This window comes from Myxocyprinus asiaticus, chromosome 47, assembly GCF_019703515.2.
Source record: "Myxocyprinus asiaticus isolate MX2 ecotype Aquarium Trade chromosome 47, UBuf_Myxa_2, whole genome shotgun sequence".
Taxonomy (NCBI): Eukaryota; Metazoa; Chordata; class Actinopteri; order Cypriniformes; family Catostomidae; genus Myxocyprinus; species Myxocyprinus asiaticus.
This window is the reverse complement of record NC_059390.1, coordinates 28,829,024-29,117,381: the sequence shown is the minus strand read 5'-3', so window position 1 is coordinate 29,117,381 and position 288,358 is coordinate 28,829,024. Positions and strand designations below refer to the sequence as shown.

Genomic DNA, 288,358 nt, shown 5'->3' with positions numbered 1-288,358 from the left:
AGAAGAATTAATGTTTCCCTCAATTATTGCAAGTCGGCCTGGCCCTGAAGCAGCAAAGCATCCCCACACCATCACACTACCACCACCATGCTTGACCGTTGGTATGATGTTGTTTTTGTGGAATTCTGTGTTTGATTTACTCCAGATGTAACGGGACACCTGTTTTCCAAACAGTTCCACTTTCAACTCATCAGTCCACAGAACATTCTCCCAAAAGGTTTGAGGCACATCAAGGTGTGTTTTGACAAAATTCAGACAAGCCTTAATGTTCTTCTGGGTTAGCGGTGGTTTTTGGCTCACCACTCTTCCATGGATGGCATTTTTGCCAGTGTCTTTCTGATAGTGGAGTCATGAACAGTGACCTTTATTGATGCAAGAGAGGCCTGCAGTTCTTTGGATGTTGTCCTTGGCTTTTTTGTGACTTCCTGGATGAGTCGTCACTGTGCTCTTGGAGGAATTTTGGAAGGTCAGCCACTTCTGGGAAGGTTCACTACTGTGCCAAGTTGTCTTCATTTGGAGATAATGGTACTCACTGTGGTTCTTTGGAGTCCCAGAGCATTTGAAATAGCTTTGTAACCTTTCCCAGACTGATGTATTTCAATCACCTTTTTCCTCATCATTTCTGGAATTTCTTTCGAACTTGGCATAGTGTGCTACTAGGTGATGATTTGATTGAACAGGGCTGGCAGTAATCAGGCCTGGGTGTGTCTAGTCCAACTGAACCCCATTGTGAATGCAGTTTAATATATTTGGGGATTTAGTAACTAAGGGGGCAAATACTTTTTCACACTAGCACAGTTGGTATTGGTTAACTTTTTCGCTTAAATAAATAACATCATTTAAAAACTGTATTTTGTGTTTACTCAGAGTGCCTTTGTTTTATGTTAGTTTTTGTTTGTTTTTTTTTTTTTTTTACAATTTAGTATGAGATATACACAAATACAGAAGAAATCAGGATGGGGGCATGTACTTTTTCACAGCACTGTATGTACGTTTACCTGCAGCAGCACTAAACAATGATTCCTCATCACTCCAGTCCTCATGTGTGCCTGACACATCCTTCCAGCGCACCTTGTCAAACACACATTGATGTGTTCATAGCACACAAAGCGTGACATTCATACACGACACACTGTGTTACACACCTCCTCTGCTGCAGTTTGTCTGTGTGTGTGCGGCTGACAGATGTTAAGCTGGGGTCATGTGTGTGACGTGCAGGAGTTGAACTCTGAACTTCTGAATGCAACTCACACTCAGGTTCATCATAATTCTGCTGCTAGACAAATGACATCTGACTTTAGACAATGGTAAATGATCACAGCTGAACAAATAGAAACACTCAATTGTCACATTATAAATGATGATACATTTATGTGTTCATCCAGATTAAAAAAACACTTCATACACACCTATTCTATAATGAACATATTTTCAATTGCCGAATTCATTTTGAGATCAGGGACTTAACTTAAGTTCATATATTGCAGTGAGTCACACACACCTGTTCTGCTGTTGTTTATGTGTGTGTGTGTGTGTGGCTCTCAGATGGTGTTGGACTGGGGTCACGTGTGTAATGTGCAGGAGCTGAACTCTGAACTTCAGGAAGCTGCTCAGATGAGTCACGAGTCTGATTCACTCACTATTCTCCTCCTGCAGGAAAAGCTTTAAACACCAGTCAAATCTCATTTAATAAGACATTGATAATACTTTTCTATTAATGGCAATTAAAAAAAAAATTCTAGACAATATTTAAGCAATAAATGATAAACAATTCATCTAAAAAAAAAATAATGATAACATTGGACATTTTCAATTGGTTTGAAATAAAGTTATAAATATACAGTTCATTCTCATTAGGGCTGCTAAAATTAATGCAATAAATTGATATCAATTGATATTAAGTGTCTTGATAGTTGTTAAATAATAATAATCTTCTGCTGGGTTAAAATTTGACATTTTGATTTAAATTAAAGTTATAATTTATGATTATAACTTAAAATTATGAGATTAAATACTGTATTTTTAACACCATTAAATTTGATGCTAGTCCACCTAATCTGATACTCCTTTTCAATATGACTCTGTGAAGGATCTCTGTTCGTTCGGGAAAGAAGGAAGCGGGAACTGGATGCACATTCAACAAGACTTTAACACGACATAAAACTGAAAGCATAACAACACGTTGTCACACACACACAGTGGCCGCATGCGTCTCTCTCTCTCTCTCTCTCTGCCGTTGCTGGCTCCTCCTTTATCTCTCTCCTGCTAATTGGGCAACTCAGCGCCGGGCGTGCATCCTCTCGGCCCGGCCATGCCCTCCTCCTCGTCACATACCCCCAACGCCTGATTCAGGCAGGGGAAACCTCCTGGAGGGGAGGAGTTGCCCCTTCAGCCATCCTGTCGCTGGCTGGTCTTCCCCGCCTCCTGGGAACCTAGATAGGACGAGGGGAGGGAAAGGGGAGAGAGAAAGATAACGCTCTTCTTCGGCTCTCGCGGGCACACAGCCTCAGCTGCTCCTCTGCCCCCTGGTGGACGACAGCAGGCTCCTTCGCCTCCTGCCGGATGGCAGCGGCTCCTCCGCCCCCTGGCGGATGGCAGCAGCGAGATCTCCCGGAGAGTGTGCTCTTCCTCCCTTCCCGGGTTTCGGCACCAGTGTGAAGGATCTCTGTTCGTTTGGGAAAGGAGGAAGCGGGAACTGGATGAACCGGAGCGAGTACACCAACAACCTGTCTTCCAAACCATGTTTTTTCGATTCACTACAATAAGTCTACATTTACATTTAAAAAAAAAATAAAAAATTGTTATGCATTTGGCAGATGCTTTTATACAAAGCGACTTACAGTGCACTTATTACAGGGACAATCCCCCTAGAGCAACCTGGAGTTAAGTACCTTGCTCAAGGACACAATGGTTGTGGCTGTGGGGATTGAACCGGCAACCTTCTGCTTACTGGTTCTGTGCTTTAGCCCACTACACTGCCACCACCACCCCTACACACAAATCTACAATAAAGATTTTTATTTAGAGCTGTCGGAACAGATTTGGTGCAAAAAATCGCAGGTATACGTCATTCATCCTTGCGTGATTATGTCATGTCCGTAAGCTCAGAAAGAAGGTCCGGCTGTGGTGTGAAGGTCCTTGGCTCTCCGATCCTCTGGCTGCGCCTTGTCCCTCCGATCTGTCAGCTCCACTGGGGACCTCCTTCCCTACGGCTCCACCTTGGTCCTCAGTCCCACCGGCTCAGCCTCAGTCTTCCGAACCCCCAGCTCCGCCTTGCTCCTCCGAGCCTCCAGCGCCGCCTTGGTCCACCCTGGCCCTTTGAGTCTTCGGCTACTCTCCGGGTATCTAGTTCTCCATGGCTCCACCCCTCGAGCCTCTCACGGCTCCGCCTTCCATGGCTCCGCCCCTCGAGACTCTCATGGCTCCACCCCCCATGAGCTCCGCCCTGATCCTGTGTCATGTGGTTCCCTTGTCATGTGATTTCATGTTTTCCCTCCATGTTCATGTGTCTTGTTTTCATTGGTTTATTGGTTTATTATCTTGTTATCAGTTCTGTCTGTTTATTGGTTATCTTTGTCATGTGTTCTCCCATGTCCATGTATTTAAACCCTCATGTTTTCCATTGTCCTTTGTCAGGTATTGTTGATGTAGGTTGGTTCATAGTCATGCCATGTAACAGTCAAGTTCATTTTTTGTTTTTGTTTCATGTTTATGTTAAGGTTTATTGGATTTCATTCAATCGTCTTCGTCATCATCATTACCAACAGCATCGTTACATCGCCATGTGTTTATAAGTTTGTTTGTTTTTTCTGGAGAAGTTGCTGTTACATGTTTAATAATATTCATGATTTCTTAGTATTTTATAACATTGCTGCAGTTTCGAGATTCCCAAAGTGTGTGTCTCTAAATATGTGTGTGCCGCTATTTTCTTAGTCTCTCTTTTTTTTTTTACCTCAGTCACAGAAATGCACAAGTTGAAAGATTATTATTTTTTTTTTTTATTATAATTTTTTTTTTTTTTTTTTTTGCCTGATGAAGACCTAATGGTCTAAATGTTGCAAGCAAGTGTAAGCCAATAAAGTATTTTTGGAGCAATAAATCAGTGTACACACACTTGACATTTTATTACTTTATACAGATCCCCATGAATGTATGCTCATCACAAGTTGTTTATTATGTACCGATTTCATGGCACAGTAATGAACTGTTTATTCATTTGTTTAGCTTGTAACCAACTCTCTCTTGTAACTTTTCTTCCAAATAAGCTATAAAACATATATTTATTGTAATTATGATATTGCAGATTTCTGTGAGTTATTTTCATGTTCAGTAAAGTATTTCATCATTATTAAATCCTCATTTTGCATTTTTATATTACAGTTTTATTGTTTGCAGTGCATAGATCTACTAATATAGTATTCCGGTTCACTCGCATTCTCCACTAATATAAAAATATAGTGTCTTCAACTGAATTTATATCAGCCATTTCAGGAGTTTCACCTCTTAAAATGATGTGTAGTACAATACAAACATTAATGTGTATTGTGTAGTGGATAAAACACTTTTTATTAAAATATAATTAAGAGTGTTGTTTATCTTCTTTAAATTAAGTAATATATCGGTTATAAATGTTTAAGTGAATAACATAATATCAACATGAAAATAGCTCATCATGACTCCACTCTGCAGGTAATCTCTGAGTTCTCGTTCAAACCATGAGATTCATCCGCCACAAGAGCGGTGCCGAATCACAACTGATGTAAAGTTTTCCTCCGCAGTTTTATGCTTCAACCGCTAGAAATCATGACATGAATCACAATTCATCATTTGAATCTACTGACAGCACTACTGTATAATCTCAACAGTACAACAAAAGACAAGTGCTGCTGAAAATGCCCATTTCAATCAGATTGACTGACTTTACACGAGTCCATGAGAAAACAAAGTCTTGTACCAAAGGTACTGTGTTGACACAGGTTTGTAAGGTTAGTGCCATCAGAGTTTTGTTTGTGGCACTTACTAAGTGAACTAGACATGCACGAGTAGAACTCTTCATTCTGCTTTGAGTAACGACTGTGAAATAATCTTTTGAACAGAAAGAAATTCTGATCACACATTTCCAGTCTATTTGAATCCATTTTTCTATGCTGCTCTATTGTAGTGGTGAAATCAATTGCAGATACATCTGCATCTAATATCAAATCAAATCAAATCACTTTTATTGTCACACAGCCATATACACAAGTGCAATAGTGTGTGAAATTCTTGGGTGCAGTTCCGAGCAACATAGCAGTCGTGACAGTGATGAGACATATACCAATTTACAATAAACATCAGATTTACACAACACAATTTAAAATCTAATATACACATAATTACACACAACACAATATACAAATAATAACATACAATGTACAGTATACAATACACACAATATAGAATACACATTATACAATAAAAAAAAATAGTATAAATAGTATATATAAAATGTACAGTAGGTTGTATTGTACTTATTGACATTCAGGCTGTCGGTTGATAGTAAGTTGCCAGTGTGTTGTTAAGAGAGAATATAATATAATAATAATATCATTTATGACGGTCGTGACGTGAGATATAAGAGTAATAAAGTGCAGTGCTGATGTATATTGATCGTGAGAGATCAAGATTTCAAAAGTCTGATTGCTTGGGGGAAGAAGCTGTCATGAAGTCGGCTGGTGCGGGTCCTGTATATAGCCTGTAAAAACCAAATGAACTGTGATTGGTCATTTGATATGTCAGGCAGTTCTTCTACTGACCTCTTGGCGTGTTTGCGGCAGACAGATGCAGGGCTGCTATCAGCCGTCTGCGGTTCAGAGGAGACAGACGCTCCATCATGGTCGATTCTGTTTCTGAAAAACACACTGAACTTTTCAAAGCTTGACCTTATGCACTAAATAACTGCACATTAGCATGTGTTCCATCTGGCTATGATGTATTAGTAAACAAGAGTCATGTTGTGTTACCTGTCAGTATGCTTCAGTGGGGCTGCTGTGTCAGGTGACATGTTGTTGAATTGTGCCTCCTCCTCCTGTGGCGTGATGTCATAGTCACTGTGCTGACTGTCCTCCTCCAGCACCAAGATTGAGATGGTCATGCCAGTGTAACGTGACACCTTGGAGCTGCGCTCGCCATCCTGCGTCATTACCTCGCCAGCATCCAGTTTCTCACTCTGCTCGAGCGGCGTCTCGGACAGAGACAGGTGCAACTCTGGACCGGATGCGCTTCTGTTCTCCTGCAGTGCATCGTTCTCCACTTCTTACTGCAGCTGACAGAAGGATACGCCCACCCCGTAGTGCGCACCGAGAGCGCTGTACACCTGATGCAGCTGCTGCAGATTCACCTGCACCAGATCTGATGGAGAGCATGCTGAACTGAGGCACACAAACACAAAGAAGAATCTGTGTGAAAAGTGCTCCATGTGACTGGAGTTTGTCTCGAGTTGTGTTTGAGAACATTAATGATTCTGTCATGGTGTTCTGAAGCTTCACAATCATTAAGATTCTCCTTTTGTGTTCAATGACAGAATAACATGAGTAAACACTGACAGAACTGTCATTATGACTTTAGATGTGTACCCATGTTGAGTTGACGTTGAAGGGATTGTGTGATCAGATGATGTAGAGTACAGCTCATCACATGACCTCGTGACATATGAACCTCCTGATCGATGCAGCATCTGTCAAACAAATACACATGTCATCAATACAATCACAGGTGAATTATGACAACTGGTTTAAATGAGGTCAATCTCATGAAACTGAGCTTGAACCATGGCCGTGAGGATTGCGACTGATATATTGGGACAGATAATTGCCGCTAGTTTTATTTTTATGATTATTATTCCTCTGTGGCTAACAACATAAAGAATATTCATGTATATAATATGTGAACACAAAGCATGAAAAGTGGTTCTGGTGATTTCTACACATTCGTTCTACTAACGAGCTGATGAGATTAATCAGGTGTGTTTGATTAAGGAGACATCCAGTGTAGTGTAGGGAAACACTGGTCTATGACCATAAAAATTCATTTAACATCACCCCATAGACTACTAGCTAATTTCATAAGTTACGCTAGCATAAAAACGTGGTTGTTTTTTAATTTATGATGTCTTGTCAGTTACAAAATTCTAAAAGATATCAGTGCTAACTAAAGTTCCATTTGAGTAGATTTCAGATATCATTCTAGAGTATTTAAAAAATATATTTAGATACCTTTTTCGAACACACGTACCCTTCAGTTATGTAAAGGTGGTGTTTAACCATCAAATTCCTTACAAATATATTTGTATCACACAGACAATGCAGAAATTATTATAATTATTAGGAAAGATTCGTTTTTACTGTAAAATACTATATATAATTGTATTATTATTCAGCAAGATTGATTTTACTTACATTTTTCACCCAAACTCGTGATTTTAAAGGCAAGGAAGCTCAAAATTGTGGGCGTGTCTTCAGATATGCAATTTCCAAGCTAGAAAATGTCGTATGCATGCGCAGTGTGTGTGGGTAGCACATTCTGAGAGGTAGGTCAGATTGTCAAAACACCGCCGCTGGACAGTTCTACATTGCAACAGTGGCCTCTACAAGTGAAATAAAACAGCCATTGTTAAAGGTTATAAAACAAGCTCTCTGAAGAGGTTTGTTCTTTAGTAGACAGAAGTTAATCATAATTTCATGGTGATTTTGACTGATGGTGTGCCTAGAGAAAAGGACACAAGTCTGTTTTTATATAATACCGAATTACCGGACAATTAAGCTGGTATTTAAGTTTTATTTAAGAATTAAGTTCACGCTGCCAGCGACTTTGTTGCTACATGTTGCCAGTGGCTGGCAGTTAGGTCGCTAGTGGTGTGTATGGAGAGTCCTTTCCTCCATCTTTCTGTCACTGCAGGAGCTGAGAGTGAGAAGGATCACGTGAGCTCTACCGTCTTCTCTCGTATTGGCTGTCGCTCCCTAAAGTCGCTCTTCATTTGCATGAAGTTAAACATTTCTCAAATTTGTCGAGTCGCTGGACACGCCCACATCCAGTCGCCAATGGTCGCTCGTGTCACCGGAAGTCGCCAGCTCTCATTGAAAATGAATGAGATGAGGTCGTTTTGTCACTGCGTGTCGCTGGCAGTGTGAACACAGCTTTATGACAAGCTATCGCTGAGTATCTGTTGATGAATTACTGCTCATACAGTATTTATTAGCTCACATAACAGTAATTACTTTATAGTGTTTACATTGTAATACATTATAGATTATTGTAAGAGTACATGTTTTGTTTCCCTTGTATGTTTGTGTGAGCTCAGAGCAAAATAAGAGTACATTGTGTCTTTCGGGATTGTTCATAGTTAATAGACCCTCCTTTTGCACCAAATCTTTTTCTTTTGGTTATAATTGCGATTGTGGTTGCACAATAAACTGCATCTAGGATTTTATTCATATTGGACTCTTGAAGCCTCTATGTCTGTGCCAGTCAATGTAAGGAAGGACTAATATATATATATATATATATATATATATATGGGAACCTATATATATTGTTATCAAATCAGCAAAATCCACCATCAGTCAACCATAAATCAAAATAAAATTATATTCTGAAAGTTAAACACAAAACAGATTTTGCTCTTATGGAAAGAAATTGGTACTTTTATTCACCAAAGTGGCATTCAACTGATCACAATGTACAGTCAGAACCATTAATAATGTGAAAAATTACTATTAAAATGTGAACAAAATGTTCAGAACTTCTTAAACTACTTCAAAGAGTTCTCATCAAACAATCCTACACGTGCAGCAATGACAGCTTTGCAGATCCTTGGCATTCTAGCTGTCAGTTTGTCCAGATACTCAGGTGACATTTCACCGCACACTTCCTGTAGCACTTGCCATAGATGTGGCTGTCTTGTCGGGCACTTCTCACGCACCTTACAGTCTAGCTGATCCCACAAAAGCTCAATGGGGTTAAGATCCATAACACTCTTTTCCAATTATCTGTTGTCCAATGTCTGTGTTTCTTTGCCCACTCTAACCTTTTCTTTTTGTTTTCGTGTTTCAAAAGTGGCTTTTTCTTTGCAATTCTTCCCATAAGGCCTGCACCCCTGAGTCTTCTCTTTACTGTTGTACATGAAACTGGTGTCGAGCGGGTAGAATTCAATGAAGCTGTCAGCTGAGGACATGTGAGGCATCTATTTCTCAAACTAGAGACTCTGATGTACTTATCCTCTTGTTCAGTTGTACATCTGGCCTTCCACATCTCTTTCTGTCCTTGTTAGTGCTGGTTGTCCTTTGTCTTTGAAGACTGTAGTGTACACCTTTGTATGAAATCTTCAGTTTTTTCCCCCCAGCAATTTCAAGCATTGTACAGATGTACAAAAATGACTTTTTTCAAATAGTGATGGTGCAGTTTTTTTTAACATCATTAATGTTCTGACTATACTTTGTGATCAGTTGAATGCCACTTTGTTGAATTAAAGTACCAATTTCCTTCCAAAACAGCAAAATCTGTACATTATTCCAAACCACACATATACATTGATGGCCAAAAATATTAGTACCCTTGGTAAATATGAGCAAAGAATGCTGTGACAAAAAATATTTTGATATTTCATTAAATAAAATAAAATAAAAAAAAATCTAACCTTTAATTGAAGTAAAACAATCGAAACAGGGGAAATATCTCATTATTAATAAATATTTTTCTCCAAAACATGTTGGCCATAATTATCGGCACCCTTTTATTCATAATTGAATAAAATTCAATAATTTTTGCAACCTACCTTTACCAAGATAACAGCTCTGAGTCTTCTCTTATAATGCCTAATGAGGTTGGAGAACACCTAGCAAGTGATCTGAGACCATTCCTCCATACAGAATCTCCAGATCCTTCAAATTCAGAGGTCCATGTTGGTGGACTCTCCTTTTCAGTTCACCCCACAAATTTTCTATGGGGTTCAGGTCAGGGGACTGGGATGGTCATGGCAGAACTTTGATTTTGTGGTCAGTGAACCATTTTTGTGTTGATTTTTATGTTTGTTTTGGATCATTGTCCTGCTGGAAGATCCAACCAGGGCTCATTGTAAGCTTCCTGGCAGAGGCAGCCAGGTTTTGATTTTTTATCTGTTGGTATTTGATAGAGTCCACGATGCCATGTATCCGAACAAGATGTCCAGGACCTCTGGCAGAAAAACAGCCCCACAACATTAAAGATTCAGCACCATATTTAACCGTGGGCATTGGGTACTTCTTATCTCTGTGTGCGCAAAACCCATCTTTCTGCTTGCTGCCAAAAAGCTATTTTTTTGTTTCATCTGACCATAGAATCTGGTCCCGTTTGAAGTTCCAGTAGTGTCTGGCAAACTGAAGACGCTTGAGTTTGTTGTTGGATGAGAGCAGAGGCTATTTTTTCTTGAAACTCTCTCAAACAACTTGTGGTGATGTAGGTGATGTCTGATATTTTATTTGAGACTTTCTGACTCCAAGACCCAACTAATTTTTGCAATTCTCCAGCAGTGACCCTTGGAGATTCTTTAGCCACTTGAACCATCCTCCTCACTGTGCATGGAGACAATATAGACACACATCCTTTTCCAGGCCGATTCTTAAGATCTCCAGTTGATTGGAACTTTTTAATTATTGCCCTGATGGTGGAAATGGGCATTTTCAATGCTTTAGCTATTTTCTTATAGCCACTTCCCATTTTGTAAAGCTCAGCAACCCTTTGCCGCACATCAGAACTACATTCTTTAGTCTAACCCAATGTAATTGATGATTAAGGGAATTTGGCCTGTGTGTTACCTCATATTTATACCCTTGTGAAACAGGAAGTCATGGCTGAACAATTTCATGTGCCTAGTCACCCAGATGCACTAAAACATGTAAAATATGAATGGGAACATACTTCAGATATATTTTACTCATAAGAATTTCTAGGGGTGTCAATAATTGTGGCCAACATGATTTGAAGAAAAATATTTATTTAATAATGAGATATTTCTCCACTTTAAATTGTTTTACTTCAATTAAAGGTTTGATTTTTGTGAATTTTTTGAATGAAAGATCAAAAGGATAAACAATGAAGATTTTTTTTCACAGCCTTTTTTTGCTCATATTTACCAAGGGTGCCAATATTTTTGGCCACCACTGTATATAATGCCCCCTTCTTGGTTTTTGTTTTTTTCTCCCCAATTTGGCATGCCCAGTTCCCAATGCGCTCTAAGTCCTCGTGGTGACGTAGTGACTCAATCCAGGTGGCGGAGGACGAAGAGCAACAATGCGATACTCTAATGACCATAAATATACATAGCACACACACATTTTGAGTAATATTGGGTATAATATTATATTTTCATTATATATAAGTATATTTATAATAAAAATGTATCTCATTTCGTCTGCCATCTTGGATTTATTTTTCCTCCAAGCTCATCACGGTGCATTCTGGGATTGCCTACTAGGAGAAGGATACATACGATGATATCTTAGGAGGCACATTAATTAATATACCTAACTTTCGCGTTGAGAGCACACCTATGATGTCTTAAAGCAGTGTTTCTCAACTGGTTTTGCTTCGGGACCCAGATTTTACATTGGAAATCAAGTGGCGACCCACCATAGTAAAAACGTAACCTGTATTTAATGTTCCCTGGGCCGCATTTCCTTTTATCTTGCATAGTTTTTTCTTGGTTTTCAAGTATAAGGCCATGCATCAAGTGACATTATTTTTTGTTGATGATGTCAACAACAAAAGGACAGGAAGTTTTCTCTTCCCCCCTTTCAACAATTTAAGAGAATATTTATTTATATGAGCCCATTATTATCCCATTATTATTATGTTTCTAATTTCAAACATCATTCAAATAGAACATACATATTACACAGTAGAAAAGGCTCCTCATTAGGCTAACATGGTTAGGTCAATGTAGCTAGTCTTAAATAATAGTAATAATAATAAATTATAGTATATACACTACCGGTCAAAAGTTTTGAAACACTTGACATTTTCTCAACCAACTTCTTGAGGTATCACCCTGGGATGCTTTTTAAACAGTATTGAAGGAGTTTCCATCTATGTTGGGCACTTAGTGGCTGATTTTCTTTATTATTTGGACCAAGACATCAATTTCAAAAACTTTTTTCTTTTTAATTACATTTTAGTTTTATAATGAAATAAATTAATATGGTGGCACAATTATATTTTTGTCTACAAAACTAATTTCAAATATTTAAGCATACGCCTTCAGATCAAAAGATTTTTAAGATCATGAGAAACATTTCAGTCAAGTGTTTCAAAACTTTTGACCAGTAGTGTATATACTGTACAGGGTTGGGGAGTAACGGAATACATGTAACGGGATTACGTATTTAAAATACAAAATATAAGTAACTGTATTCCACTACAGTTACAATTTAAATCATTGGTAATTAGAATACAGTTACATTCAAAAAGTATTTTGATTACTGAAGAGATTACTTTGCAATTTATTGTCATTTGTTTCATTTAATATTTAGTCCTTTCAGATGGAAAACATTTATATATATAAATGATGCAATCTAAAGTGCATTTGAACAGCGGTGAAACACTTTCTTATGATGTGTTACATTCATATGAGCAGACAGAGAAGAGAGTATGAAATAAGTTTGGAGCAGAAGAAATAGCAATAAACCTTGTGTAAATTGTCAGCTTTATGCTAAGCTAAAATGCTATTTCTAGCCATTTTACATGCACATGTTACCAGACACGATCATATTTCTTTATCAAGAAAATTCACGTTGGGGGCCTGGGTAGCTCAGCGAGTATTGATGCTGACAATCACCCCTGGAGTCGTGAGTTCAAATCCAGGGTGTGCTGAGTGACTCCAGCCAGGTCTCCTGAGCAACCAAATTGGCCCGGTTGCTAGGGAGGGTAGAGTCACATGGGGTAACCTCCTCATGGTCGTGATTTGGAGCGTGTGGTAAGTTGTGTGTGGATAACGGAGAGTAGCATGAGCCTCCACATGCTGTGAGTCTCTGTGGTGTCATGCACAACGAGCTACATGATAAGATGCGCGGATTAACGGTCTCAGAAGCGGAGGCAATTGAAACTTGTCCTCCACCACCTGGATTGAGGTGAGTAACCGCGCCACCACAAGGACCTACTAAGTAGTGGGAATTGGGCATTCCAAATTAGGAGAAAAGGAGATATAAAATAAATAAATAAATAAAAACAATTCATGTTGGATCATAATTTCTTTTTTTCTAGTAAGACCTTTGATATTAGGGCAAAAAATCGTATTCTTGATAATAATTTTTGTATTGTTTTCCTGTAAAAATATCTAAAAATCCTTAAAACAAGATCAGTTTGATTTATCTTGTTTTAGAAACAACACTGCATAAGATATTCAGGTTTTTCAGAGAATGTATTTTTATCATGTGTATTTTGTTTTACTGTACTGGCAGTATTTATAGTCAAAACAAGTGAAAAAATCTACCAGTGCTGAAGAAGTAATCCAAAGTATTTAGAATACGTTACTGAGCTTGAGTAATCTAACGAAATACGTTACAAATTACATTTTACAGCATGTATTCTGTAATCTGTAGTGGAATACATTTCAAAAGTAACCCTCCCAACCCTGTGTGTATATATATATATATATATATATATATAAATACTAGCTGAAACATTTTAAGCATTATATGAGGTCTAATAGATTCTACAGAGAGATTAATTCATATGAAACTATAACATGCTGTCAAAATATAACAATTACTTTTACTCATGTAAAATCATGAAACAATTTTGTGAAGGTGATGTGTAATGAAAAAAAATAAATAGCGCATAGCACAGTGTTGCTCTTTTCCTCCTCAGTGCAGTTTGGCATGTCGGGTCTGCCTACTGATTGAGAGGTTTGACTTGACTTCCTCCGTAACACTTTAAACTAGAAAAGTCTCGCTAGAACTGAAATGGGTCACATCAGTTTTGAGGTCTGCGTGCCACAATATCAAGGGAGGCCCGGTTGTTGTGCATGTGCGCCAGAGATCAGAGCAGATCATTAGCGCAGAGCTGGTTCCGTTACACTCACGCGAAAGCTTTAATCGCACCACGAAAATATTGCAGTGCAGATGAGAAGCCTTTAGCTGAATGAGAGTAACATTAAATTTGCCTCGGTAGTCCTAAATAGGCTATCACTTGGGCAGCCACCAAAATATCTTCAATGGGAGAACCATGGGATTGTTCTTTCCCTGCTGTCCGCGACCCAGTCCGAATAGACCTGTGACCCACTTTTGGGTCGTGACCCACCAGTTGACAAACACTATCTTAAAGGATTAGTTCACCCAAAAATGAAAATTTGCTGATAGTATACTCACCCTCAGGCCATCCAGAAGTTTCTTTCTTCATCAAAACAGAATTTAAGATTTTTAGGATTTCATTTCAGGCCTCCTCCTTTAAAAAATGCAAGTGAATGTACTCCATTTTTTGACAGTCCAAAATGCATATTTAGGGTGCATCAAAATAATCCACACCACTCCAGTCGACTCGACTGTTTTGATGAAGAAAGAAACTCAGATACATCTTGGATGACCTGAGGGTGAGTAAAAATTATTAACAAATTTTCATTTTTGGGTGAACTATTCCTTTAAGATTAAATCCAGTGGAGAGAGTCTTTTTTAACAAGCTCAAGGAATGCTGATTAATTTATTTTCAGTCATCTTCATGCTGGATAGTTTCTAGATTTATCGGATGCTTATTGATTTAAACATGAATGGATGCGATTAAAAATGAATGTTACAAATGTGGACTCAATTCAATGCTACCATAATCTAATAAATATTTATTAATGTAAGAATTGCACTGCATAATTTTATACATACACAAGTAAGCGCATTCTTGAAAAATGCATTTGCAATTATTCATGAAATTTCATAAAGCCATGTTTTCACAAATTTTTATTTTACATTTTCAGGCTCGCTATTGGACAAAACATAGATGTCTGTACACTAAATTACGTGTTTAGGCGCAATAACGTGTACACACGTTATGTCGTCTGTACACGTTACGTGTCCACAAATAAAAAACTCTCCGGCCTTCCATAGCTGTGGTACATGAAGTACAACACACGCTTCAACAGGTCAGTTCAATGGATTTCTCTCCAGTTATGAAGAACTAATCCTCCTCATTCTCTACAGAACATGGTTATAAAAACATTTGTTCTCATCAGCAGATTTGTGGCTTTCATGAACCTGAGGAATAAAGTTAAACAATATAAACATAAGAGTTCTTGTTGCATTGAGGTCTGATATTAAATGCTATTGTTCTTTTAATTTAGACACTTCATTTCTAAATGCAAAAGTGCAATCAAAACGCAGCACATTTCATGAAATTAAGCAATGGCTGTGTAAAAGAATGTGAACTCTATAGCAGAGGTGATGGATGTTTCAACATCTCCACCCAAATCATACATACATCTCAGCATGAACATGAAGTAAATTTAGAGGTAAATTCAGTTCCAGTTCAAATGACAATCTCCTGCAAACCTGCAGGACGATGTGCTCTTCTGTGATTGGCTGAGGAGATTCTGGTTCTTCAGGAGTTTTCCAGCAGATTCAATCACCGTTTACGGCATGCTATTATTATCAAACACAACAAAGATCTTGTAAAAGAAAGGGGAGATACAGGTGCAAATAAAATGAACAAGACACCAAAACACCACCATAAATAAATAAATCTAAGACATACAGCATTCATACGCTGTGAGGTCACTCATGCAAACAGTATGAATGCATTGGTTTGTATTGTTCATACTGTCCAGTGGTTTCATAAAGTGTTGTCTGATTTAGTTGACTGTGTCTCTCTGCCCTCAGCAAGTTTCTTAGAGAAAGAGGAACTATGTTGTTAAGGACACTGGAGAAGTCCTAATCTGAATGTTTGTGAAGGTCCAGAAATGTTCAAATGTGTTGAAGATCATTCATCTGATCGGCTGATGAAACCTTCACACCACTCGAGTTCTTCTATAGAGTTCTTTGCAAATGGCCATGAATGCATTGAGGTGATATGTGGAGACTTTGCTGGCCAGTTTGTGTTGTGATCAGATCACACATTTTGCATAGGGTGAGGCTTACACAGCCAGAACAACATGTTTACTGTCACACTGTATATGTGTCTTAACAGACTTCCAGGATCAATACAAGTTAAGCTTGCTGAGATTTACCAATACACAGAAATGTTAAATCTCTATCTCTCTCTCTCTGTCTAGATAAGGACTGTGAAGGCATCTCTGGAGGGTTTGGAGGCAGCAGTGGTCAGTGCTAAGACCGATCTGGAAAGCATAGGCTGTGCAGTGCTGAAAGGAGCTGAGACCCAAAGAATTGGGGAAACGTTACAGAACCACCAGAACAAGATCTTTCATGATCTCACAGAAGGCATTCAGGAGGTGAAGGATGCTCGGGAGAAGGACATCTTCTCGTTGGAGTGCACTCTTGAGGAGCGACTGGTTCAGCTCAGTCGCTCCATCGCCGAAAGCGTAACAGAGTTCGCCGGGGAGCAGAGCCAGTACAAGACTGAACTGAGTGAGCTGAAAGCTCATGTGGAGGAGCAGGAGATGCCCACATTCCTCAAGCAGGAGCTGATGTCCATCAACAGCGCAGTCACTAACCTCAACATTGTAAATGAGGTGGCCGAAGGCAACATGGCAGTGCTCAGGGAGCAAATCGCATCAGTGGGTGCCGAGCTCCAGACCAGAAATAAGGAAGTGTTGTCAGTGTCAGAGGAGATTGACGCTGTGAGGTCACTCATGCAAAGCACCATAGGAGCCTTACAAGAGGAGGTGTCTGCATCACAAGCCAGCATCCAGGCAGTGTCAGACCAGCTTCAGACCCTCAACGACAAGCAGGAGCGGTCCAGCGAGGCGCTCCAGAGCCTGGAGACTGAGTTTGGAACCAAACTACTCAAGATGGAGAAAAGAGGAGATGACGTGGAGGTCCGGCTGAAGTCTGTGGAGGACAGCGAGGAGCTTGTGGTGTCTTCATTATCAGAGCAGACAATTAGAGTGGACGCTCTTTGTCCAAGTATGAATCTCACGAGAGCTTGCTGACCAACTACAAGACAGCAATTGAGAAGGACAGACAGAACCTGTGAGACGATTTGATTTGGAAGGGTTGAAGAGCAGTCTGGAGGAGCTTCAGACCAGTATATCATCTCTAGATGAGATGAAGGTGAGACTAGAGGCCATGGAACAGAGGCTGGGTGGACCTGGAGATTTTCAGGGTTTGGAAGAATGGCAAGACTGGAAAGCACCACAGAGAGGCTGTCTGAACTGCAAGATGGACTTGAGGAAGAATGAGATGAGCTTCAGGAAAAGCTGTAATTTATGATGGGGAAGTGTTGTGGGAGGTAGAAATGTGAACAGCTGATCCAAAGTGAGATCTTGTGAGCTTATTATAAGATGGATGAATTGCTGAACTGCTGTTTCTTCAATCTTCAAATTGCACTGCACTGTTGTTTTTCTCGGTTCAGTTTTTTAAATGTTTTTTTTTTTTTTTTTGTCCAGATCAAGTGGCCATCAATAATGCAAATGCAATCTCTGAATATTTCAAGATTGTAGTTGTTTTCCAATAAAAGTTTAAAACCTTCAAAACTAATGTGTGGATATCATGACCTAATCAATTAGAAATATAGCTGCAAGTAGCGATGACAGTCACTGCACAACTGGTCCATTTCCACCCAGTGGCTTTCAGAAAACAATGCAAGTTGGACACATGCCTTTGGCATATGACATTATTGTAAACAATTTTGAAGCAATTTGGGTAAATATAAGAGGACTATTTGAAAGTCTGTTGTAAGAGCCACACTTCCATCTGCCAGGTGGTGGCACTATGACCGTGACCCAAAATAATCAAATCCATGTGATTAGCTCCCAAGTTTAAACATACACCTTAATTCTGATCTAAATCACACATTGCACACAGAAGATACGAGACACTTCTTGTTTCCCATTTTTTGCAGTTAATTAAATGCCTCGCCATGGCAACTCCGTTTGATATATCAAAATCTGTTCGCAATTTAGCATCTTCAATATCTTGGCATAATGTTGTCTAAATGTGGTGACAGTCTCATGAATCCCCTAGGAGGAGTATTTAAAAGTTCAGAGAATGCATTATTCAAAAAATCCAAAATGGACGACTTCCTGTTGGGCGAAGCTAATAATTATAATTCTGAAAGTTCTCCAGCTTGATGAGAACTATATATGTACCAATTTTGATGACTGTAGGTGAAAATGGGGGTGCTACAGAGGCCGTCTTAAACCTGTTAACTGTCACTGGCCAACAGGTGGGCCGTTTGAATGTGGCTATGAAACAAATTCTTTGTTTTATATCAAAAAATAATCAATGTTCACAAACTTGGTATCAAATCAAAGCTTAAAAACTCAAATTTCATATTCTGGGGGTTGCATGGCGCCATGCGAGGGTCGGACATGTGAACGGCGAGCTCTGCGCACTTTGCTAGTTTTTAATACTTTTTGTGTTATAAACCGGTGAGATTCTATACACCCTGTTCCATAACTGTTTTATGAAGACAATATGTCAAAGAATTCAAAATCCTTGGGCTCTGGAGACGTTAAAAGACACTTACGTGCTCAAGTTGATACCTCAGACAGGGCTGCAGACCAGCAGTCATCTGGAGTCATCAGAGAGAATGCTGCTAATTAGCTGCTAATCCGCTAGCGACCAAGATAGACTTGGAACGCGTTTAGGAAAAGTTGGAAGATCTTGAGAATCGTAACCAATGAAACAACGTCCGAATTGTTGGAATTCCTGAGAACGAAGAAGGCAGAGATATAGTGAAATTCCTAGACAAGCTCTTCCCAAGTCTGCTCGACATAAAAGGCCATAAGCTGGAAATCGAGCGAGCTCACAGAGTTCCGGCTCCGAGATCCACGGAGGGAGACAGGCAAATTCTAGCCAAATTTCTGAGATCATCCGATAAAGATCTTGTGTTACGCGAGGCGAGGAGTAAAGGAAGGCTTTCTTGGAAGAACCACAGCATTTTCTTCAGACTTTGCGAATTCGACAAGAGAGAAATGTGATCGATTCAAGGAATGCAAGAAACTCTTACATCAATGGAAGGTCGCTTTTGCACTGATGTTCCTGGCCAAATTGAGAATAGATACTAAGGATGGCCACAAAATATTTACATGCCTACAGCAAGCGGTGTACTGTTTTTGGGAGTAGTTTACACCCCTCTAAATCAGCAGATACTCTGGGAGTTGTGATTACTGCTTTTTTGGAAAAGGTCATGAGGCATCAGTGTATTACTCCCTGCTAATTCAGAGTCTAGGGGATGGAGCTTTAACTTCTATTAAGAGAGTATGGGAGAAGGATTTAAACTTGGTATTGAAGGAGGGAGTGTGGGCTAGGATTCTAAAAAACATCAAGTCTGCATCTAGAGATGGAAGGGTGCACCTTATGCAATTCAAGATTTTACATAGATTCTATTGGACCCCCTCTAGATTGTATAGGCTTGGTTTTAAAATCACACCTACCTGATGGTGATGTCAATCAGAAGATGGAGACACAACCCATTTCTTTTGAGGGTGTGTTAAGAACCAAGAATTTTGGTTGAAGATTCAGTGTTTATTGTGAGGTATTGGGCATAAACATTTTATTTTGCCCCAGACTGTATTTTAGGTGATGGGGCAGTCATCAATATAGAGAATAAGCACGTAAAAAACTGGGTCCTAACTAGCGTTATGATCGCCAGACAGATAGTTTTAAGGGGATGGAAGTCGGCTGGAGTGCCCCCATTTCAGGAGTGGTGTTCGGAGATGGGCAGGGTGGCAGGTTTTGAAGAGGGGTCATCCAGAAGACTGGGGAATTTAGACTTGTTTGTGGGGAAATGGGGCAAATATCTGGCTTTTTTGGAGGGCTCTCAGGGAGGGACAGTGGAGAGAGAGTTGTAGTGGATAATGTGTGTGATTATTACATATATATATATATATATATATATATATATATATATATATATATATATATATATTTTTTTTTTTTTTTTTTTTGTGTGTGTGTGTCTATAATCATGTGACCACTGGGGTGTTGTTTGGGGTCGGGCTGGGGATGGTGATTGGGGGTTAAATATTGAATATATATATATATATATATATATATATATATATATATATATATATACAGGTGCATCTCAATAAATTAGAATGTCGTGGAAAAGTTCATTTATTTCAGTAATACAACTCAAATTGTGAAACTCGTGTATTAAATAAATTCAATGCACACAGACTGAAGTAGTTTAAGTCTTTGGTTCTTTTAATTGTGATGAACTGTGATCATATTTAACAAAAACCCACCAATTCACTATCTCAAAAAATTAGAATATGGTGACATGCCAATCAGCTAATCAACTCAAAACACCTGCAAAGGTTTCCTGAGCCTTCAAAATGGTCTCTCAGTTTGGTTCACTAGGCTACACAATCATGGGGAAGACTGCTGATCTGACAGTTGTCCAGAAGACAATCATTGACACCCTTCACAAGGAGGGTAAGCCACAAACATTCATTGCCAAAGAAGCTGGCTGTTCACAGAGTGCTGTATCCAAGCATGTTAACAGAAAGTTGAGTGGAAGGAAAAAGTGTGGAAGAAAAAGATGCACAACCAACCGAGAGAAGCGCAGCCTTATGAGAATTGTCAAGCAAAATCGATTCAAGAATTTGGGTGAACTTCACAAGGAATGGACTGAGGCTGGGGTTAAGGCATCAAGAGCCACCACACACAGACATGTCAAGGAATTTGGCTACAGTTGTCGTATTCCTCTTGTTATGCCACTCCTGGCGTCTTACCTGGGCTAAGGAGAAGAAGAACTGGACTGCTGCCCAGTGGTCCAAAGTCCTCTTTTCAGATGAGAGCAAGTTTTGTATTTCATTTGGAAACCAAGGTCCTAGAGTCTGGAGGAAGGGTGGAAAAGCTCATAGCCCAAGTTGCTTGAAGTCCAGTGTTAAGTGTCCACAGTCTGTGATGATTTGGGGTGCAATGTCATCTGCTGGTGTTGGTCCATTGTGTTTTTTGAAAACCAAAGTCACTGCACCTGTTTACCAAGAAATTTTGGAGCACTTCATGCTTCCTTCTGCTGACCAGCTTTTTAAAGATGCTGATTTCATTTTCCAGCAGGATTTGGCACCTGCCCACACTGCCAAAAGCACCAAAAGTTGGTTAAATGACCATGGTGTTGGTGTGCTTGACTGGCCAGCAAACTCACCAGACCTGAACCCCATAGAGAATCTTTGGGGTATTGTCAAGAGGAAAATGAGAAACAAGAACCAAAAAATGCAGATGAGCTGAAGGCCACTGTCAAAGAAACCTGGGCTTCCATACCACCTCAGCAGTGCCACAGACTGATCACCTCCATGCCACGCCGAATTGAGGCAGTAATTAAAGCAAAAGGAGCCCCTACCAAGTATTGAGTACATATACAGTAAATGAACATACTTTCCAGAAGGCCAACAATTCACTAAAAATGTTTTTTTTAATTGGTCTTATGATGTATTCTAATTTTTTGAGATAGTGAATTGGTGGGTTTTTGTTAAATGTGAGCCAAAATCATCACAATTAAAAGAACCAAAGACTTAAACTACTTCAGTCTGTGTGCATTGAATTTATTTAATACATGAGTTTCACAATTTGAGTTGTATTACTGAAATAAATGAACTTTTCCACGACATTCTAATTTATTGAGATGCACCTGTATATATATATATATACTGTATATATATTCATTTTTAATTGTTAGTTAGCAATAAAATAAAAAGATTAATTTTAAATTTTTACTATAATCTAATATTATTATTTATTGAAAAAAATATGTAAATATGAAGATTATATTGTAATTAAGTTATTTACCATTTTTATATATCCTCAAAATTGCTTACAATTAAATTAACAAATGTAATTCAATGCATTAGGTGTTAAATTGTACTAAGTAGAGTTTAATATGAGCACAGAAGTCATTTAGCCTTGTAATGTTGTTGAAATTATGTGGCAATAGGTCTCAATTCCTTTTAATGTTGCATTTTTTTCTCTGTTCTCTTTCAACATAAATGAAGTACATTAACTTTTTAGTCTGCATTCATTATTCATATGCACAACTGTTTAAACAGCCTTTAAATGATGCTGGGGAAATAAGGACATAAATTAAGTTAGACTATTGCATGTCCACCCATAGAATAATCATTAACAGCAAAAATTACCAACTGGTAACCAACAAACAACTATTGTTCCTCAATGTTACCACAATGTCATAATGACGGACTGGCACAGTTCCAAAGTTACGTTGTGGCTACGAATATAGGAATTTCACTTTTCTGGTGAAATTTGATGAAATTCGTTGCTACGATGAAAGTTTGGTCATCAAATTACGGTGCAGTTAGGTAATGCAAGAAAATTTATCTAAGGTTAAAATAGATGTACAATAAATCTGTAAACTAAAAACACAAATAAGGATTCAATAATTAGGCCTGTTGAAATATTTACATTGTCTGATATTTAAATGTGGTATATGGCCATACACGAACAAATACAATTAGAGTTCATATATTTGTACTATGTACTATATACTATGAGTGGTGGCAACACCAAAGCAAGCGCCCATGCGTAGTTCTTATGGATTAAGGTACCAAGCTTTATTGCAATAATACTAGTTCATTAATTGGAGTCACAATCAAATTATAAATATCTATGAATTTGCGATACAACTGCATTTCCACAGGAACCACATAGTAACAATTTTGCTACTGATTTGCCAACATAAAAAAATATATACAGTGCCTTGCAAAAGTATTCAGACCCCTGACCAATTCTCTCATATTACTGAATTACAAAGGGTACACTGAAATTTCATTCTGATTGATATTTTATTTTAAAACACTGAATCTCAAAATCAATTATTGTAAGGTGACTGTATTTTTGTTGGGAAATATTTTTATGAAAAATAAAAAAAAACTGAAATATCTTGCTTGCATAAGTATTCAACCCCCACACATTAATATTTGGTCGAGCCACCTTTTGCTGCAATAACTGCTTTAAGTCTTTTGGGGTACATATGTACCAGCTTTGCAAACAGTGACAAAGTGATTTTGCCCCATTCTTCTCGGCAGATTTTTCTCTAGGTTGTTCATGTTGGCTGGGTGATGCTTGTGGACTGCAATTTTCAAATAGTGCCACAAATTATCAATACGATTGAGATCAGGACAGTGACTGGGCCACTGTAGGACATTTATCTTTTTGTTCAATGTTGCTTTGGCCTTGTGCTTGAGATCATTGTCATGCTGAAATATTAATTTCCTCGCAAGCTTAATTGTTTTTTTTTGTTGTTGTTGTTGTTTTTTTTAGATTAACATTTTTTTTATTTATTTATTTTTTTTACAAATTATTGATTCATATATTAACAATTAAAAGCAAAAATATTTACAAACAGAATCAATATTTAACCCCCTCTATTACTACCCCCACCCCCACCATCCCCAACCCCACCCACAAGAACACCCCATTGGTCCCACATGATTATAGACACACAAAAACATATATAAAAAATAAAAATAAAAAAATTAATAAAATATAATAATCACACACATAACATCTACACCTCTCTCTCCATTGTCCCTCCCCGAGAGCCCTCCAAAAATGCCAGATATTTGCCTCACTTTCCCACAAAAAAATCAAAATTACCCAATCCTCTAGATACCCCTTCTTCAAAAGCTGCCACGCTCCCCATTTCCGCACACTACTCTGGAAATGATGGCACTCCGTCCGACACCCAACCCCTTAAAATAACTTGTCTGCCAATCATAACACTTGTCAGAACCCAATTTTGTATAAATTTGTCCCCCAAATTTATGACCGCCCCATCGCCCAAAATACAATGTCTGGGGCAAAGTAAAACTTGAGTGCCCAAAACATCACAAAAGTCTGAACCCTCAACCAAAAATCTTGAATCTTAACACACCCCCAAAAGACATGAGTTGTGTCTCCAACTTCTGATTGGCATCACCAGCAGGTGGGTGTGTCTTTATAAATAGACACAGTATTTGTAAATACCGATAAAACTGAGATCTGGGAATCCCAAAATGATGACCAAAATTCTCAAAAGATCTCAACACTTCACTCTCATACAGGTCGCTGAGTGTAGTAACCCCCCTCACAATCCACTCTGACCAACAGAAAAGGGACTTGTCGATACATAATTTGGGGTTCAGCCATATGCTTGAGGCAACATTTAAATAAATGTCTGAATTAAATACTCTGGCCACTCTTGTCCAAATCACGTGCAAATGTGCAATAACGGGGTGTGACTTAACTTCTCCGGTTAGTTTGATAGAAAGGCTTTGCAATGGCGAAATAGGGGCAAGGATTTCCTTTTCAATAGAAAACCAGGGAGGGACACTTTCAGGTGGAATCGACCAGTGAGCCAAATGCCTGAGACCGAAAGCATAATAATAAAACAAAATCTTGGGTATGCCTAGCCCACCTTTGTCAGTCGGCCTATGTAATTTGTTGAAATGTAGTCTGGGACGTTTACCATTCCAAATGAAGGACTTCGCTATGCTGTCAAATTGCTTGAAATAAGAGAGGGGAACATCTATAGGGAGTGACTGTAGCAGGTAGTTGAATTTTGGAATACAGTTTATTTTAATAACATTAACCTTCCCAATCATCGATAAATGTAATGAAGCCCACCTGTCCACATCACTCGAAAACCTTTTTATTAAAGAGTCAAAATTACCTCTAACTAAATCAAATGCATTTTCTGGGAATAAAATCCCCAAATACTTAATGCCCTGTTTGGGCCTCTGGAAGGCACCTGGCTGAAAAGCCGTTACCGGGCAGTACGCTGTCAGAGCCAAAGCTCTTTAGACCAACTGACTTTGTATCCTGAGAACTTGGAAAAGGAATTAATTCTGTGGAGGCAAGGCATAGATATAGTAGGGTCAGATACAAATAATAAAATATCATCTGCGTAAAGCAGAAGCTTATGCGCCACACCTCCCACCACCACCCCTGGAAAATCCTCCTCCTTTCTTATCACGGCTGCTAATGGCTCCAGGGTAAGACAGAACAATAATGGGGAAAGAGGGCAACTCTGCTGAGTGCCCCTATTCAGAGTAAAATAATCTGAAATTAATCCATGTTTGTTCCGCTGCTACAGGGTGTCTATAAAGTAACTTAATCCAACCAATAAATGTACTCCTTTTCGGCGTCAAGTGAGATGGCAGTCGCAGTCAAGGAGACTGATCATTCGCTACTGACCACATGATATTGATGAAACATCTAACGTTATCAGAAGAGCTATGGCCCCAAATAAACCCCACCTGATCTATATGTATAAGAGATGTCATAACTTTACTTAATCGGTTAGCCAAAATTTTTGACAAATATTTTACATCTAGCTGGATCAGGGAAATTGGACGGTAATTTTTACACTCGCTTGGATCTTTGTCCTTTTTAAGAATCAGACTGATCCGGGATTGTGTCATGGTTGGGGGAAGCTTTCCATTCTTTAATCATTCCGTAAAAACTTCTAACAAAAGTGGAGCCAATTCTGTAGCATAATTTCACAAATGTTCTAATATCGTAATCATTAGATGAAGACGGGGAACTATAAAGATCGAGATATATCTCTTTAAAGGCATTATTAATATCAATGGCCGAGGTAAAAATTTCACACCAGCAGATATCAGTGAGGGAATGGTAGAAAAAGACTCTCTCTGCTTTATATATCTAGCCAAAAGCTTCCCTGCTTTGTCCCCCATCTCAAAGTATGACTGTCTTGCCCTGAATAACCAAAACTCTACTTTCCGCGACAAAATAGTATTTTATCTGTAATTCTCTGAGGCCATCAGATGACATTCGGTGCTTCAGCTCTGCCTCTGCACTTTTAATATTCCCTTCCAACTCCACGAGTTCTCGTGCTTTGGATTTTTTTGGTAAATGAAGCATAATGTATGATCCGACCCCTAAGAACCACCTTAAGTGCCTCCCAAGCTACGCCAACAGAAGATTCTGAGGACCAGTTGGTCTCCATATAAACATTGATTTCAGTCAAAAAAAAATCCTGATTGGAAATCAGGATTTTGCAAAAGGGATACATTAAAGTGCCAACTATATGATTTCTTTTTCTCCGTATGTGGCAACATCTCTAAACTCGCCAGGGCATGATCTGAGACTAAGATGTTTCCAATTGAGCAATCCACAACAGATGAAATGAGGGATTTAGGATTTATTCTAGAATAAATATTATGGACTAATGAAAATAATGTATAGTCCCTACCAGATGGGTTCAAAAGTCACCAAATATCTGCAAGACCAAGATTTTTACACATCCTGTGAAGTGTCAGTGTTGCTCTAGGGGGCTTACACACTTTTGCTTCACTATGATCAAGGACTGAGTCCATCAAACGATTAAAGTCTCCTCCTAATATTATATCATGAGGGGTGCCAGCGGTTTGCAACATCCCTTCAAGATCAATTAATAAAGCCCTGATCGTCAACGTTAGGTGCATAAATATTAGCCAAAACCAACCTTTGCCCCTGAATTTCTGCTAAAACAGTAATGATTCTCACTAATTTATCTTGAGACATTTGAATTGTAGATGTTTATCAATATAATGACTCCCCTGCTCTTACTTGAGCCAGCAATAAAGAAAACATGCCCACCCCATATCTTCCCAAATTTTTCAGCTTCCTGCGAGGAAAGATGTGTTTCTTCAAGGAACACTATATCACATTTCTTATGCTTAAGAAAAGAAATAACCTTCCTTCTTTTTATGGGGTGCCCCAACCCATTCACATTCCACGTGGAGAAGGATAACCCACTCATATTAACATTTGACATTTTGATATAATAGAAAAAATAAATTGTGTGTAAAAAACAAGATTATAAAGACCACATTCCAACTTTAATGTGACAATCAAAACCCGAACATCCCCCAGAACCAAATAAACAGAAAAAAGAAAAACGTGTGCATTAACCCCGTGCACGACAGCGCCAACCGGCGTCAATCCTTCTAAACTCAAAAAGTCCATGTACGCCTACGAGAGCCCCTGCGACAACCTTGCCAGCGGATTGCTCAAGTCCGGTGCTTCTGCACAAATTTTGTGAGGTAAAATTACATAACAGAAAATACTTTGTAAAACAAACACCAGCCAGTAGGCAAAATAAACACAAAGAATGCATAGAGTCAACAATAACTGTCTCGACGGTGTGTTCCTCCACAAAACAAATACCAGCCGATATAAAGCTGTTCAGTTTCCTCGGACAGACAAACAAGTGTTCGGTGAGCCGGCTGTTTATGAGTGCAGCAGATGATGTAATCATTCCAATGTCCCACAAAAATACTCCACAAAACAGACTTCAGCACAAAAAGAAACAAACTAGGCATCCTGGTTCCTCGGATAGTCTAGAGTGTATTGAGCGAGTCAAATTCACTCGGAGGCCGCATAACAAAATACACTGTGACTTTGTCAGTCAACTTTATAAAAGACATCCTTTGAGTAGGCATGTAGATATTTTGCGGCCATCCTTAGTATCCATTCTCAATCTGGCCGGGATCTTCAGGGTAAAAGCGATCTGCCGTCCATGCAAAAGGTGCAAACAAACAAAACAAAACAAACTCCAGCCGCTAGGCGGAACCAACACAAACAGAAACAAAAATGGCGCCCAGCTTCCTCAGACATCCAGAGTAAGTACAGCGAGTTAATCCACTCTGGAGCTACATGAGAAACACCAAATGGCTTACTCACTCCAATGTTTTCATGAAGGACAGTGCTTGCTTGGGACACATAAATACTTTGTGGCCATCCATAGTATCTATTCTCAGTTTGGCCGGAAACATCAGTGCAAAAGCGATCTTCCATTGATGTAAGAGTTTCTTACATTCCTTGAATCGATCACGTTTCTCTCTTGTAGAATTCGCAAAGTCCGGGAACAAGAAAATATTGTGATTCTTCCAAATGATCTCAGAAATTTGGCCAGAATTGATCGGGGTCTGTCCCCCTCAGCAGATCTGCGAGCCGGGACTCTGTGAGCTCGCTCGATTTCCAGCTTATGGCCTATATCATATCGAGCAGACTCGGGAAGAGCTCGTCTAGGAATTTCACCATATCTCTGCCTTCTACATGCTCAGGAATTCCAACAATCCATACGTTATTTCGTTGGCTCCTATTTTCCAAATCTTCCAGTTTTTCCAAAATGTTTTCCACGTCTATTTTGGTCATGAGCAGATTAAGGGATAATTCCCTTTCCGATGACTCCAGATAACCGGTTTCTCAACATCTGCCACTCTTGTAACCAACTCAGAGAATTTTGTTTCCATCACTGTAATTGATCGACGTATTACAGCGAGATCTTCCAAGTCAGCAACAACCTTCGTCAGACTCGCAGACATGATGGACAGTTGATGCTGGATTTCTCCCGCTGCATCGTACAAATCAAGTCCCTGGTCTGCAGGCCCATCAGAGGTTTCAGCTTGAGCACATAAGTGTCTTTTAATGTCTCCAGAGCCTGAGGATTTTAACTTCTTTGCCATGTTTACCTCAAAGAACAAATATGTAGCTGGGTGTATCGAATCTCACCAGACTATAACATGAAAATAATAAAAAGAACTAGCAAGGCGTCATGTGACCTCTCCCAAGCGTCAGTTTTTTTAGCAGACTGAAGCAGGTTCTCTTGTAGTATTTCCCTATATTTTGCTCTATCCATTCTTCCTTCAATTCTAACAAGATGCCCAGTCCCTGCTGATGAGAAGCATCCCCACAGCATGATGCTGCCACCACCATACTTCATGGATGGTGTGTCTTGAGGCATAGGAAGTGTTAGGTTTGTGCCACACATAGCGCTTTGAGTTTTGGCCAAAAAGCTCTATCTTGGTCTCATCTGACCACAAAACCTTCTCCCACATCGCAGCTGGGTCACTCACATGCTTTCTGGCAAACTCCAGACATGTTTTCAGATGGTACTTTTTGAGTAACGGCTTCTTTCTTGCCACCCTCCCATACAGGCCAGCAGACATGCTTTCAGATGGTACTTTTTGAGTAATGGCTTCTTTCTTGCCACCCTCCCATACAGGCCAGCGTTATGCAGTGCTCTTGATATGGTTGACTGCTGCATCATTACTCCACTCCCAGCCACAAAGTGATTGTTGGCCTCTCTGTGGTTTCTCTCACAAGTCTCCTTTTTGTTAGAGCACTGAGTTTTGAGGGATGGCCTTTTCTTGGCAGTGCCTGGGTGGTGTGGTGCAGCTTCCACTTCCTGATTACTGATCCAACTCATTGGGATATCCAAACATTTGGATATTATTTTGTACCCTTTCCCTAATCTATGCATTTTTATTACTTTATCTCTAACTTCTGTGGAATGCTCTTTGGTCTTCTTTTTCCTTCAGATTCACAGCCTGACCAATGATCCTTCAACAATAGGTTTTTAATCCAGAAAATGTGATTGCAACTTTAATGATTCACAGGTGGATGTCAATAGTAAAGTAATTGTATCCTCATTAGGGCAATTCCTTTCATCGGTGCAACCTGGAAGCTACCACAGCACAGGGGTTGAATACTTATGCAAGCAAGATATTTCAGTTTTTTTTTATATTTCCCAACATAAAACCAATGTCACCTAACAATAATTGATTTTGAGTTCCAGTGTTTTAAAATATCAAACAGAATGACATTTCATTGCACCATTTGTAATTCAGTAATATGAGATAATTGGTCAGGGGTCTGAATATTTTTGCAAGGCACTGTATATATATATATCTACAGAGTACCAAGACATTGTCTATTAAACACATCAACAAATTCTATATGTTCCTTAGCTTGACATAAAACTGGCAATCTGGAATAAACTTCACATTTTGCAGCCCAAATTGTTTTATTTTTTTAAGTGTACCCATGGATGGAGAGTACACACATATCGTGTTATTCTGCTAATAAAATCCTGTAGGCCTATCAGCTTTGTAATATCTGGAATAAGCCATTTGAAAGGGAACATTAACACAAAGTTAGTTCTAAATAACAATAAACTCAAGGAAAACTGTACTTTGTGTGGCAGTTCTGCGAAACTCATGAATATTAATTATTTTATGCACAATAAGAGATTCTTTTAAATTATTCTTTTAAAATACATTTTGATATTTGTAATGACCAATTCAAGCACTCAAATAGATATTTCACATTATATGGTAATTTTATTTCTACATCTGCCACTATCAGTCTTGGGATTTTGTTAGTCAGTAGATGAACACATAGATCAGAAATTTAATCAAGAACATGACTGATTGATCTAGTTTTTAGAGTTTCTGGTTTCTAATTCACCCAAATATAGCTTTTTATTGTAATAAACCAAGATTGCGTCTGTATGTCAGTGGATGGGTGTAACACTTTAAAAATAAAATGCAATAAAAGATGCAGGATGATGAGAGTAGTGGAAACACAGACACATTTATTGACCGTTTTGTATTTGAAAAAACAGCTAACTCCGAAGTTCAGACAGTGACAACCAAAAACTCTCCACTCTAGCAGCGAGAATCTGAGTGAGTGCATTGGTGACCAAGACGGCACAGCTCATGAACACCTGTCTCCCATCACACAACCTAGCCATGTAACTCTCGGTTTATATAGGAAGGAAACACACTGCGTGCCGGTGCTCCCCATTAACAATCAGCTCACCTAGATACCCCACACCTGAGAGCGATTAAGAGAGAGAGATAAAGACAAAATACACGCTCTACATGCACACAAACAATACGGCCGAGAAGGCAGTGACAATGGGGGACATATTTTGCTTGTCTATTTCCCAGAAAAGAGTGTGAGCTGCAGAAAAAACTGCTGACACTAAACCACACTGATAACAGCCACAATGAACATTTATCATAAATTCAAAATACCACATTCCAACGCCGGATCGGCAATCAAAACATACACAGATCAGATGAAATAGAAACTCCAACTCAACAACTGGAAATGTTTAAAACATGAAATAAGAAACATAGTTAACTGAAGAACGTAGTTACACATACTTCATATACATAATGTACGGGATCCCTTCTAGACATGACACACAAAATCCTGGAAGGGACTGAGAACTGGTATTTTGGGAATCATTCAACAATGGAGCTTGGCTGCTGGACATTTATGGTACTGCATTTTATTAAAGTTAATTGCCACTCAGAACTGGGTTAGACATATGGCTTTGATTTTCTAGTATTTTTACATTTCAGTTAATATATTTATTATATTATATTTACATAAAAAAATAAAAAGTTTTCATTACAAATATTTTCATTACAATAAATTTAGGCTTCTATAGCTTTTTATTTCACTTTAAAAACTGCTTTCACTTGCACAATAAATTGCAATGGAAACAGTATTTAAGATATCAAAATATCCCTTTACAATTTTGCATCAGCAGTGTCTTGACATTATTCTAAACAATTTTAAAGCAATTCATGTAAACACAAGAGGGCTATTTCAAAGTCTGTTAAAATTGCCTTACTTCCTGCTGCCAGTTGGTGGCGCTATGACTGTGACCCACAACAGCCGCATAAATGTGATCAGTCCCTTTACAAAACATACAGCTGAATTTTCATCAAAATCATAGAATGCATGCAGAAGTTGAAAGTATCTTCCTGTTTCACATTTTTGCCCTTAATTTATTGCCTCGCCATGGCAACACAATCCAAAATATCAAAAATACATTTGCAATTTAGCATCTTCAATGTCTTGGCATAATATTGCCTAAGTTTGGTGCCAGTTACATGAACCCCCTAGGAGAAGTATTCAAAAGTTCAGGGCCTGCAATTTTCAAAAACTGCACATTCAATCCAAAATGGCCAAATTCCAGTTAGGTGGAGCTAATGACTGCAATTTTGAATGTTGTCCAGCTTGATGAGAACAATATATGTAGCAAGTTTGGTGACCGTAGAAGAAACTGACCCCACCATTTTTGTCAAAAGGTGGTGCTGCAGAGCTCCCCAGCCACACCATGTGTTAACTTTTGCCCAGCCCTAATGGTCGACAACTCTGATGTGTGTGCAAAATATCATGAAAATTCAAGCATGCCAAGTACCTCAAAACCATGTGAATATACATAAAAAGGAATAATGACAGTTAATGCATTGCCATGGCAACACTATTTAAGATATCAAGAATCCCTTCAGATTGACAACCACCCCTGGAGTTGCGAGTTCGAATCCAGGGCGTGCTGAGTGACTCCAGTCAGTTCTCCTAAGCAACCAAATTGGCCCGGTTGCTAGGGAGGGTAGAGTCACATGGGTTAACCTCCTCATGGTCGCTATAATGTGGTTCGCTCTCGGTGGGACACCTGGTGAGTTGTGTGTGGATGCCGTGGAGAATAGCATGAAGCCTCCACATGCGCTATGTCTCCGCGGTAACACGCTAAACAAGCCACGTGATAAGATGCGCAGATTGACTGTCTCAGACATGGAGGCAACTGAGATTCGTCCTCTGCCACCCGGATTGAGGCGAGTCACTACGCCACCATGAGGACTTAGAATGGGAATCGGGCATTCCAAATTGGGGAGAAAAGGGGAGAAAAAAAAAGAATCTCTTCAGAATTTTAAATCTGCACTGTCTTGACATTATTCTAAAAATATTTGAAGCAATTCAGGTAAATATAAGAGGGATATTTCAAAGTCTGTTAAAAGTGACACACTTCCTTCCGCCAGTTGGTGGCACTACGACCGTGACCCACAATAGCCACATCAATGTGATTAGCCCGCAAAGCCAAACATTTGGCTCAATTTTGATGTAAATCACAAGATGCCCGCAGAAGATATGAGACTTTTCCTTTTTCCCATTTTTTGACATTACTTTATTGGTCGTCGTGGCAACATCATTCAATATATTCAAAAATCTGTTTACAATTTAGCATCGTCAATGTCTTGGCATGATGTTGCCTACATTTGGTACCGGTAAAATGAAATCCCTAGGAGGAGTATTTCAAATTCCAGAGCATGCATTTTTCTTTTTCTTTTTTGTAATTAAAATGTTTTATTAAATCTTACAATAATAAAGAAAAGCAAAACATATATACAATTGTGCTCAAAAGTTTGCATACCCTGGCAGAAATTGTGAAATTTTGGCACTGATTTTGAAAATATGACTGATCATGCAAAGAAACTATTTTATTTAAGGATAGTGATCATATGAAGCCATTTATTATTACATAGTTGTTTGGCTCCTTTTTAAATCATAATGATAACAGAAATCACCCAAATGGCCCTGATCAAAAGTTTACATACCCTTGAATGTTTGGCCTTTTTATAGACACACAAGGTGACACACACAGGTTTAAATGGCAATTAAAGGTTCATTTCCCACACCTATGGCTTTTTAAATTGTGATTAGTGTCTGTGTATAAATAGTCAATGAGTTTGTTAGCTCTCACTTGGATGCACTGTGCAGGCTAGATACTGAGCCATGGGTAGCAGAAAAGAACTGTCAAAAGACCTGCGTAACAAGGTAATGGAACTTTATAAAGATGGAAAAGGATATAAAAAGATATCCAAAGCCTTGAAAATGCCAGTCAGTACTGTTCAATCACTTATTAAGAAGTGAAAAATTTGGGGATCTCTTGGGGATACCAAGCCAAGTTCAGGTAGCCCAAGAAAGATTTCAGCCACAACTGCCAGAAGAATTGTTTGGGATACAAAGAAAACCCACAGGTAAACTCAGGAGGAATACAGGCTGCTCTGGAAAAAGACAGTGTGGTTGTTTCAAGGAGCACAATAAGATGATACTTGAACAAAAATGAGCTGCATGGTCAAGTTGCCAGAAAGAAGCCTTTACTGCGCCAATGCCACAAAAAATCCCGGTTACAATATGCCCGACAACACCTTGACACACCTCACAGCTTCTGGCACACTGTAATTTGGAGTGATGAGACCAAAATAGAGCTTTATAGTCACAACCATAAGCGTTATGTTTGGAGAGGTGTCTACAAGGCCTATAGTGAAAAGAATACCATCCCCACTGTGAAGCATGGTGTTGGCTCATTGATGTTTTGGGGGGGGGGGGGGCAGAGCTCTAAGGGCACGGGGAATCTTGTGAAAATTGATGGCAAAATGAATGCAGCATGTTATCAGAAAATACTGGCAGACAATTTGCATTCTTCTGCACGAAAGCTGCGCATGGGACGCTCTTGGACTTTCCAGCATGACAATGACCCTAAGCACAAGGCCAAGTTGACCCTCCAGTGGTTACAGCAGAAAAAGGTGAAGGTTCTGGAGTGGCCATCACAGTCTCCTGACCTTAATATCATCGAGCCACTATCATCGAGATCTCAAACATGCGGTTCATGCAAGACGACCAAAGACTTTGCATGACCTGGAGGCATTTTGCCAAGATGAATGGGCAGCTATACCACCTGCAAGAATTTGGGGCCTCATAGACAACTATTACCAAAGACTGCATGCTGTCATTGATACTAAAGGGGGCAATACACAGTATTAAGAACTAAGGTTATGCAGACTTTTGAACAGGAGTCATTTCATTTTTTTCTTTGTTGCCATGTTTTGTTTTATGATTGTGCCATTGCTGGGCCTCAAGTATTCAGATAGAAGACAAAGGCAGGCCTAACAGTCATAAAAACATTCCTCAAGCCCCCTCCTTCTAAGTCGTAAATTTTACTGATAAAAATCACGCCAAAATCAAACAAAGGGAGTCCAAAACAGACTACAGATCCATGAAGCCTTGCCCTCTAAAGGATCGAGCTCTCAACTCCTATTGGATGAGGCACACCACAGAACGTCCCTCAAACATGACATCATCAGGACTTCAAATAATTCTGAAATGCTTCCAGAGTTGCTTCCAGTGACTTCGCTCACCGAATACGGACGTAGCTTTTTGCTGCTCTCAGGTGCAACCTCGTGGCTTAAGGAAGTAATGTCCGACTTGAAACTGTAGCCACACAATCTCCATCTCGCTGGACGAGTTGAGATTACTCTGTGTTCAACCGAACACTCTAACGGATCCGAAGGAGACCGCCGAGCAATTCGCATCTTCATCCGTTTGCCTACAGAAGTGAAGAGATTAAAAGATTTCTCTTCCATCTTCAATCAAGTCGACATTTCTGAGTTCTCCGCCAGCCCGCCGAGAATCAACAGCCGTACCTCCCGCCGACAGAGCGAGGAAACAGCCTCTCGTCATCACACAAGCCTCAAGGAACCGGGTCAAAGTTAAAGGACGGAGGAAAACACATTCTACCTGTGTCCTCATGCGATTCAAGTAAGAGGTTTACGTCTGGGCAGAGATAGAATATTATAGTGTGTTATTCTTGTGTTTCAAGGTTATTGCTTGTACAGTTTTCGGGCCGCCATGTCCGCTCATTATTAATACTCAGGGTATTAATTATCACGAATTTGTTTTGCTGTATTGTGGTCCAACCAAATTGGACTGTTGTGCATTTTCGCCATCGCGGCGAAATAGCAGCTGAGTTCATCCATTAAAGAGTCAAATAACAAGGGGCTTTTACGAGCCCCGCTCGTAAAACCGCGTTTCTGAGTGATGAACACGGCTGCTTTATCTCCAGCTATCGCGAACTCAGCTTTCGGGCTGTAACTGAATAATCTCTCTCTCTCTCTCTCTCTCACTAACCACACTGACACACACACACACACTGTCACACACACACCTTATGTGTTATAGGATTATTTTGATTTCCATATCTAATCATATCACTGTTTAGTTTGTAGTTGTAAGTCAGAAGTTTATTGACTGCATTGTATTAATTATTAATTGATATTACTGCATAAATAAACTTTGTTTATATTACAAAGAGAAGTGTTTTGGTTTGTTTTGCATACGCCTGTGTCACGCTGACGGGATGTCAGTGCTCGGATTCAAACCTTCATTCATTGTTTTTTTCCTGAAAATCGATATTCTTCGGATGTCGATTTTCCTAAGAAAACAATCTAATATTGAGACTGTTTTAATATTCGGTTATTAGTCCCTGATTCCAGGGTGGTGCCCTGTCAATGTTAATCCTTATTAATATTCTATTGATTTTTGATAATTGATAATTACCTTTGATTGAATTTGAATGATCAATAAGCTAGTGTTAAATTTAATGTTTCATCGATGTTAACAATTAACGATTATCTTTGATAAGTGTTGATTTTAAAGGATTAAAAAAAGCTAACATTGATTCTCATCAATGTTCTATTGATTTTTATAATTAATAATTATCTTTGATAATTATTAATTATTGCTAATAACCAAACTTGCTCCTAAACGTAGCACACTACATTTACTGGAGTCCCATATGAGGTTTTAATGAGTTAGATCCAATTAATTAATTTAAATATTGATTAATAACTACAGAAATAATTACCAATTATTTCTGATAGTAACACTGATCTAAACAACCAGTAAAGCCCTACACCATTCTGTTATAACCTACAGCTGAATATGAATCCCATAAGAAATAAAAGAAATGTGTTTTGCCTGCTCACTCATGTTTTCTTTAAAAATGGTACATATATTACAAATTCTCCAAGGGTATGCAATCTTTTGAGCACAACTGTATATACAATCAATATTTAAACCCCACAAGCCCCCCCTCCCCAACCCTACCCCCCCAAAAAAACAACCTGTGGTCACACAAAAGTAAATATATAGAAAAAACAAACAGATGCACAAAAAAATATATAATAATTATACTCACTTAAAACTATACTACACTACCCTCTCCCCGCCCCGAGAGCCCTCCAAAAACTCAAAATATTTGCCCCATTTCCGGACAAACAAATCTAAGTCACCCCGTCTTCCTAATGACACCTCCTCATTAGCCGCCACCCTCCCCATCTCCATGCACCACTCCGGATATGAGGGCGCACCAGCTGACTTCCAACCCCTCAAAATAACCTGCCTGGCGATCATCACACAGGTCAGAACCCAATTCTCTATATGACTATCCCCAACATCGATGACCGCCCCATCACCCAGAACACTAGGGCAAAACGACACCCAAGGGCTTACCACGTCACACACAATATTCTGAACCTTCAACCAGAATTTCTGGATCTCAACACACCACCAAAAAACATGGGCCATGTCTCCATCCTCTGATTGGCATCGCCAGCAGGCGGGTGTGTCTTTAAGACCAAGCCTATACAATCTAGAGGGGGTCCAATAAAATCTATGCAAAATCTTGAATTGCATAAGAGGCACCCTTGCATCTCTAGATGTAGACTTAACATTTTTAAGAATCCTAGCCCAAACTCCCTCCTCCAATACCAAGTTGAAATCTTTCTCACATACTCTCATGATAGAAGTTAAAGCTCAGTCCCCCAGACTCTGAATTAGCAGGGAGTAATACACTGATGCCTCATGACCTTTTCCAAAAGCAGTAATCACCTCACCCAGAGTATCCGCTGCTTTTGGGGGGGGGGGGGGGGTGTACAACTCCCAAAAACAGTACAAAGCAGGTGGCGCAGCTGTGAATACCTATAAAACTGAGATCTGGGGATCCCAAAATGTTGAACCAAATTTTCAAAAGATCTCAACACTCCACTCTCATATAGGTCACCGTGTGCAGTAACCGCCCTCACATTCCACTCTGACCAGCAGAAAGGGGACTTATTAATACACAATCTTGGGTTCTCCCATATGCTCGAGGCAACATTTAATAAATAAATAAATTTCCGAATTAAACACTCTGGACACTTTTGTCCATACCGAGTGCAAATGCGAAATAACAGGGTGAAACTTAACTTCTCCGATTAGTTTGATAGAGAGGCTTTGCAATGGCGAAATAGAGGCAAGAACTTCCTGTTCAATAACAAACCAGAGAGGGGTTCTCTCAGGTGGAAGTGACCAATGAGCCAAATGTCTTAGACTGAACGCATAGTAATAAAACAAAATCTTGGGTAGGCTTAGCCCATCTTTGTCAATCAGCCTATGTAACTTATTGAAATGCAATCTGGGATGCTTAGCATTCCAAATGAAGGACTTCAAATTGCTTGAAATAAGAGAGGGGGACATCTACCGGGAGAGATTGTAGCAGGTAGTTACATTTTGGAATACAATTAATTTTAATAACATTAACCTTCCCAATCATCGATAAATGTAATGAAGCCCACCTGTCGACATCGCTCAAAAACATTTTATATTATAGAAGCAAAATTAACTCTAACTAAATCAAACAAATTTGCTGGGAATAAAATCCCCAAATACTTAATGCCCAGTTTGGGCCATTGGAAGGCGCCCGGCTGGAAAGCCATTACTGGACAGTACACTGTCAGAGCCAAAGCTTCGGATTTAGACCAATTAACTTTGTATCCTGAGAACTTGGAAAAGGAATTAATAATTCTGTGGAGGCATTGCCAAAATTTGTGAGGCAAAATTACATAACACAAAATACTTTGTAAAATAAACCCCAGCCAATAGGAAGAATGAACACAAAGAACGTGTAGATTCATTCACAGAACTGTCTCAAAGGTGTGATCTTCCACAAAACAAATTCCAGCTGATATTAAACCGTTCAGATATGTTCAGTGAGCCGGCTGTTATGAGTTCAATGGATGACGTAATCATTCCAATGTCCCGTAAAAATACTCAACAAAGTAAACGAGCAGATTAATCCACAGCTGTTCCAAAGGAGTGTTATTCAATAGAACAAGCTCCAGCCGCTAGGCGGAACCAATACAAAAAGAAAAAAAAATGGCATCACGGTCCCCAGATGGTTGAGTCAATTCACTCAGAGGCCGCATAAAAGTATATACCATGACTTACACAATCCGTCAACTTTATAAAAGACATCCTTTGTGTGAGCATGTAGATATTTTGCGGTCATCCGTAGTGTCCAATCTCAAACTGGCCGGGAACTTCAATGCAAAGTAATCTTTCGTCAATGCAAAAGTTTCTTTAAGGAAAAGTGTTATTCACAAAACAAGCTCCAGCCACTCGGCAGTGCCAATGTAAAAAGAAAAAAGAAACCAAAATGATGCCCAGCTTCCTCAAACGCCAGAGAAAGTACAGCGAGTCGACCCACTCACATGAGAAACACCCAATGGTTTACTCACCCATTGATTCAATAAAAGACATTGCCTGATTGGGACATGTAAATACTCTGCGACCGACCTTCGTTTCTATTCTCAGTTTGACCGGAAACATCAGAGCAAAAGTGATCTTTCGCTGATGTAAGAGTTTCTTACATTCCTTTAACCGATCACGTTTCTCTCTTGTCGATCTCGCAAAGTCCGGGAACAAGAAAATATTATGGTTCTTCCAAGAAAGCTTCCCTTTGCTCCTCGCTTGGCGCAACACAAGATCTTTATCGGATGATCTCAGAAATCTGGCCAGAATCGATCGGGGCCTGTCTCCCTCAGCAAATCTGTGAGCTGGGACTCTGTGAGCTCGCTCAATTTTCAGGTTATGGCCTGTTATGTCGAGCAGACTCGGGAAAAGCTCATCTAGGAATTTCACCATATCTCTGCCCTCCTCATGCTCAGGAATTCCAACAGTTCGAACGTTATTCCTGCGGCTTCTATTCTCAAGATCTTCAAGCTTTTCAAGGAGATGTTCCAAATCAACTTTGGTCATGGGTGGATTAGCGGTTAATTCCCTCTCCGAAGATTCCAGACAATTGATTCATCTCTCAACATCAGTCACTCTTGTAACTATCTCAGAGAATTTTATTTCCATCACCGTAATCGATCGACATATTACAGCGAGATCCTCCAAGTCAGCAAGAACCTTCGTCAACATCACCGACATGTTGGACAACTGACGCTGGATCACCTCTCCCGCCGCGCCATCCAAATCGAGTCCCCGGTCTGTAGGCCTGTCGGGGCTTTCATCCTGAACATGTAAGTGTCTTTTAATGTCTCCGAGCCCGAGGATTTTGACTTCTTTGCCATGTTTTGCCTCAAAGAGCAAATGTGTAACTGGGTGTATCAAATTTCACTAGATTATAACATGAAAATAATTAAAAATTTAGCAAAGTGCACAGAGCTCGTCGCTCACACATCTGCTTCTTGCATGGCCTCCGGCACTCCAATGAATTCAGTCTTTAACATTTGTTGGAAATCAGGATTTTGCAAAAGGGATATATTAAAGCACCAACTATATGATTTCTCCATATGTGGCAACACTTCTAAACTCACCAGGGCGTGATCTGAGACTAAGATGTTTCCAACTGAGCAATCCACTACAGACGAAATGAGGGACTTAGATATATATATATATATATATATATATATATATAAAAATAAATCTATTCTAGAATAAATCTTACGGACTGATGAAAAAAATGTATAGTCCCTACCAGATGGGTTCAAAAGTCACCAAATATCTGCAAGACCAAGATTTTTACACATCCTGTGAAGCCCCAATGTTGCTCTAGGGGCCTTACACACTTTTGTTTCACTATGATCAAGGACTGAGTCCATCAAAAGATTAAAGTCTCCTCCCAATGTTATATTATAAGGGGTGCCAGCGGCTTGCAACATCCCTTTGAGATCAATAAAAAAGCCCTGATCATCAATGTTAGGTGCGTAAATATTAGCCAAAACCAACCTTTTCCCCTGAATTTCTGCTAAAACAATAATGATTCTCCCTAATTTATCTTTAATCTGTTTGAGACATTTGAATTGTAGATGTTTACTTATCAATGTAATGACTCCCCTGCTCTTACTTGAGCCAGCACTAAAGAAAACATGCCCACCCCATATCTTCCCAAATGTTTCAGCTTCCTGCGAGGAAAGATGTGTTTCTTGAAGAAACACTATATAATATTTCTTACTCTTAAGAAAAGATATAACCTTCCTTCTTGTTATGGGGTGCCCCAACCCATTCACATTCCATGTGGAGAAAGATAACCCACTCATATTAACATCTGACATTTTGATATAATAGAAAAAATTAATTGTGTCAAAAATAAAACTATACAGACCACATTCCAATATTAGTGCGACAATCAAACCCCAAACTCCCCCCCCATGAACCAAACAAACAGAAAAAAGAAAAGTGTGCATTAACCCTGCGCACGACAGCTCCATCTGGCGTCAATCCCTCTAAACTCAAAAAGTCCATGTACGCCTACAAGAGCCCCTGCGACAACCTTGCCATCGGATTGCTCAAGTCCGGTGATTCTGCACAAATTTTGTGAGGCAAAATTACATAACAGAAATTACTTTGTAAAACAAACCCAAGCCAACAGGCAGAATAAACACAAAGAACATGTAGATTCATTCACAGAACTGTCTCGAAAGTGTGTTCCTCCACAAAACAAATTCCAGCCGATATAAAGCCATTCAGTGTCCTCAGATAGACAGACAAGTGTTCAGTTAATCCACTCTGGAGCTACATGAGAAACACCAAATGGCTTACTCTCCCATTGTTTCTATGAAGGACAGTGCTTGCTTGGGACACGTAAATACTTTGCGGCCATCCTTAGTATCTGTTCTCAGTTTGGCCGGAAACATCAGTGCAAAAGCAATCTTCCGTTGATGTAAGAGTTTCTTACATTCCTTGAATCGATCGCGCTTCTCTCGTCGAATTCGCAAAGTCTGAGAGCAAGAAAATATTGTGATTCTTCCAAGAAAGTTTTCCTTTGCTCCTAGCCTTGCGCAGCATGAGATCTTTATCGGATGATCTCAGAAATTTGGCCAGAATTGATCGGGGACTTTCCCCCTCAGCAGATCTGCGAGCCAGGACTCTGTGAGCTCGCTCGATTTCCAGCTTATGGCCTGTTATGTTGAGCAGACTCGGGAAGAGCTTGTCAAGGAATTTCACCATATCTCTGCCTTCTTCCTGCTCAGGAATTCCAACAATCCGTACGTTATTTCTTTGGCTCCTTTTTTCAAGATCTTCCAGTTTCTCCAAAATGCTTTCCACGTCTATCTTGGTCGCTAGTGGATTAGTGGATAATTCGCTTTCTGATGACTCCAGATAATCGATCCGTTTCTCAACATCTGCCACTCTTGTAACCATCTCAGAGAATCGATTGATGTATTACAGCGAGATCCTCCAAATCAGCAACAACCTTGGTCAGCATCACAGACATGTTGAACAGCTGATGCTGGATTTCTCCCACCACACCGTCCAGATTGAGTCCCTGGTCCGCTGGCCCGTCAGAGGTTTCAGCTTTAATGTCTCCAGAGCCAGAGGATTTTGACTTCTTTGCCATGTTTACCTCAAAGAACAAATATGTAGCTGGGTGTATCGAATCTCACCAGATTATAACATGAAAATAATAAAAAAAACTAGCTAAGTGCGCAGATCTTGCCATTTACACGTCTGCTCCTCGCATGGTGTCACGTGACCTCTAGAGCATGCATTTTTCAAACAATACAAAATGGTCGACTTCCTGTTGGACAGAGCTTATGACTGTCAGTGTGAATGTTGTCCGGCTTGATGAGATCTATATGTGTACAAAGTTTGGTGACTGTAGCTCAAAAAAGATGTGATACAGAGCCCCCCGAACATGCCCATCTTCTAGGTGGTGCTACAGAGTCCCCCCTGCAACTTTACTCAGCCCTAATGCCCGACAACTCTGATGCATGTGTAAACTTTTAAGAGTTTTCACGCATGTTAAGTATGCCAAAAGTACTGAAAACCTTGAAAAGAAGAAGAATAATTCTTAGAAGAACAATAGGGCCTCCGCACTTTCAGTGCTTGGGCCCTAATATAATATCTGTATAAATTACATTCACTTTTCTGTAAATAACTACATTTATAAAAACTATTTCCTTGTTGTAATGTAAATGGGGAGTCATTCATTCAAGATGTAACGTAAAATTTATAAAAATTATAATAATGTATCTTACAGTGCATCCGGAAAGTATTCACAGCGCTTCACTTTTTCCACATTTTGTTATGTTACAGCCTTATTCCAAAATGGATTAAATTCATTATTTTCCTCAATTCTACAAACAGTACCCCATAATGACAACATGAAAGAAGTTTGTTTGAAATCTTTGCAAATTTATTAAAAATAAAAAACGAGTTGTCCCGTAGCCACTCCTTTGTTATCTTGGCTGTGTGCTTAGGGTCGTTATCCTGTTGGAAGATGAACCTTCGCCCCAGTCTGAGGTCCAGAGCGCTCTGGAGCAGGTTTTCATCAAGGATGTCTCTGTACATTGCTGCAGTCATCTTTCCCTCGATCCTGACTAGTCTCCCAGTTCCTGCCGCTGAAAAACATCCCCACAGCATGATGCTGCCATCACCATGCTTCACTGTAGAGATGGTATTGGCCAGGTGATGAGCGGTGCCTGGTTTCCTCCAGACATGACGCTTGCCATTCAGGCCAAAGAGTTCAATCTTTGTTTCTCATGGTCTGAGAGTCCTTCAGGTGCCTTTTGGCAAACTCCAGGCAGGCTGTCATGTGCCTTTTACTGAGGAGTGGCTTCCGTCTGGCCACTCTACCATACAGGCCTGATTGGTGGAGTGCTGCAGAGATGGTTGTTCTTCTGAAAGGTTCTCCTCTCTCCACAGAGAAATGCTGGAGCTCTGTCAGTGTGACCATCGGGTTCTTGGTCACCTCCCTGACTAAGGCCCTTCTCCCCCGATCGCTCAGTTTGGCCAGGCGGCCAGCTCTAGGAAGAGTCCTGGTGGTTCCAAACTTCTTCCATTTACAGATGATGGAGGCCACTGTGCTCATTGGGACCTTCAATGCTGCAGAAATTTTTCTGTACCCTTCCCCAGATCTGTGCCTCGATACAATCCTGTCTCGGAGGTCTACAGACAATTCCTTGGACTTTATGGCTTGGTTTGTGCTCTGACATGCACTGTTAAGTGTGGGACCTTATATAGACAGGTGTGTGCCTTTCCAAATCATGTCCAATCAACTGAATTTACCACAGGTAGACTCCAATCAAGTTGTAGAAACATCTCAAGGTTGATCAGTGGAAACAGGATGCACCTGAGCTCAATTTTGAGCGTCATGGCAAAGGCTGTGAATACTTATGTACATGTGATTTTTTTTTTTTCGTTTTTTATTTTTAATAAATTTGCAAAGATTTCAAACAAACTTCTTTCACATTGTCATTATGGGGTATTGTTTGTAGAATTTTGAGGAAAATAATGAATTTAATCCATTTTGGAATAAGGCTGTAACATAACAAAATGTGGAAAAAGTGAAGCGCTGTGAATACTTTCCGGATGCACTGTATTTACCATAAATGTGTACAATAACTGTAATATAACTTACATAACTATTCCAGTATTTTGTTCACATGCTGCATAATATATCTTGATACTGATTGGTAAAGAGTTGATTACAAGGATGTTCTTCACACAAATGTACCATTTCATATGATTTTTTTCTTAATTTGATCAAAATTATGACAATCATGATGTCAACTCACAGACAGACATCCATCCATCTTCTACGAACAGCCACACTGATCAGCCACAATATTAAAACCGCCTGCCTAATATTGTGTAGGTCCCCCTTGAGCTGCCAAAACAGCACCAACCCGCATCTCAGAACAGCATTCTGAGATGCTATTCTTCTCATCACAATTGTACAGAGCGGTTACCTGAGTTATCGTAGACTTTGTCAGTTCGAACCAGTCTGGCCATTTTCTGTTGACCGCTCTCATCAACAAGGCATTTCCATCCAGAGAACTGCCGCTCACTGGATGTTTTTTGTTTTTGGCACCATTCTGAGTAAATTCTAGAGACTGTTGCGCATGAAAATACCAGGAGATCAGCAGTTACAGAAATACTCAACCAGCCCATCTGGCATCAAATCAAACAAAGTTAGGTCTGCCTGAACCAGAAACATTTATCATGATCTAACTCTGCATAAAATTGAATGGCATCTACGCTAATATTATTCTATTTGCTTCCCTGTCTCAACCTTGGGATTCATATCCCGAGGATACCAGAGCTGGCCAGATCCAGTTCCGTTCCTGCTTGGTGTCAGACTCTACTGCTATGTGTCTCTGACAACTAAATGCAGCCATTGCTAGCCAGACATCACTTCAGTCTTTTACGATGGAATTCAGAGGAGGAACTGATGCCAACTCCAACTGTAAGATATCGGATATTTCATATGCCACTGCCTGAACCTTGGACTTAGGATAGACTTCACCGAAATGACCTGCCGGTTGAACTGCGATGCACCTCACTGATCTCTGCCTGCATCAACTTGGTCTAATGATGGACTACACTCTTAAAATGGAATAAATAGACTATAATTTAAAAACAAAAGCCTTCATCAGCCAACTAACAAAAGGACAATGGATCTATGTGAACTTCTGCAGTTAATCCAGGATGGACTTCAAAGACATTAGTCATTAATCTTACAGTTCATAAAAAATATTTTTTTTTAAACATTGGAACTTAACACTTACTTAGTTTACTAATCTTAAACCATGACCTGCAATGTACATAAATAACTAATATTGGCATTATATTCATGTTGTTTAGCCAGAGGGGAACTGGACCCCACAGTAGGCGGGGCAGTGGTGGGTCAGCGGTTAAGGCTCTGGGTTACTGACCAGAAGGTTGGGGGTTCAAGCCTCAGCACTGGCCCTTGACCCTATCTGCTCCAGGGGTGCCATATCATGGCTGACCCTGCACTCTGACCCCAGCTCATATAGGATATGCAAAAAAAAAAAAAAAAAAAAATTTCACTGTATATATGCAAATGTATAATGTGTGACAAAATAAAGACTGCTTCAGTGAGCCTGGTTTCTTCCAACATCTTATGGAGTTTTGTGTTCCTTGCCAGTTACCTCCAGCTTGCTCAAAGGGGTTCTAAATAGTTATTTATTTTTACACACAATTTACAATCGTATTTAATCAAACTACACAATGATCACTCAAAGACTTTATAGATATTAGTTTCATTTTTTTGTTAATGCATGATCTTCTGTAAAGCTGCTTTGAAACAATGTGTTGTGAAAAGCGCTATACAAATAAAAATGATGACTACTACATGGATAAAACAAATATCTGTTTTACCTGTTATTTCTTGGAATATTGTGACATTTGTTGTAAAAACTGAAGAGAAAAATGATTCTTTTGTTCTAAATAATTTAATGCTTTTATTAAAATCTTACATCCATTCATGTAGATTTTTAAAACACCTCTCTAACTGCATGTTTTTAAAATAGAGCTGTCGAGGATTTTTCTGCATTTTTTAGGCCTTAAAAAACAGAGACAATAATTAAAAATATTTTACCAAAATAAATAAATAAATACAAATTATATAATATAACCCCAATAATCTTTTATTTTATTTTTTTTACTTTTGTGTTATTAAATTAGTATGGGTTGTTACAGTTTTAATCTCAGTATGTAATGAGGGATGTTTTCATGGTTATTTGCCTTTTTGTTGTGTTGTGGCAGAGTTTGATCCAGTTATAAAAAGAAAAGTTTATGGCTTGAGATTTTCCATAATTAGCTAAGTTGAGTTATCATACTGAAATAACTAATAAAATATATTTATAAATGATGAAAGATTCAAAATAAAAGACCCTCTATACAAAAAAGATTCAATTTTAATAGCTTATGTCAGTTCTTTATTGATTTATTTTATTGAATTAAACAAGTTTACTAAATAAAACAGCAGCCAAGAAAGTTCTGACCCTTTATACATTTTTATAAATGTAAAAACAAAAAAGACAAAGTAACAAAATGACCATGCTTCTGCAAATGTGTTCGATTTCCTGCCAGATTCTTCATGTCAACAGTGACTTAAATCACTGAAACTGATCCCAGATAAGCACTTTTGACAAGCCGTTCTCATATTCATCATCTCCAGGTGTTCAAATGCTGCACATAGTGCACACTACAGACATGCACTCTTTAGTGCACACTACAGACATGCACTCTTTAGTGCACACTACAGACATGCACTCTTTAGTGCACACTACAGACCTGAACATTCAGTAAACCCCTGTCCACAACATTCACACAAGTGACAGAATCTCTTCAGTTCATTATAAAACTAAAGCCCATTGATTGGACGTATGTAACAACAGTATATCGCTCTCTACATGACCATATGAAAATATAACTTTCTTTTATGTTTGCATGACTTTAAACAATCAGAACTGTAATAGTGTGTATCATTTTTCATTACAATTGCACTTAATTTATCTTATGATATTACAGTATGCTATATGCTGTAGCTAAAATATAGCACTTTGAAAAATAAAGTAAATGAGTGCAAACATTTGACTTCAAATAATGAGACAATTTTTGGTCTTCAAGTGAAGGGAAAGCTAAATTAATGCCATTTGATCCATTCTAGTCCATCTTATATAATTACCAACTAAACACAAACAACACCAGAGTAAATAATTCTGATAAATACCGCAGAAAATACAGTGACCTAAAAGCCCAACTAACCAAGTGCCAAAGCAATGAATTCATAAAAATAATCATACAATAATCAACCAAATGATTGCACAGCAGAGTTTAGCTGAATATAGAGTTCATATGTAAACCAGCCGCTGCAGTAAAGCTGCATACGTGCATTCAATGTTTGTAATGCAATTATAACTACATTCATCACTTCTTTTGCTGTAGTGTTTGTGATGTAGATCCTTCAACAGCTCATGTACTGTAACGATCCTGCAGTGATAAACAAAAACACACACTGTAAATAATTATAAAGAAAATGAAGATGCTCATATTGAACATGCATGAAAACTAAAAGATGCTGATGTTTCAGATCTGAAATGCATGCGTTGGACATTTTGTAGTTAAAACCCATTTTAATGGCGGTGTAAATTGTTTTCATAGTATGAATTTAAATTTGAAAAATGTGCTACATCAGTCAGGGATGAACATACTTTGACATAATTAGTCCAAATGAACAATGTACTTATTTGTTTTGTCACAAAACTTGTGTTGGGCTAATGAGGTTCCTCAAGACAAAAAGAAGTATATGTTTAAAGGGTTTGTGAATGTGATGAGAACACACCTGTATAGACGTCACGACTCCACTGGCCATGACCGACAGTTTTCCTGCCACAGATCTCACGCCGCTCTTAAACTGTATCATGTCGGGAACATTGGGCAGCACGTTACTCAACCTGTACGAACCGCTGGACGCTGACACGAACAGACACAAAATCAATTCAAAATATGTTTATTTAGGAGCTGTAAAGTGTCTGAATCATCCCTCTTCTAGTGCTTTTAGATCTTAGTGCTGCCTTCAACACCATAGATCACAATATTCTCTTGAATAGGCTTGAGAATTGTGTTGGCATTTGTGGACTTGCATTACCATGGTTTAGGTCCTGGGTGGGACTAGATTTATAGCTCAATGAACTTCTGGTTTTGTGTTACATATTACATATAATCTGGATTACGTAATCAGATTACAAAATTAAAGTACTTATAATAAGATCACATTTCTTTTTAATGGATTGCATTATTAAATAATAAAAAAAAGTCCAATCCCTATTACTAATTTCCTCAATAACACCAATTCTTTTATAAAAAAACAAAAAAACACAACAACACATGCACATATTCATTGTCTTTCATCTTGAGTAAGAGCATTAGTTTTTCATGAAACGACTCAGCGACTGAAAACTGGTAGTTGCTCTTTGATTTTATGTTTACTAAAGTTTAATGAAAGGAGTGTTATCCTTATGCACTATTCGGTCAATTTTGACCTAAATAATTGTTTTTTTGTTTATAAAAAGGTATACTTTAACTATGGCTCAAGGCTTGGTTACTATTCCTACATTTGCCACACAAACAAAATGGACTGGATTCATTGAGTTTAGGACGCTTGGCAAAAAAAACAACTGTTTGTGTTGTTCATAGTCAAATTTGACAGACCATGGGAAATGAATGGGCGAGACTATAAAACAAATTGTTTTTTTTTTTTTTAACAGTTGTCAAATAAATTCAATAATTCAGCCACAATATACCTTATTCACGCTAGTGCCATCTTGTTCATGTTTCAACTTGTTTTTACTGTAGTGAAATTAACATAAATATGCTTATTTGCATATGCAAATTAATGGTGTAATTGAGAAATTTAAAGGTATATAAGATCAAAATAGCCTAACCCCCAACCGCCACCCCCCAAATGTACAACTTTCGTGTTTTTACTTTATAGAAGTCAGTGTTATTACATTTCTTTCCTTAAAAAAAACAAAACATGTTTATTGATTTCGGTCAAATTTGACCATGTACAATACAAGTGTGAGTCTAAATAAACAGTGCACATGGGTTAATCCTTTAAATAAAACAGTTTTTTGCTTAACAAAAAATTTAATTTAATGTACTTCAGAGAAAGTTTTTATTCAAATTCAACAACATCATTAGTCCACTGAAGTCTGACAGTTTTCATTATTTTTGGTATTTCATCTAGCATTAAAATAAAACTCACGCGCCGATTTCTTCTGCTCTTCAAACAGATCGGCTGAACTGATCGCAGAACTTCCTGAGAAATTCTCCAGTCGAGTTCGAACTTCATACTGTAAATGAGAGACAACAAAAGCTGAAACTAAACGTCTATGAACATACAGACAGAAGACAAAATAACACAAACACACTGACAACTGCAAACTTTTCACCCCGTGTGTTTAAAATTACAGCTGAAAACCAAGAAATACAGCTGACACTTGAAAAATGAACAATTGTTTTGAATGATGATGATCATAAAATATAGCTGCAAGCAGCAATTATGAGGCCAAGCACACCAATGGCAAACATTTGGATGGAATATAGAATTCTGATGATAAATTTAAGCAGACTGGTGAAAAAAAGACCAGTTTAATGAGTTATAGTATAATACAAGTGCTTATCACCAAACTGATATGGTATTGTAAGGGCTTGGTCACAATGAAAGCTAATGTCAATACTCAAAAGCATTCATGAGATACAGCCTCTGATCCTTATTGGCATTTTGCCATATAATTCGTTTATGCATTACATGAGAACAGTTAGGTCAGTCAAAAAGATTTTCATGAATTTTTGTCAAGGGTGTCCCTATATAATACATGACAAATTTTGTGCAAATCGGATATACGGCCTAGGAGGAGCTCCAAAAATTAGGTTTTAAATTAAATTCAGAATGGCGGACAGGAAGTATGGCTGACTGTGGCAAATTTGGTATCAATCTATTCAGCATGACCCAAGGAATCTAAAGAGACCCGCCTAATGATTTTAGGCCACTAGGTGGCACTGTGCCAAAACTGTGCAGATACCCACATTCCAAGTTTTATGACCCAAGGACTCACAGGAAAAATAATTTAGTTTCTAGGACTTACACCCTGTCTACACCGGATGCAGGCGTGTTGTGCCAAAAGCAATAGAACCCCATAATAATCAACAATGCTGTCTACACTGGAAGCGTCCGTTAATGCGCATTCGTCGTGCCGACAATAAAAGTGTCCCGTTCCATTTTGCACTCCACGCGCTGGTGCTATTACACAAATGAAACAGTTTAGAACGTTTGTAACGACGCCTCCAGTGTAGACAGCCTCAAGCCGTTGCGGCGCATCACGTCAACAGAAGCGCCCGGTGTAGACAGTGTTACGGTTCAAAAGTTATAAGCCTAAATGTAAGTGAAACTTTGAACTGTTAATGGCGCTAAAGGGTTTGAGATAAAGACACCTACTGCGAGTACTAGTCATACCCACCCCTATCAGTGTACCAAATTTCAGGATTTTCTGACACACAGTTCTATGGGCTGCCATTGACTTCAAGAGCAGAAGCAGAAGAATAAGAAGAAAACTAACAGATACAGTAGGTGTTGGTTGGCCCCTAAACAACAGACATTATAAGAAGTTTTTCACTCATTTCACATTTAATGCTTCTATGAGAGGATTGGGAAGATCTCAATGAGGAGCAAACGTGGCACACCTCAGAGCCATCTTGCTTGTTGAAGTACATGTCTGAGGAGATGGCTTTAACATCACCAAACTTCCTGCGAGCGTCATCAGACACGGACTGCTGCCCGGGGTCAGCTTTCCTCCTCGCTGTTGCCCTGTCATCATCATGAGAGAACATTCAGATAGATTCACATCATCACTCTTCAAATGAAATTCTGCAGTTGTTTATGCAAGTCTGACCTCTCGTCTGCTGACGGGATCTTCGTCTCCAGGTAGAAGTCTGACTCGGCTTTCATCGTCTCTTGTGTTTTTGTTCTCGTCCACTGAGAGAAAAACTGATCTGATGAACCCGGTGCTTCATCCAGAAACCTATGAGAAGATCCGAGTGCAGAAAACCACTCAGAACTTAAGACACAAACCTCCTTAAACACTAACTCATCCTTTACAAATAAGTCTTGAGGTGGTACCATCTCAAAAGGTCTCAAAGATCCCATCATGCTTTTGCGAAAGTTGCTTTGACAGAGCAACAGCATATTCAGTTGTTTACATTTCTAAAGCAATAAAATTAGGTTCTCAATGTTAAAAGAAAAGATCCTTTCTCTCACCATTTACTCACCCTCATGTTGTTTCAGACCCATATGACATTCTTTCTTTTGAGCTTGACAGACACTGAACTTTCTATTTTTGAACAGAAGTTCGGTAATACTTCCCATGTAGCTCATATTTATAATGCATTCATAATATGTTGTAACTTATATATAATTGTAACCACAATTATAATACATTTGATACTTACATATTCATAGTTATATAATGCATTATAACTAACCGTCAATTGTATGTGGAAGATATAATGTATTATATCTATTTTTATTATATACATTAGGTATGCTTAAATTATAGTGACAATGTCTTCTTTTTATAATCCGTAAGATATTTTTACATGGTTGTAAGACATTAGAAGACATTACATATGCTTTAATCTTTAACACGTTTCTCTTAATATCCAACAATGTATATTATGAATGTGTGTTCATTTGTATTCTGTGCAATTGTCTATAAATTCCATTATATACACTTGACTTGTAATATATTGTGTTACACGTTTATTTTATGGCTGTTTATAAGACATTGCTTTAATAACTTGATTTAAAGCAGGCCAAGACCACTTATAATGATATATAATCATGTCATAAAGCCTTATAACTATTGACACTATGCTGCACTTATACAATACCTAATATGTACTGTATATTAAAGAGGATAAAATTGGATGTTGACTGTGTTTTAATGCACTTTGCTCTTTTAGGTATAACTATGAATAGTATTGTAATGTATTATAACTGCAGTTACAACTATTTATGAGAAGTTATAACATATCTTAAGGTGTATTATGAATGCCTTAAAATGCATTTTACAAATCATAAATATGAGCTTCATAGAGAGTGTTGCCATTCAAAATCTTTCCTTGTGTGTTCCACAGAAGAAAGTAAGTCATGTGGGTTTGGAACAACATGCGGGTGAGTTAAAAATGACAGATTTTTGGGCAGTGAGGTTGAATCTGAACAGTTAATTTTCTACATGGTGCGAGTGTGTGATGTTTGACCTGGAAGAGAAGCGTGTATCTTCATCATCCTGATATGTTCTGCTGCTGGAGGAGGAAACGGCCGCAGATGGAGTTTCCTGTTTTATGGTCTGCATGTCCTCCATCACCGAGTGAGACAGTACACTGAAATGACACCATGACAGTACAGATCAACACTGAGAATCAACAGCATTGCAACTCCTTCAACAGCAACACGTTCAGACAGTCACTTTTAATCTCTGTTGCACTGTGCGTTAGCTCTGCCCACAGAGAAATCGTATTGGTCCAAAATGCACATGACTGTATATTAAACAGCACAGAGCATTTTCCTGTTTAGTTTGGATGTATGTACAGACCTGCGTCCGCCGAAGCCCATTCCCAGCCGCTCCGCCTGCTCCTTCTTCTCCCCCTGCAGACGGTTCATCTGCTGCTCGTCTCTCTTCCTCTGCAGCTCCAGACTCTCATACGACACACTCAGAGAAGACACTCTATCACTGAGAAATCAGAAAAACATCAGGAAACCATACTTGATTAGAAAATATATACAGTTTCTCACTATATCTAAACATCCTTCAAATTAGATACATTTACTTAAGATTTCACAAGTTGATTTCAGACAATACAGAATAACATACTTATTTTTCATTGGAAATATGTTTTTTCTTGTTTAAAGTGTAAATCTAGCAATAATTAGTGAGATTAATGTTTAAAACAATGAAAACTATTTGACTATATTATACTTCAGTCAAGATATGTTCTCTGAAAACAAGTTTCATTTTCAATGTTCAATCATTTAATTTCTTAAGTAAATGTATCCGGTTTAAAGAATGTTTGGATGTTTTTAAAGGAAAACAAGACAAAAATATAGCTACAAGCAGCGATGATGGGCCCAAGCACCATGGGTCCATTTCCACCCTGTGGCTTTTGGAAAACAACGCAAGGTGGAGACATGCATTTGACATTATTCTAAACAATTTTGAAGCAATCTGGGTAAATATAAGAAGACTATTTTAAAGTCTGTTGCAAGAGCCACACTTCCTGCTGCCAGTTGGTGGCACGAAGACCATGACCCACAATAGCTACATCCAAGCGATCAGCCCCCATGAACAAACAGACAGCACCAATATGATTTAAATCACACAGAAAATATGGGACACTGCAAGCAGAAAATATGGGACACTTCCGGTTTCCCACTTTTTCCATTAACTTATTATCAAAAATCAGTTCGCAATTTAGCATCGTCAGTGTCTTTGCATAAGTTTGCCTAAATTGGTGACGGTCACATGAATCTATTCAAAAGTTCAGTGCCTGCAATTTAAAAAAAATGCACATTCAATCCAAAATGGCTGACTTCCTGTTGGATGACTGTATTTTTTAAAGTTGTCTGGCTTGATGAGAACAATATTTGTAGCAAGATTGGTGACCGTAGAAGAAACTGACCCCACCACTTTTGTCAAAAGGTGGCACTACAGAGCTCCCCAGCCACACCCATGTGTTAACATTTTCCCAGGCCTAATGGCCGACAACTCTGTGTGTGCAAAATATAATGAAAATTCAAACATTCCAAGTACCTCAAAAACACGTGAATACACATAAAAAGGAATAATGACATTTAATGCGTTGCTATGGCAACACTATTTAAGATATCAAGAATCCCTTCAGAATTTTAAATCTTAAGTCTGTCTTGAGATTATTCAAGGTAAACATAAGAGGGATATTTTAATGTCTGTCAAAAGTGCCACACTTCCTTCCACCAGTTGGTGGCGCTACAACTGTGACCCACAATAGCCACAACAATGTGATCAGCTTGCAAGGCCAACATATGGCTCAATTTTGATGTAAATCACACAATGCAAGCAGAAGATTTGAGACACTTCCCGTTTCCCTTTTTTGAAGTTATTTATTGTGTCACCATGGCAACACCGTTCGATACATCTAAAATCCGTTCGCAATTTAGCATCGTCAATGTCTTGCTATGATGTCGACCACATTTGGTACCTGTAACATGAATGACCAAGGAGTATTTTAAATTCCAGAGCATGCATTTTTCAAACAATTCAAAATGGCCGACTTCCTGTTGGGGCGGAGCTTATGACTGTCAGCGTGAAAGTTGTCCAGCTTGATGAGATCTATATATGTACAAAGTTTGGTGACTGTAGCTCAAAAGGGATGTGCTACAGATCCCCCTCTATACGCCCATGTATGAACTTTTGCCAAGTCCTAAAGGCCGACGACTCTGAAGCGTGTGCAAAATGAGTTTTTGAGCATGTCAAGTGCCCAAAAATCCCCTGAAACCTTTAAAAAAAAGAATGATAATAATACAAATAATAATCCTTAGAAGAACAATAGGGCCTCTGCACTTTCAGTGCTTGGGCCCTAATAATCATAAATATTGCTGCAAGGAGTAATTAAGGGGCCAAGCACATCAACCATTATTAGGCATAACAACGGGAAACAATAAGTAATTAAAGCAATCTGGTCATGATTTTAGGCAAAATGGTTGAAAAACCATGAATACTATCAATTGCATTGGGACATAAAAGCTTATTACTTTTGACCAACAGGTGGCACTGTCACCAAATTGATATGGTGTGGTCAAAGTGCGGTCATGATGACACAAAGTTTCATGTCAATATGCCAAAGCGTTGCCGAGATAGTGCCTGAAAACCATTCTGGCACCGTGCCATCAAATTCATTGTTGTGTTAAACGAAAACTGTTTGGTCTATCAATACGAAATCCATAACTTTTTGTCAGCATGGTCTGAAAATTTGCATTTTATGAAAATTTGGTATAACTTTTGACAAGAAGGTGGCGCTGTCCCAAACGTTTTGTAATGATATGTCAATGTGTTTGAAAAATAAAGCATTTTACAACAAAATTCTAAATTGGTGACACCCAAAATGGCAGACATATGAAAATTTGGTATCATTTGACTCGGCATCCCACACAGAATCTAACAAGACCAGATTTGTGATTTTAGGTGAAACCGTTTAGAAGTAATAAGCAAAAATATGCATTATTCATATCTCGTGACCACTAGGTGGCGCTATGATACCAAAACAGTTTGGTCTATCAATACAAAATGATCAACACAGAACTTTTTGTCAGCATGGTCTGAAGGTGGCCTGATTCGATTTTTGTTCAAATCTGTGTAGTGACTTGCCTCAATCCGGGTGGCAGAGGACGAATCTCAGTTGCCTCCGCAGCCGAGATCGTCAATCCGCGCATCTTATCACGTGGCTTGTTGAACGTATTACTGAGGAGACATAGCACATGTGGAGGCTTCACGCTATTCTCCGCAGCATTCATGCACAACTCACCATGTGCCCCACTGAGAGCGAACCACATTATAGCAACCACGAGGGTTACCCCATGGGACTCTACCCTCCCTAACAACCAGGCCAATTTGGTTGATTTGGAGACCTGGCTGGAGTCACTCAGCACGCCCTGGATTTGAACTTGCGACCCCAGGGGTGGTAGTCAGCATCTTTATTCGCTGAGCTACCCAGGCCCCCATTTGGTCTAACTTTTGACCAGAAGGTGGCGGCGTCCCAAAACTTTTTGAGTACCTTCAGGGCATTGTGCCAATGACACATAACGAGTTTCATAATGATACTATGTCAATGCGTTTGAAAAATAAAGCATTTTACGTCAAAATTCAAAATGGGCGACGCCCAAAATGGTCGACATAGGAACATTTGGTATGATTCGACTCTGCATCCCACACAGAATCTAACAAGACGTGATTGTGATTTTAGCTAAAACCGTTCAAAAGTTATAAGCAAAAATATGAATTTTTCATATCTCGTGACCACTAGGTGGCACTGTGCCGAAACTGTGCAGTTATCCTCAGGTCATGCTTGTCATAACAACATCAAGTTTGGTGTGAATACGGTAAAGCGTTGCGGACATATAGCCTCACGGCCAAGGTCAAATTTGTTTGCGCGTTATTCGAGAACCGTTTGATTAATCAACTTGAATTCCAAACATTTTTGTGAGCCTGGTCTGAAGATGATCTGATTCAATTTTCATGCAAATCGGACGAAGGTCTAGGAGGAGTTTGAAAAAGTAAAATTTTCAAGATGGAAAATGACGACATAGGGTGCAATCAATTCGACTTGAGCCAAGGAATCTTTGAAGGAATTTTGATTCTAGAACGCTTCAAAAGTTATTAGCATAAACATGTGAAAGGTTGGGCAGTTGGTGGCGCTAGATACTCCAAATTTGCTCCAGTTAATGTTCAGACTGTCGTCTATCTGTCGTCTACCTGCATACGGTTCTATGGGCTGCCACAGACTCAATGGCGGAAGAAGAATACTAATATTAAAAAGAGCACTAACGATTACAAGAGGTGCCTACGCACTTTCAGTGCTTGGCCCCTAATAATCCTTAGAAGAACGATAGGGCCTCCGCACTTTCAGTGCTTGGGCCCTAATAATAATAATCCTTAGAAGAACAATAAATGCGGAGGCCCTTAAGTGCTTGGGCCCTAAGTACTTTGAGAAAATTATTTTCCTGCAGTGTACGACTTCATCTGGACGAATTTCATTTAAAGCGTTTGGTAAGTTACTCAAAATATGAACCCAAACTACTATGAATTATTATTTACTTTTCTAAAATTTTAATCAGATTACTTTACTGATGACTTAATTGAAAAGTAATCACATTACTAATTAACTTTGAAGTTACTTTCTAAATCACACAACACATTCTTCGTTCATTGTCGCACACTCTACAGCTGTCACAAATAAACACACACATATGAATTAATCTTTTACATGTTTTATACACAAATAATATTAAGAAATATGTGAAACCCAAGTAATGCACATAAAAGTAATTCTTAATTGTCAGTAACTGTAATCTGATGACAAGAATTTAAATGGTAATGTGCTACTCTACTAATTCAATAAAAGTAATCAGATTACAGATAACACAACTGGTATTTCTGTCAGACTATTATGATCTTGAATGTTTGTGAATCTTTAGAGGATGTCTTTTAGATAGGGCTGTGAATCTTTGGGTTGAAACCGAAACCATTTGATTCACAATTCATAGGTTTTTGATTAGATTCAAAAAAAATTGTTTTTTTTTTTGCTAATTCAGAACAATTCGATTCAAAATAACATTGATTCGATTATCGAATTCTTTAAACTCCCCCTAATGTGTCTTAGACAAGAAAAAGAAAGATGAAATACTTCAGATCAAAAGCATCTTGAAAGAAAACACATTAAATCCTGTACATGTTTGGAATTGAACAGAGTTCAATGTGCCAGTAAAATATGTTTGAGCCAAACAGAACTACTAAATGTATTCATTTTTTCACTACAAAAATCCAAATCGAAAAATCGAAAACGAGTCCGATATCGACATAACCTGAAAGGCTGCTCAACAAGGAAGAAGCCACTGCTCCAAAACCACTATAAAACACTAGACTACAGCTTGCATGTGCGCATGGGGACAAAGTTCTTACTTTTGGAGAAATGCCCACTGGTCTGATGAAACACAAATTGAACTGTTTGGCCATAATGACCATCGTTATGTTTGGAGGAAAAAGGGTGAGGTTTGCAAGGCAAAGAACACCATCCCAACTGTGAAGCATGGGGGTGGCAGCATTATGTTGTGGGGGTGCTTTGCTGCAGGAGGGACTGGTGCACTTCACAAAATAGATGGCATCATGAGGAAGGAAAATAATGTGGATATATTGAAGCAACATCTCAAGACATCAGCCAGGAAGTTAAAGCTTGGTCGCAAATGGGTCTTCCAAATGGACAAATGACCCCAAGCATACCTCCAAAGGTGTGGCAAAATGGCTTAAGGACAACAAAGTCAAGGTTTTGGAGTGGCCATCACTAAGCCCTGACCTCAATCAGATAGAAAATTTGTGGGCACACCTGAAAAAGTGTGTGCGTGCAAGGAGGCCTACAAACCTGACTCAGTTGCACCAGTTCTGTCTGGAGGAATGCGCCAAAATTCAATCACCTTATTGTGAGAAGCTTGTGGAAGGCTCAAGTTTGACCCAAGTTAAACAATTTATAGGCAATGCTACCAAATACTAACAGTGTATGTAAACTTCTGACCCACTGGGAATGTGATGAAAGAAATAAAAGCTGAAATAAATCATTCTCTCTACTATTATTCTGACACTTCACATTCTTAAAAAAAAGTAGTGATCCTAACTGACCTAAGACAGGGAATATTTTCTACGATTAAATGTCAGGACTTGTGAAAAACTGAGTTTAAATGTATTTGGCTAAGGTGTATGTAAATGTCTGACTTCAACTGTATGACTACAGTCAGTATCCTCAAGGTCTATATGAGGGAAAGAAAAAAAAGCAACATCGACTGATGACTTGAACCGAAATATTTTTGGCACATCAAGTCCCCAACTTAACGATACCAGTACAATGGCACCATTTATCTTATAGAAAATAACGTCTTTGTTTCCCTGCAATTAAAGCAATTTATCTGAGTAGTGGAAACACAGTGAGTGGTCAGCTGTACGCTGCTTTTATTGTTTCATTTGAGAAAAGAGCGCGAGCTCATCTGATAGTCAGTAGCATCTAATTAAATATTTATACATTTTAAAATATTGTAAAATTTTTTTAAGAATTGCAATTCATTCAATTATAAGTATTTTAAATTTATTATTGATCAACATTAACGATTCTGGATTGAAAAATACTACTTCAAAGATGGATGCACGTAGAAATCGAGACAACAGAAGAAACTTACGTGAAGTCTTCAGTGCTCTTCTCCTCTGCTTGAGCTCTCTTGTGCTGTGCGGAGAAACTGGCACTGCTCACCTTCTGAGCGCCCAGACCGCCTTTTCTACCACCCGTCTGATTAACACACCAATAACACAACATCATATAAACACACACACCCAACCACAATAAACAACTCATCATCTGAACAGTCAACAACACTCACACTTCTCTTTCCAGCAGTCGGTTTCTTCTTCAGAAGAGAGGATGACTCTGAAAGAGGACAATAAATTAATCAACTACACAAACACTCAAACGTTCTGCTGTTTGTGACGTGGCGGGTACATTAGCTAAGATGTCTTGGATGACATTTGACAAGAAATGCTGTTGCTGAGACACAAAGAAACTTCACTTTTTTTGTACTATTTATTGCTTTCTATTATGATTTAATAACAAAGTTGGACAGGAAACACAAGAACTTCTAAACTGTGTTCTAAAAGACATGTATGAATGTAATGTTAACAGAGACTCAAACTAAAGAGATCCACTTTCAATTAAAGTGCAAGCAGAACTGGGTTCTTATTTTGGTCCACTTACAGAAGTCTTTGTACGTTTGTTCAATTTCATATGTAAAAATCTAAGTGTCTGTTAAAACTGGACAGTGAGCAGTAAATGTCTGTCCTGTTCTGCATGTAACTGAGTCGTTCTCAATACTGTATTGTACATGTACTGACTGAACAGTCGGAATATGATGAATGTTCAAGTGTTACCTGTGGCTGTTTTAGGTGACACACTGAGCTGATCGACACTAGGACCCTCTTGACCGTCACCTGCTGTTATAAACACACATTAATAATACATCTGTGATCAATTACTTATGCTTGAATTTTTCTCATTTCTAAGGCAGTTTAAATAAAAGTGTCTGAAAAATGAATAACTGTAAATGTAAGCACATATTATCTGTATAATTTAGGGCTGCAACAACTAATCAATAAAATCGATAATTATCGATAATGGAAATCATCGACAACGAACTTCATTATCGATTAGTTGGATATTTGAAGTAAGCACGGAGAAGCCCCGTCAGTGACGTCACTTCACAGCCAAGTGAAAAATGTGTTGCATGATAACTCGTTTGAAAAACAGCGGAGACAAGTTGAAGCGGAAAAAATAGGACCCAAGTTGTCCAGCGCACGAGAGCATTTTATAAACTCCATAAAGAAGATCATAATAATCATACAGATTAATGTGGAGCGGTTGCTGCAACAGGTGCGTTTACAGAGTGCTTGTGCTGTTTGATGCGCGAGAGTTGTTTCTCTCCAGCGCATCACTTACATTTTACTGCTATTTTCTATGTTTTATAATGTAAGATGTTACGAGTTCAAAATCAGCTGCGTATTTCGCAAAACTGTTTGTTCTTACCACAAGCGAGTCTCCGTTAAACTTTAATGAGCGAGTGAGCACGCGCATCTGCGTCAATCAAACCGATCACAATAGAGAAAGGGAGCACAATCATTTTGATTAAACTCATGCAACATCATACCACGATTTCAGTTTAAAAGTAATCACTTGTGCAGCTTTCACTGATATCAGACTGAAGTCTCAGCAGTCAAGATGTACCGGTTTTTAAAGTGTTTTTTCCTGCTCATGTAAGCGCATGTAATACAGTGAGCACCGGGACGAGTCTTTTCAGCATGAGAGTGAATTTGCACAGGGTTTACAGATGATTGTACTATATTAAACTGTATATAATGCTGAATATAATGTATAATAATGCTAAGTGTGCTGATATTTGAAAGTCCTCCTGATAATACCACATGTAATGTCTGATTTCACTAGTACATTTTTACTGGATAAACCATACACATTTTTTTTTTAAAGAATAGTTTAGAAACGTAATCAGTGAAAATACTATTTTAAAAACTATCATATTAAAATACTTAAATATACAGTGCATCCAGAAAGTATTCACAGCGCTTCACTTTTTCCACATTTTGTTATGTTACAGCCTTATTCCAAAATGGATTAAATTCATTATTTTCCTCAAAATTCTACAAACAATACCCCATAATGACAACGTGAAAGCAGTTTGTTTGAAATCTTTGCAAATTTATTAAAAATAAAATACAAAAAAAAAAAAAAAAAAAAAAAAAAAAAAAAATCACATGTACATAAGTATTCACAGCCTTTGCCATGACGCTCAAAATTGAGCTCAGGTGCATCCTGTTTCCACTGATCATCCTTGAGATGTTTCTACAACTTGATTGGAGTCCACCTGTGGTAAATTCAGTTGATTGGACATGATTTGGAAAGGCACACACCTGTCTATATAAGGTCCCACAGTTAACAGTGCATGTCAGAGCACAAACCAAGCCATGAAGTCCAAGGAATTGTCTGTAGACCTCCGAGACAGGATTGTATCGAGGCACAGATCTGGGGAAGGGTACAGAAAAATTTCTGCAGCATTGAAGGTCCCAATGAGCACAGTGGCCTCCATCATCCATAAATGGAAGAAGTTTGGAACCACCAAGACTCTTCCTAGAGCTGGCCGCCCAGCCAAACTGAGCGACTGAGGGAGAAAGGCCTTAGTCAGGGAGGTGACCAAGAACCCGATGGTCACTCTGACAGAGCTCCAGAATTTCTCTGTGGAGAGAGGAGAACCTTCCAGAAGAACAACCATCTCTGCAGCACTCCACCAATCAGGCCTGTATGGTAGAGTGGCCAGACGGAAGCCACTCCTCAGTAAAAGGCACATGACAGCCCACCTGGAGTTTGCCAAAAGGCACCTGAAGGACTCTCAGACCATGAGAAACAAAGATTGAACTCTTTGGCCTGAATAGCAAGCGTCATGTCTGGAGGAAACCAGGCACCGCTCATCACCTAGCCAATACCATCCCTACAGTGAAGCATGGTGGTGGCAGCATCATGCTGTGGGGATGTTTTTCAGCGGCAGGAACTGGGAGACTAGTCAGGATCGAGGGAAAGATGACTGCAGCAATGTACAGAGACATCCTTGATGAAAACCTGCTCCAGAGCGCTCTGGACCTCAGACTGAAGCGAAGGTTCATCTTACAACAAGACAACGACCCTAAACACACAGCCAAGATAACAAAGGAGTGGCTACAGGACAACTCTGTGAATGTCCTTGAGTGGCCCAGTCAGAGCCCAGACTTGAACCCGATTGAACATCTCTGGAGAGATCTGAAAATGGCTGTGCACTGACGCTCCCCATCCAACCTGATGGAGCTTGAGAGGTCCTGCAAAGAAGAATGGGAGAAACTGCCCAAAAATAGGTGTGCCAAGCTTGTAGCATCATACTCAAAAAGACTTGAGGCTGTAATTGGTGCCAAAGGTGCTTCAACAAAGTATTGAGCAAAGGCTGTGAATACTTATGTACATGTGATTTTTTTGTTTTTTTTCGTTTTTTATTTTTAATACATTTGCAAAGATTTCAAACAAACTTCTTTCATGTTGTCATTATGGGGTATTGTTTGTAAAATTCTGAGGAAAATAATGAATTTAATCCATTTTGGAATAAGGCTGTAACATAACAAAATGTGGAAAAAGTGAAGCGCTGTGAATACTTTCCGGATGCACTGTATGTAATCAGTGTGTACAAGCATATATATCTAACATAATTATGTATTTTTCAGCTGGGCAGAATTATTAATATTTCTATTCTTGTGTCACTATTGTCCTCTGCTGGGCTGATTTTTTTGTCCCACTCCATGCCCTATGGATCATTTTACTCTTTAACGATGAGCACTTTTTGTTACGTTTTACAAGGAACTGTTTCTAATAATAATAATAATAATTAAAAATCCAAACGTAACTTTTCATGATTCAGGCTTTGTTCAAAGTTTTGTGAGAGTACAGAATCGTAAATTCAGTGATGTAAATCAAACCAAATTCTTATGCCCGTTATCATATCAGTTTTTCAAAAAAATCATATTTTACAGGAAATAAAATTTCCGTTTTTATCCGATTAATCGATTAATTGTAGAAATAACCGAAGATTAATCGATTATCAAAATAATCGTTAGTTGTAGCCCTAGTATAATTATCATACCAGTATTGTTTTTATCCTGAACTGATTCGAGTGATTGGTTAATGTCCAGTTGAAAAGTCATTTCTTCATTCTGGGCAGTCTGGTAAAAAAAAAAAAAAATTTAACAAATACACAACACAGACAGTTTTGACAAAAATACAATAGATTTATGTTAAAGTTTTACAGAAAAATCAAATGGCACATAAAGATGGCACTGTGTGATATGTTGATCTTAAGTGTTATATTGTGAATATAATCACTCTCTGTCTGCTTTGTGTGTTAAATAACACCCTATAACTGGGACTCTATTCACAATATAACACACCATCTTGTTCCTTATAAAATATAATAAAATACAGTATAAAATAACATAATATAATATAATTCTGTCTAACATAATATAATATAAAACAATATAATATAATGATGCAGTAAAACAGATGACAAACACACACAACATGTTCACTGGCAGATGAACTCTCACCTGTGTGTGTTGAGTGAAGAAATCCAGCTGTTTGTCGAGGGGTGATGTGGGTGACAGAGGAGCCTGACTGTCCAACCATAACTGAACACACACACACACGGCACACACGCAAACATTATATAACACAGTATAACACAATGACAGATTATTTAAAGATTCAAATGTTTAACAGATACAGATCAGATGACACCAGGTGTATGTATAGTATGAGTATATGTGACCTCTGTGCCGTGTTGTCTGGTGGCATGTGAAGCCAGGCTCTTGATCTTGTCTCTGTACAGCACTGCCGCTCTGCTGTTGTATTTGGTGTTCGCTGCATTGGCGATGCATCCATGCTGACTGAAAAATGCCCTCTGTAGGGAGCATGAGTGACAGATACTGACGTCTCAACTGATGTCACTTCAGGACGCATATTTAACACTGAACAAACCTGACGATGAAACACTCACCGCGCTGGCATTACCGCCCACCTGCATACAGCGCAACTGAAACCACGACCAGTTTGAGTCCAGTTCAGTCGACCTGCAACAGCCACAAAGAGTTCAATCTCACCTCAAAAACTTTCCAGTCACTATGAAATTGTGTTCTTAAAAGAGACTGATAATTTTTTTGCCAAGGACACTTTAAATGGATCATACATTACAGTGATGATTCTGATGTTACAAATGACTATTTCTATTTAAATTAATGCTGTAATCATCCATGATCTTCAGGTCAAGTATCATCTTGCGTTTTCTGCAGCACTTCTCAAACATGTCATTAGTGTGTAGGACACTTCTCACACATTTTCCAGCCAACCTTGATTCCACACTTTCGAACAGTATGTATACCTTACACAGTGTGCGTAAGGTGTGAAAATACAAAATAAATGGCCAGAAAACCCATTTACAATGAGAAACATAAAAAATAAAAGGATACCAATGCTTTATATTGGGGTTGAGTTTTATTTTTCAGTTGGTGACCCAACTGAAGCAGGCAGCCCATTATGAAATCATCAGCTGTCCAAAGACAACAGAGCGCAACAGTCTGGTTCTGAAAGTAGAAATCACTTTCATTTTCTCCATGTGAATTGATTATTAACGATAACTTAAGCCTTTAAAGACCTAGAGATCTACCGTGAGTGCTATGGTTGTTCATCTGATGCTTCTGTCGAAGACATCAGTCCATGGTATTTCAACTTCATTGTTTAAAAATCAAGTTTAATAGCAGAATTCCTGGTGAAGTAATACACTACCCATAATCCTAAAGAGAGATCCACCAATCAGAGAAGAGTTCTGCAGCTCTGCCCACTGTGAATGATGCAGTCTAGTCTTCCTCCCTACACTCTCATACTACTGATATTTGTGTATATCTGTATATTTGACAATAAATGTAAAATATTTAGTTTCTATACTTCTGTTTAAGAACTTCTATAGTTCAATGCGACTGTCACAAACATTAAGTACTCAGTCTTGTACATTTGCCTTTGTCTTATTTTTAAATATTTTTTGCTTCAAACCAAAGTTTATAATGTTGTGATTCACCTCAGAGCTGGTTGGTTTGGTTCATGGCACACAACTCTTTTATGAAGACTCTTCTGAAATCCCTATGGCAAAAATTAATGTGAAAAATACTTCTGGAACCCAGACCAAGGTGCTGTGCCCCTATTCAAGGCGAAAGTGACCGATGTAACCGCCCTGTTATTGGACACTCATGGATTAAATGAATCATGACTGACTGTGAATAGTGAATTTCTACAATGGCATCAGTAACGGGGAACTACTGTGTTTGAATCAGCACAAAACACCTCGAGCACTATTGTGCGCCTGTTTTAAATAGTTTGCAGTCTGTCATTGGATAATAAATCTTAAATCTGACCCACTTCAGCTGACATCAGGCCTGTTCCAGTGTGTTTTACCTGATGAAGGACAGGTGAACTCCCAGAGATCTGTGTGTCCCGGAACAGTCAATACATAAAAACACACCATATGTGATGCTCGCCCAACTCGGGTTCTTCGCCGAACAGTCAAAACACGCCTACAAACAACATTCAACAAAATAAATACAACATACTGTATGTTAGTAACGAAGTTTAAAAATCTCTTTGCACATACCGAACTGAAGGTTTTCAACAATCCTCAATCCTTTAATTTTGGCCAATTAATGAAGTAATCGTTGACGCAACAATCTGCAAACTACACTTGCGTCTTTTAAAACGCTACATGTGACACAAAGTCTTGTAAAATCATTCTAAAAGGTTTTATTCGGATTTAAAGAGAAAATGAAATTGTCAGAAGTCTAACAAATCGTGTTTTAAACGTCATGCATATTTACATTCAAAAACATGTAAGCATTTCAAAAGACATTCATGCAAGACTTCAGTGTTTTGTGTTTTTATTTGATCGTTTTTCTGTTACTGTACAATTCTAACTCCAATTAAAGATTTAATAAAACATTTGTAGAAGTTTGCAGGAATACGAAAAGCAAAGTTGGGATTGTTTTCAATGAATAAAGCTTGTTTGTGAATAATAAACATGATTTAGGACACACAGGATTTCTCTAGAAACAACAACCTGAGCTGCCATATGTCTCATACAAACATGCGACGTGTCAAAACTCTTCCTGCTTCCTTCACCAACACAAAAATCGCGTGCTTCTCCAGATCAGTCTTACCTTATTTGTCGGGATTGAGCGCAAACGCTTGAAAATGGCAGTGATGTCGTGTTTGGACGGTTCGGTCATGTTTCCACCTGTTGCAAAGTCTCTCAGAAAGATGAAAATGGTCAAACATAGATGATGTGCGCACTTCCTGACAGTGTGACGTCACAATCAACGTTCACGCACTGCGCGCTCATTGGCTGAAACACTCACACCGCAGCACAGCAAACAATCGGTGTATAATTCTCTTGATAACTGTTATTTGTATTGTTGTGTTTTGTTTTGGTTGCTTGTTATATAGTGGGAGCCAAGAAGTCCGAGAACATCAATGAAAATGCTCTTATTTCGCAATAAAAATAAATAAAAAATAATAAATACATTATATTCATTACACATTATATTATCGTGCTCCAAACAGCATCTTTATGCTTCAATGGAAGCAAGGCAATCTTATGGGATTAAAATCCCGCCAAATGTATTGCGGTCACGGATCCAAAAATAATAAGGGTGAATCAAAATAATCAGAATTAGCTTTATTGCCAAGTATGCTTACACATACAAGGAATTTGTCTTAGTGACAGGAGCTTCCAGTGTACAACAATACAAAAACAATACAAAAACAGCAGCAAGACATAGATAATAATAAAAAAAATAAAAATAATTATACACATATGTACAGACACACACATACATACATACACACATACACATGGGTAGTGCAAATCTAATACAATCTGTTATGTACAGTGCAAATACAAATCTGTTATGTACAGTGCAAATGTTTTTATTTTATTTTTTTTTTTTTCAGAGGAATGAAATGGCAGAAGAGGTTGGATGTGTTGGATAAATATAAAAAAGACTAAATTGTGTATTGCACATAGTTATTGCTCAATGGGGCAATTTAACTGTTCATGAGATGAATAGCCTGAGGGAAAATACTGTTCCTGTGCCTGACGGTTCTGGTGCTCAGAGCTCTGAAGTGTCGGCCAGAAGGCAACAGTTCAAAAAGGTAGTGGGCAGGGTGAGTGGGGTCCAGAGTGATTTTTCAGCCTTTTTCCTCACTCTGAAAGTGTATAGTTTTTGAAAGGGGGGCAGGGGGCAACCAATAATCCTCTCAGCAGTCCGAACTGTCCTTTGTAGTCTTCTGATGTCTGATTTCATAGCTGAACCAAACCAGACAGTTATTGAAGTGCAGAGGACAGACTCAATGACTGCTGAGAAAAACTGTATCAGCAGCGCCTGTGGCAGGTTAAATTTCCTCAGCTGGTGAAGGAAGTACAACCTCTGCTGGGCCTTTTTGACAATGGAGTCAATTTGGGTCTCCCACTTCATGTCCTGTGAGATGGTAGTGCCCAGGAACCTGAATGACTCCACTGCTGCCACAGTGCTGTTTAGAATGGTGGTGGTGGTGGGGGGGGGGGGGTCAGTGTTGGGGTGTTCCTCCTAAAGTCCACAATCATCTCCACCATTTTGAGCGTGTTCAGCTCAAGGTTGTTTTGACTGCACCAGACAGCCAGCTGACTCATCATCACCAGACTCATCATCATCTCGGATGAGGATGATGACAGTGGTGTCATCTGCAAACTTCAGGAGCTTGACAGAGGGGTCCTTGGCAATGCAGTCATTGGTGTAGAGGGAGAAGAGTAGTGGGGAGAGCACACATCCCTGGGGGGCACCAGTGCTGATTGTATAGGTGCTAGAAGTGAGTTTCCCCTGTCTCACAAGCTGCTGCCTGTCTGTCAGAAAGCTGGTAATCCACTGACAGTTAGACGTGGGAACAGAGAGTTAGTGTAATTTATTCTGGAGTATAGCTGGGATGATGGTGTTGAAAGCCGAACTGAAGTCCACAAAAAGGATCCTTGCATATGTCCCTGGTCTGTCCAGATGTTGCAGGATATGATGCAGTCCTATGTTGACTGCATCCTCCACAGATCTGTTTGCTCGATAAGCAAATTGAAGGGGATCTAGAAAGGGTCCAGTGATGTTCTTCAGGTGGGCCAACACCAGTCTCTCAGATGATTTCATGACCACAGACGTCAGGGCGACAGGTCTGTAGTCATTAAGTCCTGTGATTTTTGGTTTCTTTGGGACAGGAATAATGATTGAGCATTTGAAGCAGCATGGGACTTCACACTGCTCTAGTGATCTATTGAAGATCTGTGTGAAGATTGGGGCCAGCTGGTTAGCACAGGATCGAAGACACGCTGGTGAGACGCCATCTGGGCCTGAAGCTTTCCTCGTCTTTTGTTTCCGAAAGACGCGGCTCACATCATCTTCACAGATCTTAAGTGCAGGTTGAGTAGCGGGGGGGAGGAGGGGGGTTGCAGGAGGTGTTGGTGTTTGTGTGAAGTGAAGGTCAGAGTGGGTGTGGGGTGTGAGATTGGGCCTTTCAAATCTGCAGTAGAACACATTCAGGTCGTCAGCCAGTTGTTGGTTCCCTACAGGGTTGGGGGTAGGAGTCCTGTAATTTGTTAGTTGTTTCATGCCACTCCACACTGATAAGGGGTCGTTAGCTGAAAACCTGTTTTTCAGCTTCTCAGAGTATCTTCTTTTAGCCACTCTTATGTCCTTGTTCAGTGTGTTCCTGGCCTGATTGAACAAGACTTTATCCCCACCCCTGTAAGCATCCTCTTTGGCCTGACGAAGCTGCCTGAGCTCTGCTGTAAACCACGGTTTGTCATTGTTGAACTTTAAATAAGTCCTAGTAGGAATGCACTTATCCTCACAGAAACTGATATATGATGTAACAGTATCTGTGAGCTCGTCCAGGTCTGTGGCTGCAGCCTCAAAAACACTCCAATCCGTGCAATCGAAGCAGGCTTGTAGTTCCCGCTCTGCTTCATTGGTCCATCTCTTTACAGTCCTTACTACTGGCTTGGTTGATTTTAATTTCTGCCTGTAGGTTGGAAGAAGATGAACCAGACAGTGATCAGACAGTCCCAAAGCTCCTCTAGGAACAGAACGATATGCATCCTTTATTGTTGTGTAACAATGATCCAGTATGTTCCTGTCTCTGGTGGGGCATGTGATGTGCTGTTTGTATTTGGACAGGGAACATAACCAAGGAAAACATGATTATGTTTGCAGTTCTGATGACTTTGCTTTAATTTTTTATTTTTTTTGGCAGCATATTTTAAATGTGTTTATATATTTTTGATTCATGCTTGTTATTTTTCGATCTGTGCTTATAATTCATGCTTATTATTTTGGTGAATCAAAATAATGATTCAAAAAACTTACTATTTTTGGATCCGTGACAGCAATACATTTGGCAGGATTTTGATCCCATACAATCTGACCATCTATATGAAGAAATGACATGAACACTTTACAGTAAGATTGTATTTGTTAACTTTAGTAAATGCATGAGATATCATGAGCTAATAATTAACAATATTTTAACAGTCTTTGTCAATCCTGATTCATGTTAAATTATAATATTACAATTGCTCACTGTTCATAATGCATCAAATAATGTTAACATATTCCATTTTAATAGTAAAAATGTATTGGTATATATTCAAATTAACATGAACCAAGATGAATAAATGCTGTAAAATTATTGTTCATTGTTAGTTCATGTTCACTCATGTTTTTAACTATGTTAACAAATACAAACTTATTGTAAAGTGTTACCAATAAATGCAATAATAAAATAATAACAATAACAGTCAAAGAAACAAAAGTTCTGTTTATTTATTGCCAATTTGACAATATCCAAAATGAAATAACTTCCAAACTGTGTGACTGAATTTTGCAAACTGAACATGTCACCATGTGTGTACAATGATATTCAATTCATTCATTCCATATAAACTTGTCCATTTCATTCAAGTACTGCTCATTGGTGAAAATATCCATGTGAGAATATTGCAACTCACTCACTCTCACTCACACACTTACACACTCACACTCACACTCACACACACACACACACACACACACACTCACACACACACTCACACACACACTCACACACACACACTCACACACACACTCACTCACACACTCACTCACACACTCACTCACACACTCACTCACACACTCACTCACACACTCACTCACACACTCACTCACACACTCACTCACTCACACACACACACTCACACACACACTCACACACTCACACACACACTCACACACACACTCACACACTCACACACTCACACACACACTCACACACACACTCACACACACACACACTCACTCACACACTCACTCACACGCTCACTCACACGCTCACATCTCAATGTAAAGACCACCAGAGAGGTTTGGTGGCATTGGGTAGTCTAATTTATATTTTCTAAAAACTGTAAAGCAATGAATACATGACAGCGCTCATTTCATATACATTCTGACTGTGAATCACAGCATTAGTCAAAGCACTTGAGGCATATTTCATAACAATCCTCCATATTTAAACTCATAACACCCCGTTTCCTTTCAATTCGTGCTGAATATTGCTATATACATGCTCACTTCTGTAGCCGCTCTATCTGTGTGAGAAACTCAATATATATGAGGCAGTTTTCCACACAATCATTTATCATGTTCTAGTATTGAACTACAGCATAATGTCCAGTGCAGGTGAAGGTACAGCCGACAGTGAGACTCCTAAAACAAACGACAATAACAGAGAAATTCAAATAAAACAATGTGAGTACACAAGAGGTCAAAAATGAAGATATTACACGGCATCTAGCGGGCACAGTATTCTGTGTGATAAATGAATTAAAGCAGTGCCACTCCTCAAACAGATGTCACATATAGTGTCAACACAGGGTTTATATAGAAGTTTGTTGATCTGTTTTTTTTGTTGTTTTTTTCAGTCAACGAGGGCCATTTGAAAGAAGCAGGTAAATATAATCAAATCATTTCGATTTGTCTGCTTTTTACACTTAAATTATGAAAATCAAAGAAGCATTTAAAAAAATATCTTTCTAAAAAAAGTAAATTCAGCATTTGATCTAGACATTTAGAATTTGAACCCTGAGCAGCACCTATCGCTCTGAATCAGTGGAGTTTGGCAAGAGGAACGCGTGTTTTTCCTAATTTAAGAAAATTGTAAAATGGCAGTTAAATGGGACTTTATAAATGTTCCGCTCATAAAATCAAGTGAAGAAAAATATGAAATTTAAGAATACAATAGTGCAAAGTGAATGTCACGCTTTTGTTTTGCATTAAAACCTGTATTTTCCATATTCTTTAAGATTATACTCCACATTTCTATTGCAATTTAATTGTGATTTGTTTTAAATAAGTGGTGAGATGAGACGATCTGATTAATTGTTCTCTAATGACTGTCTTTCATGCTGATCAGTGGCCTGTAATGAAGAGTTGACTGTCTGTAGCGCGTCAGATCAGTGTACAGATGAGCATTCAGTAAGAATCTCTACTGGCGTAAAATACAATCATCGGTCACGCTCACTGAACGCTTTCTACATAATTGGCAGGATAGAGTCCAATTGTCCCGTCTGACAGACGTCCTTTACACCAGCCCTGCTCGTCCTCCTCGCCAATTTTAGTGAACTCCTCTCCTGCGATGACACATGAACAGACAGTCAGCATCACAGAACAGAATTCCAAATTCTAAAGAATATAAATATAATAAGTAATATAATATTCAAGGTACTCCGAAACCAAAATGAATAGTAGAGATATTCTGTCAAATATCATTCCGATACAAAGCAATAACCATATAAGGCCATGTGTTACAGTGATACCCCATTAACCACAGTAGAATCACTGTAACAAAGGTATCGAGAAGCTTATTGCTTTTATAACACAGTGGCATTAACAATATGATGAAAGACACAAATGCAAAAAAAACATCTTGAGCTCTACTGCTTGTTTTGGCTTCCATCTGCATTTTTCACACAAAAATGTAAAAGCTCTAAACCTTACAAACATACAGTGGACTAACTGCAAAATATTTGTCTTATTTTAAATAAAAGAAGCAATGTTTACAATGTTACGCTTAACATGTATTTTTTAATTCTGAGGCTCTGTTTGCTCTGTGTCCCGGTTAGAAGTGTTCGTTCATTCCACTAGATGGCAGCAAGTTCTAGGAAAAAGAAATGCTCCTCTTTCACTTTCCATGACAATATACAGATGTGAATACAGGAAGCACTCTAATGCAGCTGGACACTTGCCATGTACTCATTAATAGACATTCAGTCTGTTTGTGATCTCATGCACCACCCACATTGTTTTGTCGAACATCTCGGCCTCTGAGTGGACTAGAAGCTCAATCTAGGTGTCGTTGGAAAGTTGAGATCCTGTATAATATGTCTTATATTCCACAAACCTGTTTTGCCAATGACTGTTTATCATGCTTTTCCTGCTGGATGGCATATTTTGTTCTGGACATCTGAGATATTAGACTGGATTATATATCGCAGCAACTCACAGAAAGTAGAAAATGTCTCATTTAGAAGAAAACAGTGTAAAGTAAGATTACAAAAGCAGTGATCAGAGCTGACATGAGACATTTCTTTGTTGTCTTACAGAGATCATATTTTACTTCATGACTCTTCTGATAATCATTCACAGTTGCATTCCTGAGAACGAGAGCTTTCATTTGATAGAAGTCATGTCTATTTTAGTGCTATATGAAACATATTCATATTATTATTCATATCACATACATCATTACTTCAAGGTGGCGCAATCAGAATTCAGAGGCGGAGCCATCCATTTTATAACTGTATCATTTAATTTTATAACGACATCAAAGTGTGTGGCACTGAAATGTTTCCCTGTCAGACAAACTCCTCACACCTGTTTTGAAGCTCAGCTCGTCCTGTTCCTGCCCCTCGTAATCGTATAAAGCGCGAACGGGTACGGACACTTCAGGAGAAGACGGCTCCTCATCAAACGGATTGCCATTAGCATTTGAGCTCACGAAAGGATTCCCCGTCTCCTCGTCTGACCAATCAACCCTCTTCTCCACACTAATGGCACTGAGAAAGACAGGAATAAAACACTTGTGAGCTGGACACGTTAAAAACACGGTCAGCTAAGACACTGAATAAAATCACAAACGGAGAAAGAAGGCAACACAAGCCACAAAACATACATGGTTAATACAAATGCCTGAAAACAGCTCTGCCTTTGTAACAGACTTCATTTTCAGATTCACACATCAATTATTTATGATTCATCAGGTAGTTACGATGTCATAAGCATAATTTGAGGTGTGCTTTTTAACACAGAGCTGTGATGAGGCAAATATAATGAAGAGCAGAAAAACAGCACATGCAGTTGAACATCAGAGGCCGGATGCAGTTTGTCACATCACCACCAAATGGCAGACAGTGCCAGAGAACTGCACGATACACACACACACACACACACACACACACACACACACACACACACACCTGAAACAAAACACAGTTTGTGCTCACACCTGAATAAATGTTTGCTTTTTGAAAAGGCAAATATTTGTTATGAATATATTTCCCACACTGAGTCATATCCTGTCCTATCCAGTCTCCAGAGTCATTTTCCTGTCCTCTCCAAAGTTGGGTGATAATATTTCATTTTATCAATGTAAACTTTCATAAGTGTGTCTTTCATGAGGATTATTTGGACATTAAATTTCCTGTGTCAGTACACAACGATTCGTTTCATCACACCTTGATTCTTGCATTAAACATTTTGAATCGAATGGTGCTTGGCTGAAATGATGGTTCCAAAAAATCCAACATCACCCTTGTGAACTATTTCAGAGCAAATACATAAATATCAAGATTAATATATTATTTTGAATATTGTCAAAATGCTGAAAAATATTGATATATTTCCTTATTTAACCCAGTCCTAGTCTAAAATCACAGCCAATCAGAACATACCCTGAGAGCACACGTCCATCACCCAGACATCACCCACATGTCCATAAATCTTTGTTAAACTTAGTGTATATCCTAATTTCATAGGCGATAATAAGCTTTATAACAACGTACATTTCCGAGATGTCTGTTTAAGAGCGTTTCATTTGGAAAGCATCACAATCTAATTAACATCTGCTAAACATCTTAAACAGATCAGATTTACAAACACTCTAAATCATAAACATCTCAAAGACATCTGCTGAATGTCTTATTGACAGCCGGGAAGAAACATCTTTTAGACGTTTTGCAGATGAGCAAACAACAACAAAAACACATCTTCCAGATGTAAACACACATCAGATAGATGTCTGGGTGATGCGAGTATGCTAGCAAGGAGTAAAATATCTGTTGGCATAGAGCTCATGCAAAAGTAAGGCTGAGTACTGCAAACCACCCCATGATATGTATTGTAGGGGTGGGAATCACAAGGTAACTGGTGATATGATATATCATCAATATCTAGGTCTCGATATGATATTATTGCAATTCTTTATTTTTGGTGTACAACCCCAATTCCAAAAAATTTGGGACAGGATGAAAAATGCTAATAAAAACAAAAAGGAGTGAATTGTAAATTATATTTACCCTTTGCTATATTGAAAGCACTATGACTACACATTATTTGATGTTTTACCTTTTGAATTTCATTTTTTTTTTTTTTTTTTATGTACAGTAATTTCAAATCAGATGATTGCAACATGCTCCAAAAAAGTTGAGACGGGGGCAATTTAAGACTAATAACAATCTGACTTGTTGAAATAACAAGGTGATGTGAAACAGATGTTAAACAGATGAGGAAATCGTGTAATAGTATATAGGGAGCCTCCAAAAACAGCCTAGTCCTTCAAGAGCAAAGATCATTCGAGGTTTGTCAATCTGCCAACAGATACGTCAGCAATCCAGCACTTTGAGAACAATGTTCCCCAAAGACAAATTGGAAGGATTTGGTGCATTTCACCCTCTACAGTGCACAATATAGTTAAAAGATTCAAGGAATCTGGTCAAATCTCAGTGCGTAAAGGGCAAGACGAAAACCACTTCTGAATGCACGTGATCTCAGATCCCTCAGACGTCACTGTCTTAAAAATACATCATTCATCTGTGATATATCATGAACATGGGCTTGGGATAACTTTAGTAAACCTTTGTTAGTCAACAGCATTTGCCACCGCATCCACAGATGCAAGTTAAGGCTTTACTATGAAAAGCAGAAGCCATACATCAACACTGTCCAGAAGAGCTGCCGACTTCTCTGGGCTCGGTCCCATCTTAGATGGAAAGTAGAACAGTGGAACTGTATTTTTTGGTCTGACGAGTCACAGCCGTAGTGTTCTCCGGGCCAAAGAGGCAAAGGACCATCCACGCTATTATCAGCATCAGGTCCAAAAGCCAGTGCCTATATGGGCCAGTGGTGTGTCAGTGCCTGTGGCATGGGTAACTCGCACATCTGTGAGGGCACCATTAATGCAGACAGATATGTAAAAATTTTGGAGCAACATATACTGCCATCCAGCACCATCTTTTTCAGGGACGTCCCAGCATTTTCCTGCAGGACAACTTCAAACCACATACTGGCTGGATTACAAGTGCATGGCTGTGTAAGCAGAGTGTGGGTGCGGGTCCAATTGAGAATATGTGGCACATTATGAGGCACACCATATGGCAACAAAGACCCCGTACAATTGTGCAGCTGAAGACCTTCATAATGGATGAATGGGGGAAAATTCCACTTTTTAAATGTAACAAACTTGTGTCTTCAGTGCCCAAATGCTTAATAAGTGTTATTAGAAGAAATGGTGATGTTTCAAAGTGGTAAACACTTGACTGTCCCAACTTTTTTGGAGCGTGTTACAATCATCTGATTTGAAATTACTGGACATTTTCAAAAAACATTGAAATTCACAAGGTAAAACATCATATAATGTGTAGCTGTAGTGCTTTCAATATAGCAAAGGGTGAATATAATTTACGAATCACTTCTTTTTGTTTTTATTAGCGTTTTTCATACTGTCTTAACTTTTATCCAAAAAAGTTGAGACGGGCAATTTAAGACTAATAACAAGCCGACGAGTTGAAATAACATGGCGATGTGAAACAGATGTTAAACAGGTGAGGCAATCATCTCAGTATATATAAGCAGCCTCCAAAAACAGCCTAGTCCTTCAAAAGCAAGGATCATTATAGCAAAGGGTGAATATAATTTACAAATTTACATTTTTGTTTTTATTAGCCTTTTTCATACTGTCTCATCTTTTTCAGAATTGGGGTTGTACATGATACTATCATTTTTGTCAAAATACGTCAGTTAATGTTACTACTGTAAAATCGTAATACATTTTAGTAAGGGAGGGTGATTATGTGTAAAGCATGATCGATTTGGCAAAGTTTTTCCCATCACCACAATATACATGTGGGAAAATGTAAATAATAATGTGTGCATGCCAAATATCGATACAATATCACGAGGAAAAATATCACGATACTTTAACATATCAATATTTTTACCCACCCCAATGTATCGAGACACATTCGTCACAATTCAATATATCGCGATACATCACAATATAATAACTGGATCACGACTGTAACTGAGAGATCTAGCGTGTCTGTGAGAGAGTGAATGACATTAGCTCACATTAGCGGGTCTGACCGCACTGAGAAATGCCCGTCTCACAGCCGAGTTTAATATCTCAGTGTAGAGCCGAGGAGGGCGGGGCCGGGTTGGAATGAGACACACCCGGTCCCCAATCAGCCTGATGGGGCGCGCGAGGGATAAAGGCGGCCGGGGACGACAGTTCGAGAGAGAGAGAATTACAGACAGCTGTGGTGTGTTTTTAGTTGTGTGTTTTTGGTTGGGTTTTTGTTTAATAAATTATTATTTAAGTTGTCAAGCCGGTTCTCGCCTCCTCCTTTCCTCTAAACCCCCTTACACTGGCACCAGTGTCTCATTCCAACCCGGCCCCGCCCTCCTCGGCTCTACACTCAAATATATGATTGTACCGACACAGCCACATTCAGCAATACTGTAAAAAGACACAGTGAGTGAACGTGTGAGTGTGTTCACTGGGCAGTCATGCAGAAACACACACCTGAAATGAGGAACAGAGCTAGAGAGAGAGCGTGCATGAGAGCGAGCCACATAGACAGAGAGCACAGAATAATAACAGGTGCTTTGAGTTCACCAACGTTTTGGCAACCACTTGTTCAGTTGTGGTATTTTGAGGGCTGCTCTTGGGCGGATGAACTGCTGCATCTTCATCTTCATCATCCTCATCGTCAAACGGGTTTAAACATGCTGGTTCTGTGCTAGATGGCACAGTCAAGCTAACAACATAGAGAAAGTGCTGCGTCACATACACACATCATACATGACATACACACACACACACACACAACACAACATTATACAGCTCCTGAACCAAAACAGTCAGGGACTCCAGAAGTATATGCTGGTGTGTCATGTACAGCTCACAGCAAAATTAAATATTAGAATAAAAAAATAAATAAATAAAAATACTTTTGAAACTTTGATTTTCTATTGGTATAAAACAGCACAAGGACAACATACAAGTCAACATTAATGAGAAACACAAGCTGCACAGTAACTGAACAATTCGACTGATATTTATTTATTTATTTATTTATTTATTTGGGATTTTCTCCCCGATTTGGAATGCCCAGTTCCCAATGTGCTCTAAGTCCTCGTAGTGGTGTAGTGACTCGTCTCAATCCGGGTGGCGGAGGACGAATCTCAGTTGCCTCCGCGTTTGAGACCGTCAATCTGCACATCTTATCACGTGGCTTGTTGAGCACGTTACCACGGACACCTAACGCCTGTGGAGGCTCACGCTATTCTTCACGGCATCCACGCACAACTCACCACGTGCCCCACCGAGAGCGAGAACCACATTATAGCGACCACGAGAAGGTTATCCTAACGTGACTCTACCCACCCTAGCAACCGGGCAAATTGGTTGCTTAGGAAGCCTGACTGGAGTCACTCAGCACACCCTGGATTCGAACTTGCGACTCCAGGTGTGGTAGTCAGTGTCTTTACTTGCTGAGCTACCCAGGCCCCCCGATATTTATTTTTAATGGCCGATAACATACTGATTATTTTTGTGTTTAAGTGTCTGATAACCAATATGCATAACTGATTTTGAATTCTTGTTTAATTTCTGCTTTTAGGCCTATTAACAACAGTCTGCAAAGAATTAATTTGACTAGTTTTAGTTTCAATATCCCTTAGTCTAACTAATATTTAAAATGTAAAGTCTTTTGTGTCATCTTTATCGGTACACCCGATATTACAGAGCCGATAAATGATTAGTTGGAAAAAAGTGTAAATAACGTTTAAAAATATCGTTCAAACCGATTATTGGTCTATCTCTAAATAAATTACTTATTAGTGTGTCATGAGGAGAAATAAAGCAGCAATGGACTCAAGAACAGAAAACAACTAGTCAAAACTGATATATCGGCCAGGCGGATTTACCAGCCGATTACTGGCCATTAACTGTTGATAACTGTGTTCATTTGGCCATTTAACACAAGTTTTCACTTTCCCTTGCGTCAGTTCCAAAATCTACCAATAGATTTGTCAAAGGATAGTCAACACTTTCTGTTTTTCAGGTTTTTTCTTTTCAAGTTTACGCAAATTTGAGTAAATAAATATTGCATAAAATAAGTGTTTGTTTTACTTTAGAAACTGTGTACATCTGAGCTGCTGTTGTTACACTGTATTATGTTTATAGGCGTATATATATCGGCCATTCTGCTCTCTACATATCGGTCTTAGCCATTGAAAAACCCCTATTAGTCTACCACTACTGACAGGTTAAACTGGTGTTTGAGACAGCACATGGAAACATAAATGCATGTCAATATATGTTGAGGTCTGATGGGTTTGACATGAACAGCTGCCATTGAATTGTGCCTTTGAAATGCTCGATTACACAAGAGGAGTCTAAACATACTGCTACAGCTACCAAGAAACCTTTCTGGATACATTTTGGGACAGATTTAGTCAGAAAACAATAAATATAACTGTTCAATTATTTCAAATACAACAAAACGATCCAAATGCCTTTTACGTCTCAGGTAATTACAACTTCACCATCTACAAATATGTTCACATTGCACTTTTCCAAAACATTTGCAATCTAAATAACAGATAAAAATATGACGCCATATTCTGCTTGTGTAGTTGAATGGAGGACTGGTTTAGGGCTAGTTCTTGTTACCTGCTGCTGCTTTTTGAAACTTGATCTCCAGTTTGACTGATTCCCATCAGTGTAACTTCATCATTGTGCTTTCTCTTCGTTTCTCGTCGACTGAGCGTTCGATTCAAGTCCATAGACAATTCCTACAACACACACAGTTGATAACATCTCATTCTTTTAGTATAACAACAGATTAAACGAGCTAAACAATGAAACAATTAAACAGCCATTGTTGTCAGACACTTTGAGATTACCCTTCTTGGTTGATAACTGCACCCACTAGGCAGATTAACAGAAGAGTTAACACCCTTCGGGTCAGACTAAAAAAACTACCAACAGTCGAGTAAATGGATAAACATTTTCTGATGTCAAATACTGAGGTAAAATCTCTGTCACTCCACTCGCATATGCTGTACTACAGTCCGGCGTACAGTCCTGTGTTGATTGATGACACACAAAGATTGATGCTCTAGCTTCTATCTGAATTATTTTTGTTGGTGGAGCAGAAATACAAATGAACTGACCCATTTTCAGCTGATACTTGATCTGAAATTCTTTCTTATAAAACTATCGTATAAAATACATAATATCACACAAGAAGAGTGCTGTTTATGGGAGTTAAAATTGATGTGTATGTGTGTGCGCACCTCAAACTGAGGCCAGTTCATGGGCATTCCCGGGCCGTGGTTCGAGCGGAACCACTTAAGGTCTTCCTCTGTGTCAGCTCCTTGAATGGTGTCTTCTAGCGTGTGATACACAGTCTTGTACCTGACACGAGACAACAGCATTGCATTTTCACTTCCGTTTTTAGCCATACAAAGCCAAAATGCAGTAACAGCACCAACACAATGACTTGATTTGATTGTGCATTATAAAACCTTCTAACTCTGTTTTCTCTGAATCTGATCATAGTCGAGTCAAAGCCGTCTGTCACAGGATAGTTCAAAGTTTAAGAGATCTGATATCACTCGTAACTTGATTGTGACTAAATGTGTAGTTACTGTGTTTTGCCTCTGCACAGCAGTATTAGTGTTGTATATTTACTGTCTTGTGAATATGTGAGAATAAAACTATGACCGTTTGCAGATTTGAATGAGTGCATTTTGACTCCCATCCAAATGTTTTACATGCAGATCTTTGAATAATGATATCACACATGCACTAAATCTCTATGCAAAATTCAGACTATTTTCTCACCCACTTAGAATTACTATAGCACAATTCCTGCCCTTCAAAAACACTAACATTACTGACATCAAATAAAAGTGTTGTGGTGCTCCAATACATGGCACAGAATGATTTTCATTGTCAGGCAACACTGTATTTAATTGGTTGTTCAAAAAAAAAACTTGTGATGCCATGGCCAAAATAAATGACAATACCATGGGTACTTTTTTGTTAGAGTGTGCTTTAGATGAATACATTTTGTTAAGCTGCTATCTGTCAAGGTTGTGGGTTTAAGAAACACAAAGCACAGCTTCCGGAAGTATTTTTCCCATTCATTTCTTCCATAGGGATTTCATAGAATCCTTCAGAAGAAAAGATGTGTGTCATAAACTAAACCAATCAGCTCCGAGGTGAATCACAACATTACAAACTTTGATTTGATGCAAAAAAGTATTTGAAAATTCAAGGCTGTGTACTTAATGTCTTTAATGAAGGAATGAACTACAATCCCATCAAGCATGTAATTCAATGTAATTGAATAAAAAAAACAACAACAAAAAAAAACAATATATTTTAATTTTATTGCAAAATATGAATAAAAATACAAATGTATAAGTAGTTTGAGACCGTAGGGAGGGAGACTCAATTGCATCATTCACAGTGGGTGGAGCTGCAGAATTCTCTCTTGATCTCTCTTTAGGATTATGGGTAGTGTAGTACTTCACCAGGAATTCTGCTATTAAACTTGATTTTTAAACAATGAAGTTGAAATAATGTGGGCTGATGACTTCAACAGTAGCATATACCATCGATGAACAACCTCTGTCTTTAAAGTTTTATCAGTTATCATTAATAATCAATTAACCTATGGAGAAAATGAACATGATTTCTACTTACAGTTGAACTCCACACTTCCCTTGAAGCTTTTTGATGTTCAAACTGTGAAATTTTAAATGTATGTTGAGTGTGTGCATGTTCATACTTGTGATTTGTGGAGAGGTCGAGATGCTGTTTGACGTTCAACAGCAACTCTTTAAAAAAGCGCAGTCGCTTGTCCTCAGACTGCTGGCACTGTTCAAACACCTGCTCCATGTTCTCCATGTACTGAGGGGTCAGTTTATCCAGCTCCTCCAGAGACTTCTCATAGCGCTCCTTCGTCTGAAACCCAACAAACACAATCCATCAGCACACTGTAAAAGTGCAGAAAGTTAAACACACTTTAAACACACACACAGCACATGCACACACCTTCTGAACTTCTTGTTGGCATTTCTCCACCTTCTCCTGCAGTTTCTTCTGCGCGTCTGGGTTGTTGTTCTCAAGTTTGCTTGTAGTCTCTCGGCTGGTGGCATTCTTCTCCTCCTTAAAGGCGGTGTGGTATGCTTTCTTCATCGCATCCACCTGACATCATGGCCACAATGCTTGGTGAGCTTCAAACACTCAATCACAATTACAATATTGAGGAGGATGAAAAGCATGTTCAGTGATGAGCTACGGACCTCTTTGAGTTTTTTGGCCCAGGGTTTCTGGGCTTTGCGGAAGCCATCATCCACCTCTTTGGTCTCCTTGAATCCACCGATCATCTGCTTGTGGAATGCGTCCTTCTGCCAGTTCTTCACCTTTTCAAAGTCTTCACCCATCAGAGCAGCTTTCATCTCCATGTGCAGATCGCTCACTTTCTCGGCTTCAGTCATGAGAGCGCACCACGCCCGTTCCACTGTCCCATACTGAGGTCCTGCAGGAGAAAGCAGGCCAGACATTTATGCAAATCAATCCACATGACTGTAGTGTCCATTGCTTCCACAGCTTGTCATTTTTAACCCCTAATGAGAAGTATTAAACTTCAGCGCTGTCCATGATTTGAGAGTGAAAAACCACTAACATTTGGGTTTGTTCATCATACCAAGGATTGTATACCTTTTGAAGGCTCATGGTGCGTTGTGTGGCAATCATATAGAGTGAGACGCCGCATCCACATGTGTGGACATTACATTTTGGCTTCGCTATAGGCTATGCGTAATTATTTTTTTTAAAAACCAACTGATCTCAGTTCAGGAAACTCTAGGCTGTCATTAACGGGTTAAAATTTCAATGCACCTAGTCATGTGACAAAACAACATGGTGCCAATCTCAGCCAAGTTTGTCTTTCAGAGAAACAGCAACAAAACTACATTTGGTAAGAAACCAGCTTACGTTTTCATATTAAAACATGTCTGAGTCAAAAGAGTAGAGTCTCTAGTTTCATCTGATATGCCATTTTAAAAATTGCATCGATTTATTGTGAAATGGCACACTGTTAAACACAATGCAACAGGACTAATGTTCCATAAAAATCCTACATTCATTGTGCATTATCACAATGAGAACCAATGGACGTATCCAAAAGCTGGAAAATGTTGCTTTCAGAGGCTTTATATGGAGTTAGGATGAAAATAAGGTGCATTTCAAACTGTTCTGAGACCAGTGCAGACAGACAGCACACTGGAGGTTAAGTCATTCACTAAACAGGGAGCAAGAGTGCATCCTATAGCTTTCTATGAAGCTAAGTGCATTCACCTCCCCTAATCTCCTAAAATCCGACCAAAAGTTCAGTTTCAGGATGCAGATGATGTTTGGATCACTCAACAAGTTTGGCAGACATGGGACAGTGATAATCAGTATGTAGATTCAGAATTTATAATGTAGAATTTTATTTTAACATGGTTGACAGTGATTTGATGATGCTGGCCATTACTTTTAATCAGTATTAATAATTCCGCTTTATAGAAAATCAGCTGTAATGTCTATAACGTCTCAAAAACATGAATAACCAACACTCCTGGACACATATTTGATGAAAAAAATCTATATATTTCTATAACTTGAAATTACTTAAAATTTCACAACTTAGTCCTGCTGTCCTGATACATTTTTAGGAAAACTATTTGCTCTAGATTTATTTATTTTTTGGCTTGTTAATTAGGTGCTACTAATTACAAATTAAAAAGGGAAATGGAAAATGCACACAGCAGTTATGCAAGGGTCTCAGATGGATACAGGGAATAGTGAATGAGAGAGTGATTTCATGTAAGGTTCTATTCGATGTTACCTATTTTATGGAGAAATGCGATGGCTGACCCTGGTGCCCCCTCAAAAAATTGGTGCGTGACACCCCTGATCCTAAAAGATTTGTCCTTTGCTACATGGCCAAACAACATCCAGCTATTCTAGCACTCGAAGTCAATGATCATTTCTCATAACATTGTCTGGTGACTGAGGTGTGGTGCTAATAAATTTACCAGAATGAATATATGCATGAAGTAATCTGAATCCAAGAAAGTTACGAAACTCCAGATTACACAATCACACGGAATGACAGCATTCCTGGGATATCTGTTTCAACACCGATGCAATGCACTGTTGATACAAGCACCAACAGAGACCTTTATAATACATTCATCTCAAAGTCCTGCACAGCTTTGCATCACGGCATACTTTAAAAACAGTAGACAACCTAAATGTCATAAAAATATCAATTACATCAGGGATGGAAGGGAAGTTGTCTATCAATGTTTGAAAGAACATCAATGGGCAGTTCTCTTAATAGAGTACATTTGAACCTGAGCATGAAATCTAACACTTGTTTTACACCATAATAAACAAAATGATCTAAATAACTACATCAAATATCCAATAACTATTTTTAATATATATGGCTACAGAATAATGTGCACTGTTCATAAGATATCATTATCTTAGATCGTAGTTATTATGCGTGGTCACAAACATTAAACGTGCAAAGATTTACAATGCGTACAAAATTGATCTCCATAATGTAAAACTATTAGTTCATAGCTTCAAGAAAATAAAAGGTAAATTCAAGAAGGATGAATATTCATAACCCAGTATTTTTTATATACATATAATTTTCCAATGCAACTGATGTGCATGCATCATTACAGAATCAAAGTGACAATTTAAATGCAAGTTCAAGAGTGCATATTCAACCACATCTCTTCTTCAATGACGCAGTATGCTGAAACAGTAAGAGCACTGCCTCACTTTCATTTCCTCTTTATGTTTCCTGCTTATCAGAACTCTATTACAACACTGTTCGCTTGTAATGGCATTTCTGATGCCAACAACAGCCCATATTCAGTCCATCTCTGTGGACGGAGAGTGTTTTTATTGCATTGTGTGTTTGGGGGGAAGTTAATTTGTATATGATGGCTTAACTAGTAACTGTGTGCGGTTCTGCGTTGACCATCATACAACAAGTTTGCACAAGTGAAACTACAGAGATATTCCCACATGACCAAATCCGGAAGTTCCTTTAACAGATGCTAAAAATACTTTCAGAGTTACAGATGACTCACTTATTGGGACAAACATTTCTGAACGGATGCTGAATTGGATTCTGAAAGATTTTCTGAGTGTTTTAAACTACATAAAGGTGATATGTCCTGTTAAATCACCATACATGTGTGTGTCCATCATGAACAGAACACTGTACCTTTCTCAATGAGTTGTCTCCAGCGTTTGGACCACTCTGTGAGCTGCTGCGCATAACTCTTCTCAATGCGTGCACGCTCATGTATGCAGTTCATCAGGTCATTACACAACCTGTTCCCATCATCCACACGCTTCACTGTACGCTTATAGTTACCCACCTGACAGGAAAGACCATGTGGAAACACTCAATATTGGTTCTGGCCAACATATATTGGAAACACTTTGTAATTACATGCTGTAAACAGCAAAGTTTAAAAGAATTTATTTTTCAAATTGAAAATATGTTTAGTTTAAATCTGGTTGATTTCTGTGAACTGTAGGACAATGATAGACTTATGGTCAGTAATATGGAAAATAACAATATATTGCCTTCACTTTTAGTGTCTTATCAATGCTTTACTCGTCTGCCACATTAATAAATTGTATTTTAATTATATGAATTATTATATTTATCATATATTTTCTATTTATTACTATTTAAATGTAACTATTTATAATTATTTAATCATTATACACTACCGGTCAAAAGTTTTGAAACACTCATTCTTTATTATAATTTTTTCTTCACATTTTAGAATAATAGTAAAGTCATCCAAACTATGGAATAACATAAATGGAACTATGGGAATTATGTTGTGACTAAAAAAATCCAAAATAAATCAAAACTGTGTTATATTTTAGCATCTTCAAAGTAGTCACCCTTTGCCCAGAATTTGCAGACATGTACTCTTGACATTTTCTTAAACAGCTTCTTGAGGTATCACCCTGGGATGCTTTTTAAACAGTATTGAAGGAGTTCCCATCTGTGTTGGGCACTTATTGGCTGCTTTTCTTTATTATTTGGACCAAGACATCAATTTCAAAAACTTTTTTTTTTTAATTAAATTTGTTTTATAATGAAATAAATTAATATGGTGGCACAATTATATTTTTGTCTACAAAACTAATTTCAAACATTTAAGCATACACCTTCAGATCAAAAGATTTTTAAGATCATGAGAAACATTTCAGTCAAGTGTTTCAAAACTTTTGACCAGTAGTGTATATTGAATTGTTGCTATCTGAGGGCATTTCTCAACAAATATTTATATATGCGATTTTTCAGCATATCATGAAATTATTTTAATAAAAAAATATCCAGCAAACAGGCCCAAATAAATGAAGTACATTAAAAATACATTTGTATATTTTAAATATAACCATATACCAATAATGTCGTTTTTTTGGAAATTCATCAAAAATGTGTCCAGAGAAATGTGTGTGTGTGTGTGTGTTATGTACCTCCCAGAAACTGTCACTGGAGACATCGTTCAAAGAGTCGTTAAAGTCTGACATGTCTGAAATAAAAACAACATCAGGATTATTTCATATCACCACAAATTATCTGGCAACACAAGCTCTTGTTTCATTTGGACAAAAGGTCAAATCTGAATTGGTCATGTGTTTAAAAAACAAAACAAACATATAAATACCATAAGATAACATTTTTGATCATGTGCCCAGAAGTAGCATAGATGTTCAGCTACCCAATACAACATTAATTACAATATTCATATTTATTACTTGGGGTGGGCGATATCTTGATTTTCTTGCTAGAGAGTGATATCAGGATATGGGCAACACATTGATTAAAAAAAAAATACATGGAAAAACAATGATCCAACAAAGAAAATGTGTGTAACACATTTAAAGAATCAAGATTTTTTTAATATTTAAACAGTCATGTACATTGCAGTGAAATAAATGTAAATAATAATAATATTTTATCTGCTTGCCAATGTTTTTTCACCCTAACATACACTGGCGCCCAAATGTTTGGAATAATGTACAGATTTTGCTCTTATGGAAAGAAACTGGTACTTTTATTCACCAAGTAGCATTCAACTGATCACAATGTATAGTCAGGACATTAATAAAGTGAAAAATTACTATTAAAATGTGAACAAAATGTTCAGAACTTCTTAAACTACTTCAAAGTGTTCTCATCAAAAAACTCTCCACGTGCAGCAATGACAGCTTTGCAGATCCTTGGCATTCTAGCTGTCAGTTTGTCCAGGTACTCTGGTGACATTTCACCCCACGCTTCCTGTAGCACTTGCCATAGATGTGGCTGTCTTGTCGGGCACTTCTCACACACCTTACAGTCTAGCTGATCCCACAAAAGCTCAATGGGGTTAAGATCCAAAACACTCTTTTCCAATTATCTGTTGTCCAATGTCTGTGTTTCTTTGCCCACTCTAACCTTTTCTTTTTGTTTTTCTGTTTCAAAAGTGGCTTTTTCTTTGCAATTCTTCCCATAAGGCCTGCACCCCTGAGTCTTCTCTTTACTGTTGTACATGAAACTGGTGTTGAGCGGGTAGAATTCAATGAAGCTGTCAGCTGAGGACATGTGAGGCATCTATTTCTCAAACTAGAGACTCTGATGTACTTATCCTCTTGTTCAGTTGTACATCTGGCCTTCCACATCTCTTTCTGTCCTTGTATGAGCCAGTTGTCCTTTGTCTTTGAAGACTGTAGTGTACACCTTTTCAATTTTAAGCATTGTATAGCCTTCATTCCTCAAAACAATGATTGATTGATGAGTTTCTAGAGAAAGATGTTTCTTTTTTGCCATTTTTGACCTAATATTGACCTTAATACATGCCAGTCTATTGCATACTGTGGCAACTCAAAAACAAACACAAAGACATTGAAAAGCTTCATTTACTGAACCAAATAGCTTTCAACTGTGTTTGATATAATGGCAAGTGATTTTCTAGTACCAAATTAGCAATTTAGCATGATTACTCAAGGATAAGTTGTTGGAGTGATGGCTGCTGGAAATGGGGCCTGTCTAGATTTGATCAAAAATGACTTTTTTCAAATAGTGATGGTGCTGTTTTTGACATCAGTAATGTCCTGACTATACTTTGTGATCAGTTGAATGCCACTTTGGTGAATTAAAGTACCAATTTCCTTCAGAAACAGCATTATTACAAACTTTTGGCCACCAGTGTATATCGTTTTGTTTTTTTTCCAAACAAAAAATGTGGCTTCTCTCTTTAAGTTGAACATTACATTTGCGTTTTTACTTAATGATATGATGCTATTTTGTTGTTTGTTTGTCCAGATCTACAAAAATATTCAAAAATACATTAAAAATGCAGTTTACAGAGACAAAGACAGTAAAAAACAATGTCTCATTAAGAGCCGAGGAGGGCGGGGCCGGGCTGGAATGATGCATGCCCGGTCCCCAATCAACCTGATGGGGCGCGCGAGGGATAAAGGCGGACGGGGATGACAGTTCGAGAGAGAGAGAATTACAGGCAGCTGTACTGTGTGTTTATGGTTGTGTGTTTTTGTTTAAGTTGTTCATTAAATTATTATTTAAGTTGTCAAGCCGGTTCTCGCCGCCTCCTTTCCACTGAACCCCCTTACACTGAAATTCTTGAAAAGTTGGCATGAGTAGTGCAGGATAACGGGTATTATTATTTCTTAAAAAAAATAAGTAGTGAAAATTATTTTAAAATCTGATTAATATTTGAAAAACTTTTGCCCACCAATTCAAAGTCAGTTCACTTTCAGTGTATCAGTTTCAGTTTATTTATCCCATAGGAAATTACATTTGCACAGGTGACACGAAACACATAACAACACCATAACAACAGACCACACAAACAGTACCATACAAGTCCAGAACAATAGAGGATTAGGTCAAAGCATAAAAATATAATTTATATACACGTTAAAACTCCACTGTTACAAATGTTTCTGATACAAATATTAAAAAGGGTGTAATGTTTAACGCGTATCTAATGAATTCAACATGCCAACAGCTTCGGGGATAAATTAATTCCTGTATCTCCTAGTTTCCCCCCCAGGCAATCTATATCTGCGGCCTGAGGGAAGGAGTTCAAATTCTCTGTTCAAAGGATGCTCAAGACAACTAAGTATTGAATAGGCTTTCTTTAAAACACATTCCCTAAAAATTTAAAGCTCTGTCTGTTGAATTCCTATCACTTTCAAGGCAGTTTTAACCAGCTTTATCAACCTATTCTTGCTGGTTAAACTAATGCAATTAAACCATGCCACAACACAGTAAGACATAACAGATTCATAACAGATACATAACATAACATCACAGATTATAAAACTACAATAAAAGTGGCATTAGCATATTGCCTACCTTAAAGGAATTCATTTTCCTTAAAAAGTACATGCGCTGCTGGACTTTCTTACAAATAGCATCAGTGTTAGCATTGAAATTCAATTTGTCATCAACAATTGTACCCAAATACTTGTATTCAGATACAATCTCAATATCCCTCCCTTGAATAACTGTTGGAGTGACAGGGTGGCAGACCTTCCAAAGTCTATAATCATATCTTTAGACTTAGCTGTGTTTATATCCAAACAGCAAATTTACACGAGGAAACAAAGTCCTACACCAAAGGGCCATGAGATATCTCATCATCCGCTAAAAGACTCAGAATGACTCTATCATCAGCAAACTTCAAAACATACCTATTATCAAACCTACTCCTGCAATCATTGGTATACAAAATAAAAAGTAAGGGAGAGAGAACACACCCCTGAGGGAAGCCTGTAGATGAATATAACTTGGAAGATAGAACCCCATCAACTCTCACACACTGGGTCCTATTTGATAAAAAGTTAACTATCCACCCAACCAGGTTGGAATTCAGGTTAAAAAGTTTGACAGTTTCTCAGCCATCACATTTGGCTGTATAATATTGAATGCAGACGAAAAATCAATAAAAGCAAGCCTTGCACATGTTTTTGGGGCCTCCAGATGTTGAACTACAAGATTAAAAAATGTGATTATGGGCGGAGTCGCATGACGCCATGCGAGGAGCGGACGTGTGATCGGCGAGCTCTGCGCACTTTGCTAGTCTTAATAATATTTGTGTCATAAACGGGTGGGATTCGATACACCCTGATTCTTCGATACATCCCAGTTCAAAAAAGACAATATGTCAAAGAATTCAAAATCTTCGGGCTCTGGAGATATTAAAAGACACTTACGTGCTCAAGCTGATTCTCCTCAGTGGCAGGCCGAAAGCCCAGACTCAATTCGGACAGTGAACTGAAAGAAATCTGGCATGAATGATGAATGTGACAGCAATGCTGACAAAGATTATTGCAGACTTGGAGGATCTTGCTGTAATATGTCGATCAATCACTTCCATGCAGACGAAATTCTCTGAGTTGGTTACAAGAAAGTCGGACGTCGAGAGATGTATCGATTATCTGGAGTCATCGGAGAGGGAATTAGCTGCTAATCCGCTAGCGACCAAGGGAGACTTGGAACACGTTTTGGAAAAATTGGAAGACCTTGAGAATCGTAACCGGCGAAACAACATCTGAATTGTTGGAATTCCTGAGCATGAAGAAGGCAGAGATATGGTGAAATTCTAGACGAGCTCTTCCCAAGTCTGCTCGACATAACAGGAAATAAGCTGGAAATCGAGCGAGCTCACAGGGTCCCGGCTCGGAGATCCGCTGAGGGAGATCAATTCTGGCCAAATTTCTGAGATCAACTGATAAAGATCTCGTGTTACGCGAGGCGAGGCATAAAGGAAGGCTTTCTTGGAAGAACCACAGCATTTTCTTGTTCCCAGACTTTGCGAATTCGACAAGAGAGAAACGTGATCGATTCAAGGAATGCAAGAAGCTCTTACATCAATGGAAGATCACTTTTGCACTGATGTGTCTGGCCAAATTGAGAATAGATGCTAAGGATGGCCGCAAAATATTTACATGCCCACAGCAAGCATTGTCTTTCATAGAGACAATGGGGTGAGTAAGCCATTTGGTGTTTCTCACGTTGCCCCCAAGTGAGCTTGACTCGCTGAACATTCACTTGACTGTCTGAGGAAGCTGGGTGCCATTTTGTTTCTTTTTTGTGCTGGCTCCGCCTAGCGGCTGGAGTTTGTTTTGTGGAATAACACTCCTTCAAGAAACTCTTGCATTGACGGAGGATTGCTTTTGCACTGATGTTTCCAGTCAAATTGAGAATAGATACTAAGGATGGCTGCAAAATATTTACATGCCCACAAAAAGCGATGTTTTTCATAAAATCAATGGACTGAGGAAGTCATGGTGTGTTTTCTCATGTTGCCCCCTTGACTCACTGAACATTCACCTGACCAGGAAGCTGGGCGCCTTTCTTGTTTCTTTTTGTGCTAGTTCCACCTAGTGGCTGGAGTTTGTTTTGTGGAATGAATGAATGAATGATCATTACATTTATATAACGCTTTTCTGACACTACACTCAATGTGCTTTACACAGTGAGCAGGGGACTCTCCTCAACCACCACCAGTGTGCAACATCCACCTGGATGATGCAACGGCAGCCATAGTGCACCAGTACGCTCACCACACACCAGCTATTGGTGGAGAGAAGAGAGTGGAGTGACAGAGCCAAATAATGGATGGGGATTATTAGGAAGCCATGATTGATATGGGCCAATGGGGGGAATTTGGCCAGGACACTGGGGTTACACCCCTACTCTTTTCTAGAAGTGTCCTGGGATTTTTAATGACCACAGAGAGTCAGGACCTCAGTTTAACATCTCATCCGAAGGACAGTGCCTTTTTACAGTACAGTGTCCCCACCACTATACTGGGGCATTAGGACCTACACAGTCCGCAAGGTGAGCAACCCCTGCTGGACTTCCTAATACCTCTTCCAGCAGCAACCTTAGTTTTCCCAGGAGGTCTCCCTTCCAGGTACTGACCAGGCTCAGCCCTGCTTAGCTTCAGTAGTCAACCAGTCTTGAGCTACAGGGTGATATGTCTGCTGGCTAACAATACTGGAATAACACTCCTTCAGGACAGTTGTGGATGAATCTGCATTTTCCAAGTGTTTATGCCTTTTTTCTTTCTTCTTTAGGTGCAGGTTCCGCTAGCGGCTGGAGTTTGTTTTGTGGAGGAACACACCTTCGATACAGTTTTGTGAACGAATCTACATGTTCTTTGTGTTTATTCTGCCTATTGGCTGGATTATTTTCTATTATGTAATTCTATCTCAAGAAATTTGTACAGAAGCACCGGACTTGAGCAATCCGATGGCAAAGCTGTCACGGGGACTCTCGTAGGCGTAAATGGACTGTTTGAGTTTAGAGGAATGGACCCCGGTTGGCACTGTTGCACGTGGTTAATGCGCACGTTTTTCTTTTTTCTGTTTGTTTATTTCGGGGTTTGACTGTTGCACTAATTTTGGAATGTGGTCTTTATAATTTTATTTTTGACACACAATCTATTTTTTCTCATATGTTAAAATGTCAAACGTTAATATGAGTGGATTGTCTCTCTCCACGTGGAATGTGAATGGGTTGGGGCATCCCATAAAAAGAAGGATGGTTATTTCTGTTCTTAAACGTAAGAAATATGTTATAGTGTTTTTCAAGAAAAGCATCTTTCCCCGCAGGAGGCTGAAAAAGTTGGGAAGATATGGGGTGGACATGTTTTCTTTAGTGCTGGCTCAAACAAGAGCAGGGGAGTCATTATACTGATAAGTAAACATCTACAATTCAAATGTCTCAAACAGATTAAAGATAAATTAGGAAGAGTCATTATTGTTTTAGCAGAAATTCAGGGGCAAAGGCTGATTCTGGCTAATATCTATGCACCTAACGCTGATGATCAGGGCTTTTTTATAGATCTTGAAGGGATGTTGCAAGCCACTGGCAGCCCTCATGAAATAATTTTGGGAGGAGACTTTAATTTATTGATGGACTCAGTCCTTGATCATAGTGAAGCAAAAGTGTGCAAGCCCCCTAGAGCGACGCTTCACAGGATGTGTAAAAATCTTGGTCTTACAAATATTTGGAGACTTTTAAACCCATCTGGGAGGGACTATACATCAAGTCCATAAGATTTATTCTAGAATAGATTTTTTTTTTGTATCTAAGTCCCTCATTTCATCTGTTGTGGATTGCACAATTGGAAACATTTTAGTCTCAGATCACACCCTAGTGAGTTCAGAGGTGTTGCCACATATGAAGAAAAAGAAATCATTTAGTTGGTGCTTTAATGTATCCCTTTTGCAAAATCTTGATTTCCAACAAATGTTAGAGTCTGAAATCAATGTTTATATGGAGACCAACTGGTCCTCAGTATCCTCTGTGGGTGTGACTTGGGAGGCACTTAAGGTGGATCTTAGGGGTCGGATCATACAGTATGCCACATTCATCAAAAAATCTAAAGCATGAGAACTCGTGGAGTTGGAATGGAATATTAAAAGTGCCAAGGCAAAACTGAAGTGCCGAATGTCGTCTGATGGGCCTCAGAGAATTGACCTGATTGAAATACAGATATAATACTATTTTGTCGCAGAAGGTGGAGATTTGGCTATTCAGGGATAGACGAGTCAGTTCGAGTCGGGAGACAAAGCAGGGAAGCTTTTGGCTAGATATATAAAGCAGAAAGAGTCTTTTTCTACCATTCTCTCAGTGAAATCTGCTGGTGGTGAAATATTTACCTCAGCCATATAAATTAATAATGCTTTTAAAGAATTCTATCTTGATCTTTATAGTTCCACATCTTCGTCTACTGATGAAAATATTAGAACTCCCTAAGCTGACGACTGAGCAAAAAAATGTTCTTGATTCTAAAGTAACCTTGGAAGGAGCTTGACGAGGTAATTAAGGCCTTGTCTACAGGCAAGTTTCCGTGGCCAGATGGTTTTGTCGCTGAATTTTATAGATCTTATGCTACAGAACTGGCTTCACTTTTGTTAGAAATTTATACAGAATCATTAAAGAATGGAAAGCTTCCACCAACCATGACACAAGCACAGATCAGTCTGATTCTTAAAAAAAAGAGTTATCGTCCAATTTCCCTGATCCAGCAAGACATACAAATGTTGTCAAAAATTCTGGCTAACTGATTAAGTAAAGCTATGACAACTCTTATACATACATATCATTAGGCATTTCATCAATATCATGTGGGCAGGGGCGAATGATCAGACTCCGGTCGCAGCCATCTCACTTGATTAATTTCAGATTATTTTGCTCTGGATAGGGGCACCCGGCAGGGTTGCCCTCTTTCCCCATTATTGTTCTGTCTTGCCCTGGAACCATTAGCAGCCACGATAAGAAAGGAAGATGATTTTCCAGGAGTGATGGTGGGAGTTGTGGCGCATAAGCTTCTGCTTTACGCAGATTATATTTTATTATTTGTCTCTGACCATACTAGATCTATGCCATGCCTCCACAAATTATTCATTCCTTTTCCAAGTTCTCAGGATACAGAGTTAACTGGTCTAAATCCAAAGCTTTGGCTCTGACAGCGTACTGCCCGATAACAGCTTTTCAGCCAGGCGCCTTCCAGTGGCCCAAAAAGGGCATTAATTATTTGGGTATTTTATTCCCAGCAAATTTGTGCGATTTAATTAGAGTTAATTTTGACCCTTTAATAAAAAGGTTTTCAAGTGATGTGGGAAGGTGGGCTTCGTTACATTTATCAATAATTGGGAAGGTTAATGTTATTAAAATGAATTGTATTCCAATTCAACTACCTGCTACAGTCTCTCCCTATAGATGTCCCCCTCTCTTATTTCAAACAATCTGATAGCATAGCGAAGTCCTTCATTTGGAATGGGAAACGTCCCAGATTACATTTCAGTAAGCTGCATAGGCCGGTTGATAAAGGTGGGCTAGGCCTACCCAAGATTTTGATTTATTATTATGCATTCAGTCTCAGACATATTCAAATATTATATCTCAGACATATACATACACAAATATTCATTGCAGAACTAATGTCCAAAAGTGTTTGTCTATCATAGACAATAAGGCAGACAACATCCAAGACAAAAAAACATAAGAATTTTAGACATAAAAACAAAAACTGCAATATTGGGTCGGAGCTCGCAATGCAGCAGCCATACTTGGCACCATCTTGAACTCTATTCTGTACTCTATTGTGTATTAATAAGTCCCCTTTCTGCTGGTCAGAGTGGATTGTAAGGGGGGGTTACACTCGGTGACCTATATGAGAATGGAGTGTTGGGATCCTTTGAAAATCTGGTTCAACATTTTTGAATTCCCAGATCTCAGTTCTTTAGATATTTACAGCTGCGACACCTGCTCTGTACTATTTTTGGGAGTAGCATAAACCCCCCCCCTAAAGCGGCAGATACTCTGGGAGCAGTGATTACTGCTTTTGGAAAAGGTCATGAGGGATCAGTGTATTACTCCCTACTAATTCAGAGTCTGGGGGATGGAGCTTCAACTTCTCTCAAGAGATTATGGGAGAAAGATTTAAACTTGGTATTGGAGGAGGGAGAGCGGGCTAGGATTCTAAAAAACATCAAGTCTGCATCTAGAGATGCAAGGGTGCGCCTTATGCAATTCAAGATTTTACATAGAGTCTATTGGACCCACTCTAGATTGCATAGGCTTGGTCTTAAAGACACACCCACCTGCTGGCGATGCCAATCAGAGGATTGAGACATAACCCATGTCTTTTGGGGGGGTGTTAAGATCCAGGAGTTTTGGTTGAAGGTTCAGAGTCTTGTGTGTGATGTATTGGGCACTCGGCTTTCATTTTGCCCCAGACTCTGTATTTTGGGCGATGGTGTGGTCATCGACATTGAGAATGGACACATAAAGAGTTTGGTCCTAACTAGTGCCTGACCGATATATCGGTCGGCCGATATATTTTACCGATATGCGCCGATATGAACATTTTTTTTCAGAACATATAATGCAGGAAAAAATGCTTTAGAATTGGTGTCATAGCGTAGTTTGTCCAGCTGAACTGATGGTGGCTCTGCACACAGGGCGGAGTTCAGTGGTGTCATCATGGTAAGTTGTTAACTAGTTTGTTAAATACTTACTGGAAACGTAATAAACAATGACCCCATCATTTTCCCTTTCATATATCTAATATAACGTTAACCTTGTCCCTGACAACCATGTCACTCATGTCTGTTTGCTGTTAGCCAGCTATAGTTTGTCAGTGCAGTCAGTAATGTAGCAGATTGAAAGGTAAACATCAGAGCATCATCTTTTTGCAGCTCAGCAGACAACGGTGCGGTGGTGGATTGTGTCTGTTGAGTGTTGATTTCACGCTATGTTATTACCTAGTTGGTGAGACACAATGCTGGAAAGTAAAATAAACAACGTCTGTTTTTTACTCTCTGTGACAACGAGCTTATAGCTAACTTGCTAATCACGTAGCTACTTTCATTGTTGTCAGCCGAGTGTAAGCTAATGTGTAAACATGTATTCACCAAACTGTTTTGTTTAGGATTCACAGTTTGGTACCCCCTTCACCTGAACAATTCCAGTCATGTCATTTATAAAATGTAATATTTAAAAGTCTGGTTTTCCACTGTTGAAAGTTTCCCCTGAACTTGTATAGCAGAATACAGTGTAATACAGGTGCCGCTGTTTATCTCTTGACTCGGCAGGTGTAAATGCTTCTTGTTTTACAACCTGCCAATAATTGACTGGCAGTATTAATAAAGTCAGCATTTGACTGACACTAAACAATAGTACTGATGTTTATTTAGCTATTTATTTTATTTTGATTTATTTTTTATTTTAATGGTCAGCAACTGACTGATACTAAACATACAGTACTGATGTTTATTTAGCTATTTATTTTATTTTAATTATTCTTTATTTTAATGGTCAGCAACTGACTGATACTAAACATACAGTACTGATGTTTATTTAGCTATTTATTTTATTTGTATTTCTTTATTTTAATGGTCAGCATTTGACTGATACTAAACATACAGTACTGATGTTTTAGCTATTTATTGTATTTTAATTTATTCTTTATTTAAATGGTCAGCAACTGACTGATACTAAACATACAGTACTGATTTTTTTTAAGCTATTTATTGTATTTTTGTTTATTCTTTATTTTCTCAGTGTTCATTTCTAGAATTTGTTGGCAATGCATAATAATAATGTCAAATATTCTTTGATAAAAATATTTAAGAAAGCAGCCTTCTGAGTCCCTTTGCATAGTCATATCGGTGCAAAATCTGTGAACAAACCACATAGAAAAGGTCTGTTTTCATTCCAGCTCAAAAATTACCTATATCGGCCACCATTATCGGTAATCGGTGAATTTTCCCTCTCTAAAATTGGTATTGGTCTCAGAAATCCCATATCAGTCGGGCTCTAGTCCTAACTAGCATCATGATCGCCAGACAGGTTCTTTTAAGGGGTTGGAGGTCGGCTGGAGCGCCCTCATTTCATGAGTGGGGAGATGGGGAGGGTGGCGGCCTTTGAAGAAGGGTCATTTAGAAGACTAGGAAAATTTTATTTGTTTATGGAGAAATGGGGCGGATAACCTAACATTGCTCGATGTTTAATTATTTTTTTAATTTTTTACATTTTGTATTTTTGTGTGTGTCTATAATCATGTGCATATATTCATATGACTGCAGGGATGTTTGTTGGGGGTCAGGGCGGGGTTGGGGATTGGGAGGGGTGGTTGTGGGGTAAAAATGTTCATTCTATATATATATATGTTTTGTTTTGCTCTTGAATATATATATGTTTTGTAGGAATCAATAAAAAATTTTATTACAAAAAAATTATACCAAGCTATAGAAATTCAGATTTTTTTCATCAAATCGTTTATGTTTCCAGGAGTGTTGATTATTCATGTTTTTGAGACGTTACAGACATTACATCAGAAATTAGCATAATTAATTCTGATTCAAAGTAATGTACAGCATCATCCAATCACTGCCAACCATGTTAAAATGAAATTATACATTATAGTGGATCCATCTATGCTTCAGTATCTCTTGTCTAACTAGTTTCTCAGTTTTCATCATCAGAGAGGTAAGGGCTACTGGTCTAAAATCATTTAAAACTTTAGGACTCCTGCATTTAGCTACTGGAATGACTGCGTGACTTCAGCTCTTTATCACAAATATTATCTGGTCCAGGGCTTTTATTTACTTTTATCAGAGTAAAAAGCCTAGCCACTATAGATGCATCAAGATTAAAAACATTGGTGCTGTAATGGAGCAGACAACACCAGGCAGATGATGAACCCAATAGCAGGACTTTAATGAGGTAAGTGGATGTATACAGGAATACAACTGGAAGATGAATGAAGATTTGATGTTTACAATCACCAGATACATTGGTAGTAAATAAGCAGAAAGAATAACACTAGCCTGAAAGACAGTGTGGTCAGTATACACAATGTGAGACTACACAAAGAGCATGGGGAAGGGGCAGGTATATATGCTGTCCTAGATGAGCTGAATAATAGTGTGCAGGTGCAGGTGATTAATAGGCTGAGGAGAACGAACACTGTATGGGGTGAGAGGGCAATCCCAAAGGAGGCATGACAGTACCTCCCCTCCACGGCCTGCTCCAGAGGGCCCGGGTCCTTGGTGCCGAGGACCCTGACACCGAGGAGGACCCCTACCACGTGGTGCTAGATGGCCTGGATGGTTGGTGTGAAATGAGGTAAGTAGATTGGAGTCAAGGATGTCGTCCCGAGCTACCCATGTTCTTTCCTCTGGGCTGTAACCCTCCCAGTCAAATAGGTACTCGAGACGACCCCTCTGGCGGCAGATGTCCAGGATGTCATGTACAGCATACATGGGGCCCTCATCGAGTAGCAGTGGCAGAGGGGGTCCGCTGTCATCAGACTCTGGGGAAGAAGGTGATACAGAAGGGTGGTGAGGTTTTAACAAGGACACAATGAAGGTAGGAGTGATGCGATAGTGAGATGGAAGTTGTAACCAGTATGTGACTGGGTTTATTTGTTCAATAATTGGAAAAGGTCCAATATAGCGGGGACTTAACTTTCTACAAGGGAGGCGCAGACGGATATCCCTGGTGGAGAGCCAGACCTTCTGCCCGAGCTGGTACTATGGGGTTCCGAGCATCGAACATCAGCCTGACTCTTCTGGTGGTTAATTGGTGCACATGTGCGGTGTCCCAGGCCCTCTTACTCTCTCGAAACCAGTGGTTTACGGCTGGACGTCCGAGGGCTAACCCGACCATGGGAACAGAGGCAGCTGGAAGCCAAGAACGCACTGGAAAGGGGTTAATCCAGTGGAAGGCTGGTGCAGGGTGTTCTGGGCGTACTCGGCCCAGGGAAGAAAACGACTCCAACTGGCTTGATGGTTGTGGTAATAAGTTCTTTGAAAACACCCAATTTCCTGAATCTTACATTCTATTTAGCCATTGGTTTGTGGTTGGTAACTGGAGGAAAGGTTGACGGAGACCCCAAGGAGAGAGAAGAATGCCTTCCACACCCTGGAGATGAACTGCGGGCCACGGTCGGACACTATATCCTCCGGGAGACCGAAGTTCATAAACACATGCTGAAAAAGACTCTCTGCCGTCTCGAAGGCGGTTGGTAGTCCAGTGAGGGGGACTAACCGGCAAGCTTTTGAGAAGCGGTTGACCGTGACCAGCACACAGGTGTACCCGTTGGAAGATGGGATAATGAGGGATAGGCAGAAGTAAAAGTTTCCCAGCTGGTAGATTGCATGGTGACTTAGACATGGCACAGTCAGGGTACGCTTGGACAAGATATTTGACGTCTCTGGTCATATTGGGCCACCAGTATTTACTTCGCAGGAGTGAAAGGGTTTGAGCAATGCCTAGATGACTGGTGCCAAGGGACAGAAGTAAGGACTTGAGAAGGATTTGGCGGAGGTTACCAGGGACATAAATTCATTCAGGTGGGCATTCAGGTGGGGTAGGCTCTATATGGGTTGCCTGGGAAATTTGATCATCCAGGTTCCAGTGGATGGGACTGATGATGGCGGATGGCGGCAGAAAGGTGTCAGGAGTGGGATTGGACATTTCCGGTGAATACAGACGCAAGAGGGCATCAGCTTTAATATTTTTGGAACCCGGGCGATATGATAACAAGACTAATCTGGCCTGGCGTGGGTTTAGTCGCCGAGCTTCACAAAGATATTCCAAGTTCCGGTGATCGGTTATCACTTGAAAAGAATGTCTGCGCAATACAGTCTTGTAGGTTGGAAGCATGCGCACAACACTGTGATCAGAGTAACCCAGCGGAGGGTCAGCAGCAGATCTATAGGCCCCCTTGATAGACTCGTAGCATAGATCAAGAGTTTTATTCCCCCAAGTATAACAAGTAATGTACGGATGAAAGTGACTTAGTGCTTTTTTTTTTTACAATCACTGTGGTTAAAATCACCCATTAAAAAGCATGGAGCATCAGGTGAAATGGACTGGAGTCTCTGCAACACGGAAAAAAATCACTTCATTTGCAGTTGTCATTTGCCTTGGGATGAATGTACACAACTGTCAGGAAAACCTGAGGAAATTTCCTGGGCAAGTAATACGGCCTCACCGATACCGACAGTAATTCAATGTCCGGTAGGCAAATCCTCTCCCGTACAGTCACATTATTGCACCACCGAGGGTTAATATAAAAACATGCTCCACTTCAATGTCGCTTTCCCATTCGTTTCTGGATCACAGTCCAAACGTACTGGTAAACCAAATCCATCAATATTGAGGATAGAATCTTTTTCGTTTTCCAACAGCCACGTCTCCGTGAAAGCCATCACACACACATCCCTAAACTCGTGAGTATGAGAAACACGGGCCTGAAGTTCATCAGTCTTGTTTTTAAGAGATTGGACATTAGCGAGGACTACAGAAGGTAGAGGCAGGCAATTTTCCCAGTCAGCTTTCTCACACGCTGTCTCACACCGCCCTTCTTACCCCGTTTTCTAGTTTTGCTTCCCAATGTGCTGTTTCTTCCAGATGTTCTCAGAAAACTGACAGTTGTTAGAGGCACTGATATCATACGAAGGAGAGTTTATAAAATGGCCCAACACCAGATTATTCCTGTTAAGTCCCAGAAGAAACTCTCGAGTATATTGGATACTGTTCGATAATGTTCCAGCCACAAGGTTAAAAAACCAGCCACAAGGTTACATGTTTTGTCTCAGAAACAAAGAAATTAGATGAATCAGTTTACATTCCACAATCACCGAACACAAACAAATGTAATCAAACAAACTCAAACGCAGACACCTGTTGCTGGTCGCCACAAGAGAAGCGCCCATCCAAGTCATGTGGTGTAACTAACATGTGGGTAGTTATTTCCATTCCCCAAAAAAGTGTAATAAAAACAACAGTAGTTTATTATCAGAGTGCAGATCATCCCTTCATTGTATTAGTTATTTCTATTGTCATGTGACATGTGAAAAAAATACATAGAGGAAAAACCCCTTTAGACCCTCATGAGAGTGTGTGAAGTTTATAAAAATATCAATATTTTGACACTTTTATGAATAGGCACATTTTGTTCAGGTCAAACTCCTTGATATTCGTGACTCAAAAATTCATGATCTTTCAGAAAATATTTTTCACTTTGAAACAATGATGAAGTTGTGTACACTCGTGTATTTAAGGTGCAAAGTATTTTAACGCCTTTTACTTGATGGTTACACCATGTGACATTAGGCCTGTCACGATAATTACATTATCGACTTATCGTACGATATATGGACATGACCTCGATCATTTTTGCTGACCTCGATATTGCCCATTGTGTTTACGTGCATGTGTGTTTACATAAGAATTAATGTCACCTACATTTTAGCCAGTCGCGCTGCTTCTGTCCTCTCGTCTGCTCTCTGTGTCGGAGGCGGGCTCAGGCAGCTCCTCCACACACACAGAGCAGAGAGTGACAGATGAAGATTATGTGGCTTAGGGCTCTACATTAACGCTTGTCCAAGTGGAAGTTTTGAACGGGCAAGTAAAATTCTCTTTAACTATTTACATATATAAACCTGTTAATTGGACATGCAAATGGTGTTGTACCACATCTCTATAAGTGAGCGATGCAATAAAACTATTGCTCCTGTTTATAATCAACAAAGCTGTCTTCATCGCAAGCGTGCAACGTTGGAGAAATCTAATTTTGTCTCGTCACATCGTGGTGCTCCCTCATAATACAGCAAGAAAGGCAGAAATAGCAAAACGCTTTGTGTAATAATACAATCTGTAGAGTGAAGACAAATGCTTAAAAAAGATTTATGCACCTGTTACATCTCTCATCTTTCTAGAGGTCCATCCAATGTATGTATCTGAGGTATATTCTCTGCTATGTGAATCAGTCAATTTAAGTATATAACAATATACATTTTAATAATACTAATATTATAACATTAATAAATTACACACAATGAAAACATTATCTATCTTTAATATGCTTATCTGTTTTGAACATACAACATAACTGATTTAGCAGCAAGGTTCTCTCAGGATTTTATCTAACATTTTAAACGCATTTTGCCATATTAAACAGCCATTTTTAATGCAACTGGTGAGAACTGACATGTACTCTCAAAGAGATGATTTACCCCAAAATGAAAATTTGGTAACCCTTTACAAAAAGGTTCCATTTATTAACAATAGTTAACATGAACTAACAATAAACACCACTTTTATACAATTTATTAAACTTGGTTAATGATAATTCCAACATAGAGTATATTAATACATTTTCATACATTAAAATAAAAAGTTGTACATGTTAACATTAGTTCATGCACTATTTTTTTTTTTTAGTAACTAATAAGTCATTTTTATTTGTATAGCGCCTTTCACAACACATTGTTTCAAAGCAGCTTTACAGAAGATCATGCTTTAACAGAAAATGAAACTGTAATATCTATAAAGTCTTAGAGTGATCATTATGTAGTTTGATAAAATACAATTGTGAATTGTTTAAAAATAAGTAATTAAATAATAATTGTATTTATAACCCCAGTTATAACTAAGATTGATAAATGCTGTAAAATATTGTTCATTGTTAGTTCATAATAGCTAATGCATTATCTAATGTTAATGAACCTTACTGTAAAGTGCAACAAAAATTCTGTCATCATTACTTGCCTTTATGTTGTTCCAAACCGGTCTGACTTTCTATCTTCTGTGGAACTCAAAAGGAGGTGTTAGGGAGAATGTTAGTTTCAGTCTCAATTCACTTTTATTTAATGGAGTGACAGTGAATAGTGACTGTGACTAACATTATGCCAAAAATCTAATTTTGTGTTCCTCAGAAGAGAGAAATTCATACAGGCTTGAGGGTGAGTAACGATTTACCATCTTTCTGCACTGTGTTCTTAATCCCTATGAGGTGTAAATGTTGACGATGGAGACTTTTCTTTTTTTTCTTCCTTACGTAATAACTTTTTTACTCTGACAAGTGAATGACCAATTTACTTTCGGACAAGCACATGACAATGCTTAATGTCTAGCCCTGCGTGTTACTCGAGGCTAATAGGCATTTTAATAGGTGTTTTTCCCGACGACTGCATAATTCCAGCCAGAAAGTTTGGAAGAATAAGTCCAAATGGACTTGGTTTCAAAGCCACATTCCACAGCTCCGGTGTGGGAACATTTTGGCTTTTTAAGCTGAATGAGAGAGGAGAGTCCATTAACGTGAACGAGCCGGTACGTCGACTTTGTTTAAAACAATGACAACGAAAAGTGGCAATACAACTAACCTAAAAGCTCATCTAAAACATAACATTCCATCCAGTTTTCCGAGCTGGGAACAAAAACCGCAGTTGGAGATGAAGAGGGGCCTTCCCGACTTTAAAGAGCCCATATGATGCTAATTTACAGGTTCATGATTTTATTTTGGGGGTCAACTAGAATAGGTTTACATGCTTTAATGTTCAAAAAACACATTATTTTTCTCATACTTTACATTTCTGCTAAACCTACTTTCATCCTCAAACAATTTGATTTAGGTCCCATCTTTTTAAAGCCCCCCTTTCCGAAAAGCCCAGTCTGCTCTGATTGGTCAGCTGGCCTAGTCTGTTGTGATTGGTCAACCGCGTAGAGTGTATGTCGGAAACGTAACGCCCTTACCATAACTGAGTTTCAGGCTTCCTGAGTAGCTGTAAACATTATTGTAACTATAGTAACAATGGCGTCGGTTTTTGCCCTACCAGTTTGAGTCCGATAATGAAAGTTTGGAAGAAGAAGCTGATCGACCCTAACCACCTTCGCAAGCACGACTTAAGCAGGATGTTTCACAGTGGTAAGTTTTACTTTTGTAGCTTTCTTACAAGTACACTGTTGATTATTGCGAACCTAACAAAGCTTCAAGTAAAAGACATATAGTGCATCTAAGTTAGTCATCTTTTGTTGGAATGGGTGTAGCCGAACTTTTTTCATCAAAGCTATGAACGGAGAACAGAGGCTTACTCCTGGTTGGACATTACTGGGGGTATTAGAGAGTTAGTGAGCAAGTTAGCCGTGGACTACCATGGATAGCGGCTATAACATTACAGCTTGTAATTCTATAATTACAGTTGTGCTCAAAAGTTTGCAATAAAAGTATTTTATTTAAGGATAGTGATCATATAAAGCCATTTATTATCACATAGTTGTTTTGCTCCATTTTAAATCATAATGATAACAGAAATCACCCAAATGGCCCTGATCAAAAGTTTACATACCCTTGAATGTTTGGCCTTGTTACAGACACACAAGGTGACACACACAGGTTTAAATGGCAATTAAAGGTTAATTTCCAACACCTGTGGTTTTTTTAAATTGCAATTAGTGTCTGTGTATAAATAGTCAATGAGTTTGTTAGCTCTCACGTGGATGCACTGAGCAGGCTAGATACTGAGCCATGGGGAGCAGGAAAGAACTGTCAAAAGACCTGCATAACAAGGTAATGGAACTTTATAAAGATGGATAAAGATGGATTTTATAAAGGATATAAAAAGATATCCAAAGCCTTGAAAATGCCAGTCAGTACTGTTCAACCACTTATTAAGAAGTGGAAAATTCGGCTATCTCTTGATACCAAGCCAAGGTCAGGTAGACCAAGAAAGATTTCAGCCACAACTGCCAGAAGAATTGTTTGGGATACAAAGAAAAACCCAAGGGTAACCTCAGGAGAAGTACAGGCTGCTCTGGAAAAAGACAGTGTGGTTGTTTCAAGGAGCACAATACGACGATACTTGAACAAAAATGAGCTGCACGGTCGAGTTGTCAGAAAGAAGCCTTTACTGTGCCAATGCCACAAAAAAAGCCCGGTTACAATATGCCCGACCACACCTTTACACGCCTCACAGCTTCTGGCACATTGTAATTTGGAGTGACGAGACCAAATAGAGCTTTATGGTCACAACCATAAGCGCTATGTTTGGAGAGGGTTCAACAAGGCCTATAGTGAAAAGTATACCATCCCCACTGTGAAGCATGGTGGTGGCTCTCTGATGTTTTGGGGGTGTGTGAGCTCTAAAGGCACGGGGAATCTTGTGAAAATTGACGGCAAGATGAATGCAGCATGTTATCAGAAAATACTGGCAGACAATTTGCATTCTTCTGCACGAAAGCTGCACATGGGATGCTCTTGGACTTTCCAACATGACAATGACCCTAAGCACAAGGCCAAGTTGACCCACTAGTGGTTACAGCAGAAAAAGGTGAAGGTTCTGGAGTGGCCATCACAGTCTCCTGACCTTAATATCATCGAGCCACTCTGGGGAGATCTCAAACGTGCGGTTCATGCAAGACGACCAAAGACTTTGCATGACCTGGAGGCATTTTGCCAAGACGAATGGGTAGCTATGCCACCTGCAAGAATTTGGGGCCTCATAGACAACTATTACAAAAGACTGCACGCTGTCATTGATGCTAAAGGGGGCAATATACAGCATTAAGAACTAAGGGTATGCAGACTTTTGAACGGGGTCATTTCATTTTTTTCTTTGTTGCCATGTTTTGTTTTATGATTGTGCCATTCTGTTATAACCTACAGTTGAATATGAATCCCATAAGAAATAAAAGAAATGTGTTTTGCTTGCTCACTCATGTTTTCTTTAAAAATGGTACATATATTACCAATTCTCCAAGGGTATGCAAACTTTTGAGCACAACTGTATGTAAGACTCTAGAGATCAACCATTTTGTTACACAGTTTTAGGTAAAAGCCAGCCCACAGCTGAATAGTAAACTCTTACCAAAACAATAACATTACATAGCAAATTAGCCGAGCACTAACGTGGATTTCAGATGTAAAATGACCATTTGTAAAAAATAAATCCATCTCCACACTTGATCACTATTCATGATAGTAAGAGCGACAAACAATCTGCATAATTCCACACAATTGTAGGTAAAAGTGGGCCCGCAGCTGATTAGCAAAACTATTTCAAGACAATAACATTAGCTAGCAGGTTAGCAGAGGCCTACAGCTGTGCACTGGGTGTACACCGTAGCTACAACACAAAACTCTGTATTTGAACTCTCGGTAGCAGATAAATCCACAAATAATCAAACACACTAACAGGTTGTGATTCTGAAGTGCCAGATTGTCCCAACAAAGTGGGAACTGCACCATCTTTCAGGAGTAACCATCTTGAAAATCTGGCATTGTGGTTGTACTGCTAAATAATTAAAATCCATTTTAACCACTGATTCTTTAATTCGTCTGCCTTTGGAAGTCCAAACAAAGAGGTTTTGCTTTTGCAGTGAAGAAAACAGTGTCTTCTCGACATGGCAACACTAACCCAACTCATCCTGGCCTCGGCTATAAATACATTTGTTTGAGGGCGGGCCAAAGTAGCCCTTAGTGCATTATGCATTATGCAAATATGTTACATAGTGATGTAGATACTTTACGGAAGAAATGGCTGGACTACAATCCAGACATTTCTTGTAGTTCTTGAGCAGTGTTGTCTGTGGGAGTGAATAACTCCCTTTTGCGTGGACTTTGTGCTTTGTAACTTTGCAGACTTTTTACATGCACAAACAGCTATATTGCACACTAAGGGAGAGGTAAAATCCCAAAAAGCATAATACGGCCTCTTTAAAAAAAATTCTGACATTCCAATTCCAATGTCTGAATATTCTTAAGAATGAAAAAGTTCATTGCTCTTTGAAAGGGTGTACTTGCATTATTATGCTATTACATTATCATTATATCAGTGGCATAAAATTGTCTTAAAATTACAATAATTTTGTTTATCGCAATTATTTCTGGGACAACATATCGTCCAACAAAAGTAGTTATCGTGACAGGCTTATGTGACATTTTATAATCATTAAATCAGTTTTCTTGTAGAAAATGCTATTAATTGTTCTTCGAATATTTATGAACACAACATGGACACAAAGATTGCATTTCTACAAACTTGACGTGTTTTAAAATTGATTTTTAAAGGATTTTTCATTTTTATCACCTCAGACAAACTTTTATTGCCAATGATCCAACTAATGACCAATTAAAAAGAACCAACTCAAGAGTCATTTGTTTGTGACTCATGTTACACTCCTTTCATTGAAAATATGTGACTCAAAAGAACCTTGTTAACGATTCATTCATTGCTAAAAGGAAACAGTGTCAGAGGATTTTAATGGTCTTCCATCTGCATCCACACAATGAAGATGTTCAAGAACCGAACATCATGAAAAGAATTTGTTAATCATTCCAGTACAGGCTGATATCCACTGAACTCTAGAAGCTTCTCAATCAAAACTAATGACACAGAAACAAGATGATGTGTAAAGAGAAGTATTTAAACTACACACACAACACACTGGAACATTTTTTACATTCCTACAGAAGAAATGAGCGACCCCTGACTGCTTTAAACCACACACACACACAGTGAGGTGTAAATGCGTATGTTGTTCCCATTGGCAGTAGTTGTCCTCTAAACCGGCCACTATTAACTGAGTGAAATAAGACGAGGAAGTTTTCTATCAGCCAAACACACAATTGAGATTGTTCTTCAGGTCAGACTCAAGTATAGGCCAGTATAAATATAACACACACGTTCACACATGCAGCTCAAGGATTGTTTACACGAGAAATGTCGAGCAGGATGATGTCACTTTCTCAAGAAGATATCCTGCGTATCAGTGCGGTCATATGACAAACATGTGCAGATGCTATAGTGTAAGGCTCTTTATCACATCTCACAGCACTACTGCATGAACAGACAAGTATTTTTATAGAATGTTACCAAGCTATAATCTAGGTCCACTAGTTTAGTTATAAATCAATTATTAGAACGATTAATGGACTATTCAGGCAGTTAATGCAATTATTGATCAACAATTCAGGCTTTTTTACTTGAAGCTTTGTTGGGTTCACAATAATCAACAGTGTACTTGTAAGAAAGCTACAAAAGTCAAACTTACTACTGTGAAACATCCTGCTCAAGCCGTGCTTGTGAAGGTGGTTCGGGTCGATCAGCTTGTTCTTCCAAACTTTCATTATCGGACTCAAACTGGTAGGGCAAAAACCAACGCCATTGTTACCATAGTTACAATAATGTTACAGCTGTTCAGGAGGCCTGAAACTCGGTTATGGTAAGGGCATTACATTTCCGACATACGCTCTACACGGTTGACCAATCACAACAGACTAGGCCAGCTGACCAATCAGAGCAGACTGGTCTTTTCGGAAAGGGGGGCTTAATTTGATTAAAAACTGTGGAGACTGTGAATCAGAATCAAGGCAAACGATTATTACAGTCACTTGAAAAGAGAAAAACTTCATTAAATAGTGAGTACACATCTAATAACATTAGTGTAGGTGAACAGAGCTGTTTATAACATCTCATAACACACTCATTCTGATGCTGCAAACTCTTATTTACTATCGCTTTTACTATTGCTTGAATCAACACATAAATGAATTAACGTTCAGTGTGGGGATGGGGGCATGGTCGTGTGTCCGTTTGCGGGAGAGAGGGAGTGGTGTGGCTCGTCAAGCTGGTTAGCATACTTTCTAACACTTGTTTCTCATTACAGTGATGGTGGAGAGAGCCCTTAAAAGCAGCCAAAAATGGCAGAGAAGACAGAGAGAGAATGAGTGTGCAGTGTTGCCGTCTGTTATGTTGAATGTTTGTTATATTGAGTATTGTGAAGAAGTTTGTTTATTTTGAAAGTTAATTATTGAACTGAGTGAAAAGTCTGAAAAGAGTGCATCTGCTGCACACGAAGGCAAAGAGAATAAAAGGCTTACCTGAAGCGTCACTGCTCCCCGTCTCCTCCTTTCCATACCTGAACCCTGACGTTGTGTCACACTGGTGCCGAAATCCAGGAGAAATTCTAGGAGATACGTCGTCATGGAATCCTCACCACTAGGCAAGGTGATCAAGACCCTCACCGGCATCCAGCAAAACCAGCATCAAGCCCTCGTCGAGGTGTGGCTGGAGCAGGAACAGCGTTTCCAACTCCTGCTCCAGGCCCAAGTGGAGGACCGACGATGAGACACGAGGGGGTTGCTGCTGCTGCCACGGAGCCCACCCCGGCTGTCCAACCTCGTCAAAATGGGGCTGGACGACAATCCCGAAGCATACCTTGACCTCTTCAAGAAAACAGCCAAGGTGTGGATATGGCCGCCTGACCAGTGGGCGGCCCGACTGTTGCCACTACTCTCCACCGAAGCACAGCTTGTGGCCCAACAGCTCCCTGCAGCCAACCTCCTCATCTATGCTGACCTGAAGAGAGCCATCATGCAGTGAGTCGTCCGGACCCCCGAACAGAGCCGACAGCACTTCCGCTCCCTGAAGCTGGGCAAACACGGCCGCCCCGTTTGCCTTCGCGCAGCAGCTCTGGGACGCCTGCCGGAAATGGTTGCTGGCGGGGGAACCCCGTGGCACCCAGGACATCATGGACCAGGTGGTACTGGAACAGTTCGTCTCTCAGCTGCCCCGTGGTATGTCCGAGTGGGTCCAGTGCCACCGTCCGACATCGATGAAGGAAGCGGTCCAGCTGGCCTAAGTTTACACGGCAGCATTTCAGGGAAGCAGTGAACTCAGATTCTCTCTCTCTCTGTCTTCTCTCTCTCTCTCGCTCTCTCCCCTACCCCCAAAACCCGCCATGCCCGTCCTCTTTCCGTCTTATCCCTGCCCCCAGGAAACTGGGTGATCCTGTGCACAGGGTTCTCTCCCTCCCCCCCTCCCCCCCCGCCTGTGTCTCCTGCTAATTCTGTCTCTCTCCGCTATCCCTCCCAGGTTGGCGACCCTGGTCCCATGGGTTTAATAAACGATTTAATAAAACCCTGGAAAATATTATTCGTAAGTTTGTACGTGAGGATCCTAGAAATTGGGATAAATGGCTCAAACCGCTGTTATTTGCAGTTGATCTAAGGGGGAGAGACTGAAACTGTACCCGGCTAATGCACACTGTCATTGGGACGCTCATCCCTCGAGCGTGCACACTTAATGCAACTAGATTATAACGTGATGGCTCGCAACTTATTGAATCATACTATATGTCACTGTGCATTTCTTATCGTAAAGAAAATTGGCAATACGTAGATTTATTAATAAGAGAGTTTGTTTTTTTGTGAATTAAAGATGGATTGAAGTGAACAGGAAGGTGAGAGAGGGTAGTCTTCGCCCCATTACACACGGCAACAAAATAAGTTTTTGATTTGTTTATGTTTCCATTGATTATGCTTGTTTTCCAATACAAATATCAAAAACTTCTTTAAAACAACATACATTTACTTTAGCAGCTATACTGCAGAAGAAAAAAAATTATCTGAGAATGTTGAATATAATATAAAAAAATATATATATTTTAAAATATCTAAAAATCCTTTAAAAAAAAAAGATGCATTCACCTGAGAAACAGCATATAATATATTTAGACTTGCTTTTAGAGAATAGATCTTGAATATAAGTATATTTTGTCTTTACAGCACTCACAGAAGTGTATCCAAGTTAAAAAGTACACGTATATACAAAATACACTTATAATTAAGAAACATTTACTTGAGAAACAACATATAAGTTATTTAGACTTGCTTTAAGAAAATGTATCTTGTTTGAAAGATTTTTAGATATTTTAAAAATGTAAAACAAGACAAAATCACTTGATGACAATAGGATTTTTACTGAATTAAACTTAAGTATTTTTTCCCCTTTAATTCAGTGAATGTCATTTAGAGGTATTTTTAAAAGATGATTTTGTCAGTCATGTGACGCCATGCGGGGTTCGGACGTGTGAACGGCGAGCTCTGCACACTTTGCTAGTTTTGATACTTTTAATGATATAAGCCGGTGAGATTTGATACACCCTGATCATAACTTCTAGGAAGACAACATGCCAAAGAATTCAAAATCCTCAGGCTCTGGAGACATTAAAAGACACTTACGTGCTCAAGCTGACACACCCCCAGAGGCCTCGGACCAGGGAGTCAATTTGGCTGGAGAGGTGAAAGAGATTAGGCGTGAATTGCTGAACGTTTCGGTAATGCTGACAAAGGTCGTTGCTCACTTGGAGGATCTTGCTGCAATACGTCGATCGATCACTACCATGGAGATGAAATTCACTGAGATGGTTACAAGAGTAAAGGATGTCATGAAACGGATCGATTATCTGGAGTCATCAGAGAGGGAATTAGCTGCTAATCCGCTAGTGACCAAAGCAGACTTAGAGACATAGTCAGCAGAACAACATCTGAATTGTTGGAATTCCTGAGCGAGCAGAGGGTCAGGATATGGTGGAATTTCTGGACAGGCTATTTCCGAGTCTGCTCAACATAACAGGCCATAAGCTGGAAATCGAGCAAGCTCACAGAGTTCCGGCTCGGCGATCCACTGAGGGAGACAGGCTCCAATCAATTCTGGCCAAATTTCTGAGATCATCCAATAAAGATCTTGTGTTACGCGAGGCGAGGAGTAAAGGAAGTTTCTTGGAAGAACCACAACATTTTCTTGTTTCGAGGCTTTGCGAATTCGACAAGAGAGAAACGTGATCGACTTAAGGAATGCAAGAAACTCTTACATCAACGGAAGGTCGCTTTTGCACTGATGTTTCCAGGCAAATTGAGAATAGATGCTAAGGATGTGCTGGTTCCGCCTAGTGGCTAGAGTTTGTTTTATGTAGTAACACTCCTTTGGGACAGTGTTGTGGATTAATCTGTATGTTCTTTGTGCTTATGCCTCCTATTGGTTGGAGTTTGTTTTGTGGAGTATTTCTTGCAGGACATTGGAGTGATTAGGTCATTTGTTGCACTCATGTAACAGTCGAACAGGCCTGACTCACTGAACATTCGTTTGACTGCCTGGGGGGCGGGACGTGGTCATGTGTCTGTCACTGGTGAGAGAGGAAGCGGTAAAGGCCATCACCTGGTGATTGTTGATATTAAACACCTGTGTCTCGTTTCAGTGACGACGGAGACGAGCTTTAAAAGCCTGCCAGAGTGACAGACCGGGAGAGGGAGTCTCAGTCACGCAGACCTATTGTTACGAGAAGCAGAACGCTGCAAAGATGTTGATTTAATATTTGAGTTTATGTTGTCGGTTATCACTGAAGCTGATGAGTGTAATCTGACATAGTCCTGAAAAGGCAGAGGTGTGACTGGAAACCTGAGAAATAAAACAGACTTATGTGGACTGCAACCCTGACTCCCGCTTCCTTCTTGGTGGAACTTTTACACTGCCTCAGGAAACTGAACAGCTTTTTTTTCTTTTTTTTTTGTGCTGGTTCCTCTAGCGGCTCAAGCTTGTTTTGTGGAGGAACACACCTTCGGGACAGTTATGTGGATGAATCTACATGTTCTTTGTGTTTATCCCACCTATTGGCTAGAGAAAACTTTTGATTATCTTTTGTTGTGTAATTCTGTCTCACAAAATTTGAATAGAAACACCGGACTTGAGCAAAGTTGTCGTGGGGGCTCTCATAGGCGTACATGGACTGTTTGAGTTTAGAGGGGTGGACACCAGTTGGCGCTGTCATGCGCAGGGTTAATGCGCACGTTTTTCTTTTTTCTGTTTTTTTGGTTCTGGGGGAAGTTTGGAGTTTGATTGTTGCACTAATGTTGGAATGTGGTCTTTATAATTTTGTTTTTGACACACAATCAATTTTTTCTCATATGTCAAAATGTCAAATGTTAATATGAGTGGATTGTCTCTCTCCATGTGGAATGTGAATGGGTTGGGGCACCCCATAAGAAGAAAGGTTATTTCTCTTCTTAAACGTAATAAATATGATATAGTGTTTCTTCAAGAAACACATCTTTCTCCGCAGGAAGCTGAAAAATTTGGGAAGATATGTGGTGGACAGGTTTTCTTTAGTGCTGGCTCAAGTAAGAGCAGGGGAGTCATTACACTGATAAGTAAACATCTACAATTCAAATGTCTCAAACAGATTAAAGATAAATTAGGGGAGAAAATGGACACCATGCAAGGAGCAGACATGTGAGCGACGAGCTCTGCGCACTTTGCTGAATTTTTGATTATTCTCATGTTATAATCTGGTGAAATTTGATACACCCAGTTACACATTTGTCCTTTGTTGCAAAACATGGCAAAGAAGTCAAAATCCTCAGGCTCGGGAGACATTAAAAGATACTTACGTGTTCAGGATGAAAGCCCCGACAGGCCTACAGACCGGGGACTCGATTTGGATGGTGCGGCGAGAGAGGAGATCCAGCGTCAGTTGTCCAACATGTCAATGATGTTGACGAAGATTCTTGCTGACTTGGAGGATCTCGCTGTAATACGTCGATCGATCACGGTGATGGAAATAAAATTCTCTGAGTTAGGTACAAGAGTGTCTGATGTTGAAAAATGAATCGATTTTCTGGAATCTTCGGAGAGGGAATTATCCGCTAATCCACCCGCGACCAAAGTTGATCTGGAACATCTCCTTGAAAAGCTTGAAGATCTTGAAAATAGAAGCCGCAGAAATAACATTCGAATTGTTGGAATTCCTGAGCATGAGGAGGGCAGAGATATGGTGAAATTCCTGGACGAGCTTTTCCCCGAGTCTGCTCGACATAACAGGCCACAAGCTGGAAATCGAGCGAGCTCACAGAGTCCCGGCTCACAGATCTGCTGAGGGAAACAGGCCCAGATCGATTCTGGCCAGATTTCTGAGATCATCCGATAAAGATCTTGTGTTGCGCCAGGCGAGGAGCAAAGGGAAGCTTTCTTGGAAGAACCATAATGTTTTCTTGTTCCCAGACTTTGCGAGTTCGACAAGAGAGAAACGCGATCGGTTCAAGGAATGTAAGAAACTCTTACATCAGAAAAAGATCTCGTTTGCTCTGATGTTTCCTGCCAAACTGAGAATAGAAACGAAGGTCAGTCGCAAAGTATTTACATGTCCAAATCTGGCAATGTCTTTTATAGAATCAATGACTGAATAAACCATTGGATGCTTCTCATGTGAGTAGGCCTGACTCGCTGTACCTAACTCTTGAGGAAGCTGGATGAAATTTTGGGTTTTTTGCGTTGGCTCCGCCGTGTGGCTGGAGCTTGTTTTGTGAATAACACTTTTCCTTAAAGAAACTTTTGCATTGATGGAAGATTACATTTGCATTGAAGTTCCTGGCCAGTTGAGAGTGGACACTACGGATGACCGCAAAATATTTACATGCTCACACAAAGGATGTCTTTTATAAAGCTGACGGATTATGTAAGTCATGGTATATACTTTTATGCGGCCTCCGAGTGAATTGACTTGACCATCCGGGGAACCGGGATGCCGGTTTTGTTTCTTTTTGTGTTGGTTCCGCCTAGCGGCTGGAGCTTGTTCTATTGAATAACACTCATTTGGAACAGCTGTGGATTAATCTGTTCGTTCTTCGTGCTTATTCCTCCTGCTGGCTGTAGTTTGTTTTGAGTTTTTTTTTTTTTTTTTTAACGGGACATTTGAATTATTACGTCATCCGCTGAACTCATAACAGCTGGCTCACGGAACATTCGTTTGTCTGTCCGAGGAATCTGAACGGTTTTATATCAGCTGGAATTTGTTTTGTGGAAGATCACATCCTTGAGACAGTTCTGTGAATGAATCTACACATTTTTTGTGTTCATTCTTCCTATTAACTGGGTTTATTTCACAAAGTATTTTCTGTTATGTAATTTTGCCTCACAAATTTGTGAGGCAAAATTGAGCAATCCGATGGCAAAGTTGTCGTGGGGACTCATGTGCGTTCATGGACCTTTTGAGTTTAGAGGGATTGTCGCCGGTTGGCGCTTTCGTGCGCGGGGTTAATGCGCACGTTTTTTTTTTTTTTTCTGTTTGTTTTGTTCCGGGGGATGTTCGGGGGTTGATTGTTTCACTAATGGGGAATGTGGTCTTCATAATTTTGTTTTTCACACACAATTTTTTATTTTTATTATATCAATATGTCAAATGTTAATATGAGTGGATTATCTCTCTCCACATGGAATGTGAATGGGTTGGGGCACCCCATAAAAAGAAGGAAGGTTATTACTTTTCTTAAACGTAAGAAATATGATATAGTGTTTCTTCAGGAAACACATCTCTCCCCGCAGGAAGCTGAAAAATTTGGGAAGATATGAGGTGGACATGTTTTCTTTAGTGTTGGCTCAAGTAAGAGCAAAGGAGTCATTATATTGATTAATAAACATTTGCAATTCAAATTTCTCAAACAGATTAAAGATAAACTAGGAAGAGTAATTATTGTTTTAGCTGAAATTCAAGGGCAAAGTCTGATTTTGGCTAATATTTACGCACCTAACGTTGACGATCAGGGCTTTTTTATAGATCTTGAAGGGATGTTGCAAACCGCTGGCACCCCTCATGATATAATATTGGGAGGAGACTTTAATCTTTTGATGGATTCAGTCCTTGATCATAGTGAAGCTAAAGTGTGTAAACCTCCTAGAGCAACATTGATGCAGGATGTGTAAAAATCTTGGTCTTTCGGATATTTGGAGACTTTTGAACCCATCCGGTAGGGACTATACATTTTTTTCATCAGTCTTTAAGATTTATTCTAGAATAGATTTTTTTTTTTATATCCAAATCCCTTATTTCATCTGTTGTTGATTGCTCAATTGGAAACATTTTAGTCTCAGATCACGCCCTGGTGAGTTTAGAGGTGATGCCACATATAGAGAAAAAGAAATCATATAGTTGGCGCCTTAATGTGTCCCTTTTACAAAATCCTAATTTCCAACAAATGTTAAAGACTGAAATCAATGTTTATATGGAGACCAACTGGTCCTCAGTATCCTCTGTGGGCGTGGCTTGGGAGGCACTTAAGGCGGTTCTTAGGGGCCGGATCATACAGTATGCCTCATTCATCAAAAAATCCAAAGCACGAGAACTCGTGGAGTTGGAAGGAAATATTAAAAGTGCCGAGGCAGAGCTGAAGCGCCGTATGTCATCTGATGGCCTCAGAGAATTAACCCGATTGAAATATAGATATAATACTATTTTGTCACGGAAAGTGGAGTTTTGGTTATTCAGGGCAAGACAATCATACTTTGAGTCGGGTGACAAAGCAGGGAAGCTTTTGGCTAGATATATAAAGCAGAGAGAGTCTTTTTCTACCACTTTTTACCTCTTTATGCCTTCAAAGAATTCTATATTGATCTTTATAGTTCCACGTCTTCATCTACTGATGAAGATATTAGAAACTTTGTGGAACCATTAGATCTTCCTAAACTGACAACTGAGCAAAAAAACTCTTGATTCTGAGATAAACTTGGAGGAGCTTAACGAGGTAATTAAGTCCCTACTTACTGGCAAGGCTCCGGGGCCAGATGGTTTTGCCGCAGAATTTTTTAGATCCTATGCTACAGAATTGGCCCCACTTTTGTTAGAGGTTTATACGGAATCATTAAAGAATGGAAAGCTTCCTCCAACCATGACACAAGCCTGGATCAGTCTGATTCTTAAAAAGGACAAAGATCCAAGCGAGTGTAAAAGTTACCATCCAATCTCCCTGATCCAACTAGATGTAAAAATATTGTCAAAAATTTTGGCTAACCGATTAAATAAGGTTATGACATCTCTTATACATATAGATCAGGTGGGGTTTATTCAGGGCCGTAGCTCTTCTGATAACATCAGGCGTTTCATCAGTATCATGTGGTCAGTGGCGAATGTTCAATCTCCGGTCGCTGCCATCTCACTTGACGGCGAAAAGGCATTTGATATGATAGAATGGGATTATCTTTATAAGATTTTGGAAATGTATGGGTTCGGGAGTACATTTATTGGTTGGATTAAGTTACTTTATAAACACCCTGTAGCAGCGGTACAAACAAATGTATTAATTTCAGATTATTTTACTCTGGATAGGGGCACCCGGCAGGGTTGCCCTCTTTCCCCATTATTGTTCTGTCTTGCCCTGGAACCATTAGCAGCCACGATAAGAAAGGAAGATGATTTTCCAGGGGTGGTGGCAGGAGGTAGGGCCCATAAGCTTTTGCTTTATGCAGATGATAATTTATTATTCGTCTCCGACCCTACTGGATCTATGCCTTGCTTCCACAGAATTATTAATTCCTTTTCCAAGTTCTCAGGATACAGAGTTAACTGGTCTCAATCCGAAGCTTTGTCTCTGACAGTGTACTGCCCGATAACGGCTTTTCAACCGGCACCTTTCAGTTGCCCAAACAGGGCATTAAGTATTTGGGTATTTTATTCCCAGCAAATTTGTGTGATTTAGTTGTTAATTTGTGTTAATTTTGGCCATTTTAATAAAAAGGTTTTCGAGCGATGTGGGCAGGTGGGCTTCATTACATTTACCTATGATTGGGAAGGTTAATGTTATTAAAATGAATTGTATTCCAAAATTCAAAAACCTGCTACAGTCTCTCCCTATAGATGTCCCCCTCTCTTATTTCAAGCAATTTGATAGCATAGCGAAGTGCTTCATTTGGAATGGTAAACGTCCCAGATTACATTTCAGTAAACTAAATAGTCCGACTGACAAAGGTGGGTTCGGCCTACCCAAGATTTTGTTTTATTATTATGCATTCGGTCTCAGACATTTGGCTCATTGGTCGCTTCCACCTGAGAGAGCCCCTCCCACATGCTCAGTAAACTATACTCATTTATACACACCAGTTTAAATGATGGAATGTCCCTTACCTCAGCTAACAAAGTCTTTCTCGGATGCCATGTTTGTTGTTTACAGAAGCGTCGCAGGGATTAGGTTGCTATGGGGATGCTGCTTTCTTTCGAGCTGCACATATACGAGAGTAAAATGTACATCGCTTATCCAGTACATTTAAGCAGGAACCCAGCTTTCTCGCAGTAAGCCACATTCTCACAATAACCCACTTTTTTGGTATCCATCTAAACGTACTGACAGAACGGTTTGCTCATCAAATGTGATCAATTTGTGTCCACATTCAACAGCGCCACCCAATGTATTCTGTTATAACTGTGAGTTTTAGTTTGCACATTCAGGATTTAACATGCATCTCACTGTATATATGGCCAGCAAAGCAAAACTTTGCGAAATAATTATTGCAAAACAAATACTCAAGTATTCGACTACTCATGCACATCCCTAGTGATTACTGCTTTTGGAAAAGGTCATGAGGCATCAGTGTAGTACTCCCAACTAATTCAGAGTCTGGGGGAAGGAGCTTTAACTTCTATTAAGAGATTATGGGAGAAAGATTTAAACTTGATATTGGAGGAGGGAGTGTGGGCTAGGATTTAAAAAAACATCAAGTCTGCATCTAGAGGTGCAAGGGTGCGCCTTATGCAATTCAAGATTTTACATCAATTCTATTGGACCCCTTCTAGATTGAATAAGCTTGGTCTTAAAGACACACCCACCTGCTGGCGATGTCAATCAGAAGATGGAGACACAACCCATGTCTTTTAGTGGCATGTTAAGATCCAAGAATTTTGGTTGAAAGTTCAGAGTTTTATGTGTGATGCATTGGGCAATCAAATTTCATTTTGCCCCGGACTCTGTATTTTAGGCGATGGGGCAGTCATTAATATAGAGAATAAGCACATAAAAAAATTGGGTCCTAACCAGCATCATGATTGCCAGACAAATAGATTTAAGGGGATGGAAGTCGACTGGAGCACCCCCATTTTAGGAGTGGTGCCCGGAGATGGGGAGGGTGGTGGCTTTTGAAGAAGGGTCATCTAGAAGACTGGGTAATTTGGACTTGTTTGTGGTGAAATGGGGCAAACATCTGGCACTTTTGGAGGGCTCTCGGGGAGGGGCAGAGGAGAGAGAGGTGTAGTGGTTAATGTGATTATTATAATTTTTTTGTTTTTTTGTGTGTCTATAAGCATGTGTGTGGGGGGGGGGGGGATCAATAGTGGAGGTTAAGTATTCATTCTTTTTCTAAATGTGTTGCTTTTCTTTGTTTAATATATGAATCAATAATAAAAAAAATAAATCACAAAAAGATGATTTTTTCCTCTTTATTGTTAGTAAGCACATTTAATACAACATTTAAGTCAGGGCACAAGCTGAATAATCGTTTAAGAGCTAATGATTAATTGTTGCAATAATCACCGAATAGTCTAATAATCATTCTAATCATCGTTAGATTAATCGATTATCTAAATAATCGTTAGTTGCAGCCCCACAGGCAAATGATTGACAGGTGATGAATACAGTGATGAAAACACTAGAAACCTCTTTCACAGAAACACACACACACACACACACACACACACACACGGAATTGTGATTAAAACAGTGAAGCAGCACTTCTGGACATGTAGTATGCATGCATGAATGTAACACACAACAGTCACCGGACACACAACAACATTAAAGAGTGAATAAAAACATCCCCGCTGTGTGTGACGTGTGTTTCAGTGTTTGACATTCTCTAAAATACTTTCACAATCTCTCCTGTCAACATACAAACAGAATTTGTTCGTTCATGAAACAAACAGTACATACTCATCTTTCATACCTGCACACTTTATACTAAAGACACTGATTGATTTTGACAAGAGTGACCAAGATACTCAAAGTCATGCAGCTTTTGAACAACATGAGGCTGAGTGAATGATGACTGAATTATCATTCTGAAAAACGTATCCAGGCCTGTGACGTTATAATAACGAACTCTCACCATGACAACTGTACAATACACAAACAACAACAATGCTTTAGAAAGGGGTTTACATCTCGGACCCTAAAATATGTGTGGCATCATATAGGCAGCACCATGTCGTCACAGTGACAGATGCAGCATTTATAGAGATAAAGCAAGTGATTCACTTCAGCAAGAGCAAATGATTGAAGTGAAAGTGCAGAAAGTGTTCGTTTGTGCAGTCAAAACAAGACACGAAAACTCCGTGAAATAAACAGTGAAACTGCCCCGCCCTGTTGCTTTCCTCCATTCACACATTCTATAAAGAGCTGTTATCTCTTTATACGGGCATAAACAAACATAAACGAGCGTTAGACGAGAAATAAAGCGTTTAACTGCGAGCATTCAAAGAGTTAAGCGTTTAAAAAGCGCAAAGCTGCAAATAACGACTCGACTCACTTTCAGAGACATTCACATCGGAAGCCGCTTTTAATGAAGCGTCCCGAAGTTAAAATAACACATGTGTCATGATGTATAGACGTGTAATGACAGATGATGATCAATAATAACTGATCGATCAGGAGAGTCTCGCGTTCAGAATGTTTTCTAAGACAGCATGAAAAGTGTCAATGAGTCTCTGAATCACATGAAAAAAGTCGTTGAAATCGTTACCTGTGAGTTTGATAAAATCCAGCTGTTGAAATGAACTCTTCTGTGTCGATGTTTCTGCGACTTTATCCGTTTTTCATGCGTTATTTCCCCTCCACCCGTATTCTGGCAGGTCCCGCCTTCTGCGTTCTGATTGGCTACTAAGAGCTACTTACAATCGGTCTGTGATTGGCCAGTTGAGAAGTCGTTCATATCGCCTTAGTAATCATAATAAACAGAGGGACATCATATCGTAACCACCCCATTTCTGAGGGTCTTACTGGGGGAAACGGATGTGGGATGAACTTCCGCCGAAAGTCGTTCTTTAGCATTCGCTAACGTAGGCAGCGGTCATTTAGACCCCGTTTACAGCTGGTATTAGGATGTGATTCGGATGATCCGATGACAAGTGATCAGCACTATATACAGGTGTAAATAGGGTGCAAAACCTTTTGTGATGGATTCACAAATAACACATTCGGAGGTAGTCAAAAACACATTTGAAACTCTGTAAACACCGTCCTGGATGCAGTAAAGCGCCACTCCTTATCTATCAATCAACCGCTGCACTAAATCAAGAGTTTAAACTGTTCATGACTCTGGTGACACATGGTTTTAAAAGGAAATAACTGTCCGATCGGGAAAATTTGAAAAATAGATTACATATACATGTACGAGATCTTTACGGATCTTCTTCAGTGTCTTCATGTGCACTTACAGTAGATGAAATTTCAGCTGTAACTGGTGTGACATTTTCCCATGCTGCTTTGTCTTTTGTGACATTTTCCCGAGTTATTAATGTATGATGTAGTGATGCTATATGTCACAAGTGCTCACAGTTGATGCATTTGTGCACCAAAAGCGATGTGTCTCATCTGACCACATGTGATCGAGATACATCTTAATACTGTGATGATGTGCATTAATTACAATACCTGTTGTTCTTCAAGAATCAAATAGATGGCACTGTGTTACAGCAAATGGTTCGTGAAACGGACGTACAAGACCAATATGTTATGTGCGATCAATCAATAAACAGAGACATGTTGAGATATGAGTCAAAAAGTGAGTCATTTTATTTTGAATCATTGAACAAATGAACAAATACCAGCCATAAACAAGGTCTTAGTGAGTATTGTATTTTGTTTTGTTCAAGTTGTTTCGGCTAGAACACGTTACGATGTCCTTATAGAGATGTGTGGTTCGTGGCACTACATACAACCTGAGGCCACTTGTTTAAATCTTACTCCCAAACCTCTATTAAAGATGGAACGGCTATCCGTATATTGTCCTTATTAAGCTCCATCAAACTGTGCTGCTCACAAATCTAGAAATATTACGGAAGCTCTGAACCGCAAGGTGGAAAAAAATAAAAATAACAGTGAAAAAATATATATATAAAAATAGTGTCTCAGTTCCTTCCTGAGCCTAAGTCTTAAGTTGTTTTTCTCTCTTCCTAAAAATGTTTTTTTCTCTCTTCCAAAATTTTTTCTTCTCTCTTCAAAAAAATATTTTTTTCTCTGTAAAATATGAATGAACACCGCTACGAAAAAATTAAGGAACGTACAACGCAACTACAACTGTGCTTACTTCTTAGCGGAAGTACCTCCCACATTTCGCGCAAAGCATCACGGGGCGTAGGAATAAGGTGTATAACATTCCTGTAAAGTAATCCAATGTTAAAGGCGATGTGTCCAAGCACGAATCTAAAAAAACTAATCACCGTAGAAAAACACAGGTAAATCCAGCCAGCGGGGCAAACAGCAAGCATGGAGGAAATCCTGGAACATTGTGAATCGTTTAACAAATCACCTTGGAGAACGAATACTCCTCAAACCATAGTTCCTACCCCTATATACCCAACCGTGTGCACCAAACACGGTCATTTTTTATTAAATCCACTTTTTAACCCTCCTGTTATCTTTGGGGTCAATTTGACCACATTCAGTGTTTAAGGTCTCTAAATACATGACTGACTTATTTAATGACTTTTCCTAATTTAATGGGGACAACTGGGTAAACATAAAATTAACATGATGATATGTTTTCAATGTCCTGTACACATTTTGTAGCATTAGTGCTCTCTGGGGTCAATAAAAAATTTCAATCATATAAGAAATATCAACATTTTACACACATTTGTTTTGGTTGTTTTGGATGATATTGAGGTCACTATAACATGCAATTTTATAATCTTCAAAAAAACTTCCCTCTGCTTCAGGGCCCTAACCTAACATAACCATACCTGTAGTATTGCAAGAACCACTGATAGTTCACAAAACATGGAGGAGGGGAAAACATAATTCCCACGAGTATTTTGATATTTCCCGTGCCGTGGGGGAGGGGAAACATAATTCTGGCGAGGACATTGATAGTTCACCCAACATAGGGGAGGAGCAAACATATAGAAGCTTGCACAGCAGCCTTCTAAACCATTTCTCTTGGTGCTCTGTGGGCTCTCTCTTTATGCTCTCTCGCAGTTGAAAGTGACCTCTAAGCAAAGGTTTTCTGTCAATGAGGTTTTGTCACAGTTCTTTGACTGTGAATGTGACATAAACTACGTTTCCATCCAAGGATTTTTTGCGAAAAAAGTTTTAGCGCATCAAAATAAAGCTGATGGAAATGCAAATTATTGCTAAAATTGTGTGTCGACATAATATTTTTCCGTTTAGCTCTAGCGCATAAACTCTATGTTGATACATCAAATGTTGCGAAAAACTGGTTTGGAAACACTTTTTGTTGAAAAAATTGGCATTAAGGCAAAAATGTAGTGTCACATGACAGAATTTGCCCCAATCGTTAGCCTGTGTTAATCATGATGACCTTGAAAGCCAATTTATTGTGCACGATTATGGATTGATCTTAATGGCATAGATCTGATCACTGCAAGCATGACACTTCCAGGAGTGCCAACACAAATATCTCATTTCAAGACATGCACATTTGACAAGTGCACGGAGAACAAATTAATGGACACCCTTTGTGATTAACTTAATCGCGGTAGACGATTAATAAAAGTTGCTTTTTTACACCATTCAAAATAATAGACAGCAGTCACGGAATTAGCCCACAATACAAAAAACATATCATTTCTCTGCACAAAGATGTTTTAAATTAAAAATATATGCACAATACTAGAAGAAAAGCTTCAGTGTGCTTTTCTGGAACAATAGCCCAATTCTATAAAATTATTGTTTGGTTTACTTTTGAAAAAATAATTTTATATTAAATGAAATATAAATTACCAAACGAAAACGCATTCAATTAAAAAAATAAATTACCAAAAAAATAAATAAAAAAATAATATTTTTAGACCTATATATGCCTTTTCTTTACACAAACTTAAATTAGCCATACCCTGTTCTGTAGACGAATAAAGTCAGCTGAATGACATTTTCTACACTTCAAGACTCTAAACTATCAGAACTATTTGTCCAATGTGGAGTTCACTTTCAGAAAATGAACTTTTGAACATTTTAAAACTTTTAAATATTTTAAATCTAACCCTCTTTACCTCGGATCGCTGAGCTTCTTCAGAAAATGTAAATTGAATTATGACAAATTAATTTGAGATGATAATCAAGTTCAGTTGGTCGTTAAAAGTTGTGGGACAAATATACGGGACATAATGCAGTTGAGATGGCAATACTTTAGATTAGATGATTGTTCAAAATAGCCTATTGAATATCAGGAATGTATCATACGTAAACCCTGATATTACACTGCATCAATTTTTCTTTAATATCTGTGCACACAGCATATACACATCGATAGATGGTCCTTATACTAGACTGAAAGTTTCCCCACCACTTGGTGCAGGTTGCCACCTTGAACAGGGCCATGACGATTTGCTTTCGAGTCGGAACCTACGATAGGCGCAACATCAGGACCAATATTACAGTCCTATCAGAAGGGCAACTGCTCCCTTTTGATTGCAATTCCTCCTCTTCTGACTGCATTTATTTGTGAAATTAAAATGCCAGTTAGCTGGTTAATTTCAATGAATTGTCTCAGTACTCTCCCCATTTTACCAAAACTTCAGAGGAATAAAAATAGGGACATCTGGCGAATTAGCGATAAACACACATTTCTGTATGGAAACGGCTTAAGGGCAGATTTCTTTTGCGCTAAACCAAAACTTATGCGACAAAGTGATTTTTTTAGGCATGACGTCATCACGCACACCATTTTTATCGATAAAGGCCATTTGAATGGAAACAGGCAGAAGACGGCAAATTTCGCACAAATTTTTTTACGCATTTTCACTTTGTTGATAACAAAATAGTGCGAAAAGTGGATGGAAACTAGGCTATAGAGGAGAATGTGTCTGAGACAGAGGATAATGTTGAGGAGGACCCTGATTATGAGGCATCCTCCTCTTATGAGAATGAGATTCTTAGTGTTGACCCTCCTGTTGTCTCTCAACCACCAGTAGGCACATTACCTTCCAAAAATGGAAAGTTATTATGGTCCCTTTCCCCAGTTGAATGACAGGCTAGACTTAGTGCTGCTAATTTCATTAAAATGGTTCCAGGCCCCACCAGATACGCTGTCAGCCATGTCCAAGACATAAAATCAGCATCTGAGCTCTTCGTAACACCATCAATCGAAAAGGATATACTTGAGATGACAAACTTAGAGGGGAGGCGCGTGTATGGGGACAGTTGAAAAAACTTGGATGTGACCCATTTTCAAGCCTACATTGGGTTGCTCATTTTGGCAGGAGTGTACAAGTCAAAAGGAGAAGCAACAGCAAGACATTGGAATGCTGACACTGGAAGGACAATATTTCCAGCCACTATGTCTCTAAAGACATTCCATGTTTTCTCCCGTGTCATACGCTTTGATGACAGAGAAACAAGGCAGGGCCGACGAGAGCGTGACGAACTCACAGCAATACGGGATGTATGAGATAAGTGGGTCCAGTGATTACCCTTCCTTTACAATCCAGGCCCCATGTCACTGTGGATAAATGTCTGGTTGCATTTTGTGGGCGCTGTCCTTTCAGACAATACATACCAAGCAAACTGGCCAAATACGGAATCAAAATATGGGCAGCATGTGATGCACAGTCCAGCTATGCCTGGAATATGCAGGTGTACAATTGGTAAATCCCCTGGGGAAGCACCTGAAACAAAATCAGGGCATGAGAGTGGTACTAGACATGGCTGAAAGACTGAATGGTTATAACATTACATTTGATAATTTTTTCACATCGTACGCCCTGTGTGAGGAACTGCTGAAAAGGAAGGTTGCCATGTTGGGGACAGTGAGAAAAAACAACCTGGAGCTTCCCTCTGAGCTTCTTGCGATGAAGAACAGGAAGGTAACATCTTCAATGTTTGCCTTCATTGGCAGAGCCACTGTCATCTCCTATTGCCCAAAGAAAGGGAAAAATGTCTTGCTGATGAGTACCATGCACAAAAATGCTGTCCTGAGCACCAGAGAAGACAGAAAACCACAAATGGTCTTGGACTACAACGAGACATAGGGAGGGTTGATAATCTGGACAAGGTCACAGCCACCTACAGCTGCCGACGCATGACTGCCTGTTGGCCCCTTGTCATTTTCTTCAACATCATTGATGTGAGTGCCTACAATGCCTTTGTATTATGGAGCGAAATAAATAAGGATTGGAACAGCGGAAAACTGAGTCGAAGGAGAATTTTCCTGGAGCAGATGGGTTATGCGCTGGTGAAACCACATATCAAGAGAAGGCGGTGCCTTCCAAGAGCATCAACAGCTGCTGCAACTGTTGTGAAGGACATCCAAATGGAGACACACACCCCAGTGTTTCAAACTGCAGGCAGGAAACGTGGCAGGTGCCAGGTTTGTCCCAACAGAAATGACTCTAAGACCAGCAACACCAGTGTGAAATGCAAGAAATGCGTCAGCAAGGAGCACACACACATGTATGTATGTTTTATTTAAAGGGCTATTTAGGTAGTCAGCAAAGAAACATAAAGTACCTGACACATAAACTTGGGTAAAAATCATATTCTGGAGGTTTAAATTGCTGTGGACCCCAAGGATAAAAGATGTTAGTAAATTTGAGGATAACAGGAGGGTTAAACAAACATTCATTTATAACAAAAAAAGAATACAATATAGCATTTAAACACTAGGGGGAGCTTAATACCAATCTACATAAAAATGTTAAGGAGATTACACATTTTAACAGTTTTGATTGCCTTTTGTTTCATAGAATAACGGATTGAATCGATATAATGTTCAATTTCCTTTCTGGAAGCTATAGTTTTTTTGTTTTAGAAGAAATTTTACATTTGTGACCAAACGCGGTCATGTGGGATGAGGAAGTGAAGAGGAGAAGACATATACAGGAAGTAACAGGTTAACACAGCATAGCATTCTGGGTAATGGAGTTTTACTAGGAAAACGGGGCATAGGAATAAGGGTTGCAGAAAAACAAACAGCCACTAAGTTCGAAGTTCAGTGCGAATTTTAAATGGTTAACATTTGACAAGACAAAACTATCAGATGCATTTAAATCAGCTGTTTAGTGCTTTGTTTATTAATATTATAATGGGGGCGATGTAATAGTGTATGAATGTGTGTTTTTACTCTCTTCTGTCCTACTCAACTGATAGACCTATTTACTATAAAATATATTCCATACAGGTAAATATACGTAATATGTAACATCACCTCTTTTATTTAACTTCTTATCATTAATTAATTCTGCAATTAGTTTTTAATAATTTAGAACATTTAACTATAGGTAGAGTGTTTAAACATAAATTAAATTATCATGATGTGTGCTTGTGTAGCAAACTTAATATCAAGACATTAAAAGTCATGTAAATTACGTTTATTAAAAATAATATATCAAATGAACAATTTGAACAAAGGAATAGTTCACCCCAAAATGAAAACTCTCTCATCATTTACTCACCCTCTTGTAATCCCAGATGTGTATGGCTTTCTTTTTTCTCCAGAACACAAATTAAGATTTTTAGAAGAATATTTCAGCTCTGTAGGCCCATAAAATGCAAGTAAATAAAGCCAGCATAAAAGTAATGCATAAGACTCCAGTGGTTTAATCCATGTCTTCAGAAGTGATATGATAGGTGTGAGTGAGTGAGTGAGAAACAGATCTAAATATATTTCTAAAATATTAAATATTAAAATATTTTTCTGTTTCTAGGAATATGGTAAGAAATAATTGAAGTTTTTATATTTCCTTGCTTACAGAAATCTGAGAAATACACTGCCAACTGTGAATTAAAAATGTTGTTTTCCAACCTAATCTATTAATTATAATAATGCATCTGTCACCAATTATTATTTAATCAATTCAAGTTCTGCTTTAAATTGAATAAAATTACCTTGAAATATTTTCAGTTCCAATGGTGGCTATGTGCTTACCATCAGTTCACTATACTTAGCAATATTGCAGTCAGGACTTTGACCAAAAAAAAAACAAAAAAAAATCTATCTACATTACTGCTGCCTGGCTTCAAATGTAAGCTTCTCCCCTATGGAAATGAACAACTGTTTTGTTTTTTGTTTTTTCAGATAAATGGGTGATTTTGTAACTATAGCCACTTGAATAAATTTCTGAATAAAAATTTCCAAACTGAATTTCTTCACATTCCATCTCCACGTAATAATGTATTTCTTTTCCACAGCATTCTCAGAAAAGTCTGAAATAATTCATTACAAAAAAATACATATTCTCCCATGAGAAGTGGTGGTTACCTTGATATTTTGTATTCTTATATTTGGCATACAGTCAGTGAAACCATAGATGTGGGAGCCAGGCAAAATCGGTTTGTCATAAACAAATTCTCATTCATATCACTCATTATTGTTTGGGACAAAGTGATGTCACATATAATTAATTATTTTCTTTCCAGTACATTTAATTCAGCCATTTACATTTAATAAAAAGAAAAAATAGCTTTTCTACTGTCGGATTGGCAAAGTGTCAGAAGTTAGAATCACCCTAATGCCTTATCTTGAAGGTGGATAAGATAACCATCCAATCAGAAGGTGTCGTCAAGCCTTCTGATTCGTCCAAACATTTGACGTCTAAATATAAGTTGCCGGTGTCGTGAGCAATCGAGTCCCCCCTGAAAATCGGGTCTCCGGGGGGTATCCGTTTGTAATGCCTGATGAAAAACCTATGGTGTTATCGCAATAACTTGCAGCTGCGTTAGCTTGATTTAGCCTGCATGCTAACAGTTTTTTTTTTCAGCAGTACAGATTCCTGCTGTATTGTACTATAACGTCTCGGTTACATACGTAACCTCGGTTCCCTGAGATGAAGGGAACGAAACTTTGCGTTTATTAACGCATATGGGGAGTGCTTTTTACACAACCTAGTTGAAACCTCTCTACAATAATGGCAATATTCTAATATTGGCTATGGTGTTTGAGCCCCGCTTGTTTTGGAGCAAAACTGTCCACTATAAAAACAGGTGCACAAACACCATTTCCTCAGAATTTCTGACTGAGAACAAGGAGCGCATTGCTTGTGCCTCAAGAACTCTAAGTCTTGTAGTGCGGCTAGCGTTCGCAATGTCTCGTTCCCTTCATCTCAGGGAACTGAGGTTACGTACATAACCGAGACGTTCCCTTACAACTCAGTACATGGGAACAGAATCCCATCACGCCGCACTTCACGACATAACCTCCCAGAAAGTAAGCATGATGCCGCAGTCTTGTGGGATGGAGACTGACATGAGTATGCCGCAGTGAGTGACCCTCATGTTGGGCCAGGAGGGGAGCACTCAGAATGAATATATGAACTATAGTCATACAGTATGAATTAACTCCTTCACAAACCCATTCGGGAAGGGAGTTTATTTATAATGTAAGTGCTTGTGACTGACTTATATTAAAATACAACGACCTGAATGCAGGCGATTGTGTAAAATGATGGGGAGCTCGTCCTTAAAGGGAGGAGCATAGTTATATGTATTTGGCCAATGAATAGCAAGCACTCTAAACAGAGAGGACTTGTGAAGAAAGAGATGTTACATCTTGGTTGTAAAACCTTGCGAATGTGTTTTGAGAAGACCATCCTGCTGCAAAACATATGTCTTGTAAGGACACACCATTCGTCCGTGCCCATGAGGAGGTCATGTCTCTAGCTGAGTGTGCTTTAACACCAATTGGGCAAATCTTACCCTGCGACTCATAAACCAGGGCAATTGCATCGATAATCCAGTGAGAAAGTCTTTGCTTGGAGACGGACATTCCTTTCATGCGTCCTCCATAGCATACAGTGAGCTGTCTCTATCATTTCCGGAAACCATGGCTGGTTGGGCCATTTCGGCGCAACCAATAGAATTGCTTACTTGTTCTCTCGGACTTTGCATATGACAGAATGAATCAGGCATACTGGGGGGAAATGCATATTTGCGTTTCGCCGGCCATTTGTGTGCCATTGTGTTCGCTCCCAGCAGGGCTTGTGACTTAGAGTACCAGAGGAGACAGTGGGTATTCCCCACTGAGGCAAATAGATCGATTTCTGCTTTGCAGAATATTTCCCAAATTCTCAATACAGTTTGAGGTCTCCATCGTCCGGTATCACCCCTCGGCAGTGACAGTAGGTCAGCACCATAATTCAGGTGTCCTGGGACATGCAGTATGTCGCTCTCAGGGAGATGAGATGACGCTCGCTCCATAGGGACGAGGCGACTCGTCAGTCTCAACAGTGGTGGTGAATGAATTCCGCCTTATCAGTTTATATATGCCACAACTGTCTGTTGTCTGAGCGAACCAGGACAGGACAGTTCACTATTTCTGACTGTAAAGCCTTTTAGGCTAGAAATACAGCCGATAGCTCTAGGTGGTTGATGTGCCGCTCATTCTTCGCCCCTGTCCAGATGCTGAAAGTCGGGCGTCCATCGCACACTGCCCTCAACCTGTGTTGGAAGCATCTGTAGTCACCACTTTCTACCTGACAACTTGCCCCAGCCCAATACCTTGCTGTTAAAATGCAGAAGCTGTCCGTGGTGCTAAAGCAGCTATACAGCGGCAGGATACAGTGATGTGCATACGCCCTTGGCGCCAAGCATGTCTTGGCAAACAGCACTTCAGCCAGCACTGAAGACGTCTCATGTGTAAGAGACCTAATGGAATGATGGCAGATACCATCGCCATAAATCCCAATGCTTTCTGAAACAGCTTCAGTGGAAGTGTTCTTCCCAGTTTGAACTGAGACAGACACTGTAGAATGGCCTGAACACGCTCGCTTGTGAGGTGCGCGTGCCCGCTCGTAGAGTCAAGGCGGACTACCAAAAAGGAGATTTGTTGGCTGGGGGAGAGCATACTCTTTGCCCAGTTCACATTGAGGCCCAAGCTGTTTAGATGCTGAAGCAGCAAGTCTCTGTGCTGAGCCTCTGATTGTGCCAGTAACAGCCAGTTGTCGAGGTAGTTCAAGATGCGCATGCCACTTAGTCTCATAGGGGCGAGAACCACATCGATGCACACTGTGAATGTGCGAGGAGCCAGAGACAGTCCAAAGGACAGGACCTTTGAATTGATACGCTGTTTCCTCGAACGCAAATCTCAAAAACATCCTGTGATGTCGTACAATTTGGATATGAAAGTACGCATCCTTCAGATCTAGTGACACAAACCAATCATGTGGGAGTACATGTGATAAGATCGGTTTCTGAGTAATCATTTGGAACGGGCACTTTGTAAGTGAACGATTTAATTGTCTCAGATCCAGGATCGGCCGAAGCCTGCCATTTTTCTTTGAGACAAGAAAATAATGGCTGTAAAACCTTTTTTGGGCTTGACAATTTGGCACAATTTGTAACACTGCCGTGTCTTCGGACGAAACCGTGGAAGACAGAAAACCATTGAAACGTGGTGGCTGGTGTGCAAATTGTATCGTATAACCATGTTCGATAATTTTTTGCACCCATTCTGAAATACCCATTAGGGCTCGCCACGCATCCGCGTAACAGGATAGAGGGCAATTTGGTTTTTTTACCGTATGATATAATGCGTTTCTCACTATAGGGAAGCGGTTGCACATAATGTGTGTGCTTTGAAGAGGAAAAGGGCTCTTTATTGAGAATGTGTGAGCATCTCATGCATTTGCAATGAATGCTGTATTCTTTTTTGCACTTATTGCTTTTTTATTGCATTTCTTTGAGTGCAAGACACAGGAACAACATATTGAACAATATTGTGAACAACAATATTCCTTTCCCGACAAACAGTAGTGGGGTTATGGGGAACAGTGTTTTGTGTCCCCAATCGAGCCTTTTTTGGAGCAGACCCAGAGGGAACCACAGGCTCTGCTTTCAGCTTCAAAGGGTTGTGCCCATCAGGGCCGCTTTTGCTGCATGTGCTGATACGCAGATGCCAATGAGGCAGCAGTTATGGGGCTTCTAGTCAGGTGCTGGCTCGAAACAGAGCGAGGGTGAACCGACAGTGATATACTCCGTTTGGGCATAAAGTGTCTCATAGCCTGTGACTGCTGCTGAGTTGTGATGTAACGCTCAGCAAATTTATTCACAGAGCCACCAAAGAGACCGGCTGGAGACACTGGAGCATCCAACAGAGTGGCTTTTTCCTTATCACTAATTTCTGTGAGGGTCAGCCATATATGTCAATCCAGAACTGCCAGGTTGCCAATGGACTTGCTGATGCCCTGCACAGTGACTTTTGTGGCATGCAGCGCTAAGTCTGTAGTGGTGCGGAGCTCTTTGAATATCTCTGGATCGAAGCTGTGCTTGTCCATTTGGAAATGGTGTTTGTGCACCTGTTTTTATAGCGGAGAGTTGCTCAAAAACCATAGCCAATATTAGAATATTGGTGTTATTGTAGAGAGGTTTCAACTAGGTCGTGTAAGAAGGCACTCCCCATATGCGTTAATAAATGCTATGTAAAGTGTATTGAGTCGTAAGGGGCAGGCGATTTAAAAGGAAAAATTATATTTAATCCCTATGCTATGATCCACAGTATGCTAAATTCCTAACTTTTATAATGCATGGATCTCAGGCTGGGAACTATCGAGTTAGTTAGTTAGTTAGTTAGTATGTTTTAATCAATATAAAGATTTCTTTAATGTTATTTTCTTTATTATGTCATTAGTATATCATGTTATCAAGTTTAAATGTTTTGATTTTGAATTCAGTTTTCAGTTATAGGGTCAGAATGCTTCAAAACTGTCTTCTTGAATTCATAATGATTGTAATAAATTATCATTTACAGTTCTCTTATTCAAAAAATATTGTTTTATATTTAATCAGTTTTTCGCAACACATTTCAAATTTTCACATGGCATCAACTGTAGTTTCCTACTGCTATCATTCCACAGAGCCATTTCCATGGAAAATTAATTGCATGAACAATCAATCCTCTGTTCTCCCACCAGCCTTTCTTTAAAATGGGTAATCTCTGGAAAATTATTGGGTGTGACAGGTGTAATAGGTCAGTGTCGTAATTGTAATGCTACAGTAATATTCTGCCACTACATTAATTAATTCATATTAGACACATATTTCTTCTTCATATGTCATTTTATTATTCCACTGTTTTCAGGAGTTATAAAGAGGTATTTTGTCACAAAATGTTTAAGAATAACTCCTGAAAATAATGGAATAATTTAATGATATATGAAGCAGAAATATGTTTGTGACAAGGAGGAGGGCATCGCCGGGCCGAGAGGATGCACGTCTGGTGCTGAGTTGCCCAATTAGTGCCGAAACCAGGGACTGGAGGAAGACGTACTGTCAGAGAGCCCTCGCCACTGACGGAGGATCGCGACGCCGAGGAGAGGTTGGTTCGATGGTACTGGAGCGCTCCGCCAGGGAACGGAGGAGTTGCTGCCGTCTGCCAGGAGGCGGAGGAACCGCTGCCGTCCGCCAAGAGGTGAAATCCGGTGCCATCACCCAGTTGCAGAGGATCAATGGACAGCTGGCTGAGGACTGAATGGCATCGTGGTCGGGAACCGGAGTTTATTTTCTCCTTTTCTTTTCTCTCTCTCTCTCCCTCCCTATCCTCTCTCTCTCTGTCTCTCCCACTCTCTTTTCCAGTTAACAGTTTTTATTGATTCATACAATTGACAAAGAAAAGCAAAACATATATTCACAGAATCAACATTTAAGTCCTCATGGTTGCGTAGTGATTCGCCTCAATCTGGGTGGCGGAGGACAAATCCCAGTTGCCTCCGCGTCTGAGACCGCCAACCCGCGCATCTTATCACGTGGCTTGTTGAGCGCGTTGCCACGGAGACATAGCGCATGCGGAGGCTTCACGCCATCCACGCTCAACTCACCACGCGCCCCACAGAGAACGAACCACATTATAGCGACCACGAGGAGGTTACCCCGTGTGACTTTACCCTCCCTAGCAACCGGACCAATTTGGTTGCTTAGGAATCCTGGCTGGAGTCACTAGCGAACTAGCGAACTCCAGGGGTGGTAGCCAGCGTCTTTTACCACTGAGCTACCCAGGCCCGCTTATCCCCTATATTAATGACCACCCCATCACCTAAAATACAGAGTCTGGGGCAAAATGAAATTTTAGTTCCCAATACGTCACACATAAAACTCTGAACCCTCAACCAAAATTCTTGGATCTTAAAACACCACCATCTTGTGTTGTGCCCCCATCTTCTGATTGGCATCGCCAGCAGGTGGGCGTGTCTTTAAGACCAAGCCTATACAATCTAGTGGGGGTCCAATAGAATCGATGTAAAATCTTAAATAGCATAAGGCTCACCCCTGCATCTCTAGATGTAGACTTGACATTTTTAGAATCTTAGCCCACACTCCAATACCAAGTTTAAATCTTTCTCCCATAATCTCTTGACAGAAGTTGAAGTTCCTTCCCCCAGACTCTGAATTAGCAGGGAGTAATACACTGATGCCTCATGACCTTTTCCAAAGGCAGAAAATCACCACTCCCAGAGTGTCTGCCACTTTAGGGGGGTGTATGCTACTCCCAAAAATAGTACAGGGCAGGTGGCGCAGTTGTAAATATCTAAAGAAATGAGACCTGGGAATCCCAAAATGTTGAACCATATATTCAAAGCATCTCAACACTCCACTCTCATATAGGTCACAGAGCGTATTAACCTCCCTCACAATCCACTCTGTCCAGCAGAAAGGGCAATTATTAATACATAACTTTGGGTTCAGCCATATGCTCGAGGCAACATTTAAATAAATGTCTGAATTAAACATATAATCTGGCCCCTAAGAACCACCTTAAGTGCCTCCCAAGCCACGCCCACAGAGGATACTGAGGACCAATTGGTCTCCATATAGACATTGATTTCAGCCTTTAGCATTTGTTGGAATTCAGGATTTTGCAAGAGGGATACATTAAAGCGCCAACTATATGATTTCCTTTTCTTCATATGTGGCAACACCTCTAAACTCACCAGGGCACTATCTGAGACTAAAATGTTTCCAATTGAGCAATCAACAACAGATGAAATGAGGGACTTAGATATATATAAAAAAAAAATCTATTCTAAAGTAAATCTTATGGATTGATGAAAAAAATGTATAGTCACTACAAGATGGGTTCAAAAGCCTCCAAATATCTGTAAGACCAAGATATTTACACATCCTGTGAAGCGTCAATGTTGTCCTAGGGGGCTTGCACACTTTTGCTTCACTATTATCAAGGACTGAGTCCATCAAAAGATTAAAGTCTCCTCCCAATATTATATCATGAGGGGTGCCAGCAGCTTGCAACATCACTAGAAGATCTACAAAAAAGCCCTGATCATCCACGTTAGGTGCATAAATATTAGCTAAAATAAGACTTTGTCCCTGAATTTCAGCTAAAATAATAATGACTCTTCCTAATTTATCTTTAATCTGTTTGAGACATTTGAATTGTAGATGTTTACTTATCAGTGAGTGACTCTCCTGCTCTTACTCGAGCCAACAATATAAAAAAATGCCCACCCCATATCTTTCCAAATTTTTCAGCTTCCTGCAGAGAAAGGTGCATTTCTTGATGAAACACTATATCATATTTCTTATGCTTAAGAAGAGAAATAACCTTCCTTCTTTTTATGAGGTGCCCAAACCCATTCACATTCCACGTGGAGAGAGACAATCCACTCATATTAACATCTGACATTCTGACATTTAAAAAAAAAATGATTGTATGTCAAAAACAAGATTATAAAGACCACATTCCAACATTAGTGCATCCATCAAAACCCAAACATCCCCAGAACCAAACAAACAGAAAAAAGAAAAACGTGTGCATTAACCCCACGCACGACAGTGCCAACTGCCGCCCATCCCTCCAAACTCAAACAGTCCATGTACGCCTACGAGAACCCTCGGATTTCTCAAGTCCGGTGTTTCTATACACATTTTGTGAGACAGAATTACACAGCAAGTGATAATCTATAAAACAAACTCCAGCCAATAGGCAGAATAAACACAAAAGCGTGTAGATTTGTCCATAAAACTGCCCTGAAGGTGTGTTATTCTACAAAATTAACTCCAACCGCTAGGCGGCACCAGCACAAAAAGAAGGCACAGATTCTTCAAACATTCAAACGAATGTTCAGTGAGCCGGTCCATATGGCTGCAATATGAGTACAAGTAAATCACTTACTCCCTCCAATGACTTTGCAAGAAATACTCCACAAAATAAACTCCAGCTGAGAGGCAGAATAAGCACAAAGAGTGTGTAGATTCATCCACAAAACCATCCCGAAGGTGTGTTACTCTACAAAATAAACTCCAGCCGCTAGGCGAAACCAGCACAAAAATAGCGTGTAGAATTTTCAAATAGTCGAATGTTCAGTGAGCTGGTCCACCCATCTGATCCTTGCATGGCATCACGTGACTCCGACACTTTATGTTCTTAATTATGAGCATGAAATGTGCATTTTATTGAAAAGTATTAATTAATTGAAAAAGTAACCATTTTTTGGTGGGGCATCACAAGGGCTGCCCTCGGGGTCCTTGCAAGGGGAGGACTGGATTTATTAAGCCATTCTGTCAAGCTTTTACACATTGCTTATCATTTCGGAACATTTATTATGACTTTTACCGATGTTGCGCTTCTAAACATCAACAACAGATTGATTTTATTTTTAGACTGCTGTTGCACAATTAAATTAATCTTTTGGCAGCATCTTGTAGGAAGGTGGGGACTCTATTTACCAAGCCAATCATTCATGTTTTATACGTTGCTCAGCATTTTGTCATATTCATTTCTACTTAAATTAGTAAAACATGACAAGAAGACAAAAACAAATGGTAATCCACTGCATTGCTTACGTGTAATGCTGTATCAGAATGGACTGAGTCTTCCTGAACATTATTTTCACAGGTAACTGTTAACATAACTCTAACCCCACCCCCCAAGAAATTATGGAATGCCCCTACCCTCACTTGAGTGAGGGGATTATTCTGCCCCTTTTGCCACTCATTGTGCCCAACAGTACCTGCTAATCTAAGTCACAAAGTCCTTCAGGTACTGGGGAGAATGTCTCTCGCTCACAGGAAACTTTTTTGGTGACTCCACCTCAAGCTGAGGTGATGCCTCCTCGGAACCAGTTGATGTTGTTTGTTCTGGTGTGTGTTAATCTGTGTGTTCTTTATCAGGAGACTTTTTACAGTCCTGACTGCTCGTTCGGCTTCACCATTACACCATTAAGTTCTTGAATGTTGCACATGAAAACTGTGGGCTGGTATCCGTCCTTACAGTCTCTGTAATTCCGTGATGTGTGAATATCGATTAAACTGTTCTACAACAGCCTCCACTGTAGTGGATGTAAGTACTGCAACTGTGAAGAATCGTGAAAAGTAATCTACTATGCTCAGGTGTTGCCTGTTATTGAACTGGAACAGGTCAGCACGAGTTTTATCTGGAAACTCTGATGGCGGTAGTGTTTCTTTTAAGTTTATTCATTCTTTTACACTTGTCACAGTTCACAAACATCTTCTCCAATTGAGAACTCAAACCATGGCCACCATACAGACTGTTTTGCTCTCTCTTTGCATTTTGCAATCCCTAGGTGACCCATGTGCAATTTGTCTAGGATGTCAGCTCTCAGTGTTTGTGGTATCACTAACCTGTTACCTTTGAGGAGCAGGATATTCTGCACTGTGAATTCTCCAGCAAATTGCCGGTATGGTAGAACGTTTTTGTCAATTGAGAATTTATCTGGCCACTCTTCAGTACAGTACTTTTTTTTTTTTTTATCTGTGCAAGTATTTCATCTTTGCACTGCTGTCTCTGAATTTCTGTTTTTTCTCAGTTGCAAGTAAACTTGATATCACCAAATCCACATACAGATTTGTTTCTTCTTATGCATACTTATCACCTGTTCCTTCCACAGGGGTGCGTGACAACACATCAGTCGATGCTAAATCTCATTAACCTCATACATAACCTCTGGATTCTGGGAGTGAGCTCATTCAGGTCCTTTGTGCCCAGCAGAGGAACAGGAGGTTTGTGGTCTGTTTCTATGTGTAATGTGATGCCAATAAAGTATTCAAAGAATCGCTCACATTCCCATGTGGTGGCAAGTGCCTCTTTTGCCATTTGCATTTCAAAATGTTTGCACTGTATTGCTCAAAGCTCTCGATGCATAAGCAACTGGTTTCACCTGGCAATTTTCCTATTTTTGTAGGAAAACCACTCCCAGACCACAAGAAGAAGCATCTGCGGACACAAATGTGTGGCAAAAAGCACAACCAAACATTGACGCACACACACAGCTCCATGTGCATCTCTCTCTCCCTCTCTCTCTCTCTCTCTCCCTAACTGGCTAGAAATGTCAGCACCATAATGTATCTGTGAACATGTAAATCTCAATTGGGCAGGGCAATACAATTATGGCAGGTATAACAACGGCCCTGCCAAAATTATACAGCCCCCTGGTAAACTGTTCTCTTTGATGGTAGAATCTCAAACTTTTCAGGACACAACCTCCATAGCTAGAAATGTCAGCACCATAAGTTTAATGAACCTGTGAACTTGTAAAGCTGAGTTGGGAAGGGCAATATTATTACAACAGGTGTAACAATGGCCCTGTCTAAATTATATTGCCCTCCTGGTAAACAGTTCCCATTGAGGCTGCTTTTCAGGACAATGTGATTTACCTGTGATTTTGGAAGGTGTATCCAAAAAAAAGTTCTGTCCTGTTAAACATCCTGTTAAAGTTAATTGCTATTGATATAACAATTGATATGCCATGGCACGGTGAAATGTACTGGGAGCAGAGATGAGAATAAACTATGTACAAAAATAAGCAAAACTACAGTATACTTATTGCACATCTGATTACATTGCACTTAATAGAGTAGTAAAACATACATATTGCACAAGGGGTATAAATGTAAAGTATTGAGTAAAATTATAATATACTTCAGCAGGATCAGGGTCTACCTCTCTATCTTTTTTGAGAATATGTGCGAGTATGCCATCTTCAGACATTGACTGCACTCATTTCTAATGCCCTCAGATAATCCCTTCCATTGTCAGATTTGTCAACATCCCTTAGTGTCTATCTCTAACAATATGTTTCTTTTTGTCTTATGTAGGCTATTGTTCTATATACATACAGTATGTTTTATAAATGTACTTTAGTACATGTATTTAAATTGCAGTGTAAAACAGAATAAAGCCGCTTATAATAGACAACTTTATTAATGTTGTTCATATTTAGGTGTCGATATAGCTGATGTTACATTAAAATGACTGGAAATAATGACATACAGTGCATCCGGAAAGTATTCACAGCGCTTCACTTTTTCCACATTTTGTTATGTTACAGCCTTATTCCAAAATTGATTAAATTCATTATTTTCCTCAAAATTCTACAAACAATACCCCATAATGACAACGTGAAAGAAGTTTGTTTGAAATCTTAGCAAATTTATTTAAAAAAAAAAAAAAAAACGGAAAAAAAAAACAAAACACATGTACATAAGTATTCACAGCCTTTGCTCAATACTTTCTTGAAGCACCTTTGGCACCAATTACAGCCTCAAGTCTTTTTGAGTATGATGCTACAAGCTTGGCACACCTATTTTTGGGCAGTTTCTCCCATTCTTCTTTGCAGGACCTCTCAAGCTCCATCAGGTTGAATGGGGAGCGTCGATGCACAGCCAATTTCAGATCTCTCCAGAGATGTTCAATCGGGTTCAAGTCTGGGCTCTGGCTGGGCCACTCAAGGACATTCACAGAGTTGTCCCATAGCCACTCCTTTGTTATCTTGGCTGTGTGCTTAGGGTCATTGTCCTGTTGGAAGATGAACCTTCACTCCAGTCTGAGGTCCAGAGCGCTCTGGAGCAGGTTTTCATCAAGGATGTCTCTGTACATTGCTGCATTCATCTTTCCCTCGATCCTGACTAGTCTCCCAGTTCCTGCAGCTGAAAAACATCCCCACAGCATGATGCTGCCACCACCATGCTTCACTGTAGGGATGGTATTGGCCAGGTGATGAGCGGTGCCTGGTTTCCTCCAGACATGACGCTTGCCATTCAGGCCAAAGAGTTCAATCTTTGTTTCATCAGACCAGAGAATTTTGTTTCTCATGGTCTGAGAGTCCTTCAGTTGCCTCTTGGCAAACTCCAGGCAGGCTGTCATGTGCCTTTTACTGAGGAGTGGCTTCCGTCTGGCCACTCTACCATACAGGCCTGATTGGTGGAGTGCTGCAGAGATGGTTGTTCTTCTGGAAAGTTCTCCTCTCTCCACAGGAAAACACTGGAGCTCTGTCAGAGTGACCATCGGGTTCTTGGTCACCTCCCTGACTAAGGCCCTTCTCCCCCGATCGCTCAGTTTGGCCAGGCGGCCAGCTCTAGGAAGAGTCTTGGTGGTTCCAAACTTCTTCCATTTACGGATGATGGAGGCCACTGTGCTCATTGGGACCTTCAATGCTGCAGAAAGTTTTCTGTACCCTTCCCCAGATCTGTGCCTCGATACAATCCTGTCTCGGAGGTCTACAGACAATTCCTTGGACTTCATGGCTTGGTTTGTGCTCTGACATGCACTGTTAACTGTGGTACTTTATATAGACAGGTTTGTGCCTTTCCAAATCATGTCCAATCAACTGAATTTACCACAGGTGAACTCCAATCAAGTTGTAGAAACATCTCAAGGATGATCAGTGGAAACAGGATGCACCTGAGCTCAATTTTGAGTGTGATGGCAAAGGCTGTGAATACTTATGTACATGTGATTTTTATTTATTATTATTATTTTTTTTTAATAAATTTTTAATAAACTACTTTCACGTTGTCATTATGGGGTATTGTTTGTAGAATTTTGAGGAAAATAATGAATTTAATCAATTTTGGAATAAGGCTGTAACATAACAAAATGTGGAAAAAGTGAAGCGCTGTGAATACTTTCCGGATGCACTGTAACTGCACGTCGATTTACTTCAACTAGATTTTCACTGTTTTCATCCGTTACACAGGGGAAATTACTTGAATGTTCCGCCCATGTGCAGTAAACTTCACATTCAGATAACACCATTACACACAATGTACCCATTTTTACACAACAAACGCAACATACAACAATGCACACCACACATGTATACAATATATGTACAAATACAAATAGCAACATGAGGCAGCTGAACATTTGATTAAACTGCACAAGTTTAATCAAACAAATTCATTCAATTAATGCTTTTAAATATACTTCAGCAACACTTTGTTGATGTTGTCTTGGTGTTAGTTGTATGGAAAACATTGATTATAATTGGATTTGTAGACAGAAGAGTGCTAAACTCGTTGAACCAGTGTGATCAAATGACGTCATGTGTGTGCACCCGAGGGGCAGTCAGAATCTGGCGCAAATTTCGGCACAAGTAGGGTTGCCACCCATCCCGCAAAATACGGGATCGTCCCGTATTTAAAGATAAAATGATGAATCAATACGGGATGCGATTTGTCCTGTATTTAAGCCGGTCAAATGGCGTCACGGTGAAATCATTCCAGATCGCCAATTTAACATTGATATATGTTGGAAAATGTACCTACGGTGGGTAAGGGACCGTCTGAAAAGTCCACAAATGGTGGTAAAACTGTGGAGTTTTTTCTATATAAATGTTCAATAAGATCAATCAATGTATGAATACAATCATAAAGACAAGTACAGGTGAAGGAAAAAAATAAACAATTAAAATAAATAAAAATTATTAAAAAAATATGCATAAACCATCCGAAATGTAAATAAATAAGATAAAGAAGACAAATAATCGAAAAAATTAAAATAAATATATTTTTAACATATATTTTTAGCATATAAGAAAGCATATACAATTTTTTATTAAGAACACATATTAACTCAATGCATTTATTGCTAAAAATGTGGAGGATGTGGTTAGGGGCCGTGATTCCCCCCCAACACCCCCCCACCCCCCATTTAAGTGTCCCTAATTTAAAAACTTCAAAAGTTGCAACCCTAGGCAGAACACCTGTTTAACGCTCCAAAAATCTGCTTACCTTAACTATAATGCGATGGGTAAATTACATGAAAAGATGGTCAGAGGTGTCGTACAGAGATATTTTTAATGATTTTGTGTTGTCTCTTGGAGTTTCATGCGCACAGAAGCACATCAGTACATCCACTTGAAGGTAGGATCCTGTGTATTTATGAATGCAGTACTCTTGTTTTAAAATCTCCTGCTCTGCTTCCAGTTGTTATGACATCCCCTGAACATTTTAAAAATACTCATGATAGTTTATGACAACTCTATAACCTGTAATTTCACTTTGCTAGCTAATTACATTTCACATCAACAGCATAGATATCTACAGTTGAAGTCAGAAGTTTACCTACACTTAGATTTAAGTCATTAAAACAAATGTTTTAACCACTCCACAGATTTAATATTAGCAAACTATAGTTTTGGCAAGTCGTTTAGGACATCTACTTTGTGAATGACATGAGTAATTTTTCCAACAATTGTTTAAAGACAGATTGTTTCACTTTTAATTGACTATATCACAATTCCAGTGGGTCAGAAGTTTACATACACTAAGTTGACTGTGCCTTTAAGCAGCTTGGCAAATTCCAAAAAAAGATGCCAAGCCTTTTGACAATTAGCCAATTAGCTTCTGATAGTAGGTGTTCTGAATTGGAGGTGTACCTGTGGATGTGTTTTAAGGCCTACCTTCAAACTCAGTGCCTCTTTGCTTGACATCATGGGAAAATCAAAAGAAAAAAAACAATTGTGGACCTCCACAAGTCTAGTTCATCCCTGGGAGCAATTTCCAAATGCCTGAAGGTACCACGTTCATCTGTACAAACAATAGAATGTAAGTATAAACACCATGGAACCACGCAGCCATCATACTGCTCAGGAAGGAGATGCATTCTGTCTCCTAGAGATGAACGTAGTTTGGTGCAAAAAGTGCAAATCAATCCCATAACAACAGCAAAGGACCTTGTGAAGATGCTGGAGGAAACAGGTAGACAAGTATCTATATCCACAGTAAAACAAGTCCTATATCGACATAAACTGAAAGGCTGCTCAGCAAGGAAGAAGCCACTGTTCCAAAACCGCCATTAAAAAGACAGACTACAGTTTGCAAGTGCACATGGGGACAAAGATCTTACTTTTTGGAGAAATGTCCTCTGGTTTGATGAAACGAAATGGCCATAATGACCATCGTAATGTTTGGAGGAAAAAGGGTGAGGATTGCAAGCCGAAGAACACCATCCCAACCGTGAAGCATAGGGGTGGCAGCATTATGTTGTGGGGGTGCTTTGCTGCAGGAGGGACTGGTGCACTCCACAAAATAGATGGCATCATGAGGAAGGAAAATTATGTGGATATATTGTAGTAACATCTCAAGACATCAGCCAGGAAGTTAAAGCTCGGTTGCAAATGGGTCTTCCAAATGGACAATGACCCCAAGCATACATCCAAAGTTGTGGCAAAATTGCTTAAGGACAACAAAGTCAAGGTATTGGAGTGGCCATCACAAAGCCCTGACCTCAGTCCGATAGAAACTTTGTGGGCAGAACTGAAAAAGCGTGTGCGAGCAAACCTGACTCAGTTACACCAGTTCTGTCAAGAGGAATGGGCCAAAATTCCAGCAACTTATTTTGAGAAGCTTGTGGAAGGCTACCCAAAACATTTGACCAAAGTTAAACAATGTATTATTTGAACTTCAATAAAGCTATAATGCATTAAATATAACTGCATTAAAGATGGAACGCCGGGGTCTATCCTTTAAAGACGGTCAACATGCAAGTTTTGCTCCAGCTGCACTTATTCCACAATGAGAGTGCTTCTGTATTTACTTATTTTGTATTTTTGTATTATAATTCTCTCATACTTTGCAATCTACATCACCTGAAGCTGTTTGGAAAGTTTAGAGTGCATCCTCAGTCAGGCGCGAATTGCAGTGCTGCTCTCGCGCATCATCATTAGAGTTTAATGTGATCTCATGTTACGATAAATGAGATCAAATGACTATTTGACAATGAAAATTTTTGTCGACAATTTTTCATTGTCGACATTTCAACCCTACTGTCAATCATGCTTTACACTAGAGCCTTTTTATACATTACAAACCATTAAATAGATTTTTACATTTTCTTAAGCCAATATGAGTGGTGCTTGCGCGTGCAACATGCTGCCATGATGTTAGGATGCTCAAAGTGTTTTTAACGCATTACGCGGTTCCTACAGTATCCTGGGTGGTTGCTAGCCAGAGTCAAAACAGTCCTGTGGCATGGGGGGCGTGGTCATGTGTTGGTCTGCAGGAGAGAGAGAGCGGTAAAGCTCGTCACCTGGTTCATAATTATCTCTAACACCTGTCTCTCATTATAGTGATGGCAGAGGGAGACTTAAAAGGCATGCCAGAGCATCAGAGAGGGGAGAGAATGACCAGAAAGCACAACAGTCAGAGTGTGCTACATTTTTATTACCTTTATGTTTATAAGGACGGTTACCGTCATGTGTGTGAAGAACTGAAAATTAAAGAGCTAACCTTGAACCTGCTTCATTGTCTCCTGACTCCTCCAATGCCCCGAACTAAGGACATTTCCACAAGTCCATTCCCAAGTCTCCATGATATTCTGGTCACTAGAAAAAGGGCAAGTTCCTCCTTCAATGTAAGTCTGTAGGATTAGGCAATGCTACCAAATACTCACAAAGTGTATGTAAACTTTTGACCCACTTGGGAATGTGATGTAAGAAATAAAAGCTGAAATAAATCATTCAGTTATTATTCTGACAATTCACATTCTTAAAAAAAAGTAGTGATCCTAACTGACCTAAGACAGGCAATGTTTTCTACGATTAAATGTCAGGACTTGTGAAAAACTGAGCAGCAAGAGATATATTAGAAGATGTCCACTGCATTGCAAGCCAAATAAAATGATAAAGTTCACTTGCATTGCAGAATAAGTGCTAATAAAAAGTTATGACAAACTCTTCCCATGTGTCCCTCATTGACCTTTTAATAAAATATATATGTGGGCCAGTATGTTGGTTCTTTTCATTCTTAAGCTTTTGATGTTATATAACATTATGACATTTATTTGCTATGCATATCTGTGACATTAGGCATTAAAAACAAAATATCAGTTAAAGTATTTTAGCTGCATAATAATAGTGACAATTCTAGGCCATATTTATAAAAGTGGAAATAGTTAAGCATCCATTTCAACAACCTTTCCGCACTTAAAGGGATAGTTCACCCAAAAATGTAAATTCAGTTATTGTTTACTCACCCCTGTGTTGTTATAACCCTATATGGCTTTCTTTCTTTTTCTTAACACAAAGGGAGAAATTGTGAAAAAAATGCTGTCCTCAGTGATGTCATACAATGGCAGTTTATGGTAACCACCTCTTCAAGTTTCAAAAGAATACAAAAGTATAATTCAGAAGTCTAATAAATTATTCCATGAAACTCATGATTGTTATGAAAGCATATGATAAGGTTTGGAGAAAACAAACCAAAATCTAATGTATCATTTAGTAAAAATGTTCACTGACTGTTGATCTCCTGTGCACGTTCATTAGTCTGCACGCTCGCTTTAGAGCTCATTGCACAAAAGCAACAGTAGTTATGCAGCATGCTCGAGATGGGGCGTTCAAGCGAAAACACGTTTGGTTTCGCTTCAACAGGACCACCAGCGATATATCAGACATGTTTGTATGTTCTGTTCTCTGGTTTGTGTGCAACTATGTTGTGTTTTCTGTTGTTAATATTGCTGGTGGTCCTATTGAAGCAAAACAAAATGAGTTTTCGATTGAACACCCCATCTTGCACATGCTGCATAACTACTGTTGCTCTCTTGCAAAGTATATAGTATATTCTTATGAAACTTCATATATGAGTAGTCTAGGATGTAATCTAATTCAATACATTTTCCTTTTTTTGAGAAGATTGGAAATTTCCAAGTTATTTGCATTTCAATTTAGGAAAAAGCTCATATGACATGAACATTGTCAAGTTTAGAAAGCCATTTTCAATAACCATATAGTATATTGTTATGAAACTTTATATAGCGGTAGTCTAGGATGTAATCTAAGTCACTACGTTTGCCCTTTTTTAAGAAGATTAGAAATGTCCAAGATATTGTCATTCAAATTTAGGTAAACGGTTATATGACGTGAAAATTGTAAAGTTTAGACAGCCATATTTCAATAACCACATATTATGTTCTTATAAAACTTTATATATGAGTAGTCTAGGAGGTAATCTAAGTCACTACATTTGTCCGTTTTTGGGAAGATTGGAAATGTACAAGTTATTTGCATTCAAAGTTAAGAAAATGGTGAAATGATGTGAAAATTGTCAAGTTTAGACAGCCATATTTCAATTACCATATAATGTACTAGAACCAAGAAAAAAGATCATATTAACCCCATTTTATTGTCGTTACATTGGCTATCTGTTAAATTTCGTATTCATTTTAAAATTCTGTTAACTACGTACAAAGCTTTGAATGGTCTAGCTCCGCAGTACTTAAGTGACCTTCTACCATGCTATATTCCATCATGTTCATTGCGATCACAAAATTCTGACTTGTTAATAGTTCCTAGAATATCAAAATCCACAAAAGAAAGGTAGATCATTTTCACATTTGGCTCCTAAACTATGGAATAGTCTCCCTTACACTGTTTGAGATGCAGACACACTCACTCAGTTTAAGTCTAGACTAAAGATTCATCTATTTAGTCAGGCTAACACCTAATTTATCCTTCAACTCACAATTAGGCTGCTTTAGTTAGGTCGGCCGGAACCAGAAACATTGATCATGATCTATAACTTTGCAATAAATTGAATGGCATCTATGCTAATATTATTCTATTTGTTTCCCTGTCTCAACCTCGGGACTCCTGTCCTGAGGTCACCAGAACCAGCTGGATCCAGCTCCATTCCTGCTTCGTGTTGGACTCCATTGCTACGTGTCTCTGAGTGATAACGACTAATAGCAGCCGGTGCCAGCCAAACATCACTTCAGTCTATTACAATGGACTTCACTGGATGAACTGATGCCAACTCCAACCATAAGACATGGGATACCTCATATGCCACTGCCTGAACCTTGGACTTAAGATAGACCTCACCGAAATTACCAGCCGGTTGAACTGCGATGCACCTAACTGATCTCTGCCAGCATCATCTTGGTCTAATGATGGACTATATGCTTTAAATGGAATACATAGACTATCAATTAATTGCCAACAAAACCCTTCATCAGCCAACTAACAAGGACAATGCATCTATGTGAACTTCTGCAGTTAATCCAAGATGGACTTCAAAGATATTAGTCATTAATCTTACAGTTCATACAAAATCTTTGTTTTAAACACTGACCCTTAACACTTACTTAGTGTAATAATTTTAAACCATGACATGCACTATACATAAGTAATATTGGCGTTATATTCATGATGTTAGCCAGAGGGGAACTGGACCCCACAGTGAGCCTGGTTTCTCCCAAGGTTATTTTTCTCAATTAACCAACATCTTATGGAGTTTTGTGTTCTTTGACACAGTCACCTTCGGCTTGATCACTAGGGTTCTAAATACAATTATTATTTAATTACCTATTTTTAAACACAATTCACAATTGTATTTTATCAAACTACACAATGATCACTCTAAGACATTATAGATATTACAGTTTCATTTTCTGTTAAAGCATGATCTTCCGTAAAGCTGCTTTGAAACGATGTGTGTTATGAAAGGCACTATACAAACAAAAATGACTTGACTTGAATATTGTTATGAAACTTTATATTGTGTTAGTCTTGGATGTAATCTAAGTCACTATGTTTGCCCTTTTTTGAGAAGATTGGAAATGTCCAAGTTATTATCTTTGAAAATTGTGCTAATGTATCATATGATATCTCTGCATAGCAAATCTAAGGGGCTTATATTAAAGTCATACAAATATATGTCCATTTCAATTTCAATGTTGAATTTATTTAGAAAGCACATTGGTCAAGAGTTGACCAATGTACAGTACAACCACATATACAGAAATACTACAGAGAGAATTAGATAATAAGACATTAAAATCAACAATAAGACAATGTACACACAAAAACACAATACAAATCAAAGGTTGATTATAAACAGGGCTGGAAATGGGGTGGGGGATGCGGGGGGACTGCGTCCGGGGAGGATTGAAATAAGAGCTGTTATTCGGAGAGTTCTCACTTCTAGTAGTGGAGCAGCAGCTACAAGATCAAAGGCAGATATCGCGTGATTCACGTTCAGGTGCTTTGTCATTAATAAAGTCGATGCAATTTAAATTCTGTTTCTTTTAAATGAAAATAAATATGATGAACAAAACATTCAATGTACCTGTTATTTAATTCCCCCCATAAAACGTGTCTTTCCATAAATGTTTAGTTTAATAAAGACAAGTATATTTCAGAAATATGATACCAATCACATATCCCATACAGAGATTGCACTGTCAGAATGTTGGGAATATTCACATATAATTTATACACATAAAAACATTATATTAGAGATAAAAAAATAAAACATTTTAAAAGAGAACAAAACATCACGGTTGTTTAAGCCAATGCACATTAAGCTGTGTCATCAGCAGGTCATTTCCCATTGTGCCTGCAGTTCGCGCAACTTCAGCGCAGAACGTGCTCATATCAAACAAGCCTAAAAGTTCAACTTGATGCAAATGCAGAGCGATAGCGCGCAGCGACAGCCAATGAGAAAAGACAGTGAAACTCACGTCATCTGTCTCCTGTGAGATAATGGAGCTGAGTGCATGAAAGATGGAGCTGTTGTTGTCATCGATTTCACTGTTCTATATCATGTTTCTGTAACAGCTTACATGGATATAATAAAAAAGTGATGCGTGGAAAACTGTCTCAGAAATTGTCAGCATTCTGAGTGAGTTTGATTGATACGTTGAAAGACTGATTTTTGTGTTGATACAATGCATTGAATATTGATGCAATTTATAAAACTTTCCCGTCCAGAATGCTCATTTTTAGTGGCAAGTAAACTGATTTCTTATCAAATTGGATAATGTACCAGAAATTGGCAAAATTGTTAGTGAGTTTAATTCATCTTGTTCCCTCTCCGATCACTGTCTGGTTCATCTTCTCCCGACCTACAAGCAGAAACTAAAATCAGCTAAGCCTGTAGTAAGGACTGTAAGAGATGGACCAATGAACCATAGCTGGAACTACAAGCCTGCTTTAACTGCACTGATTGGAGTGTTTTTGAAGCTGTAGCCACAGGCCTGGACAAGCTCACAGATACTGTGACATCATATATCAGTTTCTGTGAGGATATGTGCATCCCTACTAGGACATATTTATCATTCAGTAATGATAAACCATGGTTCTCAGACAGCTTCGTCATGCCAAAGAGGATGCTTACAAAGTGGGGATAAAATTTTGTACAACCAGGCCAGGAACACACTGACTAGGGAAATCAGAGTAGCTAAAAGAAGCTACTCTGAAAAGCTGAAAAAACAGTTTTCAGCGAACAATCCTGCATCTGCGTGGAAAGGCCTGAAAAGCATCACCAAGTACAAGACAAATCCCCCTCGCTCTGTAGAGAGTCAACAAATGGCTGATGAACTGAATGTGTTTTACTGCAGGTTTGAAAAGCCCAGTCTCACATCCCTCCCCTGCTCTGATCTTAACTTCACTTCACACACACCAACACCTCCTGGAACCCCCCTCCTCCCCCTCCTGCTACTCAATCTGCACTTATGATCTGTGAGGAGGATGTGTGCCAGGTACTTCGGAAACAAAAGACTAGGAAAATTTCAGGCCCAGACAGTGTTTCACCTGCCTGTCTGAAAGTCTGCACTGACCAACTGGCCCCCATCTTCACACAGATCTTCAATAGATCACTGGAGCAGTGTGAATTTCCCTGCTGCTTCAAATGCTCCACCATCATTCCGGTCCCCAAAAAACCCAAAATCACAGGACTTAATGACTACAAACTTGTCGCTCTCACATCTGTGGTAATGAAGTCGTTTGAGAGACTGGTTTTAGCCTACATGAAGGACATCACTAGACCCCTGCTGGACCCCCTTCAGTTAGCTTGCCGAGCAAATAGGTCTGTGGATGATGCTGTTAATATGGGACTGCATTATATCCTACAACACCTCGACAGACCTGGGACTTATACAAGGATCCTATTTGTGGACTTCAGTTCAGCCTTCAATACCATCATGCTTGATCTTCTCTCAACCAAACTGACCCAGCGCTCCGTGCCCACCCCAATCTGTCAGTGGATCACCAGCTTTCTGACAGATAGGCAGCAGCTAGTGAGACTGGGGAACTCACATCCGGGACCCTCACTATTAGCACTGGTGCTCCTCAGGGATGTGTTCTCTCTCCACTACTCTTCTCCCTGTACACGAATCACTGCACTGCAAAAGACCCCACTGTCAAGCTCCTGAAGTTTGCAGATGACACCAGGTCATCGGCCTCATCTGTGATGGTGACGAGTCTGCATACAGATGGGAGGTTGATCAGCTGGCTGTCTGATGAGGTCACAACAACCTTGAGTTGAACACGCTCAAAACAATGGAGATGATAGTGGACTTCAGGAGAAATCCCCCCACCCCACCACCACCATCCCGAACAGCACTGTGGCAACAGTGGGGTCATTCAGCTTGCTTGGCCCTACAATCTCTCAGGACCTGAAGTGGGACACCCACATAGACTCCATTGTGAAGAAGGCTCAGCAGAGGTTGTACTTCCTTCGCCAGCTGAGGAAGTTCAACCTGCCACCGGAGCTGCTGACACAGTTCTATTCAGCAGTCATTGAGTCTGTCCTGTGTACATCTATAACTGTCTGGTTTGGTTCAGCCACCAAGTCAGACAGAAGGAAACTACAACGGACAGTCAGGACTGCTGAGAGGATTATTGGTCCCCCCCTGCCCACCCTCCAAGACCTGCACATCTCCAGATTGAGGAAACATGCAGGTAGAATCACTCTGCACCCCATACACCCTGCCCATTCCCTCTTTGAACTGTTGCCCTTTGGCCGGCGCTGCAGAGCACTGAGCGCCAGGACATCCAGGCACAAGAACAGTTTTTAACCTCAGGCTATTTTCCTCATGAACAATTAAACTGCATCAGGACTCCCCCATAGTGCAATAATCTAAATACATATCTCATGTACATATGTAAATTCACTCATAATTCAATAACAGTACATACCCCTACCTTGCACATACATTATCACTTGCACATGTTCATACCATTCTGTTATATGTCCTATTATTTGTATGTCTGTTTATACTCTTACCTTGTTTTATATTCTGTGTCTCACTGTAATGTTCTGTGTGCACTTGTTTCTCCTGTTACCAAAAAAAATTCCTTGTGTATGTGAGAACACTTGGCAATAAAGCTCATTCTGATTCTGACAGGATGCATTAAGCACAGCTGTTGTTTATATAAAAGCACTCCCCCCTGCAGAATGTTCATTATTAGAGGCAAAACAAATGATTCCTTGTCAAATAAGACGAATATATTTGTTTTACTGGCAGTTTAGCTTATCTGTGATCTGATTTTCTGAAGCTATGGCCAGTTGTGCAGCCAACCAATACCGTTAGAGCGACAGCAGTAGGAACGCCCACTAGCGACAAGAAATACGAGACTAGCGACATCTAGCGACAAAATCGCTGACAGTGTTAACGGGGCTTCAGGCGGAGCTACACGTGTCGCACCGTCAAAATTTGCTTGGAGCTGGCTGTGTTGTTGTAATGCTGCGTTGAGGCGCTAGAGGTCACTGCAGTCACATACACACCCTGAACATCAGCCGAGCTTACACAGCTGAGGTTGTGTGCATGTGTGTATATGTATATGTATATATATATATACATCGATGAAAACAGTGACAGCAGTCGTGATTAATCAGCCTGTCGTGTGTGATTATGATGACGATGAAGCTCTGCTGAAGCCGAATAAAGCGTAAGGTAAATCATTTCTAATATCGTTCAGATGTGATGCTAAGTGGCTAGCACGCTGGCTAAATCTCATGCACAAACTGACTTTATATTATTAGCCTTTATTTTATCTAATAAATGTTCATTACTTCGTCAAATGGAATGTATTTATACAGTTGTTGGCTGTATCGGTGTTGCTTTCATGTGTCAGTTGATGATTAGCAGCCCAATTGCTGTTAGATTAACATATAATACTGAATAACAACAACTGATTCTGTATACATTTATATTGTTTTTAGTGTCAGTGTGTACTGTCGTTAACTGTCAGATCTCATTTAGCTGTGCTTGCATGAATATATGATTAAAACATGAACAGACTGCTATCATGTCAAATCAGCCTAAATGATGAGATGCACCGCTGCTCTCACTTTAATCATTCCTGACATCATGAACTGATGCATGAGATTTGATCTATATGTGATATCATTCATTCATATGATTATAGAAATGAACAGTTTGCAATGGCTGAAGGTGCTGCTCTGCAACATACATTATATGAGACACTGTGTAAAAGTGCCAGTGTCCGTGCAGTGTACCAATCACAAAACACTACAGAACAATGTGCAATACACAGTACATCTGCTGTGGACAGACTATAGATAGACACAGGAGATTTACAGTGCATGCTGATGGTACAGTTGCATCTGTACTAATACAGTTTGTACTAGGGATGTTACTGAAATGCATGTAAGCATGTTAAATGTTGCATGCGAGCAGTAATACGGCTTCTGAAAGAATGTTTATTAAGCAATGCTGAAGGAAAATAAAAAGTTTATTAAATGATGTACAGTATGTAATAATACTTGTGTGTGTGTGTGTGTGTCTTCTACAGATGTGAGCATTGTCATGGAATATAATGAAAGACTTGCTCGCTTTCGTCAGGGTCTTGTCAATCCATTTGACAGGGGAGAGAATGACAGCAGCTCAGATGAGAAAGATCCTCCCAAACATGGTGAGTGAACGTAATATTAAAGATATGAAAAAATATATATATATATATTTTTACAGCGCCAAATAAACCTTCATAACGGTTATTACTGCTGAGCTGTGGTTATGTTTCCTCTCATCAGTCATTCGTCTGACTGATATTGTGTTATTCTGGGCTCCAGAGAAATACTCCATACTGTACCATATTGTGCAGATGGTAATAGCGCGATGTTTATTATGGCAGCACTGAGTTTTGTAAATAAGCACAATCTAAAATGAGTCTAATTCACATAGAAAGGAGGCGTGTTTACACATAAAGGAATTACATTAACTTAATTTAAATACTGAAGACACAGTACTATTTCAGCGCTGATTGTGCCTGATTAAACTGTATTGTTTGTGGTTAGTGAATAAGAAGCAGGTTTTAATGAATTAGCCCAGAGGTGTGTAAATGTATTGATAGATTGTTGTGCCATTGGTACAGTCAGGGTCATTTCTAGGCATAGGCGGCCTAGGCGGTTACCTATGGCGCCATCTGCTAACTTACCCAACACCGCTACCAACATATTTAGAAAAGCATGATTACATTTCCTTCATGGCTTCCTGAGTACTTCAGTAATGTGGAAAGTATTGTACATCAAGATGGGCATATTGAGCTTGAAATATACTGATTAGTATCGATGATCAATCGATCCTTACATAAAGATATCGATCCTAAGTCTTTAATGATTTGATTATTTATTTCGCTTAACATGTAACACAAATCATAAGCTTTAAAGTAAAAAAAAAAAAAAAAACCTACTTAAAGAACCTACTTTTCCTTCTGCTCATGTAAATATGCACAGAAATGCTGCAAGACATAGATAGATAGACAGAGAAAAATCATTTGGAGTTATTTAACTTGACTAAACAACCACTAGGCTAAATGTGACATTTATTGTAGTAATAGATTTTTGTGATGTTTGATACTTTTAATTATAGAAATGTCAAAATGATTGATTCATGTTCTATAATTTTTAGTAATTATTGAAGAACAAAATAGGAATGATTAGGGCGGATGAAATGCATTTCTAAACAATAGACAGTTATGAAAATATGTGGTTTGTCTAAATATTTTAGTGTTTATCATAGAAAATGATCAGAAAAAATAGTTTTCTAAATGAATAGAGTGGAATACAAATAATGTAAGCCCCAAGAGAGAAATCCCTGTAAGGTTATTGAACATGGACTGAATTTCTCATCCACATTCTGTTTCTACTGTAGCTGTCAGATTGTGAAACTCTTTCTCTTTAAACTTACTGTACAAAACCCCTCCATTAAAGCACCACAGATAAATGTGTTAAAGAACGGTAGTTCTGTCAGGTGATGTCTCAGTAGTTCAGGGATGTGAGACAGCGAACTGAAGCAGATGAAAAAAGCAGTGTCTGTTGTATCACTTCCTGGATCTAGCAGCAAATATACACAGTTGCAAAAAGACACACAGACTCAGTCAGATTGTAGAGCATTTGAAATCCTCAGTATCGAAAAAACATGCTGTGCTGTGACGTTTATGCAGGTAGCCCAATTTATGTATACTTTTTACACATTTTTCTACTTAAAAGTAGTTTTGGAGTTATTATTGAGAGTAGTGAATTGTTCTTTTCATTATTTGAAAAGCTGTGCTACGGTGAACTGAAAATGTACTGTATGTATATTTTGTTTGTTTTCATTAATTTACTTATTTTAAAAAGGTTGTGGATCAATAGATCTGTTTGAATTATTTTAAAATGTTTCTAGAGTCATTTTTATATTGACATGAAAAATACATCATTTGAGCCTCAGTCTCTAGCACACACTTCTTGTTATTTGTGTGTTTCTAAATAACTTGCTGATCAATGGCTGTGTTCTACTACACTAAACGTATGTACTTCACTGGTGATGGGAAATGAAATACTTTTGAGTGTGTAATAAACAATACACCAATATTGGTGTCAAAAAGTTTCATCAGACCTCTTTGACACATACGCTTTGTGCTGGTAAATTATATTGGGAAAAAGTGTGTCGTCCAGGGACTTTAGTCTCACTCTATGTTCATTGTTCAACTTTATTGCACTATAACGGGGTGCACATTAATTATTATTATTTCACATGCTATTTATGAAGGATAATATGCAAATTGGGTCACAGCACATATTTGCTCTATATTTTGCCATTTTTATACCAATAAGTCTTTAGTGGCCTTTTAAACTTTGGCGTTGTTGTTATTATTATTATTAAAAAAAAAATTTCTTTTTTTTACAGTTTGAGGTCTGACCTATCAAATTCAGACTATAAACATGCTTAATAAATAACCATTACCTAACACTTCCTCTTTTCTACAGGCTGCAGTGTGTCCTTTTGACCACTACTTTTCATTTGCATTTTTTGACATAGTATTACCTCTTAGTTTGTGTCTTTTGCTGCCTGATTTTCATGACATAACCAATGCACTGTGTGTGCCTTTGTATAACCCACAGCATACTTCAGTTATTACATTTTACAGTTCCACCTCTGGGTTGTACAATTCAAGCACTGTCTGAACCACAGTTTGAACTCTACTGATGTTAATGATTAAGTGAGTCACACCCGGGTCACAATGACACAGCAGCTAGTGAAGATCTGAGTTCAGTGAGAAACAGTTGATTGAACCAGAAGTGTGTGATGTGAATCAATAATCATGTGTTCACAGAGGTGAGGTCGGAGGTCTTCTCTGAATCCAGAAGTCAGAGTTCAGACCGCACGATGGATCTGGGCTTGGCTGAAGACCACTTCTCTCGACCTGATGTAAGCACTTCACTTGCAATTATTCTACTGTTTAAAAGCATTGAACACTGGTTCTTCATGTATTTGTATTTGTTTTTGAACAAACATCACTGCACACATTGCAATAATTGGATCATTAGATTTTTGAGTTTGCATTCAGAATTATATAGTAATTAAGAAGTCAAGTCATTTTTATTTGTATAGCGCTTTTCACAACACACATCTTTTCAAAGCAGCTTTACAGAAAATCATGCATTAACTAAACATTTAACCATAATATCTATAAAGTCTTAGAGTCATCATTGTGTAATTGTAAATTGTGTATAAAAATAAATAATTAAATAGTTAAATAATAATTGTATTTAGAACCCCAGTGATCAAGCCGAAGGTCACTATGGCAAGGAACACAAAACTCCATAAGATGTTGGTTAATGGAGAAAAATAACCTTGGGAGAAACCAGGCTCACTGTGGGGGCCAGTTCCCCTCTGACTAAACAACACGAATATAACGGCAATGTTAGTTATTTGTGTGTAGTGCAAGTCATGGTTTAAAATTTGTTAACTAAGTAAGTGTTAAGGGTCAGTGCTTAAACAAAGATTTTGTATGAACTGTAAGATTAATGACTAATGTCTTTGAGTCCATCTTGGATTAACTGCAGAAGTTCACATAGATGCACTGTCTGATGAAGGCTTTTGTTGGCAATTAATTGATAGTCTATGTATTCCATTTCAAGAGTGTAGTTCATCAATAAACAAAGGTGATGCAGGCAGAGATCAATGAGGTGCATTGCAGTTCAACCGTTAGGTCATTTCGGTGAGGTTCGGTGGGGTCCATCTTAAGTCCAAGGTTCAGGCAGTGGCATATGAAGTATCCGATGTCTTACAGTTGAAGTTTGCATCAATTCATCCTCTGAAGTCCATCATAAAAGACTGAAGTGATGTCTGGCTAGCACCGGCTGTAGTTTGTCTTCATCACTCAGCGACATGCAGCAGTGGAGTCCGACACCAAGCAGGAACGGAACTGGATCTGGCGGGCTCTGGTAACCTCAGGATATGAATCCCAAGGTTGAGACAGGGAAACAAATAAAATACTATTAGCATAGATGCCATTCAGTTTATTACAGAGTTATAGATCATGATCAATGTTTCTCGTTCCGGCAGACCTAACTAAAGCAGCCTAATTGTGAGTTGATGTATAAATTAGGTGTATGCTTGGCTAAATAGATGAGTCTTTAGTCTAGACTCAAACTGAGTGAGTGTGTCTGCATCTCGAACAGTGTTAGGGAGACTATTCCATAGTTTAGGAGCTAAATAGGAAAATGATCTATTGTGGATTTTGATATTCTAGGAATTATTAACAGGCCAGAGTTTTGTGATCGTAATGAACGTGATGGAATATAGCATGGTAGAAGGTCACTTAAGTACTGTGGAGCTAGACCATTCAAAGATTTGTATGTAATTAACAGAATTTTAAAATGAATATGAAATTTAACAGGTAGCCAATGTAACGACGATTAAATGGGGCTAATATGATCATATTTCTTTGTTCTAGTCAGCAATCTGGCAGCTGCATTTTGAACCATTTGAAGTTTATTTACTGAACTTGCTGGACATCCTCCTAGTAATCCATTACCATAATCTAGTCTTGAGGTCATGAATGCATGAATTACGCATGCTTTATTCCTAACCAATTTACCCACAATAAACACCTAGGATTGTTGTGGTTATTTTTTATGAGTTTGCTAAAATATGCTGACCTGGCAACTTTTACAGACACTATCCTTCCATGCACCACGAAATACCTCTAATTTTGTATTCTTCCACTTGCGCTCCATTTTCCGAGCTGCTCTCTTGAGAGCATGAATTTGATCATTGTACTATGGTGCAGGGCTTTTTTTTTTAATTTTCTTTGATCGAAGGGGGCGACACTATCAAGAGTGCTAGAGAATACTGTATTTATATTTTCTGTTATTACATTAAGTTCTTCTAGACTTTTTGGCATACTGAGTATATGAGACAGTTCTGGAAGATTATTAGTGAAGCTATCTTTAGTGGTTGAAGAATAGTTCTACCTGAATTATAGCATGGTGTAGATTGAGTGGCATTAGCTGATCGCAGCAAACAAGAGAAGAGGTAATGATCTGAGATGTCATTGCTCTGTGGTAGAAAATCAATAGTATCAACATCAACTCCATATGACAGAATTAAATCTAGTGCATGATTATGGCGATGAGTTGGTCCTGTCACATTTTGTCTGACTGCAAGAGAGTTGAGAATATTTAATAAATGCTAATCCCATTGACATTAGAAGTTTTTCTGATAGAGCTTCTAGAGCTTAATAATTTCAGGTAAGCGCAAGTTTTTAAATCACTCATTCCACAAAGATCTGACGGTGTCACATTAAGTATTATTAGTTCAGATGACTTAAACTTATATCCTGTCCTCTGAGGAACACCAAAAACTTCACTGTAAATTGTAGCAACACCTCCTCGAACCTTCAGACGAGGCTCATGTTTATAACAATAACCTGGGGGAGTAGATTCATTTAAACTAATATATTCATCCGGTTTAAACCAGGTTTCAGAGCGCATCCAAACTATGATCTGTAATAATTTAATTTACAATTAGTGCTTTGGTTGAAAGAGATCTAATGTTTAGCAGCCCTACCTTTATATGATGTTTATCTTCAATTTTTTTCAAGTTTGACCTTGATCAAATTTTTTCTAAATGATTTAGTGAAGTGTTTGTGTTTGGTAGTTCGGGGAACAGACACAGTCTATATGATATCTAGGTGATTCAGTCTCTATGTGTAAGAAGGATGGAGTGAATCTGAAAAGGTTTATCAGGGAAGACTGAGGTGCAGGATTTTGTTATATAATGATGATTGATGATATACACAGATGAGCCAAAAAATTATGACCACTCACAGATAAAGCAAAAAACATTGATCATCTCCTAACAAGGCCACATGTCAAGGTCTGGGTAGATTAGATGGTAAGCAAATAATCAGTTCTCGTAGTCAACGTTTTGAATGCAGAAGAAATGGGCAGGAGTAAAGACCTGAACGACTTTGACAAGGGCCAAATTGTTATGGCCAGACGACTGGGTCAGAGCATCTCTGAAATGGCAAGGCTTGTGGGGTGCTCCCTGTCAGCAGTGGTGAGTACCTACAGACAGTGGTCCGAGGAGGAACAAACCACAATCCGGCGACAGGGTGTTGGGCGCCCAAAGCTCATCGATGCACAAGGGCAACGAAGGCTATCCCGTCTGTTGCAAACTGACAGAAGGTCTACTGAGTCACAGAAAATTTTAATGATGCTTATGAGAGGAATGTTTCACAACACACAGTGCATTGCACCGGTCAGAGTGCCATGATGAACTGTCCACCGTTGAAAGCACCTACAATGTGCACGCGAGCGTAGGCACTGGACCTTGGAGCAGTGGAAGAAGGTCGCCTGGTTTGATGTCAGCCGCGTATGTGTGCGCCGTTTACCTGGGGAAGTGATGGCACCAGGATGCACTGTAGGAAGACGACAAGCCGGTGGATGGAGTGTGATGCTCTGGGGAATGTTCTGCTGGGAAACCCTGGGTCTGGCCATTCATATGGATGTCAATCTGACACCTGCCACTAACCTAAACATCGTTGCAGACCAGGTACACCCCTTCATAGCAATGGTACCCCTGATGGCAGTGGCCTCTTTCAGCAGCATAATACGCCCTGCCACACTGTACACATTGTTCCGGAATGGTTTGAGGAATATGATGAAGAGTTCATGGTGTTGCCCTGGCCTCCAAATTCTCCAGATCTCAATCCGATTGAGCATCTGTGGGATATGGTGGACCAACAAATCTGATCCACAACGGCTCCACCTCGCAACTTAGGACTTGAAGTATCTGCTGCTAATGTCTTGGTGCCAGATACTACAGGACACCATCAGGGGTCTTGTAGAGTCCATGCCTTGGCGAGTCAGCGCTGTTTTGGTGGCACGCAGAGGACAAACAGCATATTAGACAGGTGGTCATAATGTTTTGGCTCATCAGTGGAATCTCTCATTACTCACAAGTGTGGAATGAGTGATTTAAAAACTTGCGCTTACCTGAAATTATTAAGCTCTAGAGGCTCTATCAGAAAAACTTCTAATGTCAGAAACAACATTGTTTAAGATGAATTTCTTACTAGGTTCATACAGTCAAAAGAAGACAAAGGTATTTTCTTTCAGGAACATTTTGAAAAATATTAGGTAATTAAATTGGTGATTTCCAGGCCTGGAAATCTTCTAAAATAAAATAAACAATTCTAGTTGACTGGCCAATGCCGATACCAATATCTAAAGTGCACAACATTAGAATGTTAGATATTATTAGATAGCAAATAGATGTGCACAAAATTGCTGAATTTAAATGAACACTTATTTTACACAACATGTACTCTAAAGTCACTAAAATCATTCCAAAACAGAGATTGACAAGGCTATTGGTAGATTTTGGAACTGACACAATGTTATTCAGCTTGTTCAGCCTCTGATGCCGATATTCTCAAAATGGTCATATATCGTCCGATTGGCCTAGCCAATATATTGGTCAAGAAATCACAAAAGTTTCAACAGTGAATATAATTTTTTCCAGTTATGCTTTGCTCAACAATAGTTCTTTAGCTAGTAATTGCTCAGTTAGTGCAGTCTCTACAAGATGATTTTGAAAAATTTATTTCCAGTAATTGATTGAATCACTGGAAAAGTCATGGAAATTAATTGAATAAAAGGTGTGGGACACCCTGTTTATATCATGGTATTGATGATGTACTGATGTGTGCGAATGTGTGTTCAGGGCTCGTTCATTGCATCTGATATAGAGCAGCTGAAACAGGCCATAGAAGAGTGCAAGAGACTGATCCTAGAACTACCAGAACATTCTGAGAAACAGAAGGACACAGTGGTAAAACTGATCCATCTTCGACTCAAACTTCAGGAGTTAAAGGTGAGACATATGGCTCAGGGTTCACTCAAATTCATCTTTTTCTTAGATTTACACTGCCAATTACAAGTTTAGACACACCTACTCATTCTTTATTATTACTATATTCTACATTTTAGTCATCAAGACAGTGAAATAACACAAAAGGAAGTATGGGAATTATGTAGTGACCAAATTTTTTTGAACAAATAAAAAGTATCTTAGAAGACCCTGATTACACCAGGTTTTAAGATGCGTCTCAGGTGATCCGATCACATGTGGTCAGGCGAGATACATTACTGTTTACATCTGGTTTTACTAAATGCATCTCCTGTAACCACTTGTGTTGGGATTTGAGGAGGGCCTCTGATTTCATGACGACATACATCAATGACTATGTCAGTGTCTTACTGCATGATATGAAAGCGCAAAAAAAAATGCCGCACTGATTCTCCCAGATGCAGCTGAAATTGAATCTAAGCACAAACACAACATTTTAAGCAGAATAATCCGTTGTTTTAGTCAAGTTCTACCTGTATTAACTGGAGGTTGACTGGTATGGGTTTTTTTAATGGCCGATGTCGATTTTCAGAGAGCAGGGTGGTCAGTTGGCCGATATAATACAGATATATCACACAATTTAATATAGTAAAAAAATAAGCAAACAATTGCTATAAAAAACATAATTAACTTTTATTTAGCACTATTTTTATTTACCATATTTATTCACTATATTTTAAGTCATCCAATTATAATAATTTGTTAAAAAGTCTGATCCACGGCGGCTCCACTTCGCAACTTACAGGACTTGAAGGATCTGCTGCTAATGTCTTGTTGCCAGATACCACAGGACACCTTCAGAGGTCTTGTAGAGTCCATGCCTCGGCGGGTCAGTGCTGTTTTTGTGGCATGCGGAGGACCAACAACATACTAGATAGGTGGTTGTAATGGATGTTTTTTTTTGTTTTTGTTTTAAACAGCATGTAATTGGCAAAGTTTAAACTCTTGTTTTAGCACAGCTGTTAATTGACAGGTGATGGGTGGTGCTTTGCTGCTGTCTGGGACACAATTAGCGTTTACACCTCAAATGTGATGTGATCACTTGCGTTTTTGACCCCGTTTACATTTGGTATTATGTTTTTGGTGATCCAATCACAAGTTGTCAGCACTAAATACAGGTGTAAACGGGGTTTAAAAAGTTTTGTGATTGGATCACTGAAGCCACAAATGTAGGAAGTGAAAAACACATGTGACCACATCACATTTGAGGTGTAAATGCTAATCTGTCCTGAATTCATCTCAGCAGCAGTGAAGCAACAACCCTTAACGGTCAGTCAACCACTGCGCTAAAACAAGAGTTTAAACTTTGCCGGTTATGTGGGGCTTTAAAAGGAAAATTTTTAAAAAGTGATTGCATATACAAGCATGATAACTTCATGGATCTTCTTCAGTGAGTCTGCTATCAACATGCAGTGACACAGATGAGAAGCACACACATCTGAAGCTCAGTTAATACAGGTCCTCCATTAAAACAACGGATAATTCTGCTTGTGCTGCGTTTGTGCTTGGATTTATTTTCAGCTGCATCTGGGAGAAACTGTACCGCAGGCTTTTTTTTTTTTTTTTTTTTTGCAGTTATACACTGACATAGTGATTGATGTCATCATGAAATCAAAGACCCTCTCCTTGAAATCCGATCACAAGTGGTCACAGGTGACGCATTTGTGATGGATGGTAATACCAGGTGGAAAAAGGGCCTTTGAATACCTCCATATGTGGTTTTTGTGATCCGATCACAAAAAGTTTTAGACCCTGTTTATGCCTGTATTTAGTGCTGACCACTTGTAATCGGATCATTTGAAACGCATCTTAATACCAGGTGGAAACGGGGTCAAAGAGTTCCCATGTATGCTGGACACTGGCTGCTTTTCCTTCACTATCCACTCCAATATATCCTTAAAAAAAAAAAAAAAAAGTAATTAAATTGTAAGTTTAGTAAATAAACTAATACAGAGGAAGAATTTATATGTGCCTAATAAGTTCAAGCATTTAATCATCAAGAGGTTTTAAGATCATGAGAAACATGATCAAGTGTGTCCAGACTTTAGACTGATATGTTGATTTGTGTGTTTTGTTCTGTGTATTCAGGACCCAGAGGAGGATGAGCCCAACCTGCAGGTTCTGTTAGAACATCGCTTCTCAAAAGAGAAGAGCAAGAGTGTCAAACAGACATGTGACAAGTGCAGCACCATCATCTGGGGCCTCATTCAGACCTGGTACACCTGCACAGGTCAGATCATCTCAACTTAAACTAACCTAGCCTAGACAGAACGTTATGTTTGGTTTTCAGCACTGTGATGAATTGTTTCCCGTCTCTTAATTCAGGGTGTTATTACCGTTGCCATAGCAAATGCATGAATCTCATCACTAAACCATGTGTGAAGTCAAAGGTCAGCCACCAGTCTGAGTACGAACTGAACATTTGTCCTGAGATCGGACTGGACAAACAGGACTACAGATGTGCAGAGTGTCGCACACCCATATCTCTACGTGAGTCTCAGTATAAACATGCAGCAAGACATGATTATCTCTTCCTCAGACACAAACATTGTCAGATGTTTTTCTTTGTGCTAGTTTCACAGTTGCTTTATAAGGAGAAGAAAAGTGTTATACACTTCCTCTTTTTCAAATGGAAGCTGTGTAATATTGTGTAATGTTGTGTAGGGGGTGTTCCCAATGAGGCACGGCAGTGTGATTATACGGGTCAGTATTACTGTAGCAGCTGCCACTGGAATGACACTGCCATTATTCCAGCTCGAGTCATACACAACTGGGAGTTTGAGGCCCGCAAGGTACAATCAATCAAAACATATACACTAAACGGGGCGCACACCGGACCCGGCAAGCTGACGACATAAAATTCAAAACCATCGTTTTCTATGAATGTAAGCACACCATCACCGCCATTTGGTGTTTATTGACGTCGCCCAGCTACAACTTTAGGAACTGCTCAAAAGTCTTCTGCACAACTACGAGCTCTACAGAGCCTTAAAGGACAGGGAGGAATTTTGCATTCCTTTGCAGTAGTTTGAATTCACTCTCAATTATTTTGGGTTCCCTCGCAATAGCTTTATCCACCCCTCAAGAGAATTATGCATGGGTTTACTACAGTAACCACAGTTTAGCCATGATATTTGTAGTAAAACCATAATAATAATTCAGGAAAACCAAAACTATGGTAATACAAATAAATAATTATTCTGCCAGAAAAACATGGTTACTAAAGTTTTACTACAGTAACCCCATGGTTAATTTGTGGTATAAGTAAAAAAAAACAAAAAATGTTAACCATGGTTCCTAAAAACAAAACAAAACCTTATGAATATTAATCATGGTTTCACTATAGAAACAGAAGCAGAAACCATAGCTGTTGTAACTATGTTTTTAGTAGAAACCACGGTACATGTACCACAAATTAAGCATGGAGTTGCTATAGTAAAACTGTAGTAACCATGTCTTTTAGGTAGAATATGATTTCTATTACATAGAACATAGTTTTGGTTTTCATGTATCATTACTATGGCTTTACTACAAATGTAATGATTAAAATATGGTTGCTGTAGTTAACCCATGGTATTTTTTTGTGGTTACTATGGTTTTACTACAAATACCATAGTTGAACAATGTTTAGTGTAGTAAAACCAATGATTGATTTTCATCAAGGAGGATAAAGCTATTGAGAGGGAATGCAAAAATAAATTCCTCTTTGTCCTTAAGGGAATCTGTAGAGCGCCATTCACATAGTTTTCCAAATTTAACCCAAAATAGCTTTTAGATAGACACAAACATATTGAATAGTCTGTTTTAATGTTTCCAGTCAGGCTTGATAGTTAATGGTAGCTAACTAAATCGATAGTTTCTTGTACTCCATCCAGTGTTTCTCCTAGGATTTTTTTCTGCAGCAATGCTGTTGTGCCTGCAATGCCAGACCCATATCGCGTCGGTGGAAGAAACAGCTTACAACGACCTTAGAGTCATTATAGATGGGTTATTCATGTTGGCCTTGTCATGTGTGTTTATTATTTACTGGGAACTTTTGACACTTGAAGGGCTCTGGAGCCCAGATAGCTGTAGTAATAACTGTCAAATAATGAAATGTCTCCGCACAGAAAATTACTGGCAATTGTTTTTATTAAAAATAAATACAAACAGATAATATAAAGCTTTTGAACACGTATAACAGATATCAAAACAACTGAATTACTTCACCAGTGGTTCTCAACTGGTTTTGCTTTGGGACCCAGATTTTACATTGGACATCAAGACCCAATGTAATCGCCCTACTCAAAAATCTCAATTTAACCCCTGCATATAAGCACAGGTAAGACCTTAGATGGGCCCTTATTGCTGTGTTTAGGTCATTGTAGCTAGTCTTTCTTAAATAACAATAATAATAAATTATAGTATTTGTTATGAAAAAATAGTAGCCTTAACACATTTAGAAACTTTAACTGCCACAGTTGTAATAAACGAATTTACCTAATAGATTATTTAGCATGAAACTATAACATTTTTGTCAGTATATCACAGTTACTGTTGCTGCTGTAAAATTGTGATAAATTTGAGTAAGGATGATGATGTGTAATTTGAAAATTTGTTTTGGCGCATAGCACAGTGTTGATCTTTTTCTACTCTGTGCTGTTTAGCATGTCGGGGCTGTCTACAGTTTGAGAGGTTTGACTTCCTTCACAGCGTTTTAAAATAGAAAATTCTCACTAAAATTCAAATGGGTCGCATCAGTTTTATGGTCTGTGCTATGATATCAAGGGAAACCCGTGTGTGCTCCAGAGATACAGAGCAGAGCATATAATTGGCACAAATTAATTCATAATGGCTCACGCCAAACTCCGAAACCAGGCTTCAATCGCACCGCGAAAATATCGCGTTGCAGATGATAAGCATATTTAGCGTGTATAAAGTGCTGAATTTAAGATTATCATTTAATTGTCCTCTGCGGTCCGAAATTTCGCTTGGGTGACTGCGGAAAATGTTTCAGTAGAGGGAGAACCATGGTATCCCTGCTGTCCACGAACCTATCTGAACAGACCTAGCTAACGTTACATTGCATCAAGAATATTAATGAACCATGTGACATTTCAGCAGTGACGCTAATAATTTAGCAGTGGCGATGAACCACTACTGAACGCATAGGGGAGACACTGTTCAACTGCTACATAGCTACATGGAAAACAGAGCCTTGTAAAATAGTACCAGATTTACCAATGTGATAAATTCATTGGTTAATGTGAAATAATGATTTATGTTTATTAGAGAGAGTGTAAAGTTAAAACTCACCTATTTTACCTATCATCAGGTGTTAACTTTAAACTTGAGCCTGGATACAGGACAGTGCATGCTACAGTAAGTGCGTTACCTGAGATGTGGCCTGGCGCTTCTTGTTCGGTGTGCGACCCCTTATCATTCTATACAGACTAGAAAGTCAACATGAAATCTACATTTACATTTTAATAAACGTTACTGGTCTTATTGTGCACAATACATGTTATAACAAAAAAAAAAAAAAAATCTTTATAATCTTTCAATTAATCCTCAATGGATTAAGTCTTGCTCTACATGTTTTTCATTGAATGTCATGTTTCACTTGGAAATGCATCACATTTGAATGCAATTTCGTGTTGACTTAAAGAATGCTTAGAAACTACATTTGATCATTGCTAATCAGCCTATTAACTAAATTCTCTTGAATAAAGAATATTTGCATATAAAAGACTTCATGTTTGTTTATACTGTGGGAGTGTTTATCGTGTTAATTTTCTTTCATTTGTCAGGTGTGTCGTTCATCCATGCGTTATCTGGCTCTGATGCTGTCGAGGCCTGTGCTCAGACTGAAGGAGATCAATCCTCTGCTCTTTAACTTTGTGGAGGAGCTGGTGGCGATCCGAGTGAGTAGCAGATAATCAACAACTAACAAATACTGACTTCACAGTTTCAGTTGAATTTGAATATATTTAAATATTTTACTTTATAAGAAACTAATGTTCTGGTCCGAGCCCACAAATTGGGCATAGCTAAGGAGGTTTTGAAACTTTGTGCAAGCAAGCACTAAGTCTAGGCGTGGGTTGGCGAAATTACACATGCAAACTGCAAGTGATGGAAGTGAAGACCACTTCACTTCGCCATTCATAAGAAGTTGTTCGTGTAATTGGACTGTATGCAATAAATAGAAATATAGACCATTTGTGTCTTATGTTTTCTTGCACACTAAGTGCGTTCTTCTTGAATGTCATGTATAATAGTAAAGAATGTAATGGGGATAATCTTCTGATAACTGTGTCACTGCAGAAGTTACGTCAAGATATCTTACTAATGAAGCCATATTTCATCACCTGTAAGGAAGCAATGGAGGCACGACTGCTGCTGCATGTGAGTGTCATTTATTCATCAAAAACACAAATCTCATTTACAATCATTCACAGGGGCATAGATTCCGGGGGGGGAGGTAAACCCCCAATAATCAAATCGAGCAAGTACAACCTCCCAATATTTATACCATGATCAATGGAAACATGTAAAAGCCCCCCCCCAGTGTTCAAGCCAAATCTACGCACTTGCTCATGTGCTTCACATAAACCATTACTGAATGAAAATAGTGCCATCTTTTGGAAAATCAAAAGTTCTCCATGTCTGACTGTTAATGTTAAGTTTTTCACATCTCCTGTGATGTGATGCATTTATTCTATCTGCATCTTTGTTCTAAAGTTTTTCCTGTTGTGTAGTGACTGTGAACTGTGGGAAAGGCACTGTTATTATTATTAGAAGTGTGATACTAGCACATTAAAGGAATATACCAGGGTAAATACAACTTAAGCTCTATTGGCAGCTTTCTGTGACTGTTGTTTAACACAGACAGTAATTTAAACTCATCCCTCAATATGTAAAAACAAAGAAAATGTTTGCTTTAGACTAATGGACTTGTGGCAGTCTGTGGGGCAAGTAGTTCACCGGAGGGTTTTAAAGCAGAAATGTGAAACTGATATTTTTGTCAAAGCACTTACATGAATTATTCAGCAATTACCAGTTTATTATTTGAGCTGTACAATCTACATCTTGAGGTGGGACTTGTCTAGGTGTATGAACTTCAAGTTACGCATTACCAATGTCATTCCTGAGTTTGTTATGTAAAAGAAATACAGTTTACTTGACTGTTTTATTTCTGTGATTGTGCATATGAATTGTTAGTCTGATTATCCACCTTTTTCCTGAATGCGGACATGTTAATAACGGAAGCCTGTTTTTGTTTTCCGGTTTCCAGTGTTTTCACTTGTGCTGACGTTTGTTTTTAGCAGATAATGTGATGTTTAGTGTATTAAAATTGCAAAAATTGCCAAAAAACAACCAGACAATGTAGTCGTGACGACTGTGTTTTGACAGTGCATCACCCGAGTGGGTAGATTATATGAAGCCCGAGATGAGGTATAATTAAATAATTTGAGTTGTTATGAAAGCCAACAATTGCACAAGGTGAGCCTGAACTCATTTGTATTCCATCTAACACTTTAAATGGTTATGGATCACTCATTTCAGTAGTTTTTGTTTTGCTTCATATGGAAAGCGGAACCAGAAAATGATTTATTCTGGCAATGAGAATCATCATGGCCCATCACCCAGTGGTTGCTCAGAAAAACTGTGGAAGATATTGTCTATAAAACACACATAGTCAGATAGTGTTGTGTTGTGTCACAGCTTCAGGACCGTCAGCACTTTGTGGAGAATGATGACATGTACAGCCTACAGGACCTGATTGATATCTCCAGTGGGCGTCTTAGCTGCTCCCTCACTGAGATTCACACAACCTTCGCCAAACACATTAAACTGGACTGTGAGGTGAGAGACAAGTTATATGCAGCTGTTTTCACATGTCCACCTGCACATGGAACTGAATTAGAGATGTTAATGAATAACTGATGATTGATTATTTGTTGTTAATAATTAAAGGGATAGTTCACCTATTTTTGGGTGAATTATTCCTTTAAGCGAATCGAATGTTGATTAATCAATTTTAGCACAAATGCGTTCAGTAATAGAGAAAAGATTATCTGTATGGTTATCCGCCACTAGAGGGCGCCCTGTCACGACCTGTCAGCAACACAAATTTAAAAACACAGACGCGCATCCTTCACAGCCAGGGTCAATTTAATCATGGAGTGTTTCTCTATAGATGAAGATTACTTTTCTGCATAAACTGTGATTGTGTACATGACAACAAGCACTGTTGATCCGCCGTTCTCACTTTATCATCCACTATCCGATAATCACGTCAGTTCTCTCTGAGAGATCATGAGGTACATTCTCCTGAAATCTCACCATCACTAGTGTAGAGTTGTGTTGTTAATTGTATTCACACTGCGTTATTATTTGCTCAGAAATATCCAACGATCTACAATGTGAACATTTAATGAACTCTAATTTGTATCTTCTATACAAGTAATTATTAACAGTAAATTAAACAATTCACAAATTCATAATAAAGACAGCCTGAATGTATTAAAAAAGTGAAAATATATCAAGAGGAAAAAACAATACTTTATTTCTTTAAATTATATTTAAACAGTATGCCACATGCACATACAGTGGGTAATCAACCAGAGTAAGTTTTCTACTGCCGCAATCACCGTGTGAATGAGTCATTAGCAGCTCTAAACCGCTAAGGGGCGCTATAACCATAGAATTTCAACAGGCCAGAGCTGAATGCCTCAAAGCTCTTTCTTCCAACGTCACGACCATTCAGTTGGAGGTAGTAAGGTCAAGTTAAGCTTGTTTTGCCAACCGCCATAAAAGAGGAGGAAGAAGAACAACAACAAACTTAAAAACACCTCAGCATTTATTATCTGGCTAAACATTGCAATGGAGACACAAGATAAAGACTTTACTGCAGCATTCACCATTCACAAGGATGCCGACGCATCATAGAGTTATTTGTTTGCATTTATTCATTCACATTTCATTAAAGAGAATTATCACTCGTGAGTATTTTTATACATATGCACAAACGTATGAGCAAGCATGATAAGGCAGCATATTCACAACGTCCGAAAACTGTCAAGACTCTAAACCTGTGCTTTCTTTTAAAGAGGCCCTATTATGCTTTTTGGGATTTTACCTTTCCTTTAGTGTGTAATATAGCTGTTTGTGCATGTAAAAGGTCTGCAAAATTATAAAGCATAAAGTCCAAGCAAAAAGGAGTTACTCTCTCCCATGGACAACACTGCTCCTGAACTGCCTGAAATGCCTGGTTTGCAGTCCAGCCATTACTTTCATGACTTAGCTATGTCATTATGTAACACATTTGCATAATGCCCGCCTAAGGGCTATTTTAAGCTGAAACCCGATTATGGTAAGGGGTGTTACATTTCTGACACGCGCTAAGCAGCTAACCAGTCACAACAGACTGGGCCAGCTGACCAATCAGAGCAGGCTGGGCTTTTCGGAAAGGGGGGCTTTAAAGAGACAGAAGCAACAACAGAGCGTTTCAGACAGAGGGTGAAAATAGGTGCTGCAGCAATGTACAGTATGAGAAAAATAATGTGTTTTTGAACATTAAAGCATGTAAACCTATTCTAGTAGACCCCCAAAATAAAATTATGAACATGTAAATGAGCATAATATGAGCTCTTTAATGTACCAATAGGCTAGCCCATATTTTCTATTTTTAAACAGGATTATCAAATGTGAATAAATTAATTTATATGTATACCATTGTGTCGTATTATGCTGTACTCTCCTGGCAATAAAAACAAAATAAAAAGTGAACAGAATCATTATTTATTATATGTATTTAAAATAATCGCTATTGTCCATTACATGAATTAGGGTGGATGTTAGTACTGTGACCACATTATTTGTACAATATTTGTCTCAATACATGCGCTTGAGTTTTACGCTACATGTAATAACCAGAAACGCTATGCAGTTTAAAACTGTAGGTTACCAGCTTTGTTATTCTTTATCTGTCTTTGTATTTTATTATTAGTTAATATTTGCTATTAACCATTGTTGCCCCAAAGCTTGATAACATTATTTTTTGGAGTGAATATTTGCATTCAGATGTAACCCCAATAGTCTATTGGTAACGTAGAAATTCAGAATCAGAAAGTATGCTTACACATACAAGGAGTTTGTCTTGGTGACAGGAGCTTCCAGTATACAAAATACAAAAACAATACAAAAACAGCAACATGACATAGATAATAATAAAAAATAAAAAATTAATCTAATTATACACATACATACAGACACACGCATACATACATACACATGGGTAGTGCAAATCTAATACAATCTGTTATGTACAGTGCAAATGTTGTAGTTTTTTTTTTTTTTTTTTCTCCAGAGGAATGAAATTGCAGAAGAGGTTGGATGTGTTGGATAAATATAAGAAAGACTAAACTGTGTATTGCACATAGTTATTGCTCAATGGGGCAATTTAACTGTTCATGAGATGGATAGCCTGAGGGAAAAAACTGTTCCTGTGCCTGACGGTTCTGGTGCTCAGAGCTCTGAAGTGTCGGCCAGAAGGCAACAGTTCAAAAAGGTAGTGGGCAGGGTGAGTGGGGTCCAGAGTGATTTTTCCAGCCTTTTTCCTCACTCTGGAAGTGTATAGTTCTTGAAGGGGGGGGGGGGGGGGCAGGGGGCAACCAATAGTCCTCTCAGCAGTCCGAACTGTCCTTTGTAGTCTTCTGATGTCTGATTTAGTAGCTGAACCAAACCAGACAGTTATTGAAGTGCAGAGGACAGACTCAATGACTGCTGAGTAGAACTGTATCAGCAGCACCTGTGGCAGGTTGAACTTCCTCAGCTGGTGAAGGAAGTACAACCTCTGCTGGGCCTTTTTCACAATGGAGTCAATGTGGGTCTCCCACTTCAGGTCCTGTGAGATGGTAGTGCCCAGGAACCTGAATGACTCCACTGCTGCCACAGTGCTGTTTAGAATGGTGAGCGGGGTCAGTGTTGGGTTGTTTCTCCTAAAGTCCACAATGATCTCCTCCATTTTGAGCTTGTTCAGCTCAGGGTTGTTTTGACTGCACCAGACAGCCAGCTGTTCAACCTCCCTTCTGTATGCAGATTCATTGTCATCTCGGATGAGGCCGATGACAGTGGTGTCGTCTGCAAACTTCAGGAGCTTGACAGAGGGGTCCTTGGCGATGCAGTCATTGGTGTAGAGGGAGAAGAGTAGTTGGGAGAGAACACATCCCTGGGGGGCACCAGTGCTGATTGTACAGGTGCTGGAAGTGAGTTTCCCCTGTCTCACAAGCTGCTGCCTGTCCATCAGAAAGCTGGTAATCCACTGACAGATAGACGTGGGAACAGAGAGTTGGTGTCATTTATTCTGGAATATAGCTGGGATGATGGTGTTAAAAGCCGAACTGAAGTCCACAAAAAGGATCCTTGCATATGTCCCTGGTCTGTCCAGATGTTGCAGGATATGATGCAATCCCATGTTGGCTGCATCATCCACAGACCTGTTTGCTCGATAAGCAAATTGAAGCGGATCTAGAAAGGGTCCAGTGATGTTCTTCAGGTGGGCCAACACCAGTCTCTCAAATGATTTCATGACCACAGACGTCAGGGCGACAGGTCTGTAGTCATTAAGTCCTGTGATTTTTGGGTTCTTTGGGACAGGAATAATGATTGAACATTTGAAGCAGCATGGGACTTCACACTGCTCCAGTGATCTATTGAAGATCTGTGTGAAGATGGGGGCCAACTGGTTAGCACAGGATCGAAGACACGTTGGTGAGACGCCATCTGGGCCTGAAGCCTTCCTCATCTTTTGTTTCCGAAAGACACGGCTCACATCATCTTCACAGATCTTAAGTGCAAATTGAAACTGTATTGAAAGTGTTGCTCCAATGGCGTGGAGCGTAACGTTGGTGTGCTGGTGTCTGTATGACTAGGGTTTGGTTCTGCATTTGGCATAATATTTTTCCCATTCTTTTTCTTGACTCCACTCTTAATATTTTCTTTAATACTACTTATAATACATGCATATGAATATAAAGGTAGTTTTACTATAGTAATATTGTAGTAACCATGTGGTTTTTTTTTGTTTGTTTTTTTTGGTGGAAATATTAATGCAATTAACAGTGGTGTTACTACAGTAATATGGTGGTAATATAGTAACAATGTTTAATTTTGTGGTTACAATTATTTTACTACAAAATACAATGGTGATACTATGGTTATTGTATCTGTAGAGGACGTCAGGACAGATCCGTGTTTCAGTCGGTTTATGCATAATTTAGGACTTATTTAGAAACCTTTTAACACTTTTTATCGAGACATTTTTCTAGAATCTTTTTTTTTTAACAGTCAGAAGTTTTAAACACTCAGAGCTTCAGTGATTCACACCTGAACTCGACGGGGGGAGGAGGTGTTTAAATCTTTTGTTTGAGCTGAAAAAGGTGCAGTGGGCACTCACATTTTGCCAGGTAAGAATATGATCAATTACATTCGCAACATACATTGAAAAAATATATTTATGCTAATAACAGACAAACTTATTGGCTTTATTAATTCTTGCAGTTTGTTGTTCATTAAATTACCGATTGATTTTATAATGTCACATAACCCTGATAGCACACATCTATCACCCAGATGTCTATTTGATGTGTGTTTACATCTGGAAGACATATTTTTTAGGGTGTTTGCTCATCTGCAATACTTCTACAAAACGTTTCCTTTCAGATGTTAATAAGACATTCAGCAGATGTCTTTGAGATGTTTATGATTTAGAGTGTTTGTAAATCTGATATTTTTAAGATGTTTAGCAGATTTTAATTAGATTATGATGCTTTCTAAGAAATATCTCAGAGACATACATGTGGAAGCTGGGAATATTTGGGAGCGGCGTTTTGATGAGATTTCATACGTCATAATATGACAAGACCATCATATTGTGAACGTGAAGCACAAGTTAAAATGGACACATTGCTGGATAACGTGCACCATTTCACACCGAACAAAGAAACCTCATTTGAACATAAAGATGCTCGCAACTGTTACCGCAGCCTAGCACAAACTGATAACGCTGTGTGAAGTTGTGCTGAACATTTTGTTTTTGAACAGATCGAATCTCCTGCCTCTACGTTTTTTTGTTTTGTTTTTTTGTCTTGCATCATTCGCTGTTCGAGTTAATTATACCACTTATTTTCATCTGTACAAGGGTGTCAACATTATGTAGTAAGTTTATTCAGATCTCAGCCCCAGTTAAACTGGAACACCGGAGAATGAGGTAGAGGGAACCCCCACTATCACAGCGTGACGGCAGGCATGATTAAAAGAAAGTAAACACACCAGCAACTTTAGAACATTTGGAAATAAAGTGGAGCAAGGAGAACAAATCTTGCTCAGACATCATGTTCGTTATTTACACGCATCGCGGAGCTCATTGTCTCGGCTCGTTTGGCTGCAGCATGCGCAATACAGTGTGACAAAAAGCAGTAATGTTCCACACTATTGTGAACTACACTCACGCTATTATACTGTATAATGTAGTTAAGTTCATAAACTTTATCATGTAATCATGAACGCTGCCACCCTATGCGAATGTATTGCCAATGGTTTTACCTTTAAAACACAATTGTGACAATAAATATAAGTTAAATACCATGTTTAAATTATATTCAGTATAATAAGAACAAATGACCAACAATGATCTTACAGGACACAGTGTCAGTAGCAGCCACTGCGCAAAATGGCCTTTTGTGAATCTGCTGGATGTAGTTTACTTTCTACATGTATCCAAACAGACAATAAGATAAGAAAGATGGCAGGTTCTGGTAGTATCCTGGAGTTCATACGTGAGTGCACAGCCCCTGAGCTATCAGTCCACATGTGTTTATCAAAGAACTTGAGCTTTTTACTACTCCAAACCAACTGCAGTAACTTTAAAGGAATATAATTTAAAAATGACAAAATAAACACATATATATGTTTCATTACGCTTATGAGCAGGGTTTCAATTGAACCACATTAATCTATCACTGCAGACTAGCCGAGTCAATTATAACACGGGTTAACACTGTTAATTAAATGCATTGTTGTTTTACATCACGTGCTACACATCAAAATGTAAAAATACAAGTAATAATATTAACAATGTTTTCACGTTTCCTTCTACAGTAATGTTGATGTTTTCAAGTTTGCATTTGAACAGTTGGTCAGTCAAAAATCAAACTTTGTATAAATAAAGCTTTGATTGAAGAAAAATATGCGTGTTGAATTTTTTTAGTTTCAAGCTGTTCACCACTTCAGTTTTTTATTGTTAGTGTTCATGAATAATAGATTTTCATTCATTAATGTAAATGATTGTCGATTAAGAAAATTTGCAACCCTGAAGTTGGTGGTGGACAACACGATCAGCAGGAACCTGCTGAAATACAAACCTCATTTCCAAAAAAGTTAGGACAGTGTGCAAAATGTAAAAAAAAAAAAAAAAAAAAAAAAAACAAACAAAAAAAAAAGACTTGCAAATCCTTTTTTACCTGTATTCAGTTGAAAACATTACAAAGACAAGATTCTTACTGTTTTAACTGGTCATTTTTTTAAAACTTTTTTTTACATTCATTCAAGTATGATGCCTCGAACAGTCAAGTCATTTTTATTTGTATAGCGCTTTTCACAACACACATGATTTCAAAGCAGCTTTACAGAAAATGATGCTTTAACAGAAAAAGAAACTGTAATATAGTAATGTCTTCAAGTCATAACAGTGCGGTTTGATAAAAAAAAACTTGATTGTAAATTGTGCCTTGAAATAAATAAGTAAATAATATTTGTATTTAGACCCCCAGTGAGCAGGCTAAAGGCGACTGTGGCAAGGACACAAAACTCCATAAGATGTTGGTTAACTGATAAAAATAACCTTGGGAGAAACCAGGCTCACTGTGGAGGCCAGTTCCCCTCTGGCTAAACAGCATGAAAATAATACCAATATCAGTTACTTTTACATTCACATTTAGTCACTTAGCAGATGGTTTCATCCAAAGCGACTTACAAATTAGACACATAGCAAGCAATTTGTAATACAAAGTTTAAGAACAGCTGCAGTATAGTACTGCCAAGTTCTCACAGTGGCTGGAGTAGTAAAGATGCTAGCACAGAAGAAAGGATATTTTTTGTGCGTTAAGTGCAGTAGTAAGTGCAATTAGTGTGGGTTGGTTAAGTGCTCACAGAACAGATGTGGTTTCAGCTGGTTCTTGAATGTTGAGAAGGTAACAGTAGATTGTGTGGAGGCTGAAAATTCATTCCGCCACAGAGTAGCAGATAAAGTGAACGATCGTGAAATACACTTTGAGCCTTTTTGTGATGGTACAACCAGGCGTCGTTCATTCATAGACCGCAGAGAGCGAGTTGGAGCATAGACCTGAAGAAGTTAATTGAAGTAAGAGGTTGCGGTTCCATTGGCTGTCCTGCAAGCCAGAGTCAAAGCCTTGACTTGATGCGGACAGCTACAGGTAGCAGTGGAATGAAATCAAAAGTGGGGTGACATGAGCCCTTTTTGGCTGATTGAAGACCAGATGCGCTACTGCATTCTGGACCATCTGCAGTGGTCTTAATTGTGTAAGCTGGAAGGCCAGACAACATAGCATTGCAGTAGTCCAGTCTTGAAATGACCAGAGCTTGGACCAGGAGCTGTGTAGCATATTCAGACAGGAAAGGTTGGATTTTTCTGATGTTGTGAACCTGCAAGACTGTTTGCAGTGAAATTAAGCTGGTCATCTACCACCACTCCCAGGTTCTCAGCTGTTCTGGTTGGTGTTAGTGTAGTTGAACCAAGTTGAATAGTGAGGTTGTTGTCAACAGATGGGTTGGCTGGGATCACAAGGAGTTCTGTCTTGGCAAGGTTGAGCTGAAGGTGTCGTTCCTTCATCCAGGCCGAAATGTCCGAAAGGCAGGCAGAGATGCAATCTGAGACAGTAGGGTCATCAGGCTGGAACGACTGGTAGAGCTGCGTATCATCTGCGTAGCAGTGGTAGGAAAAGCCATATGCCTCAATGACTGGTCCGAGTGATGATGTGTACATCGAGAAGAGGAGGGGTCCAAGCACTGATCCTTGAGGAACCCCAGTGGTCAGCTGGTGTGTCTTGGACACCTCTACTCTCCAGGAGACCTTGAACAATCTGCCAGTGATATATGAATCAAACCATACAAGCGCAGTTCCTGTGATTCCCAGGTCAGAGAGGGTGGATAGGAGGATCTTGTGGTTCACTGTGTCGAAGGCAGCATAGAAGTCAAGGAAAATGAGGACGGATAATTTGGAGTTAGCTCTCACCAGTCGCAGGTTTTCAGCTACTGACAAGAGGGCAGTCTCTGTTGAGTGTCCTTTTTTAAAGCTAGATTAATGTCTGTTGAGTAGGCTGTTCTGTGAGAGAAAAGCAGACAACTGGTTGAATACGATCCTCTCCCTTTTAGACAGGAAGTGTAGGAGAGAGACCGGTCTGTAGCTGTTGACTACTGAGGGGTTATGTGTTGGTTTTTTAAGCAGCAGGGTTATTCGAGCCTGCTTGAATGTATTGGTAAAATTTCCAGTTGTGAGAGATGTGTTGATACTATGTGTGAGTGCAGGTAAGATCGATGGAGAGGCAGCTTGCATAAGATGGGAGGAGATAGGGTCAAGTGGACAGGTGGTTGGACGGTTAGAAAAAAACACTTTGGAGACATCAGTCTCAGAGAGAGGAGAGAAAGAGGAAAACAGAGGATGGGATGTTGGAAGAGAGTAGCTGTGGGTGTTAGGGGTCGAGAACTGGCTGCTGATGTGGCAAAGTCATCAGCAGTCAGAGAAGTGGTGGAGGAGGATGGAGAAGAGATGAGAAAGTTGAAATTAGTTTTCAGGAATCTGAAGTGTTGAACTAAACTGATCTTGTTCTGGTAATAATCAGTTTTAGCAGCAGAAACTCAGCGGAAAAAGAGGAGAGCATGATTGATACTTACACAGGTCAGCAGGGTCTTTTGACTTTTGCCACTGTCTCTCCGCAGCCCTCAGCTCGGTTTGGTGATCATGAAGTGTCTCGACAGCCAGGGGCTGGAGGTTGTAGTATGTGCTGGCCTGGAGGTAAGAGGACAGACACTATCAAGGCAAGAAGTTAATGTTGAGCAAAGAGCATTTAAATCATTTGAAGAGAAATGGTTAGTGGAGGGAAGGGATGCAGAGACTATGTAAGAGAAGCGAGTGGGTGAGAGAGACCATAGGTGGAGTAAGAGGTAAAGAAGGCGGCAGAGGTACAGAAAACTGGATGAAGAAATGGTCAGAGATATGTAGAGGGCTAACAAGGGGACTATTGGAGATACAATTATGTGTAAGGATGAGAACTATAATTTATAATTATATTTATTTATCACACATATACATTTGCACATATACAGTGAAATTATTTTTTTTTCACATATCCCAGCTAAGCTGGGGTTAGAGTGCAGGGTCAGCCATGATACAGCACCCCTGGAGCAGATAGGGTCAAGGGCCTTGCTCAAGGGCCCAACAGTGGCATTTTGGCAGTGCTGGGGCTTGAACCCCCGACCTTCTGATCAGTAACCCAGAGCCTTAACCGCTGAGCCACCACTGCCCCCACTAGCTGTTTCCCTGCTCTGTGAGTTGCAGGGGTGTGCAGTCTTGTGAGGTCAAATGAGGTCAGAAGAGCTAGAAAGTCAGCCACTTGAGGCTTTTCCAGGTGGATGTTAAAGTCTCCATGGACCGGCAGCAGAGAGCCTTCCTCAGGGAATGAGGACAGCAATACATCTAGCTTTTCAACAAAGATGCCTAGTTCACCTGGGAGGGCGATAGATGACCAAAAAGTGGATTTTAGCAGGATTAGTGGCAGTAAAAGCATGATATTCAAAAGTTGTGTTATTGCGGAGTGAATTTTCATGAGTTTGAAATGAGCAAACCGGTTCTCCCACCCTGCCCAGTCAGACGAGGGGTGTGGGTGAAAGTGAAGTCAGTTGAGAGAGCTGAGGGAGTTGCAGTGTTGTCTCTGCAGATCCATGTCTCAGTCAGAGCAAAAACATTGAGTTTTGACTGACTGGCAAGGGCCGGAATTAAGTCAGCTTTGTTGACAGCTGACTGGAAGTTCCACAGTCCAACAGAGATGGAGAGGGGCTCTGGAGAGTCAGTGCTAAGTGACCTAAGGTGCTATGGAGTGCATAGTTTACAGTGAGTGCGTGTAGATTTTCGCCTTCTTGAGACAACAGGAATGTACTGAAAACACATATTATGAGTAGAATAAAGAATAACTATGAGAAAAAGAGAGAAGGGGCAAAACAGTGTAGTGGCTGGCTCCTTGTCGGTGTCCTTGCTCGGTGGACTTCCGTAGGTTGACTCGCAGGTCTTCGCCCGAGGCAGGTCTTTACCCGAGATATGTGCACCACAATGGGAGATGCGCCTTACGGCTGCACTCTTTGACTACGAAGAAGCCACACTGTTTTCTTGCTGGAAAATGCAGGGATGTTCCTGAGAAAGACATCATCTAGATGGCATCATATACTGCATATGAAACAAGTTAAAGGCTTAGCTTCTGTTCTTTAGCTTTTCTGGGACATCATTGACTGTCCGCAGTACATTTTGTTTTGCTGTGAGTGGTGGTTAATCTCTTTTTCCCAAAAATATTAATGTAAAAAAGTAACACAAATATTTATTCTTGGAGTAAGTATATCAATACAATTTCATGAGTTGATACAGTATATAGATTTTGTACCACCACTTGGAAATACAAGAACAAACAATGAGAGAAAAACCAATTTAGTTTAGAAAATGTTTTAAATCTTTAAAGAGTAGTTCATATAAAAAGCACTCTGCTGAAATCAGGTGTGCTGGTTGTTGATCTGTGGTAGTGTGCTAGCATCTCTTTTCCTCTGTCTGTGTCATCAGAAATGTCAGGCCAAAGGCTTCCTGTGTGAACTGTGTAAAGAAGGCGACATTCTCTTCCCATTCGACAGTCACACCTCCATCTGCCACGACTGCTCCGCTGTTTTCCACAGGTCAGATACATTACCAATCACATACACTGACACGTTTCATTATATTTCATCACAGATACATTACCAATCATATGTGCTGACACTTAACATTACAGTTCATGCTTGTTTTAATTACAGTATGTTTAAAAAAATTGGCACATTCCACTAATTTAATCACTTTGAAAATAAATTACTAATGACATATACTGACACATTACATTATATTTAATCACAGATACATTATTGTAATTTTATGTTGTACATTATATAAATTTATTGAATGTTTATTGCTAGAAATGTACAAAATAACAGAAATAAAGGTTTTAAACCCTTAAGGCACGGTCACAATTACCTTTGCACGGCAGAATTCCGCAGGCGAAGAAGGTGTGGGCGGATGTGGAGTGTGTGTGAAACCAGCAAAAAACGAATTGCCAATCAGCCTCTTTAATTCTCCACTTTAAGTTAAAAAGAAACTTGTCGCTAAAATGATATCCTTGTCCATTGTGAATATTCAGTGTGTCATCGTACAAACAGAGGCCAATGCCAAACCAAGTAACTTCCTATTGGTCAACACGGCGAATTCGCCTGTCAGAGATCACCAAACTTGAACTCCACGTGAAATCCACTAGAGGAAACTCTTTGCCACTAGAAGTCCATCATGTGAAATTTACAATCTTGCGAATTGCCATCGAGATGACTGAATTCTGCCATGCAAAGGTACGTATGACCGTGCCATTACACCATGAAGGCAATTTTTTTTTTTTCACGATTTCCCACTTAAATGGCAAAAAGAATATAATGGCTTATAACTAAGAAAATCTGTAGAATTGTTGATTGCGTAGATTTATACAAAACCTTTTGAAATGTATAAAAAAGAAAAAAGATTTGGAACAAATTTGAGACTTTCAGTTTTAGACACTGCTGAGAAAACACTCCAAAAATTGCGTCCAAAGAAAATTTTATTTTGTCATAAATATCTCAGGGTGCAAATAAACTAGGTAAAAAAAAAAAAAAAAATGTATCTGTCAAAAAGTACGTCAACTGTACTTGTTGCGTTGATAGAAATGAGAAGTTACAGCATTTGGAATGCTGGTGGCCTTTTTTTGTCCAAGTGTCCAAAAACCTCTCCAAGCAAGGATTCAGGTGTTTTATTGAACATAAAAACCTCTCAATTAATCATAAAGTACTTTAACTTATACCAAAACTTGAGACACCACAGTCCATCAATTCAAAAATGTGCATTGAGTGCCCTCTTGTGGACAGTCTGTATATGTGCACTCTAATTCTGATTATCCACACGGGGTCCGCTTGTTTTTACCAAATGTGGATTCTAACACTCTAAAGGCCTTTGCACACCAAATGCAAATAAAATATGAGTTATTGATCACATTTTAGGGACCGCTGCAGTTACCAAACATTTCAGTCAAGTGTTTCAAAACTTTTGACAGGTGGTGTGTGTATGCGTGTGTGTATATATATATATATATATATATATATATATATATATATATATATATATATATTAGTATATAAATTGTTTTACAATACAGTGCATCCGGAAAGTATTCACAGCGCTTTACTTTTTCCACATTTTGTTATGTTACAGCCTTATTCCAAAATGGATTAAATTCATTATTTTCCTAAAAATTCTACAAACAATACCCTATAATGACAACATGAAAGAAGTTTGTTTGAAATCTTTGCAAATTTATTAAAAATAAAAAACGAAAAAAAAAAAAATCACATGTACATAAGTATTCACAGCCTTTGCCATGACACTCAAAATTGAGCTCAGGTGCATTCTGTTTCCACTGATCATCCTTGAGATGTTTCTACAACTTGATTGGAGTCCACCTGTGGTAAATTCAGTTGATTGGACATGATTTGGAAAGGTACACACCTGTCTATATAAGATCCCACAGTTAACAGTGCATGTCAGAGCACAAACCAAGCCATGAAGTCCAAGGAATTGTCTGTAGACCTCCGAGACAGGATTGTATCGAGGCACAGATCTGGGGAAGGGTACAGAAAAATTTCTGCAGCATTGAAGGTCCCAATGAGCACAGTGGCCTCCATCATCCATAAATGGAAGAAGTTTGGAACCACCAGGACTCTTCCTAGAGCTGGTCACCTGGCCAAACTGAGCAATCAGGGGAGAAGGGCCTTAGTCAGGGAGGTGACCAAGAACCCGATGGTCACTCTGACAGAGCTCCAGCGTTTCTCTGTGGAGAGAGGAGAACCTTCCAGAAGAACAACCATCTCTGCAGCACTCCACCAATCAGGCCTGTATGGTAGAGTGGCCAGACGGAAGCCACTCCTCAGTAAAAGGCACATGACAGCCTGTCTGGAGTTTGCCAAAAGGCACCTGAAGGATTCTCAGACCATGAGAAACAAAATTTTCTGGTCTGATGAAACAAAGATTGAACTCTTTGGCCTGAATGGCAAGCGTCATGTCTGGAGGAAACCAGGCACCGCTCATCACCTGGCCAATACCATCCCTACAGTGAAGCATGGTGGTGGCAGCATCATGCTGTGGGGATGTTTTTCAGCGGCAGGAACTGGGAGACTAGTCAGGATCGAGGGAAAGATGACTGCAGCAATGTACAGAGACATCCTTGATGAAAACCTGCTCCAGAGCGCTTTGGACCTCAGACTGGGGCGAAGGTTCATCTTCCAACAGGACAACGACCCTAAGCACACAGCCAAGATAACAAAGGAGTGGCTACGGAACAACTCTGTCATTTAGTGGCCCAGCCAGATCCCAGATTTGAACCCGATTGAACATCTCTGGAGAGATCTGAAAATGGCTGTGCACTGATGCTCCCCATCCAACCTGATGGAGCTTGAGAGGTCCTGCAAAGAAGAATGGGAGAAACTGCCCAAAAATAGGTGTTCCAAGCTTGTAGCATCATACTCAAAAAGACTTGAGGCTGTAATTGGTGCCAAAGGTGCTTCAACAAAGTATTGAGCAAAGGCTGTGAATACTTATGTACATGTGATTTTTTTTTTATTTTTAATAAATTTGCAAAGATTTCAAACAAACTTCTTTCACGTTGTAATTATTGGGTATTGTTTGTAGAATTTTGAGGAAAATAATGAATTTAATCCATTTTGGAATAAGGCTGTAACATAACAAAATGTAGAAAAAGTGAAGCGCTGTGAATACTTTCCGGATGCACTGTATTGCCTTAGTCTTTTACTGTTACCGGATGGCCCAGACGCAGAGACTACAAGAGTGCAAATTGAAAGAAATCCCAGATGCAGTTTATTGTGCTACTCCAATCCCAATCAATAATTACTTTTAATTGTAAAGAAGCCTGATATACACATGGGACTCTTATTTTGAAATGTCTGCACTCCCAGTTGTGAGCTCACTGATGGCTGATTCGCTGAGAAAATGAATCTGATTCAAACTGCTAAGCTCCTGAGTGCAAACCCTCAGTTCTTTTCGGGTGATTCATGAAAAAGATCCGGTTCAAAAGAATAATTTGGTCACGACTCTCTCGCGCTGGGTTTGTTGTTGTTGCATGCGGTGCAGCGAGCTCGTCACCACAACAGAACGGGTGAAAAGCAGTGCAAGACACACTGATGGTTCACGCTCTATAGATGTATTCAATAACTCGCAAGATGATATCTGATGAAACTGCATATGAACGCACACAACCCGACTGTCGCCAATGGCGACTAGATTTGAAATTATAGTAGCAATAAATGATTTTTGGTCGCATTTGGAACCATTTTAGTCGCAGTCTGGAGACCAGCAATGTATTTTTAGTATTCAGCACCCTTCAGTGGCCCAGTACCAGGCCACTCCGGTTTTAAGAGGTATTTAGACATGTCCCAAATTCTGGTAAAAGAGTTGCAAAATTTGCAAATGCCATAGAAAATGAATAGAAAACAAAACAACTTTTAAAATATTTAGGACTGAATCCAGAACTGAAGTCCAGTTGGCCGTACTTCTGGCGTGTTCTAACAATAATTTGGCCTTAACAAACTTCAGTCCACAAAGGGGTGAATGTGGATTTCAAATGTCTGTGCTTGGCATACCATGGTGCATGCACTGAAGCTTGTGTATCCAGATACTTGCGTTGTGTTTCAGACCTTACATTTGAAAGATAAGCATTTTTAGGTCTTGTTGACTGTGATTTTGTAATGTTGCTCAGGGATTGTTACTATGATAACTCCACCACATGCCCACGCTGTGCCAGAATGCTGGAACGCAAACATGAGGAGTGTCTGAACCCATAGATCAGCAGGAACGACAGATGGACGAACAACATTCTCACAGCCACATGTCTCTTATTCTCTGTAAATCTATTGTTTATTTGTTTGTGAGGTTTGAAGCGTGCTTGTTTCAGGTTATTTATGATGCAGTGTGGTTGATACAGAGCAGGAAAACCTAATCGACTTAATCTTTATATCAGTTTGGACTGATGATTTTGAGCAGATATGTACTTTATTGGCACTGTTACAAGATCTCTTACAAACAGTCCAAACCAAAACCTATCCTCCAACATTACTTTATCAAATTCATTTAAATATTCATGTTTTAATGGACCTTATTAAGAGTAGCGCCATATTTAACTTTTGACATAAATGTAAAAGAGACAGTGGGGGATAGACTTTCAGTCTCGGCAATGGTTTGAATTGTTGTTTAGATTGGCGATGATCTAATGTGAAAATGTTCAGTAGGCAAAAAAACTCCCGAGAACTCATCACTCATAGCCTTGTTTTTATTCCCTTCTCAAATTAAATATGGCGCTTCTGTGAATAAGGTGTATAATTCAGTGAGGCATGTATGTTTATGGGACCAGATAAAAAAAAAAAAAAAATGCTGCAAGGCAACACTAGGCTTTTGCCGTCTCTTTTTGTCATTGTTTATTTTTGTACTGTTGTCTCCAAAACACACTCTTGCTTAGAAATGTTTCTGTACATAATAATATTATCTACAACGTAACTTGTTTTATTGCCCTCATGGATCTAAGGAGATCTGCTATTTAATTTACCCAAGATATCATTACACCTCTTTGTACTGTGGATGTGCAAATATATCTCATAATTGAGTGTTTATGTCATTGTAATTATCTGTTGTAAAACAATATGGAATATCATATTAAATAGCAGTATGTTATTTAATTGTCTCTGTAATATCTGTGCAAGAAGAAGTGTTATGAAGTGCAATATCTAAGATCTCCACATTAAGCATGAATAAAACTTATGAAACAGAGCATATGGTAGTGTTTGTCTGTTGTAAAGTGATTCTGCACTGTATTTTCATGATCTGTCCTTATGTTGGCAAGTTTTTCCATTCAAGAATTATGAGCTTACAGTATTATGATTAGAGACAGTATGATTATCAGAATACTGGATCAGTAGTTTCAGACTTAGTCCCAAAAGATGCTCAAGCATACCACACTTGAATTGCTGGTGTTGGTGTGGTTGTGTTCAACTATTTAAAAGCATACCTTTTTTCCACTTAATAGCAGAATATTGGAGAAACATTTTCATTCCATTCAAATTAGTCTGTATTGCACTTTATTAATATTGTTGCAAAGCAGATTTACAGTGCCATTATAGTGCCATTCAACAAGTAACTAGCTAGGCGATGGTGGCGAGGAAACACTCTCTAGAATGATACAAACTATTTGCATATTTGGTTTTAATTTCTTACTGTTCAAACACATTTTGAATTGAAATACAAATAGTTTTCTCTCCAAATTTCAGTGGACCCCAGTTTGAAAATACTGCTTTTCAACACATCCCCGTTTTCATTCTGTTATTACACACATATAACATAGTCTGAACTGTAAAGATGTGACTCCTGAAATGATTACTCACACAGTTGATTATTTCACAAGTGATTTACAAAGCCTGACAAATTAAATAGCATCTTTACTCCATTCACTCCAAATGCACAACATTTATTTAGCAGAAAAAAGCCCAATTCTATTATTTGTGATATACAGAAGCTTTGAGTTTGCATGTCTGTGAACAGTTAATTATCTGCATTTCAATTACAGCATCCTATCATGTATGATAACTGTCTGATAAAATGTAAACCGTTTTGGCTTGTCACTCAATGAAAACAAGTTAAATGCTATTAAATGGTACACTTCCAAAAGATCAACAATTCCATGTCTGCACCCTGGTGCTTCACCTGTGCTCTCTAATCACACACAACACCGAAAGCAGGTACAATCTGTGTCATCTGTAATTCATGTTAGAGATTTGCTCCCAGGTCGTGCATTTCACTGTGTGGTGTATTTAAACAATCATGATCTTTAGTAGTGTGTGTGTTTGTGTCTAAATGAGATTGACTTGTTGTTTGAGTTCTTTGTGTATGTGTTTTTCATGTCTGTTTGGGAGTCTCAGTCTTGTGAAAAGTCTCGCTGTTTCTGGATTCACTGCGGTGTTTTCGCTCTCGCATGTGTTGCGCTTTACTGCAGCGTGTCCAGGAGAGCGTATGTGCACGGCCTGCTGGTGACCTGCAGAACACAAACACACGTGTCATATTCCAGTTTCACTAACCACATGTTTTACACGTTACATGTAACAGTAGTCTATCACACAACATTGATTACAGAACACACAGGAGCTCCAGTGAAGACCAAACACAGCGCTCACATACTGTGCACAATGCAGCCAGTGATACACCAGTCCTATCAGTAACTCATAAGTACATTAAACAAATGTGTTTCCTCTAGCAGCGGTTTAGTATGTTGATTTTAAGCTTTTGGTAAGAACAGATATTGTAAATTACAATTATTATTGTGAATTCTACACTCCAAACTACAATTCCATCATATTTTGCTATAGCTTTTGGGTAAACAAGTAAACAGAATAAAATCAAACATTGCTAGCCCTGGTTATTTTGTCAGTATTCTTTTGGGTTTGATTTTTTTCACTGGTTTATTTTGTTGCCTGTAAGTAAGGGATAATCCACAGCTAAAATGATTTTAATGCACAACGTGAAGGCAAAGAACCACCCAATGCGAACTGGAGTGCATTTAAGTTATTTAACGCACACCTAGCCGTGGATTATCCCGCTTAAGCCATGGTTACTTGCCAGCATTGATAAGTTACAGCTGTCATTGATTTTGCAGCACAAATTTCGACTGAAGAATAAAAATAACAGAGAATTTTGTTAGATCTAGAGAACTACCTGATCTAAATCAGATACAGAGATAAAGTAGTGGGATAAGATTACATTTATTTTAATTAATTAAATAAAAAGCTGTGCAAATAATTGGAAAAAACAGAAAAACGTTTTTTTGGGGACACTCACTCTGTAAAAAGTTAATTTAACTGCACAATCCAGAAGTTTGCATCTCTTCGCCGGTAGTGGTGAACCTCCGACAAACATTTGGCAACAATGGAAAATTTGCCACAAGTTTTCCGCAAAGCTCATTTGCATTTGAAAATTATCAGTGGTGAAATTGCTGCAAGATTGCAGTAAAGTTTCCATGAACTCTCGATTTTTGTAAGGAATGTAGAAGGGTAGGCACATCTAAGAACATGTAATATTTAATTTATACTTTTTGTCATTTTCACATTAATGAGGAAAAACCGGCACTCAGAACGTGACAGTTGTAAAAGTGTAAAAGTTACATGATGAGGGAAAAATAATCCAAAACACTTTGAAACCTGCATACTTTGACCTCTGAGACATCAGTATCCATTAATGCTGCGATATAAGACTAAAATCGCTATATGACCTTGCAATATTACTAAACTGTAAAACAGTGCATTAGAGGTGCCATGTCATACTTTTTTCCCTATTGAGGTTCACTTACAATGTTAATGAAGGGTTTTGCACAAAAAAACAGTCAATATACACAGGTAGATTTACATGGCCTTTTTCCACCCTGTCTCTGGCCCTCTGTCTGAAATGCTCAGGTTTCTGTGTACTATCCCTTTAAGACTTCAATATACACGTCCACTGTGTTATTTATGGTGCAAACACCCTCACCAACACTTTTTTTTTTTTTCAAGAATAAAAGAATGAAAACATGCAAGTGATTTACAAAATCCCCTGAAAGCACTCAGTCCAGGCAATCATTAATAGCTATATGCTGCAATTTATGTGAAGCACGCAATCAAACTACTACAGTTTTCGCCTGAAATAACAATTGATAACTGAACAAAGTCGGCATACTTCAGTACGCATCCCGTGTAATGGGAAATACGGGACGGTCACCGGTCGACCAGGGGAGGGGAATCACCCTAGACTGCTTTGCTGCTTAAATACGGGTTAATGGACATCCCGATGCATTCATTTTGGATGTCCTGGCTAATACAAGACAGATGAGACGGCAGCTGCTACAGTAGCTTGTACGTCATCATTGTCTTTACACTCTGCTATGCATTCTTCTTACATAATAAAATTATTTAATCTCACATCTATATTTTGTGAGCAATATGCATTTGTTTGGCAAGTAACCGTGTTATAAGCACGGTCTGCTCTGTGTTGGAGTCCTGATCATGTGTGTGATCTTTAATTTCGGAATCCACGCGATCGTTAATTTTGCACAATGGACTTGCAGTGGTGAAGGATTCCCCCACACGGATTTCACATGACGTGTTGACTAATAGGAAGTTGCTTGGTTTGACAGTCACCTCTGTGTGGGTGGTGTTTCGTACACAGCTACACTGAATATTCACAAAAGAAAAGGATGTAATTTTAGCAGCGAGTTTATTTTTAACTTAACTCTTCCAAAGTATAAAGTGCAGCATTAAAAACAGGGTCCTAGTGGCTCCATAGTGACAATTTACAGTCATGATTAGGGATGTCCCGGTACCAATACTGGTATTGGAATCATGTCCAATACCGTGCTCATGTACTCGTTCTCGTAAAAATGCTCTGATACCAAAAACATTATAACATCTGACATACAAATGTCATTACATAAACATTCAGCACACAAATTAAAATTACTTTATGTCCTATTGAGATTACCACAAAAGCTTTGATTTAATTATATAAATATATAGTTTACTTTCCATGTGCAGCGCGCTTCAAATGTGAGCACTAGTGAATGTGTGGAGACAGTGTTGTGTCGACGCCAGCTGCACCTCACATACCTTTTAAAGCTCCTCCTTGGCTCATTCACGGAAACACCATCATGAGCATGGAGTGCTCTGTTTGTAGGAGATGACAGTGAATAGAGTGCAAATTCATGTTGTAGTGCATGTTTTCCAGACTGAAAAGCTGCTGTCATAACAAAGAAACACTTAAAAATAAAAGCTCCGTCAAAATAAAAGCTCAATTTAAATGAAAAAAGTATGACAGAAATATATCACTACTGTATAGCTATGTAATATTCACTGTATTGCTTCTACTACTAATAATAACAATAAATCAATAGTAATCAAAATCAGAATCAGAATGAACTTTATTGCCAAGTATGCTTACACATACAAGGAATTTGCCTTGGTGACAGGAGCTTCCAGTACACAACAATACAAAACAGTAACAAGACTTTTAAAAAATATTTAAAAATTGAATAAATAAATAAATATTGAAAAGAAAAATAGACTATATATTATATATATATATATACACACACAAACACACACACATACATACACATACAGTTGTGCTCAAAAGTTTGCATACCCTTGGAGAATTGGTAATATATGTACCATTTTTAAAGAAAACATGAGTGAGCAGGCAAAACACATTTCTTTTATTTCTTATGGGATTCATATTCAACTGTAGATTATAACAGAATGGCACAATCATAAAACAAAACATGGCAACAAAGAAAAAAATGAAATGACCTCTGTTCAAAAGTCTGCATACCCTTAGTTCTTAATACTGTGTATTGCCCCCTTTAGCATCAATGACAGCGTGCAGTCTTTTGTAATAGTTGTCTATGAGGCCCCAAATTCTTGCAGGTGGTATAGCTGCCCATTCATCTTGGCAAACTGCCTCCAGGTCATGCAAAGTCTTTGGTCGTTTTGCATGAACTGCACGTTTGAGATCTCTCCAGAGTGGCTCGATGATATTAAGGTCAGGAGACTGTGATGGCCACTCCAGAACCTTCACCTTTTTCTGCTGTAACCACTGGAGGGTCAACTTGGCCTTGTGCTTAGGGTCATTGTCATGCTGGAAAGTCCAAGAGGGTCCAATGCGCAGCTTTCGTGCAGAAGAATGCAAATTGTCTGCCAGTATTTTCTGATAACATGCTGCATTCATCTTGCCGTCAATTTTCACAAGATTCCCCGTGCCTTTAGAGCTCACACACCCCCAAAACATCAGTGAGCCACCACCATGCTTCACAGTGGGGATGGTATTCTTTTCACTATAGGCCTTGTTGACCCCTCTCCAAACATAGCGCTTATGGTTGTGACCATAAAGCTCTATTTTGGTCTCGTCACTCCAAATTACAGAGTGTCAGAAGCTGTGAGGCGTGTCAAGGTGTTGTTGGGCATATTGTAACCGGTCTTTTTTGTGGCATTGGCACAGTAAATGCTTTTTCTGGCAACTCGACCATGCAGCTCATTTTTGTTCAAGTATCGTCATATTGTGCTCCTTGAAACAACCACACCGTCTTTTTCCAGAGCAGCCTGTATTTCTCCTGAGGTTACCTGTGGGTTTTTCTTTGTATCCCGAACAATTCTTCTGGCAGTTGTGGCTGAAATCTTTCTTGGTCTACCTGACCTTGGCTTGGTATCAAGAGATCCCCAAATTTTCCACTTCTTAATAAGTGATTGAACAGTACTGACTGGCATTTTCAAGGCTTTGGATAACTTTTTATATCCTTTTCCATCTTTATAAAGTTCCATTACCTTGTTACGCAGGTCTTTTGACAGTTCTATTCTGCTCCCCATGGTTCAGTATCTAGCCTGCTCAGTGCATCCACGTGAGAGCTAACAAACTCATTGACTATTTATACACAGACACTAATTGCAATTTAAAAAGCCACAGGTGTGGGAAATGAACCTTTAATTGCCATTTAAACCTGTGTGTGTCACCTTGTGTGTCTGTAACAAGGCCAAACATTCAAGGGTATGTAAACTTTTGATCAGGGCCATTTGGGTGATTTCTGTTATCATTATGATTTAAAAAGGAGCCAAACAACTATGTGATAATAAATGGCTTCATATGATCACTATCCTTAAATAAAGACAGTTTTTTTGCATGATCAGTCATATTTTCAAAATCAATGCCAAACTTTCACAATTTCTGCCAGGGTATGCAAACTTTTGAGCACAACTGTATATATAAATTTATACATACATACACACATACATACATACATACATACACACACACATACATACATGTGGAGTGGTGGTGGCGTAGTGGACTAAAGCACTGAACTGGTAAGCAGAAGGTTGTTGGTTCGACATTCCAGCCACCACCATTGTGTCCATGAGCAAGGCACTTAACTCCAGGTTGCTCCATGGGGATTGTCCCTGTAATAAGGGCACTGTAAGTCGCTTTGGATAAAAGTGTCTGCCAACTGCATAAACGTAAATGTAAATACACACATACACATACGTAGTGCAAATCTAAATACAAATCGGTTATATACAGTGCAAGGGAATGTAATGGCAGAAGAGGTTGGATGTGTTGGATAATATAAAAAGACTAAACTGTGTATTGCACATTAATTATTACTCAATGGGGCAATTTAACTGTTCATGAGATGGATAGCCTGAGGGAAAAAACTGTTCCTGTGCCTGACGGTTCTGGTGCTCAGAGCTCTGAAGTGTCGGCCAGAAGGCAACAGTTCAAAAAGGTGGTAGGCAGGGTGAGTGGGGTCCAGAATGATTTTTCCAGCCTTTTTCCTCACTCTGGAAGTGTATAGTTCTTGAAGGGAGGGCAGGGGGTGAATTGTCTGGATTGTTGACAATTCACATTGAACGAATCTGCTGAAAAGGCAAATAAAATTATTCACATGCACGCAAACATCCCCAGTTAACATGACCCCCAGTTGATTCATAAGTGGGCTTCTAGTGGTGTTGATCTAGTGGTGTTTACATATTCCAACAATTAAAAAAAGCACTGACAGGTGAAAGAACATTTTGTTGAGCAGTTAAAGCAACAAAGCAACAGGAGCCATAGCAGCTGATGAAATGCATCTTCTCTTCAGAGTTGAAACTTGACACTGCATCTTTTAAAAGCGTGCCAGAGAGATGACAACAGTCAAAGATGTCTGTGTAGTACATGTTTGTATACAAAAGTAATTCAAAATAATCCAGATGGGTCCCCTTTTGTGTTCAGGACTAGTTAGGCCACAGACAATAGGCCTTTTGTCCTTCTCTCTGTCTTTTTATGAGCCAAGTGAGCACCAGTGTGCGGGGCCATGTGTGCGATTATTTTAAAATAGGCATTGATGTTGTTGCTGTACAGGCCCTCTTGAATTATTGAGTACCCCAAGTGACGTAGAGTTGTCACGAAAGTAGAGAACGGGGTGTTTTGGCAGCTTGGTTTCAATAAATGCTTTCATTGCATTGGGGATTAAGTTTTGAGTTCTGGAATTTACGGTATGTTTTATAGTAGAATGACCTCTAATATGTCAAAATATCGAGGAAAATTTGATTCCTCATTACATGACCCCTTTAATGCTTCAAATGAAATAAATGTATTCCTAAAGCTAACACGGAACTGTAATAGTCATTTTGAAAAAAAAAATAAAAAGAAATGTTGAAACATTCTTGCACGAATCACAGAGAAAAAGCTTTCTACAGTATATACTATAAAGGTAATCGAGTTAGAGACAGAGCAGATTAAATATTTACAATGGAAATCAGGAAATATGGAAAGATTGTTACAGTGGAATCACTTTTAGACAACAACACAAAGTACTTAGGCCTCAGAAGCCATTTCAATGTTCAAAACTCAAATTAGTGATGTTATGTATGACACTGAAGCTTCGAGACACATATCGAGCACGCAGCGCAATCTCCAGTGAAGACCTGTATCACAGTCACGTGATCGATAACAAATGAAGCCTCACTTTGCTTTGCGTGTCGGAATGTTTGAACCCAGACCTTACTTTATGAGTGGTCATTGGCTCAGTCTGGTTGTTTGTTTTGTGATGATAGTACTGAAAGTTGGATAAGCAATACGTTACATTTAAATGATCACCAATTTAGTTTTTTATTTGTTGATGTTTTTGTTGTTTGTTTGTTTTTTTGCACTTTTGGTTTTGTTTTGGTAATTTGATGTTGGTGTTTGGTGAGGGGGTGATCACTTTCACAAAAGCTTAATATGAAAGATCTAAGTTCATGGGCAATGGAGGAGTCAGGAGACAGTGAACAGTTGAGGTGAGTATTTATTTTCTTCACACTCAGATAAAACAAAAGGAACACGGCTCTCAGTGGCCAGCTCAAACAGGGTCTTTTTAACAGTCTCTAATAGAATTATGCAGTTATTGCTGCCGGTCATTCGGCCACCAGTTCTCTTGCCACTCTCTCTCTGGTGCTCTCTCTCCGCTCTGATGCTCTGGCATGCATTTTCAGGTCTCCCTCCGCCATCACTATAATTAGAGACATATGTTAGAGTCATCATAACCCAGGTGACGATCCTTACTGCTCTCTCTCTCTCTCTCACGTTACAGCCGTGTCTCACACATCAGATATGTGGACTTCAATCAACATGGATGCATACCTAGCCATAACCTGTCATTATATTGATGGCAATGAAAAACTGACCACTGGCTTGTTGGGGGTTGAACAGTTTCTAAATAGACACACGGCTGAAAATATGGCCCTGGTGAAAAATAATGTTATGGAGGAGTGGGCAATCAAGGACAAAGTGAAGTGCCTTGTCACAGATGCTGCAGCAAACATGATTGCTTGTGCAAGAATTCTGCAAGTGTGACACTCAATCTGCATTGCACATGCCCTTAACACAATGCAGGGTCAGAGTGGGATTCATATTCAGCCCGGGATGTCATGTCCAAGTCAGCCCACACCCAAATGGGGGGTTGGTGGTGAAGATGATAACAATAAAACAAGATCACAGCAAAAATATGCAATATATGTAATTACTTGAAAATTATTTAAGCTCTCCATGTCATTAAACCACATACGGCATTCACTAAGATTTTCACTTTGTCATAAGACATCATTGTATGTGTTGTAAAAATAAGTGAATGTTAAAGGGACATTTGATCATTTCCTCACCCTCATGCCATCCCAGATGTGTATGACTTTCTTTTGCAGAACATGAATGAAGATGTTTAGAAGAACTGTTGGTCCATTCAATGCAAGTAAATGAGAAGCGGTGAGAAACAGATCAATAATTAAGTTATTTTTTACTATAAATCTCCACTTTCACTTTCATAAGCACTCCTCTCTCTTAAGAGTTCTTCTTCTGTTTTTGGTGATTTACATAAGCATATCGCCCCATACTGGGCAGGGAGGAGAATGTATAGTAAAAATACAAATAAAAATTAAATATTGATCTGTTTCTCATCCACACCTATCATATCGCTTCTGAAGACGTAGCTTAAACCATTGGAGTTGTATGGATTACTTTTATGCTGCATTTATGAGATTTTTGTACCTTCTGAGTTCTGATCACAATTCACTTGCATTGAAAGGACCAACAGAACTGAGAAATTCTTCTAAAAAGCTTCATTTGTGTTCAGCAGAAGACAGAAATATCTATACACAATAATACACATCTGGGATGGCATGAGGGTGAGTAAATGATGAAAGAAATTTAATTTTGGGGTAAACTAAGTTTATTTTAAAGACTATCTAGGCACATAATAACACTGTAGAACTGTAACTGTTTAAAACTCTTTCAAGATGTACAGGCTCACTTTAAATGGTCAGTGCTTTGTATTTTAGATCATTAAAATAGCAACAGATCCAGTGAAACAATGAAGGTTGAGTGATTGTTTTTACATTTTTACATGCCATTCAAAAACGTGGCATTTTACAATGATAAGAGTGAAATAAAAGACTAAAAATAACACATTTGTACTTTTCTTTTACTTGAAATGTAAATGTTCAGGACAAAGGCAAAATGGTTACTGTCTCTTTAAGAGGGTTTTATCGCATTACACAACATTGAAGGCACTCTGTGCAGTTTGTTTAGTTGAGTTTAATCTTTTGAGAGCTGTAAAGTCCCATTATTTTCGTACCGTGTCGTGCTGTTGCATCTGTATTCATTTACTTTAAGTATTCTGTTATTTTGTGACAAAGAATAATTTTGCTATTATCATTCTGCACTGCTAGGGAAGAGGATTTCAGAGATTAATTGATTGAGATTGTGAGACTGCTGTCAGTATTAAACTTGTGATGATCTTGTACCCGAAGCACGTTCATCCATTCAGCTATTAGTAGCCTGTCTATTCTCGATGGATCTTCCGTGATCCTTCCCGCGCTGTTATGAAGCGGCGCAACATCAGTTTCGTCTCTCACAGGATACTCTCTCATTTGTTTGGGTGTGAGATGATAAAATACAGACTGCGTCCGCTATAATACGGAAAGCAATTCTGATCCCTTAAATACCGGATGTTACGGACTGTTGGCAATTGTTATGCGACATATGATGCAAGTTTGTCAATCAACATGCGGACCTAACCTGCCCAATTTTTGACCGGCCCAGCGGGAATTCTCCCGATCTTCCCGATTGCCACTCCGGCCCTGACACAATGGTTAAAATATCTTTTGAACAGGTTCCTGCTCTTTGTGACATCCGGAACAAAGAGAAGAAAGTGGTCACCTATTTTAGAAGCAGCACCACTGCCAGAGATACTGTATGTTGAGCCAGATGCAGCAGGAGATGCACAGACCAGTTCTTAAACTGGTCGGTGAAGTGGAAACACGCTGGAACAGCACTTTTCACATGCTTCAGCGCCTGCATGATGAAAGACAGACTGTGGGGGTATCCCTTGCCTCGCTTAAAACTGACATCACTCCGCTTCATGCACAGAAGTATGAAGCCATAGAGCAAATTCTGTGTGTTCTCTCCCCATTCCACCAGGTCACAGTAGAGCTGTCTGAGGAAAAGCGAGTGCCTGGCTCCAAAGTCATTCCATTACTGAAAATGATTCACCATTCTTTACAGGGGGAACAAATCAGGTATTTATTTGTATTTATTGAGCCTATTCATTAACAATAGTAATCAATGTTTTGGGGCTGACTTATACTGTTGTTTTATATTAGACTGTTAAATATAAATAATTAAATACAGTATATTTTAGAAATATTATGTTGTTTATATGTATATACTGCATGTTTTATTGCAGCCTTGAGTAACCCATATTTTTGTTCCATAGGCTAACCATGGACATCTCAAAAGAATTAACTGAAATATCATCAGGCATCTGAGGGAACACATCTGAAATATGGAGTCACTGAGCATAATGACCATGGCAACTTTGCTGGACTCAAGGTTTAAAACCTTGGGTTTCCATAACCAGAATAAAATGACCAAGGCTGTCAAATGGCTAAAAGCAGAATGTGCCAATATCATCAGGACCGAAGACGAAAGACCATCGACAAGCACTCTGTCAACAGAACCACCATCCTCAACTCAACAGCTAACAACAAGCCCAAGTATTTGTTTATAAATGTCTTTTTTTTTAAAAAAACAAACAAAAAAGAAAAATTCATAGCTGTTGACTGTTGGTGTATGAAGTATGCAGTCAATGTACATGTACAGTCACTCCCATTCAAGTTCTTTTCCCTTCACATTTCTTTGGTGGAAACTTGTGGCTCCTGTTGGACAATGCTGTGGACCAGAGCAAACAAAGCTCAAATGCCACAGCTGATGCAATAGTCGAAGTAGATAGATACCTTACAGAGACAAACATTCAAAAAGCCGAAGATCCATTGGGATATTGGAAAATACAATAACATATGTACCCCCATATATACACTTTGACACAGCAGTTTATTTGTACACCGGCCTCCTCTGTACCCTGTGAGAGAGTGTTCTCTAAGGCAGAGGAAGTACTGTCAAAAAGGAGAAATAGACTCAGCCCAACACTGTCAATCAGCTTTTATTTCTCAATAAAAATAATTAAAAACTTCTCCATCCCCCTTCTGCCATTTCCACAGTTACACAAGCACTATCAATGCCAAGTCTCATAAGCACATTTAATAACCAGATGATCCCATCACACAATATGTTCTTATTCACATCTTAGTTCTGCACTTTAAATGGATGGATCATACTGTCCATTTCAAACTTCTTCGACTTTTATTCATACTTACTCAGTTACATTATGAAATACCTTGTCATAGATGTAGGATAGAGAATACCAATAATTACAGCCCAAATACTTGCCATATGCAACACAGTCATATTTATATACATTATTCTACAGTATTACATCATATTGAATTGTTTTGGTTCATATTGGCATTTATTGCCAAGCTTTAATGGGTAAATGATTTTATCAGAGGTAGAAAATCAACACACACACACACACACACACATGTTAGGCTTTTATTTGTGCATGTAACATTGAAACTACATCAGTGAGGTGTGTGGTTGGTGCTTCATCATCAAGTTTATTGCTGCTTTATTTTGTACTAACCAACAGATGACACTGTTTTGACAGTCTGGAAGCTTTGAATCTTTTCCCGGAACAATCAGGGAAAAGCCTCAGAGCTTTACAAGGCTTCATTTCCCCATCCCTAGTCTGCTGTCCTAAAATTAACATGTTCAGTGAAAATGTACACATCATATATTATACTGCAGAAAAAAATATTTTCATGAACATTGTTTAAACCAGAAATGTGTAATTATTTTGATGTTAAATTACTTTCTCCTATTCCAGCTTACTATACAGAGAAAACTGTAAGTAAGCCATTTGTAGGTAACACATTTGCACTTATCTTTGGCACTGTAAAAAATTGCTTTTTGTTTTGAGCGACCCGTCCAGCTCCACACAACAATGATGTTGACTATCTGTTTGTTTGATCAATGGTAGACAAAGGGGAGTGTTTGAAAAACACAGTTTGTAAACAAGTTTATTTTTGCAATTCAGTTTGGTGACACTAGTGGTGCAGAAATGACACACTTTAGCGGAAGTTTCTCACCTGAAGTAAATGTAGTGTTTCATCACCTGCTCATTTATACATCTGATATCCTCAAGTGTTGTGTTATAAATTCAAGATACACATCAGTCAGAGATCCAGTCACAAAGACTGTTGAAATCTCTGACACTGAAATATCTGAGAAAAAATAGTGATTGAGTTACTGAAGAGATCCGTGTGTGTATGTGTGTGTGTGTAAGAGAGATTGATTTAATATGAATGTTGTGGAAATATTCATCTGTTCACTCAATTCATTCTAGTTCATCATAGTGTGAGATGTAGATATTAATGTTTTATTTATTTATTTATTTTATATTTTAATAAATAACTGAAAACTGCAGAATCAAACTAGACTTTATTTTATGACACATTCAGTACCTGCTATTCCTTCCAAACCTTCAACTGTGACAGTATTTTATGTCTGTAATGCAGTCAAATAAATGACACACACACAGATACACATTGGTACTGTCACATTTGAAGGTTCCTCGGGAACAGCCGGTAATGTATTTACACGTCTCACACATTATCACTGCACTTTTATAAGCTTTAAAGGGATAGATCAGCCAAAAGTGAAAGGCTTGTCATCATTTACTCACCCTCATGTTGTACCAAACCTGTTTAACTTGTAGAACACAAAAGGAGATGTTAGGCCTCAGTCACTGTAACTCTTTCCCCATTAATGAAAGTGAATGGTGACTAAAGTCTTTTGTGTTCCACTGAAGAAAAAAGTTATATGGGTTTAGAACAACATGAGGATTAGAAAATGTTGACAGATTTTTCATTTTGGCTGAACTATCCCTTTAAGAGCATGAAACACCTGCTGCACCTTTAAATATTGTTTGTCTCTTTTCAGACTCCTCCTCAGGTGACAGGTGAGAGTGAAACTATTAAAACAGGATTCATTTTATGACAAGAGCAGGAAATTACATGACGAGAGAAAAATAGAAAAAGTACGAAAGGTTTTGCTTCACTGAATTGTCTGGAACAATAAATCAATTGATTGTGAAGTATTTTGTAGGTGATATTCTAGTCAGTAAAGAGGAAGTGAACATCAACAGCTCTTGACAGATGAGTACTGAACTGCTGCAAAATAAATCAAAACTCACAAGACAACATTAATTCATCTTTAAAACTGTCAGCTACAGTAAAACTTCTAACAGATATCTAAGTATTAATCACAGCAGAACAAACAGATACTGAGACTTTTGCACTTTTAGTGTTCAGCTTCTTTGGCACTGAAATGTTATTTCTTCTATTGACTTGAAACGTTGCTTTGTTTTCTTCTGTTGAGTCTTCTGATGTTTTCTCTTTATGCTGGTGTTTAACATGTCATAAAAGCTGACAGTCTGCAATTTAACCTCATTGATTCATTTCTAATGGACATTCTAGAGTACAAAACAAATATGTGTCAGTATTGAACAAATAAACATGTCACACATAAAGATGATGTCCCTTTTGTTGACAGGTGTTCAGTGGACTGTTCAGATGATGTCATGGACTCCACAAAGGATCTCAGTGGACAGACAGACACAGGGAAGGTCAAGAGGTCAGAGGATTTCAATGGTTTAATAAAATACACTGATAGGTATTTCTGATATGCTGCACAACACTACAGTATAAAAACACTGAGGAGAAATGAGAACAGACTGGATTATCTCAAGTATGTGAAAACAGCTTTAGGGTAAAGTGAGATCCACAGTATTTGACAGTGAGACCGGTTTGATTCAGTCACAGACATAACTGGAAAAACTTGTACAGTCAGTTGTATGTAGAAGATGAAACTTAAATGTGTTTCTCTGTATATTTTTAGACACAAACACAGAATTCCCTTCAGATGAATGCGGAACAAACCATCAAACTAAAATGTACATGGATTAAATTATTTAGAATTGTGGTCAAAGGTCATTTGTGTGTATGTTTCTCCTGTAAAATAACATTTTAATCATCAATTTTGACCCTCTTCAGTTTTTCCAGCTTTGGTGTGTAATGTCATGTGCTCAAATATATCTTCTTTAAATAAGCATAAGTGAAATGTCCTGGTCCTAGTCCTGAATGTTGAACTAGAACTGTGCATTAAAAATTACCATATAGTTACTATGTAACCATGACAATTTGCCTTATAAAATGAATACATTAATATATTTGTGTCATTATTTTTTTGTATTGTCTTCCATAAACATACAAGGTGTATTTCAGAAGCCTCATGTTAGGACTGTGTGCACAGTAATCTCCAGTGTGCTGCTTTCTTTTGTCTTAAATAAAAATATTCTCAAATGGAAATAACCCAATGTTAAACTACAACGTAAAATGAGAAGTAGTCAGTTTCTTTGTGACCACTGTTACTGAATAAATCTCTATTTCAATGACAAAATTACACTGAAAACACTGCAAAAGAATGTTACCTCTTTGAAGAAGAGAGAAATATTGGGAAGAGTAAATCTGAGAAACTGATGAGAGGAAAAGAGTGTTTGTAATCTTTGAAAGAGTGTTTAATTGTGTTTTAGTTTGATTCATGGAGAATCTCCTGAATCCAGCTGTGTGTCCATGAAGAGTGACTGGTCAATGGGTGATCCACCTCTCTTCAGTTCAGGAGCCCCTTGTGCTGGTGTGAGGTGAGGACTCATGTTGACTGACAGTTTGAACGTGTACACCACAAAGATAACTGATAAATCACATGAACTAAACTCCGTTTAGAATACAAATACTTTCTTACGTGTGCCAGATTATCTACATGAAAACTTAGGAGAATTTTTTCCCCCCATAAAAATTAAGCAAGTGTAACGTTGGGGTCTAGGAGTGGAAGAGACACAGGAGCAGATTCTTTAAATCCTTTAATAATAATCACTGGAGTGGAAACACACAATAAATCTTAACACTAGTAATCGCTGGAGTGGAACTAACAATAAACTGTAACATAACACTTCACTAACTCAACATAACACTTCAAGGATTGACAAAGGAGTGGGCAAAACTAGAGGATATTTATACAAAAGGAACTAATGAGGGAATAAAATACAGGTGAGGATAATAAGAAACAAGCCGGAAGTGATGAGGGCAGTGCACTCTGGGAAATGAAGTCCGGGGGAAAACTTCAAAATAAGAGTCCTTGAAGAAGCTGATGGAGACAGACTGTGACAGCAAGTAACTGGTTAAAATAAAAACACCCTTAATACTGTGCTTTTATATACAGTATCCTAAAATATTCACATGGTATAGTGAATTAACCATTTTTAAAATCTAGTCATAAATTCCGTCTTAAGATCTAGCTTAAAAACAAACATGATTTACACTCAACTAACAAATACATTTTGATCAGCTTTACTTTGAAAAAAAAAAAAAAAAAAATTAATGCATTTTCTTGACTTTTCTCTAGTATTCAGTATCATTCAATTCAGAGAAGGAAAAATGAGTCCTGCAAATATTGTGAATTTGCACACAACAACCAGTGCTGGAGCCAGATATTGTGCAGATAATCACAGGCAAAAGAACAAAATGAGCTGATGCTGTTTGTGATTGAGAGGCCTGACTCACAGCTGTATATACAACCAAATAAGATCAGTATATTTCTAGGTTCAGTTTTACACTATCACGTTTTATATAACTTTTTGTGCATGTGCATATGAGGAGACTGTAGATCTGACCTCACTCCACAAAACTAAACAATTTACATACAAATACATAAGACATCCGATGACGGCTGTTGCATGCGCCATTGAATGTTGTTAAACTCACCGCTGAATGCTGTTGCTCGCGACTGTGAACACTGAGTTTTGCACAGAGGTATCAGACTCTGCTGAATTTCTTTTTAGCAAAAATCAGTTGGAGGGCCAGATAAAGATGATTTAAAGATGTACATACTTTTGAGTTTTGTTGCTCTCAAACTGTCGATCTCCTCATGAACTGTGCTCTTGAATTCAGCAGAATAGCTGCACAAGTGCGTGCGAGTAAAGTTGGGGAGGGGTTGAGAGAGAATTCTACATGTCCATGCTTGTTTATTTATTTATTTATTTTTACATAATGTAAAGTGAAATATCCATGTATGTGAATGTGTAGACAATAAAATAATTATTCTGAGTAAAAACAAATCCACTCATTCTGGCTGGGGTGGCTAGTGAATTTATAAACACATTCAGACATGTGTTTACTGCTGTGTGTTTGGTGTTAATATATGTATTTACAAAGTGTTTCAATGTTTGATTAATTACAGGAACAAAATGGATGGATCAAAGTCCTTCAGTCGGAAGCACATTGATTCTGTTTTCCAGGTGTGTGTGTGTGTTTGTGTGTGTGTGTGTGTGTTGTGTGTTGTGTGTGAGTGTGTGTGTGTTGTGTGTGTATGTGTTGTGAGTGAGAGTGTGTGTGTGTGTGTGTCTGTTTGTGTGTTGTGTGTGTTGTATGTATGTGTTGTGTTTGTGTGTGTTGTGTGTGTTTGTGTGTATTGTGTGTGTGAGTGTGTGTGTATGTGTTGTGTGTGCGAGAGTGTGTTGTGTGTGTGTATGTGTTGTGTGTGTGTTGTGTGTGTGTGTGTGTGTGTGTGTGTTTGTGTGTTGTTTGTGTGGCTGTGTGTGTTTGTGTGTTGTGTAGGTGTGTGTTTGTATGTGTGTGTGTGAGCGTGTGTTTGTGTGTTTGTGTGATGGGTGTTTGGGGGTGTGTCTATTTGTGTGTGTGTTTGTTTGTGTGTTGTGTGTGAGTGTGTGTGAATGTTTGTGTGAAGTTTGAGTGTGTGTTTGTGTGTGTGACAGTGTCTGTTTGTGTGTTTTGTGGTTGTATGTGTGTGTACGTGTTTGTGTGTGTTTATGCGTGTGTTTGTGTGTTGTGTGTGTGGGGGTGTGTCTATTTGTGTGCTCTGTGTGTGTGTGTTTGTTTGTGTGTGTGTTGTGTGTGAGTGTATGTTGTGTGTGCGTGAGTGAGTGTGTGTGTGTGTGTGTTGTGTGTGTGAGTGTGTGTCTGTTTGTGTGTTGTGTGTATATGTTGTGTGTGTATGTGTTGTGTATGTGTGTGAGAGAGAGAGTGTGTGTGAGAGTGTGTGCTGGGTGCTGGGTGCTGTGTGTGTATGTGTTCTGTGTGTGTGTGTGAGTGTTTTGTGTGTGTATGTGTGTGGTGTGTGAGTGTGTGTGAGTGTGTGAGTGTGTGTTGTGTGTGTTGTGCATGTTGTGTGTGCATGTGTGTGTTGTGTGTGCGTGTGTGTGTTATGTGTGCATGTGTGTGTGAGTGTGTGTGTATGTGTTGTTTGTGTTTTTTGTGTGTGTTGTGTGTGTGTGTACTTGTGTGTTTGTGTGTTTGTATGTGTGTGTAAGTGTGTGTGCGTTTGTGTGTGTGTGTGTCTGTGGGCAGGTTTATGTGGTTTACAAGGACTTTTTTTAGGTTACAAACTGGTAATTACAAGGGTATTATGCTATAAATGTGGTTCCTTATCTGTCACTCACTCGATATTGTGTCGAAGTAGTGACTCTAGGGGTAGGCCAATGGGAATTGGCAATATTCTTCCTACTGATAGAGTATATTTTCCCTACTAAAAGAGTGGCATTAACGGAGAGCTTCTTTTTAAAGATGCCTCTCCATTTGTGTGTATTTCCTGGTTGAGGTCGTTACCTCTCCGCTTCTGATGGCCACGATCGCGGTCTTATGTGCTTGGGCGCTGCCCACGCGGAAACAGCGTTCGTGGACGGGTCATGTTTTCACTGCGAGAGTACAACGTTGCGGTTGCGGTTTTTCCTTCGTTAGAGGGAAAGACCACCCCAGCGGCTCCCCGTCTTGGTCCTTCTACCTACGGGTTTGAGGCCGCATCGGTTAGCACTGGGAGCGATTTGGGGACCCCAGTGGGAGCCACTCTGCCGGGTAACTCCCCACGGACCTCCCATTCCCCAGTACACTCGTTTGCCCTGCTGGGATGAGACCGCCGGCCTCATCGCGATCTCGTTTCGGCGCTCGTGAAGTGGATGAGCTCTCGACTGCAGCATCGGAAAGTGGGCTGTCCAGTCTGATGCTGAGGACTCGACTGGCAGCCATGCTTGCCTGGGCAGCTGCATGTGTTGGGCTGGAGTGGAACCCTCCACCCCCCCCCGAACTCTCGCAGCCTGACGATTGGTTCCTGGGCCCGGAGTGCCGCTTATGGCCATGCCCCACCCTGGTCTCTTTTTCCTGGAGGTGCATGAGGAGCTCACAAGGTCTTGGCCGGCACCTTTCACTGCCCGGACCCGGTCTCTGAGCTCCTCCGCTCTCACTACCCTCAATGGTGGGGCTGTCAGTGGGTACTTGGCAATTCCCCAGGTGGATAAGGCGATTGCGGTGCACCTGTGCCCGCAAAATGCCGCCACCTGGTGGGGCCGCCTGAGACCCCCATCCAGTGCCTGTAGGGTTATGTCGTCTCTGGCGACTAAGGCCTGCGGTGCCGCTGGACAGGCCTCCTCTGCCCTGCACGCCATGGCTCTCCTGCAAGTGCACCAAGCCAAGGCACTAAGAGAACTGCACGAGGGTAGTTCTGTCCCGGGATTGATGCAGGATCTGCGCTCGGTGACCGACCTCGCTCTCCAGGCAACGAAGGTCACGGCGCAGACTCTCAGGCAGGCGATGTCCACCCTGGTGGTCCAGGAGCACCACCTATGGCTCAAATTGGTCAAGATGTGGGAAGCTGACAAGGTACGTTTCCTTGACGCCCCCGTCTCCCAGGTCAGCCTGTTCGGCGACACCGTCGAGGACTTCGCCCAGCAGTTCTCAGCGGTGAAACAGCAGACGGAGGCTATTCATGTTGTGTGTATGTGTTGTGTGTGTGTGGCTGTGTGTGTGTTTGTGTGTGTTGCTTGTGTGGCTGTGTGTGTGTTTGTGTGTGTGTGTGTGTGTGTGTCTGTTTGTGTGTGTGTTGTGTATGTGTGTTTGTTTGTGTGTATATTATGTGTGGTTTGTGTGCGTGTGTGTGTTTTGTGTTGTGTGTTGTGTGTGAGTGTGTGTGTATGTGTTGTGTGTGTTTGTGTTTATGTGTTGTGTGCGTGTGTGTGTGTGTGTGTATATGTGTTGTGTTTTTTGTGTTGTGTGTGTGTGAGTGAGTGTGTGTGTTGTTTGTGGGCAGGTTTAAGTGGTTTACGAGTGGTTTAAACTGGTAATTACAAGGGTATTATGCTATAAATGTGGTTTATGTGGACATTTCTAATATCCCCATAATTCAAATCGCTTAAAAAAAAAAAACCCATACTAAACGATGTTTTATTGAAAATGTAAAAATGCAGAATGTTTTTTTGTGAGGGTTAGGTTTAGGGGTAGGGTTAGGGTTTGGGGATAGAATCTATAGTTTGTACAGTATGAAAATCATTATGTCTATGGAGAGTCCTCATAATGATCACTGTACTAACATGTGTGTGTGTTTATGTGTTGTTTGTGTGTTGTGCGTTTGTGTGTATGTGTGTTGTTTATGTGGCTGTGTTTGAGTGTGTTGCTGTGTGTGTGTGTTTGTGTGTTTTTTGTGTGACTGTGAGTGTGTGTGTTGTGTGTGTGTGTGTGTGTTTGTGTGTATATTATGTGTGGGTTGTTTGTGACTGTGTGTGAATGTGTGTATGTTTGTCTGTGAGTGTGTGTGTGAGAGAGAGAGAGAGAGTGTGTGTGTGGGTGCATTTGTGTGTTGTTTGTGCGGCTGTGTTTGAGTGTGTGTTTGTTGTGTGTGCGTGTGTGTTGTGTGTATGTGTGGCTGTGTGTGTGTTTGTGTGTTGTTTGTGTGGCTGTGTGTGAGTGTGTGTGTGTGTGTGTGTGTGTGTGTGTGTGTGTGAGAGAGAGAGAGAGAGAGAGAGTGTGAGTGTGTGTGTTGTTTGTGCGGCTGTGTTTGAGTGTGTGTTTGTTGTGTGTGCGTGTGTGTTGTGTGTATGTGTGGCTGTGTGTGTGTTTGTGTGTTGTTTGTGTGGCTGTGTGTGAGTGTGTGTGTGTGTGTGTGTGTGTGTGTGAGAGAGAGAGAGAGAGAGAGAGTGTGAGTGTGTGTGTTGTTTGTGCGGCTGTGTTTGAGTGTGTGTTTGTTTGTTGTGTTTGTATGTGTTGTGTGTGCGTGTGTGTTGTGTGTATGTGTGTGTGTGGCTGTGTGTGTGTTTGTGTATGTGTTTGTGTGTTGTGTGTGTGTGTGTGTGTTTTGTGTATGTGTGTTGTGTGTTTGTTTGTGTGTATATTATGTGTGGGTTGTGTGTGTGTGTGTGTGTGTGTACATGTTTTGTTTTGTGTGTGTTATGTGTGTGTGTGTTTGTGTTGTGTGCATGTGAGAGAGAGAGTGTGTGTGTGTGTGTGTTTGTGTGTTGTTTGTGTGGCTGTGTTTGAGTGTGTGTTTGTTTGTTGTGTGTGTGTGTGTTTCTGTCTGTATGTTGTGTGTGTGTGTGTATGTCTGTTTGTGTGTTGTGTGTGTGTGTGTATGTGTTGTGTGTGTGAGTTGTGTGTTTATGTTTTGTGTGAGTGTGTGTGTTGTGTGTGCGTGTGTTTGTGTGTTTGAGAGTGTGTGTGTGTCTGTTTGTGTGTTTTGTGTGTGTGAGCTTGTGTGCGTGAGAGAGAGAGTGTGTGTGTTGTGTTGTGTGTGTTCGTGTGGTGTTTGTGTGGCTGAGTGTGAGTGTGTGTTGTGTGTGTGTTTTTGCGTGTGTTTGCGAGTGTGTGTGTGTCTGTTTGTGTGTTTTGTGTGTGTATTTTTGTGTTTGAGAGTGTGTGTGTGTGTGTGAGTTGTGTTGTGTGTGTTTGTGTATTGTTTGTGTTCGTGTGTGTTTGTGTGTTGTTTGTGTTGTTTGTGTGGCTGTGTGTGTTGTGTGTGTTTGTGTGTTGTGTGTGTGTGTGAGTGTGTGTGTGTGTCTGTTTGTGTGTATGTGTTGTGTGTATGTGTTTTGTGTTGTTTTGTGTGTGAGAGTGTGTGTGTGGGTTTGAGTGTTGTTTGTGTGGCTGTGTGTGTGTTGTGTATGTGTTTGTGTGTGAGTGTTGTATGTGTGTGTGAGAGTGTGAATGTGTGTGTTTGTGTGTGAGAGAGTGTGTGTGCGTGTTTGTGTGTTGTATGTGCGTGTTTGAGTGTGTGTTGTGTGTGTCTGTTTGTGTGGTGTGTGTATGTGTATTGTTTGAGCGTGTGTGTGTCTGTTTGTGTGTTCTGTATGTGTGTGTGTGTGATTGTTGTGATGTGTTGGTTGTGTGCATGTGTATGTGTTGTGTGTGTTTTTGTTTGTTGTGTGTGTGTTGTGTGTATGTGTTGTGTGCGTGAGTGTGTGTGTCTGTTTGTGTGTTGTGTGTGTATGTGTTGTGTGTGTGAGTTTGAGCTTGTGTGTGTGTGTGTGAGAGAGAGAGTGTGTGTGTTGTGTTGTGTGTTCATGTGTTTTTTGTGTGGCTGGGTGTGTGTGTTTGTGTTGTGTGTGTGTTTTTGTGAGTGTTTGTGTGTTTGCAAGTGTGTGTGTGTCTGTTTGTGTGTGTGTATTTGTGTGTGAGAGTATGTGTGTGAGTGTGAGCTGTGTTGTGTGTGTTTGTGTATTGCGTGTGGCTGTGTGTGAATGTGTGTGTGTATGTGTGTTGTGTGTGTGAGTTTGTGTGTGTGAGAGAATGTGAGTGTGTGTGTGTGTGAGTGTGTGTGTCTGTGTGTCTGTGAGTTGTGTGAGAGTGTGAATATGTGTGTTTGTGTGAGAGAGTGTGAGAGAGTGTGAGTGTGTGTTTGTGTGTTGTTTGTGTGGCTGTGTTTGAGTGTGTGTTGTGTGTGTGTGTATGTGTATTGTTTGAGGGTGTGTGTGTGTGTGTGTCTGTTTGTGTGTTCTGTATGTGTGTGTGTTTGTTTGTATGTGATGTGTAGGTTGTGTGTGTGTATGTGTTGTGTGTATTTTGTGTGTGTTTGTGTGTGTGTTGTGTGTATGTGTTTGTGTGTCTGTTTGTGTGTGTGTGTGTGTGTGTGTGTGTGTGAGCTTGTGTGTGTGTGTGTGTGTAAGAGAGAGAATGTGTGTGTTGTGTTGTGTGTGTTCGTGTGTTGTTTGTGTGGCTGAGTGTGTGTGTTTGTGTTGTGTGTGTGTTTTTGTAAGTGTTTGTGTGTTTGCAAGTGTGTGTGTGTCTGTTTGTGTGTGTGTATTTGTGTGTGAGAGTATGTGTGTGAGTGTGAGCTGTGTTGTGTGTGTGAGTGTTGTTTTGTGTGTGTGTTGTGTGTGTGTGTGTGAGTGTGTGTGTCTATGAGTTGTGTGAGTGTGAATATGTGTGTTTGTGTGAGAGAGTGTGAGAGAGTGTGTGTGTGTGTTTGTGTGTTGTTTGTGTGGCTGTGTTTGAGTGTGTGTTGTGTGTGTGTATGTGTATTGTTTGAGTGTGTGTGTGTGTGTGTGTCTGTTTGTTTGTGTGTTCTGTATGTGTGTGTGTGTTTGTTTGTATGTGATGTGTAAGTTGTGTGCGTGTGTATGTGTTGTGTGTATTTTGTGTGTGTTTGTGTGTGTGTGTGTGTGTGTGTGTTTGTTTGTTTGTGTGTATATCATGTGTGGGTTGTGTGCGGGTGTATGTGTTTTGTGTGTGTGTGTGTGTATATATGTGTTGTGTTTTGTGTGTTGTGTTGTGTTGTGTGTGAGTGTATATGTTGTGTGTTTGTGTGTGAGTGAGTGTGTGTGTTGTTTGTGGGCAGGTTTAAGTGGTTTACGAGGACATTTTTTTATGTTATATACTGGTAATTACAAGGGTATTATGCTATAAATGTGGTTTATAAGGGCATTTTTAGTGTCCCCATAATTGGAATCGCTTAAAAAAAAAAACATACTAAATTATATTTTTTTGAAAATGTAAAAATGCAGAAAGTTTTTTGTGAGGATTAGGTTTAGGGGGAGGGTTAAGGGGTAGAATCTATAGTTCGTACAATATAAAAATCATTATGTCTATAGAGAGTCCTCATAAGGATAGCTGCACCAATGTGTGTGTGTATGTGTGTGTGTGTGTGTGGTGATCCTTCAGTTCTGCCTCTCTGTTACTGAATGAAGCTTCATTATTTAAATGTTCACTGATTTCAGGAACTTGAGCACAAAATCATCTCTCTGATGAAGAAAGAGCTGATTAGCTTCAAGAGACTACTGAGCCCAGATTATCCAGCATGCTCTGAGAGAGAGGAGGAGGATGATGAATGTCAGAGCAGAGTTAGAGAGGGGTTTCTGAAGATCACACTGCACGTCCTGAGGAAGATGAAGCAGATAGACCTCGCTAACACACTTCAAACCAGTAAGAGCTTGTAATCATGTCACTATTACATCATGTCACCTTCACACAGTGTCTGGATTTACTCAATATTAGTGAAAAGTAATTTAAATAATAAATCAATTAATTATTTTTGATATTTCCCTTCCTTTGCACAACAGAACTTGCTCCTTTGTATGTGAAAAAACACAAATCCAGACTTAAGGAGAAATTCCAGAGAATTGCTGAAGGAATATCTAATCAAAGCAGCTCAACACTTGTGAATGAGATCTACACAGAGCTGTACATTACAGAGGGAGGGAGTGGAGAACACAATAATGAACATGAGGTGAGACAGATTGAGACAGCATCCAGGAGAGAAGATACACTGGAAACACCAATCAAATGCAATGACATCTTTAAAGCCTTACCTGGACAAGAAAAAGCCATCAGAACTGTGCTGACTAAAGGAGTTGCTGGAATTGGAAAAACAGTCTCTGTGCAGAAGTTCATTGTGGACTGGACTGAAGGAAAAGAAAATCAGGATGTTGACTTCATATTTCCACTTCCTTTCAGAGAGCTCAATCTGATGAAGCACAAAAATATCAGTCTGATGAATCTTCTTCATCAGTTTTTCACAGATATAAAAGAACTGAGATCAACAGACTTTGATGTCTACAAAGTCATTTTCATTTTTGATGGTCTGGATGAGTGTCGACTTCCTCTAGATTTCCAGAACAATGATATTTTGTGCGATGTGACAAAATCGGCCTCAGTGGATGTGCTGCTGACCAACCTCATCAAGGGGAATCTGCTTCCTTCTGCTCTGCTCTGGATCACCTCTCGACCAGCAGCAGCCAGTCAGATTCCTCCTGAGTGTGTTGACCAGCTCACAGATGTACGAGGCTTCAATGACCCTCAGAAGGACGAGTATTTCAGGACGAGAATAAAAGATGAGAGTCTGGCCAACAGAATCATCACACACTTGAAATCATCAAGAAGCCTGTACATCATGTGCCACATACCTGTCTTCTGTTGGATTTCAGCCACTGTTCTCCAGAGACTGTTGAGTGAAGCAGAGAGTACAGAGATCCCCAAGACTCTCACTCAAATGTTCACACACTTCCTGATCTTTCAGAGCAAACTAAAGAGCCAGAAGTATGATGAGAAATGTGAGGTGGATCTTCAGCAGGCTAGAAAGAGGATTCTGAACACACACACACACACACACACACACACTCACACACAGCCACACAAACAACACACAAACACACACACAGCCACACATACACACAACACACACGCACACACAACAAACACACACTCAAACACAGCCGCACAACAGCTGGAAAAAGGGAACCTGGTCTTCTATGAGGAGGACCTGAGAGAGTGTGGCATTGATGTCAGAGAAGCGTCAGTGTACTCAGGAGTTTGTACCCAAATCTTCAGAGAGGAGTTTGGGCTGCACCTGGGGAAGGTGTTCAGCTTTGTGCATCTGAGCGTTCAGGAGTTTCTCGCTGCTCTATATGCTTTTCTTTCCTTTTCTCAAAAAACATCAGGTCTCTTCAATAAGTTTAGATCATCTATGACTAATTTCCTGAAATGTGAAGTGGACAAGGCCTTACAGAGTGAGAACGGACACCTGGACCTTTTCCTCCGATTCCTTCTGGGTCTCTCACTGAAGTCCAATCAGACAATCTTACGAGACCTACTGACACAGACAGGAAGAAGCTCTAACAGCAAACAGGAAATAGTTGAGTACATTAAGATGAAGATCAGGGAGAATCCTTCTCCAGAGAAATCCATCAATCTATTCCACTGTCTGAATGAACTCAATGATCATTCTTTAGTGCAGGAAGTACAAATATACGTGAACAGAAGAGATAACAATCGTCTCTCTGGAGTCAGTCTCTCTCCTGCTCAGTGGTCAGCTCTGGTGTTTGTGTTGCTGAACACAGAAGAGAAGCTGGATCAGTTTAATCTGAGGAAATATGATCCATCACATGAATGTCTTCTGAGGCTGCTGCCGGTGATCAAAGCATCAAGAAAAGCTGAGTGAGTAATTTAACTGTGTTTAAATCTCACTTTATTGTAATTAAATAGCAGAGGTTAGATTTTAATATATTTTGTTAGACTACAAACAACCTCTTATGTTATTTTGATGAGGCATGTTTGGTTTCATGTGTTTGTGATTTTTTTTTTTTTTTTGTAATCAGAGAAACCTTCATTTTAACCTTCATTTTAAACAGACATTGTAGCGAAATAGATTCAAAATGTTTAATGCAAAAGTAAAAAAGATATATATTTTTTTAAATAACAAAAGCATGTTTTCTACAGTTTTTGCACTAAATAAATTCAAAATTATACTTAATCATTTTTATTTATGCTTCCAAATACAATAATACACAGTAGTCTAATAAAAATAAATTTTTACCTGCATATATTTTCACTAAAACATTTCTTGAATGAAAAGGATGTGCAAAAACCGAGTTGATTATTATACAATACTGAATTATTATTGGGGAACCAGTGAAGTTTATTATTATAATATAATACTAAATACAGTTGTGGCCAAAAATATTGGCACCCTTGGTAAATATGAGCAAAGAAAGCTGTGAAAAAAAAAATCTGCATTGTTTATCCTTTTGATCTTTCATAAAAAAAAAAAAAAAAAAAAAAAAAAAGATAAATCACAAAAATCTAACCTTTAATTGAAGTAAAAGAACTGAAACAGGGGACATTCTCCAAATCGTATTGGCCATAATTATTGGCACCCTTTTATTCAATACTTTTTGCAACCTCCCCTTGCCAAGATAACAGCTCTGAGTCTTCTCCGATAATGCCTAATGAGGTCGGAGAACACCTGGCAAGGGATCTGAGACCATTCCTCCATACAGAATCTATACAGATCCTTCAAATTCAGAGGTCCATGTTGGTGGACTCTCCTCTTCAGTTCACCCCACAAATTTTCTATGGGGTTCAGGTCAGGGGACTGGGATGGCCATGGCAGAACCTTGTTTTTGTGGTTGAATTTGATGTTTGTTTTGGATCATTGTCCTGCTGGAAGATCCAACCACAGTCCATCGTAAGCTTTCTGGCAGAGGCAGCCAGGTTTTTATTTTTTATCTGTTGGTATTTGATAGAGTCCATGATGCCATGTATCCGAACAAGATGTCTGGGACATCTGGCATAAAAAACAGCCCCACAACATTAAAGATCCAGCACCACATTTAACTGTGGGCATTGGGTACTTCATCTCTGTGTGCACCAAACCCATCTCTGGTGTTTGCTGCCAAAAAGCTATTGTGGCAGCGGGGGCATGGTCAAGCGCCCGTCCGGAGAGAGAGAAAGTGATAAGGGCGCTTACACCTGAGCTAAATTATGCCTAACACCTGTTTCTAATTCCAGTGAGCATGGGGAGAGCGGCATAAAAGCAGCCACACAACCAGCAGAGGAGAGAAAGAGCCTGGGTCCAGAAAGTGATTGTTGTGAAGCTGAAGAGATTATTGTGAACTAAGAATTTATTATTGTGAAGCTAAGAGTTTATTATTGTGAAACTGAAGAGAATAGTGTGTGAAGCTGTGAGCGCTGAATTGTGGTCATTAAAATCCTTACCTGTGAGTGGATCAACCTGCCTCCCGTGTCCTCCTTATCGACTGCCTTCACAGCTATTTTTTTGTTTCATCTGACCATAGAACCCGGTCGCAATTGAAGTTCCAGTTGTGTCTGGCAAACTGAAGATGCTTGAGTTTGTTGTTGGATGAGAGCAGAGGCTTTTTTCTTGAAACCCTCCCAAACAACTTGTGATGATGTAGGTGTGTGATGAGGAGGAGGGTGTGGCCGGGCCATGATGGAGCACGGCCGGCGCTGAATCAGATGATCAGCGGGAGAGCGAGATAAGGGGCAGCCGGAGATGCCAGTTTGAGAGAGAGACGCACACGGCCACGTTGTGTGTGTCTGTTTGTCCATGGTGTTTTAAGTTGAGTTTTACATTAAACCTTGCATTTACTGTTCAGCCGGTTCCTGCCTCCACCTTGCCTGACCTTTTACAAGACAAGTTAGACAAGGTGATGTCTGATATTTTTTTTTTTAGACTTTCTGTCCCCAAGACCCAACTAATTTCTGCAATTATCCAGCTGTGTTCCTTGGAGATTCTCTGGCCACTTGAACCATCCTCCTCACTGTGCATGGAGACAGTATAGACACACGTCCTCTTCCAGGTCAATTCTTAAGATCTCCAGTTGATTAGAACTTGTTAATTATTGCCCTGATGGTGGAAATGGGCATTTTCAATGCTTTGGCTATTTTCTTAAAGCCACTTACCATTTTGTGAAGCTCAACAACCTTTTGCCACACATCAGAACTACATTCTTTAGTCTAAACCACTGTGATGATTAAGGGAATTTGGCCTTTGTGTTACCTCTTATTTTTACCTCTGTGAAACAGTAAGTCATGGCTGAACAATTTCATGTTCCTAGTCACCCAGGTGCACTAAAAAATGGGAATATACTTCAGATATATTTTATAATGAGATATTTCCCCTCTTTCAATTGTTTTACTTCAATTAAAATCATTTTTAGAATGAAAGATCAAATGGATAAACAATGCAGATTTTATTTCACAGACTTCTTTGCTCATATTTACCAAGGGTGACAATATTTTTGTCCACAGCTGTAATTATTACGTTAAGGATTTTATTTGTTTTATACTGTAGTAATTTATGTCATACTGTAGCTTCATTTATTCCTGCAGTGTTTATTTTTCACTTTTTTTTCACTGTTTTGATAAGATCTATAATAAGTTATGTTATATTGTAACATGAACATGTTACATTGGTATGATGAAGCTGAAAGTCCGGGAAAGTGTTTTGGTGCCTCTTTGTGTTGGTACAACAAGGCGATGTTCCTTAGCCGACCGCAGGCTTCTAGTGGGTGCGTAGCTCTGCAGAAATTATTTTAGGTATGCTGGAGCAGACCCAGTGACTGTTTTGTATGCCAGCATCAGAGCCTTGAACTTGATACGTGCATCAACCAGCAGCCAGTGAAAAGAGACAAGGAGTGGTGTAACATGCGCTCTCTTTGGTTGATTAAAGACCAGACGTGCTGCTGCATTCTGGATCACTTGCAGGGGACTAATTGCACATGCAGGGAGGGCCTGCAATGAGAGCGTTACAGTAGTCCAGTCTAGTTATGACAAGTGACTGAACAAGAAGTTGTGGGGCAGTCCAGACCGAATCTTGACAGTAGAAGTACTTAATTGTGCAAATACCTATGAGCAATCAAACATAGTGGCCCCATTTTTTGGGGGCCATATATTTTTTCTTTGTACCTAACAGCTGTACTGAGACGCCTTCATTAAAACTTATTGTTTAACACACTGTTATCTTGTCATTTCTCTCTCAGTCTGATGGGTTGTAATCTGACAGAGAAAAGTTGTTCAGCACTGGCCTCAGTTCTCAGCTCAAACTCCTCAAGTCTGAGAGAGCTGGACCTGAGAAACAATGACCTGCAGGATTCAGGATTGAAGCTGCTCTCTGCTGGACTGAAGAGTCCTCACTGTACACTGGAGATACTGAGGTCAGTGATTTTCAGTAGAAATAATCAGACATTGAAACAATATATGTCCAGTTAGTTACTGTCACAACACTTCTCAAACTGTGGAGAATTTGCTTTGGAATAATTTGTTGTATAAAACTACTTTCTGATCATTTTGTTCTTTGTTTAGATTTGCAGCTTGTAGATTCACTGGTCAGTGCTGTGAAAGTTTGTCTTCAGCTCTACAATCTTCAAAGTCCCTGAGAGAACTGGACCTGAGTAACAATGACCTGCAGGATTCAGGAGTGAAGCTGCTCTCGGATGCACTGAAGAGTCCTCACTGTACACTCGAGATACTGAGGTCAGTGATTTCTGTAGAAATAATCAGGGATGGAAACAATAAATGGCCAGTTAGTGACTGTCACAACACTTCTTCTCAAACTGTGGAGTATTCAATCTGGAATTACAATTTGCTTTATAAAACTACTTTCTAATCATTGTTTCTTTATTTTTTTAGATTTGCAGATTGTAGATTCACTAGTATTCGATCTGGAATTACAATTTGTTTTATAAAACTACTTTCTAATCATTGTTGCTTTATTTTTTTTAGATTTGCAGATTGTAGATTCACTGGTCAATGCTGTGAAAGTTTGTCTTCAGTTCTACAATCATCAAACTCCCTGAGAGAGCTGGACTTGAATAACAATGACCTGCAGGATTCGGGAGTGAAGCTGCTCTCTACTGGACTGAAGAGTCCACAGTGTACATTGGAGATACTGAGGTCAGTGATTTTCAGTAGAAATAATCAGACATTGAAACAATAAATGTCCTGTTAGTTACTGTCACAACACTTCTCAAACTGTGGATTATTCAATCTAGAATAGTTTGTTGTATAAAACTACTTTCTGATTGTTTTGGTCTTTGTTTAGATTTGCAGCTTGTAGATTAACTGGTCAGTGCTGTGAAAGTTTGTCTTCAGCTCTACAATCATCAAAATCCCTGAGAGAACTGGACCTGAGTAACAATGACCTGTGGGATTCAGGAGTGAAGTTGCTCTGTGATGCACTGAAGAGTCCTCTCTGTACATTGGAGATACTGAGGTCAGTGATTTTCAATAGAAATAATCAGACATTGAAACAATAAATGGCCTGTTAGTGACTGTCACAACACTTCTTCTCAAACTGTGGAGGATTCACTCTAGAATTACAATTTGTTTTATAAAACTGCTTTCTAATCTTTGTTTCTTTTTCTTTTTTTTTTTTTTTTAGAATTGCAGCTTGTAGATTCACTGGTCAGTGCTGTGAAAGTTTGTCTTCAGTTCTACAATCATCAAACTCCCTGAGAGAACTGGACCTGAGTAACAATGACCTACAGGATTCAGGAGTGAAGCTGCTCTCGGATGTACTGAAGAGTCCTCACTGTACATTGGAGATGCTGAGGTTTGTGTTTGCAGATTCATTAGTACATTGGAATGTAAGGTATGAATATATTGAGGTTCATACCTGTGGTTACTGTTTTCTGTTGATGTGGATGGGCTCCCTTTGCTGAGTCTGGTTCCTCTCAAGGGAATCAAGTCTTTCTGATTCTGACATCACAGTTCAAGATGATCACAACATTAATTTTTGACCAGCACTTTAAGACAATCCTCCTAAGATGTCCAGATGAGGAAGAAACTTGCTGCAGATATACAGTAGAATTTGCTTTGATACCACAGGAAATATTATATAATAATAGTGGAGTCAGTGTGACTGCAGGTAGATGATATACTGTATATAATATCTCAGTTATGTTCTGCCTATTTTATGTATTTATATATCAACATTTTTGTATTTGCTCTGAAAAGTCATAAGAGTATTTTTTATTTTATTTTTCAATCAAAGGGACTATCATTTCAACCAAACAGCCATAGTGGCCAAGTAGATTCAAAATGTTTAAAGCATGAAGTAAAAATTTTGTTACAAGTAATGAAAGCATGTTTTCCACACAGTTTTTGAGTTAACAAAAAAGGAAGTATGATGTATATAATACAAAAACATTTCTCTGAATGAACACAGTGCAAAAACTACAACTTCACACACTTGTGTTTTGGAACCCAGTCAGGTTGAATATTATTTTAATATATAAGTGAACTATTATTAGACTTAGTGGATAAGAAATGTTGTATATAGAAGTGATATATTTCTGACATATCTATTTCACCTGGAGCCTTCATTTTGGTGGGAAGACATTTGAGTTTTACCAGAGGACAGTTTCAGATGGAGGCTCACAATTCACCTCTAGATTGTTTAGAGCACTTTACAAACACCACAATGTCTGTCTCACATGACGTTATCACTCAGAATCTGATAGACTGATATCAACTCAAATGTACCTCAGTTCCTCGACACAAACTCCATCTAAGGAACAGGGAATGCTCGGAGCTCAAGCTCAGAGCTCGAGCCGAGCCGCATGCTCAAGACCCTCATGCTTGAGCCCCTCCTTTACAGACAGCAAGCCAAATTAGTTTACCCTTCACAACCTGTTTACCATTTCCACTTCAAGTGCTATGTGAACATGTGAACTCGTGAATTGGTGTTTAAAGGAAAGATGGGAGACCATTTGTTCATCATACTTAAGTCAAGTAATTTTTATTTGTATAGCGCCTTTCACAACACACATCTTTTCAAAGCAGCTTTACAGAAAATCATGCATTAGCAGAAAATGAAACTGTAATATCTATAATATCTTAGAGTCATCATTGTGTAGTTTGATCAAATACAATTGTGAATTGTGTTTAAAAATAATTAAATAATAATTGTATTTAGAACTCCAGTGAGCAAGCTGAAGGCAACTGTGGCAAGGAACACAAAACTCCATAAGATGTTGGTTAATTGAGAAAAATAACCTTGGGAGAAATCATGCTCACTGTGGGGTCCAGTTCCCCTCTGGCTAACATTATGAATATAATGCCAATATTACTTATGTATAGTGCATGTCATGGTTTAAAATTAGTAAACTACGTAAGTGTTAAGGGCCAGTGTTTAAACAAAGATTTTGTATGAACTGTAAGATTAATCACTAATGTCTTTGAAGTTCATCTTGGATTAACTGCAGAAGTTCACATAGATGCAATTGTCCTTGTTAGTTGGCTGATGAAGGGTTTTGTTGGCAATTAAATGATAGTCTATGTATTCTATTTCAAGAGGTTAGTCCATCAGTAGACTGAGGTGATGCAGGCAGAGATCAGTTAGGTGCATCGCAGTTCAACCTGGCTGGTAATATCGGTGAGGTCTATCCTAAATCCAAGGTTCAGACTATGGCATATGAAGTATCCCATGTCTTATGGTTGGAGTTGGCATCAGTTTATCCTCTGAAGTCTATCGTAATAGACTGAAGTGATGTTTGGTTTGCACCGGCTGCTATTTGTCATCATCACTCAGAGACATGTAGCAGCGGAGTCCAACACAAAGCAGGAATGGAGCTGGATCCAGCTGGTTCTGGTGACCTCAGGATAGGAGTCCCGAGGTTGAGACAGGGAAACAAATAGAATAATATTAGCATAGATGCCATTCAATTTATTGCAGAGTTATATAACATGATCAATGTTTCTGGTTCCGGCAGACCTAATTGTGAGTTGAAGGATAAATTAGGTGTATGCCCAGCTAAATAGATGATCCTTTAGCCTAGGGATGCACTGATACCACTTTTTCTCTTCCGATCCTATTCCGATATCGGAAATCTCAGTATTGGCTGATACGATCCCGATCCGATACCAGTGTTGTTTTTTGCATAATCAGTTTAGAATATCTTTACATTATTATGTGAAACTAATTGGGTGTACTCTTTAATATGTAAAGAAACAAACCTCTGTCTACACATTATTTCAATATAAATGTATAGCTTATTAAGAAAAACTTTATTGTTAACTAGTATACTGGATAATGTAGCAGCAAAATTAACAGTAATTCCAGTCATCAGTAGAAAAGAAGCCATTTATTTTATTTTTTATTGTCAGGTGTATTTTGTTGATTCATGTCTTTTATTTTGAAATTCTAGTTCCTGTTTCATGTCATGTGTTCCTGTTTCCCTTGTCATGTGATTTCTGTTTTCCCTCCATGTTCATGTGTCATGTTTTCATTGGTTTATTGTTTAATTAGCTTGTTATGAGTTCTGTTTGTTCATTGGTTTATGTTCTCCCATGTCTTGTATTTAAGCCCTCATGTTTGCATGGTCTAGTTGTCAAGTATTGTATGTGTATGTGTATGTGTATGTGTATGTGTATGTGTATGTGTATGTGTATGTGTATGTGTATGTGTATGTGTATGTGTATGTGTATAGTCAAGTCATGTTAGGTCAAGTCATGTTATAGTCAAGTACATGTTTACGTTTATTTCACGTTTGTAGTCAGGGTTTTGGGATTCCACATCTGTAAATAAACTGCACTTGGGTTCTTCATCTTCACGTCTTCGTCATTGCCATCATTGTCAGCAGTTCCAGCATACGTTACAGAATACTAGACTTCCATGAACCCAGCAGATTTACTTCTGCGCCTACGTCAGGGGAATCGTCCCCTGGAGGACTATGTTGAGGACTTCTGCGGTCTAGCCAGCCAGGTAGACTTTAATGAGGTTGCCCTCAAAGACTGTTTTAGATTTGGACTAAATGAGTCCATTTCTTTTTTGATGCCTGGTGGTCACAGTTCCCTCAGCCTGGCTCAATATATCGACCTCGCCCTACGGTTCATTGGTTCCCCGTTCACTGTAGTGGAGGTGGATGCCGAGCCAGAGTTCCACGTCATGGCCGCGGCCGAGCCAGAGTTCCACGTCATGGCCGCGGCCGAGCCAGAGTTCCACGTCAAGGCCGCCGCCGAGCCAGAGTTCCACGTCACTGCAATGCCTCAGCCTGCTCCATGCCACGTCACAGCAACGCCTCAGCCTGCTCCATGCCACGTCACAGCAACGCCTCAGCCTGCTCCATGCCACGTCACAGCAACGCCTCAGCCTGCTCCATGCCACGTCACAGCAACGCCTCAGCCTGCTCCATGCCAGCCTGATAACCCAACTGTCTCAACTCGTATCTGTTACATCCTTGGGCGTATCACTTTATGTTGTCTCCCTGTGTTTTGTTTTCCTTCTGTCTTTCATGACAGGTTAGATTGCCACCAGGTGTCAGCTATGATGACTACTAATCAGTTCCCCGTTACGATTGGCTGACAAGAGGATAAATGCTGGTGGAACCAACACATGAAGAGAGAGATGCAGAGAGGCAGACTGTTTGTAGTCTGTCTCTGAGAGTTGTTCCTTTCTCCTGCCCCATATTGTGTACATTTTTAATACTTTGCTCACAACACTAAATAGAGTACACTTTATGACCATTGCATAGTCTTTCATTTTTGTTTTGTATATTGTTACGTTTTACATTTACTTGCTTTCTTTATCTTTTTATGTAAGCTGTAAGGAGGTGGGTACGATTTATTTTCTATTTAACCTTTTTTCTCCTGCTTCTACCCAACAAGGGAGTCAGGGTACAAATTTGTTGTTTATTTGTGTTTTTCTTTTGTTAGGAAATTTAATTTGGACTCTCTTTAGTTAGAATGTGTAGTGATTTGAATTAAACCACACAGATTAATTTAATATAACTATCAGTATATTCGTAACTTGCATCTCTTTTACATGCTATACCCATCATGTCAACTCCTATTCCTCTCCTCCTTTTTTCTTCTTCTCTCCCTCCCAGCTTCCCTATACTTACACACCTGCCCCCTAGTGCCCAAAGTGAACATTAAAAAGAACATTACAACCCTCTTCACCTTCAGATATGTTTTTTCCCCAGTAAAACAGGAACTTAACATTTAACTGTAAACATTGGCAGTGAGTTATGTTCTTTATAACTTGTTTTGTTTTAAATCTCATAGTCCGCTAATCTCCTTGGTGGGCCTCTGTGTTCTCTTTGTGGATATCTCCTGATGTCAGGAGATTGGGGCTGTGGAGCTGGTGATGGAGGGAGGAGGGGCATTGTTGCTTAAATGTGTACTGGAAGATTTACTTCCCAGTTACAATCCAGATCTTTCTTTTCTTCTGTGTGGCATGGCAAAAAACGCAGGGTTTTGAAGTGTGATGAATTTCTTGTGATCTGACGGTTAGCATGAGCTGCAGTCACCATTGACCCTTTAACAGCTATCACTTTATATGGATGAGGCTCAAATGCAGAACAGAGCTTCCCACTCCTCTTTTGTCGACACAGAATGATATCATTCACCTTTAGACTTGAAGGCTTGGTGTGACGCATCCTGTCTGTATACAGCTTCAACTTTTCTTTGGCTGCCACATCTGCACAGCGCACAATGTCATCATGGCACTCTTGTTTTGAAGAAACCTCTGGTAGCTTGGTGTGTATGGGCCTACCAAATAAAACTTCAGCCAGTGATATTCCTGTTGAGCAAATGGGGTGGCCCATTAAGAAAAGTGTACAACACCTGTTTCCATGGTAAGCTATCCATATGGGCTGCTTGAATGGCCTTCTCCAATGTTCTCATAAACTGCTCTGCCTCTGCATTAGCTTGAGGCCACAGTGGAGTAATTTTTCTGTGTCTAAAACCCAGATATATAGAGAAGTCAGAAAAATCGTGTCCATTAAAAGGTGGGCCATTATCTGTTTTTACCTCTAGGGGCACACCAAAAGATGAGAACACCTTATCTAGTTTAGGAATAGTGCTTTTAGCAAAAGTGGACTGGACAATTTCAACCTCTGGATATCTTGAATATTCATCAGTTACCACCAGAAGGTAATCTCCAGAAGGGAATGGGCCACAGAAGTCTACTCCAACCTTTTCCCATGGTTTGGATGGCAGCTCTGACATTTGCAGTGGCTCTTTGTTGCTGGTAGGCAGGACAGCTTGGTATGGAATGCAGGTTGCTACCATGTCCTCAACATGTTTGTCAATACCAGGAAACCATACTTTTTCACGGATCAATTTGTTTTGTTTTCACCACCCCTTGGTGACCTTCATTTGCAAGAGAGATGGCTTTTGCCTGTAGGGATGATGGCACAACTATCTTGGTCTCCCTTAATACTACATCCCCTGGCATTGTAACAGACAACTCATTGCGTATTTTGTACAAGGAAATCAATGCAGGTCTGTTGATATTGTCATCCAATTTATTTTTGACAGCATCTTCCCAGCCCCCATGTCTGATGAGTTCCACGACCTTGGAGAGGGTTGCATAATTTTTTGTGGCAGTTTGTATCTCCTCGCAGTAAGGAAATTGACATAGTCTTCAGCACACTTGTCAGAAGTGTCTAAATGTGAAGTGGTCTGAGGAAAAAGTGGATGATGTGACATATAGTCAGCTGGATTATCCTTTCCTGATTTGTATTGAAGTCGTGAAGTTGTATGACTGCGTCCTGAGACTCCAGCGCTCTATCTTGGCAGGTGGCTTTGATTTTGGGTGATTGAATATCCACTCAAGGGGCTTGTGGTCAGAAACCAGGGTAAACAGTGCTCTGTACAGATACATGTGGAAATGTTCACACCCCCAGACAATGGCTAAAGCCTTTCGTTCACTTTGAGAGTGCTGAGGCTCTGCTTCAATTTGTGAAATGCATCTTGGTGAGTTTGTGACCATGTCCAGATTGTGTGTGTGTGTTTTTTTTTTTTTTTTTTTTTTTTGTGAGTTCACGATGGAGGCAAAGTCTTTGATAAAATGGGCACTGTAGTTTGCCATGCCAAGTAAACTTCTCACCTCGTCAATGTTTTTTGGAGGTGCAGCCTCATGAAGTGTTTTAATCTTATTAGAGTCGAGTGAAAAACCCCCATCTGAGAATGTATATCTGAAGAAATCCGGTGTTGTCTGTCTGTAGGCACATTTTGCCTTATTTAGGGTCAGGTTTTTCTCGCCGAGTCTTTGGAAAGTGGTTTTCAGGGCCTGATCGTGTTCCTGCAATGTTTTACCAAAAACCAGGATATCAACACTTAAATTGAGGACTACTGGGATTCCATGCAACGTATAGCATGCTGGAAAACTTCAGCAGCTGAGGAGATGCCAAAATTGAGTCGTTTGTAACGTCTGAGACCTATGTGTGTGGAAAATGTGGTTATGTATCTTGAAGTTGGTTCCAGTTCTAATTGATGATACCCACAGTTCAGATCTAATTTAGAAAAGTATCTGGCCCTGTTTAGAACATGGATGACATCATCAGCTGTTGGTGTCAGGTGTCTTTCATGTTGAATGGCTTTGTTCAGGAGTCGCATGTCAACACAGATGCGAATGGCTTCAGGATCTTTTGGCTTAGGCACTGCAACAATAGGCGATACCCATGGCGTTGGGCCTCCCACCTTTTCAATTATATCCAGCTGTTCAAGATGCATAAGTTCAGTTTCTATGCATTTTCTGATATGAAATGGGACTCGTCGTTGGTGTTGAATGACTGGAGTAAAACATTTGTTGATATATAGTTTAACTTGAATTCCCTTTAGTTTGCCTACACCGTGGAAGAGGTCATCATATTCAGCAATAAGGCTGTTGACATTTGATATGTCGTGAGATCTGTGAGTGAGCTCCTGAAGGGTCTGCATGTTTGGTTTCTGTGTGGACCCTACTCTGTTCACAAGTTTAATTAAGCCCAACTGAGAAGCTGTGTCATAACTGAGTAATGTGCCACTGCCTCCCTTAAGAACATAGAATGTTGTTGGGACAAAACGTGTTTTTGTTTAAAGTATCTCAGTGAATTTTCCAAGGATGGGCAGAGGCGATGCTGAGATGCATATGCAAAGATGCTGACATTAGCTTTCTGCAGCATAGGAGGATCATACAAAGTTTTAAATGTTTTTTTCATCTAGTATGTTAACACTTGCACCTGTATCAGTCGTTGCTCTAATTTTACAGCCTTTAATGTTTCGTATGAGGGAGATTTTTATTGACATTTGAAATTGTATAGAGGTATTCCTCTTCTGATGCAGCAGTTGGCTTTGTTTAAACTAGATGAAGTTCTCTTTTGTTTTTAGCGCCTCCTTGTGGTTTTGATCAGCAACACATTGCAAAATGTCCTTGTTTTCCACATGCATGACACAATTTCCCTTTTGCTGGACACAGATGTCCTTGAGGATGTGGGAAAGTGCCAGCACAGTTGAAGCACATTTTCCTGGTAACAGTGCTTTCACTAGACATGGCCATCACATCTTGGGAGTTGACAGCACAGTTTTGTTTTTGTTCTATTCCTACTGCCTGGATCTCAGCTACTTCCATAGCGTGTCCCATAGCTAGTAATTCATTTAATGACAAGTCCAGATTCTGCAGTGCCTGACGCCGAAGTTTACTTGATGTACATGCTTGAATGACCAAAGTTTTGATTTCTCTGTCTGTGAATTGACAAGTTGCAGCTAGCTGTCTCAGCCAAGTGTGATAAACATCAAGAGTTTCCCCAGCTTTTTGAGTGGCCTCTCTGAAAATGTCCATTTCGTAAGCAATGTTTACCTTTGGAGAAAAGTATTCGTTGAGTTTGGTAACAGCAACATTGTAATCCTTTACCTGTCCTGTGTCTGATAATGTATCGGATATATCTTGAACTCCATCTCCAGCGTAGTGTAGACTCATTGCTCTTTTCCTGGTGTCATCTTTAATGTACATGGCAAGTAAAAAATTCTCAAAGCGTTGTAACCACTTCTTCCATCTCACTTCCATAGAGTTTTGGTCTTCGTGTACATTAAATTGGGGAAACTCAGGTAATACTGAGTTTGACATATTTTCACTCATCGCCAGTGTAGTGATTTGACATAAACTGCACAGGTGAATTTAATATAACTACCAGTTTATTTATATCTTGTAACTTACATCTCTTTTACATGCTATATCCATCATGTGAACTCATATTCCCCTCCTCTTTATTCTTCTTCTCTCCCTCCCTGCTTCCCTATACTTATGCACACCTGCCCCCTAGTGCCCAAAGTGAACATTACAAAGAACATTACAGAATGGTATTTTGGTTTCTTATTTTGGCCTTGCCCCCTCTTGAAGTCTGGTGTAGCTTCCTTACTTACATTTAAATAAAACTATTTTTGTTTATTGTTGAAAAGCGTCATGGTTACTTGTGTAACCTCCATTCCCTGATGGAGGGAATGAGATGTTGTGTCGATGTAGTGACACTAGGGGTCACTCTTGAGAGCCCGAGACACCTCTGGTCTTTGATAAAAGGCCAATGAAAATTGGCGAGTGGTATTTGCATGCCACTCCCCCGGACATATGGGTATAAAAGGAGCTGGTATGCATCCACTCATTCAAGTTTTATGCTGAGGAGCCGAGATAAGGTCCGGCCATTTCAGCGGGTAGTTCAGCGTTGTGGCAGGAGGGACACAACGTCTCGTTCCCTCCATCAGGGAACGGAGGTTACACAAGTAACCATGACGTTCCCTATCTGTTACTCACTCAACGTTGTGTTGATGTAGTGACACTAGGGGTCCCTATATGAAACGCCACAACTGGCTGAACTGTGTTACATGAACTGGCAGTGTGTGGTGGGCAGACTACTGTGTGCCTCATAGCCAGCACACCAGGTCAACATGTAACCTCCCCCAACATAGTTATGAGTGTCGAACGGCCCTTTGGGGACAAGTCGACTACCCAAAAGATAGAGACAGGCTAACCCAGTTGTGGCCTCTTTTCCTCTTCTCTTTTTCCACTCCCTAAAAAAGAAAGGGGATTCTCCTACTGGGCCACCAGGTCTAGTCGGGGGGTGTCCCTCCCAAGGGGAAGACACCGTGGAGACCACACCTTGCCCAAAGAGAGGGGGGTTTATTTAAGTGGAAGAATACATCACATGGTCTTTCCGACCATGTGGAGAGTCTTCAAGGTAGGTTCTACCCAACGGGGGAGGAGTTACTACAAACATGGAGACTGGGGCAGAAGGGCTCCCCAAGGAAGATGCAGTTTGCCAACAAGGAAATGAATTAGCGGAAGATATATATCGCATGGGGTTAGCCTTGCAGGGAACCGCCACATGCGGAGCACCTACCCTAGAACAGAACTCTTAGTTAGCATGTGTACTGGGCCGGCAGTGAGTCTCTCTGAAAACTCGACTGCCACAGGGCTCGAAGGAAGTCAACCAGGGAACAAATCTTGAGAACACTACTGGGAATTAATGGCGCACGTCTTCAGCACAAAAGGAGGTGGAAGGCGCTATGTGCAAGCGATACACCCGGCCGGCTATCCCGGGAAAGCATGTCTGTCATTTCGGCATCAGCCTGTGACTGGGCAATCGTCCCCGAGGGGGGGAGCCCAGCTGAGGCTTCTGCGTCCGACTGGACAAGACCGCTCTCTGATGCTGCACTCGAGAGCTCATCATCTTCGTGGGCTCCGAACAAGAAGCCAGACTGGGGCAGACGAGCGTGCTGGGGAATGGGAGATCTGTGGGGGGATACCCGGCGGAGGCGATTCCATTGGGGTCCCCAAATCTCCCCCAGTGCTAGCCACGCTGGCCTCATACCCGTAGGTAGAAGGACCGAGGCGGGGATCCGCTGGGGTGGCTTGCTTTCTTACGAAAAGCAAGCCATGACCGCAGCATTGCCATGGTCATGTTCTCGCAAGGGGCGTTCTCTGCAGTGCACCAGTGCAGAGGAGGGAGAAGCCGCAGAAATGCGCCGTCAGATCCAGCAGAGGTGAATGAACAGTAGAATTCAGCTCAGTGAGCATGACCGTTCGGCTCCGAAGAGAAAATCTGAATGAATGGTTGCATACCAGCTCCTTTTATACCCGTATGTCTGGGGGAGTGGCATGCAAATACCACTCGCCAATTTTCATTGGCCTTTTATCAAAGACCAGAGGTGTCTCGGGCTCCCAAGTGTGACCCCTAGTGTCACTACATCGACACAACTTCGATTGAGTGACAGATAGGGAACTGTATTTGTGTTAATTGCTGGGGCAGGAGAAGGAAATTTTAAAATCTCTCTTTTTGTTGCACCTTTCCAACCCTAGACTGGGGAGGGTGTAACTTATCTCTGCCTGCCTTTCGGAGATTTCTGCCTGGATGAAGGTACATAATATTGAGCTCAACCTGGCCAAGACCAAACTCGTGATCCAAAATTTGATGGAACTTGTGATCCCAGAGAACCCATGAAACTTACAATTCATCTGGGCTCAACTACTGTGAGATCTATCAGAACAGCCGAAACCTGAGAGTAGTAATTGATGACCAGCTAAGTTTTAATACTCGCATCTCATCAACTGCCCGGTCTTGCTGGTTTGTGCTTATGACATCAGAAAAATCAGACCTTTTCTGTCTGAATATGCTGTGCAGCTCCTGTTGCTGTATTGGACTACTGCAATGCTCTGTTGGCTGGTCTTCCAGCTAGTGCTATCAAGCCACTGCAGAGGTCTTCAACCAAATAAAGAGGGCTCATTTCACACCCCTCTTGGTCTTACTCCACTGGCTACCTGTAGCTGCCCGCATCAAATTCAAGGCTTTGAGTTTGGCCTTCAGGACAGCCAGTGGAACAGCACCCTCTTACTTCAACTCGCTCTCTGCGGTCAGTGTACGAGGGGGGCCTGGTGGTCCCATCACAACGAGGCACAAAGTCCCCTTCACATTCAATCACTTCGTCTGTCCCCGGGTGATGGAATGAGCTTTCAACCACCTGCCATTCTGCTGAAACTAATGTCAATAGTCAAGAAAATGCTGAAAACACATCTTTTCCACGAGCACTAAATCAGTTCTAAATAATGGCACTTACTATTTAAGAAATAAATAAAAAAATCCTTGTCTGGCTCTTCTGTGCTAGCCTCTGAACTATTCTAGCTACACTTAGAACTTGGCACTGTGATCCTGCAGGTATTGTTTACTTTTATATGACAAAGTGCTTATGTTCCTCATTTGTAATTCATTTTGGATAAAAGGGTCTGCTTAATGATTAAATGTAAACGTCTCGGTTACTGTCGTAACCTCCCTTCCCTGATGGAGGGAACAAGACGTTGTGTTGATGTAGTGACACTAGGGGTCGATCTTGAGAACCCGCGACGCCTTCAGATCTTTGAGAAAAGGCCAATGAGAATTGGCGGGTAGAATTTGCATGCCACTCCCCAACATACGGGTGTAAAAGGGAGGCTGGAATGCGGATTCATTCAGGTTTTTGCACTGAGGAGCCGAGACAAGGTCCCGGCCGTTACAGCGGTGTAGTTCAGCCTGTGGCAAGAGGGACACAATGTCTCATTCCCTCCATCAGGAAACGGAGGTTACGACAGTAACCGAGATGTTCCCCTTCTGTCACTCAGTCAACACTGTGTTGATGTAGTGACACTAGGGGTCCCTATACGAAACGCCACAGTGGCTGAACTGTGTTACGTGAACTGCCAATGCAGGTGTAGGCAAGCTACTGTGAGCGTAGGTACAGATGCACTCGGACTGCACGTAGCCTCCCCAGATGCCCGAAAATGTAATGTAATTCCCAACAACCCTGAGGGGTGGAAGGAGACGTATGTAGTATGGGAGCAGGCCGCGCCAGCTGCGGCCTTTTCTCTCTAAGTTTTTCTCTCCACAGAAAATTAGATTTGGCTGGGACCTTTAAATGCTCATAAAATGTGCCGGGGAAGGCGTTCTTTTCCATTCCTATTCTTTCAGGGGGAAAAGACCCCGCGGAGGCCACACCCTGCCCTGAAGGGGAGGGTAAAAATGCCCTTCATAGGGGAGGAGCTCTACAAACGCAGCAACCGGGGCAGAGAGGGCTCTGCCAAGGGAGACGCAGGTCTACCGAAAAAGGGAGACCATACCGCAGAAGATACATCACGGGAGGTTACCGAGGTAACCGAGACCTGTGGAGTGCTTACCCCAGTACAGGGCATGTTAGCACACGTACTGGGTTTGACTACGAATTCCTCCGCTGAATTTGTGAGCCAGAGGGCTAGGAGGAAGGACATCCAGGGTTCACAGGTCGTGAACATACATGGGAGAGAAGAGCGCACGGCTTCACACTCGTGGAGGGGAAAGGCACTATACACAAGCGGTACACCCGGCCAGCTGCCCCACGTAACGAAACTTACCTGTTCATACCTGAAAGAACACGGGACAAAACCGGCTCAACCCAGAGATTGTAAAATCTCACTAAGATATTGGGTGTTGCCCAGCCCGCTGCTCTACAGATGTCTGCTAGAGAGGTGCCATTGGCCAGTGCCCACGAGGATGTCACACTCCTTGTGGAGTGTGCTCGAACCCGCAAGGGAGCGGGCACGGACTGGGTCTGGTAGGCCAAAGCGATGGCGTTCACGATCCAGTGGGCAAGCCTCTGTTTGGAGACAGCGTTCCCTTTCTGCTGTCTGCCAAAGCAGAGAAAGAGCTGCTCAGAGCACTTTGCGTGCGATCCAAGTAGATGCGCCTCACCACTTGATCCCTAAAAGGGGTTGTGGGAACCTTGGGCAAATGATGATCCAAGATGGTGGCGCGGTAGCACGCAGCGGCTGCTCCGGATCCAAAAAGGTGCTATTTTTTGTTTCCTAGCCCGACTTTTACGACACATGGAGACGTGGCTCAGCGACAGAGTTCCGAATGCCGCCATTCAGCTAGACGGGCTCACCTCATTTTGTGCTGACAGAAATGCAGCTCTGTGCGGTAAGACTCGCGGTGGTGGCTTGCGTGTTTACATCAACACTACATTGGGACATCAACGCTACATTGGGACTTGCGGCGTTTTGGACCACAAAGCCCTGCTGAGGATAGTGAGGACAGCTGAGAAGATCATCGGGGTCTCTCTTCCCTCCATCAAAGACATTTACACCACACGCTGCATCCGCAAAGCAACCAGCATTGTGGATGACCCCACACACCCCTCACACAAACTCTTCACCCTCCTGCCATCTGGCTAGAGGTACCGAAGCATTCGGGCCCTCACGGCCAGACTGTGTAACAGCTTCTTCCCCCAAGCCATCAGACTCCTCAATACTCAGAGACTGGACTGACACACACACACACACACACACACCTGTACATCATCCAACTTTTGCACATGTTCAGAGTTGCACTTAATTCATTGTCACTTTATACCTGGCTGCTACCTCAATAACTGCTATGTCCATAGAACACTATTTCATTGTATGTTATGTTTACATTTGGCATTTTTAAAAAGTGTCATATTTTTGCACTACTCAGATTAGAAATGTCTCTCACTGTCTCTTACTGTGCCTATTGTCCTGTTTCCTTTTTAGTAATTATTGTACTGTCCTATACTTTTTGCACACGTTTGCACGTGCAGTTTATGTAGGAATGTGTAAGTCTTATTCAGTCTGTGTAGTCTCATGTGGTTCTGTGTTTGTCCTATGTTGTTTTATGCAGCACCATGGTCCTGGAGGAACTGTATATGGTTGAACGACAATAAAAAACCACTTGAACTTGAACATAGCCTGGTCGGGGTTGCAGGATCACGTGAGATTCTTCTGGACAGAAGTTTAGGCACTCTTCGCTGACAAAGAACGCTTGCAGGTCCCCGACCCTCTTGATGGAAATGAGCGTGGTCAGGAGGGAGGTCTTCAAAGAGACGGACTTTAACTCGACTGGCTCTAGGAGCTGGAACGGGGCTCTCCGTAGGCCTAAAAGGACCACGGAGAGGTCCATGAGGGAAAGAGGTGCAGCCTAGGACGGTTTAACCTCCTGGTGCCTCTCAGGAACCGGATGATCAGGTCGTGCTTACCGAGAGACTTACTTTCAACAGCGTCGTGGTGTGCTGCTATAGCAGCTACATAGACCTTGAGAGTGGAGAGGGACAGCCACCCATCCAACTTCTCTTGCAGGAAGGAAAGCACTGACCCGACTGCCCACCTCTGGGGGTCTTTGCTATGGGAAGAACACCACTTAGCGAAGATACACCACTTCAGGGAATACAGCTGCCTTGTAGAAGGAGCTCTGGCCTGAGTGATCGTGTTAACCACTGCGGGTGGTAGACCAGTTAGGTCTTCCATGTCCCATCCAGGGACCAGACATGGAGATTCCAGAGGTCTGGGCGTGGGTGCCAGAGAGTGCCCCGTCCCTGAGAAAGAAGGTCCTTCCTCAGGGGAATTTGCCAGGGAGGTGCCGTCGCGAGGGGCGTGAGGTCCGAGCACCAGGTCTGGGTGGGCCAATATGGAGCCACGAGAATGATCTGCTCCGCGTCCTCCCTGACCTTGCACAGAACCTGTGCAAGTAGGCTCACTGGGGGGAATGCGTATTTGTGCAGCCCCTGGGGCCAGCTGTGTGCCAGCACATCTGTACCGAGGGGAGCTCCCGTCAGGGCATACCAGAGCGGGCAGTGAGAGGATTCCTGGGAGGCGAACAGGTCTACCTGTGCCTTGATGAATAGACTCCAAATCAGCTGGACCACCTGGGTGTGGAGTCTCCACTCTCGGGCAGTGGTGCTCCGACCCGAGGCAGCTGCGCTGAGGGGACCCTCGAAGCACTTACCTTCCTCCGCGCACCTGGCATAAGGCGGGCCTGCAAATGAGGAGGAGGAGGGCCTCTTGGGCCGTCCTCGAGACTTGTCACCACCGGCCGGCAGGGGGTGTGGTTTGTGTGATGCAGCGGGGCACGCGAAAGTGGGCCGCGTTCATGAGGCCCAGGCTGCAGGCGCTCGGTATCCAGTAGCCATGGGGACGGTGACCGTGAGCACTGACAGTGTGACCCGAGGGGAGAGGAAACTGCTCTTTTTTTTGACAATGTGGGCAAACAGAAAAGAAAAAGGGAACAAAAGATTTTCCTCCCGGCCCTCCACCGGTGATGGAGTGGTCTGGCTACCAGCTCCGGAATTCCTGCAGACGTCTCGATCTTCGGGTGTCCTGTCTCAGGGGCGCTTGGGAGCCCTCCTGGGGGTCTTCGCGGCTGGCCGAGAAGCGGGGGGTGTCCCTGTCCTGTGGGGGGCTCTACACCAGGGCAGAGGGCTGGGGCACAGCCGGTTGAGTTTGTGTCACCGCAGGGGGACGCCCTCGGCGAACAGATGGGGTGCGCACTCTTGAGCCGCGTCAGGGCAAGATGTGCTGAATGGCCTCCGTCTGTTGGTTCACCGCCGAGAACTGCTGGGCGAAGTACTCAACGGTGTTGCCAAAGAGGCTGACCTGGGAGATGGCCGTGTTAAGGAACTGCGCCTTGTCCGCGTCCCTCATCTCGACCAGGTTCAGCAACAGGTGGCGCTAACAAGTGGTACCTAACCCTAACCCTAAGCGTGGACATCGTCTGCCCGAGTGCACGCGCTGTGACCTTAGTCGCACGGAGAGTGAGATCGGTCGCAGAGCGCAGCTCTTGTAGCACACCGGGATCAGAACTACCCTCGTGTAGCTCTTTCAAAGCCTTGGCCTGTGCAGGGTAGAGGCGGCCTGACCGGCAGCGCTGTAGGCTTTAGTCGCCAGAGACGACATCGTCCTACAGGCTCGGGAAGGGAGTGCCGGGCGACTCCGCCAGGTGGTGGTGCTCAGTGGGCACAGGTGTGCCGCGATCGCCTTATCCACCTGGGGTATCGCGGCATAACCCTCAGCCGCCCCACCATCGAGGGTAGTTAGAGCGGACGAACTGAAGGATCGGGTTCGGGCAGCGAAAGGTGCCCTCCATGATCGCGTTAGCTCGTCGTGCACTTCCAGGAAGAAGGGGACTGGAGGGGGGCGTAGCCGTGAGAACCCAGAAACCAGTCGTCAAGCCATGTGTGCACAGGGGCGGGTGGAGGGTTCCACTCAAGCACAACACTCGTGGCGGCCCGGGCAAGCATGGCGGTCAGCTCTGCGTCAGCCTCAGACTAGGCTGCCACACCCGAAGGCGACAGCCCGGTCGAGTCCTCGGTGTCCGACATCACCAAGGCGCTCTCTGATGCAGCGATTGACATCTCAACCGGTTCACGAGCTCCGAAAGAGACATCAGGCTGGCACTGAGACGAGCTGCCTGTCTCATCCCAGAACTGGATGGGCACAAACGAGCGTTCCGAGGAGTGGGCTGTCCGTGGGGGTTTACCCGGCGGAACCATACCCATTTAAACCCCCGAATCGCCTTCAGCGTCAACCAGGGCGGCCTCATACCCGTAGGTAGAAGGACCAGTGGGGGGGACAGCTGAAGTGGCTTTCCTCGAAAGAAGGAAAGCCGCGACCACAACATTACCATGGTCATATTCTCGCAATGAGGACATGAACAAACCACGAACGCTTGCTCAACGTGATTTTGGCCCAGGCACGTGAGGCAGTGATCGTGACCGTCAGAGGTGAAGAGGTAACCGCATCCAGGAACTGCACAGAGATTTAAAAAGATGTTCAACATCACTGTGCCTGCTCTAATAGAGGAAATATACTCTTTAGAGGAAATAAACTCTTTTAAAGCGCTGTCGAAGCGCCCAGGGGCATAGTCTGCAGTGGAGTGCAGAGTGGAGAGAAAACCACTGGAATGCGCCATATATCCAACAGCACATGCTTCTGAAGAGGTGAATGGATCAGTAGTAGTATTCAGCGCGCTGAAATACAACCGCTCGGCTCCGAAGAAAAAATCTGAATGAATCCGCATTCCAGCCTCCTTTTTATACCCGTATGTCGGGGGGAGTGGTATGCAAATTCTACTCACCAGTTCTCATTGGCCTTTTCTCAAAGATCTGAAGGTGTCTCGGGCTCTCAAGATCGACCCCTAGTGTCACTACATCGACAAAACATCGAGTGAGTGACATAAGGGGAATGTAGTTTATCTGACTGTTGATGTTTGTGTTTTTAGATTATCTGGCTGTTGATGTGTGTGTTTGTAGATTATCTGACTGTTGATGTGTGTTTGTAGATTATCTGAATGTTGATGTTTGTGTTTGTAGATTATCTGACTGGTTATGCATGTTTGTAGATTATCTGGCTGTTGATGTGTGTGTTTGTAGATTATCCAACTGTTGTGTGTGTTTGTATATTATTTGACTGGTTATGTGTGTGTTTGTAGATTATCTGACAGTTGATGTGTGTATTTGTAGATTATCTGACTGTTGATGTGTGTGTTTGTAGATTATCTGACTGTTGTGTGTGTGTTTGTAGATTATCTGACTGGTTATGCATGTTTGTAGATTATCTGACTGAAGTGTTTGTATATTATCTGAATGCTGATGTTTGTGTTTGTAGATTATCTGTTGATGTGTGTTTGTAGATTTATTTTTTTTGACAGACTATCTGTGTGTTTGTAGATTATCTGACTGATTATGCATGTTTGTAGATTATCTGACTGTTGATGTTTGTGTTTGTAGATTATCTGATTGAGTGTGTTTGCTGATTATCTGACTGTTATGTTTGTGTTTGTAGATTTTTGACTGGTTATGTGTGTTTGTAGATTATCTGACTGTTGATGTGTGTTTGTAGATTATCTGACTGTTGATGTTTGTAGATTATCTAACTGTTGATGTGTGTGTTTGTAGATTATCTGACTGTTGTGTGTGTGTGTATTTGTAGATAAATTGACTGTTGATGTGTGTTTGTAGATTATTTGACTGGTTATGTGTGTGTTTGTAGATTATCTGAATGTTGTTGTGTATTTGTAGATTATCTGAATGTTGATGTTTTGTTTGTATATTATCTGACAGTTGATGTGTGTGTTTGTAGATTATTTGACTGTTGATGTGCATTTGTATATTATTTGACTGGTTATGTGTGTGTTTGTAGATTATCTGACTGTCGATGTGTGTGTTTGTAGATTATCTGACTGTTGATGTGTATGTTTGTAGATTATCTGACTGGTTATGCATGTTTGTAGATTATCTGACTGAAGTGTTTGTAGATTCTGTTGATGTGTGTTTGTAGATTTTTTTTGACAGGTTATCTGTGTGTTTGTAGATTATCTGACTGTTGATGTTTGTGTTTGTAGATTATCTGACTCTTATGTGTGTGTTTGTAGATTATCTGACTGCTTATGCATGTTTGTAGATTATCTGACTGTTGATGTTTGTGTTTGTAGATTATCTGACTGTTGATGTGTGTTTGTAGATTTTTGACAGGTTATGTGTGTTTGTAGATTATCTAACTGTTGATGTGTGTGTTTGTAGATTATCAAACTGTTGTGTGTGTTTTTAGATTATCTGACTGTTGTATGTGTGTTTGTAGATTATCTGGCTGTATGGTGACAGAGGAAGGCTGTTGTTCTGTGGCTTCAGCTCTGAGTTCAAACCCCTCACACCTGAGAGAGCTGGATCTCAGCTACAATCACCCAGGAGAATCAGGAGTCAAGCTGCTCTCTGAGAGACTCAATGATCCAAACTGCACACTGGACAAACTTAAGTATGTGGAGCTGTAAAACCCCACTTATACCCATAATCCCAGGCCCTAATTGGTCTTGAATTTATTGAATGGTCAGTGAATGCACTGAAATAGCACCTGTATTTCTTTCTTTCCAAAAAATTCAAATCCCTAACAAATACACACAGGAGATATATCATAGTGTTTCATTAGAATGAGGACATTTTTGTAATCATGAAATGTTATCAGAATTTTATTTTTTACACATTTTAGGAAACAATTTCCATAGAATAATCTTCAAGCATCTGTCACTTAACCCTTTCACACATACTGGTGCATATTTGTGATGGTTAATGACTGGCCCCCACAGAGTAGCGTCACACATTTGTGTTTCTGCAGCAGTCAATGCTGTCAGATTCAAATCAGCTTTCATGCCAACACTAAGCTGCGCTGCGCAAGTGCCTGTAATTCATATCACAAACTGTTACTCGTACAGTCTTTTCAAGCACATGGTATGATTATTTTATGGCATAGACATCCAAAAGTTAAAAAAGGACCACTATAGAAGTTTGATGCTCATAAACAAATGGCCAACACAAAATGTGATCACTGATCCTCGCAGCCATGTCTGTTTACATTAGGTGGCCATTCCATTGTCAATCATAAGTAACACAAACAGCAACTCAATAGTCTTTTCAAGCTCACAGTATGCTTGTTCTTTGAAACAGACAAATTGTCACAAAAACATCACGATAACAGACAACAGCTCACCTATATGCAGTCAACACATCAGGGAAACATGATTATTCCAATCCAGCCATCTTTGTTTACATTAGGTGGCAATGTGTTTGTCACACACACACACACACACACACACACAATGTTGGTGCGGCTATCCTTATGAGTACTCTCCATAGACATAATGATTTTTATATTGTACGAACTATAGATTCTATCCCCTACCCCTAAACCTAACCCTCACATTAAACTTAATGCATTTTTACATTAAAATAAACATCATTTAGTATGTTGTTTTTTTTTAGCAACTTGAATTATGGGGACACTAGAAATGTCCTCATAAACCACATTTATAGCATAATACCCTTTAAGTTACCAGTTTTTAACCTAAAAAAAATGTCCTCGTAAACCACCCAAACCCACGGTTGCACACACACACACACACACACATTGGCACTTATATCATTATGCGGACTCTCCATAGACATAATGATTTTTATACTGTCAAACTATCCCTGATAGCACACCTACATGCCCCAGACGTCTATTTGATGTGTGTTTACATCTTAGAGATGTCTATTTTACATTGTTTGCTCATCTGCAATATGTCTATAAGACGTATGTAAAAAAAATTCTTGAATGTCAATAAGACATTCAGCAGATGTCTTTGAGACATTTATTATTTAGAGTGTAAATCTGATATTTTAAGATGTTTAGTAAATGTTAGATGCTTTCCAGACACTTCAGAGTCGTACGTATATATTAAACCTGTAAACAAACGCACACACACTTAATGCGCGGACCTCCGCTTTTAATTCCGGGAACGCGGAGGAGCATAAACAAGCCAGTTATGCCCTCCACAAAACTATCAGAGCAGCCAAATGCCAGTACAGAGACAAGATTGAAGGACAGTTCAACACCACTGACTCTAGAAGCATCACAGACTTCAAAGGGAATAAAAACTCCACCGTGAACACTGCTGCCTGTCTGCCAGGTGAGCTAAATACTTTTTATGCTCGTTTCGAGGGAAATAACACCGCCCTCACGGAGAGAGCTCTCGCGGCCGAAGCTACAGAGGTTAGTTCACTCTCCGTCTCTGCAGCGGATGTAACCCAATCCTTCCGACGGGTGAATATCCATAAAGTTGCGGGTCCAGATGGCATTCTGGGCCGCGTCATCAGAGCATGCGTGAACAAACTGGCTGGTGTTTTATGGACATTTTCAACCTTTCCCTCTCCTTGTCTGTGGTCCCCACATGCTTTAAAATGTCCACCATTGTGCCTGTACCAAAGCAATCCAAAATCACTTGCATAAATGACTGGCGTCCTGTTGCTCTGACCCCCATCATCAGCAAATGCTTTGAGAGACTAATCAGAGATTACATCTGCTCTGTTCTGCCTCCCTCACTGGACTGACTGAAGTTTGCATACTGCAACAACTGCTCCACTGATGATGCCATTGCATCAACACTACACACTGCTCTCTCCCACCTGGAAAAAAGGAACACATATGTGAGAATGCTGTTTGTTGACTACAGCTCAGCATTCAACACCATAGTGCCCTCCAAGCTTGATGAGAAACTCTGGGCTCTGGGCTTAAACAGTTTGCTGTGCAGCTGGATCCTGGACTTCCTGTCAAGCAGACGCCAGGTGGTTAGAATGGGCAGCAATATCTCCTCATCACTGACCATCAACACTGGAGCCCCGCAGGGCTGTGTTCTCAGCCCACTCCTGTATTCCCTGTACACACATGACTGTGTGGCAACACATAGCTCCAGTGCCATCATTAAGTTTGCTGATGATACGGCGGTGGTAGGTCTGATCATTGACAATGATGAATCAGCCTACAGAGAGGAAGTGCACACTCTGGTGTTAGGAGCACAACCTCTCCCTCAACGTCAGTAAGACCAAGGAGCTTGTGGTGGACTTCAGGAGAAAAGACAGAGAACACAGCCCCATCACCATCAATGGAGCACCGGTGGAGAGAGTCAGCAGCTTCAAGTTCCTCTGTGTCCACATCAGTAAGGAACTCACATGGTCTGTCCACACTGAGGCCATTGTGAAAAAGGCTCACCGGCGCCTCTTCTTCCTGAGATGGCTGAGGAAGTTTGGAATGAACCACCACATCCTCACACGGTTCTACATTAGCACTGTAGAGAACATCCTGACTGGCTGCATCACTGCCTGGTATGGCAACAGCACCACCCTCAACCACAAAGCACTGCAAAGGGTGGTGCGAACTGCCAGACACATCATCGGAGGTGAGCTTCCCTCCCTCCAGGACATCTATACTAGGCGGTGTGTGAAAAAAGCTCGGAGGATCATCAAAGACTCCAGCCACCCGAGCTATGGGCTGCTCTCACTGCTACCATCAGGCAGGTGGTATCGCAGCATTAGGACCCGCACCAGCCGACTCCATGACAGCTTCTTCCCCCAAGCAATCAGACTTTTGAACTCTTGGTCTCTCACGAACAATATACATCAGCACTGCACTTTATTAATCGTATCATCTTATATCTCACACTGGACTGTTATAAATATATTCTCTCTTAACAACACACTGGCAACTGACTATCAACCGACAGCCTGAATGTCAATACAGCACAATACAACATACTGTAGATTTTATATATTCTATTTTTATTGTATACTGTGTATTCTATATTGTGTGTATGTGTATTCTATATTGTGTGTATTGTATACTGTACATTGTATATTATTATTTGTATATTGTGTTGTGTGTAATTATGTGTATATTAGATATGTAAATTGTGTTGTGTAAATCTGATGTTTATTGTAAATTGGTATATGTCTCATCACTGTCCTGACTATGTTGCTCGAAACTGCACCCAAGACTTTCACCCACTGTTGCACTTGTGTATATGGTTGTGTGACAATAAAGTGATTTGATTTTGATTTGACACACACGACCACACACATTGGTACCCCTACCATTATGAGGACTCTCCATAGACATAATGATTTTTATACTATATATTCTATCTAAAAGATGTATATATTTTTACATTTCCACATTTTTTTATGTATGTTTGAATTACAAGAACACTAGGGGTGTCCTCATAAACCACATTTATAGCATAATACCTTCATAACTACTAGTGTATAACCTAAAAAAAAACAAAAAATAAAACCCCAAAAACAAACACCAAAGACAGTGTACAGACAGACCATATTGCTGATTTATATCAATTCATTTATATAGCTATGTATAAAAGAAGTTAAACAAATATAGTATAGAAGACAAAACCCGTTTGTTTATATGCTTAGTATTTACAGTATTTGTAAAATTTTATCTATAAAAGTTTTGAAATGACAAATCAAGAATTCAGTATATTACTCATCTACACTGCAAAGTGTCACTGACCTCATTCTAACAGATTTTGCATTCTTTTTATATTTTGCGTGTGGATGTAACTCACTCTGGGGGCATTCCAGGGACCTACTCATGAAAAGAAAAAAATAATAATTCATGGTTTTGATTTTGAAAAAACACTTTTGAGTCTCTGATATTGCTATATGAAGGTGTTTTTCGAAGCATTTTGTACATATTTAAACATTATTTCAATTATATTTGCAGTGTATTCTGCACACTTTCTTTCATAGGTCTGCATGTCAGCAAAATATGAGACACAAAAGTTTGAACATTTGGGGGGAGGGGGGTCTACCCCTGATACCACTGAAGGACCCCACCCCACCACAATCTTATTTTAAAGTGTTAGCAATCATAAAAACGTCAACCCCAACAAATCACCCCCTATTAAGAACATTATCATTAGTGTTACTAATCACTAAATCCATCCATCCATCCATCTTCTATAGCCACTTGTCCTGTGCAGGGCTGCGGGAGTGCTGGAGCCTATCCCAGCTGGCCGTAGGCTGTCTCTGGCCGCAATCACTAAATCATAAACCCCAACACATAACCAAGATTCCCACCTGTCCTTTACATTACTTTTGGACTTTAGTTGTCCAAGAGATGACTTGAGGGCAGTCCCTTAAATACAGAAAAGTTGACATACCTTTAAAGAGCGCCTATTATGGTTTTTAAACGTGCCTAACTTTGTTAAAAGGTCTCATACAATAGATTTACATGCATCCAAGGTCAAAAAACACTTTAATTTGATCATAATTTAAATTACAGCATTACTTTCTTTTTTTTTCAATGTCAAAAACGACTCATTCAGTGATCCGTTCTAAAGGATTCATTCTAAACTCCTCCTTTCAGAGAGCCTACTCTGCTCTGATTGGTCAGATGTCCCAGTCTGTTGTGATTGGTCTACCACTTAGTGTAGTGTTTGAGGGCAGGTCAAAGCTGATCACGAGCAGCCAATAAAGACCAGAGGTGGGTTTTTTGTTACCAAATTACATAGGCTAGTACAGGAAGTAAGTCTGGAATTACTAACAACTCATTTCAGGTGTTCAGAATCGGTTCTTTCTTTTGGGAGTCAATAACTCCATTTGTCGTGCACTTTGATTTTTTTAAACTTTGCAGACTTTTTTACATTCACAAACAGCTATATAACACACTACATGAAAGGTCATATTTGAAAAACCATAATCGTTGCTCTTTAATAATTAATAGTAATAAAAATATAAATAAATCAGTGGTATGTTCAAACCTCCTACTCCACTTGTGAATAGAATAGGTTTCTTCTTGGGAACACTTGAAATTGTCTGTGCAGCGTCTCGTGCACAATCTGCATTAGACAGAAAGCCGGAGGGAAGAACTCAGCCTTGGTAAAGTTGTAAAGGCCTTTTGCTGTCGACTTTGTTCTTGTACTGCTTGCTTGATAGAACAAAAATGGTTTTGCAGTATTTGGTTTGGTGAGACTCTCACTTTTTATACGATGGGAAACACAGAGGACAGGGAAATCTAGGGAAAATGTCTTTTAGCCTCTTACTTGAGTTTTACTTGAGTTTTCTTGCCTTGACAGTAAAACTAAATTCTATACCAAATGTGGTATTCAAATAGAGGTAACATTTTCAAAGCTTACCAATCATAACAGAAGCACCATCACTGGCAAATGATGCAAGAGTGGCTGCAGGTTGGCATTTCTCTGCTGTAATGATGTTGAGGATGGTTTCTGTAATAGTGGCAGTATCTCCAGTAGCGATGTAATGGTTTAACAGTTTCACGATATACCCCGGTTTAAAAATAGATGGTTTTCTCACCATAGACATATTCTTATTCACAGCATTGCATGAATATAAAATCTGTTCGAATATAAAATGTCTGAACTTTTCTAAAATTCAAACCATTTTAATGAAGACATATCATCATATAAAATTGATGTGATAAAATACATTACTAAATTGCAATTTCCTCATTTTACATGGCATGGGCTCATCTCAGCACAAAGACATGTCGGACCCTGAACCTTTATTTCACAGCTGAAATCTACGGTGTGGGAGTATTTTGGGTATGGCACCATCAATGTATCTCAGTTATCTGTTTGGAAAGTTTGTTGCAAAAAGTGTCTGCTCAGGCAGGAAACACTTCAAACTTGATCTCCGTAAGCATCTTCCCATGAAATTTGTGGAGATGAATGTAAGTAAAACACAGTATATTTTGTTGGAATTGTTTTTGGCTTTTTTGCAGCAAACGGATTGCGTTGATATGCAATGTTACGATTGACCGACTGTTCATTTTATATATTTGTGTAACGTGGCTGGCAGCAATGACAGGCAGACGAAGACAATGATGATGTGAAGAATCCAAGTGTAGTTTACGTGAAATCCAAAAACCGTGAACAGAAACATGAACTAGACTAGACTTGACTTAACTTGACATGACATAACTTAACTTGACTTGACATCCAAACAACGTTACATTAGCAATACCTGACAAAAGATAATGGCAAACATGAGGGCTAAATACAAGGACATGGGTAACCACGACATAAACAACCAATGATGAGACTGAAGTTTTTAAAAAAAATAGATATTAAAACATGAACCAATGACATGACAAGACTGATAATGAGTTAACAAGACAATAAACCAATGAAAACAAGACACATGAACATGGAGGGAATCAGGATATCACATGGCCATAAAACAGGAACTAAACTTCCAAAATAAAAGACATGAAAACAAGACCAAAACATATAAACATGACATATCCCCCCCACAAGGGGTGGCTCCCGATGCCCAAACAAAAACACATGGAGTTAAAATAGGGGGTGGGGGTTGGGGGTGGCGGGGTCCTTGAGGCTTGGCCTGGTGAGACAGGGTGTGGGACGTGACCTGGCGAAAACAGGGCATGGAGCATGAGGCCAGGGCAGAGCCAATGGAAGGTGGAGCCATGAGAGGCTCGAGGGGCGGAGCCATGGAAGTTGGAGCCATGAGAGGCTTGAGGAGGGAAACTGGAGAACTGGGAACCTGGAGAGTAGCCAAAGACTCAAAAGGCCAGGGTGGAGCCGGAGGTTCGGAGGACCAGGGCAGGGTCACTTGATGTGTCAGACGTGGTAACATGGCATGATGAGGTAGGAATGGCAGCATGGCATAACGTGGCCACTGAGGCTTGCAATGCTGGCTCTGGGACGGACGAGGCTTACAATGCTATCTCTGGGACTGACGAGGCTTGCAACAATGGCAGGCAGGCGTGGGCGCTGGCTTATTGGCCGTGGCAGGCGTGGGTGCTGGCTTATTGGCCGTGGCATGCGTGGGACAGGTGTAGGCTTGGACTGTGGAGCAGAGGTGGGCTTGTGACATGGCATGGAGCAGACTGAAGCTTGGCTGTGACAGGACATGGAGCAGACTGAGGTTTGCCTGTGACATGGCACGGAGCAGACTCAGGCGTGGCTGTGACATGGCATGGAGTAGGATGAGGTGTGGCTGTGACATGGCATGGAGCAGGCTGAGGCGTGGCTGTGACATGGTTTGGAGCAGACTCAGGCATGGTTGTGACATGGCATGGAGCAGACGCAGACATGGCTGTGACATGGCATGGAGCAGGCCGATGCGTGGCTGTGACATGGCATGGAGCAGGCTGAGGCGTTGCAGTGACATGGCATGGAGCAGACTCAGGTGTGGCAGTGACATGGTATGGAGCAGACTCAGGATCCGAGGCAGAAGGTGGCACAAGCTCTGCAACCATAACTTGGCACTCCGGTTCGGCGACTGTGACGTGGAACCCTGGCTCGGCGACCGTAACGTGGGACCCTGGCTCGGCGACCATGATGGGGAACTCTGGCTCAGCGGCCATGATGGGGAATTCTGGCTTGGCGGCCATGACATTGCACTCTGGCTCGGCGGCCATGATGGTGGATGGCTCTGACATGGCAGTCACTGTAGGAGTGTATAGTTCCTCCTCAGCCATTCCTACAGTGAAAGATGAACCGCTCAATTGTAGGACTAAATCAATTAACTGAGCCAGATTGAGGGTAATTCGATCATCATGCATCACTTAGGAGACTGGCTCATTCAGCCCAAAACGGAAAAATCCTTGAGGGCAATATCATTAAAGTCAACCCTGCAGGCCAGAGCGCAGAAGTCTACATATTCCTCCAGGGATTGAGTCCTCTGACAAAGGCATAGGAGCTGAACTGCTGGGTTCATAGTCGGTCAGGTATTCTGTAACGTGGCTGGCAGCAATGATAGGCAGACGAAGACGATGTGAAGAACCCAAGTGCAGTTAATTTACATCAAAGTGAAATCCAAAAACCGTGAACAGAAACATAAACATGAACTAGACTTGACTTGACTTGACTTGACATCCAAACAACATTACATTAGCAATACCTGACAAAAGACAATGGCAAACATGAGGGCTAAATACAAGGATATGGGTAACCACATGACATAAACAACCAATGACGAGACTGAAATAAAAACAAGATAACTAGATACTAAAACATGAACCAATGACATGACAAGACTGATAATGTGTTAACAAGACAATAAACCAATGAAAACAAGACACATGAACATGGAGGGAAACAGGATATCACATGACCATAAAACAGGAACTAAACTTCCAAAATAATGAAAACAAGAACAAAACACATAAACGTGACAATTTGCTTAAGTGCAGCACAACAGCAAGACTACAATGTGTTTAATACTACTAATAAAGTTTTTATTTGTAAAGTACTAAATAGGGTTTATAAAGTGTGTTAGGCATACAGGAAATGGACAGTGATACTATAGCAGAAAACAGTACTTGAGAAAACCAATAAATAAACTGCAAATTAATAATCATTTATTTTAAGTAGGTATTGTTTAGAATCAAACCTAGTTACAAAAGCAACCAATCACTGAATCAAATGCATATCTAAACTGTTAATTTAGGCAGTAATCATTACAAATTATTAGTATTTTTGTTTATGCTAAATTCAATTTAATACATTGTAAAATAATAATTTAAAAACAATATTTTATAGTATGGCATACGGTAAGTAAGGGATAATGTACAGGCAGCAGGTTGTTATTGCACAATAAACCCCCACAGGGTGATCAGGACCCCGATGCGAAGCGTCCCACCACAAGAAACTACAAGAGAAGTTCCTCGGTCAAAGCCATTACGGCTTCGAGAAAGTTAGAAATGTTGATGACATTATATGCATTAAAAACAACTAGATATGCATCATTCAGAGCCCTTCAGGACAAATAAGTAAAGCATATTTATACATATTTCTTTTCTGATAATCTTGTTGTGTTGTGGCTTCTTTCCTTTGTGTTTTCAGCTTTTATTTGCTTTGCTCATTTGGTTGTGTTGTGCACCACTCTGCCACTGTATTTTGCTCATGTAAAAAGTTTTACAAATAAACACAATAGCACACAAATCTGTTTAAAATGATGTACACTCACATTAGATGAAGACTCCTGTCAGCTACTGACCTCAATAAAAGCAGTTTAATTTTACATTGAGCGGGTCGCCCCCTCATGGATGCTGCCATGTTGACAGCACATAACAAACTGTCATGTATTTGACCAGTTACTACCACTAATAATAACAATAATGATCACATATAAACAGTGCAACATCAAGCACCAAGCGCTAGCACACAACAGTCTCATCAGCTGGCAGAGAGCTCATGAGTTGTGACAGTCCACTCACAGTCCAGTGCACAACAACCTGTGAGAATTCATTTAGATTTAATCCAAGAATGTCCATTATACTGATGTGTGTAGTACGAGTCATTGAAAAACACAGACTAAAAGTAATAAAACAGAACATAAACAAACATCTTTGTGTGACACGGCAGCAGTTAGCAAATAAACTTTGTGCCCCCATGATGATAGGTGGCAGTATAAAGTCCAAAACCACAGGTACTATTGGGACGAATAAGAGCCAGCTAAAAACTTACTGGGTGAACTTTTAAAAGCACAGCTGATACTGCTGTGGAGCAGTTTTCATAACCCAGGATTAAAAGAGGTGCTTATCACCTTTCATAATGACAAGTGTGAAATGTTGTTTACTCGAGGTTAAAAGCGAGGTTTAAAAAGACAATAACCCAGGGTTAAGTTTATTGTTAGTGGGATGTTGTTTGTATGTTTTGTAGGGTGTGTCTAACTTAGTTCCTGGACCCCTCACACCCCTCATGTGTTGTAAAACTGTCAGTCGATTAAAATATTTAATCACGATTAATCAAATTGTTGTTAGTGTTTACACATTCAGTTCCAGGAAAACTAAATAACAGGCCTGTGTGTCATTATTAGGTTCAGTAATGTGTGTGGATGATGCTCGTGATGTAGATTTATGCAACAGTGCTCTTTACTCGTCTCACTCACACAGAAAACAACAGACTGTATTTTTCTCAACTGCATCAAAACACACAGGAAATGCAAACACTGAACCCTCTGTAAATGTGCAATAATTCAATAATAAAACAATGAATCAACATTTCTTATTATCTTAACTTTTTTGCTTGAAGTTTTGAAATGACTTTTGTTGACATTTGTATATATTTTTTCTAAATTAAAATAGTATTTATTTTGTTTGTTTTTCTGATAAATATATGAGAGAAAGTGAAGGTGCAGCAGTGCTCAAGTGTTCATCATACATGTGAACTCCTTCAATACTGTTTCAAAAGCAAATACAAGAGAGTTTTCATTTGACATGGATTGATCAATATATAATTCCCAAACTTCCTTTTGTGTTATTTAATATTTTTCATGACTTAATGAAATAAGAATTAATATTTTCTTCATTTTAGTTGTATCCCACAGTATATTTCATCACAGATGTGTGAATTGTGTTTCAGGTGAGCTGAATGTGATATCATTATTTGTGTGTGTTTGTGTTTTTATAGTGTGGATCATGGAGGAGAGTTCAGGATTACAGCAGGACCACGCAAATGTAGGTCTACACGTTCACACGCGCACTCACACACACACACACGCACACACTCACACATGCACACACTCACACACACTCTCACATGCACTCGCACTCACACGTACACGCTCACACATATGCACACACTCACACATGCACACACTCACACACACTCTCACATGCACTCGCACTCACACGTACACGCTCACACATATGCACACACACACACATGCACACACATACTCTCAAACCTGCACACACACACACACTCACATGCACGCACGCACACACTCACACATGCGCGCACACACACACACACTCTCACATGCACTCACACACACACACACTCTCACATGCACTCACACACACACTCACACATGCACACACACACACTCACATACTCACACATACACTCACATACACTCACTCACACACACATACACATGCGCACACATTTGTGCGGCTATCCTTATGAGGACTCTCCATAGACATAATGATTTTTATACTGTATGAACTAAAGAGTCTACCTCCTAACCTTACCCCTAAACCTAACCCTCACAAAAAAACTTTCTGCATTTTTCCATTTTCCAAAAAACATAATTTTGTATGTTTTAGCAATTTGAATTATGGGGACACTAGAAATGTCCTCATAAACCACATTTATAGCATAATACCCTTGTAATTACCAGTTTGTATCCTAAAAAATTGTCCTCATAAAACACCCAAACCCGCCCACACACACAGGTTTAGTGATTGTTGTGTTATAAGTGTTTTTTCTCTTCTTGTGTTCAGATGTCTGTAATCTCACGCTGGATTCAAACACAGTAAACACTGAACTAATTCTGTCTGAAGGGAACAGGAAGGTGACACATGTGAGAGAGCGTCAGTCATATCCTGATCATACAGAGAGATTTGATGTGTGGACTCAGGTTCTGTGTAGAGAGTGTCTGACTGGACACTGTTACTGGGAGACTCAATGGAGTGGAGATGATGCTGATATATCAGTGTCATACAAAGGAATCAGCAGGAAAGGAGCGAGTCATGACTGTGGGTTTGGACTCAATGTAAACTCCTGGAGTCTGTGCTGCTCTGATGACAGATTCACTGTCTGTCACAATAATAACAGAACTGACATACCTGTCCCTTCACATGGCTGTAAGAGAGTAGGAGTGTATGTGGACCGTCCGGCTGGCACTCTGTCCTTCTACAGCATCTCTGACACACACACACTCACACACTTACACACATTCATCACCACATTCACTCAACCCCTCTATGCTGGATTTAGAGTATTTTATCTTGATTCCTCAGTGTGTCTGTGTCAAATTGAACATCAGAGACACACACACACACAACTGGGTGAGTGAAATATACTCACTGTATCTCACATCAACACAACTAAAAACTCTTTCTAGAAATAATTTAATGAATTAAATTGGCTGAATTCAATACAATGGTGTAGTATATTAGGGGCAGAAAAATGAAGAATTGCTATGCAAAATGACTTGAATCCAGGGAAACCCAACATTTTAATCTTGGAAATTTCTCAAAGCCATAAACCTAAGAGACTGCCAAAGATAATGCCTTTAAGTGCACCAGGCAGCAAAAATTCCAAAGGACACACAAAGCAATAAGTAGAACCTTCTGGAGTAATATCCTTATGGCCTTTCCATTCTATAAAACTATGAATCTATACATTTGGTGCCAAATGTCTCCCAGCTGCATCCTGTGACCCTTTCACTTAACAAAAGAACTGTGAGGAAGATCACACTCCCCGGGGAGTCCCCTTTTGGGTGACTGAAGCTCCTTTTAGGTTGTTGATTTGAGATAATTAACGAGTGCCAAATGGCTGGTCAAGGAGACTAAGCATTCTGCTAAAACAGCAAATGGCATGATTTAAAACAAAAGTGCCATTAGTCAGGGAGGTCCTGCATCCCACGGGACAGTGACATGGGGCAGACTCAGTACGACCTTCTGAACTTTTCCACACAGGCACCGGACTTTTGATTTAACCCTCTAAAATGCACAGAATCTACCTTTTTGTACAAAAAGGTACACAATACCCAGCCTTGCGAGATAATTCTGAAAATTATGTTATGACCCGTGATCAATTTTATAACTGACAAATTAATGATTATAGCCTGATGTACCTTTCAAAATGTGTGTAGTGATTGGTAATCACTTATAACTGACAAATCAATGATTATAATCCTTAATCTTGAATGATCCATGTTGTAAAACCAATTAATTAACCATAATGATTTTTAAACAGGTATTTTCATGTTTTGTTACTTGCACGTTGAAAATTTGTGAAAGTATGTCATATTTAGTAAGTAGATGATTGTCTGTTTATGTAGAGAATGTTGATGTCAACAGATGTCATGTCTCTTACACCAATTTCATTATATAAAATGTATAATTAAAACATTGAGTGGGAATTTTTAAGAAAACTTTACACAAAGGATCATAAATCAACTTTGAAAAGGAGGGACATGTTAAAGACAAATTACCATATGACTCCGAAAAGTCACTTTTAATTGGCTCAGGACATCTTTGGGGTGCAGCTAGTCTCATTTCAAAACTCTCCTACAAGGAATAACTCTCTCTCTTCTCCGGCTTCTTCACTTCCTCTTCAGCTCCTCATTCTCCGCGCTCTGGCCCTCGTGGCTTGCAGCCTCGCCCCGGCGCCCCTCAAGTTCTGTGCCATGCAGAGCCCAAGAAAGCTCGGGACACAAAGTTCCGAGGACGTTTTTCTCTCTCTCTGCTCTACGATTCACACACGTTGATGGGAGTCGCGAGTCTTCCATGCAGAAGGCCTCGCTTCAAAGCCCCGCCTCATCATTCCAGCAACAAACTATCCATGATCTTAACAGAGGTTCAAAACATCAACAGAACAACCAGAACTTTCCACAAAGAGCCAAAGAACCAAGCAACACAAGGAAACACAAGTACATCTCCAAGTACTGGTGTCTCTCTAATATAGTTAGAGTTACCTGATTGCAAATAGAGTTAGACTGAATTAAGTATCAGTGGTTCTCAAAGCATTGTCTACAGATTCCACAAAGTTAATTTTCTCTGTATAGATCATTTTCATTCACTTTCAGTTACAATTTACTCACCAACCTGTTTCATGTTTGTGTGTGTTAGATTAGTTTTTGTTTAGATTAGAAATAAAGTCTTGTTTGTGTTCAAAGATGTGGTATATTTTGATAAATAATCTGGTCACATGATTTTAAAAGATCTTGCTTCAAAGCTCATCTAAAATATTTGTGAAATTTTCAGTAAGCAATGAGAATAGTATTACTCCAAGTTAATTAGTTAACAAGTTAATCATAATTCCCTTATTAAAGCTAATTCTTTACAATAGAAACTGTGAGCGGATACAAGAAGCCATTGTATTACGGAGAATTTTATTCAGACAAATAATCTAATTATTTGTCATTTATCTTTCTTATAATGGTTGTCGATACTTATAATGGGATACTAGAAATGTCCTCATAAATCACCCAACCCCCCCCCCAACACACTCACTTCTCAAACACTCAGCTACGCTAACATTTATGCACAATCCAGTGATAGGTTCTTGTACTCAAACTTGAATAACATGAACACAAATGGAGCCAGGACCTCCATTTCTTTTCCTGTGTAAGGCCAACCCATCGTGGCTGGATTGTGTGATCGCAGAAATGACCCTTTCCAAGATATGGAGCATAAAAAATATTTATTTCTAGAAAAAACTAAATTTTCTACTAATTTGAAGGGTTCTTATTCTAAAACAACCATCAATTTATATTTATTCAATGTAGTTACTGAATGACGAGCCTTTATATTTGGCATACAAATGTAGGTGAAAATTTCAGTATAAAACAGATGGTTAATAACTAATACATGCTGTCTATTTACTGCATTATTAGACAAATAAAATTATAAAAGCAATGTTGTGTTGATCCCTTTACTGAAGATATACATGAATGGAAAAGCTCGAATGTACAAAGAGTTTTTGGTCAATCCAATCCAGACAGCCAACAGGGAGGAGTTTCAGTGCCTGTCAGAGAGGTGTGCTGTTAACAACTTGGTCTTTGACACCAAAAAAAACAACTCATCATGGACAACAGGAAGACTAAACACGCCAGGCACACCTCTATTCACATTAATAGGGCTGAGGTGGAGCGTGTCTCTAGCTTTAATTTCCTGGATGTCCACATTTATGAGAACCTTTCCTGGAACCTTAACACCTCCACCCTGGTCAAGTAAGCATGTCTCGATTTCCTAAGGAGGCTGTAGAAAGTTCACCCATCACCACAGATCTTGGAAAACTTGTATCGCTATACCATCAAAGAATACTGACCAGTTGCAACCAAGTGTGGCACTGCAGCTGCTCCATCACTGACAGTAAGGCTCTGCAGCAGGTAGTAATAAGGGCCCAATACATCACCGGTGCTCAGCTCCCTGCCAATGAGGTCCTCCATCACAAGCGATGTCTGTGAGCTGTGAGGACCCGTCACACCCCAGACACAGACTGTTTGCCCCCATCTTCCAGGAAACTGTACAGGAGCCTCTGCTCCCATACCAGTAGGCTCAGGAACATCTTTTTTCCCTCAGATGTCACCCTGCTGAACTCAGACGTTAACATGTTGATGTCCTATTCTTTATTACATTCATAGGATAAATTTGATACAACAGCCTTCACCTAAAGCTTGTGGTATACCTTCTTTCCACTTTGATGGGTATTGGCCTTTCATGAGAGTTTGCCTTTGCATGGAGAGTCCTGAGGGTAGATCATTTAACCGGCTTCCATATCTAAAGAAAAACAGTTTCATTCTCTTTAAGCACAGCACTTATTGTTTCATGAGGCAGAACACTGAAAATCTCCCTGTACCTGATTGTGATGTTTTGTGGTGTATCCTTAATCCAGTACAACAGAATACATTTTGTCTAGAAGTTTGTAGTGTAGGTGCTACTGGTTGTTTAAATCAGTTTTACTATCAGAAATAATAATTAATTGTTATTAATTATGGAATAATCAAATAACAATTCAATAATTAAATAGTAATTAAATAGAATTTAACTCATTAAATTCTATTCTCGGGGCACCACTCTTTGAAAAGAGAAAAATGATAGCAAGTTACTCATTGAGTCTCATAAAACAAAATCTACCCTGTAGGTTGAGTATCTTAATTGTTAATCAAAATAATCAAAAAGGGGAAAAACTAGTTAAATTATTGGTATACAAATCTAATAGTAATCTAGTTACAGTTAGTTTCTAACACCAATAAAATAATAGCACTCTGAGGTAACTTGGGAGTTCTTCACGTGGCAGAGGTTGGCTTCAACACAATATTCAAACAAAAACAAACAGGAGTACTTATTATAATATAACAAGATTTATTATAATCAAGCAGTAGTGAACACAGCCAATACTATCTGAATATAATCCAAAAATAAAATCAAGGAAATCCTAAACTAACAGTGGAGCTATATGCTAGTGTGTGTGTGTGTGTGTCTCCAGATGTGGTAACAAAAGAATCAAAATGGAGGATCAGGTTCAAAATGGAGGGTTAAATCCAAAATGGAGCTGATACCACATGCGGGTGGAAATGAGCGGACACACAAAGGAACTGACGAAACAGGCAGGAGAATTTGGTTCACCAGCCAGTGAACACAGCCAATATTATCCGAATATAATCCAAAAATAAATCAAGGAAATCCTAAACAAACAGTGGAGCTATATGCTAGTGTGTGTGTGTGTGTGTGTGTGTGTGTGTGTGTGTGTGTGTGTGTGTGTCCAGATGCGGTAACAAAGGAATCAAAATGGAGGATCAGGTTCAAAATGGAGGGTTAGATCCAAATTGGAGCTGACACCACGTGAGGGTGGAAATGAGCGGACACACAAAGGAACTGACGAAACAGGCGGGAGAATTTTGTTCACCAGCCTGAGTCTAACACAAACCGCGGTGCCGCTCACTCAATGAATATCAGTGAGAGAGAGAGAATGAGAGCGAGAGAGAGAGGAAAAGTGCATGCAGTTTAGTTAAAGGGTAACCGCTCGTAACAGCGGGACTGAATTACTAGTTCAAATCACTCAACAAAACAAACGTAACCCCAAAAGAAACTAAAACAAATCTCCCAACTCGAAGCAGCGAGCAGAGTTTAACATACAAATATACTCAAAACATCAGCATTTAGAATCAAAAATACGATTTAGTTTCACAAGAAAAAAATCACAGTTTCTAAACTAAATCTGCCCAGATATCAAGCCTTGGGAAATCCTGTGTGATTTCAGTAGAGTTGTCCGTTGGAATTCCTGTTGCATTGAGCGGTCAGGAGAAACGGTCTGGATGGTCCCTTGTCTTACGCTCGTCAGAGAAAAGACGCGTCTCTGCTTTATTCTTCGGATCCAGCGATGGAGAAGAATGCAGATAGTAGTCAATGTTGAATGAAAAAAGAGGGAGAAGGGAAACTGGTTGCCTTTCCGTTTTTCAAAATAAATTCACTGTTGCTTTACAGTGAAACTGAACCGGTTGATATAAGTATACTATAAGACTTGAACAAAGCTAAGTTAATCTTACTCTGCTGTGGCCAAATGGTGAGGTTAGAAAAATGTGGTCTGTTTGTTCTCAGTCCAAACGAAGGGAAAACTCCTTCAGTACGTGCACAGTACAGATGTCCCTTAACAGCCAGGCAGAGCTTAGCACAGAGAGGCCGAATTTCATCTGTCCGCTGGTTTTATTGACAAGATGACATCATCGGTCGTAGGCCGCTCGACCAATGGCGTTTGAGACTGGGTCCATGGGCGGGACTTCGCATCCAGTTGTGAATTTGTGAAGGATCCTGGGAAACTGAGTTCAATGTCTCTCCTTTGATCATAGAACAAAGGGCCATGCGGTCTCTGCTGCCATTTTAAGTGGGCCAAGGCCCTACACCTCCCCCCTTTGGTCTTAAGGTTGGGGTTCCTGCCACAGTCCTTGAGAGCAACCCAAAAGTTGAACAGGTCAGTCCTTGAGAGCAACCTGAAAGTTGTACAGTCCATGTGTCCTGGGTTTGCATGAGCTTAGTTCCTGGAAACATTAGCAGTTCATAAAGGCTTTTGATACCTGGGCAGTCATAGTAGGTAACATCTGGGCAAATGAATTCTAACTAGGCTAGCTAACATAATTTCTATCAAAACAGCACTTCACATTGGTAAAACACATCAAACATTGCAACAACCCTTTGTTATCCCTGAGTTTTCAATGACTATGAAAAGGAAAATGGGAAAGATTGTTACAGTTAGTATAACTGTTCCTGGGCAGAGTTAGGAGCAGTTAGTGGTAGAGGGGTAGACAGGAGCTTGAAACGCTGTGGAATGAGTGTCATTGCATCCAGTCTAGTGTGTAGTGTTTGGATGTGTCTGTGCATAGCATATGCGATAACTGCCGTGATGATCCAACCACTAAGGAGGAGCCCAAGGGCAGTCAAACTGATGGGGTGTTCTTGATAAGCCAATAATTTTCCTATACGATTGAAAAATGTAGTCGTGAGCCCAGTCTATTTGAGACTGAACTTTACTAATTTGGTCCCTTCAGCTAGAAGCTGTTGTTGAAGGGTGTCGTCAATAGTGAGGTTGTGGCCTCTGAATGCGTCCATCATCTCAATCTCTGAATCGTGTCTCTCTGGACTGAGATGGTGGAGGACAATGTCTGCTATATGTACCGTGGCCCCTTGTGGGACCTTCAAGAACACTGTTTGGTTTGGGATTGTTAATTTAGTGTTTGTGTCATGACGGTCATATGACATTAGGATCTCAGTGGCAGGGGTACTGACAAGCCATCGACTACCAGCTCTTTCTACCCTAGATTCTGTCCCTTCGTCTTTAACAGACATACTAGCCTGGCATTTTTGTTCTGGGGTGTCAGCCCTCAGACCGCACTATCGACAACTGACCAGTGGTCGGTTATATCTCTGATAAAGGGGTTGCTGGGGCAAACCCAATGTATGTCCTTGGTGTTCGTTCACATGCTCGGATTGGGAATAAGGTAGAGAGAGGGGTCATCATCATGGTAGGCAAGCACCGGTGGTGTTTTGATATGTACATGTACATTATTTTTCCAAAACCCAACGTTCAATATGGATTTCAGTCGGTAAATGTTCTGTTTCTCTAAAATGGGTAAGTTAAGGATAAATCCTATCTCTAGGTTCTGAGGATTTACATGGATGGGTATTGCACTGCCAAGGCTGTATGCCAGATGTATCTGTGAAGTTTGCACAACGGTGGTAGTGGCCGATCTAAGGATTTGTTCAACCATGTTTAGGGGAACTAGGTTTGGATGGGATCTTTCCCCCACTCAGGCTGTTAACTGACGTGCTAATTTCCCTTACAAGGTCATGCATTAGATCTCTAACCATTCGCACATATGTTATGTCTGGTCTCACAACTTCTGACAAGGCATCCAGAGCATGCAAAGTGTTATTTAGAATTGCTGAGTGCATGTTTACAGTGAGTATGGTACCCTGTAGGGTTTTACCCAGATCCTGTAACTGTTCTTGTTGTAACAGGAGTTTCTCTTGTATTTCTGGCATTTCCTCATTAAGTTCACCCATTTGTCTTTGGAGTGTACCGAGAATGACGGAGTTGGCAGCCGAAAGGCCGATAGAGAACAGGAAACCAATGGCCGATGCTGCTACTAGCAGGCCACTGAGGAACCGCTTTGGTTGTTTATTCCCACTGAGTTCTTCCTCTGTGACTAGGAATTTCTGCAGTTGTTCTAGGATATGGACAGTTGTCAGTTTGGCATGTTCAACTGTGTCCTAGGTTTGGGTTCCGCTTACCCTGCCCTCCGTCATCTGTGGAGGTAACTGGATGTGTTTGCGATACACATCCCAAGGATCTAAATGAACGTATATTCTTTGGGTGCAGAGGTGGCAATGGGTGATTAAGAGCCCAGGGGTCTCCTGTAGGACAATACCGGTTGGCGGGCCGGTTTCTACCACCTCATTGGCTTGTGTGAGCTGTAGGTTGAGGAAGATGACAAGGATCCAAAGGAATTTCATCCTGAAACATACAAGAGTCTCGTTACCTTGTGTTTGCGGGAGTAGTCTTAAGGGTTAGTGCATGATAATGTATGAGTAAAGCATGCTACACCCAACTACAAGAGACACTATTGTTGTGGGTCCGCTCCCCTTTGGAGTGGAGACTGTTCAAAGGGTTTGATCTGATTTGAATGGACCCATTTGTACGTTGGTGTGTGGTTTGGCTTCGAGATACGGATTTGGTAAGCTACCGGAGAGAGCTTCCCTATAATCTCAAAGGGGCATGACCACCTTGGTAGGAACTTTTTGGCGATTCCCACCGGTTTAGCGAACTTGAAGTAGAAGACTTTATCACCTACTTTATATTCGCGGTCAGACGTTTTCCTATCGTAATAGGCCTTTTGTCCTTTGACACTGGTTTCCAGGTTTGTTTGGGCCCAAGCAAACGTAGTTTGGAGGTGTTTGCGTAACTCGGTCACGTACTGATGTGCAGTATATGCAGTTGCAACACTGACGTCTTCTGGACAGTACAGCAGATGCAGTGGGAGAGTCATTTCCCTCCCAGTCATCATTTCAAAGGGTGTGACCCCCGTGGTGTGGTGTGGAGTAGACCTGATGGCCATCAGTACCAAAGGGAGTTTCACGTCCCAATCTTTGCCATTGCTGTTGACATACTTCTTGAGCATGCTGACAATGGTACGGTTAGTTCGCTCAACCTGACCTGATGACTGGGGGTGGTATGCAATGTGGAATTTGGCTTCCACACCCAACATTTTCCACATTGTTTTCATCACAGCCACCGTGAAATGAGTGCCTCTGTCTGAGTCGATTGAGAGAGGTAGCCCCCAATGGCTGAACACATGGTTCATCAGCATGAGTGCTGTGGTTTCAGCCATGTCATTGGGTGCTGGCAAACACTCCACCCATTTTGTAAATGCACAGGTGACAGTGAGGAGGTATTTGTTTCCTCACACCGACTTGGGTACTGGTTCCGATCCAATCCATCTGCAGATTGGACCAAGAAAACGTGATTCCCTTGACCTGCAGTGGAGCTCGATTCAGTGGCCGGGAAGGACGGAACTGACAACAGATCAAACATCCCTTTACGTTGGTATTAGTGTCTTTGAGCATAAATGGCCAGTATGCAACCTGTTGGAGGGTGTAGTAGGTGGCTTTGTAGCTCCTGTGACCTCCAATGGGAGCATCGTGGGCATGTATTAGCATCACCCCCCCATGGTTGGTTGGAACGACCCACCGGGGTGGACCTGGACCATCGGGAACATAGAGCAACAGGCCTTTCTCAAGTTTCAGGTTTTGTTGTACCTGACAAAGAGCTTTTAGTTCTTTTGAGTCCTGTAAAGAGGATGGTAGGACCTGTTGTGTTTGAGGTTCCATCAACCGCTGCCGGATTACCTGGATCACCAGGTCCCGTTCCTGCATGGCACTCAAGTCTGTGTTGCCCGGTTGTCGACCCAGGTTCACAGTCTGCAAGCAGTTTTGGGGATTTTCTCAGTTCTCTTGCCTGTCTATGGGTGAGAGCATTCACCGAGCAAGACAGTGGTTTAGGGAGCCACTCCTCCTTGAATTCCCATAGTGGGCCCTCTACTGCACCTCGCTTAGCTAAATGATCGGCTTGCATAGGCAACAACTCGGTTCTCTTTGTCATACCTCTGTTCCAGGGCAGTGCTGAGGCAGTGGGAGGAGAAGCTCGCCTCTAAATGAAACTCCTTATCCTTGTCTGGGTAGGCAAGACAAGGGGCTGAACAGAGCTTTGCTTTCAGTTCTCTGAAAGCCTGCTCTTGAGGGTCTCCCCATTCAAAGACATTGTCTTTCCGGAGGAGCTCAGTAAGGGGCCTGGCTATCTCCGCATAGTACTCGATGAACTGTCTGGAGTAGTTGCAGATGCCCAAGAAGCTCCTGAGTCCCGACACGTCAGTTGGGGCTTTGATGTTTTGGATGGCTTGAACTCTCCCTGCTTGGGGTTCAATGCCATTGCCACCCACCAATAAGCCCACGTACTCAACCTTGGTGCGGCACCACTGACCCTTGGAGAGGGCCAGCTTGGCTCCTGCGCTGGAAAGCTGGCTGAGCACATATCATATTTCGGTCGGATGTTCTTCAAATGTCTGACTTCGCATGAGGATGTCATCCACATAGATCAGGTTGCTGCAGGCAGCAGCATCACTCATGGTTGTGTGCAAGAAGATATTAAACTCAGCTGGAGAGTTTGAATATCCGAATGGGCATCGGTTTCAAGTGAACTGTCGATTGCCAAAAGAGAAAGCCAGCTTGTACTGATCTACTGGGTTGACTGTCATTGTCCAAAACCCATTGGACACATCAACGGTTGAAAAGAAACAGGCTCTTTTCACTTTCACAAGCTCCTGATCCAGGTGGCTCATGGGCCATCGGGAAAGAGGGACCTGTTGTTCAGTTGTCGATAGTCAATTGTCAAGCGCCACTTTCCATTTGGCTTCAACACCGGCCACAATGGGGAGTTGCATGTGGAGTTACACTCCCGAATAATGCGTTTCCTCAGCAACGTGTCAAGTATCTCTTGGATTGACTCATAGGCAGCTAAAGGAATTCTGTACTGGTGTACGAATGTGGGTGGTGCATTTGGGTCAGGTGGGATACAAACTGTATGCAGTTCGGTGATTCCACAGTCGTTGGAATCCCTTGAAAAGATCCGTTGGAAGTCAAGAAACAACTTCCGCAGTTCTTGTCTTTGATCCTCTGTCATTAAGGCGTCTGCCTTAGTGAGTTGTTGTGCTATTTCATCCTCGAATCACGGATAAGGTTCCTCTGATGGGGAACCAGCTTCGTCACCAGTTCAAATCATGTCACCCGAATGAGCAGTGAGGGCGTACACAATCATGTCCATTTCCGTGCCCAAGGCAGTATTGCAGACTTCTTTATTATGTAGCCCCTCATGACAAGCAACTGTGATCATTTTGTTCGGGAAGGTGAGAAGGAGGGGTTCGAGGTTATCCCCCCTCATCAAGGATGGAGGCAGCTCTCCAATCACGGGCACTGTCAGCTCGAAGTCATGAAACGAGCTGTCGATCAGCAACCCTAATGGTCTATGTGCCGTCACAACAATTGGTATGTTTGTTAGGTTCTGGACAAGCAAGCTGAGCGGTTGTTGAGCTCAAGCAGAGGTGTACCACAGACGGTCAGGCTGAGTTCCCAGAAGTATGGCAAGGGTTGGAAGAATGCCTGTGAACCAGGTATCATCTGTCGCTTGAGGATCATGAGGCAGACAGGGGCACCTGCAGTTCTAGCTGGGATAGTCAGGTCAAACTCGCTTGCTGCCTGACACGCCTGAGGGATGGTCTGATCAGACAACATGTGTTCTGGATCAACCACTGCCGGATGTTTTCAATGCTGAAAGAGCCTGAGACCATAGGACCTGGTTGACAGTGTCCAGTAGAGCACCTAACCTAACAAGGATATCGGCCCCCACGAAGAGTGAGGGATCAAGTTGGGGAATCACACTCATGAAGTGTGTAAACCTCTTCTTTCCAATTTGAATGGAAAGAGCACATATCCCAATAGCCTTGATAGGCCTCTGTGGTGACTCTGCAGAAAGAAGGTGGTGACTTTTGCGCATGAAAGTCAGAGAGGAGCTGTTCTGACACAACTTGTCGTATAAAGCTCGACTAACAGCAGACTTCTCAGACCAGAGTGCGACAAACACATCAGGTACCAAAATACCGTTAGCATGCACACCTCCAGCTATGCAGGGGCTGTACAAAGCTGGGTTTGAGTTTTCTAGTGAGCAAAGGAATGATTCGTGGGTGCTCACGGGTCCGCCAAGCTGCGGTGTTGGTGGAGTCACAGATAACTCAAGAGGCTCAGAGCCAAGATGAGTCTGGATGTCTGGGTAATGACAAAGCGCTGACTCAAGAACAGTGTCACAAGTGGTCTCTCCTGACTCTTGGATATAAGTGACCCAGTTGTCTGAAGCGTGACGGCTGTGGGCTAAACGGACCGGATTCGGGGTTGCGACCTGGGCCCACATGTGCCCACGAAGGCAGTCGATCAGCGGGGCCAGTCGGTTCAGCAGGTCATGGCCAATAAGGAGTTGTTCTGTGTTGAAAGCACAGATGTAAATGGGATGATTGAGGGTCGTCTCCTGGAAGGTGATATCAAGCCAAGCGCATTTTGTGATGGGGGCTCTGTTTTGTGTGTAGCTGACAAGGCTCACATCACAGGACTCTGTCTGCAGTGGTTTACCATGAGAGAGCACTGCCCTGGCGACTTCTGCGAAAATCTCCTCGCACATTAGGCTGATTTCAGACCCAGTGTCCAGTAACGCGTGGATGTCTATACACCTTCCTACCGACACTGAGGTGTATATGCATCTGGCATTACCCTTGTGGACAAGGTCTCCCAAAAATTTAAAAAGCGGAGCATGGGTATTGGGCATGACTGCCACTGGGTGCGTCTGGGTCTTCCCTGTGTTCTTCTCCCAGCCTACAAAGTAGACTTTGGGGAAAGAACAGGGAAGTGTATGGGCTAGTCACGCTGATGGACTGTCACCATCGGGTTTTTGTGGCCATCGTCTGACCCTTCGATGTGCTTTGTCACATCCGCTAGGTTTTTCTGGATGAGGCTGAGCTGACGCTTCAGATCACTCTTTCTAGAAGGCTCCGAATGATTCCCTTTGTTTCCATTCCACTGTCTGGGGCTTTTTACAAACCCGACATTCCTTTTCTTCGGAGAGTGATTCTGTTTTTTCTGTTTTTTTCTGACCCTGGGAGGGACCCTTGTGGTCATTCCCTTGGTTTCTCCAACCCCCCTGTGGGTGGTTGGGCAAACGTTTTGGGACTGCCGCTTCGCAGCTTACTCTAGGCTGAGGTATTTCATAGCCCTCAAGCCCTAAGTCTGCCCTCTCTGAAGACTGGATGTCTAGGACTCTGACATCATCTTCTGGTTTATCAGTCGGACGCACGACTGTTTCCCAAGTCATTTGGGCCATCTTCCTAATTCCCTGCATGGTCGGTCTACCCTGTTTACACATCAGTGTAACATGGGTTCGCACGCAGGGGTGGAGGTTATGGAGGAAGAGAGACCTGAATCCTCACTCTTCTTCCAGACCTGGCTCATTACTTCCTTGGAAGTATGCATTTCTTAAATGCCTATAGTACTCCCTAGGAGGCTCCAACCGCTTCTGTTAGATGCGGATGGCACTGAGGGTGGCTGATGTTTCATCAGTATATGGTGAGTACTCCTCGCACAGAACCCTGCAAAGCCTCGGATAGCTGTCACGAATGCACGGCGGTTGAGTCTCGATGAAAGCGTGGACGCTTCTGGAAGTTGTTTTCCAGATGAGTTTCAACTTCTCACGCACCGAGGCATGAGGCAAGTCGGCAAGACAATGTTCGATTTCCCTAAGGTAATTGTTGTCATTTGAATCTCGGCTTGCTGGGTCGAAATGTTCTATGTCCTTCGCAAAGGAGTCAAGCTGGCGCATGCGTAGACCTGTGGCTTGGTCCTGCTTGTATCCATCTGACTCATCAGAGGATGAGTACCAGTGCCTGCCCCATTGCCATGGCGTTGGGTGAGACCACTTCCTCCTTGTGGGGAGGAAGTCGTCCTGCTAGGGCGAGGCCTAAAAGACGCCTGAGGGAAGATTGCCGAAATGTGGCCTTGCCCCCAAAACGTGGTGGACTCACAACCCGAACAGGGATGCACTCTAACTCTGGGAGTTGGAGCAATGGTTTTGAAATACTACCTGAACCAGGGGTAGGGTATTTCGCCGTAGTGCCATCCTCTGATTCCTCTGCCCCACTCTGGTCAAAGATGGGGTAGCAGAGTGCTTCTTGAGCTTTAGCCCGTATGTCTCGACTCTCTTGCCGGACTCGTTCATCAGCAACCTCTCGGCTTTCCTTTTCAGCCGACTGGAGCCTTTCGACACACTCCTCCAGCATAGTATTTGTAGTCTGGAGGTCTCGATGTAAAGTGCGATTGCTTGCATCAAGCCGACTACACTGGGCTGTAAGTGTCTTTACCTCGCCCTTGAGTGTTGCTATTTGCAACTGGGCCTTGTGGTGGTAAAGTAGAAACAGCCTACCAACTACCTCCTGGATAGCGGTTACCTTCCCTTGAGGATCATGTGCATTAACTACCACGGCGGCCATTTCAGCATCACACTGAGATGGTGTGTAGCTGTTAAGCTCCTCCCTTTCTTCTCTAGAGACAAGGAGGAGGTCAGCGACCCAGTTGGACAGTGAGGTTTCCTCACCTGACTTGGGAGCTTCAGCTCCGGATGCTGATGGGGACTGGCTACTCATATCTCCCTGGTTTGACAGGTGAGAGGGTGATGTCCAGTGGACCCCTATAGGAACTCTTTATGAGTTCACAATTCTGAAATTTAGCTGAGTTTTGAGGGTGGCGACTTACGACACCTGTTGCTCTGTGGAAAACACTGACACACCAGTCATTATCCTGAGGAAAGAATGCACAGGGGGAACCACTTACCTGTCACTCACGAGCAACTGCTTTGTATTATTAACTGTTCCTTGAGCTGCTAATTTAGGTGAAATAATCACAGTATGACTATCAGCACGTCAGACTACTTTGTTAGTATCTAGTGACTGAATCTCTCAAACACAAACAGAAGGAGTAATGAATTAGTACCAAACTAGCAACCACTAACACAACACTTGCAATGATTCACAACCACAACTGGCCTTGTGTCTTAGCAGTTTGAACTTCCTGTAGAAAAAGGAAGCCAAGAGGGGAAACCTTTGGCTACTCTAAAATATTTAGTTATTTGCAAGAATATTGGAAGAAGCCAACAATTATCACGGCCTTACACGGGGCACCAATTATTATGTAGGTGCTACTGGTTGTTTAAATCAGTTTTACTATCAGAAATAATCAATAATTAATTGTTATTAATTATGGAATAATCAAATAACAATTAAATAACTAAATAGTAATTAAATAGAATTTAACTCATTAAACTCTATTCTCCAGAAATAATCAATGATTAATTGTTATTAATTATGGAATAATCAAATAACAATTAAATAATTAAAAAGTAATTAAATAGAATTTAACTCATTAAACTCTATTCTTGGGGCACCACTCTTTGAAAAGAGAAAAATGATAGCAAGTTACTGATTGAGTCTCATAAAACAAAATATACCCTGTAGGTTGAGTATCTTAATTGTTAATCAAAATAATCAAAAAGGGGAAAAACTAGTTAAATTATTGGTATACAAATCTAATAGTAATCTAGTTACAGTTAGTTTCTAACACCAATAAAATAATAGTACTCTGAGGTAACTTGGGAGTTCTTCACGTGGCAGAGGTTGGCTTCAACACAATATTCAAACAAAAACAAACAGGAGTACTTATTATAATATAACAAGATTTATTATAATCAAGCAGTAGTGAACACAGCCAATACTATCCAAATATAATCCAAAAATAAAATCAAGGAAATCCTAAACTAACAGTGGAGCTATATGCTAGTGTGTGTGTGTGTGTGTCCAGGTGTAGTAACAAAGGAATCAAAATGGAGGATCAGGTTCAAAATGGAGGGTTAAATTCAAAATGGAGCTGATACCACGTGCGGGTGGAAATGAGCGGACACACAAAGGAACTGACGAAACAGGCAGGAGTATTTGGTTCACCAGCCTGTGAACACAGCCAATACTATCCGAATATAATCCAAAAATAAATCAAGGAAATCCTAAACAAACAGTGGAGCTATATGCTAGTGTGTGTGTGTGTGTCCAGGTGTCGTAACAAAGGAATCAAAATGGAGGATCAGGTTCAAAATGGAGGGTTAAATCCAAAATGGAGCTGATACCACGTGCGGGTTGAAATGAGCGGACACACAAAGGAAATGACGAAACAGGCGGGAGAATTTGGTTCACCAGCCTGAGTCGAACACAAACCGCGGTGCCACTCACTCAATGAATATCAGTGAGAGAGAGAGAATGAGAGCGAGAGAGAGGAAAAATGCATGCAGTTTAGTTAAGGGTAACGCTCGTAACAGCGGGACTGAATTACTAGTTCAAATCACTCAACAAAACAAACGTAACCCCAAAAGAAACTAAAACAAATCTCCCAACTCGAAGCAGCGAGCAGAGTTTAACATACAAATATACTCAAAACATCAGCATTTAGAATCAAAAAATACGATTTAGTTTCACAAGAAAAAAATCACAGTTTCTAAACTAAATCTGCCCAGATATCAAGCCTTACTTGGGAAATCCTGTGTGATTTCAGTAGGTTTGTCCGTTGGAATTCCTGTTGCATTGAGCGGTCAGGAGAAACGGTCTGGATGGTTCCTTGTCTTAAGCTCGTCAGCGAAAAGACACATCTCTGCTTTATTCTTCGGATCCAGCGATGGAGAAAAATGCAGAAAGTAGTCAACGTTGAATGAAAAAGAGGGAGAAGGGAAACTGGTCGCCTTTCCGTTTTTCAAAATAAATTCACTGTTGCTTTACAGTGAAACTGAACCAGTTGATATAAGTATACTATAAGACTTGAACAAAGCTAAGTTAATCTTACTCTACCGTGGCCAAATGGTGAGGTTAGAAAAACGTGGTCTCTTTGTTCTCAGTCCAAACAGAGGGAAAACTCCTTCAGTACGTGCACAGTACAGATGTCCCTTAACAGCCAGGCAAAGCTTAGCACAGACAGGCCGAACTTCATCAGTCCGCTGGTTTTGTTGACAAGATGACGTCATCGGTCGTAGGCCGCTCGACCAATGGTGTTTGAGACTGGGTCCATAGGCGGGACTTCGCATCCAGTTGTGAATTTGTGAAGGATCCTAGGAAACTGAGTTCAATGTCTCTCCTTTGATCATAGAACAAAGGGCCATGCGGTCTCTGGTGCCATTTTAAGTGGGCCAAGGCCCTACACAACACTCTCAATAAACATAAACTTCTTAAAATAAGGTTCTCGAAACTCAGAGACACACATAAGACATGTCAACACTGCAGACTTGTGTTATTCTCTCTCTCTCTCTTCTGGCATGTTCAGCTGTTTTAAGGCATCTCTCCGCTCATGTAATGAGAAACAGCTTTTAGAATCAACCAGCTTGACGAGCCACACCACTCCCTCTCTCCCACAGACAGACACACTACCACGCCCCCATCACCACAATGAGGAATTGTCAAATCAAACAAAAGTTAAGTATGGAGTGCCACAGGGATCAGCTTTAGGACCTCTGCTTTTCTCCTTATACATGCTTCCCCTGGGAAATATTATTAGGAATCATGGAATAAGTTTCCACTGTTATGTCGATGATACCCAACTTTATATTTCTTCTAAACCCAACGAACATTCACAGTTCTCCAAATTAGCAGAGTGTATCAATGAAATCAAGATTGGATGGCCAGAACTTTCCTTCTACTCAACAGAGGTAGTAATGATTGGACCAAAAACCTCTAAATGTAAGCTGCTAAAATATAATTTGACTGTCAATGGATGTACAGTTACGTTGTTTTCTTCAGCAAAGAACTTAGGTGTTATTTTTGATACCAATCTGTCCTATGAAAATCAAATTTCCAATGTTTGTAGAACAGCATTCTTCCACCTGAGAAATATTGCTAAATTACAACACATGCTCTCTGTTGCTGATGCTGAAAAATGAATTCATGCGTTCATGACCTCAAGACTAGATTATTGTAATGCATTACTGGGAGGATGTCCAGCAAGTTCAATAAATAAACTTCAATTAGTTCAAAATGCAGCTGCCGGAGTGCTGACTAGAACTAAGAAATATGATCATATTAGCACAATTTTATCGTTGTTACATTGGCTACCTGTTAAATTTCTTATTAATTTTAAAATTCTGTTAACTACATACAAAGCTTTGAATGGTCTAGCTCCACAGTACTTATGTTACCTTCTGACACACTATATCAGAATCAGAATCAGCTTTATTGCTAAGTATGCTTACACATATAAGGAATTTGTCTTGGTGACAGGAGTTTCCAGTGTTCAACAATACAAAAACAGCAGCAAGACACAGATAATAATAAAAATAAAAACGAATTATACACATACATACATACACACGGGTAGTGCAAATCTAATACAATCTGTTATGTACAGTGCAAATACAAATCTGTTATGTACAATGCAAATGTTTTTTTTTGTTTGTTTTTTTTTTTAGAGGAATGAAATAACAGAAGAGGTTTGATGTGTTGGATAAATATAAGAAAGACTAAACTGTGTATTGCACATAGTTATTGCTCAATGGGGCAGTTTAACTGTTCATGAGATGGATAGCCTGAGGGAAAAGACTGTTCCTGTGCCTGACGGTTCTGGTGCTCAGAGCTCTGAAGCATCGGCCAGAAGGCAACAGTTCAAAAAGGTAGTGGGCAGGATCATCACATTCATTATGATCACAAAATTCTGGCTTGTTAATAATTCCAAGAATATCAAAATCCACAAAAGGAGGTAGATCCTTTTCATGCTTGGCTCCTAAACTATGGAATAGTCTCCCTAACACTGTTCGGTATGCAGACACACTCACTCAGTTTAAGTCGAGACTAAAGACTCATCTATTTAGCCAGGCATTGTGGCTTCTGCCGTCTTTGTGAAGAATTACTCTCAAAGTCTTGGGGTTTTGATGCCAGAAGATAGACTTTATTATCATAGAGAGAAAAGCCGAGTCAGTCTGCAGAGGAACTCCAGCAGCTGGGTTCCTTCCCACTTATATATGATCTACCAAGGCATGGCTAATACATTCCATACATGTCACCATTAACCATCACCCTATTCTTTGACTCCAGTCTGTTTATTTTAAGAAGTGGACAGGAGACACCTGTGGAGGAACCTCACCATATATTTTCTCAGCATTTATGAGAGCAGTTTACCATATGTGAGCACATTCCATTCCTACACAGGCTTCTACACAAACACAAAAAGATTCATGCTTGACCACCAGAAATAATTGTAGAACATAATGGCTATATTAACATTATATATTTTATACTTTATTATACTTGATTAATTTATATTCAACTTTATATAAATATTCTACATTACCCCCCCCCCCCCCCCGGGACTTACATAAGTCCCACCTTCACTGTCTTTATTCAGAGTGCAGTTTCATAATTCAGTATATTTCAGTCACATTAGTTATGCTATCCTAGTGACTAAGTTCAGTCACACAGCTTCATTACCAATAACCAGATTATGCAACCGCGAGATTGCAGAACCAAACGTCTCCATTCAAGTTTGATTAAGAACAAAGTAAAAGATTCTGTCTCCTTATACCTTCATTCAATAAATGAAACATATAAGTATGTTATAAGCATGAGCGTGCAATTGGTTCAGCTTTGCCCGTGGTTGTCAGTTATGTAGAGTACATAAAACAAAATATTCATCATAATATTAAGAGATATTTTTTGTAGTGTAGATATCTTCAACCCAGATACTTTGCGCATCGTAGAGGGTCACCTTTTGGGGAGAGGTCAGTCTAGCACTTAAACCCAGGGTGTGGCTCATCTTTATTCATCTTCTTCATTTGAGGTACTTGAATCCTCATCCAATGTTTGTGAATCCCAGTTTGGTTTTGTGGAATATTTTTTATCAAGTTAAATATAAATTAAACAAGCAGTTTTGTCTACAATTATTTCTAATGGTCAAGCATGGATTTTACTGTGTGTGTGTAGAAGCCTGTGTAAAGGAGGCCCCTCAAAATGGAATATGTCATCACATATATGTACTCATATAAGGTAATCTTGAGTCTCATGTTTTGACACTAGAGGAAATATAGGATAAGGCCCCATAGAGAGATGGAGAGGGGTCTCTCAAATAGTTTCATGTTCTCTAACAGTCTGAAGACACAGAACAAAATGTATTGGGTGTATTGGTCACACCCTATGTGAATGTGTATATAGGCATGTTTGAATACAGAAAGTTAGTTACTCTGCAGACTGACTCAGCTTTGCTATCTCTGATAATAAAGTCTATCTTCTGGCATCAAAACCTTAAGACTTTGAGAGTGATTATTCTTAAAGGCGGTAGAAGCTACAGCAAATTGGTGCCCAATGTGGGGCACTGGAAAGGAGCAGAGTGGAAGCCACAGCGGGCTATCTGGACAAGCAACTCAAACAGTGGCCACTTAAAAATGTAAGAATTTTTTGCTTATATAATTAGTTTGTGTTGCTTGCCAGAATCTGCCCGTGGTGGTAAGGATATTCAAAAAGCTCCTCCAAATTCAAAGAACAAAAAAAAAAAAAAGAAAAAAGAATAAAGGGTTCTGATTCCAGAAGAAATAATTGCATGCAATGATCTATTTTTACTGTTAAGAGGGCCTTGATGGAAAAGTAGTAAATGAAAGCAGATAAAGTTTAAAGAAACCAGGTAGACAAAAATCCCGCAGGGGCATTTGTTTTTCACTATGCTGAGGAAGTGTATCAGTGAGAGTAGAACTCAAAGGAGTGTAAAATAGGAAAAGTGTATGTGTAAAAGTCCTGCGGATATTGCTTTGTTGTGTTGAGGAAGTGAATCACAGAGGTCAAAAGGGTAGACAAAAATACCCTACTAAATACGCTTTTCGTCGTGTGGAGGAAGTGAATCGGCGAGAAGAGCTGTTTGGTAGGTCACCTAAGAGAGGTAGAATAGTTGTGTTTTAGAATTATATTGTATTCTTTGAGAGCTCTGTGTTTATAAATGCCTTGTGTTTGTAAAAAGTGTATATATAAGTGTCTGTGACTAAGTCTGTGTCTGTGTGAGTATATCTGTGACTGTGGCTGTATGAGAAAATAAACTCTGATATCTTGTGGACATTGGGTGCCTTCTGAACCGTCACGTAAGTGTGATTCAACAGAGGGCACAGTTATTGTCACACTTGAGAGGAGTGAATGAGAGAATCAACCCTAAATAATAATAGGGGCAAAGAATGAGAGAATGAGCCTTAAGTAAAAGGACAAAGAATGAGTGTATGAGCCCAAAAAAGGGGACATGTATGTATGAAAATAGGTATGTATGAGAATTTGAGCCCCACAAAATAATAAAGGGACTTGTATGAATGTTGTGTATTAAAAAGTGAAGGTGAAAGAAATTAGAAAAATTGTTGGCTTTACAGATTATTTTAGTAGGAAATAAATTAAAATAGTAAGATATACATTCATCTTCTAAATGTAATGATTTATCTAAATGAAGGGTGATAAAATAATTTTTCATTCTTTGTGTGCCAAGTAAAAATAACTTGGAAGGAAAAAAATAAAGAAATAAGGATTCAGCTTATCTAAGAAAAAGTAGCTGTTATTGTGGTTTGGCACTATTTGGATAGTGATCCTATAAGTAAATTGACAACATATAGGAAATTTGTACACGTATGTGGTTTAATAATTATTACAATTAAAGTGTATGTTATAGAATGTGATAAGGGAAATTGGTTTATAAATAAATAAAAATAACTGAATTTCTTTAGGAAGATCATATTAATTGAACAAATAAAATTGTCCAAAATAAAAATTGTCACAAATATTGATACAGTGATATATTTTTCCTAAAGATAGGATTTGGTGTATTATAGGAAAAATCATGGCAGCCACTCCTGTGGACATATTAGGATCAAAATATCCATTGTGTAAAGAACTTATAGATAAGCTTTCAAGCAAATGGCAAAAGAGAACCAAAGATATGATGACAAAATGGCCAAAGGAAGGGACATTTGATGTAGGGTTGCGCGAGGAAATTGAAAAGTTGATAAACTATAAAACTAAAGATAAGAGTGAAAAAAATAAAAAGAGAAACAAAAAGGGAAAAAGAGAGAGAAGTGCTAGCCCTGTTTAAAAAGGAAGGAGAAAATTCTCTGAAAAATATAAGACGGGCAAGAAAAATACTGAAGGATGCAGAAAAAGAGATGAGTAAAAAAAGGAGAAGTCGTCCTTGTTAAACCACCTCCATATGTGCCCTCGGAAGGTCAGTTCCCAATACTCAAGGGAACCGTAGAGGTTTTAGGAGAAATGCAGATGGAGGGACATGTGGAGTTAGAAAAAGAAAGACAAACAAAACTGGGAGTGAGACCAAAGGAGAAACATGATAGAAAAAGTGAGAGAAACTTGCCTTTAGATTGTTATGAACGGGCAAGGACAGCGTTAGAGAAAATAAAAGTACAGTATGAAAAAGAAAAAGCCCTGTACCCTTGTTTGAAATAATCCTTCAAACAACAACAGCCCTGTCAAGGTCCATCTCAAGGCCCAGTAAACCCTTGGGGAGGTCCAAATAAAGGATATTAGGGATGCCCAGAGAATCCTACAGGGGAGAGTCAGCTTCCAATTTTAACAACCAATGCTGATCAAGAACCTATGCTGCAGGCTAAAATAGAGGGAAAAACCACACCCATGCTAGTAGACACAGGAGCGATTTACACGTGTGTAAATTCAAATTATGCCTCACATCTCCCCTTGTCTGGAAAATTTGCAAAGACAGTAGGATTCTCGGGACAAATGCAGCTAATTCCTATGACTGCTCCAGTGTGTCTACAAACTAAAAACAAAAGTGCAACTATACCTATCCTAGTATCAAATCAGACTCCTGTTAATTTGTTAGGGAGAGATGCATTATGTAAATTGGGACCTCAAATTTGGTGTTCTCTAGAGGGAGTGTATATAGACTTACAGAGAATAAGAACTCAAATGATGATTTCTGAGCCAAGAGCAAATGTGTTGTAGGGCTTTACTGGTTGTTTAGATCAGTGTTACTATCAGAAATAATTGATAATTATTTCTTTAGTTATTAATTAATATTTAAATTAATTAATTGAATCTAACTCATTAAAACTTCATATGGGGCTCCAGTAAATGTAGTGTGCTACGTTTAGGAGCGGGTTTGGTTATTAGCAATAATTAATAATTATCAAAGATAATTATTAATTATTAAAATCAATAGAACATTGATGAGAATCAATGTTAGCTTTTTTAATCCTTTAAATCAACAATTATCAAAGATAATCGTTAATTGTTAACATTGATGAAACATTAATTAAAATTAACACTAGCTTATTGATCGTTCAAATTCAACAATCATCAAAGATAATTATCAATTATAAAAAAATCAATAAAATATTAATAAGGATTAATTTTGACGGGGCACCACCCTGGAATCAGGGACTAATAACCAGATAGTATAACAATACTAATATTATATTGCTTTCTTATGAAAATAGACATCCAAAGAATATCAATTTTCTGAGAAAAAAAAACAATGAATGAAGGCTTGAATCCGAACACTGACATCCCGTCAGCATGACACAGGTGTATGCAAAACAAACCAAAACACTTCTCTTTGTAATATAACAAAGTTTATTTATGCAGTCATATCAATTAATAATTAATACAATGCAGTCAATAAACTTCCGACTTACAACTACAAACTAAACAGTGATATGATTAGGTATGGAAACCAAAATAATCCTATAACACATGAGGGTGTGTGTGTGTGTGTGTGTGTGTGTGTGTGTGTGTGTGTGTGTGTGTGTGTGTAAGGAGGGATGTGCACAAAATGGCAGACGTGACTCTCGTGGAGAGTATGTCACGTGAGACTTCCGGCCAGAGAATATGGCCACGAATGTGGGCGGAGAGAAAGTAGTCAATGGTGTCTACCAGTTACTGCGTGTATCCGCTTGTACGATAGCTTAGGGACAAAGCTGAGCTTTATCACGAAACTATCTACGAGCCAAAAATGTGTGCAAGAATGTTTGTGAGGGGTCGCGTGTGTGTGTGTGGTTAGTACGAGAGAGAATTAAGTGACGGCCCTAAAGCCGGTTTCGCGATCTTGGGAGAGAAAGCAGCTGTTAGTTTATCATTCAGAGACGTGATGGACGGCTCGTAAACCGTCCCGCAGTCTTTGATTCTTTAATGGATAAACTCAGTTTGCCGGTCTCACCCGCGATGGCGGAAATGCACAACAGTCCAATGTGGTTGGACTACAATACAGCAAATCTCATTTGTGATAATTAATATCCTGAGTATTAACAATGAGCGGACATGGCGGTCCGTAAACTGTACAAGCAATAACCTTGATACACAAGAATAACACACTATAATATTCTATCTCTGCCCAAACGTAAACCTCTTACTTGAATCGCATGAGGACGTAGAATGTGTGTTCATCCGTCTTTGAACTCCGACTCGGTTCCTCGAGGCTCGGGTGATGACGGGAGGCCATTTCCTCACTCTGTCCGCGGGCGGTACGGCTGCTGATTCTCGGCGGGCTGGCGGAGAAATCAGCGACGTCGACTTGATTGAAGATGGAAGAGAACTCTTTTTCTCTTCACTTCTGCAGGCAAACGGATGAAGATGCGGATTGCTCAGCGGTCTCCTTCGGATCCGTTAGAGTGTTCGGTGGAACACAGAGTAATCTCAACTCATCCAGCGAGATGGAGATTGTATGGCCACAGTTTCAAGTCAGATGTTACTTCCTTGTGCCATGAGGCTGCACCTGAGAGCAGTGATGAGCTGCGTCTACGCATGGCGAGCAAAGTTGCTGGAAGCAAATCCCGAAATCATTTCAGAGGTATTTCTACTCCTGATGATGTCATGGTTGAGGTGCGTTCTGTCGTGTGCCTCTTCCAATAGGAGTTGAGAGTTCGATCCTTTAGTGAGCAAGGCTTCATGGGATTTGTAGTCTGTTTTGGACTCCCTTTGTTTGATTTTGGCGCGGTTATGTGGGGGCCTGAGTTAGGTTTTACGACTGTGTTAGGCCTGCCTTTGTCTTCTATCTGAATACATGAGGCCCAACATTCCCCCCTTTGGTCTGAAAAGTTGGTTGTTGTCCAGCATCTTTAGAGCAACTGAAGGGCCGAACAGTTCTCGTCGATTCACAGTAACCTGTGGGTTACGCCATCCATGTATTCCTGATAGGAAAGAAAATGGTTGCACAGTCCATACAGTTCATTACAGTTCACAGAGGCTTTATCGTCTGGACGGAGATTGAGGCACATCTGGGCATAGAACTTCTAGCTAAAACTAAAACTACATTTATCACACATAAACATTTCAAGTTATTGGAAGGCACAGCATTAACCATAACACAATCCTTTGCTGTTCTTTGGTCATAACACAAAATCAAAGTAGAACCTGACATTGGTTACTAGGAACAAAATGTTAGAGGAAAGGAGGGTTAAAGGTTAAAAGGCTTATCCTTGGAAATGATTGGGGTTAACCTGTGGGATGGGCTCAGACTGGTGTGTAAAACACGGCTGTATGAGGAGTGAGTCCAGTCTGGCCTGTAGGTGTTGAATGTACCTGTACATGGCATGTGCAATAATTGCAATGATCCAACCACTAAGGAGGAGCCAGAGGGCAACCAAACTGATAGGGTGTTCTTGGTAAGATGACGATCTGCTTATGTGATTAGAAAATATAGTGGTCAAGCCAGTTGGTTTGAGACTGAACTTCACTAATTTCGTCCCTTCAGCCTGAAGCTGCTGTTGAAGGGTGTCATCAATGGTGAGGTTGTGACCTCTAAATGCATCCATGATCTCATATCTGCGTCAAGTTTGTTGACGTTTAGATGATGGAGGACAATATTGTCAATGTGCACGGTGGCTCCTTGGGGAACCGTTAAGAACACCGTTTGGTTCGGTAATGTTAGATTAATGGCTGTATCATAGTGGTTGTATGACATTGGGACTTTGGTGGCTGGTGTGTTACTGAGCCAGCGATTGCCTGCTTGCTCTACCCTTGTCTCTGTTCCTTCATCTTTGATGGACATGCTATCATGACACTTGTTCAGGGAATTCGGCTCTTAGGCTGCAGAGGTAGTTAGTCACTTCTCTAACAAAGGCGTTGCGTTTGGACAAACCCAATGAATGTTCTTTGTCTTGGTACACTAAGTGATAGGTTAGGGATAAGGTAGAGCGAGGGGTCCTCATCATGGTAGGTGAGTGCTGGTGGTGTTTTGAGGTGAATGTATGCATCACCTCTCTGAAAACCAACATTAAATACGGATTTAGTCTATATATATTCTGCCTATGAAGGTAGATTGAGGATAAATCCTATTTTGAGGATCTGAGGATTTACATGGATTGGAATTTTGATGCCAAAACTATATGCCAGGTGTATCTGTGAAGGTTGCACAACGAAGATAGTAGCAGATCTAAGGATTTGTTTGACAAGGTCTAGGGAGACCAGGTAAGCTGGAATCCTTCCACCACTCAGACTGTTGACTGAGGAGCTAATTTCCCTGAGGAGGTCCTGCATTAGATCTCTAACTATATATACATAAGTTGTCTTCTCTGACAAAGTCCCTAAAGCGTGTAAAGTGTTATTGATAAGAACGGAGTGCAAATTTACAGTGACTATAGTTCCCTGAAGGGTTTTACCCAAGCCCTGTAATTGTTCTTATTGGAGTCGTCGTCTATGCTGGATTTTTGGACAATGGAGACTTATCCATTTGAAGCTGGCAAACTGTTTTCTGGACCAAGTGGTCTCAGTATGTCAACCTGAGCCCACGTGTCCACGATGGCAGTCAATGAGCAGAGCCAGTCGGTTCAGTAGGTCCTGGCCAACTAACAGTGTTTCCGTTTTAATGGGACATATGAAAACAGGGTGTACTAGCGTCATCCCTTGAAAGGTATCAATCCAGGCCCATTTTGTGATAGACGACCTATCTTGCGTGTAGGTCTCTGTCTATAATGGTTTGCCAAGGGAGAGCTTTGCTCTAGCCACCTCTGCGAAGGTGTTGGAACCCATTAGACTTATTTCGGAACCGGTGTTGAGTAGTGCATGGGAGCGGATGCACCCATGTGTCAGGCGTTGCCCTTACAGAACAGATTGCTCAAGAAGGTCAGAAAAGGAGGGTGTGGCATGTTAGGAGTGACTGTTTTGGGGAGCAACTTGGACCCTGTTCCCCTTTTCCCGACCTACAAAGTAAACTTTGGCGTTAACGGGAGGGGGTACATCGTCTAGTCATACTGACGAGGTTTCAGCGCCGTATTCCTTTGAGGAGTTCGGCGGACCTGGTGAACAACGGAGCACATCAAGCTTCGTTACTAATATATCCTCCATTTGTTTTCTGAAATCTTGTTCTCTGAGGGGATTTGAAACCTTTTTTACGCACCCACCTTCTTGTTTGGGTTTTCGTTCGAACCGCGCCTTTCCTTTTGGGGTCCTGTTCTAGCATTCACCTTAACGCGAGGCATTTCGTTGCCTACAAGCGCTAGGTCTGCATATTCTCAGGCTTTGATCCCCAGGGCTCTGGCGTCGCCTTGGTGCCCTCGGGCAGGGTGCACGTGTGTCTCCCATGCCAGTTGTGCGTGTCTTCTGATTTCCTGCATGGTGGGGTTGCCTGTTCTGCAGTGCATTGTGACGTCATATCGCACACACTCGTGGAGGTTGTGAAGGAAGAGAGACTTGAAAGTTTGTTCCTCCTCCAGACCTGGTGCATTACTTCCTTGGAAGTACGTGGTTCTCAGGCATCTGTAATACTCACACGGAGGCTCGTGCCTCTTCTGGGTGATGGCGAAAGCAGCTATGGTAGCAGAGGCTTCGTCGATATACAGCAAATACTTCTCGCGTAGGGCTTTACACAGAGCTGAGTAGCGGTTTCGGGAACTAGTCGGAAGCGTTTCCATGAACACATGGACACTCCTTACCGTGGTCTTCCATATAAGCTTGAGTTTTTCACGTGACGAAGCATAAGGCAAGTCAACCAGGCAGTGCTCAATTTCCCTAAGATAATTGTCGATGTTTGAATCTCGATTACTTGGGTCAAAGCATCCCCTGCAAGGGACTCGAGTTGTCGGATGCGCAAGCATTGGTGGCGGTATGACCACGGGTCGTCCGAGTCATCCGAAACACCATAGTCACTCAGATCGCTACAGTGATGAGGACGACTTCCTCCCCTTCGTGGTGGGGAAGGAGTCCAGTCGATGCGTGGGGGTGGACCCCGGGTTGCGTACAGCTCACTGGCTAATGGGATCTTTGAGCCGCTTACACCACTCTGGGCTTGAAAATAATTGTCCCCCCTCCATGGTGTGGAATCAGTCAGTTTGAAACGCACGGTGGCGTGACTGAAAACTGACTGAGGAAGGCAACTGTAAGGAGGGGCACCTGCATCCAACCAGCGGGCCGCTGGAGGAGCTTGAAAGGTGTCTTGGAGGACAAAGTCAGAGACTGTACCACTAGGGGCAGCTCGGCTCCTAGCATGTGTCCCTGGGTTTCTCAGGGGCACATTTCTACACATAGCGCTAAAGAGGGGGCCCTCTTCTATGTCAGATGTTGTGCTGTGCGTTTCAGTTGCATTTACCTGATCTGACTCTACTTTTAGCTGGGCAGCTTGAAGCTGCCTACGCAGGGTTTCATTTTCCTCCTGCATCCGGGCATTATCTTCTTGTGCCTGGACTTTCTCATCTTGGGTGCACCTAACGTCTTGGTGCAGGCTGAGATTTTCACTCTGCACCGCTTGATAGCTGCTCTGCAGCTGGGCGAGCTGGGCCTGGTGCTCTGCGGTTTGCAGTTGGGTTTTGCAGTGATGAAGGAGGAACATTTGGCCCACTAGGTTGCTTTGGCTTCCCGAATGGGTTGTTGACATAATCAAATAGTTCCTGCAATGCTTCATCACAACGACTAATATTGTAGCCGTTAAGGTTATCTCTCTCCTCTACGGAGAGATGGAGGACAGCAGCGACCACATCTTGCAGCACTAGGTCGACTGGCCTCTGTGGAGCTTCAGCTCCAGTCACACGGGGTGATTGGTGACTCATTTTACTGGACAGCAAAAATTCTTGCGACACAGTGGCTCTGATAGCTTGTTGTGTTACAGTTTCTATAACAGGTGAGAGGCTTCGACCTGTGGCTTACAGGCTACTGTTATGTAATGTGCGAATTTCACTGCGTTCTCTCTTTGGTGGACGTCAATGAAGTGACTTGGCACCTCTCTGTAACATCTAAATGAAAGCGTTAGGAGTTAAATAACAACAGCAGCAGATTTTAAGCAGACTATAGTAAATTTACCAACCCCTAATTCACTCTTAAGAGCACTTTCACACCACACTGGCTTATGTTTGACAAGTTGTGAGAAGTCAATTGTCAAACAGAACCAAACTTTAAAGTAATGATTCAAGTTATTACTTTGGATTTTTATGCATACACTCTGTGACAGAACTGGCACGTAGGATGCCTCACACGGGGCACCAATTATTATGTAGGGCTTTACTGGTTGTTTAGATCAGTGTTACTATCAGAAATAATTGATAATTATTTCTTTAGTTATTAGTTAATTTTTAAAATAATTAATTGAATCTAACTCATTAAAACCTCATATGGGGCTCCAGTAAATGTAGTGCGCTACGTTTAGGAGCGGGTTTGGTTATTAGCAATAATTAATAATTATCAAAGATAATTATTATGTTTTGGACTCCCTTTGTTTGATTTTGGCACGGTTTTTATCAGTAAGATTTATGACTTGTTATGTGGGGGCCTGAGTTAGGTTTTACGACTGTGTTAGGCCTGCCTTTGTCTTCTATCTGAATACATGAGGCCCAACAGTGTACTGATAGAACAGATAGAAAATGATGTGAGACAAACAATTAATAAATGGGGAAAGTATATTGAAGCACAAATTCCTGAAGCACAGTTGCCAAAATCAGAATTTCACTGTACAATGATATATGATCCTGAGAGAGATGCAAAAATAGAAAAGAAATGGCAGGAAGGAACTGAAAGACAAAAATTTTTAATTACCACACAATACATCATAATAAGTAAACAGGGAGCAGCTTTGAGTATAACTGAGAGTGAATTTGTAAAAAATTGATTTAATGTAGCAGATTCTGCTCCACATGTATCATTATATGTAGGGAAAAATTGGAATGCAAAAGATTTGGGGCCAATGATGAAAAAAGTTAAACAGTGCCAATGGGAACCAACAGTAAATCCATTGATTTTTCATTCTGCTGACAAAAATTACATAAAAATTTTGTGTGACAGTTTATTGATGGGTACTCCTCAGGAAGTAGTCATTAGTAAAATAATACAAACGCAGATGATAACAACACCCAAATTGGTAGAGACTATTGATGCTGAACTGTTTAAGGAAGTGGAGCATCAGGTACCAACTAAGTTATGGTCTCAGCATAACACAGATGTAGGACTGGTAAATTCAGCCAGCCCAATAAGAATACAACTTAAGCCAGGTGCACGACTGCCAAGAAAATCGCAGTACCCTTTGCGGCCTGAGGCTGAAACAGGCATAAAAGACACTATTGAAGGTCTAATGAAAGCAGGAGTGTTAATGGAAACAAACAGTTACTGTAATACTCCAATTTTTCCTGTGATCAAAGCAAACAAATCTAAATGGCGCCTCGTTCATGACTTACGAGCAATCAATGATATAGTAGAGAATTGGCCAGCTGATGTTCCAAACCCGTACACGCTGCTGACAAATGTCCCTTCTGATGCCAAATACTTTACTGTGATTGATTTATGCTCTGCCTTTTTCAGTGTTCTGGTAGCAGAGGAAAGTAGACATTTGTCTACATTCACATATGCTGGTAAACAATATACCAATACCAGAATGCCGCAGGGATTTAAACACACACCACATATATTCAATCAAGTTCTAAAGGCTGATTTAGAAGACCTAATGATAGACAGTACTCTGCTGCAGTATGTAGATGATTTGATGATTTGTTCCACATCATTGGAACAATGTCATAGAGATTCTATTAAAGTACTTACTAAATTAGCTCAAGGAGGTCACAAGGCATCCAAAACAAAACTACAGTATTGCCAACCACAGGTTGAGTATTTAGGATGACTGATCTCATATGGCACAAAAGCTATAGCCCCAGATCACTTAGAAGGCATAAGTAAAACACCATTGCCACAAACAGTAGGACAGATGATGACTTTCTTAGGAATGACGGGCTTAAATTCTGATTGGATAGAGGAATATGCAGTAAAAAGAGCTCCACTGAGAGAAATCATGAAATAAGCAGGATTGCAAAATTTAAGTACTCCACTAAGATGGAATACAGATGCGATGCTAGCATTTGAATCTATAAAGAAAGAATTACAAAGGGCACCTGCCCTCTGTAATCCTGACTACACTATACCATTTCACCTGTATGTGGCAAACAGAGCTGATGGTTATGCTTCAGCTGTATTGATGCAAGAGACCTGTAGTGGTAGGAAAAAACAACCCATAACTTACTATAGCACTAAGCTGGACAATGTAGTGCAAGGTTACCCACCATGTTTCCGACAAGGCCTTGCAGCAGTATATTACGCATACGAGAAAGCATCTACATTAACTATGGGATACCCAGTAAACATTTATATGCATCACAAAATTGTGGAGTTACTAGAACAAGGAAAATTTGTTCTGACTCAAGCCCGCATTCTAGCGTATTCATCATTACTTACATATCCAGATGTTACCATTAAGTAATGTAATACAGTTAATCCAGCTGAATTGATTCCTTTGGCTTATGAAGGTAAGCCACATGACTGTGTGGCTAATTCATTGACATTCACTAGGTTACGGCCAATCTTTGAGGCAGAAGTCACTTACTTTGTGGATGGTTCCAGTTTTAGAGATTATTTGGGAACTCATACAGGATACTCAGTTGTAAAGAAAAACATGGTTGAATTTGTGCCTGTAATATCCCAACAGTGTGTACAGCCTTGTTATGCTCAATTAGCAGAATTAAAAGCTCTCACGACTGCATGTCAATTAGCAAAGGGACAAACAGCAAACATTTTCACTGATTCAGCTTATACTTATGGTATATGTCATCTGTTTGGAGCGGTGTGGAAACAGAGAGGCTTCAAAAAGAGTGATGGAACTCCCATCCAACATGCTGAACAGATAGGTCAATTAATTTCTGCTATGATGCTACCAAAACGAATAGCAATCATCAAATGTCAGGCTCATAAAAAGGAAATGACTATATCATTAAGGGTAACAACAAAGCAGATTTGGAAGCTAAAAAAGCATCAGGATATCAAGTAGCAATATTAGCTCCAGTAGTTCTTATAGAACCACAGCCTCAATTGGATGATATTATTCGAATTCAACAACAAGCAGGTCCTTATGAACACTCCATGTGGCAACAAAGAGGAACCACGAAAGACACACAATATATTTGCCATTCACATGAAGGACAAATCGTTGCACCAACAACACTTTTAAACATTCTTATTCCAGATGTGCATGGTTTTGACCATTACGTGAGGGGGGAAGTGATAAAAAACAATTAAACAGCAGGGATATTGGTCTCCATACTTACATGCAATAATAGACGAATTTCTGTCCACATGTGAAGTTTGTGCCAAAAACAATGTTAGGAAAGGAACAGCAACAACAATAGGCCTCATACCAATGCCAGAAGGACCATTCAAGCACCTGGTGATGGATTATGTGGACATGATAAAGCGAGTACAAGGCAAAAGGTATATGCTTGTGGTAATAGACAGATTTAGCAGATGGTAGAAGCAATACCATCAGCAGATGAGGGGGCAGGAACAGTAATTAAATTTCTAACAACAGAAGTAATCCCTAGATTTGGAATACCATCAGAAATAAGTTCAGATAATGGATCAGCATTCATTCAAAAAACTGTAAAACAAGTATTGCAACAATTGAGAATAAAAAAGAGGCTAGGGTGTGTTTATCACGCACAATCCCAAGGGATGGTAGAAAGGGTGAATGGTACCCTCAAGGCCAAACTTAACAAAATATGTGAAAGTACTAAACTCAATTGGATTGATGCTTTACCTCTTGCGCTAATGAGCTATGCATGAAAACTAACAGAAGCACGCACTTAACACCGCATGAGATGCTTACGGGTCGACCCATGCTTTGTCGTATTGCAGAGGTCCCTACAAAGTACCCCCTCTAGAGCAATTGCAAATGGAACTTAGGTCTTATATGAAGAAACTAACTGCAATACATAAAGCTATCCATTTACAGGAAAAAAGAAAGAAGCCCAAAGAGGAGACAGAGCATCTTGTCCAGTCGTCCCAGGTGACCAAGTATATTTAAGGGTATTCAGGAGAAAGTGGAATGAGCCCAGGAGAAAGGGACCCTACAAAGTGGTGACAGCTACTCCAACAGCAGTCCAAGTGGAAGGAAGCACCACCTGGTATCATCTAAACCACTACACAAGAGTTCCCAGAGTAAGGAAGGAAAGAGAAGGAGAGAGACTTGAAACAGACGATATGGAAGAAAGTGAGTAGAGACCAGAGACACTGGAAGAAAGAGTTTAGAATGGCAAAAGCTCAGAAAGAGATGCACAAAAAGCTGAGCAAAGCAGAAAGAAACAAGATAGTGGAAGGAATGAGTCCAGTAGCATGTCTAATGATTATCACATGTCTACTGCATCTGATACTACAAGCCCAAGCTACAGCCAACACCACTGCTCAAAATTTAAATCAGACTTCCCTACAATTGATTTTTCAGCCCTCGGGCAGACCCAGTAACAACTCAATAATAACCCCAACAGAACAAGAATTGAATAAAGAACAGAAGATATCAAAACAACTTAGAAACATTGATAATGATATTAATAGTAATGAAAAAATTAATGAATTAGATAGTTTATGGGAAAACCAAATCACCCTTAAACAAGGTAATAGTAGTTCCAAATCCACATGACTATCAAAAATGTGCTGAATTTAATAGAAACTTTTGTCATCTAGAAAAGCATTTTAGACCCTACTGCTTAGCTGAGTGTTTGGCTTTTGCGGGTAATTCCATCCTTAAGGAGCAATTTAATAAACCACATTGGGGAGACTGGTGTAGATATTGGGATGTAAAAGAAAAAATTTAAATAAAAGAAAGAAAGGTAGAAATCCCAAAATGGTACAACATAGATTATAGCCAAGAGTATGAGTGCTATAATAAGCCTGAAGGAACTCGTGATATGGGAAAATTCAAGGGAAGATGTGCTACAATTTGGTACTTAGACAAAACAAATGCTTGGTGATCAAATGTACCTGTAAGAGCCCCAGTACTTCAAGCACAAGAATTAGGAAAGGAAATGAAAATATAAGTGATATTAGAGGGTAACCAAAGTGTATATTATCAGGTCTGGTTGAAATTTTGAGCTGTGGTGTTGGCTGTAGCTTGGGCTTGTAGTAGAGAAGCTCGGGAGTTATTGATTGTGGCTTGAGCTTGTAGTATTAGATGCAGTAGGTATGTGATGATCATCAGACATGCTATTGAACTCATTCCTTCCACTCTCTTGATTCTTTCTTCTTTGTTCAGCTTTTTGTGCATCTCTTTCTGAGCTTTTGCCATTCTGAACTCTTTCTTCCAGTGTCTCTGGTCTCTACTCACTTTCTTCCATATCATCTGTTTCAAGTCTCTCTCCTTCTCTTTCCTTCCTTACTCTGGGAACTCTTGTGTAGTGGTTTAGATGACACCAGGTGGTGCTTCCTTCCACTTGGACTGCTGTTGGAGTAGCTGTCACCACTTTGTAGGGTCCCTCTCTCCTGGGCTCATTCCACTTTCTCCTGAATACCCTCAAATATATTTGGTCACCTGGGATGACTGAACAAGATGTCTCTGTCTCCTCAATCCAGTTAAGTTTAGTACTTTCACATATTTTGTTAAGTTTGGCCTTGAGGGTACCATTTACTCTTTCTACCATCCCTTGTGATTGTGGGTGATAAACACACCCTAGTCTCTGTTTTATTCTCAGTTGCTGCAATACTTGTTTTAGTTTTTTGAATTAATGTTGATCCACTATCTGAAATTATTTCTGATGGTATTCCAAATCTAGGGATTACTTCTCTTGTTAGAAATTTAATTACTGTTCCTGCCCCCTCATCTGCTGATGGTATTGCTTCTACCCATCTGCTAAATCTGTCTATTACCACAAGCATATACCTTTTGCCTTGTACTCGCTTTATCATGTCCACATAATCCATCACCAGGTGCTTGAATGGTCCTTCTAATATTGGTATGTGGCCTATTGGTGTTGCTGTTCCTTTCCTAACATTGTTTTTGGCACAAACTTCACATGTGGTCAGAAAATCGTCTATCATTGCATGTAAACATGGAGACCAATATCCCTGCTGTTTAGTTTTCCTTATCACTTCGCCCCTCGCGCAATGGTTCAAAACCATACACATCTGGAATGAGAATGTTTAAAAGTGAGGTCGGTGCAATGATTTGTCCTTCATGTGAGCACCAAATATCTTGTGTGTCTTTCATGGCTCCTCTTTGGTGTGTTCATAAGGACCTGCTTGTTGCTGAATTCAAATAATTTCATCCAACTGAGGTTGTGGTTCTGTAAGAACTACTGGACCTAATATTGCTACCTGACATCCTGATGCTTTTTTAGCTTCCAAATCTGCTTTGTTGTTACCCTTAATGACATAGTCATTTCCTTTTTTATGAGCCTGACTCTTTATGATGACTGCTAATCGTTTTGGTAGCATCATAGCAGAAATGAATTGACCTATCTGTTCAGCATGTTGAATGGGAGTTCCATCACTCTTTTTGAAGCCTCTCTGCTTCCACACTGCATAAGCTGAATCAGTGAAAATATTTGCTGTTTGTCCCTTTGCTAATTGACATGCAGTCATGAGAGTTTTTAATTCTGCTAATTGAGCAGAGCAAGGCTGTATACACTATTGGGATATTACAGGCACAAATTCCTCCATGTCTTTCTTTACAGCTGAATATCCTGTATAATTTCCCAAATAATCTTTAAAACTAGAACCATCCACAAAGTAAGTGACTTCTGCCTCAAAGATTGGCATAGACTCAAGATCTGGCCATAGCCTAGTGAATGCCAGTGAATTAGCCACACAATCATGTGGCTCACCTTCATAAGCCAAAGGAATCAATTCTGCTGGATTAACTGTATTACATCGCTTAATGGTAACATCTGGATATGTAAGTAATGATGAATATGCTAGAATGCGGACTTGAGTCAAAACAAATTTTCCTTGTTCTAGAAACTCCACAATTTTGTGATGCATATAAATGGTTACTGGGTATCCCATGGTTAATGTAGATGCTTTCTCATATGCGTAATATACTGCTGCAAGGCCTTGTTGGTAACATGGTGGGTAACTTTGCACTACGTTGTCCAGCTTAGTGCTATAGTAAGCTATGGGTTGTTTTTTCCTACCACTGCAGGTCTCTTGCATCAATAGAGCTGATGCATAACCATCAGCTCTGTTTGCCACATACAGGTGAAACAGTATAGTGTAGTCGGGATTACAGAGGGCAGGTGACCTTTGTAGTTCTTTCTTTATAGACTCAAATGCTAGCAATGCATCTGTATTCCATCTTAGTGGAGTACTTACATTTTGCAGTCCTGCTTGTTTTGTGATTTCTCTCAGTGGAGCTGTTTTTACTGCATATTCCTCTATCCAATCAGAACTGAAGCCAGTCATTCCTAGGAAAGTCATCATCTGTCCTACTGTTTGTGGCAATGGTGTTTTACTTATGCCTTCTAATTGATTTGGCGCTATAGCTTTTGTGCCATATGAGATCAATCGTCCTAAATATTCAACCTGTGGCTGGCAAAAATGTAGTATTGTTTTGGATGCCTTGTGACCTCCTTGAGCTAATTTAGTAAGTACTTTAATAGAATCTCTATGACATTGTTCCAATGATGTGGAACAAATCATCAAATCATCTACATACTGCAGCAGAGTACTGTTTATCATTAGGCCTTCTAAATCAGCCTTGAGAACCTGATTGAAAATATGTGGTGAGTGTTTAAATCCCTGCGGCATTCTGGTATAGGTATACTGTTTACCAGCATACGTGAATGCAAACAATTGTCTACTTTGCCACTGGAACGCTGAAAATGGCGGAGCATAAATAAATCACAGTAAAGTATTTGGCATCAGGAGGGACATTTGTCAGCAGCGTGTGCGGATTTGGAACATCAGGTGGCCAATCCTCTACTATATCATTGATTGCTCGTAGATCATAAATGAGGCGGCATTTCGATTTGTTTGCTTTGATCACAGGCAAAAATTGGAGTATTACAGTAACTGTTTGTTTCCATTAATACTCCTGCTTTCACTAGACCTTCAATAGTGTCTTTCATGCCTGTTTCTGGCTTAAGTTGTATTCTTATTGGGCTGGCTGAATTTACCAGTCCTACATCTGTCATGCTGAAACCATAACTCAGTTGGTACCTGATGCTCCACTTCCTTAAACAGTTCAGCACCAATAGTCTCTACCAATTTAGGTGCTTTTTATCATCTGTGTTTGTATTTTTATTAATGACTACTTCCTGAGGAGTAGCCATCAATATAGTCTCACACAAAATTTGTATGTAATTTTTGTCAGCAGAATGAAAAATTAATGGATTTACTGTTGGTTCCCATTGGCACTGTTTAGCCTTTTTCATCATTGGCCCTAAATCTTTTGCTTTACAATTTTTCCCTACATATAAGGATACATGTGGAGCATAATCTGTTACATTTAAAGCAGTTTTTTACAAATTCACTCTCAATTATATTCAAAGCTGCTCCTTGTTTACCAATTATTATGTATTGCGACATAAGTGTTTTAAAAAAAATCAGTCATTTCGATTTTTTTCCTTCAGTTCCTTCCTGCCATTTCTTTTCTATTTCTGCATCTCTCTCAGGATCATTATCATCACTCAGTGAAATTCTGATTTTGGCAGCTGTGCTACAGGAATCTGTGCTTCAATAAACTTTCCCCATTTATAAATTGTCTGTCTCACATAATTTACTATCTGTCCTATCCAGTACACATTTGCTCTTGGCTCAGAAATCATAATTTGAGTTCTTATTCCCTGTAAGTCTATATACACACCCTCTGGAGAACACCAAATTTGAAGAGCCAGTTTACATAATGCATCTCTCCCTAACAAATTAATAAGTGTCTGATTTGTTACCAGGATAGGTATGGTTGCACTTTTGTTTTTAGTTTGTAGACAAACAGGAGCGGTCATAGGAATTAGCTGCATTTGTCCCGAGAATCCTATTGTCTTTGCAAATTTTCCAGACAAGGGGAGATGTGAGGCATAATTTGAATTTACACACATATAAACTGCTCTTGTGTCTACTAGCATGGGTGTGGTTTTTCCCTCTATTTTAACCTGCAGCATAGGTTCTTAATCAGCATTGGTTGTTAAAATTGGAAGCTGACTCTCCCCTGTAGGATTCTCTGGGCATCCCTAATATCCTTGATTTGGACCTCCCCAAGTGTTTACTAGGCCTTGAGATGGACCTCAAAAGGGCTGTTGCCAATTACCCCCACCCCCCCCCACCCCCCACCTTCCACCCCCAGGTGGCTGTTGCCATGGATTTATGGGGCAATCACTCTTGTTATGTCCAGGCTGTCCACATCCCCAGTACACTCCCAGAGGAAATGTTTTAGGCCTGCCTCTTCCTCTCTGTCCCCCTTGTGATGGTTTTCTTTTTCATCCCATTGTCCCCGGCTGTTGAGCATAGACATTGACGATGGGTGCAGGGATCTGGTGTGTATCTGTAGGGATTGCTGTAGGTGAATTTAGCTGGATAGTTGATGATAGAGCATTTACAGGAGCCATTACTGTAATTTGCTCTGATTCTTCTTTCTTTACTGTAGCTTGAATCTTTTTCTTATGCGTATGTGTTAGTTCTTCAAGCTGTAACTGAGTCAGTTTTTTCTGTAGCTCTTTCTCTTGTTTCTTGAGCTTCTGCTCATTTTTTCCATATTGCTCCACTGCATGAGTCACATGGTCACAAAACTCCTTGTGTGTTTTGGAGGTTAAGCTGACCACGTCCTCCAGCTTGCTCTTTACAGCTTGTGGCATGGCATCTATCACAGCATTTTAAACAATGTAGATATTAATGGATCTCCTTCTGGATTCCCTTTAGTTTCTTGCTTCCATCTTTTCAGTTGTCTCTGGACATATGTGATTGGGTTTTCTGTTTCCCCCAGCTGTTCCCCCTTTAATGCCTTAGGGTCCACTCTGGTTGGATACTCAGCACGCATTGCCTGCCACACAGTTGGACGGTATGCATCAAAAACAGTTCCATCCATGTAATAAGAGTCCACAGCTCTGTCCAGATCAGATGCTTGAAAGATTTCTTCCATATTTGCTCCTCCTACAATTTTTGCCAGGAGTGCTTTAATGTCCTCCACAGCTAAAAGTCTGCCCGTTATTTGTTCTTCAAACTCTCTAATCCATTTCCCAGCCCCTCGTGGATATCAAGGAGGCAAGAGACCAGCCCCTCAAGGTCCTGTGTAGCCCAAGGCACATACTGTCCCTGTGTACCTTTAATTAAAATGGGGAGTTGCTCAAATTTGCCATTGGCAAATGGTCTAAGCCTTCCTCTTTCTCTTTACTGTGCCCACCTTCCTCCATCAAATGATGACTCCTCTTCACTTTCTCTCTCCCTACTGTACTATAGTCTACTTCTATTTCTCACCAACTTATCTGTGTCTTGTATTAATTTTTCTGTTTCTCTAATTTTCCTGTCTATTTGTGTTTCTATTACTTGCGCTTCTGCTTCAATCTTTTGTTCTCTTCTCACTTGCCCTAACGGCCCTTCTTCACATACTTTTTCTTGTTCATACTGTACTTTTATTTTCTCTAATGCTGTCCATGCCTGTTCATAACAATCTAAAGGCAAGTTTCTCTCACTTTTTCTATCCTGTTTCTTCTTCGGTCTCACCCATTTGTTTTTCTTTTTCCAACTCCACATGATCCTCCATCTGCATTTCTCCTAAAACTTCTACAGTTCCCTTGAGTATTGGGAACTGACCTTCTGAGGGCACATATGGAGGTGGTTTAACCAGGACCTTTCCTTTTTTACTTATCTCTTTTTTTGCATCCTTCAGTATTTTTCTTGCCCGTCTTATATTTTTCAGATAATTTTCTCCTTCCTTTTTGAACAGTGCTAGCACTTCTCTCTCTTTTTCCCTTTTATGTTTCTCTGTTTTTTACTCTTATCTTTAGTTTTATAATTTTTTAAACATTTCCATTTCCTCACACAACGCTTTATCAAATGTCCCTTCCTTTGGCCATTTTGTCATCATAATCTTTGGTTCTCTTTTGCCATTTGCTTGAAAGCTTATCTATAACTTCTTTACACAGTGGATATTTTAATCCTATAATGTCCACAGGAGTGGCAGCAATTATTTTTCTTATAATACAACAAACCCTATCTTTAGGAAAAATGTATCAATGTATACATTTTTGTAACAATTTGTATTTGTTCAAATAATATGATCTTCCAAAAGAAATTAAATTATTTTCATTTATTTATAAACCAATTTCCCTTATTTTCTTCTATAACATGCAATTTAATTGTAATAATTATACCACATACATGTACAAATTTCCTATATGTTGTCAATTTACTTTTAGGATCACTCTGTATCCAAATAGTGCCAAACCACAATAACAGTCAAGACCAGGACCCCCGGTTCTTTGAGATACTCAGAGCTCAGGCAGAGGACCGAAATGTGTTTCGGAGCCTCCTCAGCCAGGAGAGGGCCCCAGCCACAGCCCCCTGCCCCCGCCCACGCTTCTGAAGATGGGGGTGAAGGCTTCCGGATCATCCTTTCTTGATCTATTCGAATGTACCACCGCGATTTGGAGCTGGCCCCGTGATCAGTGGGCGGCCAGGCTCCTCCCGTTGCTGTCTGGGGAAGCCCGGCTGGCTGCACAACAACTGCTGGTGGCTAACCTCCTGACCTATGAAGACCTAAAAAAGTCCATCCTGCAGCGGGTTGGCCGCAGTCCAGAGCAGTACCGCCAGCTCTTCCAGACCATAAAGATGGAGAAGACCGGCCGCCCGTTTGCCTTCACCCAACGGCTCCGAGACGCCTGCCGGAAATGGCTGCTGGCAGGGGATCGCAATGTTGCGGGAGTGGTCAATCAGGTGGCGCTGGAGCAGCTGATACATCGACTGCCAAAAAGCGTCCAGTGCCACCGCCCGGCGTCGCTGGAGGAAGCTGTCTGACTGGCAGAGGATCATATAGTGGCGTACTTGAGGGCAGAAGAGCCCTCCCACTCTCTCTACCCTCCCCCTGTGTTTACCCCATTCTCTTCCCCCTCCCCTCTTCTCTCTTACTCTGCTCTCTCCCCAGAGCCCGTTCCTGCCCCACGGAGGCGAGGAGTCCCGCCACCGAAGCCAGTTCCCAGCGTGCGGGTTGTCGCATTGCCCACAGCAGTGACAGTGCCCCACCACTCTCCCCCTCAGGTGGAAGTGTCCGCCAACGCAGGTGCGGGCATGGTGCTGGGGCCGGTATGCTGGAGTTGCGGGGATCCAGGATGCTTCCGGGATCAATGCCCTGTGATGGAGCTGGGAACGGTGGTCTGGATCCCCGACACTCCGCAGGCTGCCCCTGATTGGGCCGGAGCGTACCGCATACCGGTAAGTGTCAAGGGGGGTACTCACCAGGCATTGGTGGACACGGGTTGTAATCAAACCACTATCCACCAACGCTTCGTTCAACACAAGGCTTTGGGCACAGCTAAAATGGTGAGGATGAAGTGTGTGCATGGGGATATTCACAACTACCCTGTGCAGAGGCACTCTTCAAAATAATCTCACGGGTGGGGATTCTGACAGAAATTCTCACTGATCAGGGCACAACCTTTATGTCACGAACACTACGCGAGCTTTATGAATTATTGGGCATTAAATCAATCCGCAGTATTAACAGGCATTCACGCAGGTTAAAGCCGCACTTTCCAGGGGGCCGCTTTTACATTCACCCGATTTCTCTCTCCCTTTTGTCTTACAGATGGATGCTTCAGACAGAGGCTTGGGGGCCGTACTCTCGCAGGTGGTGGAGGGGGAGGAGCGTCCGGTGCTGTACATTAGCCGCAAGCTCTCGCTGAGGGAGGCTAAGTACAGCACCGTAGAAAAGGAGTGTCTTGCCATCAAGTGGGCGGTCCTCACTCTCCGGTACTACCTGTTGGGGTGGGCTTTCACCCTCT

The 288,358-nt window shown here is 40.1% G+C and overlaps 6 protein-coding genes, 1 long non-coding RNA gene and 1 pseudogene across 18 annotated transcripts; 4 read left to right on the top strand and 4 right to left on the bottom strand.

The window, feature by feature from the left end:
* Nucleotides 1-46,532: 46,532 nt before the first annotated feature.
* Nucleotides 46,533-66,823, bottom strand: LOC127437005 (ADP-ribosylation factor GTPase-activating protein 3-like). 2 transcript variants are annotated; one of them, XM_051691587.1, is made up of 16 exons: nt 66,314-66,823; nt 65,559-65,677; nt 64,111-64,183; nt 63,883-64,014; nt 63,662-63,742; nt 63,199-63,277; nt 59,900-59,959; nt 59,356-59,402; nt 59,158-59,264; nt 52,778-52,915; nt 52,443-52,565; nt 51,077-51,205; nt 50,868-50,991; nt 49,390-49,477; nt 47,965-48,095; nt 46,533-47,612 (listed from the first exon to the last, which is right to left on the bottom strand). In XM_051691587.1, the coding sequence occupies exons 1-16, from the start codon at nt 66,380-66,382 to the stop codon at nt 47,595-47,597; spliced, it is 1,518 nt and encodes a 505-aa protein (XP_051547547.1). In that variant the 5' UTR covers nt 66,383-66,823; the 3' UTR covers nt 46,533-47,594. The 2 variants fall into 2 exon arrangements, with proteins under 2 accessions (XP_051547547.1, XP_051547546.1); XM_051691586.1 differs by having other exon boundaries at nt 59,900-59,962; nt 66,314-66,803.
* Nucleotides 66,824-67,723: 900 nt separating this feature from the next.
* LOC127437015 (uncharacterized) lies at nt 67,724-69,852 on the bottom strand. Its single transcript, XM_051691615.1, has 2 exons — nt 69,539-69,852; nt 67,724-69,331 (listed from the first exon to the last, which is right to left on the bottom strand). Exons 1-2 carry the CDS (start codon nt 69,617-69,619, stop codon nt 68,084-68,086), a joined length of 1,329 nt encoding a protein of 442 aa, XP_051547575.1. The 5' UTR covers nt 69,620-69,852; the 3' UTR covers nt 67,724-68,083.
* Nucleotides 69,853-69,969: 117 nt separating this feature from the next.
* Nucleotides 69,970-120,662, bottom strand: LOC127437008 (protein kinase C and casein kinase substrate in neurons protein 2-like). Of its 3 annotated transcripts, XM_051691592.1 has the most exons (11): nt 120,528-120,662; nt 86,355-86,410; nt 85,075-85,231; nt 82,082-82,317; nt 81,831-81,983; nt 81,565-81,740; nt 80,063-80,183; nt 79,437-79,558; nt 77,380-77,517; nt 73,079-73,260; nt 69,970-71,835 (listed from the first exon to the last, which is right to left on the bottom strand). In XM_051691592.1, the coding sequence occupies exons 2-11, from the start codon at nt 86,406-86,408 to the stop codon at nt 71,723-71,725; spliced, it is 1,452 nt and encodes a 483-aa protein (XP_051547552.1). In that variant the 5' UTR covers nt 86,409-86,410; nt 120,528-120,662; the 3' UTR covers nt 69,970-71,722. The 3 variants fall into 3 exon arrangements, with proteins under 3 accessions (XP_051547552.1, XP_051547553.1, XP_051547554.1); XM_051691593.1 differs by lacking the exon at nt 77,380-77,517; XM_051691594.1 differs by lacking the exon at nt 85,075-85,231 and having other exon boundaries at nt 120,528-120,625.
* On the top strand, nt 109,383-126,721 carry LOC127436625 (piggyBac transposable element-derived protein 4-like; annotated as a pseudogene).
* Nucleotides 126,722-151,714: 24,993 nt separating this feature from the next.
* Nucleotides 151,715-184,836, top strand: def8 (differentially expressed in FDCP 8 homolog). Of its 9 annotated transcripts, none has more exons than XM_051691596.1 (13): nt 151,715-151,881; nt 152,749-152,868; nt 155,551-155,645; nt 160,452-160,601; nt 162,726-162,867; nt 162,963-163,127; nt 163,302-163,429; nt 166,427-166,540; nt 166,941-167,021; nt 168,342-168,482; nt 179,521-179,630; nt 180,125-180,326; nt 183,773-184,836. In XM_051691596.1, exons 2-13 carry the CDS (start codon nt 152,763-152,765, stop codon nt 183,785-183,787), a joined length of 1,449 nt encoding a protein of 482 aa, XP_051547556.1. In that variant the 5' UTR covers nt 151,715-151,881; nt 152,749-152,762; the 3' UTR covers nt 183,788-184,836. The 9 variants fall into 9 exon arrangements, with proteins under 9 accessions (XP_051547556.1, XP_051547555.1, XP_051547561.1 ...); XM_051691595.1 differs by having other exon boundaries at nt 151,715-151,886; XM_051691597.1 differs by lacking the exon at nt 151,715-151,881 and adding an exon at nt 152,536-152,603.
* Nucleotides 183,979-188,822, bottom strand: LOC127437036 (uncharacterized). Its single transcript, XR_007896503.1, has 2 exons — nt 188,691-188,822; nt 183,979-186,094 (listed from the first exon to the last, which is right to left on the bottom strand). It is a non-coding gene; the product is annotated as an uncharacterized LOC127437036 (long non-coding RNA).
* Nucleotides 188,823-195,330: 6,508 nt separating this feature from the next.
* On the top strand, nt 195,331-248,948 carry LOC127437031 (NACHT, LRR and PYD domains-containing protein 3). The gene is made up of 15 exons (XM_051691664.1): nt 195,331-195,659; nt 195,857-199,173; nt 200,132-200,239; nt 201,835-201,892; nt 208,589-208,793; nt 208,931-209,957; nt 210,066-210,803; nt 214,151-214,324; nt 214,473-214,643; nt 214,893-215,063; nt 215,212-215,382; nt 215,551-215,721; nt 234,301-234,474; nt 245,444-245,490; nt 246,262-248,948. Exons 2-15 carry the CDS (start codon nt 199,121-199,123, stop codon nt 246,834-246,836), a joined length of 3,843 nt encoding a protein of 1,280 aa, XP_051547624.1. The 5' UTR covers nt 195,331-195,659; nt 195,857-199,120; the 3' UTR covers nt 246,837-248,948.
* LOC127437025 (uncharacterized) lies at nt 218,614-221,921 on the top strand. Its single transcript, XM_051691656.1, has 2 exons — nt 218,614-219,276; nt 219,310-221,921. Exons 1-2 carry the CDS (start codon nt 218,785-218,787, stop codon nt 219,472-219,474), a joined length of 657 nt encoding a protein of 218 aa, XP_051547616.1. The 5' UTR covers nt 218,614-218,784; the 3' UTR covers nt 219,475-221,921.
* Nucleotides 248,949-288,358: the final 39,410 nt, after the last annotated feature.

Coding starts and splice junctions, on each gene's coding strand:
- LOC127437005 (XM_051691586.1), bottom strand. CDS start 66,382: ATGACCGAACCGTCCAAACACGACATCACTGCCATTTTCAAGCGTTTG. Junction 59,963..63,198: donor TCAGGATAAAAACAATACTG/GTATGATAATTA, acceptor TGTTTATAACAG/CAGGTGACGGTCAAGAGGGT. Junction 49,478..50,867: donor ACAAGCAAGATGGCTCTGAG/GTGTGCCACGTT, acceptor TCTCATTTACAG/TATGAAGTTCGAACTCGACT.
- LOC127437015 (XM_051691615.1), bottom strand. CDS start 69,619: ATGTCATTTCTTCATATAGATGGTCAGATTGTATGGGATCAAAATCCT. Junction 69,332..69,538: donor CTGTCACGGATCCAAAAATA/GTAAGTTTTTTG, acceptor AAATACAAACAG/CACATCACATGCCCCACCAG.
- LOC127437008 (XM_051691592.1), bottom strand. CDS start 86,408: ATGTCAGACTTTAACGACTCTTTGAACGATGTCTCCAGTGACAGTTTC. Junction 80,184..81,564: donor GACCTCTCCACAAATCACAA/GTATGAACATGC, acceptor GTCTCGTGTCAG/GTACAAGACTGTGTATCACA. Junction 79,559..80,062: donor TGAACTGGCCTCAGTTTGAG/GTGCGCACACAC, acceptor TGTGTGTTGTAG/GAATTGTCTATGGACTTGAA.
- def8 (XM_051691596.1), top strand. CDS start 152,763: ATGGAATATAATGAAAGACTTGCTCGCTTTCGTCAGGGTCTTGTCAAT. Junction 167,022..168,341: donor AGGCACGACTGCTGCTGCAT/GTGAGTGTCATT, acceptor GTTGTGTCACAG/CTTCAGGACCGTCAGCACTT. Junction 179,631..180,124: donor TGCTCCGCTGTTTTCCACAG/GTCAGATACATT, acceptor GTGAATATTCAG/TGTGTCATCGTACAAACAGA.
- LOC127437031 (XM_051691664.1), top strand. CDS start 199,121: ATGGACTCCACAAAGGATCTCAGTGGACAGACAGACACAGGGAAGGTC. Junction 215,722..234,300: donor TGTACATTGGAGATGCTGAG/GTTTGTGTTTGC, acceptor GTGTGTTTGTAG/ATTATCTGGCTGTATGGTGA. Junction 245,491..246,261: donor TACAGCAGGACCACGCAAAT/GTAGGTCTACAC, acceptor TCTTGTGTTCAG/ATGTCTGTAATCTCACGCTG.
- LOC127437025 (XM_051691656.1), top strand. CDS start 218,785: ATGAACCCAGCAGATTTACTTCTGCGCCTACGTCAGGGGAATCGTCCC. Junction 219,277..219,309: donor CTCAGCCTGCTCCATGCCAC/GTCACAGCAACG, acceptor GCTCCATGCCAG/CCTGATAACCCAACTGTCTC.